At 45.9% G+C, this 288,358-nt stretch overlaps 1 protein-coding gene, 2 long non-coding RNA genes and 1 other non-coding gene across 7 annotated transcripts; 1 reads left to right on the forward strand and 3 right to left on the reverse strand.

Annotated features, from left to right (window-relative positions):
• Positions 1-146: 146 nt before the first annotated feature.
• LOC132649477 (uncharacterized) lies at positions 147-5,187 on the reverse strand. The gene is made up of 4 exons (XR_009587924.1): positions 1,750-5,187; positions 1,194-1,290; positions 432-522; positions 147-317 (listed from the first exon to the last, which is right to left on the reverse strand). It is a non-coding gene; the product is annotated as an uncharacterized LOC132649477 (long non-coding RNA).
• A 5,781-nt stretch (positions 5,188-10,968) lies between these two features.
• On the reverse strand, positions 10,969-176,668 carry Sash1 (SAM and SH3 domain containing 1). 4 transcript variants are annotated; one of them, XM_060373698.1, is made up of 20 exons: positions 176,377-176,668; positions 139,722-139,850; positions 101,731-101,781; positions 101,563-101,612; positions 77,249-77,289; positions 74,652-74,738; positions 72,142-72,254; positions 66,735-66,836; positions 44,285-44,417; positions 38,748-39,094; positions 33,808-33,882; positions 32,155-32,298; positions 30,410-30,545; positions 29,337-29,506; positions 28,149-28,358; positions 27,305-27,455; positions 21,781-21,894; positions 17,332-18,434; positions 16,023-16,154; positions 10,969-14,294 (listed from the first exon to the last, which is right to left on the reverse strand). In XM_060373698.1, the coding sequence occupies exons 1-20, from the start codon at positions 176,509-176,511 to the stop codon at positions 14,031-14,033; spliced, it is 3,687 nt and encodes a 1,228-aa protein (XP_060229681.1). In that variant the 5' UTR covers positions 176,512-176,668; the 3' UTR covers positions 10,969-14,030. The 4 variants fall into 4 exon arrangements, with proteins under 4 accessions (XP_060229681.1, XP_060229680.1, XP_021519920.1 ...); XM_060373697.1 differs by having other exon boundaries at positions 38,262-39,094; XM_021664245.2 differs by lacking the exons at positions 66,735-66,836; positions 72,142-72,254; positions 74,652-74,738; ... (3 more) ...; positions 139,722-139,850; positions 176,377-176,668 and adding an exon at positions 49,494-49,990 and having other exon boundaries at positions 38,262-39,094.
• LOC132649647 (small nucleolar RNA SNORA36 family) lies at positions 113,172-113,303 on the reverse strand. Its single transcript, XR_009588128.1, has one exon. It is a non-coding gene; the product is annotated as a small nucleolar RNA SNORA36 family (small nucleolar RNA).
• Positions 176,669-195,151: 18,483 nt separating the features above from the next.
• Positions 195,152-218,551, forward strand: LOC132649490 (uncharacterized). The gene is made up of 4 exons (XR_009587943.1): positions 195,152-195,276; positions 213,948-214,053; positions 216,403-216,525; positions 218,161-218,551. It is a non-coding gene; the product is annotated as an uncharacterized LOC132649490 (long non-coding RNA).
• Positions 218,552-288,358: the final 69,807 nt, after the last annotated feature.

The raw sequence follows: 288,358 nt of genomic DNA on the forward strand, positions 1-288,358 counted from the left end.
CCAGAGATGTACGAGGAAGACAGACTCAGACTCCAAGACCCCTCAGACACAGCGCAGAGGGTTCAGCGGAGCAGCAGGGCCAGCCCTGCTGTGGTCTTACTGGCATCGGGAGCCTGAAGGCTTGCCTGGTGGCCTTCACACTAGCATTAAGGAAGGGACAATCTCTAAGGGACTACTTCATGACGAGTTGTTCTTTTCCTGGGTTGGGCAGGAAAGGGAGAAGCTGGGATGGAGAGTCTGCATTGGTGGCCTTTATGCAGCCAAACACGCTTCAGGGTGGCTTCGGTACAGTCATAGGCACTGGCACATCACTGTTCCTTTCCATGCCAAAAAAAAAAAGATGTAAGTAAACGAATCGTCAGATCTATACAGGTCTAGAAAGCGTGGCGAGTAAAGCCAGCCCTCTTGCGGAGGCAGATGTAAAAACTTACCCTGCTGGTTCTCAAGGAAAAATTATTTACTTCTTAATTCTTCGTGCATCTGTTGACCAGCTTCCCCAGATGGACAGTGTATATTTTCTCTCTTTTGGAGAGGAAAAGATCCACAAGGAGAATGTGAGTATCTGTAATATCTTCCAGTGGCTACACCAAACCCTCCATCAGATGTTCCTTTATGGGCGCCTCCCTTAAACCTCAAAGCTGGGGGCAGGGGAAGGGAATGAATCCTGGGTCAAGAACGGGAGATCCCCAAAGGCTCAGTGGCACAGCCACAGTCTCTGAGTGTCTTCACCACAGCATGCTTCAAAAAGTCCTGTCCTATACCTTCACCACCTCAGATGCCACAGGAAAGGCCCAGGTGCCAAAGAAAATGAGCCTCCTCCCAGGTGCCAAGGGCCCTTGGAAAACCTTCAGAGCATGCAGCTAGGAAGATGGAAAAGGTGCACAACCTGGCTTTGTGGTCAGTGAGGCAGCTTGAGCCCAGTCTGCCAGGCAACCAAGGGCAGATTGTGAAGGGCGCTGCGGCCGGGGTGCAGGGAGAGTGAATTTGCCCCCAGCTGGCCTTCAACTGAGGACCCGAAACCAAGAGGGGGTTTTTACGTCTTTGCCTTCACCCACCCTTACCCCTAAGCCTGCCTTTACTCCCTGCTCCAGAAGCGACCCCCTCAAAGCAGAATTTTGACCTGGCACCTGAGAGAGACGCCTCTTGAGAGGCTGTGGAGCAACGTGACCAATCTAGTGTGCCACAGTGCTTACTCGGAGCATCCCAGGAGAAAGTGCTCAGTTCTGGAAGCTGTTCTTCCCACTCCACCCTCGCCTGACTCCACAGGAGCCGTCCTCAGGGTTAGCCTTCCTAAGAGAGAGCACAAAGGCCGGAGGGGCCAGGGAGGGAGTTAGATGGGTAAGAAGTTCCCAGGGGCTCTCACAGGGAGGCTGCATTCTCCCATTAGGAGGAAAATGCATTGGGCCCCATCTGTCTGTGCTCCTTTGTAATTCCAGGGGCACCTCAGGGCACTTCCTGTTTAAGGCAGAGTCACAGACTGCACTGGGACATTTGTGCCCAGCGAAACCCTGTCAGAGGGACATATAGATGTGTCAGCTGCTTTTCTGATTGTTGAGACAAGGTCACTGACAAAAGCACCTTACAGAAGGAAGGGTGTATTGGGGCTCAGAGTTTGAGGGTGCAGTCCATCGTGATGGGAGCAGCACGAGGTGGGTGGTCACGCTGCCATCAAGAAGCAGAGTGAGATGAATGCTGGGCCCAGCTCCCTTTGCCTTTTTTGTGCAGTGCAGAACTCCTGAGCCTCCTTACCTGCAGTAGCCCGCAATGACCCGACATTATGGTAATCCAGTGTTCACGGAGAACCAGGGAATGTCGGGATGGGAAGTGTGGGCCATCGCACGTGCTCAGGTCTGGCAGTCACTCCAGAGGGGTCCTTGGCGTGAAGACACTTTGCAGCTTGGGCAGGTGGGCTTGAAGAAACTAAACTAACACGAAACTGCTGAATATGGATGAGGGATAGTAAATTGTCCTTGGGATGAATTTCAGCCAATTTGTAACTCTTTAAATCTGCTTCAACTGTACCAGGAAGAAGCAAAGGAGAAAATACAGTGCTTTGCATACTTGGGGTGCTGTTGGGCCTCATCCTGAAGGCTCTTTCATGCAATCCCACTGCTGAGGAGGCATTGAATGGAGTCTCCAGGGATCCTGAGAATCTGAGAATCATGTCAAGAGGGATGACATCAGGTGAGAGGCCACTCATCTTGTTGATGAAGTCTCACTTCTGTATTATTTAGGGTTCTTTTAGAGTAAGAGCACTTATAGAATGAATCTCTCCTGCATATACATATATAACCCCTATATATTCTGGGTATATATTTGTATAAATACATATCTAAATATATTTTAAATTTGGGATAAATCTATGGGATTTATTAGAATGACTTACAAGTTGCAGCCCAGCTAATCCACCAATGGCTGGCTGTGTGCAGAGAGCAAAGAATCCAGTAGTTGCTCAGTCCACAAGGCTGGGTGTCGCAGCTGCTCTTCAGTATCTGCTGGAATCCTGAAGAAGTAGACTCCAATGCCAGCGAAGGAACGGTTGTGCCAGCAAGGCGAGGGCAAGCAGGCAATGAGCAAAAGCTTCCTTCTTTCACGTCCTCATGGAGGCTTCCAGCAGAAGGCGTGGCCCAGAGCAGAGGTGTGTCTTTCCTGCCTCAAGATCCAGGTCAAAGCTAAGTGCCTTCTCACCCCAAAGGTCTGACCGGAAGTGGATTCATCCTCTCCAAACCAAGCAAAAATAACCTCACAGGTGTGCCCTCCACTTCCGAGTTGTGGTCCATTCCAGATGTAGTCAAGTTGACAACCAAGAGCAGTCACTCCAGTTGGGCAGAGGAAGAGGGCCGCTCAGGAGACAAAAGAGCCATGACTGGCGCAGAGCCTGGCCTCTAGTTTTAGGATGCAATTTCCTGCAGGAGCCTGGCGTGTGCTAGACGTGATCCCATATGTTCAGGTGCTACAGCTGCATAGTCTCCATGCCTGGCACAGTCCTTGAGTGAGGAAGTTTCCGTCTCCAGATCCTAACTGTGGGCCCCACCAATGCTGAGTCACTCACTGTCAGCTTCTGGGCCTTGTTCATTGTGAATTCGAGCAGGCTTTCTCGTTCAATCACAGGTGAGAACACAGTCCTCCACAAGAGCCTGCGGACCCCAGGCAACGCCCCCTCAGAAGGCGGGCTGTATCGTCCCCAGCCCTGGGCAGGGCCACCTGCGAGCCCCCGTTCTCTCCGGCTGCCTGTGATGCGGCACACGTCTCTTTCCGTTAGTGAGATCACTAGTAATATCACTTGCTCTCATTGCCTACAGTTGGGTCCTGTGCCCAGAGGAAAGGGGTCATTGTTGTCTTCAAGGCCATGAGGACTTTGTAATAATTGAGCCACTCCGAGGGAATAAGAGCAAAGCAGACAGTCTGTAGTTGAGAGCAGGGAGGGGCTGTGGGCAGCAAGCTGTGGGCCAGTGGCAGGCTATTGCCCAGTCTCCTCCTTGCACAGACAGAAGATTCTGGGAGATGAAGCGAACTTTCTGGGGCCACACAGCACGCAGCCAAAGCAGTCTGGGTGTTCCTAACAGTCAAACAAGACTAGCAGCGCATTTCAAATCCCGAGGGACTCGAGAAACACTTCTTAACCCTCAGTACGCATCAGAATCACCCAGAGAGTTTGAAAAAAAAAAAAAAAGCAAGAGTTTGGTTCCATTTCAGTTGGCCCTTTTGGGCCTAGCTAGAGTCCTACCCAGAGGTTCCCAACTGTGACCCAGCGTGTGAGGCGGCAGCTTTGGTTTAAACCCTGTTATTGAGTCAAACGCAACCCAGGTGTTAGCTTACAGGAGTAAATTACAACTACCGATGAAAGTCGGGTTTTTACCACTGGTCTTTAGACAAGAGAGACAGTCTGGGAAGGTCTGGGCGGGTGATGAAAGGTCTTCAGACTGAGCGGAGGCTTCCTATTTGATGAAAACTGCACGTGGACAGTAGCTTCTGCTGGCTTCCCAGAGTTCCGACTGCTCACCCTGGTGGCCTGCCCTGTGGAGTTCCCATCCCCTAGTCAGCCTAAACAGCTGCTCTCGCCACCTTCAGGCACCACATCACTAAATGCACACCTCCTGCTTCCTGGGTGTCTACTGGGAGCCTGATGATTACACCAGGTTCTTTTAATATGCAGCTTGGCCTGAGAACTAGGGAAAGATTTAGCAGCAGCTAAGCCGAGGGATCAGAATAAAACAAGGTTATAAGGCCTCCGTCAGGCGTCACGTTTTCCACCCACACCCTCCAGGGCAGTCCCCTCAGCTCAGACCACAGGCACATTGCGAAGGTTAACCGTTCTCAGGTACGCGGGCGCTCTGTTAACGCTGGATTGAAGGATGGCCACTGCTGTTTTTATAACGTTAGGCTATTCTGAGCAGGAGCAATAAAACACCATTCAAACAAACAAAATGAACCTGGACCAGCAAGATGGCTCAGAGATAAAAGGGCTTGCTGCCTTGCCAGACCTTGGTTCAACACCAGAACACACACACACACACACACACACACACACACACACACACACGATTTAAAAAAAAAAATGAACCTGGTGTTCTTCAGTGTAGTATACAAGGTTGAAAACTTGCAGCTCTGCCTAACCATTGCCCTCCCCCAGCTTGCTCCTTTCACAGGCAGGAGGCACTTGCTACACAAAAAAGGAGGTTCTCACAAAAGTTCAGGAAACTGAAGTAGGTCATCCAGGACCTGAAGGAAAAATAAATCAGAAACCTGGGGAGCCAAGAGCGCAGCAAGGTTTGTGAAAACAAGAGTTTTTAGCTCTGTTGATCACAAACTCCTGGAGCATTTTAACGACGTTTTGGTTACAGAGGACTCGGAGCTTCCTCTGCGGCAGCTCTTCGGGGGCCAGTGACCCCGGGGACCTGCTCCGGCCTCCGGTCCCCGGCGATGCTCCGCCTCTTCTCCTCCCCAAGCGGGATGGCGGTGACGCCCGCAGACAGGCGCCCTCTGGTGGCCGCGGACTCCCCGCGCCTGCTTGCCAAGGCGGCTGGGAGATCCGGCTTGCTCTCCCTTCTCCCAGCTAGTTCGGCCTTTGCCGGGCTGCAGGCAGCTGCCTTCCTGTTGCCTCTCGCCTGGTGTCAGCCTCCCCGCTGTCCACTGCAGCTGCCACTCAGGACTCAGGGCTGGGTACATGGAACAGACAGTGCGCGTCAAAATGTTTCTGGTTTACTGGAGAGCAAACCTGTGCGTTCCTGGATTTTAAGCTGCAGCAGGGGAAACAGTGACAGAAACAAGATACAACAAAAACAAACAAAAACGCCACCTACAAGAAATACTCTGCAGAGTAGCTACAGGGTGGACGGTGAGTTAGGAAGGTGGAGCGGGTGCCGGCCCAGAGCAGGGATGAGGCTACAGACTGCGGATCCAGCCCTGAGGGAAGGGCGCCAAGGAGGCTTTCTGGGGAGAACATCCCAGACGGAGAAAACCCTGCGAAGGTCCACGATGAGCTCTTGCAGGACCGGTTTGAGGACGAAGAAGAAAGCCCCGCGAGGCTTTCCTTAATCTGTTCGTTTCTCAGCACGTTCCTGTGCCTGCAGGCTCCTGTGCGCTGGGAACACGGAACAAACGACACACAGTCCCTGCTCACAGGGCAGCTTCAGTCCGGTGAATCGGGGGGTAACAGGTCGCGGTTCCCTGACTGACGCAGGGGATCAGTCCTCTCATAGGACACATTCTTTAGCAAACACTGTTCCCCCACCTCCCTGCCTCCCCCACACTGGATTAGCACACTGGGCCACAAGCTCGGACCGAGGACATAACAGGCAGCAGCCTTCCAGTGTTACTAGGTACCAGAAATGAGACAACCCGGGGCTGGAAAAATGGCTCAGCCATTAAGATCACTTGGTGCTGGACCCAGGTTCACGTCCCAGCACCCGCATGGGGATTCACAACCATACATAACTCTAGTTCCAGGGGACCCAATGTCCAGCATGCATATGGTGCACACACATACACTCACTGAGAGAGATAGAGATAAAGATAGAGAGAGAGAGAGATGAATCTTCTCCGCCAAATCCAGCCTCTGATTTGTCTTCTGTTTTCCATTGCCCAGATACTAAACCCCACACCAAGAATGAAGCTGCTACAATAGGACAAGGCTGGGCCAGTGTCTTAACGTGAAAAGCCCTAGATAAACGTTAAACGTACTAGTTTAAAGAAGCAAGCCTGGCAGCTCTAAGAGCCCCATCCTGCAGCTTAACTAAACAGCAATTCTGGGAACAAGGCCAGTGAGGTCCTGTGTGAGTTCAGCAGCCTTCCCCTGCCTTCTTCAGATCAGGAGGCGGGCCTCCTGTGACTGACGGCAGCCTGGCAGCCGTGATTGGCCAGAGGTCAGCTGGGCCGGTATTAAGCTCCGAGGAGGGATTTCTTGCTGGTTCTGTACTGGTTAGATCTAACCACCTCGAGAAAGCGTTTGATTCTGGAGGGTTTCTCTGGGAAACGTTAGTAGTTTGACCGGTAACTGATATCTGGCACGACTTGGAGCTGGTTCTGAGGTGAAAAGCAATCCACAGAGGGGAGGCCTCAGAGATGAAACAGGAGTGAACCCTCTAGAGAGACACTCTTGTGCCCCTCCCTCTGGCCATCACATTATTGACACAGCTGTTCTAAGGCTTTGGAACTTTCCGGGAGTCTCAGCTGGGAGAAAGGAAAGTGAAGGGCGGGTGCAGCCGGGAGAACCAACCCAGCACTGTGCCGATGAGCTCTTACTGCCGACTTACCACACCGCCGGGCAAGCCACGGAGGACAGCGGCTCCTTGGCCACGACTTCATTTAAACTGAAACAGCAGGTCAGAGCCCATGGCAGCTCAGTCTCCAAGTGGGTTGCCTAGTAATGGGAACAGGGACTGTCTCTGATATGAACTCAGTGGCTCTTTGACCATCTCCCCTTAATGGGGGAGCAGCCTTACCAGGCCACAGTAGAAGACAATGCAGCCAGTCCTGATGAGACCTGATAGGCTAGGGTCACATGGAAGGGGAGGAGGACCTCCCCTATCAGTGGACTAGGGGAGGGGCATAGGAGAAGAGGAGGGAGGGTGAGATTGGGAGGGGCTGAGGGAGGAGGCTACAGCAGGGATACAAAGTATATAAACTAATTTATAAGGATATATACAAAGGATATAAACTGTAATTTATAAAAATATAAAATTTTAAAAAGTGAAAATAAAAAACAAAACAACAAAACCCATCAGGTCAGGACTTCTAAGATGGACTTGGGGATCGTGGGTTCTCTGAGCCTCTTATTTGTTCCTCTTCTCAGTACAGCCACTTTGAATAAATCTCCTTTCTCCATTTCCCACTATTAGGTGTTTTTATTATTGATACACTGAGCCTAGCATCTCAGGACTGCTAGGGTCCAGGCTCCTAAAAACCCCAGTAACAAGAAGCCCTGGAAAACTGGAGAGATGGCGCGATGATTAGCGTGCACACTGCTCTTCTGAAGGACCGCAGTCCGGTCCCAGCACCCTGAGTTCCAGCTTCAGAGGGGTCCGGCACCTCTGCCCCCTCGGTATATATATGCACACATGTATTCACAAGAAGCAGCAGCCATGTAGTGGGGGCCTAAAGTTCCAGACTACTCAAAGGGTGCAGCAGGTGGATGAGCGGGCAGCAGCGAACAGGCACCACTGTCCAGCCCTGAGGAGGGCAGGAGAGTGGTGCAGAAGGTAGGGACCCGCTAATGGGTTCAGCAGTCAGAACGCTGTGGCCGTTGGCGCCAGCCAGGGAGCCGTGAACGGGCTGGGGAGAACACACTTCAGAAGGAAGACACGTGTTTAAGAGTTTTGGCTGTGAAGAGCAGGAGTGTAAGACAGGTGGGCTGTGCGGCCAGGGAAGCCAGCATGGAGCTAACGCAAGGTGGAGACATGTCCAAACCCCAGGAATCTTGACCTTGAGATGGGCAGCCGTGAGGACCGCTCCCCCTCCTTCCGTGCCCGCAGGCCCTGCAGCACGTAGCCTTGACCCCACTGAGAATGACTTCCGCAGTTCTCAGTGTCGTCACGTACGGCTCCCTCCTGGAATTCCTCGGCTTGTAAACAAAGCAATGCCAGCATGGCAGCGCCAAGCAACGATAGGCGCCCACCCTAGAAACTCCTTCCCACTCCCCAAGATTCCTATGGTCCGTGTTCACCACGAATAAAGCGCACGAGCTCTTTCCCCAAATACGGTCTAAGAATTGTCTCACCGGGAGGGTTCCGAGCTAAAAGTAACATTTGAACTGTTTTGAAGGTTTTCTCTCTCCACGCATTCCCTGCCAGCCTGGGACCCCAGGACCCACCCACGCGGTTAGGCTTCATCTGGTGCCTGCATGGTCCAGTCTTCGAGGAACCACACAGGAGTGAGGATTATTTAGATGGGAGAAGAATGGAATATGAGGTGCCAGTTGATGAGTCTTTCTTTTTGGGAAAAACCAACAAGCAACTCGTGGACAGGAAAAGGCATGTTGTGGTAGAGTGCTCTGGAGCTTATGGAACAGTCTTTAGCTTGGGATTCTTTCCAAAGAATTGTGGTCTTGGTGAGGGAGTCAGTTTCCAGATCAATTTGGTTCCAAAGTCAACCAGACGCAAACACACATACACACCTACCTCACTCAACAGGCTTTAAGATAGATAAATAAATAAATAAATAAATAAATAGATAAATACCGGGATCTACAGAGGAATACACACAGTGAAACATTTTCTAGGGTCAAGGCTGAATCTAATGTGAGTTTAGTTTTTACTCTCGATCAATATTTATCAAACACTACAACACAGCAGTATATTGGTAAATTGATAATGATAAGGGTAGAAAAATCCAGAATTCTTAATGGATGTCTAACAATAATCGGACGAAAGGAAATGAAACTTTGGCTCTCTTCTTTCAGAAGTCGGCATGCTACCCCTCCTGAGGAGGATCCAGAGGCCGCAGGGCCAGAGCTGCGGCCGTGGCACCACCACAAGGTCACCCTCGGGAAAGTCGGTGCAGGCACTGTCACTGACAGAACAAGAGCCTCTGCCTTGCCAAGCTCGGTACACTGCAGAAGTGATTCAGCTAGCACACGCAAGCAAACGCTCACCCAGACACGGCTGTAGCGGCCTCATCCCGACTGTTCCAAAGGTGTGGAAGAGACGCTGCTGCACCTGCCTGCTCTGAGGAGGCCCCGTCATTCAGCAGAACAACTGAGATTAAAGGTCTTGGAGTCTTGGGGGCGCCTGTACCCTGAGAGGCTGGAGACCACACAGAGGGAGCGTCATTAAAAGACTTGTGGAGTTTTGGAAAACATACGTCCATAATGTGATATTTAAACCTTTTAAATGAGGAAATTCTTAAGCAATGTCCGCATTAGAACTTTATATGTGAAGTCAAGTTCAAAATAAAGTTGTTACTGAAAAAACCAAACTAAAGAAAACCCTGCAAAGAGCAAGCTACCACAGGAAGGTGTATGTTAATGAAACTGATGAGTGACTCTGGAATGTTTGCTCATAATTGAGAGCAGGACATTCGCAAAGGGATAGAGATGTTGAGAATATTAGTCATCAATATCAACTTCATATTAATTTAACAGGTTAAAATATAATAATATCAACTTAACAGGTTAAAAACATAAACCTGAAAAGCAAAAGTTTTTATGCTTGTGAAGTTTTGGTTAAATAAATTATCTGTGTGATAGAATGCTACACAGCCTTTAAAAGAATGGAAAGATGTTGATGTGAGATTTCCAAACTATATTCATGTAACAGCAAATGAAGAATAAACTATCTTTTCTGTGCGGAATACACATGGAGTCATGTTTGTAAATACACAGGGCTATGTCTGAAAAGCTAGGCCAGCGCTTCTGTAATAGGGGCCTATGAGGAGGAGGAGGAGCAGGAATGAAGTCACTGTCAAGAAAGGAGAGGAGTTTTTTCTTGTTTCAAGTGCATATATTATATATTCAAGAGGTGTTTTGCTGGCACCCTTCTCTTTGCGGGATGAGGCTGTTGCTCAGGCCCTAGCACCACACAAAACAAATCAGGATCACTGCACCTACCCTGGATTACCTGGAAAATATTTTTGTCAAGTTGGTTAATCCCTAGATTATCTTAACCTGATTTTTTTTCTTTTTCAGTAGACTATGATGTGAGTTTGGTTATTACATCTGACTGAGCCTTATTGGTTGAGTGGACCATCCACAGGGCCCCAGGTTCTTCATTTGAGGATAAGCTTTGAGTGGAGATGACTCCAAACATTTCTCTTTTGAAAGATGCCATGACTATGACTCACTGTTGTATACTGGAAAGGAAGAAAAGGGCAACAGCATGGCAGGTCAGATGGTAAGCGAGTGGGGCCAGGGTATAGGCCCCGTATAAAACGCTTGCCGTGAGAGTGTGGGGATCTGAGCCTGGACACCAGAACCCAAGCAAACCTGGGCACAGACGCTCCGACAGCGACAGCGGGCAGAAACAGGAAACTCTCTGGGGGCTCCTGGGCAGCTGGCCAAGTGGACACAACCGTTTACAAAAGAAACTCTGTCTCAAATAAAATGGAAGTTGGGGGCCCACATCCAAGTCTGCCCTGACCTCACACATGTCATGGCACATGCATGCCCATGCACATGTGAACACAGATGCACAGACCTCACACATGTCATGGCACATGCATGCCCATGCACATGTGAACACAGATGCACAGACCTCACACATGTCATGGCACATGCATGCCCATGCACATGTGAACACAGATGCACAGACCTCACACATGTCATGGCACATGCATGCCCATGCACATGTGAACACAGATGCACAGACACCAAAGATTCTTTTTGACCCATTAATAAAAGAGCCCTGTACAATTAACATTTTCACAAAACACCACATTCCTTAACCACACTTTAAAATTTCCCTTTTATTTTTCTTCTGTCTTTGAAGCACCCCAAGAACAAAAAATAAAAATAAAAATAAAAAAAGAAACAGATCTGACTGAAGAAATTTATTTACTTTTTCTCCTAGGTACATAGATGACATAATTATAGACAAGGTCTGCTACACAGGAAAACCCTTCTGTCCACCTTTCATTTTTCTAAATGGATCATCACAATTTTTTTTTTTATAATTTTAAAACAATACACAGCTTTCTTGGGCTGAAGCAATTGCAAGAACGTATTGGTATTGGTATATTACAGCTACTTACAATGTTTAAGAACAGCGATGGAGAAAAATAAGTTATTTAAATACTGATTTCATATACAGAAAGTGCAATGCTGTCAGGTGCCATATAACTTTGCTCGACAGTTTGTTTATTTTTTCTATCAATTTAAAAATCAAGATAACTTGGACTCAAGACAGTTAGACTTTTCTGGACCCTTACTCAGTCCTCCCACAGCAGTGATGCGGAATCCACTTCTGTTCTGCTGCAGCTGTGAGCACGCGATGCTGTGTCGGGCAGTCACTTCTCACAGAGGAAGCATTTTCAATTTCATCCACACCCGGGTCAGGACAGAGAAAAGGGCCCCCAAATATGCAAGGCCATGAAAAGCTAGTTGCTCTCGTTATTGGGAATGTAAATAGTAGTTTGGGCAGCTGCTTTCTCTGCAGACAGCTGTGACATACAAATCGCACACATTCTGGGGAGCTACCTGAGCCGAAACGCCTTTCCAGGTTTCTTTTGTGCTTTCCAAAGACAACAATTTTTCACCGTCACTCAAAATTCTGTACCAAATGCAACTGATCAAAACTGTATATTGCTAAAGCCTGCCACCTGGCCACCAGCCACAGGCAGCCCCACGTCACCTCAGTGCCACACACCAACATTCAGGCTTTTTTCAGACCAAATGAGACGCTCAAAGCAAAAGAAAACCAAACAAACACTAAAGATAGAAAGAAAGTAAAAGAAAGAAAGAAAGAAAGAAAGAAAGAGAGAAAGAAAGAAAGAAAGAGAGAGAAAGAAAGAAAGAGGACAACCTCAGCCCCTTCAGATCAGACATTCACACTAAATTCATGGTCCCTGAATTTTCCATGCAAAGGCAATGATTTCCAAAGTGACAAAAAAATAGTGTTTGGCATTCTCGAGACCTCTGGTTCTAGTTTGGTCTACACTGAGAAGGAACTGAAACTTGCAAATTCACACAAGATTTCTCCTTCTCCCTTGTTACCTCTAATGTGGCTCCTGTGTGGTCTCTTTGCTCAGATAGAATCATGGGCAGAGTCTGTCGCAATGTCAGGCCAGGGTTACGTCAAAGGCAAGAGGAGAAGCCTGTTTTCCAATTCCAACCCCACAGAAGCATGCAGAAGCGCTGACAACCCTGTATCCACACCCACTAGGCGGGCTATGCCACGACCCAGGAGGCAACCGTGAGCTCTTTTAAAGAGACCAGCAGGCATCTGGTGGATTTACCTTTTATTCTAAATTGCCTCAACTTCTTCACACGGCATCCTATAGAAGGCGAATGGAATCGACCATATTATTGTTATTGTTTTCAATGAACACTAAAATGGGGGGGATCGCCTGAGAAAGTTCATTTCCTCAGAGACATGGATCCAGCGATATCAAGCATATGGTCAGGATGGCTTGGTTATTAATAAAATCACTTGCCCTTCTCTCCTGAGGGAAATCGTGTTTCAATAACCCAATAAAATATCAGAGGACGAATCCAGGCCTTGTGTTCAAAGTGCTTTCATGGTAACTTGAGACCTCGCACAATGCTTCTAAGAAAAGCCACACTGTAAGCAAAGGAGCCTGTGTACCTGCCTGCATTTGCTAGTTGCTAGAAAACTAGACACTAGACAAAAAGAGAACAGATTATAGAAATCACAATTGGAAAAACAGTTGAAAATATGCAATATTTAGCACACAGCTAATGTGGTTTGTCTGGCTTCAAATGAACCTCTGCTTGAATTAAAATAATTAAGTAACAGATGAAAGATAAAGATAATAATAATTCTAGAACTGGCCAAAAAAGAAAAAAAAAAACCAAAAAGTAAAACAAACAAACAAACAAAAACTTTAAAGAACTGAGTTTTGTAAACTACTTCCCTTTTTAGAAAAAAAAATCTTTCTGAGATATGCAACATTACAATGACTTTCTACAAAGGTGATCCGTTAGCTGATGGATGGGTTTTGGAATGGATGTGGCCGGGATTCTCCAACTGTGGCCGCCATGATGGCCGCTCAGTGAAGTGAGTAGAACGAAGGGCAGTTACTACACAAGCCCCACCGGGAATCCAGATCAACCTTTACTGAGTTTGTAGTTAGTTTAAAAACTAAGAGTCAATGTGAAATGTGTGCCTGGTGGTCACTCCTATAAAATAAGCCATGTTAGAACGAGACTGTTAAAAAAAAAAAGGCTATTTCTGTGGAAACATCCCAAATAGTTAGATGGCAGTCTAAGCTGAAGAATTTTGGGACTAGGGTTAAGGGTTGCAGACACTAGATAGATAACTGGTTAAAAGTTTATATTAAGGCAAATAAAAGCTAATTGCTAGAAAGCAATTAAAATGTCTCTTGTTTATCTACAGGAGAGGAGGACTGTTGTGTTCTTGCTGTAGCCAGCTGGTCCGGCGTCTGAACTCATGAGCACAGTCAATAGTATACAGTAACTCCAGAGTCTGTTGCTTTGGCCTAGCTAAGCCCGGTGGGCTCGGGCATCCAGCAGGGTGACCAACAGATGGGCGAGGGCACGATGAGACGCGAGCAGGCTGCCTTGTCCTCTTCTTCTAGCCCTCTGCCGGCACGGAGACAGAGTGGACGCACAGGGTTTGCTGTGCGTTGACATCTTGGCTCTTCTGTGTCTGAAAGCAAGACTAAGCGCTGGTCTTGCCTGTGGGCATCAAAGAGAACCACACTGGTTTCCTCGAGGGCGCGGGGAACTTTCCAGGATAGGGTCCTCGGCTCCGTGTCCTAATCCTGCAATTTGTGAGCCCCATGTGGGGACCTTTCTTCCAGATCAGGTCAACCCCAGCAGATAGGGAGGGATTGTATCAGCTTCCTAAGCACAGTGAAAGGCTGGCTCTTGTCCAGGGAGGGCCACGGCAGGCCTGCTACATGGCCTCAGGGCTCGGGGGCAGTTTGAATAGTCTGGCTGCGGAGATGAGCTTCCGTATGTGACGCTCCTCTGTGATGCCGGCCTGCTGAAGGCAAGTGTGGGACAGGGAAGGCACTTGGCTCAACGCGCTGAACCCTGCGTCAGAAAGCGTGCTGGTGTACATGGGCAGGCCAATGGAAACGAGCCAATCCGACACAGACGCAACACATCCCGGAGAGAGGGGTTTCCTGCAGATTTCTGTGAGCCCACCACTTGGGATCTGAGCAAAGAAGGAAAGCCACATTATGAAGACTGCACAGAGACCGTGAGAGAGATACTTTTTGTATGGCTGAGAGGGACAGGACTGCCCCTGCCAAGAGATGTCAAAATGAACGTTAAGAGTGCTACTCAAAAACTGAAAAAGATTCTCAAGGAACTATTCTAAAAGATTTCAGAACTTTGGGATTACATCAAACCCCAATTATGTGTGTAAGCATAGGCATTTCCCTATCTTCTGTTATTTTGCCTCCACGAAGTCCCGTAACTGAGGTGAACTGTGGAGAGAAACCTGTGTGTCACTTAGAAAAGGATGTTCAGTGGGTAGGGTTTTTATGAAGTGTATCTTCGACTCTAGAGTAATAGCCAGAAAATTAAATATTTAAATGTACATGGCTAATCAACAATTTAAAATATAATAATATCAAGAGCCGACCAGGACAGAGAAATGGACGTTGAAACCTGATTGCCAGGGTTGTCTTTCAGAAGGAGGCACAGAGTGTAAAAGCCCATGCTATCTTGTATTACTGTGTGTGTACTCATATTCACGAAGGTGCACATCATACGGGTGGGGGCCAGAGGTCAGCCCTCCCTGTCTTTACTCAGGAGCTGTCCATCTTTTCTTCTGGAACAGGGACTCCTACCTTCACCTAGCTGCTCAGTGAGCTCCAAGAACCCACTTGTCTCTCTCTTCTGAGTCACACCTAAGATCACAATTGTGGGCCATGACACCCAGCTTTTTCCCACATGGGTCCTGGAAAGTAACCTTGGCTCCTCTCGCTCCTCTGATCCCCGAGCCTTCTCTGCAGCTCTGATTTTGTGTGATCTGGATGAAGCAATCTCTTCAAAGAATAAATCCTCAGATATTATTGGAACATGTTTTAAAGCAAGCTGCTTTTCACTATACCACTTAAAATAAAAGGCTAGGAATAAACCCTAAACGTTTATTAATAAGTAATTGGCTAAGACATAGAATACTCACCAAATTAAAATCTTGATAATAAAAAAATATTTTACTAATATCCATGATCTGATATGTAAAAGCAATCAGGCTTAAAATGTACATATGTGCACAGAAATAACTAGCTTAAAATTGAGAACTAGAAGTCATACACTTAGGGCATACAGCATGGTCTTTGGAGGAATGCAGATGTCACACAGTGGCTGAGTCAAGCTACTTCCCCACTGCCCACACCTTTCTCTCATGTAAAGAGGATGAAAAGCGCAGCAGCATCTTCCGCCGAGGGTGTAACACACTGCTGTCAACTGCCGTTTTCGTGGGATGCACCAAGAGCTTCTGAACTTACTCCTTTGGCTGAATTTCTGGTGTGCTGTGTATGGATTTTAAGAGCAGGTGTAAAGCTGGGACATGGACCTCCCTCTTTTGCCTTTCTAACACTGTCTTAACCTGGCCATCCCGCGGTCCCAGCACTCAAGACACGGAGGCAGGAAGATCACAAATTAAGGCGAACCTGACCATGTCTCTAAGCAAAAAAAAAAAAAAAAAAAAAAAAAGACAAGGGGACGGCAGTGTAGGTCAGTGGTACATCCCTTCTCCAGCATAAAACCCTGAAAAATAAAACCGAAGTCTAGGCTGTCCGACTATTTCCTTCCTAGGTGTCTTTTCGTGGGGCTCTAGCAAGCCCTTGTGTCGCCAACACCTGCCAGCCACGGCCTCACACCTAAGCGTACCGCAGAGAGCTACCGTCTCCCTGCAACGAGGGCTGCTTACCGCCATTCGATGCTGCTTCCGAAGCAGCTTCACCCGGATCTGGTCCATGTTGGTGGCAACATCCCTCTCAGGCTGCTCTAGGTCCTCCGCGTATCGCTGTACCAGGGCCTCAGGGATCCCACAACGGCCATGCTGCCAGGGGAAAGAGCAACCCGGCATGAATGGTGTACAGACCTCTCCCCGAAGGCACACAGCTCGGCGGTCAGAAAACAGCACCAGCAGCTTTAGCTCAGAGGGAACAGAACCTGCTCACTAAGGGACAGGTTCTCGAAAAGGAGCACACTTACATCTTAATCGCCCAAATACTGATGAGCTCTAAAAGGTATTTCAAAACACAATTAAGTAACACAATCCTGTATTTCTCAGGCCAATGCTTTAAACTCATTTTACAGAATTCAGTCCCTTCACGTTGTTGAAGAGGGTCCCCTAATCTGCAGAAAGCCGACCCACTGCTCTATTTGCTCTTCATCTGAGACCACGCCACCATATCACCAGGCCACACTACTCCACAGCTCTCCCTATTTTCCCTTCAAAGGTACATAGTCATGAAGTATCAAAGCGGTGGAAAGAGAGAAACGGGAGGGGCTGTTCTCAGGAGGCACTCACGACCATAACGAGGACCCTTGGGAGCACATTACAGATCTCCAGAAGGAAAGCGGAGCCACCTCTATTACCACCGATTTGTCTTCAAAGTCGCTTTGGTGTTGGTAGCCTTTTTCCCTGCCTTTTCAAATGAGAACTGTATTTCGTTATAGACATGTTTTTGATGTATCAGGCAGGGCCTTTCGCATTACACCCTCCACCTCGTTAGGTATAATTGCGGTGGCGCACCTGAGCAGGGTTCGGGCTGTGTGTGCTCCGTGGTTGTCTATGCAAGCTCCCACTAACTGTGCTCCCTCACAACAACCTGTCTAGGAGTAGGGACTGCAGGTCACTCGAAACCCCAGTTGAACCACACAGAAACGAACCCACATCCTGCTGTGGGATACGCACCCTTGATTCGGGCCGCTCTTGCCCATTTTCTCAGCATCACATTAGGGGCCAATTCTGGTGCTGAGTGTGTCCCTGCCAAGTGCAGCTGCCCTAAACTAAAACCAAGCAAGAGGGAAGGAAAAGCAAAGCTGCAGCTCTATTTAATCCAGGGGCAGCGGGTAGTACCTCCAGCTCAGAGGCTGTAGGCAGAGGTGCCATTCTGTCTGCTACACACGTGGCTAAGCGGCGCATGCCTCGGGAGGCAGACGAGGCCAGCCTGGTCTACAGAGCAAGTTCCAGGACGGCTGGGCTACACAGAGACACACTGTCTGGATACCTTATCAGAATAGGGCTCCTCGGTGAGGTCGATGCCCTCGGCCTGGAGCTTGTTCTCCGTGAGCATCTCCAGGTCCACACCCCGGGCACAGGAGACCTTCCTGCTTAGCGCTGGGCCCAGCTTCACACCATGGCCCTGCAGGCTGGTGCTCTCAGGCAGCTCCGCCAGCCAGGGCGGGGGTCTAGTGCAGACTGGGCTGCCCGGCTCGGTCCCCAAGGGAGGCCTGGGCTCCCGGGGGGAGGGGCAGTCGCAGGGACTCGCGGGGCTGGCCTTCTTCAGGGGCAGCACGGGGGCCTCCAGGTTGGGGACCAGGGGCAGGCCATTGGCCAGGCGCTCTCGGCTCTTCTTGGCGGGCACAGGCGGGGGCTGCGATGGATGCCTGGGCTGTGTCCTGGTCTCGGGGGCGCTCTGCTCCCCATCTCCCCCTTCTTTGGTGCCCAGGGGGTGGTGGTCATGTCCTTTTCTGTGACCCTCAAGAGACGTCCTTGTTAAGCTGGGTTTAACTGGAGGCTGAGCCTCGAAATTTCTGGGGACACACTGAGGAGGCGACACGCCAAGTTTGGAGATCACAGCGGAGCCATCCGGCTTCTTGGCCATTGTTTTCGGGGGGTCAGAAAATCTCTTGCTTTGGGTCAGAAGCGTCACATCTTCAGCAGTGGGATCTCGGCCTCGGGACAGAGCCTCGGAGGTGCAGGCAGATGTCTTCTGTGGCACTTCTGGTACATTCTGAGGGCACGTTTCCAGCACCTCACTAGGCACATCCTTGCCAGCATCAGCCTCTCCCTGAAGGTCATCCAGGGAGTGGGATCGGGGCCAGCTTTCCACTGGCTCAGGACCCTCCAGGGTTTCACAGCTGCGACAAATGGAGACCGGGAGGCTTCTTCGGTTTTTACTCAAACTAGTCACACAGGGCACGCCACAGCGCTTGGCGGTGTCCGGGGCTAGGCCTCGTCCCAGCCCGCCCTCCTCTCCTGGCTTCCGCACCTCCGCTGGTTTAGTTAGAGGCAATGTCGGGTAGTTGCCTGGCTGACTCCTGTTGAAAGACTTTAAGTTGGACTCCGTGGATGACTTGGCGGGCAGAACGCTGGGTTTTTGAGTTTTGCCTGGGAGAGGAGGAGAGATTTTGCAACTGCGTTTCAAAGTCAATGAACAAAGAAGGACCTAATTCCTGTATCAACAAAACCATCACGTAGGTCACTAAAATAATAATAATAATAATAATAATAATAATAATAAAGTTGGGTGATCAGGTGTCCGTTTTTATTTTTATAAAGAATTCTAGTCTTATTAAAGTACTTATAGAGATTGGAACTAATTGGTTATGTGGAAAGAAAATGCTGTGTCCAGCAGGAGGCTAGAACTAATATCTATTCCAAGCTGCATTCGGTGTAGAAAGACTGACTGACTTCGTATGCCCTGCCAGAAACCAAGCCGTAAGATCTCTGTGCTGGATACGAGTTTCTGAAGTCGTGGATGAACTGATTCCTTAGCATAGTTCTATGAATGGTACCCACAAAGGGGTTAGCAGAACAAAAACTCAGATAATTCTTTGCATCAAGCTGTTCTGCCTGAATACAATGACCCGGAAACAAGGAACGGACGGGTGCAGACCAGCCAACGGGCTGAGGGGGCGCTTTGCTGGGGGCCATCTACAGCAGCCCTCCTCCGAGCGGCTAGCGGTGACTGCTGGCCGATTGTCATCCTGACGTAGCTCACTAACGGGAACTCTTGGCTGTTCACCATGGCAGCTGCTGCATGACGAGCTTTCCTGGGGACGTGCTGAGACTTTGTAGGCATGTGTGCAGGCACAGGTGAGCTCACGCGCACGCATGCACACGCACACATCAACGGTGCTTTGTCTCCTCCCTCACCAGTAATCCATCTGTGTGTCCCTAGTAGCTGGTCTGGTAAACCTGAGAATGCTCCAGGTAACAGAATATCTGAGCCATGTGATTGTGTTACTCTAGAAAAAGATGAAAATGCCACAAATCTTCATCAGGCTTGGGAGGTACGAAGAAAGGCTGTCTAATTTCCAAAACCCGGTAAGTGATCATCAATGTAACTAAGAGGTTCCCCCTGGCCTATTAATAAGCTTCCTGAATTCAGTGTTTTAACGTAGAATTCTGACCTCCCCCTGATACGCAGTATCAGCCTTTCAGTGTAATACAGAAAGGGCAGCAGGGAGAAACCGGGCTGTGGACCAGTCTGATAGGGAGGGTTGGATTGTGTCCATTCAAAGAGGAAAGCAGCTACTTTAGGGCAAACAGACAAAATTTTTTGATTAAAAAAAATCTCTATGTGGGGGAGAATAGATGAAGGAAACAGAACAGGAAGAAAAGGCCTGGGGGTCTAACATTACAAGTGCTTTGGTCTTCGACAGCAGGGAGAACAGGGCTCCTTCCACGATTTCACACTTCCTAAGCTCACTCAAGCCTCAGACTGATAGTATGAAGTGTTTCGCAGCAAGCACAATCGTGGACCCTGAGGCTGGTGGGGGGAGCAGCGCTCTCCTCAAGTGGACTTTTATTAATGAGGCCATCCTTTTATCCAAAGACCCAGATCAGCATATGAAACATCTTACAGCCTGCAAAGCAGAGGCCCAGCCAAAAGGCATGTGTCCTCTGCTAAGTTCATACTGTCCTACCTGATATCTACACTAATCAAGAGCAACACACTAGTCCTTTCCTGACAGGTGGTTATTCTGTTGATACACGGAGATATTAGCTTATTGTAATATTCAATGGACTGCCTACATTTCTTCTGAACAGAAGAATCACCACAGCCAAATGGAAAAGGAAAATACTTCATAGATCCCATCATAGGAAAGCTTAAACAGCAGTTGAAATAGAAAACTCTAATTAAAATCCATTGTGTTTAAATTTTAGAAATAGGTTTTCCTTTCTTACTGCCTCTCAGTACAAACCACATGTATCAATGATCAATGCCAGCTTCATATAGGAAGAGCCCTGAGTTCGCCTTGAAATCAAAGCATGGCTCAGCAGTTGATTTAATCCAGTTCTTCAACAGATATATCAGAATTCTCCTGGCATTAAACCCTTTGGCAGTGCTAGCTTCCCTGATTTACCAACCCAGCACGGCTGGGTTAATCTGACGTGACCGCTTCAGCTATAGAAAAGTTATTAACAGAAAAGTAAAAAGCCCTCCAAACCTACCCAAGGATTTGCTGTTTGCTAAAAATGGCTCAGTGCTGGCTTCCTGGATGGGTTTTGCATTGCATTTTGATCAAGGCTATCTAAATGTTAAAACCTCGGAGGATGTGGCTATCTTCCCAAATTGCTAGGACATTCTCGGTGGCAGAACTTATAGGTTAATTTCTGGGTTCCCAAGATGCTTATCAGAATCGACATGAGTGTGAGGCTGGCAGGAAGGCCGCGGATGCAGATGTGGGCGCGTCAGGTAATGGGTACATCAGGGAGAATTTGAACTCAAATATTTGTTTACCTTATCTTAGAACTAGTCTGGGTGTCCATACTACTTGTTTTTAAGCATGATTTACAGTAAGAAACACAACTTACGTCCACCAGCCAACACACACATATCTGAAACAAAGATTACAGTAATGCCACTGATGACGCTAAGCCTTACCTCACGACTGCACCGATGCTTTCTACTGTGTCGCAGAAAACCACCCTCCATGGCTTACTACACTGATTTCACAATCCACTCACAAACTGCGGCCAGAGGTTGACATGGCTGGCTTCAGTAAGTGCTAAGAAATAACTTGTTCCTATCAGATGGGAGTCCCAGCGGCCACTTAGGGCTAGGAAACCTCGGTGTGCTTTTACTACGGTCTCAAGTGTTCCACAGAGATTCAGGTCACGATGGTGGCACGAACCCTCACTACCGCTTCTCATCTTTGTAACAATGGTGATTTGGGGGACACAACAGGAAGCCACAGAGTCACCTGCTGTTTATCCCGTCTGCCTCATTCTGCTCAAGACCTCGGTTCTGCAGGGAGGAAGCATTCAGGTTTTATATCGACTGCTTCCCAACTGCTACTCGATAGAAGCCACAAATAAGACGTGTGGCCTCCTAGTCACCCTCTCTAGGGGTAATTGCCTCTAGAATCGGGCTGCGGGGCTACAACATGGCTGCTGGGGTTCCCTTGATGGATGGTCTACCTGGTAAATTGCTTTCCTTGTGGGCCTAATTGTTCCCAGTACTGAGATCTTGGTGGTTACTGCATGAAGAAAAGGGCACAGGAGACAAACAATTTAGGTTTTATGGCTGCAGGTATTTTAGACAGAATTGATAAACTTCACGTAGCAGCCTGGAAAAATAAACACAGAGGTAGACTGAAAAGTAGTTGAGGACAAGGCCAGAAATGGAAAGATGGCCACCCACATCATGGGCCTGAAAGAATGGAGTCTTTGGACACACTTGAGTCGGGATCACTGAAGCAGGCCCCGTGGTCTGAGGCAACATTACCATTTTCCAAGTTCTCGCTGCTCTCATAGCATCCGGAGTCTCGTGGGGAACATCCGCTCAGGCCCTGGCTGTCCACCAGCAGCTTCTCCTGGGACCCCGACTGGTCACTGTTACCTGGAGATGAACATGCAGACTGATGTCACAAGAAGCCCCCAAACCAGCCAGATTTAAAAGAGAGAAAGAACCAATGCAGTCAGAACACTTCTCTTTCAAGCAACGTACCCACTACGTGAAAATAAACTTGGCGAGAACCCAGGCTGAAATATGCTGATGCTTCCCACGCTGCCCAAACAGAGGCAGACTGGCCACAGGGGGAGGAGGAGTGCAGAGCCTGTACCGTGGGACCGGCAAGGAGGAGGGTACGGTGGCACCGCTCACTGAGAAGTAGCATGCGTGAACGCGGCGTTCACAGGTGGGTAAGGTCAAGTGCTTTCCAGACACCTGGAAGACTGGCGCTTCAAGTCATTTATGTTACGGATTTGGGGGCCTATATGAAAGTGTCAAATAAAATACTACTTCATTAGCATCAAGAGAGAGTGTTAACCTGGGGTGACAACACTCTGCCTGCTGAATCGCCTCTGCCAGAGACAGGCTGGAGAGAGAAACAGATACCCTACACAAGGAGGAACACATCTTCTGCCAGTCTTCTGCAGTGTTGACAGTTTCCTTTCTTCCTACCCTCCTCCCACTGCCTTGGGCCAGCACTTCTATTCCCTGATCCAGGGTGGGAAAAGTGTTCAGGAGACCCTCTGACTGGCAAGCAGAGGGCCAACCAGTGTAAACGAAACAGCCCCAGCCTGAGCAACCCATCTAACAAGAAGCATTATTTATCAACCGGACCTCAGTAAGGGCAGGGGGGAAATCAGGAGACAAGTTGGCTATGTTGCTTTAGGGAGGGTCCCTAGAGTAAATCACGTGAAAAACCATGTGAGCATCAGTTCCCAGGCAGCATCGCTCTGTAGTTTCTGTAAGGGGAGCCCAGAATGCGGAGGTTTCACACGGATCATCTTTCGATAATTATGTAGAAAAAGCACTTGGTCTCACAAAACGGAAACCAAGAGAGCATTTTTCTACATAAAATAGTTGGTCACAAAGACAAATGGCTTTAATTTGTTTTTCTTTCCCTTCGCCTCTCACCTGCCCACCCCAACCACACACAAGAAGAAAAAAAGAAACAAGGAAATCAATAAACCAGAAATATGATGCCTTTTCTCAGGTCATCAAAATAAGTCTGTGGAGAGGCGGTGGGTTGCCATGTGGTGGATTCCCACCATCCTTTTCTCCACTTCCTGCTTGTATTTCTTAAAAGGAAAGCATTCTGTAACAAGTATAATGCCAACAAGGCTGTCAGAACACATTCTCAAATTATATTCCCAAAGAGTGCTAAGTATCAAGCAATTAGTGAAAAAATTAACAAACTAGAAGCACATGAGCAAATCCTGCTCCTCCCCCACAACAACCCCCACAACGGACTGCTCTACAGTGAGGCCTTCATCCTGGGAAGAGCCTGTGGCTTTGGGCCGGCCTTTGTTCTTGTCTAGCATGCTATTTAGAAAAATGATCTTTCTACATGAGGCCTTTGAGCTGTCCTTGGCTACCCAGAGAGGGGGATCACTCTTCTGTCCCCGGTGCCAGCAGCCCAGTGTCCCACAAAAGCAAAGAGGACTGCTGATTTCTGATTGAGCGTACAAAAGAGAAAACATCGCTGCCACTGCTAAGAAGTGCATTCTGGGACCCCAGCCTTACCCGGCCCCACAAGGTCCTGTTGTTACAGAAAAGGAAAGGATCTCTTCATGCCTGAGAATCAGGTGCGATTTACAGTCGTGTGGAACACACACGACAAGGGTCTAGTGTCGCCACCTTCCCCAGGGAGAAAGGAGGTAGGTGACTCTTACGCCTCGAGACTTTTCTCCCACACTCACGAGCATCAGTGCCAACACAGGAAACAGAAGACCATGAGAAACGAGCCAATTGTCAGTTATCAAAAGGGCTGAAATCCCATCTGGTCATGACCCAAAGGGACTCAGCATGCTGGGTCTAAAGCTCTCCCCTGCTCCACCCACTCACACACGTGACCATGCACACAGACAGGATATATGAAGACACAGATCCTCAGACATCAGAAGCAACGGAACATAAGGGCACACACCGTTCTCTAGAAAGCACTCTTCTTAGGAAGGAGGGGAAATGGGATTCCTGGAGAGAAGTCCCTTTAGAAGGGCTTGCAGCATTTCCTTTATGGAGGCTGTTCCCTTCCCGAACCCAGGAAGCGCTTGTGCACACATCTGCTCTCTTCCTCTTTGTGCTTCCTGCATGCTTAGATAATCTTTACTTAAGCGTCTTATACGAATGAACACCCCTCCTCCTCCTTTTGAGTCAGGGTGTCTGTAGCCTAGGCTAGCCTGGAACTTTTGGTAATCCTGCCATACTTGCTTCAGTGCTCATTCACCCAGGAAATAGTAAGCTGAGGTCACAGGTGTGAGCCAGCACGCCCAGCTTCCCAGCGCTGAGTCCACCGAGCTGAGGTCACAGGTGCGAGCCAGCACGCCCAGCTTCCCAGCGCTGAGTCCACCGAGCCGCACACGATCGTGGTGACGATGGCACACTCTACTCCTTTTTTAAGGCAAATGCTTTTAGGGCGTTTTCATTTAGAGGACCTACACGATTACAAGGAAGAGTGAGTCGACCACCCTCTCTAGATGGAAGGCTGACCGCAGGCCACCTTTCTTCGCCTGTGGGGACCCCGCGCACTCTGCTTCCAAGCTGTGCTGCAGATGTCACTTTCATTGGAAGGAACTAGAGAACTAGAGAACTTCAAGGTATTTCTACACATTTTCAAGGACCTTACTGGATCACTGTCTCTACTACATGCAAAATGAGTCTGGCAGAGCACTAAGGTGCTTCTCCAAGTAACTGAGGCATGCTGAGGGAGTATTTCTTAAATACGGTGACTTGAGCTGCACTGGACGGAAAGGCTTACATCACTAGGCTACATCTGGATGCAGTCTCTCAGCACTGATCAGAGCCGCTGAGCCCTCCAAAGCCTTTGTTTCAAGATCAGTAAAAGGAGATAGCATTTTATGTATCAGAGAAATTCCAAACGGTGGAAATGTATAAACCCAAAATGGGATTTATAAAAAAACAAGGAGCCCACCTTGATCCTCCCAAGTTAGCATCATGATGGATAAAGATGTCCTATAAAATATTATGGCACAAATCTTAGGATATGAGCCTAGGCCAATGGGTCTGGGCCAACATGCTATGTCAAAGTAGGCTCAGATCCCTGCCTCTACGCAGGATTTAGCTTTGCTCTTCTGACGTCTGAATGAAATAGGAAATGTAACGACGAGGTATATAAGCCAGCTGTCCTCCGCGGTGTGGAAGAGTAAATGACATACAATACAGAGCAGATGCAGTCCAGAGGAACAGACGGCTCAACCTTAATCCATATTAACAGTGCAGGTCTGCCGTACCCGTCACCAGGCAGGCTGTTCACACATTACCTGGCCAGAGATCCCAGGCTTTCTCAAACAGTGCCTCCCAACCTTCCTAACGCTGGGACCCTCTAATACAGGCCCTCATGTGGTGACCCCCAACCACAAAATTGTCTTTGTTGCTACTTCGTAACTGTAATTTTGCTACTGTTACGAATTGTAACGTAAATATCTGTGTTTTCTGAAGGTTCCTTTGACTTCCAGGGGGAGGCTGACTTTGCTCTAGCACCCTAGTGAATCAAATGCTGCAAAGACCTGGTCATGAAGTGCCCGGCAGATAACACAACCCCTCCAAATCTAGGCCTCAAGGCTGTCTGTTTACTTCGTGTAATCATTACTTTTTCCGATGCTGTGATAAAATGCCCCAATAAAAGCAGCTGCAGAGCTTATTAGGGGTTTAGGTAAGGTCCACCCTGGTAGGGAAATCATGGCTGCAGGAGCTTGAGGAGCGGGTCCCATGGCATTGGTGGGCAGAAAGCAAGAGAATACACAATTCACATTTGCCTCCGTTTAGCCCAGGACCCCAGCCTACGCAGAGCTGACACCCACTGCCAAGGTGGGCCTTCCACCGCAGGGAGCCTCATCTCCACGCTCCTTCCAGGCGTGCTCCAGAGCTAATTTAGTCCAGACAATTTCTTCACAGATATATCCAAAGGTTGTCCCCTAAGGGATCTTAATGATGTCAAGCTGACACTGTTAACCATCGCAACTAAGGGCCAGACTTCTACTGGTAGTGTTCCTTTGTGTTATTGGTCTAATTTAAAAAGTGAATTTACCAACACAGTGGCTTCCCTTTCTCCTGGGTCTTAAGAATCCAGTAAATATAAACGTTCCTTGGTTTACAATAGTGTGGTTGGATATTATAAGCTAAGATGCACTTAAGTCCCCTCATGCACTGAACAGCCTGTTCAGCAGCTGAGGCACTGAGCATTCCCTTCTGCCCATCATGGTCTCAGGCTGCCCACGGCTCCACCTCCCTGCTATTGCTCAGTATTACAGGTGCGCAGACTGCATATTGCTCATCTAGGAAAAGAAAAAGATTCAGACTTCCTAACGTCTATCAACTGTGTACTGCTTTCATCCAAAAAGCAAAAAATCCTAAGTTGGGGACCACTCATAATGCATAATTTCCCCCATCATTAGCCATGGTTTTGGTATGTCTTTCAGTGATAGAAATCCATTAGCTATGGAACTTCCTCCATGATTAATAAGTTTAAGACTTTTTTTTAAATGTCAGACTGAAGAACAAAGAACACGATAAGCTTAGCAGGCCAACAAGCAATGGAGGCAACGAAAGAAAACTGTGAACGCCCTGAATTTTGTTCACGCTGTGTTAAAAATAAGCTCTCATATTTAATTTGGGAATGCTTGCTCCACACACTCACTTCAGAGAGACATTTTCTTCTTTAATGGAAACTGATGGGTTTAGTTATTCATGAATAAGCCTATTCAGTAAGAAAACAGTCCTGAGATGGGCAGAACTCTCAGGCTGTCAGTCTCTCTCTCTCTCTCTCTCTTTCTTTTCTTTCTTTCTTTCTTTCTTTTTTTCTTTCTTTCTTTCTTTCTTTCCTTCTTTCTTTCTTTCTTTCTTTCTTTCTTTCTTTCTTTCTTTCTTTCTTTCTTTCCTTCCTTCCTTCCTTCTTCCCTCCCTCCCTCCCTCCCTCCCTCCCTCCCTCCCTCCCTCCCTCTTTCCCTCCTTCTCTCCCTCCCTTTTTCTTTCTTATTCCCTTATGGATTTTAACCACCCACTGATGGATGCAGGTTCCAACAGGAACAAGGCGGAACCTACTGGTCCCTTCAGAAAGGCCCTGGTGCAGCATTCTTTTCACACCATACGAACAGGCATGTCTGGTCTCTGACCTGTTTTGTCATAAAATGAAATTAACAAGACCAACTGAGTGACTCCAGGAACCTTAAGCATGTGACGACAGCTTCTTGAGGCCTGTTGGTGACAATACTAATCATAATGATGATGATGCTATTCATCTAGCAGAGAGAGAGAGGGGGAGAGAGAGAGGGGGGGTGCTTACTGTCATACTCCTGTAGCAGCTCCACTGCCGTCAGGAGAACCGCTCTGTGCTCTGGGTCCCTGATATTTAACTCGTCCAGGTCTTCCTCCTCCAGGAGCTTGAAGGTGTCCAGGTCTTCATAGCCATTGAACAGGAAGGTGGGCATGTGCTCCTGGGAAGCAGAGCGAGAAGGTCAAGGAGAGTCTAAGGCCTTGTGATGCCTGTCACACACCAGCCTCAGACCCCTCAGACTTTTTTGCATAGTAATTTTTATGCTAATCAAGAGATGAGTAGCCTTTGTGATATATTCTGGGGCTCACAGCCTTCCAGCTTCGAAGGGAGATGGGGGTATATGGGCGCACTCGCAAACGGCTTACGAAGCTTTCAGAACTAACTCCTTTATTTCCAAGTGGCCCTCAGTGCGGGTGAGAAGACTTCCTTTTACACTTGGGGTGGGGCTTATTAAAATCCAACTTAGCGAACCCTATGCATTTGTCAGGAGCAAGATGTTCGATAAGTTGAAAACGAAAATCTACCACTGTGGCCATGCTCTTCTAGAAGACCCGGAGAGTTACAGCAAGGGCGATGTACGAAGGCGGGGGCCTCGCGGGCCCGCAGAGGTGACTATGAGCAGAGACCCCGGGTTTCTGTTTAGAGCTCTCCCGAAAGCTAATTTTGATCTAGGGCTTACGCTGTGGTACCGCCCTTAGAAGAGGTGGGGACGCACTGGGGCACTGGGAACTGCTCCTATAGGCCGCTCATGGCACTGACCGCTCACACGTGCAGGAGGACAGAGATCACTCGCCCGGTTTAGGGCGAGGACAAGGTAACAAGGACACGCGTATGACCAGTAAGAGTGACTGACTTTCAGGTTGATCCGATCCAGGAGATCCTCCACGGACTTTGGCTGCGGTGGTCTGCCCTTCCTCCTCCTCCTGGTAGGGCGCTTGGGCTTCTCCTCTTCCTCATTTAGCACATCCACATAGATGAACTTGAATGTGCCGACTTTGTTGTTCAACAGGCCCATCCACGTACCCATGGGTGGTTTGCTGATTATGTCAATGATATCTCCTTTCTGTGGCCCAGGGGACAAAGACCTTCCCATCAGGCTCATTTCTCAGCACAAAGAACGACATAATTCAGACAGCTGGGAAAACGCTACAAGGTCAGGTTTGGAATCCCGGCTTCCTCCCTCCCTCCCTCCCTCCCTCCCTAAGTGTGTGTGTGTTTACATGCATATGCCACGCACACACATGTAGGGCGTAGGGGTGCACACATGAGGCAACCAGAAGTAGATGTCAGTGGTCTTCTCCACTGCACTGCATCTTACTTTTGAGACAGGGACTCTCACTATATCTAGAGTTCATCAGTGGGTTAGACTCACTGGCCAACCAGCTCCAGGGCACACTACAGCTGTCTCTACACCCACAGCACTGGCTTTACAGGGGCACACCACCACACCCAGCTTTCCCTGGTGCTGGGGGATAAGAGCTTAGGTATCCACGCATGCACCCCAATCTAGCCATGCTGACCCCAGGTCACAACCTTCCCTGCTCCTCCTCCGGAGGGTCGGATGGGTCTCATCTGTCACCCATGCTCTCAGCGGGGTTGACTACCTTGGCTATTGGAACAGAATCCTCCTCCCAGAGAAAGAGCTGGCCTCAGCCACAAGAGGAAATCTCCAAACCTGTGGCCACACCCTATCTGATACTATGTCCAACTGCATCTTTAGGTCCTACATAAACATCTCTGTACTCATACAGAGCAGTTATTTCCTTCAAATAAGGGACACATAAGAGGGGCATGGAAGTTCTGGAAGGAAGCCAGGGTCAAAGGGGAGGGCCAGGGGTGGAAGCAGTGTGGACAGCTAACACACAGCTTTCACCTCCTTGACCCTGGTCTGGGCTTTAATTATTTTCACCAGAAAGGAGACCAGTGTGGCAAAGGTAGGCAAAACATGATCTATTCTGCATGGTAAAGAGTCCAGCATCCACAGGCAGGGAGGGAGGCAAGAGGGCCTGGGTTAGCTGCTCGTGATCAGGAGCAAGCCTACCTTGAGCTTCAGAGAGTCTGTGTCGTAGGGGCTGGGGGTGAAGTCGGTGTGCACGCGGGCACGCCCACAGAAGGGACCTCGGTAGGGTGGTTCTTCATCATCGCCATCTTCTGACTTGACGCTCTCCCTGTTGCTGGTGGAGGAATCGGTGGTGCTCACAGTCTGGCCACCTGAGCAGGGAGAACAGCACTTTAAACACAGCCTTCTCAGGCAGTGAAGACGAAAGGCCCAGGACGGGCAGCCATGAACATTACGACGGGACCACAGCAGGGCCGATTCAAGAGTCCTCAGACTGTTATCCTAACTTGACAAGGGGCTGTACCCACATGACAGGAATCCTTGGAACACAGACTCAGCAGGAGAGGATGCTGGGATAGGAGGCCCTGGCCTTTGCCCATAGCACCCAGCACCGAATTTGCAGAGCACTATTTCCCCTTGTATCACAGAGAGGGAGACAAGTAGCCTGTCCGTGAGACAGAACTTCAAGACCTGGGCTTACACCTCATTTCTTCCTCCTCTCTTCTCAGCCAGCACCAGCCAGCTTTGGTCCTGAGGCAGCCTGGTCGTATTTCCTATCAGAGATCTCACAATTCCTCTCCCTTGCTCAGGCATAGTCCTTCGTTTTGTTGATCCTGTTCACAGACTTTAACCTCTGGCTTATTCTCTAGGCTCTTCCTCAGAGATACATTTCCTGTCTTCACTAATCAAAATTAAACATTCCTCTTCTTTTTAAATTAATTTATTTATCTTATGTATATAAGTGCTCTATCTGCAGGCACCTTCATGCCAGAAGAGGGCACAGATCTCATTATAGACAGTTGTGAGCCACCATGTGGGTGCTGGGAACTGAACTCAGGACCTCTGGAAGAGCAGACAGTGCTCTTAACCGCTGAGCCACCTCTCCAGCCACCTAAATATTTCTCTTTTGCACCATGGTTGGGTAAACATAGAATAGTGCCCAGAAGGTAGGTACTTGGCCTTCCTCATCTTTAACTAGCCTTAATTTGAGGCTCAAATGAATGTGTGACTCTAACTCCAGACAGAAGTCATGACACATTACAAATGATACTTACTCATTGAGCTCTGGCCACTCAGAGAACTCCGAAGGCTTTCTACAGAGCCTCCGGCTTTGAGCTTGGGCTTGTCTGCGTGTTCAGAGTCAGGCTTTACTGAGGCGGGGGAGCCAGGCATTCCATCAAGGCCCGAGTCCTGAAATAGATTCGGTACAACTGAGCTTCCTGAGCTTTAGAAAACTCCGTGATTTGGTCCTCAACTTTACCAGCCCAGTGGATGTTTATGCGTATGCCTGATCCTACGTACAATATTCCCCCTTTGAATAAGCCTAAACCCGTAGTACTGTTTACTAAGAACCCCCAAATTGTTTTTCAAGTTCAAACAGGTATTCTTAAAAATGTGGGGAAAAACCCTGGAAAACATTTACACTAAGAAAAAGTGTAGTTCTTACAAACAGCTGACTAGATTGCTTCTGTTTACATAAGTCGTTGAGAATGACTGGAAGAGGATGCTGGTGACTGGCCACCAGGGGGCAGCAGCTGAGCGGAAATGCCTGCTGCTCCAGCTGGTTTTATTGGCCAGCATTCCTTACACATTTCAAGCAGGCTGTCAGCTCATGTCATAGGTATTTTAACAGGCTGCAAAACGAATACCATAAAGGGGCCAGAGGAGAAGGTTTTGAAATTGAAGGCCAAAAGGACGTCAAAGTTCAGCCCTCCAGGTGTCCTTCCTGCACCTGTGCAACTAAGACAGAAACTGGAGACGTTTCTAGTGAGGAAAGCTCTTATACACAGAACCAGGGCGAGACATCAGTTATCCCAGTGATGACACAGAATGCCAGTGAGTGAGACAGCTTCTACTCTCTCCATATAAAAGCCCACGTGACTATGCAATCTAGTAGCCGGGAAACACTGTAAAATTCCTCTCCAGACCTGCTTCTAGAACAATATATCCTTCATCTGAAAAGACACTCGAGGAAAAAAGATTCACTTATTCTCATTTTTGGTGTGTGAGTGTTTCGTGTGCATGCCACACATGTGCCCGGGGCCTGCAGAGGCTAGAAGAGGGCACTGGATGCCTGACACTGGAGTCACATGCTGTTGTGAACACCCCGAGGGTGCTGGGAGTCACACCCGAGTCCTTCCCGTGAGCGGCCATTGCTCTGAGCAATCTCTCCAGCTCTGCAGCTTCTCTGGCACCTCAGGACAAACAATTACTAACGTTTTAGAAAAAGACCTCGCCCTCCCCCTTGTGCTTAAATGAATCACCAGCTTTATTCTATGGTGCTCACTGCACTGAGACTCTTATTATTATTCCTTTTTAATGTGGCCTCCTTCCCTCCAAAAGGGGAGGGGTGAGGGGCTGCAGTGAGGGTTCATCTCAGCCGTCAGCTGACAGGACTTAGAACCAGCGCGGAAATGAATCTGTAGGCCTGTCTGTGGTGGTTTAGAATAGACTAGTTGAAGACGGAAGACGAACCCTGCTTGTGGGTGGTCTCATCCGTGGGCTGGGGTCCCCGGCTGCACAGAAAGGAGAGGGCGAGCAGCGGCTTGCATCTCCATCTACCGCTGCTCACGCTGACAATGTCTGCAGCTGACTCAGTCCGCTCCTTGGCCACTGTGCTGTACCATATCTTGAAACTGTGAGCTAACGTAAGTCTGCCCTCCCTCCCTCGTTCCCTGAAGTTACCTTTATCTTATATTTTAATGCAGCGACCAGAGAAGTCACACGGCCTATGTTTTACATCAGCACAGTGTCTGTACTACTGTAACTGCTAACAGAGCCCAGCCAGACGGCCACGCACCTGCTCTGAGACAGGGCTGCTGTACTTCTTCGACATCCGCTTCCTCATGGTCTCTTTCACCGACTTCACCTTTTTCCCCAGAGAGATGCGCGAGGCAGTGGGCGATTTGATTACTTCTTTGTACACAAAATCTCCCTCTTTACTCTGCGAGACAGAGCATAAATACCATTAGCCCTAGGAGATAAGGCTAGAAACCGGTTCCATTACTCAAACCACTAATGTCCGCAACCTCAGAAAAATATTAGCATTCCCCAGGATCTTCACATTTTTCTTCTGTTAACTCGAGGCTGTTATTTATCTTTGCGATTAGAAATTAAAACCTACTGAGAGGAGGTATTTTGTTTGTCTGTTTATACTGGGGCTTGGGGCACTTCTTATTTTACTTAATCTTAGTACATGCTTCCCTAATTATGTTTTTTCCCCCCACTTAAAACCATTGGAGGGGCCTGCATTTCATTAGTGAAGAATGATTTAGAGGAACCAAGATTCAGGTGACCCCAGCCGAGGGGGACCTCGTACTGGCTCACCTTACACAGAAGGTGGGCATCGGAAGAGCAGCAAACTATATAGAACCCTCATGTGGCCAACTCCCAAACGCACAATTTCCTTCCCTAAACAAGCTAGACTGTGGCCATCCCCCATTCTATTTTACATTAAAACAAACAAACAAACAAACAAACATTCCCAAGAAAGGATGGGTGGGAGTGGGGGGCTCTTGTCATTTTAAAGACAATAGACAACATAAAATTATTGGCTTATGAATCGATAAAATTTGATACCCAAATAAAACAGCTGAACTCTAGCAGGAAATCCTGTAACACTCCATACCTCACAGATGTGTATTTTAGCTGACATGAGACCATAACAACTATAAAGCACGAAATCTTCATTTTCTAGTTTCAAGGCAAACGACTTCAGGGACGAGCAAAACCATGGAAAGCTTACCTATTCCTTTTAGGGCCTAAATTTTAGGGAACTTTAAGCACTACCACAGTGGCCTGGGCCTTGACCATGACCAAAAGCATGTCTGAGGGGACATTAACCTTGGTAACCAGGGCCCTGGCTTACTCTGACACTGAGACACCTCACAAGAGACAGACCTAAAGTTAATGCAGTCCCTGGAGGCCCGTGACATGACCCTGTAAGGCTGCTCAACGATATCCACATCACAGGGTTTGATCAGGTCATACCCCGTATGCACAACTGAGTCTAGTGTGAAGGGAATGTTCAAAGACACAGGACTGAGGCCACAGGAGACAAAATCATCTGTGTGTGTGACTTTAAAAGACTGGAGAAAAGGCACTGAAGAACAGTGATTCAGCCAAGCACGGCAGCACACGCCTGTGATCCCGGCACTCTGGGGGGCAGAGGCAGGCGTATCTCTGTGAGTTCAAAGCCAGCCCGGTCTACAAAGCGAGTCCAGGACAGCCAGGGTACACAGAGAAGCCCTGTCTCGAGAAACCGAGAAGAACAGTGCTCCTCTAAGGGGATGGGAGGCACAGGTGGCCATCAGCCACTCCATGCGGAATACTAGAACCTCTTCTTTGCAAGGAGAGTTTGGAGGCACCGAGCAAAGCCAGTGACACTAAGAATTCTTGGCACCCAGGTCACTGCAGCCCACACCCACAGCGTTTCTCCACGGCCTCTACTCACCAGAGGGTCGGAATTATTACTGCCAACATGCAGAGAACGATTTGTCAGGTCGAATCCACCAAAACTGCAAGTTCTCTGTGGAACAAGGGGGAGGGTGGAAATGATCCAGTTACGCTGAGGTGGCAGCCACAGTCAACCCAATGGCACATGTGCCCTGTGCAAAACACCTCTGAGTCACAAATACACGTACAGGATGGAAGTAGGATATGAGACATGAGGAGGAAAAGCGTGATTTGTGTCACAGGAGACCTTCTTAGGTATGTTCACTGGGTCTAAACGTCCCTCAACATGCAAAACTCTAAATAAATAATAAATAAACCTCCATAAACGTGGTGCAGAGATGTCCTCTCGCCATTCGTGGTCCGGGGAGTCCTGGGCGCAGCCAAGGACAGATGGCCTTTCCCAGCGACTTTGGTCTTGTTTAGTTTTAAAGCTCCGAGGAGGGGAAAGGAGGCTACGTTTACATCCATCCCCCAAATCCTGGCCCAAAATGCTGATAAATTTCCCATCTAACTGCTCAACTTAATTAATTATAATCCCTTTTCTGACATTTACGGGGGGAGGGCTGAGTATCTGTCGGTGACCACACATTCCACTTTCAGTAGGAAAAATACTGTTATCAAAATGGATGAAAAGTTAATTGTACTTTTAAGTTGGTTTCAAGTTTTATGAAACTACTCATATTTCCACGATATTCTGTTTCTGGAACGTGTACCATTTCTCTTGTTTTTGTAGCAAAAAAATAAAAATAAAAAATAATAAAAAAAAATCACTCTATGTTGATGGCTGTCTCCTCTTGCCGAAGCATTTTAATTTTTGTTGTAAGTATTGTTTTAAAAGCAGTTGATAAGAAAACTTGAAGAGCAGCTTTGGGTTTAAATGCTTAGTGCTACCTGCTGCGTAGACCATGTGATAGCCAAAAATAGAGGAACTGAACAGAAAAGCGGAATACACAATAAACACTGCTTCCTTCAGTCAGATGTACTTCAGACGTCTATCAATCTACTGAAAGCAGACACAGTCTGGGAACGCATTAATGTACTGCGTCAAGAAAGCAGACATGGCCTGGGAGGAAATGAGCAGGCTTTTACCACTGCACATAGATTCAGCTTCTGACTCTGCTCCCTGCTTGTGTGTGAGCACAGCTCGTGCTAAAACTTGCTGGCCTTAGGGGTCTGCATTGTGATACTATTTCCATCACACGTTTGGCCTCAGCACGCTGCTGCTCATACTGCAGATCCTCTGGAGATTCGTTCATTCTCTGGGGTCTCACTCTGGTTCCCCCCGAGAGGGTGGAAGCCCATTTTGATTATTACACTACAGGTCAGGCTTCCTCAAGACTATAAACGTGCAAACGAGGGGCTTGGGACTGCATCTGGGGATTTATAATCTGGGAGTTAAATAGGGAATCAAAGCATTCGGGAACAGACCACTTGGGGTGGGGGCGCTTGTGGCACACGAGAGGGGCAGGAAAGAAGGGCATCTAGAGCCAGGCACCTCTCAGGAACACTGTTGTTTCCAATAACCACTCCTTTCTCCCTTTCCAGTGGAGCTCCTCAGTCTGAGACTATCAGCAGGCAGGCTTGCTTTCTTTACAGCCAACCAGCTTTGTGTCCAGGCTATAAAAAGAGGAGGACTGCCTAAAGAAAACCAATCGCCAGCCCACCTAACTGGGAAACGATACTATGGCCACCCCTCAAGGCAAACTTTTTAACTTTAACTTTCCCGAATAGCTTACGGTGCCAAATGCATTTTCTCAGTTTTGCAAAGGCAGGGACTTTATTCTAGTTCCTTTCCTGTGACTCAGGGCCTCACAGACACAGGGTGGCGCCCAGATGTCTGATCACTGTATGGCTTTTGCACGTCCCTGCTTTAAATGACATCTCCTGCAACACTGGGGCCCAGCATGCTTTCTCTGATGCATATGAAATAACTCACGAGGAATTTATGTGGAAACAATGACTGCAATAAATTAGAAGCTTGTTTAGGTTTTCATGCGCCTGCTGTATGCATTTATGCCCTAAAATAAAGGGCTTGAAGAACGGGACCAGTTTTCAGAATCCTCAGCTAAAATTTCCCCGGGAGAAGTGCTAAGATATCTGGAACAGATTCTTCTCCATCAGCCGTGGGCTAACCAGGAGCACTGCATGGAGGAAGGCCTCGCTTCCCTGAGATCACCGGTTCTCAAAGCAGCGCTCCTTCAGGGGGGAAAGCAGTTTACACACATTTGTGTGTGTGTGTGTGTGTGTGTGTGTGTGTGTGTGTATAAAGAAAACAGTCTTTAAACCCTGGTGATCTACAGAAACAAAGTATAAGCAAAATATTTTTTAGCTCATTCATCGCTTGTGCAGATAATTCAAAAAACATTTTTGACTGAGGCTTGGGATGAGGATAGTGGGTCAATGGGATGGGCATGCAGTTGAGAACATGTCTGGAGGAGGGTTGAATTTAAAGGAGGACAAGATTCCAAAATGTCATGCATGTCTGTATTCTGAAACGGTAACAAAAAAAAATCAAAACTGAATGAATAAAAATTAAAAGCAAGACATGTGGCTGTTTTCAAAGTGAATTCAAAGCGTTATCATTTCCCTGAGGTTCAGTCAAGCAAGTATGGCATCTCTGAAGGACAAAAAGATCAAGGTTGAAGACCAAAGCAAACTGTGCACTTTGGGGTCAAGTGAAGGAAGTGTGAAAGCTGTAAGGAAATAAGAGGGTGTGGCCCAGAGCAGAACCCTACTTAGCATGCGCGAGGCCATGGCCTAGTGGGAGAGCACTTACTTCATGCACGAGGCCCAGTATAAAATAAGAAAGCCAATCCAGAGAATACCTGTCTCTTTCTGTTAAAACACTGACTTTAGCCTATAGTTTCTGAATAATGAGAAATTTTTTTTCTAATTCTACAATGGTACTTACAAGAACAGCTTTGCACAGATTTCTGAGTTAACCCTGAACATGTTATTTAGTAAGTATTAAAAGTGCCCAGTACCAGTTTCAGCTGTTGGCATATTAAAAGTATTCAGCTCATATCACCATCATTAGTGATGTCTGGAGGCCAGCTGGCAGGTGAACTGGCCTTAACTCCGATACCAGGACCAGTGTTTTACAAAAGAGATGGAGGCCAGAGCACACTAGAGACTGAATGGATGACAAAGAAAATTCTGATATTTAAGCAAAACAAACCAGAAAGATGAACGCACCGTTGTTGAGACACAGAGAGACATAGAAGGGAAGTTTGCTCAGCAGACTGAGAACATAAAGTGTCGTAAGGCTCAGCAGAGTGGGAAAAGACAGAAAATAAAATCTAGGACGGAAGTCGACACACATGGGAATATTTTCAAAACCCGAAAGCGAGGAAAGACCCAAAGATCCTCTGAGAAGAGAGGAGGTCAACTGAAGGATGGCAGTGGCCAATCCGTCTTCGTTTTCACAAAAGCAGAACTTGGTTGCATGAATTTAAATTACAGTTATCCAGCTCTGGACAAGAACATCCTATTCATGAACGTGAAGGAGCCCTGGGAAAAGCGACTGTGGAAGCCCATTCTTCTCTAGAGGCTCTTTCAGACCTCTCAAGGGGCTCCGGGCCAGCAGCCCCGAGGATTAAGCAAGGTGCCAGGGCCCGGCAGCGCCAGCTTTGCCTCGCTCTGTCCCCTTTCACATGGGCCATTGTGCAAACTCCAAGTTAGGTGGGAATTCCAGGGGGGTTTCTATACTTTCAAATTCGAACTAAGTCACTCTCTGAAAGAAAAGCTGAACTAGGCTTCAATATGAAAACTGGAAAACAAATCATTTATATAAGTTATCACATAAGCAAGCACTCTGCTGTACACAAGAACCTGTGTGGCCGCTGAGGACACTGCTGCATGCTAATTCCCTCTGTTCAAAATGGTAAAAATATTGAATTAGTTTAATTAAAACAAAAGGGCTTTAAATGACTCCCCCCCCTTCTCTTAGGTATAAGAACTTTCTGGCGGATTCTACTTATCAAAGAAATGCACTTGAAAATGGTGATGGTGGACTTTCTGTCAGTTCGTTCCTATTGTTTTCATTAATTAAAAAAAACAAAAACAAAAACAAAAAACAAAACACCACATTTCTGTCAGGGTTTAATGTCCTTCTGCTCTGAATCAGCTTCTTTGAGGTCAAGTGAGGAGATGGCTGGGCACAAAGACAGCCACTTTTATAAGTTATCCAGAGCCCGTACCCTGGAAGACCACCTTCAAAGTTTAGTTTCAGTTAAAAATCTTACAGCTTCAGTTGGCCAGAGGGCAGATGGGAATAAGGAAAAGGGCACTAGAACAGAAAGAAGGGCGAGAGATCGGAGGGTGACAGTGGAATGGACCCCGAAGTGATGAGTCGAAGAAAGGTAGGCAGCTTTGTAAGAAGAGAGGCCATAACACTTGACTGCACATCACAGAAATGACAAGGCCTTCCTCACGGCCATCCTGGCGACTCACGGACTTCTGGTGGATTCTCAAGAGAACCCTTTTAGTACAGCGGTCCACCGTGGCAGCCCACTTCCTCTTTGCCTCCTCATCCTCCTCCAGCAAGCACCGCCTCAGGTCCTGCTTCTCGGCCTTGCTCAGCGTCCTTTCTGAGGCAGGACGCACGAGCTGGGTCAGGTTCAGATGGCTGTAGAGACTCCGCTCCACCACGTAGGTGATATTGAACTCGCTGACCGAGGTGCGCCCCCGGCCCCTCCTGCCAGGGAAGCCACAGCTGCCGCCCCCCTTGGGTTTTGGCCGGGGCAGCAGGTCACAGGTGGTGCCATTCACTCCTTTTCTGGAGGGACGCTGGCAGAGAAAAGTTCTGGAACAGGAGTAATTAGCATCCGTTTTCTTCAAGCGGATTTGTTTACGGATACTCTGAACCTCCTCCAGGGACACCAGAAAGTGGTGCCTGCGCCGATGGTTATCATAGAAGAAAACTCCATCGGTACTTACCCCGTGACTCAGAGACCCAAGGCCTTTCTTCATTTCCCCCTCGGTGAGGGAGCGGGACACTTTCTGGGCCTTTTCTTCTTCTGGATACGAGAAGAATGTCCCCATCTTCTTAGGGGGCTTAATCAGGCCCCGGCTCTCTCCCTTGCTGAAGGTTTTGACCAACTTCCGGCCAGCTCCCCAGGTATCCAGGCTGCTGGATGACGGAGATGGGGTGAGGGAGTCTGAATCATCTTCTGGAGGTTTCTCAGGAGAGCCATCATAGAAAAATGGCTTTTTGTGCACTCCGGAGTAGAGCGCAGATCTTTCATCCAGGACTGGTGAATTCCCAAACACATGTTCCTCTCCACCTGGAATGCAATTGACAGAATGACTGTCCCGAAGACCTTTGTCTACACGTGCAAAACATGTTAGCTCACATGGTTAATGTTCTCCCTGTCCACACTACAATCTTCTTCATGAACATGACTCGATTGTTAACGCTCATGCAACAAAGAAGGCCACCAAACTGCCTTGTGTGGTTTCAAGGGAGCTACACTAAACATCTGTAAGGTGCCAGGCCTGGTGGCCCAGGTCTGTAACCCAGCTACTGGGAAGACAGAGGATGCCAAGTTCAAGATCAACCTGGTCACCTTAGGAGACTCAAAACGAAAGCTTGCTGGTGTTAGTACTCGTGGCTATAAGCCCAGCACTCTGGAGGCCAATCGGAAGTCCAGTGTCATCCCCTGCCAAATACAGAGGTCAAGGCCAGCCTAAGCCATCTGAGACTCCGATGCCAAAAACCAAAACAGAAGGGGGATGGAAAGGTAAAGAGGACTTGTCCAGCCTCAGCATCTATGAAGCTTTACACCCAAACCCAGCACTACAAAACTAGGGGTGGGGATGTGTGCTATCTTGTAGACCAATATCTCCCTTGACTTATTTTTTAAAAAATGCCATTGACAAAACCAAGGCCCGCCATTATGATATACGTCAGCATTTTCAGATAATCGCCACCCTGGTTTGTAAGTGCAGTCCTCAGAAGCTAGATCCATCTTCCCCGCCCTGAGAGGCCCTTCTTTACATTGGCTCTACTGGCTTTTACAGTTAGAGTGTGATGAATGCCATGTGGCAGACAATGAATTTTTTTATTGGTACATATGTCACTTAAGTGATTAAATCTCCAAGAGAGTTTGGGTGGGGAAGAAACACCATAAAGGGTTATACTTGCAAATGTGATTGACAACTGGTCTCCAGTTGACTGGCCAAATACAAAAGGCCGCGTGATCACAGCCCGAGAGTCCCATCACCCAGCCCCAGAGGCAGCAGCAAGGGCATTTAAGGGCCCTGACACGCAGGCAGCTCACTAAGCGTTCCACTTGGGCTCAGGCTTCAGGCCCTGAAGCTCTCTCTGGGGCCAGGTAGCGAGCCAAGCCCTCTGGAGCCCAGTGGAAAGGCCTGGCTGTGTTGGCAGGACAGCCGAGTTCTTTTCTGCATGTGTTATGTGAACAGATGTGAGGGAGGAAGTAGGTCAAGCTGTGGGCGTAGTGATCCCAACTGGCTGCATCCCTTAATTATAAGGAAACACTGAAGCCTTGAAGCTTTCCACCAGCTGAAAAGGGACAAGGGAAAAATACAAAGTTCCCCAGAACAGAAGGACAACACCGTATATACCAGCTGGGCCAAAGATGCCAATGCGTGGTTAAGTGTCAGGGAGAAAGGGAGAGGGGAAGGTAATAAAAATAGCACCCATTTAAAAAGATTCTAAAAATGGCTACCTTTTCTAATTGATGGACATTGGTTATGGAAATCCTCTATGAAATCCCACCTTAGCCCAACCCCACATTCATGTGCAGAAATGAGGGGCAGCAAAGAGAGAAAGGGTGAGGAAGGAGAACTCAAGATCATGCCAGGTCCCAGGCTCACTAAAGAACGGTTTGAGGATCTTTTGGGAGAGTTTACAGCAACGTCCAGGGTTGAACAGGATCTAGCCAGACCACAGACACTGCACAAATAGGACTGCTTCCTGTTCCAGATATATGGAGGCCAGCGGTTTCCCCAGGTAAATATAGCAACTTCTAAAGGTTGTTCTCCGCTTCCAGGAGGAAGCAACTGAGCTATGACTGGAGGCCCAGCCTGGAGGCAGAGGCCCAGCCTGGTGGCAGAAGCCCAGCCTGGAGGCAGAGGCCCAACCTGGAGGCAGAGGCCCAGCCTGGAGGCAGAGGCCCGGCCTGGCATCAGAAGCCCGGCCTGGTGGCAGAGGCCATCCCAGCAGTGAATAAACAAGGCTTCATGAAGCCCACCAAGTGGAGCAAATCCATGACAAGTCTAAGCAACTCTGGAGTCCTGCAGGGTTCCTGTCCGCTCCTCTAAGTACCTGTCACTCATCAGAAGTCTGAAAATCTTCTGGAGTGCTTTCAGGACAGTCATCAGCAGTTTAAACACCTCTGTCACAACAGGGCCTGGCGCTAGCTGCGACACACATGTTTGAGACATGTGCGGCCTTAGCCAGGAAAAGCAGGGCCTAGAAAGGAGCTTTGAGGGGAACAGGGAAATGCCTCCAAAGAGGCTGTGTCAGCCTTTGTGAGCGGCACATGCAGCGTGAGCTTTACTGTCCATGTCTGAGCGGCAGCTGAGAAGCCCAGCCCTGACCTGAGGTCCCTGGACAGAGCATTCTTCTCCTGGCCACTTCCGATCAAAAGGAACAGCTTTGCCCTGCAGGAGTGGAGACAAACCTCACCACCACCACCCCCTCCCCATGTAACCTGCTTCACAAGGACCTTTACGTCAATGCAGCTGAGATCAGAACCCCGAGGAAAGGCGCCACATGAAGATGTGGGCCACCTGCTGCAAGGCTACAGCTGGCCGTCAGCCACAGGTCCAGGACCCTGGGCATCCGCGTCTCTCTCCGAGCTTCCTCTGTCACAACACCTACCTATCTAATGCCCTAAAACAGTTATTGTAAGTGCCAAGTTAATAGATACTTGAAGCTTCTTCATCTGCTAAAAGGCACCAGAGATGCTGACAGTTCTGTATTGGCTTAGAAGGGCGGATGCGCTGTGGGGGAGGGGCGCGCCCACAGAAGTGGGTGACGACAGGCACAAACACGGCCTGTGTTTAATCTGTGTAGGGCTCTCATGTCAGGATAGACCTGCAACGTCGGGGCAGGAGGGGAGGAGCAGGTGGAGAACTCTAAAGCCACTAGGATGTCCAGAGAGGGCAGGGCACCCCGAGGAGTGCCGTCTGGCTGGCTGAGTGACCTTGGGGACAGTCCCTGGCCTCTTTATCTCTCACTGGTGAAATGAGTAAGTGCCTGCCTCTGGCGGGTATTCTAGAGATGGCATATTAAAAGGGAGCATCAATTCTCAAGTGTGCAGGAGAAGTGCCTCGTATGCAGAATGCATCTCCGTAAAGGGTTATTTGCCTTACGACGGGCAGAGGCGTGCAGGCGTCAGGGACTTGATTAAATCTCTAAGTCCAAGGGCACTGGGGGAGAGAGACACGTCAAAGTAGCCTGTTTCTGCCAATAGGAACCTCAGACAGCCTGGTCACATGGAGCCTGGAGGCAGACACTCTGAGTCATGCTCACAGGCCCACCACACACACACAAACACACACACATGCACCTCCACCACACACGTACACACACGCATACACTCACACATACATGTACACACGTACCCCCACCACACACACACACACACACACACACACATGAACTGAAGTCATCCTTTAGATGACATGAATGAGACGGTCAATGGCCCTTCCCAGCTCATCATACACTGGAGCAAAGCTTGCAGCTTGGATTCATTCAGCCCATCTGTGAGGCCCATTCCACACTCAGAGGAATTCACAAGTAGAAGTCCACCAAACCTGACCTAAGGTGACTACTTCTGACCTTCAGTTGCCTTCCACCCCCTCCCCCAACACAGTTCAAGCTGATACACTGGCAAGCCTGGGTCTCTCAACATGTATGAAATACCACGCCGGCATAAAGGCCACAGCCTCCCCGGCTCCCCGCGTCTCTCATTTCATCTCCCTGATGGACAAGCCCCACGTTGTGTTCCTCACAGCTGAGGCTGGATTTCCGCATATTCGTGAGGTCTCAGCATTCAGCTCAGGGCTGAGTGCTGGCATCCTCCATGGTTCTCTGCAAAAGTACCACCTTCCACCCTACATTCGCACTTCAGTAAGACCTGCCATTTTGTGAGGAAGACTCCATAGAGTCTGCACAGTGGAAACTTTGGCCGACAGTTATTAAAACATCCACATGGAAACCAACATTACAATACACTGTTAACAGAATTACCACACTAAGGGACACTGATATCCAACCCCCAAATTAAACGTAGGTTCACATTTATGAAGTTATCCATCAAGCTTACATTTCTCTTGCCACCCCCCCACTTTCCCTTCCCTTTCTTTCACAGCTACAAGCATCTTCCATTTTGTCCTAAAGAATTAAACAAATAGACTGAATTAGAAAGCATCAATAATAACAAGAAACCCTTATCTCTGAAAATAAGAGAAAATTGAGTTTCCTGTGTAGAACTTGGTTTTATTTACAGAAATCAAAAAGGCCTTTACAATAAAAATATTAATTCTAAAAACCACATGTTAAAATTTTTGATATTCTTTATAACATAGACATGATATTTTAACAAGTAATACTTTTCTTATTAAAGCCGTTCCAATATTTTTTCCAATTTACTATCATTTTATAAAAAAGAAAAATCTCACGGCCAAGTGGGGTTGAGACAGAGTGTCACACGGCCCTCAGCACTCCCCTCTCAGGCCAAGGTTTGCTGGGTTAGAGGCCTCGAGGGCGTACGCACTATGCTTAGGAATATCAAGGTTTGATCTTCAGGGGTAGGCTTTTATACTGTGTACGCATCTTACTATATATGAAAACGAATCAGGTCACAAATTAAACCATCATAACTTTAATTCAAAGGTTGCTATCCATTGTAATGACCCCGGTTGATGTCTCTGTTCCCATTACTGTTTCATCTTCCCAGTGAGCTCTTAAAGAGCCCCCTCGAAGCCCCTTTGGAATAGAGACTTGGGATTGTTTACTGGAAGAACAAAGCAGCCCCGAGGCTTTGAAAGGATATTAAGTGCCTTGATTGTCAGGTGGCTTTGCAATTAGGGTGCACTCTGTGTCAGCTTTGCACGGGAGTCACTGCACTACAAACTCCAGTCCTCTTTGGAAGGAAGGTTTATGCAGAGAACTCATAGGACTTATATATATATAGCAGCATGAGCTCTCAATTAAAGCCCCACCGAACCTTCAGACTTGATATCATGAGGTCCTAGCCATGTCTCATCTCTGTCACATTTGAATTCTAAGTGCCCCAATTGCTTGACACCAGGATCTTTCATTCCAAGTACTCTGCCCGTCGCCTGCTGGCACTCAGACAACTGCCGGCCTCAGCCAGAACTCGACTCATTTCCTACTTGAAATCATATTCTGTTTCTACTGAAAATCTGGCCGCACGTGATTTCTTTTGAAAGAACCAACGTGAGGTTTGCCTCCTCTCCCCCATCCCTTTCATTTTTACCTTCCGTGCTGGGCTTTTTCATTTCTTCCACCCTAATTAGTTTCTTTCTGACTCTTCGAGTGGAGTTTACCAGCTTGTGTAACCTCTTAAACTTCACCGACTCCTCGGTCTCATCATCCGATTGTTCTCTTGACTGGCAAAGAAACAGAGGGACAGTTAATCAGTTAATTGCTCCAGAGTCGTGCCCCCCAGCTGGCGTAGCTGGCCTCTCAGCCAAGGCCAGATACCCGAAGCTCCTCTGCCAAACTTGGGACATCAACAAATCTACCCAACAGGTTTACAAAGACCCTCGTACCCTCGTGGTCTAATTCAGCAGAGTGTCAATCCTAACGACAATGTATATATCTTCGTCCTTGACTACCATGGGGGAGTCCGACCCGTCATTCCACTCCCCGAGTCTTTCAAGCAGAGTCCAGCAGGACTCTCTCCCCAAGCTGGCCCTGGAATTCCAGTTACACTGCTGCGGTTTGGGCCAGGCTCTCCTCTGGCTGGCCCATTGGGACTGGCTGTTGAACATGGTCATCAACCACTTCTCCAAACCAAAATTTTGTTGACTTTTTCCAGCACCCCTTCCCCCACCAAAAAAAAAAAAAAAAAATCAAAACCAGCAGGCAGAAAAGGGGAAGTAATGAAAAAGAAAGAAAGCAAGCCCTTCTATCCTATCAGTTGGAACTGCTAGCCACATCCCCACCATCCCTTCACCCCCCCCCCAGCTCCTTCTGAGCGCTCATGAGGCAAGGTTGAGGACAGCCCCACATTCCTCCAAAGAGACAAGGGAAAAAGCTGACCTTTACAGCCATACAGTACAGTCCATATTCCCCAGCATCCCAATCCACTGTGCAGCAGTTCAAGTGTGCTCTGGCCCAGCTGTTCTCCCTCAAGTATCAAACATCACAGAGGGTGAAAAAAAATCTCTCTCCATAGCAAGGACCCAAGCTAAAAACAATCCTTTCCTTGTGACCAGAGCGAGGGCTTCATTTCCAAGTCCATTCCAACACTCAGTATGCAGCTTCCTCTGCTGTATCTGTTCAAAATGTGAAAAAGCAAAGGACGCTTCCCACTGGAGCAGCCTGTTGCGTGCTGCAGCACCAGGCCGGGTGCTTGGGCCTTTCGGGAACCCCAGAGCGTCAAAATACCCAGCCGGTAGTCAGGGACGAGGTCTGGCTAATCCTGCACATCCTGAGCATCCCCTCTGCCCTCAGTGCAACTCTCAGGGAGAGAGATGACTCAACCACCCCTCCCCAACAAAACAAAAACAAACACCATCTCAATCTGAGACCAACGAGGGGAACTTTTCCTCAAGAAAAGCTCTCCCTAACCTCAATTTTATAGGCAATAAAGTAGGTAAATAAGAGAATAGCACAAAGAAGAGGGGTAGAGATCATATAGATTACTTAGAAATGGTGCATGCTGGGAAGGCAGAGACATTTTTCTCGGTGAGATACAGTACTCTCTTCTGGATAAACTTGATCCATTTTCCTTGGAGGTCACAACATGGGGCCACTGTACTTTCTTCCTGTCTGACCATGCAAACAATTTACCCACTAATTTAGTTAGAACATACCCCTCAGCAAACCATCCGACTGGAATAGTCCTCAGTCTTCCTGTCTGTGAAATGAACCAATATTTATGTCCAACTTCTCTTAAATTCCTGTGAAAACACAGCCTGCAGACTCACAGTTAAAGTTGCCTTCTGTCAGGCTGGGGAGATGGCTCAAGAGGTGGCTTGCAGTTAGGAGCACTGACTGCTCTTTCAGAGGACCTAGGCTAAATTCCCAGCACCCATACGGAATTCACAACTGTCTGTGATTCCTGTGCCAGGGGATCTGACATCTTCACACACACACACACACACACACACACACACACACACACACACACAAAACACCAATGCACATAAAATGAACAAATCCTTTTACAAGTTGCCTACTGTTTACTTGGCAAACTAGAAGAAAAATGGGAACCCCACCCTCCACCTCAGTAAGGGAAACAAGCGGTTATGTTGAATAATTAAGGTTGGACTTAGCTGAAAGATGTACATTAAAAAAAATGAAAGAAAAAGAAAGCTTAGCTCCAAATATAAAATGATACCATCTGGTTTAAATTTCATTTTTACTTTGTTGAATTGTTGACGTGTAAGGAAATGGAATGGTCAGAGTGGCCAGCGAGGGCATGAGAACTTGGTTACCCTCATTCTGGGTCACGAGCACCTCAGCAAGTCAGAGCACACTGAATTCATGCAAATGTTTCAACACACTGTTCGAGTATCAGCAATTCAAAAGGAAGAATTAACCTTATACCAAATTAGAACAAAACAAACAAACAAACAAAAGCAGGCTAGTATGTAACCTTTACATCCTAAATTCCAGAGTCAAGTCAAAGTTGAAATAAGCACCAAGTGTTTGTAGTTAGGAGATAGAAAGCTGTATTGTGAGATAAAAATCTGTGATATAAATATGCTCCATAGCTACTTCGTTGGTAGTGGCTGGTGGCGGTCTGTTTATTGGGGAGGGGGAAGGGGAGCATATGAAAGCATAAAAAGGAATAGAACTCAGATATCGGTAACAAAAATCTTCTACAAAAAAGCATGCACAGAAATAGAAAAAGTACATTTGCGTGGCCTTTCCAGGAAGAAATCAAAATAGTCACACCAGGACACGAGGCTGAAAGCCAACATCTCCGCTCCCTGCCCCAACACACACACAGAACCTTCCTTTCCTCTGCCTGGACTCACTGTGGTGGAAAGGAACGTATTCCAGGCACTTCCTAACTGCCTTCGCGTGTTCGCCCCACTCCTGGAGCACATGCGCTCTTGAGAACCTTATACTGTCCTAAGTCAGTGGCGGTTCTGGAGGTGTTGGCCGCTGACATCTCAAGCCATGGCAACTAGGGACTTCCTCTGTGGTGTCATGTGTGGACCTGGGTGGGCTGGCCCAGCAGGGCACTGGAGAAACACATGCACGTGTGTGCTATCTTCTCAGTACAAGATTCCTCTGCCGTCGCCCTGGGAGCCGAGTTCCACAGCGACTCAAGGCACTTTTTTCAGCTGGGGAGGGTCAATTCCTGGGTCGGTCTGAGTCCCAGGGAAGGGACTTGTGAGGTATTTGCCTTTAAGGAACTCTGTGCGGCTGTTTTCATATGAAGACACAGTGACTGCATGTCTCTAAACTGAGTAGTAAATTCTTCACTGTATATTCCCCTTTTAAGTAACCATGTGTTACTTTCTCAACACTGAAAGCATCACGGCATGATACACACACACACATGTGTGTGTACTATACACATATTGAATAGTACATGCATGTATGCACTATACAATGTATGTATAGGACATGTATGTGTGTATACAATATACATATGGTATAGTACATATATATGTATATCATGCCTTTTTCTCAGGAAATTGACTACCATAAAAGGGAGTTTGAGAATCTTTTAAATTAAGAATCATTAAAACCATGAGTATATAATTTTAAAATAATTTTTGAGACAGTCTTACTAACAGAAAATAAATATTGCATTTTTTTAAGTACCGTCCTCCATAAAGGGGGTTTGTAGAATATAAAGGATTTCTACTTTGTATATAAGTGATTTGAAGAAATAGGCTTATAGCCAACACAGATTCACATAAACCAAAACGAAAACATGAAAGCATGTGTTCACACATATTCAAACATTTTCCCGTCTTTGTACCCCTGCACCTCTAAGTTAGAGTTTATTAAATGTTACTAAAGTAAACTTTAGCTTGATCATCTTATAAACAAGAAGGCGAGTCCATCAGCTTTATCTGCCCCCATCCCAAACCATCCAGAGAAAAGAAGCAACACCTCACTAAAAGACGTGCAAAATGCCTTTACAGCATCATAAACAAAAAGATTTCATTTCTAAGCTTTCTGCCGCAGATCTTTCCACCAGAAAACCCATATGGCTCAACTTTTAATTACTTTGGCTAATGCTATATGTAGTAATTCTGTGGTGAATGCTTAAGTGTTTCATTTCTGGTTTCCATAGCAACATTACATCAGATTGCAGACAGCTGGCTCCACAGTTTTAAACCATAACAAATTGACCAAGCCCAGGCACAAAACTATAGCTGCTTTAAAGAGATAGCACGCTCTTGGACTGCTGGGCCCTGAGTGAGGAGTCTAGGGGCGGCTTGGCGTGGACAGGAGGGCGGGGCCTCCTTTCTCCCCAGCTTCTCTTGGAACAAGTGCACCCTCTGACACATCTGTGATGCTCTAATGGGAAAAGCCACGGAGCCAGCGTGGAGAACTTTTCATAACACAACTACACGCAATGTACTCAGAAAAAGGGAAGAAAATTAATCGCATCTGTAAAGAAGATCTGTGTGCTGGCGTACTCTAAAAGCTCATCCTCTCACTGTTTATCCTAAGCCTATCGCTGCTGACTGAAACAGATACTTCACTGGTCCTTAGAGCCAACAGTTTTTACATCTGTGATGAGCAGAATAAATGATTTGCAAAGGTTTAGTGGCACAGTAGCAATGGATGCAGCGGGATTAAGTGTTAACTCATACTTTCAGGGAATAGCCAGAGTTTTGGGAGAACCACACGAGACCATCCCGAGCCCAGGGTTATAGTCTGCCTCTCCGGCTCCAAATCCCAGACACACTGTCACAGTCAGCAACCAGAACAGCCAGACTTGGTCACTTTACCTCCCCCAGAGCAAGGCCACATCGGACAATACATAAGCATTTCTGAGAAGTAGTTTGCAATTGCAAATATACTTGCTTGAGAAAGTCACACAACATTTTTGTTTGAACTTAGCTCATAAGAAGGCAGACACAATTCAACTTCTTCCGGCCAAGCTGTCACTACGCTAGTTCTAAAAGTTATGAGAAGAAAGCCAATCAATTAGACGGCATTAGCATTTAGTATGCCGTCTGGATCTAAGTCCTTCACAGAGTCAGCACAGCTCACAGAGTGGCCGTAGCCCATGCTTGCTCATTCTTTCTTATTCTCAAAATAATGTTCAATATCCCCCAAAAGCTATGCATAGTGTATGGGTGAACCCGCTGGGAGAGAATGCGCAGGGGTAGAAGGCAGGAAAGCAGCTAGGAGGAGATGGACAGATCTAGAGAAATTTAAGAAGCCAAGAAAGTTGCATCCGAGGCAGAGGAGAACAGAAGCCTTTTCTTGAAGCAACAGAGAAGTTCTTCTTTTCACACAGAAAGTAGTCATTGACTCACCGGCTTCGGCATTTAGCAGGCCTGAGGGGTAGTTTTGCAAAGGTGCGGTAGGTGCCCCTCCTCCTCCACACGATCAAGTCTCACTCTTGATCGTCAGCCCTGAAATCTCCAGGTCGGACCAGGCACTCCTGCGAACATGTTCTCTGCAGTTACGCGATCGGGCAGGCTCCCCCAGCCACAGCCCAACATCCGAAGACGAGCACCGAGACACTGACTGGATTCAATTAGCCTCTCTCTGCCTGCTGCCCGATTCCCCCGTCGCTTGCTAACTGTGTAACTTGTAAGAAAGGCATAAGTCATCAGCTCTAAGCAAACCTCCTATTCACCACAAGGAAAAAAGGGAGTGTTGTGCAGGGCCAACAATCCCTGTTTTCACTGAGGACGGCTCCCTGACCTCCTGCTGGCCTCCAGTTCCTTAATTACTGTCTATGGAATTCCAGAGAAAGAAAGAAAGAACGCGAGAGTCTGAGCAAATCCAGGACAGAGGACTAACCCTTCCGAGTGACTGAACTCGCAAGCAGATCGCTTCTGCAGACGGGCTTCCAACGTCCCCTGAAGGGAGTGGTCTCCGCTGAAAGTGGACACCTTTCCAGGGCTATTTTTGAAATTACTATTGTAAAGCTTGTGATTTTGGTTTTCTCCCTGAGTTGTCACTTTCTCTCCCTCTCTTTCCCCACTCTCTTTTCTCTTTCTGCTTTAACTGCCAGAGTAAATGTAGGCTGTTTCCCCTTCCCTGAGGCTTCTAAAACTGTCTTCCCAAATTGTTTCAACAGTCATTTCAGGGCAGCCAAATTCTCGAGCATTTTAAAACAGTGAGCCCGAGGACTATGTCACAAAGATGATCCCTTAGTTTTCGGGGGGGGGCTCTCTGGGGAGCACCAGGCACATGCTGTTACTTAAACAGGACATCGTCTAAACAACACAGACCTGAAAACCCAAATAAAGACGCCTCCATGACGTGCGGTACAACTGCTGTCTATCTTTCCACGGCTAACTCCACTCGACTAAGTCATTTATTCCCAGTGTGCAGCTTGCACTGTTCATGCCTTCCATTGTGTGGTTCCTCCTTATCCAGCTCTTTCTGGCTATCACACAACACAAATAAAATTGCTCGCAGCCCGGAGCTCACTAGTGGGTGCCACTGTCTCTTTAAAATAGCAGAGGGTCTTTGGGGAGAAGGTCCAGGGCTCACTTAAGTAAAAAACACAGAAGAATTGAGCTCTCGAGTGGAAGGTCCTGCTTTGCCCAATCTCCACTTCACATGGCCGGACTGTTGGTCCATCTTCCCCTTTGCTGGGTGCCTCCCCTGCCCTCCCCGGCCACTAGAGACCTCTTCCTTTAGCTAGAAATGCGTCAACCTCGTGCCTCTCCACCCCAAGTCTGCCTCAGAAGTTTTTTATGAAACTTCCTCTTTTTTCTCCCACAAGGATTCCCCATAGCTTCCTTGTATGGTCCCGCACCCCATATCACAAGCCAATTCCCCTGAACCCTGTGTCTGCACGGCCCGCTGCTGGCATTTCAGAGCCACACGCGACACGGAGGACGCCGGGTGCTTTTCGGATGAAGTACTACCAGCTCTGGCATTCAGCAAACATGGCTCCCAAGTCCAGGACGTAGGTTTAGTCCTGACCCCTTTCTCAAACAGAAGACCCTAGGGGTCTGCCTCTGCCCTCCTCTCTACCCGGGCAGGGTTTTGGCTTCTATAATCAGAACAAGCTTTTCAATGCAACTTTGGTTTATTTCACAGTGCTGTTGGTTTAAAACATGGCATTTCTGAAGTTCAGGGTTTGTTACCTCTATGTCTGCTACCTGTTACTGACTGGCGTTCAATCAGCGTCCATTTTATTCTTATAAACAGCTCCGTTAAGTGCTGTGGATACGGCAAGGCCACCAGAGAGAGCCATAAAGCTAGAGGCACAGTGACATTCAGGCTTAGGGGCACAGGATGCGAAGATGCTGAGAAGGTTGGGGAGCTGAGGAGCCCGGGCTCAGAGACTCGGCAGGCAATGGGACTGGCCCCTTCTTCCATCACTGGGAAGAACGGGTAAGCCTCAGGCGAGTGTGGTGCCTTCTCTTCTCTAAAATAGGCAGTGGACAGCTCCTAGGGATCGAGGAAGGGTGGAAGTGTCCCTATGTCTATGGCCTGGTCCCTGGCAGAGTGGGAGGCCGGGACAGCAGGACACTTGCTCAGCCTGGATTGGTGGACGGAGGGAAGACATACCTCCGACTTTCCTCCACAACACCCCAACCTGACTTTCCTCCAACCCACCCGTGGCCAGATCCTCGGGACCTTTTAAGAGGAAGGGCAAGAGAGTTGACTTTATGCATCTTTTGATATGCCTCTGGCCCCACCTGTCAGAGGACAAGCCTGAGAGGGCTGGACAGAGGGCTCTTTGGTTAAGAGCACTGGCTGCTCTTCCAGAGGTTCTGAGTTCAATCCCCAGCAACCACCTGGTGGCTTATAAGCATCTGTAATGGGATCTGATGCCCTCTTCTATCATGCAGGGGAACACAATTATAAACACATAGTCCCAGTGACATATTAAACAACGTGCTTGACTGCTGCTTTACTCTGTCAGTGACCAGGATCCCACCCCTTCCCTCTGCCACCTCCTGTGGTTTTCTTCAGAGCATTGGCTCTCAACTTGTGGGTCGTCGCTGCCCCTTTGCGGGTTGAATGACCCTCTCACAGGGCTCACATGTTATGTATCTTGCATATCAGACATTTACAATACAATTTAGAACAGTACCAAAATTACAGTATGAAGTAGCAATGAAATCATTTTATGGTCAGGGGCCACCACAACATGAGGAACTGTATTAAAGGGTCGCAGCATTAGGAAGGTTGAGAACAACTATTTTAGAGAAACCCTGGCACTCTCCATGTATATATCTCAAACTGTTTTATGTCAACAAATATTCTAGCAACAAAATACATGAGCATATTAGTGACTCAACAGAATTCATCATAAAAGTATATTGTTATTTACTTAAACAATGCGCCTGTCACTGGACATCTGCATGTCTATGGCATAAAGCATCTCGGATGCATACTGCAGCAAAATTTATTAACATGTCTAACACAGTCGTTTTTTTCTCTTCACAGATGATTAGATTTTAGAATTGAAGGGTTTAAAAAGTGTGCACATCTGCAAGACTTTTGATACACAATACAACTCGCTCTGAAGAAATATGTTGTCTTAACAGTATTCTTCACCTTTACCAATTACAAGCATTTTATTTTTTTTCCACTTAGATAGACATTTCTTGACTGGAATGAATGAATAAATGGATGAATGAATGTGTGCAGTGATGGAAGAGCATGCAGTGTCAACATGATTAAGGAGCGTCCCCTAAACTTACAAAGGTTACAAGAGAGAAAGCAGAGGGAGGGGAATTGTGGGAATCTCTGAAACATGACAGTTACCACTGGCCAGGTGTGATGCCTCATCCCTGGGACAGAGGAAAGGAGATGTGCACACAGTATGTGCACCCTCAGCTAGGAAAAGGAAGACATGCATTAGTGACTAGTTAACGCTTGCTATGGGTTCGGGAGCACATCCATGTTCAGACATGACCTAGAGCTTAGTGATGAGATGGTCTCAAAGCCATACTTCCTTGTTCACTCTGGCCTCAGATGCTCGCTTATGTAGTTGGACAAAACAGAGTTGAGCTGATATGGTTTTATAAACACATGTGACACCAATCAACAACAGCTTCTGCCCACCCCCCTCCAAGCTAGACTTCATCATCTCTGCATCATGCCTGGTCTCCCTCCATGGTCCAAGGAGTGATGCATTCAGGACCCCTCCCTACCTTAGGGCTGCATTTTGGCTCTGCCTTGATACACTTAAGATTTGGCCAACACTTTTGAGGACCAAGCCATGCCCAGACATGGCATGGACCTTCGGGTCTCCTTTATCAGGATAATCTTGGTCTCACTGAGTTTATAGCAATCTTGTTCGACCTGAGGCACACAGCTACATAGAACATGATGCACACAGAGCCCCGCACCCCATCCCATTACAGAGAAGTCAGACAAGGAGACCCATCTGTTTAGTAAGAAGTATTTTTTTGCTCGTTAGAGGGTGACATCATTGCCCTCAGAAATTAGGAGAATTTTGTCAGCAGATGGGAAAAAAAACGATGAGATTCCATTCTCCTCCCAAAGGTACCATGCAACACAGAAATAATCACGCTGGCAGCTTCAAAATTAACTAGTTGTCGCCAAACTTGAGGAAAGGGGAAAAAGAGGAGGAGGGAGAAGAGGCGGAAGAAGAGAAGAGAATTATAGCAGACTTTTATTTGGAAAAAGTATGTGGGAATTTGAGGTAATATTACTATCCCCTAGGGGCAAAAGACTGTCAGCACTTAATTCATTTTAAAAACCTTAAAAATTAATAAAGGGCCCAAAGGAACACAAATGGCCGTTACCTTCCACGGCACACTTTATCCTGTTTCCTAAACTCAAGAACATGGAATTCCTTTCAACCACCCTAAAAATAGCATTGCCACCTTCTTTTTCCCAAAGGAGGAAAGAAAAAAAAAAAAAGATCTCAAGAGTCCTACCACCAATCTAGGGACACTCTGAACACAGGAAGCCCACCCACTCCAAACCTACAAGGGCCCTGGAAGCAGAGAGAAGGTCTTTCCTCCTCCCCTGGGAGTGGAAAGGATGGCAATAACAGGGCTGGCTTCCTTTCCATATATGAAGCCTGGGGTGACTTTTCTGCACGATGTCATCCTGTCCATAGGTCAGGGGACTGTCTGTTTATATGACGTAGCCTAAGGTTCCAGGTGACGGTAAAAGAAAAGCCCGGAGAGTCAGTGGCAGCAGAGTACTTCCCTTATGAGGGGCCGGGGGACGCAGTGCACATCACTGACGTGAGTCACCCGAAAGCTCCCAACAGGACCCATTCCCCCTCCTCCCCAAGTGCTCTGGGCTCATACAGCCCCATCCATGGAGAAGGCTCCCTCACAGCAGCACTGCCAAGTGGGGCAGTCACACATGCTCTGGAAAGTCCAGTGTTCATCCCCGAGGCAGCAAGTCTCCTCAGGGACTGGGTGTGCTGCGAAGCCACATTGCTTTGGCATCTCAGACTACTGACTCACGGTTCAGGCCCAGTGACTTCTCAGGTCAGGGCTGTCGAACAACTCTGTCTACAGCGTGATGGTGCAGAAATACGGAAACCCCAAAGACTCTGGTGAGCACATGAGGGTGTGAACACCACCTCTGCCAGCAGGCCAGCAGGTGAGCCCACCTCACTCTTAAAGTCATAATCTGTATTTCCTTATCGTAATTTTGGTTGCCTATAGATCTACTAAGAAGTAACTTTGATTTCAGTTCTGAGCTAAAGGATCTAGGCTGAATGCCTATCTTAAAAAAATCATTAGCATTGAGGAGGTTGTTTATAGTCACTGAATTAGCAAAGCCACCAGGACACAGTTGTTAAACACTGAACCACTGGATGACCTCACAAAAATCAACAGACTGATCAGCCTTGTCTGCCAGAAAATGTGAAAACCCAGAAAAACATATTTCGCCATCAACAACCAAAGAAATAAAATACACATTAACACTTAGAAATGGCATGGTCAAGGTAAGAAACAAATTATCAAAGGTTTCCTCCCACTTTTCAAAAACCAGACGAGCAAACAGCGGAGAATTCTGTCCTGACCCCAAATTTGGAAAGGAACAATGTTCACGATTCCTTTATCTTCCATGAATCAGGAACAGTGGGAATGGAAATGGGAATCAGTGAACATGGAGAGTTGATAGACAATGAAGTTTCCTGATCAATATTAAGCCTCTAGAACTCACTAGAATTGGAAACAAAGTGGCTATGCAGCCATGAACTAACTGATGTGGACTGTGACAGAGCATTTAATGTAGTCTCGGAAGAGAGAGAGCACAGTACAGAGATTTCAGGGAGCCCACACTCTGGCCTGGCTGTCAGGCCATCTATAGCAACAATAAACACAAATGGACTCCACAAGGGAGACCTCAGCTGTCGTGGAAGGAGGGGAGTGGGTTAAGAGGATCTACCGTTACACAAACAGTAACATTCCTTACAGCAAGTAAAAACTGTGACTAGAGCCACTTCAGCATGCTCAAGTTGGGGGAAAAATGCACGACAGCTACTTAACCAAAATACATGGGGGGGTGGTGGTGAGGGGGGTCAGGGAAAGGGAGGAAGAGCTCTGAAAATGGATGCAACTTTTAAATCTTCTACCTTTACTGGGGTGGGGGGTAGAGTGTCGTGGAAGATGGAGTTACTTCACTGCGTGAGGAGGTGGAATGACGGCACAGCAGTTAAGAGCATTCCCTCCTCCTGTAGAGAACCCAGGTCTCCTTCCCAGCAGCCATGTAGCAACTCACAACTGTCTGCAGTTCAAATTTCACGGGATTTGACATACTCTTCTTGCCTCTTTGGGTATCAGGCACACACATGGCATAGACTTACATGCAGACATTCAAATACATACATTTTAAATTTTTTAAAAAATAAAATAAGGGCTGGAAAGGTGGCTCAGAAGTTAAGAGCACTGCTTGCTCTTCCAGAGGTCACAAGTTCAATTCCCAGCAACCACATGGTGACTCATAACCATCTATAATGAGATCTGGTGCCCTCTTCTGGCATTCAGGTGTACACGCAGACATAACACCCTAGTAATCAAAGTGGTGAACGAAGGGAAAGAGCTTCATAACACATATGTCAGTTTTCTCCTACTACCCATGGTTGAGTATCTGCCCAGCTCTTCACCTTAAACCCTGCCGATCCCCTTACCCGAAACCTGCTTCTCTAAGGACTACTCAGCACAGTCCCCTTCCTGGGAAGGCCTCTGGGGGTGCAATGGATTTCTGTTGTGCCTTCCACACGGCGCACAGCCATGCTATCCATTTGCCTGCCTCTTTCTCCCAACCACAAGATCATTGTGTATAAAGGCTGGGGCACAGTAGAGCCTCAATAAATATTTGCCCAGTGGGTAAAGAAGAAGGCTCAAGATGGCATTATTTAATCTACACACTGGGTCAAATGAGCAACAGGGCCCATTTGAGATGAATCACATAGTTTTAGGAACCAGTTATGCAAATGTTATTAGCTTTATACAGCTAACAGTTCAACACCAGCCCATCAGAGGGTGTGGTGTGACACAGAGAAGAGAAAGTGGGACACAGAAGAAAACAGAGAATATTTTCAATGGCTATTATTCTGTGGAATTAGAATCTTTCTCGTTCAAAGCCCTGGGTTCAGCCCCCGGCCCCCACACAATCTTATTTACTTATTTTTGCTTTCCGAATGAGTATAATTGTCTACCCTTGACTGTAGTTCTGAGAGTTCTGGCAGAGTGGACAACTGTGATGACAGAGTTCAGATGCACTATAAACAAGAGATGGGCGGCTTATGACTTCAAAGAGCCGCTCCGAATCCAGCTTATTGGACACTGTTCATGAACCACAGGAAGGCCTTGTAGCCCAATGAATAAGGCTTGGCACTGGGGCAAATGACTTAATGAAGGACAGAGATGCGACGAATCAATAACACTAGACAATGACAGAACCCCCTCTTCATCTTCAGAGTCCCCGGGGTTGCCCCCTCCAGCAAAGTAAGGAAGTGTGACTGCAAATCAAAATGCCAAACCCTGACCCAAGTTAGATTATATCTGCACTCAGACAGAGCCAGCTGGCGGGATGAACGGGGATTATACCTGCACTCAGACAGAGCCAGCTGGCGGAATGAACGGGGACAGCTCACCCGGTAGTCCTGTATTAGCCTGGGCAAATGAACCTGCATTTTTACAGGTCTAAACTATCTCTGTCTCTAATTTTATAGGTTTCAACCCGATAAAAAGAAACAACAGACCAACTTATATTAAAAGGCTATCTTAAGTTAAAAATCTCTTTTAGAACAGATGCCCTCAGATTATGTCCTACTTGGGCACGTTGTCAGTATTTGTACTCACTTGGCCCCTTCATCCATTGAGGGTCCCCACAGGCCCTACTTTCAGCTTCCTGTAAGGGTTCAAACAAGTGAAACCTAAGGTGTCCCTAGTTAGTTTGCAGAGGACCAGACTTCCGGTTATTTCTGGGCCTGTGATGAGAATGCCCTTCACTTGGCGAGAGGCAGACCGTATCCTCAATCCAACCACTTCCACATAGTCAACTGCTTACTCCCACAGCGTCACTGAAATCACAGCAGACCCCCTCCTAAACGCACTCACAGAGCTTGAAGACGCACTGTGGCAGACGACCAACGGCGCGCATGTTTGGTGAGAATGGAGCAGAGTCAGCGGAGATTAGTCAAGTCTTTTTCAAAGGATGCTACTGACATGTACACATAGTGGCATGTACCAAAATAGCATTTTATGGCAGACTCAGACATTTCAAGGATGACGGCCAATGGAAAGGACAGATGAAGCTTCCTGGGAATTACAAAAGATGACACCCATTGGGAATTTATTGCTCTGTGCCCTTAACCCTCACAAGGCAGACAGGATTGTCTGATCTAGTGAAGAAACTGAAGCACAGAGAGATGGCTGATCTGCCACAGAGCTGACAGGGGAGTGAGCTCCAGACCTCAAGTCTGACTCACCTCCGAGCTTACCCAGCCCTGCTCCTACCCACGCTCCGCGAATGCTGGCTTCCAGAGGCTGGCACCTCCTTCTTGTCTAAGTTTATTTCTTCATGGTGATCTTAAGGGACTCATGAAATACATGCCTCAGTCTTTGGCCCTGGTCCCAGGGAGAAGGCTGGGAATGGGAATGGGAGGACAGAGCGTTGAACAAACAACAAAAGTGGGGAATGAACAACAGGAAGTCATCTCTGCAACCACTCCCTCCCTCTCTCAACTTACATCCATTCGGAGCAAATTCTTAATTCTCGAAAACAAACAAACAAACAAACAAACAAACCCCTCACGACAGGGCTAAGAAGACAGGTCAGCTAGTAAAAGTAAGCTCTAAGCACACAAGCCTGACAAGACAGGAAAATCACCAGGGCTCTGGGCCAAGAAGCCTGGAGTCCCACACAGTGCAGCAGCACAGACAAGAGAGACGCTGCTCACAATAGAAACGTCAGGAATCAACTTCCTAAGAGGTGTTCTCTGACACGTACATCCACCAAGGCACTGTACACACGGTTCTCTCTCTCTCTCTCTCTCTCTCTCTCTCTCTCTCTCTCTCTCTGTTCCTCTCTGTCATTCCTCCATAAATAAATACATAATAATAAAATACTTCATATATGTGTTTTCTACTGGCGTGCTCTTACCTTGTATCTCATTCTAAACTAGAAGCCTAGGGAGCTATTTTACAACAAGGATTTAAAAGGTCCTGGTTTGCTGCTTAGTTCCAAAGCCCACTGATAAAACACAGGGTACTGTTTCTTCCTACATTGTCTCATTCAGCTAAACAAGATGAAATTTTACTGAAATTATTCTTAAAAGGCAAAATAATCTTCTAAAAGCTTGAGGATGTATTAAAAGACCAGAATCAGCAACAGTTTGGTTATTTTTTTTTTTTTTTAACATAGTCACATTAAGAAAGATTTACAAGAGGGCAGGTTTACAAGATTTCCAAGCTTTCCAGGTACAGTGTAACTGAGCAAGGTATGAAGAGCTGCTAGGCTGGGACTAGGACAGTGGGAGCATTCTTGCCCAGAATGTGCAAGGCCCCAGGCTCAATCCCCACTGCTTCAAAGAACGGGGGACCCCTGCCCCAGCCGGGGTTGTCTGGTAAATGTTGTCTGGTAACTATTGCCAGGCTTTCTTTCTCGCTGTTCATCTTACAGGTGAACCAGGCACACTCATGTTTTGTGTGTGAAGCCATGAACTGGAGCATACGTACTATTACCCAGCTTCAAGCCTAGCTAATAGAACACTAAAGCTTTACCTTTAGAGCCATTTTCTAGCCCTAAGGTCAAAACCATTTTGCTAATTTGAACCTTTTGGGGATGAAGCAAGAGTTATGCAAAAGTTCCCAAAGAAATATAAAGACAAGAAGAGACACTAGAGAAAGCCACAGTCACTTGGACACCCACATTATTTTTACACCTAGGATGTAGCCTCTCTTAAATGCCCTCTTCCTAAAGCAAAACAATGTAAGAGTTGACAGTGGAAACAAGGCCAGCCCTTCTCTTGGAGAAAATGGTTCGTGGCTGCCATCTCTGAGGCTGTGAAACCTGGGGATCTTTATGCAACATTTATGTACACATAATAGTTTCTACCATCCAAATTGGTAAAAATATAAAAATCATATCTTTTCAGCTGAGGATCACTTATAGGTGGGAGAGTTTGTAAATTCACATACTACCATAGAAATTTCCCTTTTAAGTCTTATTTCCAAATGATGAAGCTAATGACATGATTTTCTTTGAACACTTTCGAATATGAAAATCACATTTCTGATAAATGTTAACTTAAAGATGTTAACTGTCTCTGGTAAAATAAACATATTCAAAATAAAGACATTTAAAATATCTTAGAAGATAGATATGAGGGTTCACACCTGTTATCAAAGATACTTGGAAGCTGAGGCAGGAGGACTGCTTGATCTCAGGAGTTCAGCACGAGCCAGGGCAACATAGAGCCCATATCTTAGGAAGGAAAGAAAGAAATAAGCCCAGGAGAAGGAAGAGAAAGCGAAGGGGGAAGAGGAGGAGGAGGAGAGCCCCAACCCTGAACAACAAAGGGTCTGGATATGCTGGGAACAATGCTATTATCACCCGGGTTTCTCAAACGTCTAAAGATGCAACCTTCTCAGGGTGTGAGGCTGTATAGTGTGGTTCCACCGTTAACCATCTCTTTTCCGTATTAGAATTAGGCCATTGGCTGTGAAAACGGATACCAAGCACCTATGCGAGGTGCTCTCACTTTCCACATACACCAGAACAGCTAGTGATCCTCTAAATGGTTGCAGTCTGGGCTTCCCCTTTCAGAACATCACAGCGGACTCCTCTGGCTTGAAGACAATGACTTTGAAGAGCCTATATCACGGGCCCCCAGAGCGGTGCAGGGGCAGGGTGTTTGTCTAGCACCCACAAGGCCATGGGCTCCATCCTTAGTGCTACATACGAAAAAAGCAACAAAACCACCCGAGTCAAATTCTGCAGCTTACAATTTTAGAACATTCCAAAGCTTGAGCAGATTCCACCTCAAATATCACACACAGAGGGATATTTTAGTGCACACCTTCCGTGAAAGTCCTCCACCAACGCTTAAAATAGTGCCTTCGGAGGAGGCCACGCGGCATTTTGTCTCCTTGTTACCCACATTTTGGAAACAGTCCACCCACATGGCTCTCCTGAGCCCCAGACCAGGTTAGTAACCATATTTATCACTGGAATGAAAGGCTAGAAAGAGATGAATTCCCAGATGTGAGGAATTATAATGTAATGTTCCCCTAAAAAGACGACCCCAGACGTGGCCTCACAATCCTCTCACATGTGGCCCTGATAGGGTGTTGCTCTTCACAGAACAACTGACTTCACAACACAGGACCCCAGCCTCAGAAGCAGGAGTCCAACTTTTTCTAGAACATTTCACATGGCGTGAAGCAACCAAAGAGATTAAATACCACAGGTCTGCAACTCTCCATCAGCCTTTCCGCCTTATCCCTGCCGTGGCCCAACAATTTCTTTGCACATTCTAATCTATTTGGAATAAACAACACATTCAAATACATAGTTTTACTTCTTTAGGAAGAATATTTCAATACAAGCTCGTTCATCAGTATTAAAGCATGAAACATAATTATCAACTCTTGTCCATCAGCTTTGTGAAAATACAGAACTAGTTATTTACAAGACCTGTGACATAATGACTAAAAATAGAGCACAATTTATTAGCTAAGCGTTAATTTAATTAATTAAATGTGGTTTTTAGACTTACTTGATTTATGTGAACAAGTGTGTATATGTGTGTGTGCGAGTGTGTGTGTGTGTGTGTGTGTGTGTGTGTGTGTGTGTGCATGTGCGTTCACCATTTGTGCATACACCTTTAGGGCCAGCAGAGGGCATCAGATTCCCTGGAGCTAATGCTCTAGGAAGTACCCACTACCTGGATACCTGTACCTAGGAACTGAACCTGGGATCTCTCGAAGAGCAGCGAGGACTCTGTGAAGCCATTTCTCCAGCACCTTAAATGTGCTCTTAGCAAGAAGGTGATAAGCTGAACTCGAAAGCACAAAATTGACACATGGCAGTTCTCACAACCTTCCCCCTCACAGGAGGAAAACAACAAAAACATTGCTATAATAATTCAAAGAAAAATATTTAAATAAACATTCAGCTATTTAAGAAGGAATAAAATTAAATTCTTACCCAGAGCCCCTTCTGAATACTCCATCATGGACAACAGAAGTTCGTTATTAACAGATTCCAGCACAGAACAGATGCTCCTTTGGCAAGAAGAAAGCTATTTTTCACTCCCCCTGGTAACTATCTTTAGCAGTTTACACTCTTAGAAACGAGGAATGTGCGTATGCATTTATTATGAGGCAACACGCCATTATCTAATGTCAGCCACGGGGGCAGGGGAGCCTATGAAATCAGCACAAATGACATCCTAAGACACGCCAGGCGTCAATATAGGCATTGAGCTCTGCTGACAAAGGCCTTATGATCCCTGAGACGCTCAAGATCTGGGCATCCCAGCTATGACAGTGAGCTATTTACATCCCTGGGTAAAAAGGAATCAATAGAGGCCTGAAAACTGCCTTACTCAGATGGCGGGAGAATCACCACGGTGGAAATTATCTAGACGGAGGCTCTTTCAGAAGAATGATGGAATATTCTGGGGTTGAGGGAATGTTGAAATTGCACTCCTTCAAAACACGGGGAAGGCTTAAGTCAGGACGAGAAGGGCAAGAACCACACAGGTCACGACCTCAACCAAGTTCAAGTGAACTCCAGGAACAACGCTTTGTTGGTTGCAGTCCTGCGCAGGCAGCATGACTAAGTGGGTGTGGGGTCTGCAGAAAGTCATTTGGGAAAAACACAGTAGCTGACCACATTAGTGAGCGTACTTCACTAACCCCTTTGTTGCCATCTATGCCTCGTCCCACAGACACAAGTCACTCTCCAGAGTTTCTGGAAGACGGTGCTGTATGTGGAGGGGAGGTACGGAATTCCCGGCCCCTCAGTGGACTGACAGACAGGGCCCTCGTTGAAAGAGACAATTTGTTGAGAAGTTACTAATGGAATTGTGTGTCTGGCACTCTGAATCTGTGTGTGCAAATGAGTGTGATTTTAACATCTGCACTAAAGTGTACGCTCTGTCTAGCAGGGCCCCTTTTCTCGTTCACCTTTGCTAGCTCCATGACTGCTGCAAAGCCAGCCTCCACACAGTTCCCAGATGAAACATCCGGTGGATAAAATGCCCAGTCCTTACATGCATTTCATTTGACTGCTTACCGCAAGGTAATGGTTCTGGTGAACCCTCTGAAAGGAGTCCAGCAAGCCAACACAAATGAAACACGCTTTCTTGGCAGCTTGTAGAAAATGCCGAAGTTCTCTAACTTCGGTCCTAGGTGACAGACGACGAGCTGCTGTGGTCTAAGTGTGAGGTTTCACAATGACCTTGATTCTCTATGGATAAGTCAGCCTTGACCTTGATTCAGACACTATTGACCAGGACGGGACACGGTGGGCTTGATGCTAAAGGACCCACTATGGACAACTCAGTTCTTGTCCTCTCTCGTAGTCTGAGTTTGAACCAAGTCCCTTTTGAGTTACTGTATTTATTCTTCATAATTCGCTGGGTTTATTATATATACTTAATAGTATTTTGGATTTGGGGTGAGAGACCCAGAGTCACGTTCAAAACCATAGATGTGGTCCTTTGATGACCTCACAGACTCAGGACCCAAGGCTAGCTAGCCTGTTTCCATTCTGTTCTGTCACTAAGCCTGGGAGGGCTTTCAAATTCACAGTCCTTCAGCTATAATTTAAATCTAGCATTTGTTTGGGGAACTGGCAACAAAAAGGTAGAGAGGAAGGGTTATTTACTTCTGATAAGCTACCGTTTGTTGCTTAGACACAAAGCAAAGTCAAGACTCAATCTGTTTAAGACCCCCAAGCATGCTCCTAGAGGAACCGGATGAATGCTAGGAAAAGGTTTGCGAGGTGAGCTGGACAGTGGGCCAGGCACTCCGTGCAGAGGCGAAGAACACAGCATGTCTGCCTTGTTCAAGGAGCACGCTGCTCCCAGGGAGACTGAGAGAAGCGCAATTATTTCTCATACCCAGGGTAACTGCTTAGTGTTGATATATTAAACCTGGCTCAACAAAAGCATGAAATAGGAAGCAATAAATGTACTGTGGGAGGCTAAGAAAATTTTATAGAGGAAGTTAAGATTTGGGCTTTACCGTGAAGAATGCATGCATTTTCAGCAGGAGAGGAAAAAAATGGAAGACACATTTTAAGTAGAAAAAATTATGTGGGTTAAAACTCAGAAATATGAAGAGCCCAAGGTTTTTTCAGTAATGAGTACGGGGACTAGTGTGGCTAGAATGAAGGGTATTGGGTGTGGGCGTGAAAGATGATATCAGAGTAAATGATCAAGGCCAGATCACAGGGTTTTGGGTGTGCCAAAAAGTATGGGATTTATCTTATACAAAACAAGAATGCCTGGGATACAAAGTGAATAAACTGTAATAAATAAAAACTTATATTAAAAAAAGAGCATGTATGATTGAAAAGAAATTTTTTAAAGAAAAAAGTTTGTTTCAGAAAGACTGGCTACGTAGGGCGTAGACGGGGGCCGAAGGTCCTGAGTGGAGGAGGGCTTCCAAGATTAGGAAAAGATGATGTAGCAAACAAAACTCTATAAAATGAGACAAAGGAACTCCAATCTTGCTCCATGCTGTTTGAAGACGTCCTGTTCAATAAAAGTCTAGATAACGATTCCTGCAGCCATCACGAAACTCCTAGCTTAAAAAGTGCCATTTTGGTCATATTAAAACAGTCTCAGTAACATAAAGGCATTCCAATGGGAAAGGGAAAAGTCAAATTGTTCCTTTCTATGGATAATAACAATCTTATGCAGGGGGAACCCTTTAAATCACACAGAAGTATGAATACGTGCACACTTTCAGAGGAAACAAACAAAACCAGCAAAGTTGTAGGCGACAGGACCAGCACCAGGAGATAAAGTGCATTTGTATAGAATGTAATGAACAGTCAGCCAAGGAAATTAGAAGAAGGATTCCATTCACAAGAGCATTAAAAACAGTGAAAACTCAGGAATAGACATAATGAAAAGGCAAACCTTACACACTGAAAATGCAAAATATTCCTGAGAGAAACTAAAAGACATAAATTAACGGGAAGATGCTCCATGTTCATGCATTAGGAAACTCTGTATTCTACTACACAAGGGGACCCACAAATTGGGTGTCGTTTCCATGAGACTCTCAATGGTAACTTTTGCAGAACTAGAAAAAAACCACCCTAAAATTCATATAGAACCTCAAGGGATCTCAAAGAGTTAAATCAAGTTTTAAAAAGTAAGTACGGGGTCTGGGAAAGTGACTCAAAGGTTAAGGGAGCTTTCAGCTCTTGCAGAGGAACCAAATTCCATTCTCAACACCGTGTCAGGGGGCTCACAGCTGTCTGTAACTCCAGTTCCAAGTGATGCAGTGTTCTCATCTGGCCTCTGTAGGCACCGTGTGCCCGTGTTCACCTGTGATTGTGTGCATGCGAGTGCACACACACACACACTTAAAGGTGTAAATAAATAGTTTTAAAGAGGTAAATAATATTGGAAGAGTCCCGTTTTACAAGTTCAAAACTTACTGCAAAGCTCTAGTAATCAAAACAGTAAGATACTAATAAAAGAACAGATTATACATGAGACAGCCCACGCAAAGACAGTCACTTAATTTTCAAAAGGGATGACAACACCACTTAGTGGGAAAATGGCAGCCGTTTCAGCAAAAAGTTCCTGGAGAACTAGATGTCCACGAGCAGATGAGTTTATAACTTAATATGAGTAAAAAACTTAAGTTCTAAACACTACAAAACCACCAGCAAAAAAAAAAAAAGGAGGGGGGGTGATATCATCGTCACTACCTCCACATTGTTTTTGCAGTGATTGCATGAATAAGGCACCCAAAGCATGAGCAATGGGAAAAATGGTGACAACCAAATTTCAAAATTAAGAACACCAGTTTCAAAAATATCATCAACATAGTAAAAAAGCAACCCACTGGATGGGAGAAAGTTCTTAAAAACCATATATCTGCTACAGTATTGGTATATTTTTATATTGATATAAAAACAGAACTTTTTAAATTCCCCTGACCTAATAACAATAACAGAGATTTTGTTGTTGTTGTATTAAAACTAAAAAGGGTCATGAGTGCAAAGAACTTAAATAAACATTTTCCCAAAGACACACAAATGGCAAGCACACAAAAAGATGTTCAACACTGATAATTATTAGGAAAATGCACACCAGAACACAGATGAATCACATTTTACAGCTATTATCAAGAAATTAGGAAAAATAGGAGTAGTGGTGAGAAGGAAAGTCTGGAATCCTAACATTGCAGGCAGCAGTGAGGTATGGTACCGTGACTATAGGAAACAGACAGAAGTTGTCAGAAAGTTAAACACAGAACTATCAGTTATCTGGAACTTTTAACTATACACTGAACTCCACAGCACTGAAAGCGGACAGTGGAGTCTGATGGCTTTGTTTTGTTTTAAATCAGCAGTGTTGGCAGATTTAAAGGGTAGACGGACCATGTGCCCACGGAAAGATGAGTGGATAAACTAAATACAGCATGACTGTGCAGTAGGTGTGCTGCGATCCGACAGACACAGGATGGACAGACACAATCATGGAGCAACTCCATTTTTAAGAGACCTAAAGTACAGTAGTAGTGGTTGCCCAAGCCTGGGAGTAGGCACAGTGATTGCTTAAAGGATAAAATTCGGTGTGGGAAGATATGAAGCCTCGGGTGTAGATCACGGTCCAGTGTCAACACACTTACCGAGGCCGAACTAAGCACTAAAAGATGGCTAATGTGCCAGTATAGTTTGTCGTGCAGACTTGGTCATAATTTAGAAACAAAATCCAAGAAAGGAAGCCTGAAGGGCAGGTTCTGACTTAGCCGAGACACTACCATGCAGAAAGGAAAGTGACCGTAAAACAAACTACAATGGTTGAACCGGCTCAGGCTGAGCCTGACCAACACCGACAGTCAAGACGCTCAGGGACTCGCTCAGGGACGTGGACTCACGTTGCAGGTGGAGGAGCCATCCAGTGTCGGGTAGGAGCCATCAGGCCAGTCTGCAGGATCCAAGGCCGCTGAGTGCCGGTGCTGGGCCTCGTACTCCTTCAGCTGCAAGAACAAATGAAAGGCTGAAGTGGAAATAGTGGCCGTGTGCTGTCTGTTACACAGCAGAAAGCACACAGAACTTGTCTGTGTTGGTGATGCTGACTAGGTGACCAGGTGACTCAGGGCCAGCCAAAGCTAAGCCTTGCAGAACCAGGGTATGACACTCTGCCTTCAGGCTTTAAACCAGACCAGTAGATAAAACAGACTCTTTGTATGCTGTTCCAAGCAGAACCTGGATTTTCCTCCTCCGACATCAAAATAATTTTTTTCTGGTGCAAATGTAGAAACTTGCTACAGTGTATGTCCACATATGTACGGCCAGAACTAGATACAGCGTGCCCTTCCTCTCAGAGGACCCTGGAAGAGGCCAGTGACATCCAAGGAACAGAGGGAGAATCCCTGAAGCTTCAGAAATGCCAGGGCCAGGCTGGGGATGCTGCTCAAAGAGTGGAGTGCTTGCCTTGCCTGCAGGGTCCCAGGCTCAATCCCCAGCATCACACAGGCTGGGCGTGGGGTGTGCACTCCGCTGTGTTAATGATGTTCCTGAAACTGCTGTTCTTAATTTTGAAATTTGGTTGTCACCGTTTTTCCTATTGCTCATGCTTTGGGTGTCACATTCATGCAATCACTGCGAAAACAATGTGGAGGTAGTGACGATGATATCACCCCCCTCCCCCCTTTTTTTTGCTGGTGGTTTTGTAGTTTTTAGCAGTCATCCCAGAACAGAGAGGGAGAGGCATCCGGAGGCCTTGCCTTTCTCATTCAAAGCTGGGATATTCTATCTGTGGAGCAAGTAGGAAGTGGCTTACTAGGGACCTCGAACATGGGGAGGGAATAAAAAGAAGGAAAAAAAAAAGCCTTTCAGAGCTGCTGAAAGTGTAGGCTTAGAAACTCAGTGTTTTAGTGTTAACGAAAAACAAGCACAGGAAGGAAAGGAGAGGTTGTAGAGAAGGGAGCAAATACAGCAAAACCCAGTACAGGCTCTTTCAGAACACTGCGAATGAGGCAGTCCAGGGCTGTTTGCATTCACCACTGAGGAGCCGCACTCAGCTCTTCAGACACCCGGGCTCTCGCTGCTTTCAAATTTCACTGCAATTTAGTCTTCAGATCCAAATTAAGACGCGGATCAAACAATGTTCCAAGAAGCATATCAATACTGACATAACCCGACATCGGGGCTTCGCAAGGGTCTTAGCTGCGAGGTGGCAAAGTCAGCGTCGTTTACCTAGATATGTGGGAGGAGGTAGGCAACACTGATTACAGAGTTGGACAACAGGGAATAGATGGGATCCATCTCAGAGGCTCGCTACTACAATCAAGCAGGTGCAGCCAAGCCCTCGGCACACATCTATGCACAAACAGCACTGTGACTACCACCCGTGGCTTCGGGCAGGCGCACAGCGCACATTAAAAGCACACGGCCTGAGGATTCTGCTCTTAGTGGCGCCAATCACTTTAATCTCTGCCGTATCATCAGGGACATATACACCGCCCTCATCTTTATGGTACACTAATGTTAAACACAGTGAGCCGAGCCTTCCATCTGGATACTCGGCTTCTGCAATGCCTGGTTGGGAAGAAATGTCAGGTGGAAAGGGATTAGCACGTGAATGTCAGTTTTGTCCCGGCCTCTGCTCCATTATTATATTCAATCTTAGCCCCAACTACCAGGAGTCATGAAATAAGCTCCGTCTTTAAGTAAAAGACAAAGAAACAAATTCCTAACCCGGCACCTATAAGCTGACAAGCTTTTTAATCCCCCAAGGACTTTACTTCTGACTCACGCAGGTGTAGCTGAGGAGCAGTGTTGTCAGGTGACCAAATATGCAGCTTCAGTTTTGGGTTTTTGTCTTTGTTTTCCTCTGTGCAGCCTTGGCTGTCCTAGACTTGCTTTGTTGAGCAGGCTGGCCTCAAACTCACAGAGCTCGGCCTGCCCCTGCCTCTCCGAGTGCTGGGATTAAAGGCGTCACCACCGCACCCAGCGGCAGCTTCAGTTTCAAGATTTATATTTTCAAGAAGGTAAGACTGCAATGTCATGGTGATGGGCTCTCTTGCCTTCATTCAGACAATACCCAGAAAGCAAAAACTTCCTAGTTCTGGGTGCAGCATCCCTGCTCTGTAAGCACATACCCTGCGCCGCCTCAACCCACACATGCATAAATCAGCCAGATAAATGAATGATCCATAGCTTCCTGGGGTGTCATAGGGCTTTCTAGACTGTGAGCAGCTAGGACAGGATTCAAGTACCCTGAACTTAACTGCCAACAATTACACATGTCCTTAAAATTAGTGCTTGCCAACTGTGGTCTTCAGAAACTGCCAATTACCTAGATCCTGTAAAATTTAATCATTTGTAATTAATAAAACTGACTTCCCTAAAGCCCAAAGCACATGTCTAACACAAAACTCCTAGAAAATATTTGGCATGCTGTTTTCTTGGAAAGAACCATTCACCTAATACAGAAATCATCTATTAGGCTATCTTTACATTAAAAAATTACCCTGGACTGAGAGGAGTTTTGCAAACTTCACTATCTTCAAATGCTCACAAAGGTCTGTAGTCCCTCATGGCTGTGCCTGGTCATCTTCCTTTGCATCAGATAAATGGGTCCTTAGCAGGCCAACAAGATGGCTCAGCACTCAGGGTGCTTGCCTCAAGCGTGAGCTAATCCTAGCATCCACATGGTGGAAAGAACTGACTCTTGTGGGTCACCCTGCAGGTGCCCCATGGTGTGTTAAATCCACACACATATACTTACACAGAAACAAACACATACTTTTAGAGGAGTTTTTAGGGATGTGAATCACAGTTGGATAATTTATGGTGAGAATACACACGACAGGGCTAAACTCTTATGAGGGAATTGTGGTGGATCAAAAGAGCCCAACTTGAACACAGACAAAATTTTCCCCATCATAACAACACCCAACTCCAAGTGGCAAGTTGGCAACCTCCTCTCCCCAGAGCTGTCCTATTAACTGTGAGTGGGAATTTCAAATCCCAGGTTCTCCCTCTGCGTCTTGCATGTCACAATACGAGGCATGAGGGCATTCTCATCACAGTCCCTATGGGAGGTCTGCCTTTGCCATTCTTGTATGCATTGATCCCAAGTACATGTGGGACCTTCCTCTGGGCACAGCTTAAAGGAAGCAAATCACCTCTGCAAAATCTTTTGTATCCTCTAAATTTCTTGTTTTGTCTCTGGAAGAAAGAAAGAAAGAAAGAAAGAAAGAAAGAAAGAAAGAAAGAAAGAAAGAAAGAAAGAAAGAGCCACTTAGTAATTAAAGCAGGAGGACGCTGCCCTGAGAATAGCAGTGTCCACCCGTCATCCATCACAGTGTCCAGCCTTGCGTACAGATAGCACAGTGTAGACAATGTCACCGTCATTCTCCTACTGGCCATCTGCATTTCTGGACTGCTTAAGGGACAACATTCTTGATGCCCCAGTGAGCTCTACAGCTGCACCTGAGACTAGGCAAAGGCCAGCAAGCCAGCAGTACAGGCACTTCTGAAACCTCATACTGACACATACGTGGCAAAGCCACTATCTCCGCAGGCTGTCTTCTAACTTCCGCCTGGCTGCTAAAATTAGTCCCTTCTCCCCCTCTGCTTTTTCTCCAAGTCTGAAAGTATTCCTTTCTTTTCTGACTGTCTATATTAGATTGTACTGAGGCACCTTTAAAGGTTTCCCTTGCCTCAAGGAAATGAGTGAACCTCATCCCATTCTGCTCTCATGCCAAACACGAGCGCTGTTTGAGGGCCTCAGACATCTGCATTCAGACGCTGCAGTTTCGCTATTTGAACACACCGGAGCCGCATCACTCACCCGGAGGCGAGAAAACTCCTACTCACCATAGGAGAAACACACGGAGGTAGCCTCTTCCGTATATGCACTTTCTAGGAGTTCTGCTAGACTTCTCCCCAATGCTGGGGCAGACACAAGGGATGGAACCAGAGAGAAACTGCGTGGGGACTTTGACACTCAGGGGCACAGGCAACAGCCTGGGCTGAGAAAGAGAGAGCAGGCTATCTGAATGAGGCCCGGACAAGGCCGTCACCCATCACGAGCTCCATCACCTATCTCAGCACCAATACGCTTATATGCAGTAAGCCAAGGCACTCTGTCTCTCCACTGTCATGAACTTCAGTATGCCGGAGACTTGGGGGGCTGTGGCCAGCACAACAATCCCCCAACCCCACAGACGATGAGAGTCAGCCCAGGCCCCCAGGTTTCCTCCCAAAGTCAGTCTCGCTCCATTCCCTAAGTGACTCTCTCTCCCTCCCTTCGCCATCCCGATCCCTTACTCCCAACCCCCTCGCCTCCGTAATGGTCAGTATTAATCGTCAACTTGACAAGATGTAAAATCGTCTAGGAGATGGACATGCCTGGGGGGTATCGTAAATATATTAACAATGTGGGGCTGGGGGCTGGAGGGGGGCTTAGTAGTTAAGAGCACCTGTTATTCTCTCCGAGGGCCTGAGTTTGATTCCCAGCACCCACCTCAGGTTACAACTACCTGTAACTCCAGCTCCAGGGGGTGCAACGCCACAGAAGAAGGATGTATACATGTACATATATACACATGGCATACACTCTCACAAGCACACATACATAAATCATGAATATAAAAAGGAATCCTTCTAAAAAGAATAATGTGGGCAGGCCCATCTTTAACTGTGGGACCACTTCCTGGGCAGGAGAGCCGGGGCCGTATGAAGTATAGACGGCAAGCTTAAATGTGGGGGCAGGCGTGGGTCTCAGAAAAAATACAACGGAGACCGTGAGCTACCCAGCACAAACATTCACTGCCATCTCACTCTTGCCTGGAGATGCCATGCCACTGTCCTCAAGCTTCTACTGCCATGACTACGCCTGCCCCCCGCCCCCACCCCCCCACTGCTAACATGGTAGGCTGAATCCTGCAACCATCGGGCAAAACAAAACCCTGTATTCCTTAAGCTGTTTTTGCTAAGAAATTTGTCACTAAGACAGATGTTTTATTATACAAGGCGAATGTGTGTACAAGCAAGTAAAATGCACTAAGTATCTTATTTGATCAATTTGATAAAGTAGCTACACGTGGCCACTAAAATACCATCAAAATATTTCTTTGGGGGTTAAAGATGTACAGCAGTCACAAAACATGCATGAGGCCCTGGTTTTGATGTCTGATGCCACACACACACACACACACACACACACACACACACACACACACACACAGTAGATATTACATTCCTGTACCCTCTGATGCCCCAAACATTCTTCAGTGGTCACAGGGGTAAAGGACACACCCTCACTCTTACCCTAGCAAGCGCTTCTTCAATGGTGATCATTTTTTCCTTGACCATCATCATCAGCTGAATGCGCTCCTCGTCGCTCATCGTGATCTCACTGGCCACGTAGCCCACATCTTCTCCTGAGATTGAACACAGACAAATGCAAGTGAGAGACGAAGCAGGCCTCTAGCCAGGAAGCCCCTCCTCCTGAGTGAGATGGACATTTCTCGGGGGCCCTGTCCACCTTGCATGCTACAGATGGAGCAGAGGGATGCAGAACCAAGCTGCCTGTCTGGAAGCCAAAAGCGCATCTATCTGGGAAGTGAGTTCTAAGAACACGTGCAAACTGCCACAGAAGCAAACCGTCCAAAAACGAGCAGAACTTCTGAGGCAGGTCTTCTAGACATGGTACAAAGTTGACAGGGGATTTCTTGTTACAGATCAGCCATTTAAATGCCCAGCTTGATCGGACGAGCAGGCTTCTTTGGGTTGGACATTCTCTGCAGTTTACCGTGTGACACATGAACAAGAAGAACATGTATTCGTACGAGACAGCTGCCGCTGTGACGGGAGGTCACCCACAGAACCAAGCCTGCTGAGCCAATTCAACAGTCTTTCCCTACTGAGTGGTCTGACTGCTGTTCTCACAGGGAAACAAACAAACAAACACACAAACAAAGCCGCAGGCTAGGCGTGTCAGCCTCAGGGAAGACAGGTCTACAGCTGTGTCTATCTGGAAGCACTGCAGCCACAAGGGTCAGTGCAGCAGGCGGACACACACACCAGGAGGAAGCAACATGGGAGGCCTGGGTCTCTCTTCTGCTCCACCCTCATCCGACATGCTTTGGTGCTTCTGGTATCATAAGGACCTTCGTCAGAGATTTGCAGACCCTTACTGAACAAGGACAAGACAAAGGAAGCGGCCTGGAGATGCACAGGAAGCCGTGGTGGAGGAGACCTAGCTTGCGATTTGTGTTTCCACCATGTCTCTGCCTCTCGTTTCTATTTTTGTTGTTGTTGTTGTTATCGTTGCTTTTGGTTTTTCGAGACAGGGTTTCTCTGTGCAGCCTTGGCTGTCCTGGATTTCATTTGTAGACCAGACTGGCTTCAAACTCACAGTGATCTGCCTGCCTCTGCCTCCCTGAGTGCTGAGATCAAAGGTGTGTGCCACCACGCCCAGTTTCCATCTTGTAATCAATCAGTTCAGAAGTACCCCTCAAGTCCTTTCTGACACTCTTTCAATTGTGGAAGAATGAAAGGGTGTGTTGGATTTGGAGAGAAGCCTGCCGGTTTGATTCATTTTACTACTTGTGTTGAGTGACACAGGGCTGGTTGGGTGTTTCAGGAAGCCATGTGCACTGCTGACTCTCTCTCTAAGACTTATTTTTATCAATATCTATGTGTCTATGTTTCTATATAAGTGAATGACACATGTGGATGCTCCCAAAGGCCAGACTAAGGCATCAGATCTCCCTGGAGCTGGAGTCAAGCTTTCCTGACACAAGTACTGGGAGCCAAACTCCCATCCTTTAGAAGAGCAGCAAGTGCTCTTCACCACTGAGCCTTCTCTTGGGCTTCGTCTCCGCTTGCCATGGCCTTCTTTCTCCACAACTTTCTAAGTGAGACTTTGTCAGAACACAAAGTCTGTCTGGAAGCCCAGATGATTCTTGGTCTCTACCAAACGAGAAAGCTCCAAGTGCTGAAGAACAGTTTCCTCAGTACGGGGACAACTAAAAAAAACGTCGTCATGAAAGAGCCGTCTGAAAACTCAGGTGTGCAGGAAGCTAAAGTCCACGGTCAAGTTCCTTGTGTCTGGGCGGAGTGACTGGACAGTCTTCCTGACAGGAGAGGTCACGTTACTGTGTAAAAGGAAACCCAGCGGCGTCCGAGGAGGCCAGTAAGGCATGTTCAGTTATTGATAAGCCCTTCCAGCCAGACAGGAATGTGGAAGTCCAAGTGTCCTGCTTCCCTCTGTGAACACTGGGGGAAATGTAAATTACATAACGCGGCCTCCAGGGATGACAGATTTATTTGCTAACTAAACAAAAACAAAGGCGAGGCCTGGAGAGAGGGCAGAGCTCCCTGCAACACAGCAGCCGGGTATGTTCTCATGATGTCAGACCCAAAGAGGGTTTCCAGGGGCAACAGCTCCATAACTGTCCCTGCCACAGAGGAACAGTTCAGAAGAATGCAAAGGCTCCAAGCGGGGGTATGCACCGGAGGGTCCAACACTAACAAACTCCACGATTCCCTTGGGCTGTTGGGGTCAGCGCTTGGCCAGTTTAAGAGAAGAGCAGGGAGAGGGGAATGTCTGTAGACAGAGGGCCACTAGCTTGGACAGTTTTCTTCTCTTCGAGTTCAAGAAATTCATGGGGTCAAAATCTTGAAGCCATGAAAGGAATGTCAGAAAAGTTGACTATTTTGTAGGCATATGCAATGAATTATTCCTAAATTGGAGTGTCCCTTTAGCTCAGGGTAGGGCTTCAGAGCATTATGAAGCCACAAGGACTCATTGTCCAGGAGCCCCAGCACTGTACCTTTGGAGGTCTGCCTCATTACTCCTTTCTGGTTCTTTCGAAAATTCTGCCAGAAGTACTTGTTTTTCTTCTTCCAATCGCCTTTGCCTTTAAGAAAGAAACAAAGGGAAAAAGGAAGGAGAGGGAGAGAGAGAGAGAGAGAGAGAGAAAGAGAGAGAGAGAGAGAGAGAGGCACAAGCAGTAAATTTACTGATACAAAAGCAGTCTCTTTCTTATAATGTGAAAGCTTGAACGAACACTCTGATTGCACAAAGACAGTTTTTCAGTTTGTGAAAGACTGTGAAATAGCTATAAAGTTGTTTAAAAGAAATGCAAATTTGCTAGTAGGAAAAAAAATGGCCCAATGAGGTTAAGAAAAGAAATACAGGCACATCAAAGGGGCAGGCCAAGCACGCGCTCTCAGGTTCACTTTGATGTCTGTTTAGCCAGTGTGCCTCCTCCCGCCTTGTATGGCGGTACAGTCTCTCCCTTCGGCTGCAGCCACAATTATTTCCACTATGCCACAAACAGAAGGCTTGCAGAGGTTCGAGTTGTTTTGTTTTGTTCCTGCTGTTTACCCACCATTGCTTTATTTCCCTTATTCCAAATTTAATGAAGAAAACACAAAGGCTGTTATGGCCTGGTGTGCACTGCTCAGCACAGACTAACCAACCTGGATCACTGGGGTGTTGGCTGGCGTGGGTCTACAGCACAGGGAAGGCGTGATCCCCAGATCTCTAATGTTCAGGGTCTTTGGTGACCAACCTATAGACTAAAAAGGTCACAAAGACAAGAAAAACAGAGGGCCCTGCTGCAGCATCGCCTAACTCAAGTCACCTCCCACCTATCTTGGACTAAGACTGGGTGATTCAGCAGTAGAAACAAATTTGGCATCAATAGACATTTAAAAAACTCCATTACGGTTCTAGTAATTGACAATATGAAATACCTTTTTAAATGCAAACAGATGAGAGTTCAGCCAGTGACGAGATTGTTTTACAAGCATGAGGTGCAAAGTTCAACTTCCCAGAAGCCACAATGCTGAAGCTGGGCATGGTGGCACACACTTATAACCCCAGCACTGGACAGGCAGAGACAGGAAGGTCAATGTAGCCTACGGACCAGCCAGCCCAGAGATTTGGTGAAGGAGAGGCTCTGGTCTCAAACAACAAGGCTCATGGCTCCTGAGGAATGACGGCTAAAGTTTTCCTCTGGGAGAGCATGCACACACACACATGTGCATACATGCACACACCAAAAAATGTAAAAGGCAAACATGAAGGAGAACAGTCAGTGTGTGGGAAGGGCAGCTCTTTTATTCTTTAAAAAGGAAAGGCGGTGGCAGCAATGGCTGCCGCTGCGCTGATGTGGCGCACCCAGAGCAGCTCTGTCTCTGTTTGGTGTCTGCCTGGTTGTCCTGTGGCCACTGGAAACAAGGCCCAGCAAAGCAGCGGCTTCCACAGTCTAGACTGGTGGTGCCAAGCCATGATGCATGGAGCAGCCATGTGGGAACTCCATCAGGCTCCCAAGCTAGCAAGGGTGTCATTTGTCAAAACAGGATGTCCTCATTTAAATGCTGACAGCCCTGGAGGCCTGGGAATGAAACCCAAGCCCTTCTGACTTGGATTTTCTAGGTTCTCTGGTCCACAAGGTTAGTTTCATGGGGTCTGGCGCCTGTGAGCAAGTCCCAAAAGCAGATATCAGCCATGAAAGGCAAAAAACAGACTGGGTGTCAGTCATTTGGCCTCTTCTTAGAGAGGAGACTACAGTGCATTTCCTTCCTTCTCGTACACACACAGATAAGCTTTTTGAGACAGGGTTTCTGTGTATAGCCTTAGCTGTCCTGGAACTTGCTGGGTAGACCAGGCTGGCCTTGAACTCAAAGATCTGCCTGCCTCTGCCTCCCAAGTGCTGGGTTTAAAGGTGTGTGCCACCACTGTCCAGCTCCTATTTTGCTTCTGTAATGGAGATAATAAAAATAGCTAACATTTCTTCAGCACTTACAATACCCCGGCACTTTGCTGTTTAACCACCTCATTTAAGTCTCATGTTTCTCCTCCTCCTCTCCCTCTTCCTCCTGGCCCTCCTCCTCTGCCTCCTCCTCCTGGCCCTCCTCCTCCGCCTCCTCCTCCCCGTCTTTTTTAACAGTAACAGGGCCTCACCACGTATCTCAGGCTCACCTGGAACCCACTATCATCAGGCCTCGAGCTCCCATGTGCTGAGATTGCACTAAGTCCTACCATGCCCACTGTTATTCATAGGATCCGTTCTTATTCCACTCAGAAGGTAAGAAAACCAAGCCCTGGAGAGGCAAAGGTCTGAGGTCACAACAGCTGCGTTGGCACTCACGATTCAAAACCTGACCACCGGATGTGAGTGCTTATTACCCACCAACCCTCTGGCCTTTGCTACATCAAGAACAGATCTTAGCAGGTACACACACCTTTAATCCCAGCACTCAGGGAGGCTGAGGCAGGCAGACCTCTGTGAATTGGAGGCCAGCCTGGTCTACAAAGTGAGTCCATGACTACCAAAGCTACACAAAGAAACCTTGACTCAAAAAAAAAAAAAAAAAAGAATCCAATTAGATATTTAAATCAAGGGCAAGGAGTACTGACCTACACAGCCGTCTTCTGAGTTCGACTTATGGAGGGGATACCTAGAAAAAGAAAGCGAAATGTGAACATGTTACAGACAGCCTTGGTTTGGGGCTTTTCACTGAATCCTTCCTTACCAGTTGGACCTTGGACCAACAATGCCTATTGGATCTTGGGGAGTATTTACAATTGGTCTTTCCTACATATCTGCTGAGTTCCTAGGAAATGGATACCATTTGTCAACACTGATTAATGACCCAATCTAAGACGGGATCTATATTAAAAAAAGGGACTATGGATGTCACTAACGGGCAATGAGGATATTTCGTGTCTTAACCTAATCGCTGGTTAAGTTCCTGCCAACTAAAGGCTACAGGGTAAATGAAAAAGAAAAATCCTGTCATAATGACCATATCAGTTCCATGGCACAATGGCTGCTTGGCCAGTAAGAGAGTAGCATGGGCAGCTGGAAAAAAGATGAGAGTAGGCTGGGGAGGTGAGAGATACCGTCAAGAGGAGACTGGTGCCAAGAATCAGTTCACAGTCCCTGTGGTAGGTGACCTCCAGCTGGCAAGTTGATAGTTGGTCTTGCTGGATTATGTAGGCCAGGCCTGGTGGCACACTCCTTTAACCCCAGCCCTCAGGGAGGCAGATACAGCCTGATCTCTATGAGTTTGAGGACTACAAAGTGAGTCCAGGACAGCAAAGGATACACAGAACCCTGTCTCAAAAAAAAAAAAAGCCAGAAATTTGCCTTCTTTTGTTTCTACAAGAGCTTCACATTTTAAAGTTATGGCAAAATTTTAAGAAATGGATTGAAGTCGATCAACCTGTGTCTGTTTCACAACCCACCTTGAACCAAGCTGTCAGCGTGAGACAGCAGATCCAGGTAAACCCAAGAAACATGGAACAGTAGCAGCCTAAAACCAGTGAGGGAGTGAGTAAGTGAGGTGGCTCTCTAGAAAGCACTCAGACAAACACCATGTAGCATGGTGGCAGGGAAAGCAGGGAACATTAACTTGAAGAGGTGGGAGGAGTAGAGAGCAGATCCAAATCCTCATGTGTTGGGTTCAAACTCGAGAGGACAAAGTCATTGTCCTTAGTCATGCCGAAAGGAAAAATAGAAAGAGCTCATATCCGAACAGAAGCTGGGTACTTAGAGAATTCACACCCAAACCTCCTCTCCAAGTTCACTGCTGAAAAGGAAGATAAAGAGATGCCTGGCTAAACACTGTAGCTATTGTCTGGATGCTCAGGAAGCCAGTTGTGAGGCCAGGTACTGAGAGGTAACACTGAAAATAGAGGAAAAATGGCAGAACCTTCAAACACCTAACAGAGACCTTGCAGGTAAAGGGGCCTCAAGACTTTAAGGTGCAGAAGCGTGGGTGGGGGTTCTCATGCAAGGCCCCCCAATAATGCAGCCATTACTTAGGTAGACAGGCACAAATGAGGGCTGTTGAATCGGCCACCGGACCCCGTGAGTAACAGAGTGCTCCATATCTGAGAGACAAGAACTGTTTCTGACTGGCACAAAACCCTGAAAGATCTCCATGATAAACTAGGAAAGATAGGAAAAACAGACATGGGTGAGACCACTGCAGAGGTCAAGAGCTGGATGAACTACTACTCACTCATCTTTCTACACACAGCACACAAACACACCCACACATAACCACACACCCAGAATAAGGAAACATACTTGATCACCAAACTAAGCCCAGAAAAAGCTCTAGAATCTACAATCTACTATTTCCCCTCATCGTATTTACTACAAAAAATAAGATATTCAACTCATATCTACTGAAAGGCTTTCAGGTGGTGGCCATTTTAAGTTCTAAAAACATTCAGCCAAAACATGTAAGGGACAAAGGTATAAGGTATGAGGAAATGAGGCTATTGGTTAGCGAGCAGGGTGGATAAGAACAAGAAAGCACATAGGGACAGAGACATAGATCAGTAGGTAGAGTGTCTGTCTAGAGCACAGAGCCCTGGGTTTGACCCCATCACCATAGAACACGAGGGGTAGTTTGTGTTCTTTTGTAATCTCAGCACCTGGGAGAAGGCAGGAGGGTCTCTGCTACACAGAGAGTTCAAGGCCAGTCAGGAATGTATAAGATCCTGTCTCAAACCCAGCAAACAAACAAGAAGGCACACAAAGATGCCTTCTTTAGGTAGGGTACAGTTGGTCTTGACTGGTGCAAGGAGATCAGTAAATCCGTTCTAGATCTGTCTGTGAAAGTCGCCATAGATAACTAAGGGGTAAAGACTCACCCACCTGAATGACTGGCACCATCCATCTAATAGGTGGCCGTTTAGATGGGAAGTAAAGGGGGAAGGAGGAGGTCTCAATGGGCATTTTTCCCCACTTGCCAACACTGTGAACACTTTCTCACACACGCCACCTGCTTTCCACACCATGACACCCCACCTCGCCTCAGGGCCCAAACAAGCAAAGCACCAGGACAAACATTCCTTTCCTAAGCTGTTTTCTCTCTGGTCTTTGTCACAATGGCACAGTGGGACCATGGGAAGGCAGAGGATCGGGACACCATGCGCTCATGGCCACAGGTGAATTCTGAGTCCCACAGACTGCCTGGAGCATCACTCAGCTGATGGAGAGGAAGGCAGGGAATCCTTCCAACATCTTGGGCTGCTTTTGGATTCTTAGACTCTGAATAAGAAAAATCTTCCTGTGTTGTATTTAAACTCAAAGCCACAGTGACGTATGGCCACGCACCTGCTTCAGCTGCCCTTGGCACACCAGTGGGCAGGCAGCACATCTACATATCACAGTTACTGTGAAAACGGGGAAAGTACTGGCCATTGCTAAGAACGATACATCCACAGTGCTGGATAAATCAGCTGCCAATGTGGTCAGAGCTTTGTCATTGTTTTCCCTTTCATAGAAAAAAGTATGTTCTCAGGGAAATGATCTGCAGAAATGCTTAAGCCCTCCGGTGAGTGAGAGTAACAAGTCTTAAGGGAGTGAATGACTTTTAGCTATCACTTGATCGTGTTCTAATTTTACAGGACGCTGTGGTTCCCACAAGGGATCAAGGGATGGTGCTAACACTTTGCTCCTTGGTACTTGCAGCCAAGGGATTGCAGCAGGTGGTCTGCTGTGGCCCTGTTTCCTCTCTGGAAAGAATGAAGACTAATCATTTCAATCCCATCTTTGACATTTTTAAAGGCTCCTTTCTGTCCCAAAGCCATCTTTTCATACTTCCAGCCAAACAGAAATGTTCAATGACATAAAAATACTTCCAAACTTGCCATTTCAGGAAAATGCATGTTCTCACTGCTACCTAGACATTACAAAATGTAATCACAGGTTCTTCCCCAAAATACAGACTCACAGTCTTTTTGTTATTTTCATTCACTCTCTGCAAATTATCAGACATGTTGGGTAATTTTATCCTCATGTTTGGCATGACCCGCCCTTCTTTCATTTCCCCAGACCGCCTGAAGGTGGCACTGTAGATTCTTCATTCAACGGTGACAGAGAGCATGGAATTTTGTCTTTCAATTTTCACAAGTTTACAACACTCAGACTGGCCAAAGCCAGGCTGTCAGGCTCCTTAGATCATCACCTCTCAAAGAGAAAAGTGACAACGTATGAATTTGGCCAGGGTGACTTCAACCTGCAGAGGCTAAGAGAGGAGAAATGCAAAATGCTACACACCTGCATGAACATACACGCACACACGCACGCACGCAGGCACGCAGGCACGCACACACGCACACACACACACACACACACACACACACAAACGCACACACGCGTGCTCAGCTACTCCTAACATTCATTCTCCAGGACCTGAAACTAACCATGTAACCCAGTCTGGAGTCAGCCTAGAAGGTGGGCTGTGGGGCCAAGCACCGTCAGTTTCACTGGTAAAGGGATGGGAATCAGGAGCAACACTTGGCATCTGTTGCACTCTGAAAATACTGCACTTAGTCTCAGGAGGCCTAGGAATGTGATTCTTGTTTAGAGCTCAAGAGGTCCCGTGTTCAAATCCTGGACAAGTCTGTCTTATTTCTCTAGAAGTAAGCTGGAGTGAATATCTTTTCAATACTACGGTTAAGCTCCCCACGTTGCTAACATGTAAACATTCCCCTCAACATCCCTAAACTACTTAAGATGTTTCTAAAGACAAAATTCACTTAAGAAAAATTCCTAAACTAAGGAATTATTGGGATTAAAAAACAAATTCAAGGAAGCGTATCTTCAGAACTTGGTCTTTCCTTTGCTTGTTCATTTTCAACCACCCTTCCTTCCTTGCATCTGGTTGGTATGTGATTCAGATCCCAGAAAATCAGACACTCACTCCCTTGGGCCCGGGGAGCATTTGCTAAAGGAGCAGGAGGGGCTCTGGTTTTGGAGCTGGGGTGGAGGGGCAGGAAGGGCCTGCCAGGGAGGGAGGAGCGCGGACAGGAGCACTGCGACCTCCTCTGAAGATTCAGCCTACAGCAGGAGGGGCTGGACAGCCACGGCCCTGCAATGAGGAAGAACACAGTGTGGAAGAGGAAATCCAAGAGTCTACCTGGGGCCAGTGGAGTCGGTGCCTTCCAATCCTCCCTTGGAGATAAGAAGGGAGTCTGGAGGATGTGGTACTAGAGCTGCAGACAAAAGCTCAGTAGCTAGTACTCACATTACAGAGATGGAGGACAGTGGAGCACGTACAGAGAGGAGTTCTGAAGACAAGGACTGACCCCCCCACCCCCACATCAGAAAGAAGTGATGCCAGACAGCCACACATGGAGAAGGTGCCCAAAGAGAGAAGGAACAAGGTGGAATAACAGTCAGCTTTATAGTTCTATTGCTGCCTCACCTCAGTGCACAGGCTACCCTATTTTCTGTGTTTCTCGCCCTAGAAAAGATATCTTCATCAAACCACCCAGTGGGAGGGTGAACAAAGAAGGGCGGGTAAAATGTACCATCCGCGTTCCTGCAGAAGCCCACCTCCAGAATCAAGACCGCCATGCAGACATCTGCAAGCACAGAACGTGTCTGTCGCCTGAGATCTCAGGGCAGGGGGCACAGAGCTGCCCTCCGTGACGCCCGAGCCCAGTGCCTTTCCCGTGCACACAGCACTGACCTGCCCCCCCCCACACATCCGCTGCCCTTTCCTGGCCCTGCTCCGGCAGGGTTAACGGACACCGCTCAGGAGAACCTCTGGGATGCTTATCACCCCAAATCTGAACAAAGCCTATGGACATGTGAGGACTGAGCTGGCGGCGGGGACGCCACGCCACCTTCCGGTCTGCTGGTGGAGGGAGGCATGGAGAGAGCCCCTGACTCGCTTCCTCCGGTAGCTGTTTATACATTCTAAGGTGCGCCCAGGCAAACAAGACTATCTCATTTTCACACGTGGAGACCAGCATTTGGAAAAGCACAATAAATGTCTGCGCTCAAAGAAAGGCCTAAACTACAGTTCCTGTCAGGCTCAGTTACCCTTCACTGTAACTAAACAAACAAACATACGTGCGTACACACATAAACGCAGTTACAGCCTAATTTATAAGAAGTAACATATGTTATACATTACTCAAAACCTGGACTTACAGAGGCTGTTATGGCTCCATAATCTTAAATCTCAGGACATAAACTCCGCTGCTAGTTTTCTCCCTGCTGAATTTTGACTCAGGGCTCTCACTGTGTCTGCTATTACCCAGCATCACCCTGGGCTGCCCAAGAGTGCCCAAAGCTAATCACCTTCTCCTCTGGAAGCAGAAAAAGGACATGCCTGTGCTACAAGACAGTAAGGCTGAGGAAATTGCCTTTGATAGGTGTGGCAGCTCATGGCTGCAACCCTGGCATTAGAAAGGCGGGGAGGCAGGAATACAGCTGTGAGTTCAAGGCTAGCCTGGGCTAACAACTCGACTGTCTCAGAAACAGCTTACAGATCTTAAATCAGTTTCCCTTTTCACGAACTCTGTAGGTATAATTCATATTGTCCTTGACAATATATATATGGATTACACATGTGTGAGTTTTTTGAATATTTTTATTTATTCTTTGAGAGTTCATGCAGCATTTCGTCAAATTTTTCTCCTCCCCCAAATCCTCCTAAGCATGGGGCTTGCACGGAGCATGGAGATACAGCCAGTATCATTCCATCCCAGGAGCTACCAATTACGAAGAGCTAGGGGTGGGGCTCTGTGTCTACTTCTACGTGAAGTTTCTCTGGGACAGGGTCTCATGTGCCACGGCTAACTTCTCACTTGATATGTAACTGAAGATTGGCTTTGAATTTCTCGCTTTTCTGCCTCCATATCCCGAGTGCTGAGCTGACAGCGATGCACTGTCCACCCTACATCATGCTAGGCAAACAATCCACAGGCCGAGCCCCGGCCCCAGCCGGATGGATCTTATCCCTAAGACACCAAATACATATTTTTATCTCATGAGCGTCTCTTCCCCATTTAGTAGAAATAAATGTGGAACAAATTCAGTTAATACCATCTCCCACCTGCCATAAAAACTCAAGAGGCTGCCCATTACCCAGCAGCAGGGACAGGACTGAAATGAGGTGAGAGACAGCAGAGCCAGGGCCGTAAGAAAGGGCTCACTGAAGGACGGGGGAACACAGAGGCCAGTGCCCCCTGCTGGTCAGTCCTCATAACTCTCTTGCTTTAGCCCAAACCTGGTCCTTCCTAGGGGAAAGGCTGGATTTCGTACCCATCAACTGTGACGAAGAGTAATTCTGAGCCTTACAACTCCGTAAATATCAGGCGCCAACAGCAGCACCAGTCACATTTTATCAGCCCACTGAAAACACTCTTGTTCAGGCCTTTTCCTTTCATCTCAGTCTTTTCGCAGCTTGAAATTTCTTCTTGTTGTCTTTAGTTTGGCTTGCTAGCTTTTTGTACAACATCTCACACAGTAGCGCATGCTAAACTTACAAGTTATCCTGTATCCCAGGCTGGTCCAAACTCCCAAAAACCCTCAGGCCTCAGCGTTCTGATCACTGGGACTGCAGGCCTGAGGCACCACACTCAGCTTTGGCCTGTACTTTCTGAATTTTCGTTATAAGCTCACCTCCATAAGTAATCATGGCAGGTTATATAGTGTGAAATCCAAGGCAACAAGCCCACCCCAGGATAAGAGTCACACACTAGGAAGTCAGACAGACTTCGGGAGAGGCAAAGGACGCCCCACATTTCTGCCTTGGGCCAGGGGATGAAGTAGCTATAATACAATGGTCCCTACCTTACCAGGTTGTTGGGAGATGATGTGAGTGGATAAATAGAAACAGCCTACATGGCGCCTATCATCCGAAAGGTTCTCGTAAATGACATCTATGTAAATACTCATTGGAGCCACAGGCAAACTACCCTAGGCTGCTGCAGAGCTCACCGCTATCACTTCAACACATGATGCAAGTATACAGCCCTAGGCCAGATGAAGCATTTCCAGTCACTGATCTGCCTCTGTAACAATTTTAGCATGTCAGCCTCCCTCCAGTATTTTGATACAGTTTTTTCTTCTTCTCATTTCATAAAAGGTACTTATTACTACCAACAAAACATATCTGATGATGGAGTGTGATGTCAAATGTTCTTTATCTAGTTTGCTTTGACACACTATTATTTCCATTTGCTTATGCCTTACGTCAGGTGCTGAAGCAAGGGCTCAGTGGCTAAGAGTGCTTGCTGTTCTTCATAGGTCCAGAGCTTGGTCCCTATTAACGACACCAAGCAGTTCACAACCACCTATAACTCCAACTCCAGGGGTTCCTACATTTCTGAGGGTATGTGTGTATGTGTTTAAAATTCAAAGATTTTTTTTAAAACTCTATATCCTAATGTCGTCTCCTAGGGCAGTATTTAGCTTGGTAAAGCACAGTATATACTAATTTTTTAAAATTAATGCTGAGGTTTTTCAATATGGACACATTTCCTGGAAAATGATTTGAATCCATCAATTATGCCACATTAATTTTCTAAAAGCAATGGCGACCTTTTCAAATTCATGAAGTATAACTGTTGTCGCAAAACAATACTGTCACCCCATCTTTAACTCTGCTATATTCAGGTCTATGTTGGTTGACTTTGACTGTCCGCTTGACACAACCCAGAATCAGCCAAGAATAGGGTCTCCATGAGGAACTGTCAAGACTGGGTTGATTTGTGTGCATGTCTGTGGGAGACTATCTTGATTACACATTAACTGGTGTGTGAAGACTCAGTGCACGTGAGTGGCACCATTCCTTAGGCAGAGAGCCGTAGACTCTATGAGTAAAGGAGACCAGCTCTACACAAGCATGCATGAATTTAATCTCCCTCTCCTCTTGAATTCGATCTTGAGAAGTTGCTCTGAGATTCGAGATTGTCTTTCCATGACTGACAGTATCCTGGAATTTTAAGTTAAAGCAAAACAAAGCAAAACAAAAGCTTTCTCCCCTAAGCTGCTTATTGTTAGGGCATTTTATCACAGCCCAGAAAGGACAAGGCCCTATTACAACATGGCACAAACTCTTAGGCCTAGAGAAAAAACATGGAAGACATTTGAAATCTCAAGCTATGAATTTTGTACTTGTAACTTTTCCTACCCCATCTCCTTTCCATAATTTCCTTGGTTCAAAACCACTTTAAGTCAGGCTATTTCTTCCATATGAGACATCTCAAAGGACATCTTATTCAGAAAATAAGGAGATGAGTCACACGGTGCTTAGAACATGCCTACATATGCTAAGCACTAAAAGCTAATAAACTATGATTAAATGTAATAATTCTCCCTGGGCTTTGACTCAAGTCTCTCTCAAACCTTCTTAAAATGTATTCCACCTTCTCAGCTTGGTTCTCTGGCCCCTCAAGGGTGGCCAGCAGGTTCTCCAAGCCAAAAGTGGGGCTACCAGCCTCCTGCATCTGAAAACCCTTTGCAGGGGTGCCTTGAAGGGGTGTGCATCCTTTCACACACCAGCTACTAACTTCTCCTGCAAGTTAACGATTCAGGTCACTGGCAGAAATGCAAGACTTTCACATCTGACGAGCAGCCAAATGCCATCTATCCACAGTGGAAGTCCAGGGCCTGACTGTGTCCAGGCTACACTCATTAAGGCCAGGACTTAGGAGCAGGGGATGGAGTAGATCAGGCTGTGCTGTGGTTTCAGGGTAGGGGTTACAGAAAGGCAGAACAAATCCAGGTTTGTTTATATCCTATTATCAGGCTATCCCTCTGTTCCCAGCAACCTCACACTGGCTTCTCTGTTCCATATGGGCTACATTTTCTGTTCCCTTTATTTTCTTTTTTCTCTTCCTCCCTTCCCTTTCCTTTCTCTGTTTCTCTTCTTGGACAGATTCTTATGTAGGGAAGGCTGCCTCAAACTTGCTGTTTAGCCTAGGATGCCTTGAAGTTGAAATCCTTCTGCCTTCCCCTTCTGAATGCTAGACTAACAGGTATGTGCCTTCACGAACAGTTTAATGGCGTGCCGGGGAAGAAGTCAAGGGCCTATGCGTGCTACGTAGGCAAGCACTACGCCAACTGAGCTCTGTCTCCAGCCCTCATATTTGTCTTCATTTGTGACTCAATGGTTCAGAACTAAGTAAGAAGTGAATATAAAATGGATCCATGGGTGCTAGCTTTGCTGGTAATAAGCATTGATAGTAACAGCATATATCCCAGCAGCCATGATAAATGTCTTTCCAGATCCTCCAAATGAAGTAATCAATCTTCAGAACATCTCCGTGACATACTGGATGGCCCATAATATTTTAAGTAAGATCATATAGAAAGGAAACCTAACTGATTAGTCTCATATAAAAAGATCAATGATGACTTTTTGTTTGCTTGGTAGAGATAATGACGTTCTGTTGCTTGATGAGGACACTACATCACAGTCCAGTATACATCTCCCACGAGTTTACAATTAGTCCAGTGGACTTTATTAACCTCCTCTACAGTAAATTTGCCTCCTACCTCAATAACTTTTCTCATTTTCCTTCTTCCTCCCAGAATCATGATTTTGTTGCAGTCTACTCTGTGAAATACTTCCTTAGACTCCCTTGCAGCTAAGGGAGAGCAAGTACCGGTCTCTCACAGAATAGAAATATTAGAATTTTCTGGTAGCTCTAAGGAAGTTAGCGTTTCTGTGATTAAAAGAATTGACTTGGTATATACACCCTCTTCTTTTGGTCTCCTCCTCCATCTTGTCTGAAACACAGGCAGCAAACCCAAGTACTTATTGGTTGCCATAAAGAAGGAAGTCACACTCTAAGGATGGTGCAACAGAGGGGAAGTAATTTCAGCTGCGACCAGTCTCGAACAGTTTCCTGCAGAGTTCTGGCTATAGCAGAATGTGAAGCTCTTTGTCAATGCTGAAGCCAAATTAACCTGAGGCTATATCACTGACAGACACAGTGGCTAGTGAATAAGAAAAGAGTGGTCCATACCACATAATCCTGGTACTTGGGAGGTAGAGGCAGGACAATCATGAGTTCCAAATCAGCTTGCGCTATAACACAGTAAGACTCTGTCTAAAAACACAAGACAAAAAGGGGGGGGGGGCAAACTTTCACAAAGCATTGGTCTTGGTTGGCTAGTTTACTGTGTTTTTATAAGTCGTGTTTATCCTGGCCCAGAGGTGCCCTGATAAGAACATGCCCTCTATACAAGCGAAAGTACCAAGCCCAGAGTGCTTACTTGTGGGACTCACCAAAGGCCACAAAACTGATACAGCAAACCATTGTACATGTGGCTTTTGATTGCCTCAATTTCAGTTATCCATGGTCAAATATGAGCCACAATACTACCATGTTTTAGTAATCTCACAAATGAACAATTTAGAAGGTTTAAATAATTTTGGACAGGGGACTTGGGTCAGCAATAAAGCACTTGCCTTATAAATAAATAATAGATAGATAGATAAGCTATATTAGCATATAGCATAAAAACAAAAATATTGTATTACAGCATATCAGAAGAGAGACAGCTACAGTTGTAAGTAGTAGAGCTAAGAGCTCAATTCAGCTCTTCACATATCTACTCCAATAGCTTTTCAATAAAACCTGGGCTCCATGAATACAAAGACCACCTCATCATCTTCACCACTATCTTCAAGGTGTTGGGTCCAATATTGCAAGCCCACAGCATTAGCAATGAAAATGAAAATGCAATATAGGTTTGTCAGTCAGCCTCCGGAGTCTGAAGCCCCGAATCAAAATTCTGGCTTAGAAACAGACTATTATTATTGTTGTTGTTGTTACTATTATTATTACTATTTTACTATTAAACATATGCTGTGTATGCCTGTGTGTCTACATCTCTGGCATGTGTATGCAGGTACATGCCTGTGTGTCTACATCTCCAGCATGTGTATGCAGGTACATGCCTGTGTGTCTACATCTCCAGCATGTATATGCAGGTACATGTCTGTGTGTCTATGTCTCCAGCATGTGTATGCAGGTGCCTGTAAACCCCGCAGCTGGAGTTACGGGCAGTTGTGGCTACTGGAAACAGCAGCAAGAACAGCCTGTCCTCCGAACTGTAAGCCATCCCCAGCCTCCAGCTCTGGCCTCTGATGACTTCCCAACAGGCACACAAACAAAGGCAGACAGACTTGTGGAGAGCCTTGACTATCTGTTCATTCCGTTTACCGCACCCAGTCAATCTCATCTTGGCCTTCATTGTCCAGCTTCCCTGTGAACTTCAACTTTTATTTAGGTTCTTATTTCTTAAGAATTATTAGGTTTGGCTAATTAAGCAAAATAAAAAGACACTAAACAAAACGGGGCTGGAGCACTCTTTTCACCACAAAAATCTACTTTTCACAAAACTAAAGAGGGAACATGAGTAACTTTATATAAGCTTAAATAGAGTCTAAGAAGAAGGGAAATAAAAACAGAAAACAAGAAGAACCTTTCAGGCTGGGGCGTAGCTGAAGCAGAGCCTATTCCCAGTGTGCAGAAGGCTCAGCGAGGTGCCCAAGCTGCAAACATAAACAGAAAGGACTGAGGAAAAGGCTAACAGTTACATAGTTGCTGTTCGTTCTGTGTACGCAACAAAATTATTCTTTCCCTCTAGTTCTGCTTGAAAAGTTTCTGAGTATGTGTAATAAATATGTGGTCCAAAAAATTTTCCCGGCAAGAAAGCCTGGGCTGGAGCCTGGCTGAACAGAGAGGCCACCGCTTCATTCAGCTCTACAGACCAAGCGGCTGTCAGACGTGAGGCCTGGAGAACTGGTGCACAAACGGAGTGTACAAACGGAGTGCCACTACCCTGGGCCACAGGAACACTGGGTAATGGATCCCAGGCGAGAGGGGCTGCCGTTCTTCACAAAGCTGTTCCAGCCTACTGAGAAAACGGGCCTCAAGAGGCAGCCTTTACCAGGTTTGGCCTCGGAGTGGGGAGGAGAGAGGAGGAGAGGAAGAAAAAGAGGCTCCATTCAATTATCTCCTCCTGACGTTTCCATGGTAATGGCTCCGGAAGCGGGTCAGAACTTTCTCAGTGGAAACAAACAGCAGCTCTCATTCACCATCACCCAAGCCTGCTAGCCACACTGGCTGCTTGTGCGGGAGCCCCAGGCAGGGACAGGGGGTTGAGGAGCCTTTCTTCTGTCACCTGCTCTGGGGACAGGAGGGGGTGGGGTACTGCTGAGCCGGCCTCTGAGGGTCAAAGCCAGAGAACTTTGGGTACGGAGGACCCTTCCTCCCCTTGCTAGAGGCCCTCCTGGACAGGGCTGTGGGAGCTGCCTGCCTGCCCTACTTCTCCCCGCAGGCAGCACAAACAATGTGGTGACCTGAATCTGGGTCCCTTCCATGGTGACCGCTGGCAGAGCCACTTGAGCTTGGTTTGCTCCCCGGACACTTTAAATTCTTTGACAGACACACACAGGTGCTGACATCTGTAAGCACTTTATAAATACTTTGAAGATGGGGACCTTGGCTTTCCAGTCTTGTGATATCTTATTTTGAAATTCCTTGGCATTATCTTAGTCATAGCCTCACACCCTCTGCATGAAAACCCACTGGGCAGTTGGCACTATCCCTCTTACCCACACACTGGCTTTACTTTGCCTTTGGATGGCTTCACATGCCACTTACTCCTGAGCCTGTGGTTTTCTCCCAGCAACCGCATCAGCACTGCTGGAGAAGCTCTTCTGAGGTCATCATGAACATAATGACCTTCCAGCACCAGCTGACTGGCCCCTAAACTCTACCTGTCCTTACATCTGGCCGATAAGACTGTGGTTTGGGTAACAGTTCATAAAACCCAGCTGGCTGCCTAGCACTCCAGTGCAACACCCCAATCTCCAGGGCCTCAAGACTGGAAACTACTCCATCAGGCCTGTCTGGCTGTCTTTTCTACCCCTACAGAGGATTCCCAGAGGTGGATAAGGATGGCAGAATAGTTTCAACAGACAGACAGGCCAGCACTAGCTCTATCCTTTTTCACATCACTTGTACCCCAGCATCTCTGAAGGAATACAAGCCACAGTGTAAAGAGAGCCTCAGTCAAGAACGGAACACTCAACAACCCAACAACCATAACACGTGATCTGGCCACTCCTAGTACTATCAAGTCTGCCTGGTTTCATCTGGACAAGGCTAGTCACAGGAATACACTTTGATCAGGGTACCCCTGTGACCTCTGGCCTCCCAGCACACAGAAGGCTCCCCTTAAATACCTGATGACAGAATGAGCCAGTAGATTAAAGCCATTAGAGTTCAAGCACAGTTTAAAAGGGCCCAGCAAGTTTCAGAGCCTCAGGCTTCCTTGAAGGCATCAGACATCCTCCTCATACTGATAATGGCCCTTCCCACACGGGGGCATGCCTGTGCTACCTTCCGAAGGTCCACCAAGAGCCAGGTGAGGGCTGCACGCACGGTCTCCAAGCAGCCTTGCAGGTCCTATATCTTCTGCTTGGAGTTCACTTCTTTTCTAGTCTGCTGAGAAAACCTGTGGGAACCTTTCGGCTCACAGTTCAACTGCATGAGGGTTCCCAGAATTCTCTTCCCTGCATGGGTCCCAGTGGGGGACATGGTAGCATTTTCTGAGAGGTGTAGAAAGCAGAAATGGAGGTAGCCAGATTCCCTCTGTCCTTCAAGGTCAGTACATGAAGACAGCAGTACCCAGCAGGTGTCACTGCTATTCCCTTAGGTTTGGGCAGCGTGGGACAGCAACTGGCCTGTGTCACTCATATTTCCTGTGGACTCACAGGCTCTCGGAAGGCTGAGGGAGGATATCGGTAACTCCTGAGGGTCCTCTGCAAGGACGGTTTTAAGGTTTGCTTGGGGATGCTGAGAAATGCCATCATCCTGGCAGGCAGCAGTCTGTCTTGCTCTTCCCACACTGCATGCGACATTTTAAACCTTGTTACTGCTGACCGCCAGCCTGAGGAACAGCCTCACCCAGACAGTGGAAGCAGCCCCCGACTACCACAGGAGGTCAAATCCCAGAATAAAATCCTTACGCAGTTTGGACATGCTGCTCCACTGAGTTACACAGCCTTCAGTGGCCATTCCCAGAGGGCCACTGTCCTTCCTCTCATGGCTCCTCCACCATGATGGTTGTTACACTGCCTTATCGTTTATCTCTGTCCTCCTCCTATTACCAGAATCTAGTGGTTTTGTGCATAAGAAATGTGGTAAGTGCTTATTAAATCAAGTCTTATTAGCTGCCTGGCCCATCAAGGGTGTCTCCAAAGACTGTTGCTCTTTTATTCTCCAGGTGGCGGGGCATATGAGAAGAGCCCAGTTGCCTGAAGACACACAGGCCTGGCTATGAGATTCTGATCCTCCTAGCCCGTGCTTTGTGGTCTCAGCAATCATTTGGCCTTCCTGAAGCTTGGTTTTCTTAACTATAAAATCCTCTTCACATTACAGATTGCTAGCAGGACTAAAAAGATACACAGGGGCCTGGAGAGGTGGCTCAACAGTTAAGAGTACTTACTGCTCTTGCAGAAGACCTGGGTTTGGTTCCCAGCACCCACACAGAGGCTCACAACCATCTGTGACTCTAATTCCAGAAGATCCTATGCCCCTCTTCTGGCCATCACAGGCACCAGGAAAGCATGTTGTGTACTTACATGCATATACATAAAATAAAAGTAAACAAATCTTAAGAGGAAAACAGATATACAGGGATAACTGGGTAAATTCCAGGCAAGGCCCCTTTATGGAGATGTCATTTTTTCCCTCCCTCAGCACTGACCCAGAGGACAGACAGCAGCCACCTGTATGTGTAAACAGCCTTAGCTGCAGTGCCTGCCCCCCACAACCACGGCGTGCAGCCTGCCACCTCGCAGGAAGCAGCCCAGGCACGTGGCCTCCAGCTGGGGTCAGGCCAGCTGGAGCTGGCTCACCAGACAGAATGAAGGCAACAGCCTTCTGAGCTGGGAACAGCTGAGGCGGAGAACACTGGCACAGCTGCGCCCAGCCCCAGCCCCTGCATTCAGGAATGTGGAGCCCCTCAAATATGCCCTGCGTCAGTGTGCACATGTGTGCCACAGACAAACGCACAAACGTTCGCCTCAGCACACTGACCACATGGACTCTGAAAATGACTGCTGTTTCTTAGCCTCTTCTCCAACTTGTGGCATTGGAAAGGAAACTAAAAGTCATGTGAGATGATTAAAATTTAAGTGATGGTGGCCACTGATTAGCTCTGTATACAGCCCCACCCATGAGACTAAGGACAGACGCGCTGACAGACCTCGGCCACGGGCAGCACAGGCCCTAAAGTAAGGAGACAGGCTAGGCACTATTCAGGTATGTGACAGCCCTCGAGATGACCTGTTACTGTGCCTGGTACAGATCCTGTTGGGCTCTGGCGCGCATACTAACAATGCAGGCAAACCCCAAGCAACCCCATCAATGCCGAGGTCAACAAATGGAAGGCGCTTGAGGAAGAGGAGCCTGGGGAGGACAATCAGCCCAGCAAGGTGGAAATGTACAAGGGAGTGGTGAAGTGACATCTGTGAATCCAGAGCAACCTTCACTCAAACTCTAGCTACTGGACAGAACCTTGCCCTGATACCCTTGTCCTCCACATAGATGGCAATTAATAAACCTACTGAAGCAAAATACCACATGGTGCATATGCTAACACATGGCTTTTGGTCCAGCACCACACTTATTTCTGTGATCAGAGGACCAAACCGTGATTGCCTAGGCTGTCCTGGTTCTCTCTGTGGCACTGTGCCCACCTCCCAAGACAGGAAGCCGACTGAGAGGCCAGCCCACCTCAGACAGGCAGGATAACGTATTAACTTTGTCAAGGGCACATCCCATACTTCCTCACACAGAGGCAGACCCAAACCTGAGCATGCAGGCCTGTGCCTCCTGGGAAGAGTGGTGGCCCACCCCACCCCACATTCCTGTCACAAACAGGATGTGGAGAAAGAATGCATTAGTCTCAGCTCCAGAGCACATGGCTTGACTGGATTTCCTAGCAAGCTCAGGTCCTTCATCAGTTCTTTTTAGTGAAACTATTTCTCTTCCAAGGACGAATAACCACTCCACCTGTGAACATCCATTTCTAGGAAGGTGCTCTAGCTGGACTCTGGTCATGTAAGAGGGGAAAAAATGCGCATGACCCCAGACTACAGACCCTGTCCTTGGTGAACACACAGAGATGGATGAAGCCCCAGCCCCCCTCCTAGACCCAAGCCCACAAACACGCCAGTAGAAAAACAATATACTACAAGAAGAATGACTTCTTACATGTTTCAAAAGAGTTAGATCAAAGTTACCAAGAATCAGATACCAGGGACTTCTTAATGTTGCACTATGAACATAACAAACTATCTTTCAAAAGTAAATTTTCTGTATATATGACGTATCTACCAATGTATGTATATGCAGTGGGTGGACGATTGCTTAGCATTTGACAACCTTGGGACTGTTACAGCTAAGGGGCGTGAAGTTTCTTCTGGGGTGTCAGAACTGGCGTAAGACTGATGACTACGCTAATGATGACAATTAGCTGTGATACACGATACACTATTCTCACCTTCTGTGAATACACTGTACTGTGTGTGACCATCTCACATATAACCAAGCTAACAAGACAAGAACTCATACGTGCACACAGAGACCCTCACACAAATGTTCACCGCAGAGTTCTTCACAAAAGCCGAAAGGTGGGAGCGATGCAAATTGCACATTGGTCAGTCATGGACAAACAGAACGCTGTATGGGCATACAAAGAGGAATAAAAGTACAGCCTGAGGTGTAAAACTGATGAAGGCACCAGGCTAAGTGAAAAGAAGCCAGCTAGGAACTGCTGTGAGGACGTTTGTGAGACTGTGAACATACCACACAGATGAGCTGCACCCTGCTTACCTGTGCATGGTGTCAGCAATCAAACCCAGGCCACACAGGAGCAGTCTACAGCCCCTAACTGTGTCCTATTGGTGGAAGAGGTGCATGGCATGTGAGTGACAACTCAATAAATGAATCACCAAAGCACTTCCCTAACAAAATTCCTTCTTTCAGAAGTCAAAAGAATGGAAGAGCTATGGTATTTTACATTATGTTTCTAGACAGTGTACTTGGTGTGGTGTTTCTGCCTGAAGATGAAGAAAATGGGAGGAGAACGAAACCAGAGAGCAGGATGGAATCAGGTGGGGAAGAGGGCAATCCCTAGAAACAGATGGTTGATTGGTGGATGCTAAATGATTTTTAAGGTGACCTTTTGGTGTTAATATTTTCAGGCAGAAAGCATGTCAATAAGCTACTGCCCATTTGGGGAAACACTGGTACTTGCCAGATAACATAAAAACACTGAGGGTCTTCTACACAGTAACTCCATGCCCGGGAGCAATCCACTGCCATCATCCTATTTCAAAGAACCTAGGTCAGCCAATGAGCTTGATGCAAGTAGAAAATGGGCTCTGATTCTGAGCACCAAGGAAGAACCAGAAGACAAGGCCTTACAGCTCCTGCCAGGCTGACTCATGTGGGGCCCAAGAACATAAGTCACCAGAGCCATGGGCAGGGGCATGAACTTGAACTATGTTAGACACATAATAGCGACAGATAAGATTACAGAGTACTTACGATGTGTTAGATCGCTTACTAAACGAGGTAATTACTATAATTACATCCCACTGAGTCAAGGAACTGGCCCCAGGATTGCAGAGCTGGTAAGTGCCTGAATTCAAACTCAGAGTCTGGAGGCAGGCGGGTAGGTCATCCCTACCGGGTAGCTAGGGACACCACGACTGGATTGACAGGTTTGTCTCCAGCTCTGGGACCTTCGGGAAGCTAACTACACTCAGAAGTGGTATCTCCTTCAAAGAGCTCACAAAACATTAAGTGATAAGTGACAAGTAAAGTGACGAGTATAGAAAGAACAGGTTGGTCTCAAGGCTGGATCCAGAGGCCTCAATGGGGAGGCAGGCTCACAACTGAATTGCTGACGTTGGATGGAGCAAGCTCAGGTAATGAAGGTCTGGTTTAAATTATGTGTTTGAACATGTCATTCCTGGCTGGTGATGTTATGTTGGCAGGTTGTGAAACCTCCGAGACAGGAAGCATGATAATGGAAGTGGGATTGCCAGAGATGGATCTTCGAGGCGTTAGTCTGTTCCACTATTTCCAGCTGGAGCACTTTGGTTCCTGCCTAGATACCAGGATGTGACCGATGGCCTCATATTCTTGCTGCCAGTGCTAGGAGCTGACGCTGCCACTGAGCCTTTCACACTGTGATGGCCTGAATTCCCTGAATCATATGCCAAAATAAACTGCTCCTTAAACTGCTCTGTCGGGTATTTGGTCACAATGATGAAAAAGTATCTCACACAGGAAGCATCACACAGGGACTCCAAGTAAGTTCAGAAGTTAAGCACACCACAGGGACCTGACTAAGGAACACGCCTGGGGAGCAGTGGCAGGAGGGGGAGCAGTGGGTGGAGGACAGAATGTGCTACACTGGGGTCAAAGGAACGAGAAAGTCAGAAGTGCAGGGAGCAGGGGGAGTCAGGCATTGAGCAGGAACTCAGGCGGGGGCTTCTTCCTTAAAGACAGGAAGATGGAGAAGAAAGGGCAAAGGAAGAGACAGTTTCCTGAGCATGAGCTAGGGGAGGGTGCGAGGGAAAAAGCTGACACGCTAAGAAGAATCAGGAAAGCCGTGCTGAGCTCTGCACACGTGTGAACAGGGCATTCATCGATCATCAACTGCATCCCAACCACCTCGGGAACACAGAACCTGCTCTACTGCCTTTGGCTCCCTTTATTTATCTGCCTTTTCTATCGCCCTATATATTTGGACTTTTGCTGGTCATAAAATAGTTCAAGTGTAGTCCCTGGAATGGAAAAAGGTGAAACTAAATCAGTGAATGTTCAACTCTGGCGAAAGACTTAGTAAGAAACAAGTTGTAAATACTAGTGATGGTGACACATTGCAATTTATTTTAGACTTTCTTGCCTCAGAAGGTAAACAAGTGACTGAGGCCCAGCTTAGATCTCAGTGAGAGTCAGCCTGGAACCTGTTTCCAACAGCAGCAGATTGTAGATTTTAGATGCTATTTATTTAATGCTAATGAAACTATCTGTCCATCTTCCTCATTTTTTGCATTGTGACCAAACACCTGACACGATTGATAAGGGAAGAAAGATTTCCTTTGGCTCAAGGTTCACCAATCCAGTTCATGTTGGGGAAAGTACAAAAGCAGGAGCGTTGAGAGTCCTGCCATGTGTGCCCTCAGCCAGGGAGCAGAAAGAGATGAATGCTGGAAGCCACCTGGGTGCTCAAATTAGGATTCCAGTGACAGCCACATTTAAAGTGGGTCTTCCCTCCTGCCAGTCCTTTCTAAAACACTTAGAGAATCCCCCCCCATGTGTTTCTATGGTGATCCACATCCGGTCAAGTTGAAAACTGATGATTTACCATCACAGCCCCTAACCCCTAACCTCTGGATTTGCAGAAGTAATACAGTTATAAACAGTTTGAAATTACAGTGCTGTGTGTGACCAGAAGCCCGGCTGCTTTAATTGGGATCAGATCTGGTTTGGATACTGATTTGATGCGGGGCTTTGAGCAACTTAAAGGCCTCTCTGTGTCCTGCTTTCTGTGTTTGTAAATACAAGAGACAGTAATAGAGAATGCTAATTTCCCACCAAATGACAGCTCTTTGTCCTTAAGATTATTTTGTTCAGGGCAAAAACCTGTTCAGCTTTCAAAATTGCCCTTCAATTCAGCAAGTGACTAATCCAGTTCTTTTCTTTGGGGATATGTATTTTGGCTCATGGTTTCAGGCGGTCTCAGGCTACGCCAGTGGAGTGGTAGAATTCATGGATTCTTGCCAGCTGAAGCACATCATGGGGTCTCCTCATGTCACAGCACATTCAGCTATCATCCACCAAAGCCAGTGACTCAAATCACCAACTCTTTGCTTTGGTCCACATCAACATTTAAACGATGAGTGGTGTGTGTGTGTGTGTGTGTCCTATAGTTCACTCTCCCTTCAACAGTGAGCCATTTGTTCAGGCATCATTACATCTTAACACTCAGAACACTGCATAACCTTCTTGCCAAGTTGGTGCTCAGTAAATAGCAGCTGTTTGAAGAAACAAAGAGTAGAAAGAGGAATGGGGTGGGCGGAACGTCCATGTAAACTGTTTCAAAGGTGTGCCTTTGCCATCCCCACTTCACTGTATTTCCACTCCTGGCCTAGAAGATGCAGCAGCCACTTTGAAGTCACGATGAATGACCCTCCCCACCACTCGCATGAGGAGGAAAGAAAGAAAGAAAGAAAGAAAGAAAGAAAGAAAGAAAGAAAGAAAGAAAGAAAGAAAGAAAGGAAGGAAGGAAGGAAGGAAGGAAGGAAGGAAGGAAGGAAGGAAAATAGCCTGGGTTCCTGAAAGCTTGTTGAGTCACAGGGCCAATCTTAAGTATATGAATAGAGGAAAAAAATGGATCCAATGAAACTGTTATTATGTCAGTGTGTGCCAGGCTTCCTAACAATCACAGTTAACCTATTCCTCATAAAGCTATAGCCTTGCCAAGAAAAATAAATGGGAAAAAGAAAAGGCTTCGCTTTTTAGATATCTTTGAGGATAGCTGCTAACAAGAAATTTAGGTCATATTCACCCTTCAAGGTAGCAGACACGAATCCAAGATCAGGACCTTGAAGTGGGTACTATAGCTTTTCAATAGGTAATGAAGATAGTTGTCAAAATGAAGGGCTCAGATGAAAAGGTCCTTGCTTCCTTAAGCATCTTCTTCATGAAAGCATATGGCAGAAGAGAACGAGGCTGCAGCTGGCCAAGCAGCTCGCTGACAGACCTGTAGTAGCACATGCCACACAAGGTCCATGTCTAATCCCTGTGCCACAGACAAAACGAGAACCTCCCTGCTGAAAACCAGGATGAATGAGGGTGTTTGTCAAATGCAGTGGGAGGATCCTGGAGGCATTGACCTGCCGCCCTGTCTGTCTTTCCCTTTGATTTTATACTGTGTAGGCCAAGTAACCCAGAGCTGAAGCTTACAGCCAAACCAGGCAGGGCCATCAAGGAATGTGATGCCAGGTATGGCCGACTCCTCACTCCTTGTCCTCTCCATGACAGACCTACCACACCCACCTCCCTTAGTCCAAGATAACTTCCTGGAACTTAAGACTTTAAACCCTGTTAAACATAAAGAAGCCCTGGAAAAAGTACTGTTTTGTTTTTTTGTTGTTTTTAGGAAACAGCCTTTGCATCATAATCCGGTGTGAGATCCCTAGCTTAGCACAGCTTTTACCTGGGGCAGCAGGGTGGGATCTCCAGTCCCTGAGACAACTGGGGACTCTGGATCCGAAGGCAGAAGGCTGCTCTAGTCTTCAGGTTGCCTGTGGCCTCTGAGCCTCTGTCCCCCACAGGAAGGCTGCTGTAGGACATGTTTCCCTTTGTTTACTAAGACCTCTTACATTAGGAATAAAAAGCAGAAGACCATTTCTACCCATAAAGCAACATTCCGAGTCAGAGTACTATTTTAGCTGGCAGCCACTTGGAGGACACTAACCAGACACAACCAAATGGTTTGCCAAGGCATCTTCCACAGCCCCAGTGAGCAACTGTAAAGGTGCCAGCTGGCGTTCAGGTAGGAGGGAATCGAGGGATTTTCCAGTTGAACATATCTGTACTCTAAAGCCCAATGAGTAACTTTTTAAAGTAAGCCAAGCATTAAGTCTGTCCTACCTATCTGACTTGGAAATTTCAGAGTGATGGCTCATCTTTGAAGACAAGACAAAACCTGAAACCTCTTAAAAGATTTAATCTAAAAATAATTATCAACTAATCAGTGTTTTCTACTTTATAGTCATTGTGTTAAAAATTGACTCAGGAAGAATTGCTGATTCTAAAAACCTGGTAAAAGTTTGATGAGAGGCAAGCTGTGCTAGAGTCTCAGATATTCTCCTCATAGAGTGTTTGCTTGTTTCAAAGAGGGGGAAAACATTATTTCCCAGAGAAAGCTTGACAGATACCATGACAAACAAATCATCAAAATTCATCATCAGCAATCATGGGATTAGCAGGCAGCATAAGCTTCCTGACGTAATGGAGTGTGGAGAAGAAAAGAAACAAGAAAGCCTAACATAAAACAACTAGCCTGCTCTGGCAAGGCCACAGGAGACCGGGAAACCCTTTCAGACAATGCACGGGTATTTTTTTTTTTTTAAAGTGCTAGACTAAGAAAAGAAATGCTACAAGAGACAGCAGTGGGACAGTGAGAGACAGCCGAACTGCAAGGAAGGAGAACTCCTGTAAGTGTTCTTGCTGGTAAATCCCCCGTGGTTGGTTCTGTCAGAGAGTGTCTTTGTCCTCAAGAAATACATGCCAAAAGACTCAAGGACTTGAGGCTGAGATGTGCAGCTTCCTCCTCTCAGATGGCTCACCAGCCTGTGCCTGTGTTCCACGGAGCATGTGCATGTCAGTAAATGCTGACTCTAAAGGAAAGCTTTGTTTGGGGATTACGAAGAAATGTTACAACTGTCAAGAAACATTACTAGAGAAAATATGAATAAAATATTTTTTAAAATTCAAAAGGTTTAGAAATATTGAAACCTGAATCAATTAAAAGCACAGAAGCAAAATGGCACCATCACTCAGATGGAGAAATGGGGGGCGGGGTTGTCAAGGCCATGTGGTGCCAATTTTTTGTTAACCTCAGGAGTCCACCAGTCTCTCCCTTGGCCACAGGAGTCACAACACACTCAAAGAATACAAGCGTGGAAAAGATGACTCGCCACCACTATGGGAAAGGAGTACCCAGACTAACCAGGCTAGTCCAAACTGGATGAGTGGCTTCCCCCTAGGAAGGAAGAACATTTCTTGTTTTCCAGCAGCCCAGCCCACATCACCCACGTGATGCAGTAGGCCACGGCCCCTGTTTTCAAAGCTTCGCCAGCACCTCAGAACCTCCAACTTCAAAGTCAGTGTGCACGTGCTTCAGCCTCAACATGACCACAAACAAGAGATTCTTATATAGTGTGTCCATCTGTCCTCTAGCCTTTGCTTCTCATTGGCTCTGTGGTGTTAATGGTGTTCTGCAGTCTTGGCCTGAAGCCTGCTAAGCTCCTTAGGTTCAGAACTGCACTCACGCCTGACGCTGCCTCTGCCAGCCGCACACACGTGGCTGGATTAGGCAGAGGGGCTGTAAGGCACACACACACACTCGCAGCGTGTGCTTCTCATTCCTAAAATACTTCGCTCTTAAACCACCTCTCTGCCTCTCTTGGCACAAAACAGGGCAAGTGGCTCTGGGCCAGAGGAAGTGTCTGCTTAGAGAGGTGGACTTTCTTCAGATTCCTCTACTTCAGGAAAAAAAATCACACGTAGAACATTCTAGCCTGACTACAATGGGATAAAGCAGGAAAGGGAAAGTCTGTAGATAAAGACGTTTGTTTTTAAAGTTGTCTAAAAGAAACACTGAAAACATAAAACACAGCATTACTTCTATAAGAGAAAGTATAGAGTCCAAGTGAGAACAAGAAAACAAAACTATTCCTTTAACAGAAAAGGTTCATGTGTGTGTGCCACTCACATCATGTGTGTTGTGAGGTGGCATACCCAAATGAGGCCTTTCAAAATCATTGCTTTCCTTAGCATTTCCTTTATTTATTTATTTTTTTTGCTTGGTTCCTTCATGCTTTTCCCCCTCTCTCAACGATGAAAACCTGTCCCAGTTGGCTTACCTGTCCTCTCCCAGTTCCAGGCATTTATTTGGGACTCCCTTACAACCAGCTATGCGAAATTAACAACCCTAAAAAGCCCCAGGCTTCCCCAGCTGGACACGAAGCCCACCCGGGTAGACACGCCACACAGAAGATGTTAAAGACTATCACATCCAGCTCCAGTTCTGACGCCTTCCCAGAAGCTCAGCCTGGAGCAGGAGGAGGGTGACTTACTTTCTTTCCACTTCTGGCGTTGACACGGCGCTGCAGAAGCCTAGGGACTCCTAGAAGAGAGAGAAGGTTCTTGGTGTCAGCACAGGAGAGCGGAGTCTGGTTTCTACAGAATATCACTTCAGAGGAAAGGCAGACGCAAAAGCAAACAATGAAAGTGGCCGTGCTTACTTCGATCTGGGACCGCAGCTGAAGTGATGTGGGGCTGGCATCGGGTTTCTCCTAAAACAGAACAGATGCAGCTTTAGCGAGAGTCCCAAATGTGGCACACACAGAAAGATAAATAGACGTGTAAGAAGAGATGGGGGGATTTGGAAACGCTACGCTGTACGGTGGGAGGAGACAGAGGAGATAAACAGATTTTCTGGAAAACCTGAAGTGCTTTTCAAATGAAGTGTGGGTCTCCTAGAACGGAACTGTTTACCAAGCTTCACTGCCATCCATACTCTGCTCACAGTTTTACGACACACAAGCACCAGTCAACTGAAGGACACTGACAGCTACTGGTGTAGTGAGTCTCTGGATACGAGACCATCACTGTTAATATTGAACTAAATTTTCAATAATAGGGAAGTTCCAGCTTGATTATTTTACATTCATTTGTGTATATTTGTTGGGGGAAGGGGAGCACACTGGTGTCCTGGCATCATGTGGAGGTCAGAGGTCAGCTTGCACAAGTCAAATCACCCCTGCCACCATGTAGCCTCCAGGGATTAAACTCAACTTGCCAGGTTTGATGGCAAGTGCTCCTACCTACGGGGACAGCCATCTTTCTTGGCAACTCCCAAGCTGATTTTGAAACTCTAAATTTATTCAAAGGATTCAGTAATGTAAGGCTCCGCTGCAAATGTGTGTTAGAAAGCTAGAAGACTAACTAGATATTATTCGGCCTTTAAAAATAATCACCATATATAACCCAGATGAACTGGCCTGCTCTCAGCTTGCAGGTGATGGATGACATAAAAATGCATCATGCTGTGAGTTCATTGAGAAACATTAAATCACAGGACAGAGGAATCAGTCTTAGAGATAAAAACCATGTCCTCCAATGCCCTCATTTTATAGTAAAGGATGTGTTTCCCTTGAAAATGTAAAACAACGGGGGAGAGAAATGAGCAACATGTGATGCAAACAATGGACAGAGAGGAGCTTTGGTGGCTTAAGTGTGAAAGTTGTACTAAGGAAACATTTGGATGTAATTAGAAGAAAACAAAAGCCATCCGTGGAACACAGAGCCTCGCATTGGTGGCTGTTCACTTGTTTATTTTTGCTTGTTTGTTTCTTTTTAAGAGACTAATTCCAATCGACACAAGTGTAAGCCAAGGTTCTTATCCAACCCAGGTCCACAAAGGCATGGCTCAGAAACACACACTCCGAAGCTGCTTCTGCAAAAAAACAAAAGCATTGACTCTTCACCTGGGCCCAGTGACTGGGGCCCTGACATCCTGGCCTTCATTGTACACCTGTCTGTCCCCTGTATTTCAGCAGAAGCACATAATGCTAGGGCACGGTCCTAAATCCGTAGTCATCTTGGATGCCTAGGATGGATGAAGAGAATTACCCGTAATGGAGAGGCCACACCCTGGAGTAGGAAGGCTCACCCTTAAGGGACCAGATCCATCTTATGTCACCACACGAAGACAGCTTCAGACCACTTTCAAAGAACCAAGACAATGGGCAAGCAGACTGCATTCTGACCACAACTGCCCACCGGTACAGACCTCTGACCTCCCTAAAGCAAGCGTTAGTACCCTGAGGATGGACTACACTCATTAAATGTTCTCTTTCTGCTTTTTAAGACATATTAAGATGACCCTAACAGACTGAGACTGCTGGGGCCAGATTCTTGCCCTGAAACTCCAGTTCTGTTAGAACGCACACACACACACACACACACTTGCAGTTAGAAAGTATATTTGAACTTGGATCTGTAAGAAATCGGAGTTCTTAGCAAACCTCAGGCCTCGGCCCTCTGCAGCTACAGCGAGGCCTGTTGGGCAGCACCGGCATTTTGAAATGGTCTCTTTGAGGCCCTCAGAAGATGGACCGTGGCCATTGGACCGCCCTCCCTTCTGCCACCTTTTTCCGTTTCTGTTCCTCACAAACATGGCCACTTTGAGTAGATCTCCTGCGTGCTCCCTCCCATTACTTGCCTCTGAAATTTAGGGTGCCGGGGATAAATGGCTCGGCCTAGTGTGTCAGAGCTGTCAGAACTCAAGTTACCAGGTTACCCAAGGCTCCGGTCATCATTCCCTGGTCAACCTGTGAGATGATGGGCATGTGTGGCAGAATCGGTCTTCATCGCTCAAACTATCCAAATGCGTGAGATTTGACAATCACAACGCAGCAGCTATAACCATGGTTAAATTCCTCAGGACTAAATTTTGACTTCGGGATCTGTTCTGTTTGCCTCAACTACCATCTAGGAAGTGGACAGGTCATGGTGAAACCCAGCACGATGTCCTCACAGGCATCTGACTCCCACATTTATTATGGGTCATGATTCACATGAGCATAAAATACCAGTAGGAAACTTTGCTGAAGGAGAAAGGCAGAGAGAAAGGAAGACAACTCCAAGTGCTGGAGACGTAAGGCTGCAGCTGGAACCAAGCCCAGACCCAGGCCATCGCCACCAGCATGCTTTCCCACAGGGTGACGAGGTGAGTTCTGCTAGCGTGCTGATCAACACCCCATGTGGTGTGTGGTGCTGCGGTGCATACACTGAAGCCAGAGGAGGGTGGGCAGCACGCTACGTGGGCTTGTTTTGTTCTTGCCACAAGGAAAACAGTGAATGTGCCAGAATGAGCAGATCTGAGGAGACAATTGTGCATAAACAGCCTGAATAAGAAAAGACATCTTCAGGGACTGGGCCGGTTGCTCACTTAGCCCTCACCACACACCCTGCATAAGAAGCACCACAGAATCCTGATGGCCCTCCTGAGCTGGTTTTGTTTGTATATAATATATATAACGGTGTGTGTATATATAACCCACATACAGTTACATATAAACCATTTCATTTGTGTCATTATTAATTATTATTATTGTGATGGGAGGAGTGAGTGTGCCATGTGTTTGTGCAGGTCAAAGGACAACTTTGGAAGCAGTCCGCTCCTTGTACTGTGGGTTCCAAGGATTGTTTTCAGCTTGCCGGACTCTCGCCGAGAACACCGCACCCCCTGAGCCACCCTGCCAGCCCCTCCTCCTGGATTTTATTCTTGCCACTTGTCCACAGTATTTCTATTTCTGGAACAAACCTGACACACAATTTTCACAAAGCAGAGTTTCTAACATGTCGGAGCCGTGTTCAGAGTCCAACGGGTCCTGTGCAGATCCCTGACACAGACGGCATTCCTGGTGCCTGCAGACCGATCTGGAGGCCAGGTAGTTCAGCACTGGAAACAATTCATGGACAACTTTCAAGTCTCAAGTGCATTTTTGTAAGCAAAAATACTGTTCACAAATATACACAGCTCAGGACAAAACAAAAAAAAATCCAACAGATATGCACATATGTGCTTCTACCTTCCTGCCAGGTGCATACATGTGCTGTCCAGTTACATTAACAGCACATGGGGCAAAGATGAGGTGTTGACATCAAAAGTATATTTTGTTCTAACGTGCCCTAGCCTGGCATACTATACACCAGACTCCAAACCCACCTGAGGGCAGAAATAAGGTCCTGGAAAAATAGCTCCTGTGCCCAGTCCCTCTCTCCAGCTGCTTCCAAGTTCTTGTGGAAATTCACATTTCTCTGGCCCTCACTGCTGCCAGAATCCCATGCCAAATGAACTCTACAGCTGGAAAGGAAGGAGGGACAAACCCACTGTGCTGCCCCAAAGACAGAAAGGAAGAACACCAAGCTCCTACCAGCTCAGCCCAGGGCCAACTTCTCCTCCTCCATGAGGACCGCAGGAAGGAGGTGGAGAAGCCAGGCTCCACGGCTCGCTTTGTGGGACATGAGGAAAAAGCAGGATGCCACATGCTCTCTCTGGTATGTGGGATTAAGGCGGAGAGGTCAGTAGCTAACCGTGGTATATCTGAAAAGTGCTTTAGGGCCAGTGAGATGGCTATAGGTAAGAGCACTTACTGCCAAGTCTAAGAACCTGAGTCCAATCCCTGGGACCTAGGGGTAGATGGAGAGAACCAGCGCCCTCAGGCCGTCTCCTGATCTCCTCCCGGGTGCTGTCTGAATGGGCACACATGCACATACACAAACATAAACAATTTAATAAATTGGTTCCCCTAAAGAAGCTTTCCTTGAGAAAGCAAGCACAACTACCCACTGACTCTCAGGTTCAGCGGGTCTAGAGGATGACACTCATTGTCAACATGTGACCCTCATACCTACATGTGTGGGCAAGCACCACACACACACACACACACACACACACACACACACCTGAAAAAGGAAAAAAAAGCAACCCATAACTAGCTGTTATATTAGTTGAGAAAGGAAAAAAAAAGTCTCAGGAGGTTGAGAGAAATGTCAAACTTTAGCCCATGGCAAACTTTTTATAATACACGCTTACAAGATCGGATTTATAATGGAAACAGGCAGGGAAGGCTCCGATGTAATATACATAAATGATGTGTTTCTGTTCTTGTGTGGTGATTTTCTCCCCTCCTGAGCATTAATCTTCGAGTGACTTACTCTATAAATTATTGAACTTAGTTCAAAAGCAAATGAAATTTAAAATACCCATTTATTGAATGGCAAAAGTGCCATGTTGAAATTACTGTGATTTATCTGTTTCTTTAACGATTCTTGTAGTAAACTTACTTCATTGCTCAAAATTATTACCTGGATGCATAGTTTGCTCTGGTCTAAACATAAATCTACCCTCGCTGCACAGCAGCAGCCATTTGTCAAGATCTTGTTCGTTCCCTCACAGCCACGAGGCCAACTTTTTCTCTCTGCAACTCCAAACTGGTCCACTGTAGGTTGCACTAATTGTTCCGGGGGGGAGGGGGAGGGAAAGCACCCTATGACCAGGACAGTGTTCACCGCCTGGCCCAAAGGCCTGCTCATATTATGCATGGTTGCAGCAGCTCGAACAGGAAGCAGAGACTGGCTCTATGAAGACAGTCTGCAGTCCTGTGGACTGTTAATGGTCAGTCCTTGTCTATGTGACTGGATTTAAAATGATCCAGGAGCCACAACTCTGGGTATGTCATTAAGGACACTTGCAGAGAAGACTAGCTAAACATCCCGAGTGCACTGGGGTATCACACTCAGGAAAGGGGGGAAGGTGGGAGCCAGCTGGGCACTCTCTCTTCTGACAGTCAATAGATACAGTTTAGACCCCCCCCATCATTCCCCTGCCATGGTAGACTACACCACCTCTTAATGTGGCCCAAATAAGTCTTTCCACCTTCAACTTGTTTTTTGTTGATGTAGTAGCTTGAGTACGAAATGTTCCTACAGCCTCTGTGTGTGAAAACTTGGTCCCCATCTGGTGGCGTGGTTTGGGATTCTGGAACAGTTTAGGAGGTGGAGCCTCACTACAGGAAGGATGTTGCTGGGACCAGGCTTTGGGGTTTACAGCCTGGCCCACCTCCCGTTTCCTTTGCTTCCAAACTGTTGCTGGAGGATAGGATGGCCTCAAAGCCCTGCTTTCAGGCAGTCACCACCATGATGTACTCTGTCTTCTCGGAAAGCGTCAGTCAAGATAAACCCTTTCTCCATTACATTGCTTTGCTTGGGGTATTTATCACAAAAATACCTAAGACATCCAAGTAGTTAGTTGATCATGGTTGTAGGAAATGTAACGATGCATTATAACAGATGCGATGTTCACTGAGCATCAGTAACTGTGGGTCCCCTCAACACTGCAGCCAGAACACTGCTGCTTCACCAGAGAGAACCCTACTTCTCTCCATTACTAGAGGAGGTCTTTGTCTCTCTGTCTCTGTCTGTTGCTGTCTATCTCTCTCTGTCTGCCTGCCTGTCCCTGCTTGTCTGTCTGTCTGTCTGTCTGTCTGTCTGTCTGTCTGTCTCTCTCCCTCTCTCAGGTTTGTGTAGCCCAGTGGAAGAATCCATGATTAGCACATGTGAGGCCCAGGGTTCTAGCCCAGCACTGTGAAAACACAAAACAGAAAGGACACAGTTTCCAGCTAAGGGATACACCACATGGATAACTAAATGGCTCAGTATATGGAGAGTGCTTGAGCTGGGTAAACAGAGGGCTCTGCTGGAGAGGGTGCTAGCCATGAAAACATGAACACCAGAGGCTGGATACCTAGCACCCAAGTAAAAGGCCCAGCATGGCAACTCAAATCTGTAAATCCGGCCCTGGGAAGGGAGAAGTAGGGGGACCCCTGAGGCTTGGTGGCCAGCTAGTCTAGCCAATCACTGAACTCCAGGCTCGGTGAGAGACTGAAGGTAGAAGGCATTAGAAGCCATTGAAGACGAATGCAGACACTGACCTCTGTCCCCCCCCCCAGAGCTGATAAATTAATAAAATATTACTTCAGGCAGGAAATAGACTCATAATTTTAAGAAATAAAGCACAAAAATATGCACGTACAAATACTCAAAGAAATATTCAATACTGACTGATCAAACACATATGTCATTCAGAAGCCCACAGATAGATTAGAAAGGCAACCGGGAACCTTAAATGTGACTTTTATTCCATTTTTACACAATTTTGATTTTTTTCCCCTATAGTGTGTATATTCTACTTTTACGACCACAAGGCAAACATTTTTTCTACTTAACTGATATTATTCTTTTCAGAAATGTCACATCTGTTTCAAGATTACACACACACACACACACACACACACACACACACAGTCTACTAGGCTCTCCTATTGTTAACATGGACCTAACAGATCCATGACACTGTTGATAAGATTTCTTTTTTTAGTTGCATTGGTCATAGGATAACTAATTTCTTCTCTACTGTTCTTTGTAAAACATTTGTCATTTAAGGATGCAGACTTGGTGGAAATCTCAGCCCTTGGGAGACAAAAAGAAGAGGGCCAGAAGTTCAAGATCACCCTCAGCTGCTTGGTGAACCTGAGGCCAGCCTGGGCTGCAAGAGACCCTGTCTTAAACCCACCCCTCAAAACAGAACACACACCTCATGTTATCATATTCTTATTACATTGTATAATTCAAAGTTCTGAAACAAAATGAGACTTTTTCTCACAGATTTTTGCCTTTCTCTCCCTTTTTCTTTAACATTCTTTTCCCCTTTTCTTTCTTTCTTTCTTTCTTTTTTTTCCTTTTTCTTTTTGTAGTATGGAAAGGAAGAACAGAAGCATTTTCTCATCTCTTCCCAGTTAGACCTCAGTCACCTAAATAGCATGAGGGTGGCAGTCATAAAACTGTTACGCATATGACATGAACACAAAATTTGCATGTAAGCAGTCTGTTGTGCCAATATTCCCCTAACAGACAGCATTTTTTCCCAGGCAAAGCAAACAAATAAATGCTCCAGAAAAGCACAAACAGGAAACACATTCAGACATGATGGCCAAGGGCAGAGCACACGTGGTCTTTTCCTAGGTCCGTAGGGCACAGATAAAAGCAGGGAGTCTGAACACACTGCGTGGTGTACCTGGGAAACAGGAGGAGGGAGCCGGCAGCGTCCCTACATACTACAAGTCCCTTTAAAAGGAAGTCAGCACTGGCAGGGGTCTATTTAGAGAACCAAGATGCTAAGGGTTTTGCATGACACAAACAGATCTGTGTTTTGGTTTTATGGTTGAGGTAATTGTGTGGTACGTGTGTGCGCATGTGTGAGTGTCCACACAGGCCAGAAGAGGACATCAGATCCCCTGGAGCTTTAGTTAGAGGCAGTTATAGGCCACCTGGCTGGGGGGTGGGAGCCAAGCTCCCATCTACAGCAGTAAGAACTCTTAACTGCTGGCCCATCTCTCCAGCCCCTTTGTTGTTTTTTGTTTGTTTATTTGTTTGTTTTTTAAAGACTTAACTTCTAACGTGATAAGAAATCACTTCCCAGCCAGACATATTTTCCCCTCTGGAGCCTAAAAACAATGCATGCAAAGCAAAGCATTCACACTTGACCTTTTTCATTCATTCTGTACAATTTGACAAAGAGAATACAGGGAGACTACCCACCTTTGCCACAAAACTCAGGCTAGGTTGAGAAAGCATAAACTTCAGATAAACCTTAAACAGAGTCGCTCTGAAGGCTCTTCTTTGAATACAATAAATCTTCCTCACCACGCTAAATCCTCCTCACTACACGGACACCTGTAACCACTCATGAGGACGTCTATTACACTAAAAAGAAAGTGGTCGTGGGAAATGGAGCACCTTTAGTCCCTTGCCATTAGTTAAGCACAGAGCGGTAGGTAAAGCCCTCAAACGTCTCCAAAAGCATCCTAGGGTTGCTCTCCCGTGACAAGTGCAGGCAGGAGTGAAGGAGTCACCAGGCGACTTCCAGTGCTGAGGAAAACTGGAGAAGTTCTTAAGGTCACGATTGGAACCTTGCCGTTAAAGTGTATCTGACAGAACTTTAAGAAAACTAGGAGGGAGGGTGGGATTGGGAGGGGAGGAGGGAGGGGCTTATGGGGGGATGCAGAATGAATAAAGTGTAATTGATGAAAAATTAAAAAAAAAGGGGGAAAAATAATTTAAGAACCTTAAATGACTTTCAAAAGTGGAGGAAAACATGGAGTTAGTCAATTTGCATGGAGCACAGACGTCTCGCCCCTGGGGGCAATGGTCTCCTGAACCTACTCAGACCTCGGACACCACCACTGCTAGTTCTAGAATTGATGCAGGATGTTCCAACGAGGGGGTTAAGGCTTCTCATAATATTTCCTATAAGCCCACACCTGTTTGTTTATATCCCCCATTTCTATTCATTATTAGCCAGATAGAGCCAAGTAATTGTGGTAATGATACTTGCTTTTTTGCCCAATGCTGGAATGCTGGTAAATTTACTAGCTGGTTACTCGCATGCCTCGCTGGGTGCCTGTGCCCGTTGATGCCCCTCACGCTATGACTCTCTTCAGACAGAAAAGGGATCTTGGAATTACAGCCGCCATTGTTACTGCCATCTCATTGGCGGCTGTTGGAGCTACCACCGCGGCATTAGCCAGGAGTCATACTGTGCAGACTGCTCAGACCCTGAATAACCTTTTACTCAATGTAACTCATGCCTTAGATGTACAAAAAGGAATTAATGCTCAACTAAAAGGAGGCTTGATGGTATTCAATCAGAGGATTGACCTCGTGCAGAAGCAAATTGATACCCTATGGCAAATAGCTCAACTTGGCTGTCAATGAAAGTATGCTGGACTTTGAGTCACTAGCATACAACATGAGAATTTTCCCTGTGCTGCAAATCTGTCTAAACAATTGTCTAGCTATATTTTAGGTAATTGGACTGGAGAATTCGATACTATGATGGAGCAGCTGAGAGTGGCCATTGTCACGGTAAATTCTACCAGAGTGGACGCGGGACTAGCCACAGGATTATCATCATGGATTGCTGCAGCCATGAATCATCTGAAGGAATGGGCGGGCATGGGAGCGTTAGCAGGCCTTCTGGTGTTGGTCTCCTTGGTTTGCCTGTGGTATATATGCAAGATTAGAGTCTCACAACAGCATAATGTAGCCATGACCATTCAGGCCTTTACAGCCATTGAAGCAGGACAGTCTCCCCAAGCATGGTTGGCTACCATAAAAAGCTGAAATGTTACGCTCAGGATGCGAGGCTAAGCACTGCACTCAGGGTCAGCCGCTTTGGACCCAGAGAAGAGCATGTCTGATTGCATGCTGGTTGATGCTCCAGGTCCCGCCTCTGAGAAAAAGGTATCAGACGGGTCTGATGCTCTTTGGGTGGATGACACCTAAATGAACATCGGTACAAAGTCCCAATTTATTTCTAATATCAGAGATCAGACCTCTACTCTTGCCTGATGCGTCTAAAACAAAAAGGGGGAACTGTAGAGAGCTGCGGAATGCCACGCCTTAAAGATGGAGCTGGTTTCCGCCTTCCACCTTCCGGATGGTGAGTGCTCTCTGTCACGAACAACTCCACATTTGGCTAAGGCTGAGGATCCGGCTTGCTTCCATGTATGTGGACCTATCTGCATTGCCCACGTGGCATGCTGAGGTTGGCTACCCAGAGGCTATTTAAGCTGTGGGCTGGCTTTCCCCAGGGTCAGATGATTGTTCAAGGTTCCTGAATAAACTGCATTGAAAAAAAAAAAAAAAAGAAAACTAAAAGCTTCCTCCTCCACTGGCCTTCCTGGACCCCTGGGCCTGGGTCAGAGCTGCGGGTTTGTCTGGTGCACTGTGAGTTCAGATGCTGATTTCTGTACCCCGAGATCTGGTTGCCATCCAGATGTGGTGTAGTCATGTTCACTGATCACTGTCGTGTAAATTCTGCTCCCCAGTTACTCTGACTGGTTAATAAAGTTGCTGAGGGCCTATAGCTGGGTAAGAAAGGACAGGAGGCAGGACTTCCGTTCCCAGTCTGGGAGGCTCAGGTAGGGACCATGAAGGAGAGAGGGGGAGAGGGAAGAAGAAAGAAGCACTGGAGGAAGGAAGTGTCCATGAGGACTGACCTGATGGAACAGAAGCAGCCCAGGCAGGACCAACATGACACGTAGCTCAGGGCACATGGCTGGGAATTAGCAAGACTAGCTTCGATGGGCTACAGTAGATCATTATCTGTCCAGTCATGAAGGCTAAAGCTTATTAATAAATTTACTAGGTCTCCATGCCATTTATTTGGGATCTAGAATGGGTGGTTAGAAAAGCTCCCCAAATTATATCCTATGTTTTCAGGCCAGGTCCTCCCATGTCGGTGTGTAATCACACTTTTCCTGTCAACAAGGCTGCCAGGATACTTATGTTTACTTATTCACCATTGTCTCTAGAACTAACAAAGTACCTGTGTAGATTAAGCATCTAATAAAAATTTGTTAAATATATAAAAAGCACCAAAATATAGAAAGGGGACATGGAGACATCTTGGTACAAAAAGCCAGTGTGACAGTTATCCATGAAAACGTGTAAATCAATTTAAATTTGATTAATGACACATTCACACTGTAGATTTTATTCAAAAAGCATGAACAAAGCAGCATGCTGAAGCTGCAAAGCAAAACAATGACAGAAACACACTCAGTGGAGGGCAGAAGCCACACTGCTCTCTATAAATATCGCCTACCACATGTACCCAGGGTTTTGTTGGGGATCACAAACATCTGTTTGTCCTTACTTATCCTGAGATCACCATGGAACACCAGAAAGGAGGACACCGCCAACAAAAGCATAGAATGGATTTCTTGAAGAACTCTTAAATAATTTCAATCAAATGAAAAAAGTAAGTAAGTAAATAAATAAATAAATCAAAGATTGTTTTTAGCACTGAGGTGTTGTTACTTCAGAAAGAACAGCAGCAAACGCCCGTGGGGTTACCTGCTCTGTGCATCACAAGCTCCACACACTCCCTAAGTACCCAGGAAGGATGCCCACCCATTCTTACCTTGCCTCCCCTGAGAACACTGACTAGATCTCCACCCACAAGGCAAGCCTGTCTGAGGTTAGATGGGTACAGTCTTTATGTAGACTTGATCCCTAGGCCAGGGCAACTGAGGCGTTGGTTTGTTGTTGCCATTGTAGACAAGGGAGTATATGAATACAGTGATGCTTTCTATTCAAGCATTTCCCTTAGCCACTTTTACTGTCCCCAGATTTAATTAACAGAGCAGGGAAGCTGCCCTGAGCTGAACTCAACACTTTGGGGTAGAATCCTCGGGGAGTGGAGCCTAAGGAGACGCTGTGGTGGTGTGAAGGAACAATGGAGAACATTCCCCGGAGTCTTGGACATTTGAACACTTGGTCCCCAGCTGGTGGCGCTGTTCTGGGAGGTCTAAGAGGCATGGCCCTGTTGGAGGGAGCATGGCCCGCTTTGAGGTTTCAGAGCTTGGTACACTTCCCAGTGAGCATCATCTCCCCCCTGCTTCCTGCTGGAAGGGTAAGCCCTGCTTCCTGTTCCTGCCACCGTGCCAGCCACTTCCTCTCATGCCACCCTGCCGTAAACAACTCTCATTCCTCTAGAAGCATAAACCAAAACAAACTCTCTATTATATGCCTTGATTGTATTGCCTTGATGTATTGCCTTGATCCAAAGTGTCTTATCACAGTAACAGAAAAACAACTAGTACAGACCTCATCAGCTCACGGTGGGCGTGCCCTCAAAGGGGTGGGAAGGTCCAGTCGCGCTCTCTCTCTTTCTGCTTGGCTTTGCCTCTTGGCTCTTACCTTAAGGTGGACTCTGCAAGACGCCCCTGCCAATCATGCAGCCAGAGACCCAAAGCAGTGTGTCCTTTGATTTTTAGACCAGACCCTCCAAAACCATGTGCCTAATTAACATTTTATCTTTATAAATTGTTTACCTTCAGTGTTTCATTACAGTACTTCAAATTAAACTTCCTTCCTTCACGCCTATCACTGACAGTATTTACCAAATACCTGTCGGCCACCACTCACTGTTCTAGACACTTCATGGTTTTTATTTAGTTTCCCCCCAAGTGTGTGGGGCGGGATGCTTTACCACTCTACTTTCACCAAGGAAAAGTCTGAGACAGAGAGGTCTTGTGCAAGACAGGTGCTAGGAGTGGCTGAGTCTACGGAAGGTCCCTGACAAATGGTGTGTACACAGTCCTATGGCTGTGCCCATCTGCTGTGTTTGGCGCTCATGCTAAAGGGCTTCCTTCAGCCTCCAGGTCCTCGTCCAGCCACAGCCCTCACCCACCCTTCTGCTCTCATAATGATGCAGCAACAGTGCTCTGCTCTCAGGACAGGGATCTTGTCTAGTACCTGAGTCTCTTCTTCTTGCTACCAGTCCTAACAAAGGGCAGCCATCTACACACAGGATGGATGCAGTTACATTGTCAAAGTGTAGGTCAGTCTCCAAGAGGCTCTCTCCCCTGTGTTCTCTTCCTGCAGATAGTGCAATACCTGGTTTTGGGGTTTTCATCAGAATTTAAAGGTGCAGCACTTGCCTAACCTAGGTAAAGCCCGGGGTCCCACCACCACGAAACCAACAATCAAATAACTGGTTTTGTCTGGAAAAAGCTAGACGTTGCAAAGCACTGTGTTGAAACTCACTTTGTAATGACTTAAGACCAAAAGAATTTTTGGCAAAGGTGCCTTCTCTCTTCAGACAGCCTACCCCCGCCAAACAAGGCCTCCATCCTGAACCAGTGACAGACAAGCAGGAGTTCCCTTTCTGCAAGCCACAGAGTGGCCTGCCACCTGTCAGAGGGCATGCCGTTAATTGAGTGACACTTGTGAAGGGCTTTGCAACATGAAGCACATGTGTCCACCGGGATCTCACACATGGCTCTCCACACTGCACAATCCAAGGGCTATTTTTAAAAGCTACCAGTTGAGCAGAACTTACAAGTGTCTCCTTTTACAGCTCAGAACTTACAAGTGTCTCCTTTTACAGCTCACTGCAAATTCATTATTCTTGAACTAAGAAAGGGCAAGAAATGCTCAAGATTATGGGGTGGCGCTGAAAAAAATATAAAGGATATGCACACACACACCCAAAATTCTCAGGAAGCTACACTCCGTGAAAACAAGCAATTCCAGAGGAAACGAGGGAAGAGACTACGGATGTCACTCACACACAATCCAGTGAATCACAACACTTGTGGTCATCCCGGGACACACTTTGGGGGTGGTTCACACAAGAACAAAAGCAGCTTCTCTAAAGCTTGGCGGTACCTGCTGGGGCAGTGAGGTGAGTGTCTCAGTGGGCGTGGGTTTAGATGTGGTATCCCATGTACCCACCAAACCACAGTTACGCAAAAGCTTTTCTGGCTTCAGGAAGAATCAAGGGTTTATTTTTAATTAATGAGGGCAGGTCCCTAATTCCCTCTTTCAAAGCACTTCCTCTTGTTAAAGCGAATCCTGCGAAATTAGTGGGGAGGTTTAACGAATAGCCTTCGGCTAAGAGGTTTGAGGCCCGTCCCCCTCAGAGCAATGCGTGTCTAATGACAGACTCCTGATGGCTGCCCCTACCCTGCATGGCTTCTCCGTCATTACAGCAGCAAGCTGGCTCGGGACCTCTGTCCTGCAGGCTCTCTGATGTGAACCATCACTTTTTAGTTTTTGGAGTCTACAGGAGCAAGCGTTGGCACGCTCACAGACCCTTCTGGATTCACCGTCTACGGTCTGTACTCTCAGACAGCACCTTGGTCACACTAGGTACCAGGTCAGACCTGAGTCATGACTCACCTTGAACTTCAACTGTTCGAGGGCAAAGTTTTGTGTGGCATTTCATTCCTGCAACTCCTTCAAATTTTGCTTTATGGGTCGTGTCTTCTACCTCTGATATGTGACAAACTATAGGGACGCTTTGGAGAAAGGCCCGCGTTAAGCAAATGTCAGAAAAGTCAGGCTCGTTCCTAGTGCTTGCCATTTAAGAGGAGAAAGGGAAGATTTGTGAGAACAAGTACTCAAGTCGCTTTAGAGTTCTGGTTCTCAACGTGGGGGTCACGACATCCTTGGAACCAAACCAGGCTTTCACGGAAGCCACAAACACAGATTCACTGAAAAACACAGATTCACATCAGTAGCAAAGTTAGTTATGAAGTAGCAACAAAAATAATTTTATGGCTGAGGGTCACCAGAACACGAGGGACTGTTACAGGGGTACAGAGTTAGAAGGTTGAAAACCACTGCTGCAGAGTAATGCAGACTAGCTGGGCACAGGAAGACTATCATCGGCCAATCTCAACACTTAAACTCCTCAACTGCCAAGCACATACTAGTAGAAGCACTAACTCAAGAATTCTGAATTCATTCTGCATTGGAAGCTCAACGTATTTGTCATCATGAAAATAAGAAAACATTGCCAGATGTGGTGCTGTTCGTCTCTAATCCCAGCACTCAGAAAGGCAGAGGCAGGCAGATCTCTGAGTTCAAGGTCAACCTGGTGTATAAAGCAAGTCCAGGACAGCCAAAGCTACACAGAGAAACCTTGTCTCGACTCCCTAACTCCCCCCCAAAAAAAAGAAAACATGGGGCTGGAGTGATGGCTCATCGGTTGAGAATATTCAGTGTTCTTCCGTAGGTCCCAAGTTTGGTTCCCAGCTTTTGCATGGCAGCTCACAATAGCCTATAATCCTAGTTCCAGGGGACCCGATGCATTTTCTCACATCTTCAGGCTCATGCACATATGAATATATATACTCAATACATGCAAACACACACATACACACACACACACAAAAACAAATCTGTGGAAAAGTGAGAAAACGGTTTCAAAGCTGGGCACAGTGGCATACATTGGTAGTCTGAGGGGACAGGCACCGACTGAGCTCGGTTCAAAGCCAAGCTAGGAAGACCATCTCAGCCTCACCCATTTACTCTTTATCAAGTCGGCAGCGTTTCATCCGCTGATTTTGCACAACCTGCCTCTGTGGATGGTCGGTAGCTTACAGAGACGCCTTCAGTTCTTGTAATGATTGATACTGATTGTCAACTTGACAGAACCTACATCCCTGGAGATGGGTCTCTGAGCATATCTGGAAGGATTATCCAGATTAGAAAAGATCATCTGAAATATGGACAATGCCATCCCATGAGGTTGGGTCCTGGATTGAATAAGGAGGAGAAATCAAGTTGGGCACCAGATTCGTGTGTGTGTGTGTGTGTGTGTGTGTGTGTGTGTGTGTGTGTGTGTGTGTGTGCGCGTGCGTGTGTGTCCCCAGCACAATGGACTGTATCCTCTCAAACTGTAAGCAAAATTAACCCCTTCCTCCCTGAGTGCTTTTTGATACTTTACTTCAACAAATGTACCATTGTAACCTTTGCTAAGTGGAGTGATGGCGCCCTGGAGCATAACTTCACTACGACATAACTACGTCACTGCTGCAGGCCAGGTCCAAGACAGGTGCCTGGCACACAAAAGATCATGTCTCATAATTATCACTATTGTCTTCAGAGTGAGGGTGATGGTTTATCTCCTCTTCTTCCTCCTTTTCTCCCCCTTCCCTTGATACAGGGTCCCAGGCTAGCATGACCCTTGTACACATCCTGTCTCGGCCCTTGCTGAAATCAGTCATATACCAGCACTTCTGGAAGAACCTGAGACTCAAGACGCTGAGTAAGCTAATCACATCTCTCAGCCAGGAGGCAGCAAGGCCAGGATTTCTACCCCAGTGTGCCTGCCTGTGCGTTCACTAAATCAGTCATATACCAGCACTTCTGGAAGAAGCTGAGACTCAAGGCGCTGAGTAAGCTAATCACATGTCTCAGCCAGGGGGCAGCAAGGCCAGGATTTCTGCCCCAGTGTGCCTGCCTGTGTGTTCACTCTGCCACTGGTCTGCTGCCACAGAGTCCCCTACGCTCAGCCCCCACCCTACACCAATATCCACTTGACTATGTACATAAGAAAATTCTGCAAGCTCTTCTATTTATGTACTTTCTGACTGGGCCATACGGTCTAAAGTTTAGCACTCCTGACTTCTGCAATCTACTTATTTAATGCTTCCTCTGTGTCCTTAAGTAACTCTTTACAGTAAGTGTACAGACCAAAGAACAGAAACAAGCATTTGGGGCCCATTCACACCTGCTCCTCACACTAATGACAAAGCCTGACCAAAGGAGCATCACAGGAGCCATTCATGCCTGTAAGGTGCTGGGGACATGACCTTGAGCATTAAGTGTCTCACCCCTGAGCAACAGTGCCAGTTCCAAGTAACAGTTTGCACTCTCCAGGAGAGGAAGGTCCCAACAGTGTGAACTGTTTACACATAGCCCACGCAAAGGGAAGCAATCCGTCACATTTCTTATCTCTCTCTCTCTAAATCTTCTCTCTAAATCTTTCATTACCATGCTTTTCTTCTCTTCCCTCCAGAACATATGCATGTTCAACTTTCCCCTTATAAAGAAAAAGAGGGCCAGGCATGGTGGTGCACACCTTTAATCCCAGCACTCAGGCAGGCAGAGGCAGGCAGATCACTGTGAGTGATCCTGGCCTACAAAGTAAGTCCAGGATAGCCAAGGCTACACAGAGAAACCCTATCTTAAAGAACAAACAAACAAAAAAAGGTGGGGAGAAAAAATGAAGAGGAAGGCTAGAAGAAGGGTGAAGGAAGAAAGGAAGGAAGGGAGGGAGAAAGGGAGGGAGGGAGGGAAGAAGCATGGAAGGAAGGAAGGAAGGAAGGAAGGAAGGAAGGAAGGAAGGAAGGAAGGAAGGAAGGAAGGAAGGAAGGCTACTTCTCAACTCAATCATTGTGTTCATCAAAGCCATATCTCAAACCTCTCCAATGAATACCACACCCACAGCCTCCAGTTCCCTCTTGTTAGTCACTTGTGGGCACCTGTCAGGTTAGCTGCCCAGGGCTCAACATGAGTAAGTGTGGAACGTGCCTTCCGGCATGAGCGTGCTGCCCAGTCCAGTCCGTTCTGGCTGGACTCCTCTCACACAGTGAGTGCTTCTGTCCCCCATGGCCTGGTTTCGTGTCATTGCTGACTCTGTGCTTAGGAGTCCTTCATGACCGAGCAACAGCCCTGCTCCTTCCAGTTACCCGAAGGCACTTTTGCTGAGTCCAGCTTCCTCAGGTCTCCTCACGTCATTCCCCTCATCTAAATCCTCCCACATCCCCTCTTAGAACAGAATGTGAGATGCGGTGGGACACGCCTGTAATCTAGCACTTAAGAGGCTGTGACTGAAGGAGCTCTAGTTTGGGGCCAGCCTGGGCTACATAGTGAGATCCTTTCTCACATTAAACAAAACGGGATTAATGGAACAGCTCCCATTTTACTGGAGTGATAAGAAATCACCAACTCCCAGTTCACAGGCTAAATACTTCCCACCTGTCTCTGATTTTCATCATTAAAACCATAGCAATGTTCTGACACACTGGATTGCTCCCTCTAAAAATACAGTTTTCCTTTCCTCAATAGTAATAATTTTCCTGTAATTTATACCTTACATCTGTTTGGGGGAGTATCCTTGCGTTGGGAACTCATTATTAATTGAAGTAGCCATGGTACAAATCCCAGATTTCAAAGCCAAATGCCACATGCTTCCTTTTGTCTTTTTATATCAGTAATAAGGAAACTTTTCTTTGATTCTGGAAGCATTCAGTGCAGCTGTGATGTACTGAAGCATTCTTACTTCAGATGTCAGCATGTGCGGGGCATTGTGGTACAGGCTTGTAATCCCAGCACTCGGAAGGTGGAGGCAGGAAGTTAAACACTTGGCCACATACAGAGTTTGAGGTCAGCCTGGGATAATAGGAGATGCTTTCTCAAAAAAGAAGAGGAGGAGATAATTACTAAAAGGTCAAAAGCCATCATTTTTATGATTTATTTGGGTGGTTTTTTTTTTTTTTTTTTTTTTTTTTTTTTTTAAGACATGGTCTCTCTGTATAATCTTGGAACTCACTATGTAGACCAGGCTGGCTTAAAACTCACAGAGATCCTCCTGCCTCTGCTTCCCAAGTGCTGGGATTAAAGGTATGAACCACCATTCCCAGCCTGTGTATTGATGTGCCTGCCTGCCTCCCTCCCTTTTTTCCTTCCTCCTTCCCTCCTTCTCTCCTTCCCCCCTTCCTTCCCTCCATCCATCCCTCCCGCTCTCCCTCCCTCCCTCCCTCCCTCCCTCCCTTCCTCCCTCCCTCCCTCCCTTCCTTCCTTCCTTCCTTCTTTTTTGTTTTTGGAGACAGAGTTTCTCTGTGTAGCCCTGCTATCCTAAAACACTCTAAGTAGATCAGGCTGTCCTTGAACTCATAGAGAGAGGGTTTAAGGCATGCTCCATCATGACTAGATAAGGGGAAACTTTTTATTCTCAATACAGGTTGAGAATTCAATTAATGTTGAGTGGATGCAACTACATAATGTTGACTCCAATAATTTAGTGCCCTGCTATTTTATGTAGGTTCTTTGTGTAGAAGAAACTTTTAAATCGCATTTCTCTTAATCCCCAGGGCAAACAGTAAGTGCTATTTGGTGACTGACTGAATGACAGAATAACACACATGGATAGAATTGGTTGAGTTGCTTAAATGAGAAAATACTGACCTGGGAGACCACCGTGCACCTCAGGGGAGCGTGTGGCACTTGGGTGTGTTTGTTAGTGAGGTCTTTATGACCCACCTTAAGCGGAACACTTCTGAAGCAATATGGTTGCTTGCCACCTCACAAAATACAGCTTCATTTACTGTGGATTGTTACTTTCAGTGTTCTGTGGTTATTAATATTTACTATTGGTTTATCTTTTAGTTAAACAGTGGCTATTCCTAAACAGCTGTATACCCAAATCACCACACAGAGACTAGGATTTATTTAATTAACCTAAAACACAATGCTGGGCAATAGTTACTCCATCCTAAACCTCCAAACCCGCATAGTTTCCTACCATTCAGATTTTACCCATTATACTTGCTTTTAGTCATATCTTAGGTCCGGTTCCTCTCTCCATGTGGTTCCAAGTTCTCTCCTGCCAACCTCTGCTCCCCCTTCCTGCTTCCTCTCTCTCCCCTCCGGACCAGGATGTCCTGCCCTGTTCTCTCCACTGTTCAACATTGGGGCTGGTTGTTTAATTGACAATATGGAGAACAAATGGTGCCATATTTACACAAACTTGATGCTTATTCTAAGCAGCACAATGCAATGTCCAATTGAAACCAGATAGTGGGGTAGAGAAATCAGCATTTGAATGAACAAGAGTAAATTGTAAACATTCCAAAAGAACATTATACCAACAAAGTGTAGCCTTCTAATTAAGGCTATCGTATAGACAAAAATGTAGTGCTGTAATTATGGTTCTTGGCTTTTTAGGAAAAGAGATGACCCTGGCGTCAAGAGACCCATGATAGCTCTAAGAACGTCTGCTTTAGATTATGCATCCATCATGATTTGGGCATGGAATCATTAGATGTGTACTGTAGAGCGCCGCTTCCAAGCTCTTCTCCCTATAGACAAACTCATGTGTACTTCAGTATTTCAGTAGTTGCGCCTGAGGACAAGTATCTACAAGACACTCTCAGAATTTCACCCTCCTGAAGTCCATCACCCTGAGTGTGTTTACAGCCCCTCGCTGACGGACAACTATGAAGACTCCCGCAGGCACCGTGTTTACGTGTCACGCACAGTGTCCTATGGTACGTGGTGGAATCGACTCTCACAGTGACCACGCCATCATTGACGGATGCCTCTTGACTGCCTCCAGCAGTTGAACTTTATTACAAACACGCAGAAGCTTCTGTTATTTGGCTTTAAGTATAACTGCAGCCTTTAAGGACAGTGTTGAAGTCACTTGGTTAAAAGCTCTTACATAGCCCATTGCTACCAAAATGGCTCTGTTCAGTAATAACAGCAGCATCCTGTTAGCATTCCACTTTAAAGAAAGCAAAACTGAACTTCAATATTCCGTCATAAAACTTCCAAGCTCAGTGTTCCTATCTGCATAATACATCTGGTATGACTCTATAACTAGGTATCCAGTTGACGTGTGCTGAGCTGCTGAAAATTGCAAGCCAGCTTTCGGCACGAGGAACAATGACATGTGATCCGCAGAACGCACAGCAGTGGCTTAACACTAGCCATGCCGGGTTTATAATGTGAGACAAGATAACAACCAGGAAATAACACTGTACACAACAGACGAGCAGACGACATGATACACACACACAATAAACATGCCATGGGCAGTCGGAAGACTGCGTCTTCTCCTGGAGACATGGGCAAGGGCCGCAAAGGAAGCAACAACAAGGCAGCTCGGAATGACAGATAGAGGGACCGATGGTGAGCCCCAGGGACAGGGGTGCTGGAAGGGAGTCGGGACCCTTCGGAACAAATCGTCTGGGCTGGGGAGATGGTGTGGGGGTAAAGCATTTGCCATGCTGTGTAAGGACCTGAGGTCACATTCTCGGAACTCATAAAGCCAGTGCCATAGTGGACATCTGTGAGCCAAGTGTCCCCAAGGCGGGATGGGCAGCGGGAGGCCTCAAGGGCTCACGGGCCAGTTAACGGACATACAGATAATCTGAATATCGATGAGATTCTGTCTCAAACAAGGTGGAAGACAAAGAGATGGACACCAAGGCTGTCCTCCGACCTCCTCACATGCACCTTATCTCACCTTTCTACTGCTGTGATGAAACACCGTGGCAAAAAGCCAACTTGGGGAGAAAGAGGTTTACTTGGCTTATATACACTCAATTACGGCCCACAGAAGAAAGCCGGGGAAACCTCAAACAGGCAGGACAGTGGAGGCAGGAGCTGATGCAGAGGTCCTAGAGGGCTCTGCTTACTGGCTTGCTCCCTGTGGCTTATTTACTCCGCTTTCTTATAGAACCCAGAACTGACAGCCAGGTTCTCCAACATCAATCACTAATTAAGAACTGTTTCAAGGACTGTGTTTGTCCACAGCCCAATCCTGCAGGTGTTTTCTCAGTTGAGGTTACCTTCTCTCCATGACTACAGGTCAAGCTGACATGAAACTAGCCAGTACACATACTGTAGCAGTCGTGTTCACATGCACACACGCGGGCGCACACACACGCACACACTCACACACACACAGAATTTCTTTAAAATCTCTTGATAACGAAACCTGAAGGAGAACCTCACACTCTATACTTAGAATAGACTGGGACCTAAACAGAGAGCTTAAAGTAGTAAATTCTAAAAGACAACAGAGAGCAGAGGGTTCCTAACACCAGATATGGTAATAATTTTTGAGTCATGACACCAAAAAGCTCAGGTGAGAAAAGCATAGATTAATTGGACTTCGTCAGAATTATAAAATTTGTCTCAAAGGACACTATCGAGCCTAGGGAATGACAATATGTGCAAATCACAGGTCTGACATAGGATTACTATCCAGAATATATAAATAATGCCCATAACTCAACAACAAAATAACCAACCCAAAGGGGAAAAACATAGGTGAAGATATTTTTCCAAACACAATATGTCACCTGGGCGACAGGAGACACTTTCAGAAAGACACACAGCACCCAAAGGTGCTAATCCTTCGGAAAATGCAAATCCAAACCACTCCTGCCCGGTACCATGACATGAGTTAAGCAGAAAGTGTCGGGGGAAATGGAAATGCTTGTGCTCTGCCGTCAAGATTCAAAATAACAGAGACACCAGAGAAAACAAAGCCAAAGTTCCTCAAGATGGTGAGCAATCTAGTCCACTATAATGGAACAGAGTGCAGGGAAGCAATTAAACAAAAGCAGCCATTTGGGATGTGTTCCCCTGCTGTATACAGCCAGCCACAGCTGAACGTCAAGAAACGAATGGGTAAACAAAGTATATGAACACAGCAGAATTATTCAATATTGTTTCCTCTTAAAACAGAAATGTTTGGCTGGCTACATGGCTCCAATGGGGAAAGCACTTTCCATGAAAGCCTGGACAACCTGAGACCTCACGGCAGAAAGAGAGGCTGGGCTCCACAAAGCTGTCCTCTGACTCACACATGTACCGCAGATATAAAAACAAAATCAATACTTACTCCTTGTTTGTTTGTTTATTTGTTTGTTTTTCGAGAAAGGGTTTCTCTTTGTAGCCTTGGCTGTCTTAAATTCGCTTTGTAGACCAGGCTGGCCTCGAACTCACAGAGATCTGCCTGCCTCTGCCTCCCAGAGTGCTGGGACTACAGGCATCTGATTTTTTAAAGTTTCTATGTACGTAGGTAGTGGTATGTCCATGTGTAAGTTCAGGTGCCATCAGAAGCCAGGGGAGGGAGTCCTATGGCCCACAGCTGGAGTTGCAGCTGTACACCACCCTGTTTGGGTGCTGGGGACCCAGCTTGGGTCCTCTGCAAGAGCAGTATGTGCTCCTAACCACTGAGCCATCTCTCCAGCCCCCAACATTAATTAATTTTTTTTTTTTAAGAAGGGAATCGTGACAGACAGTGCAACCTGGATGAACCACAGACGTTATGCTAAGTGAAATAAGCCAATCAGAGGAGAGGAAATACTGCAACATCTCGCCTGGATGTGTCATCTAGAGTGTGAGTGGCGGTTGCCAGGGCGAGGAGTAGAGTGACGGGGAAGAAGGATGGCTGTGCAAGAGGAAAGGCTTTCGTTCTGAAGAGGGAAGGCAAAGAATTCTGAAGGCCAGTGGTGGTGATGTTTGCACACCTAAAAACGGAGATGGTGAGGTTGAGGAGTGGCTTAAGGGTACCGTGCTGGTCTAGCCTAACGGAAGCCTCAGATCTGGGCTCTAGCATGGGAAAGGAGATGCTGAGAAGAAGAGATAAGCTCAACCCAAAAAGTCTCCTCTCCTTTCGTCCCTACTGTGGACAACACCATCTAGACCTGCTGGGTCCCTCCAGAACATCCCTGAGTTCAGAGGCCTGCCCTGCCACTCTCATTCGTGGGCGGGCTGCGTCATGCAGAAGAGGGGCTTGAGCAGAGGCATTAGGAATCTGTATGCAAACAGCAGCGCACAGTGAGAATTACTGCAGCTCTAAGCAAATGCCAAATAGCGTCTTTCTTATCTCTAGAGGCTCAGAAGCAGGTTTTCCTCCGATCGGTGCAGTTCACACTGGGCCTCTTAATGAAGTCTTTCAGGAGTGTTCTCTGAAGCTCATCTGCCCAAAGCTAACAGGCAGAAACACAGCTAACCGGAGTCAAACCCTGAGCAGAAGATGGCAGTGTTAACACCCCCACCTCCTGAGGCAGGCCTGGTGACAGGCATCCAGAAAGGTGGCCACACGGAGGGATCCGCACTCCTGTCCTTTTCCGTCCCTGTCGCCTGCCCATCACAGTGGCCATAAGGTACTCCTTTACCCGAGAAAAATACCTCCCAGGTGTCTCATGGGAGCTTCTTGAAACAAAATGACACGGGGATCCAAATAGAATATTGATGTGTCTGGTTGTCGTCCTTTTTTTCTTTCCTTTTACACATTGAGTAAATTTAGCAAAATAGTTAAAATGCCAGAGTAAGCCACAGAACCTAGCTGTTCTCAAGTTGTTCTGGATACAGAACCTGGCTGCCAAGCAGAACAAGCTTCTACGGGAAGATGGAGTAGGGGGACCTACGTGAAAAACAAACATTGCACAAGCTTCCGGGGTGGGTGAGGACGGGCAGCAGGAGCCAGGACTCGTGGGAGAGAAGTCTCAGGACTCCAAGGCTGGAGAACCAGGCCATAAGCTGGAGACATGAACCCAGAGGGGGTGAGCATGGAGTGGTGGGCGAGGGCAAGCAAGAACTGGGCTGAGAACGGATGGGAGGGAAAGACAGGGCAACAGGCAGCCCCTCGCAGACCTTCCCCTCAGCCAGGCTGCACCCAGACGGAGCAGAGCTGTTCAGCTCCCGCCAGACCACTCAACCCCTCATCAGCACAGGGGTCAGGGCAGGACCAAGAACGCCTCATTCCTCTCCTGTCTTCCTCCCCTCCCCCTCTTTAGGATATTCGAAGTCTACCAGTACCTGCTCACAGATAGGCACTCGCGCATGCAGCAGGAGTCCCTGTCTGGGGTGGGCAGTAGGAGAGTGAGTGGGACCTGGAAGAACTGTCGGCAGTGGATGAAATGATGGGAGCTGTGCTTACGGACAGAGCGTCTCTCCTCTGGAAAAACTACAGGTGGTTTCTGGGCCTGGGCAGCTTCTAGCAGGATTATTGTCATCATCCCTGCTGCTCTGGAGTCACATTCAGCCGTGTTAAACAGGGACCTGAAGCTGCTGTCCTCGTGAGCTCGCCATTGGACAGGGCGAGATTCGGATCAGGGACAGAATGCGTGCCCAACACACGCCAGGACCTGGGCTCGATCTCCATTACACCCTCCTTTCCCACCCACCCCTAACCGAGAGAAGGTACATGCGTGGTCGGGCTACAGTGGAGTGCCTTCACCTGAATATTTTAGTTTTTAAAGGTTTTGTTCTCACTCAATCCTGGACTTACATACTTTGATATCTATTACAAGACAACAGCCTACCTCTTAGAACCACATTAAAAAATAGGTTTATAGAAGCGACCCTTAAAGCATGAAAGAGCTTTTTATTACCTAATATACTTTAATTGGAAGCCTTTCCTCCTCTAATTAGATGTGTGAACCTCAACGTATTTTACATTTTCATTAGCCAGAAGGTTCATCTGTAATACAGGCATTTCCTTCTCGGAATCGTTAATTCTAAGATCTTTCTTGCTTTAAAATGAGTTTTTCTTATTTTTTTTAACAATATAATAATAGAATAATAGAAAACTTCACTGTTCGATAACAAAATCTAAATAACTCCCAAATGTATAACCACTGAGACTCATTTATTCAACAAACACTTACTGATCATATATTCTCTCTGCAACCCTGAGAGTAGATGCAACAATAGGCATTTAGTGTATGGCCTCCACAGAAAGGGGGAGAACAGAACTCAAGGTACCATGGAATTTTGGAATTAGCAAAAAGGTCGTACAATTTTACAAAAATACTCCAAACTGCTGAACTGCGTGTTCTAGAGAGTAGATTTTATGGGTTGTGTGTTCTAGAGATTTTATGGGTTGTGTCTGTGGAAGTTTGGCAAGGGGTACGTGAGATGTTTTTCCATGGCAGATACCCAGTAAATGTCTTCTAAAGCACATGATGAGGGCCACACTGTGCAGGCCTGCGGTCCCAGCACTTAAGAACCTGAAGCAGGAGGATCCACAGTAGATAGCCTGACCTCTCTGTGCACTGAGTTCAAGACTGCCTGAGGCTACACAGTGATCAATCGATCAGCTACAGCATTTAATAAAAAGATACCTACCTAAACAGGTGAGTTTCTATCTATAAAACCGTAATTATTACTATACTTGGCGTTAAGGCCCCGCCGCTGTTTTTAAACCCAGCCCTGTCACACACTCAAAGCTCAGCTGTTCCCATCTGTTGGGCCTGTTTACTGCATGGCAGAAGCTGAGAAATGGTACAAGCCGTCCCTTTCCTTAGAGCATGTCATATTGTAGTCCCAGCCTCAGAGAAAGGGCCTGCTCTCCCAGACCCCTCCCCACAGTGGCCCTGTCACTGCACTGCCATTTCCACTCTGGGCCTCGTGTCCTAGGGTTTCCACCCATCTCCGTGGGAACAGGGGAACTCGAGCCTGGAGTCTGCTGTGTGCAGATCCCTGTCGCCACTACAAGCTTGATTAAGCTTATCGGTATCGGTGAGTGTCTTGTCCCATTGTAACATGACCTACCGGATACGTGGCTGTGCTTCCTGTCTAAACAGCAAGTTCCATGTGATACCAAATTCCTAAAACACCACAACCCCACTAAAAATTTGGTTTCCTTTTGTCATGTTACCACTTCCCAGCACCTGCCCTCCGGTAAAATACTGCAATGTCATCATTTATCTCTCACCACAAGAATTTCTACATAATATGCTAAAAATGACAACATGGGGGAAAAGATAAAATGAAACAAAATATTTATAAAATGTCATTTTAAAAAAATCTCTTACTCTGCATGCTAATTAATATACATACTTTTTTAGTTAAAATATTATGGAACTTTCTAAAATTAGGTTGCCTTATCAAAAATAACTTTGTTTTCAAGAAAAAAGTTTCAAGGCCAGCAATATGGCTTGGCCAGTAGAGAAGAAGAACCAAGCAACTCCTTACAACTTGTCCTGTAAGTTCCACATGGATGTATCCACGCCCGTGTGAGTGCACGTGTGCGCGCATACGCACGCACACACACACACACACACACACACAGAATAAGCAAATAAATGGAAAAACATTTTAAAAATACAGGTAAAACCAAAATATCTTTATCTTATTTCAACCTCTCACATGGAATTTTTCTGAAGTCTATTTTCCGTTGTGTTTTAGAAAAATATAAAGACTATACACCAGGCACAGCCATAGTGCGCGTGTGCGTTATACTGCATGTGTGTGTTAATGTGTTCCAGTGCATGTGTGTTCCAGTGCATGTGTGTGTTAATGTGTTCCAGTGCATGTGTGTTCTAGTGCATGTGTGTGTTAATGTGTTCCAGTGCATGTGTGTTCTAGTGCATGTGTGTGTTAATGTGTTCCAGTGCATGTGTGTCATAGTGTTCCAGTGCATGTGTGTTCTAGTGCACGTGTGTGTTAATGTGTTCCAGTGCATGTGTGTCATAGTGTTCCAGTGCATATATGTGTGTCATAGTGTTCCAGTGCATGAGTGTGTTATAGTGTTCTAGAGCATGTATGTGTTAGGGTGTTCTAGTGTTCTAGTACGTGTATGTATGTTATAGTGTTCTGGCGCGTGTGTGTTATAGTGCTATAGTGTGTATGAGTGGTCTAGTGCATGCATGTGTAATGTATTATGGTGCATGTGTGCTGGCCAGTATGTCAACTTGATACAAGTTAGAGTCACCTGAAAAGGCAGACCTGAATTGAAAATGACTCCGTAAGATCCATGTAGAGTATTTCCTTACTTACGAGCATGCGGAGGGCCCGGCCCATGTGGGTAGTGCTCTTCCTGGGCTGGTGTCCTGGGTCTGTAAGGAAGCAGCTGAGCAAGCCATGGGGAGCAAGCCAGCGAATGACACCCTCCATGCCTCTGCATGGGCTCCTGCCTCCGGGTTCCTGCCCTGCTGGAGTTCCTGCCCTGACTTCCCGTGATGACGAACAGTGATGTGGAGTGTAAGGTAAATAAACCTTCCCTTCCCAAGCTGCTTTTTGGTCACGGTGTCTCATTACAGCACTGGAAACCCTCAGACAGCATGTCCATAAATCCCAACCACTCAGTCAAGGCCAGCCTGGGCCAAGAGCACAGCTAACCCTAACCTTAATAATAATAGCAATGTTATTTTATTTACTAACGGAGATGACTGAGCGAGAGGTCTGCCTCTAAGCCTGCCAACCTGGGTCAATCCCTAGGACAAATACAGAGGAAAGAACTGACTGCTGTAAGCTACACCGAACACATGCACACACACACACACACACACACACACCACACACACACACACACACACACACACACACACCACACACCACACACCATACACAGACACACACCACACACACACACACACCACACACACACCACACACACACCACACACCACACACACACCATACACAGACACACACCACACACACACACCACACACACACCACACACACACACCATACACAGACACACACACACACCACAGACACACACACACCACACACACACACACACACACACCATACACACACACACACCCACACACACTCCACTGCATTGAATGAGTGGGCATGCACATGAGCACAACAGACAGACAGACAGCTGTGCTCTTAAAGAATAATAAATAAAGCAATGTAAGAAATGTGGTTTGACAGGTTCCTTTACCGTCAGAGTTATTCCACTGAGTTTCAAGGTGTGTCAAGTTGTTTGATCCTATTTTAAGTGGTCTGGAGCATGCTGAGTTCTGTGTCTACTTTAACTTTTTCCCTTCATTTCTAACATTACATACTGTTACAGAATAATTCCCTCCAGCAACAAACCAACGTTCTTTGCATCTGCCACCTCTCATCTGTGGTGGAGCAAGCACCACCGTGTGTGCATGCACACACAGAGGGATGAGAGAAAACAAATCAAATTCCCAGCTTTAGCAAACGGCCACTTCAACTTACATTTCTACAATTGTTCACAAGGATACTATTATACCTTCTACAATTAAAGCTTTAAAAGATTCTATTACAGTGTGCTTTGATAACACTGTCAAGTCATAGTTTATTACCCAAGCATGTAATCTGAAAATCAAGAGACCATGGACTCTTAGCGGGGCTTCGAGAAAACAGGAGGTTAGAGTGGCCAGCCGTAGTCAGAGAAATTAGCACTGTCTTCCACATTTCAAATCTTCCTCTTCCAAACTTTGAAACTTGCTCATTGTTAAATCCTGTTAAGTCCTGACCTTCTGATATTTAGTCTTACCAATAACTAATCTCTTCCAGGTGTAATGACACACGTGGGAGACAGAGCTAAAGAGGGTCATTTCAAATTCTGGTGCACGCACACACAAACACACATGCACAGAGATGCACAGACACATACACATACAAACACACATACACACATACACAGAGATGCAGACACAGGGACATACAGACACACGCATATACACATACACAGAGACACAGAGACAGAGATGCACACACACAGACACAGAGACGCACAGATACACACATACATACAAACACACAAACACACATACACAGAGATGCACAGACACACACACAAACACATATACATAGTGATGCACAGACACACACACACACACACACTGTCATTGAAGGATATTCATCAAAGTGTTAGGCTGGGGGACAGTGTGGATTGGGTCATGCATAGGCTTAGATCATCTCCCTTCCTAGATCACTAGTTTTTGCCTCTACTCCATGGATAACGAACAGTTAACTGCTCATACCCACCCCATAGGGTCATTAAAAGAACTCAATAAGGTAAGAGACATGGAAGCCTTATAAACCTAATGTGCTTTTAAAATGTCACCTGGGTAATCATCAGCATGGTTACTGGTACAGACACCTTCCTTCCAGTTCCTTCTTGCAGCAAAATAAAATGCCCTGAGGTTGAAGCTGTAGCTGTCCTAATGATGCAGAATATATCAATGGATAATTATAACATCACTGACATGTAAAAGATTCATCAAAAAACATTAAATAGTAAAATTTCCCTTAAGTTAAAATTCTGCCTAATAACGAAATGTTTAATCTCCATGAGCTAAGTGCCTGCCTCCAACCAAGAATTCAGATAAAATACAAAAAAGGATTCCAAGAGATGAAAGAGATCAAAGGAAAAGCTTAGAGCTGAGAAGCCCACACCCTAAGGAGAAAGAACAAACACAAACAAATACAAACACCCTTTGAAATCACAGATGGAAAGCCCTCTTCCTCTTGGCATCTTTGTTAAGAGAGCCGTGCCTCTGCTCCCGCACACATTAGAGAAATAATGCACACCCCACAAACACATCCAGATGTTCACGAATATTCATGACGCGCTCCCAATTTGGTTTGGACTTGTCCTTGATTTATTTTTGACTTAAGTTCCATCAGGTTCTGCTGGGTCCATGAGGTAAACGGCGTGGCTGTAGCACAATGCAGACCACCTTCATATTTTAAGTAACTGCAGAAGATCCCCCAAAGTAACCCTGTACGAGAATAATTTATTCACAGGCCTTGGAATGTCAACAATAGAAGCCGTAGTCTTACCCCTGGATCTGTACTCTGATTCCACTGCTAAAGGTGTTAAATTAAGCCTCCACTTGTAACACAGGGCCCGACATTAAGGGCAGGTAGGGCTAACAAACCGACAGATCTGGGGTGGGAAGGTGAGTATCAATTTTCTTGGTGAGTTTAGGAATTGTGCTCCTGTGGGGTCCTGAGATGCACCACATGGGCACAGAGCTGTGCCCTTCCAGGCACTGCACACAAGCTGAAAGCACAAGCAGCCAATTACATAAAACAACGTGTATCAACAGCTCACTATCTTGTGTTTCTCAGAGCAGGTTGGGAAGGCACACGCCCATAACCCTGGCATTCAGGAGGTTGAGGCATTAGGACTGCCAAAAATTCCAGAGTAGTGCCAAGTACCAAGCCAGTCAGGGCTACATAGAAAGATCTTGTCTCAAAAAGCCTAACTAAAGTAGATGAATGAATAAACAAATACAGACCTTGAAACTCCAAAGTAAAAGAAAAAAGAGCAACTGCAAATTAAAACATCCTGCTGAAATGGGTAATCTGAAAAGAGGCTTTCAAAACATAGTCCACCAATATACCTGGTAATGGGGCTAAGCAGTATCTCACTGACAAAGCACTTGTGAGATACGTACTACCAGGCTCGGTGTGTGTGAGAGAGAGTGTATATGTGTGAGAGAGACAGAGACAGAGACAGAGAGGAACAGAGAGACAGAGAGCGATGACCTGTAGACATGTTTTTTCTGCCAGAGCTGAGGTAAGACATAAATCTAAAATGTGGCTCTGTGGACCAAGGAAGTCAGTGGCCACTCTGATGGCTACTGCAAAGCCCACAGCCTCAGGTGACTCCAAGGTGGACTCTCTATGGGCGTGTCTGTGACCCTATTCCAGATGCTACAAGCAGGACCGGGGAGACAGATGGGCTTAGGTCCATCCAGTCATCGCCATAGCTCTCCCATCTGACCTCAGACTGTCTCATCAAATGGCATTATAGACATAGCTTAGAAACCTCAGCCGCCTGGAAACGCAAACATTTACCGCTATGACAAAGTATCTGAGAAAACACCTTAAAAAAAAAAAAAGATTAGTTTGGGCTCGCAGCTTGAGAGGAGCACACCCTCGGTCACTTGGCTCTCTCCTGCTCCTGGATCCACTGTGGACGGTGAGTAGCCTCAGCCCGGAGCACCGAGGAAGTGACAGGAGGCGAGGACGAGCGAGGAGGGAGCCAGGCTTCGCTCCTGAAAGGCACAAACCCCAAAAACCTACCTCCTCCTGCAGCTACAACCTCCAGAACCTTCCTCACCTCCCAACACTGCAATTAAATGACTCTATCAATGGTGAATTAATCTTTGATACAGTCAGAACCTCCATGCTCCAATCACTTCCAGACTGCCCCATCCATTTACAGCCACGCCTTTTAATAATAAGCCTGCGGGGACACTTTGCAATCAAGCCCAACAAATTCCTTCGAATTTTGTTTCATTCCAAGACCAAACTGCCTCTAGTGTGTTACAAATTAAACATTTTTTTAAATAGCCTGTAATTAGCTTACGATTAGCACATATAAATTATACTGTAATCTTCCATGTTTAAAAAAAGTGTTTGTTAAATGTAAACATTTAGATCACACTACAATTTTGGCCACTTGGTTTTAATATTTCCAGGGCTCCAAAAACAGCACTGCCCCTGGGCTTTACTGGAAAGGCCTGGCAATGTTGCCTTGTGCCTCCTGGCCCAGGGAAGCGTTGATTTTGATTTTTTTCAAGGAGAGGCTTCTTTCATTGAGTTTCTAGGCTGTTTTTTCCCAGCTGATACGAATTTCATCAGCATTCAGGAATTTTCTCAGACCTACATAAAGAGAAACAACAACTCATAGTTTTCCCTTTCTGGCAATTGTCCGTATTTAAATATTTTTATTTATTCTCGGTCTACCTTTCCGTGTGTGTGTGTGTGTGTGTGTGTGTGTGTGTGTGTGCGCACGTGCGTGTGCAGGGTATATGCCGTGGGGGTGGGACAGAGTCTCAGGTTTGTTTTTCACTTTGAGGCAGGGCTTCTCACTGAACCAGAAGCTCACCAATTGGGTGACCAGCTGGTCAGTGGGCTCCAGGGAGCCGCTTGTTCTCACCAGCTGCCAGCACTAGGATTACGGACACAGACCACAGTTCCTGGCTTTGACATGCATTCCCGGGGTCTGAACCCAGGTCACCCTGTTTGAGTGACAGGTACATGACAGCAGACTTAGTCACCTCCTCAGCCAGGTTTGTGTTTTAAACAGAAGACATTTGGGGTGTTTTCTTCTTCCAGGCAGAGTGCATTTTATCAACATAAACTGAAACCAGTCATTTCTGCTTACGTGTGAGCAAAAAGCTGAGGTCGCTGAGGTGTTTGTGAAAAAAAACTCTGCAGACCTGTCCCCTCCCTGACAAAAGCATCAGCCCACACACAGGTATCTGTAATTGCACAAGCAGCCTGCAAAGACGTCCAAGGAAAAGACGGAAACCTCACAAGTTCACTGTCGGATTGGCAAAGCCCTTTTTTTTTTTTTTTTTTTTTTTTTTTTTTGCTTTTTCGAGACAAGGTTTCTTTGCGTAGCCTGGACTTGCTTTGTATATCAGGCTGGTCTTGAACTCACAGAGATGCGCCTGCCTTCAACTGCCCAAGTGCCGGCATTAACGGTGTGAGCCACTGTGCTGGCGGCAAAGTCCTTCTTAATAAACAAAGATTCCGCAGGCCAATATCAAACCCAGCACCAAGAGATCTGTTTATGGCGACATTCACTCCGTGCAATGCACAAAAAACGCTGACTAAATTGGGACCGGCCATGGGAACACAAATGTGACTTTGTCTTCGAGGAGCCGGAGCAGGGGGCAGTGTCACCATCTGGCTTAAGATATAATGCCTCAGTGTGTTTTGACATCAAGTGTGCGAATCCCCAAGCAGAATGGACTTCAGATTCCTGTCTCGGGCCCACTGATTCTGATCACAATCTGCAAGTCAACAGAGGCCCAAAGCTAGCGAATAATGGAAGCTAGCACAAGGCGAAACAGGCCCAAAACAAACGCCCCTTAGAGCAGCCAGCTTCAGAGGGCGGGGCTCCCGCAGGGTCATGCAGGAGTGCGTGTAACGTGGTTCTCGCTTTTCATCCGATGGAAACCGGAACGCTAAAGGTGCACTGGGTACCTTCTCCAGCAACACCAGTACTGGACCGATTAAGCTAGATTACTTCTCTTTCCCTGTACTTTCTAGAGTACGAAAGGGCTCCAGTGTGCCGAAACTATGCTTTCCACACGCTTTGCGGTCTGCATAGAAGGAGGATCAACAGAACACAGCGATACGCCCCCCACACTGCGGACTGCGCATGCCCATCTGTGCGAAGCCACGGCAAACAGGGACAAGTTCACCTGGCCAGAAGTTCACCCTGCCTGGCTGGTCACTGGGAGTGAAAATGGAAATACTTTTGTTTCGTCTTGTCTAAAAGACAGATCAGAACACCGCTATGCTGGATCTTTTTCTGCAGTTGATAACCCAGGGTCCCATGAAGAGCAGCATGACTCTGCCCACATCATTCAGTCCTCACGCCCAGCTACCCGGAACACGCTATGCTCTGTAAAAGTTCATTTTCCCTCTCACCCAAACTATGACCTGGACCTCTACCTTGGGTTACTCAACATTATGGTCTCCCTTGCTGTCCAAAAACAGCCTCCCAAGCTCTTTGTATGTGGGAGGCCCAGGTGTCCTTCTAGGATGCCTCCAAACTTGCCTACTGAGCCAAACCTGCCTCTTCTGCATTCCTACGCAACCTCCACACAGTCTGTGCAGCCTCTCGTGCCCACCACACTCTGAGCTTTCTTTGGGTAGAGTGAATATTTTCAGTTGATTCTGTACAGTGAAAACTCCACAAACGTTTCTTGGGATTGGCACATGCGTACACTTGAGAGAGCGGCACGGCTGTGCACTGCACTGTTTCCATCTCGCCTCAAAAACAAGTGCCTTAAAGAGCCATACCAGTACCACGGGGGAGGGTAAACACAAGAGGGACAGAATGCCAGGAATTGCCGAGGATGGGTGTCGTGCACAGGAAACGCACTGTCACGCTGTGTATGTGTGCTTGAAATTTCTCCAACTGAAAAGCTAAAATCCCAAAGCCCTGTCCTCATGTGAATAAATGTTAATGAAGTATCAATGGTGAAACACTCCTGCAGGAGCCTTTGAACTTCTGAAAGGAGGAAAAGAAACAAACAGTTCTAAGTCACTTAGGGTGACCTACAGCTTGTTTTCCTTACTCCTTTTAACTATGGGATGTTATAGATGGAGAGCCTACGGCTGGAGGATGAGTAAGCCAAAGAGCCAGAATTTCAACTGTGACCTCCTGCCCAGTTCTCATGCCTCAGCTTCCTAAATGCTAGGACTACAGATGAGTGCCACCACACATGCCTTCACTGATGGTATATTCCTTGAGAGCTATATCTGGAAGGATTACATTGGGAAGATTGCTAAAACTTAACCTACAAATGAAATTATTAAAATCGCAAGAAATAATAGATACCACCTCGAGGCATTCCCCACCGGGAACAGCAGTTCTGGTATAGCCGCTTCGGGCCATCCAATGCTCTATCTTTATTTATGTCTCTACTCTCCGAAGACCTGGGTGAGTCTCCCTTCCTCTTGACACATCACCCATGATAACAGCTTAGTGGAGACTCCAGGCTTCAGCCGCCGACAAAACCATCATGCAGGCCGCCACAGGCGGAGACTTCTGCGTCAGCTCAGTGCCCCACCAAGGACTACACAAACTTGTCTTCTACAAAAACTCCTGAAAGGCATGGAGGAAGCTGATGCTGCCAGGAAGAAGGGTGCCACTTTGACAGATGTCAGACTTAGCATCACTAAGAGATGAGCCCATTACGGACTTGGAACGATGCTGCCACTTCTGATTGCATCTTCTCCCAGCCAAGAATAACCACGTGGTGCTCCGGGAAGTGCCAAATGTGTGGAAATATGGGCCTCTTCCCCGCTGCTCACAAACACTAATGTTCTCATCCCCATTGGAAGCCACGGCTGCTGTCCAAACACACCATCCCTTTAAGGCCTATTTGGTGCAAAGTAAAAAAAAAAGCTCCCCATCGGCTTTCGAATCAGAACCTCTGCATGTACTGTGGGATTCTTACCCATCTGTATGCTGTTTCCTTACACAAACTGGCCCCGAGGACACGCTACCAAAAGCTGTTTTCTAGTCAGGTCCTTGAGAAATAGCTTCCCACCTAGTCCAGAAACTTAATTACTAACATAATTATCAAAACCTTTCCTTTTCAAGGCCAACTCAAGCATCTCTGTAGGGAAGTTGTCCTTCTGGTTGGTTTGTTCTCCAGCTGACATGTAATTAGCTCTTAGGGATAACACAGGGTCTCCACCCCTGACTAAGCTACTTACTAATATCTAAATACCTTTCTACAGAAGATTTCCTTGGAATCACAAAGTTTACCCAGAAGAATTAGAATAAAAAATTCATAAATGATTTAACCTGTTACCCCCACAACTTTCCGTACTCAACGTTAGGGTTTGTTTTTGTTTTTGATGCAGGGTTTTAAGTACAGGATGGCCTCCAACTAGCTATGTGGCTGAGGGTGACTTTTAGCTCTTGATCCTCTCATCTCCACCTTTGAAGAGCTAGGATTAGAGGTCCCCATCAACGCACCCAGAGTAGTTGGTTTTGGGAGCTGAACTCAGGGCTTCCTGCGTTGTGGGAGAGCACTCCCATTACCTGATTTACATCCCCGGCCCCTTGACGCTGTCTTTGCAACCACATGATACACCTCACGCCATTGCTTGTCCTGCAGGCTGGCTTAGGCTCCTAACACGTGACCATGTCTTCACTGCTTTTATTCTTTCTCCCAGCTACCGCCCAGTGGCTCTGCCAGGGCAGCCTAGGAACACGGAACATTGCTCCAAGTCCTCAGGCCTGAGACTGCCGCCACGGGGAAGCACGGAAGTGGTCATGTCTGATTGGTTTGAAGAAGGAACTGAGCATCTAGAAAGAGACTTAAAATTCAAATGGAACAAAACTGGAAGTTACAGTTGTACAAGAAAATGAATCACCGCGAGTCCAAACCATGACAAGTTAATCAGCGAGAAGAGGGACTCTGAGAAAGATGCTGGCCGTGTATGTGGCCTCCAGAGCTGCTAAGACTGCACTGCAGCTAACATGCATTTCCAGGCTTCGGAGCAGTGTGAATGGTGCTGGAAAATCTAGCTGATAATCATCTTTACACTTACGTTTGGAATTTCACTGAAAAAAGACCTGAATCTGCCCCTCTGGAATCCTACTGATCTCTCTAACTACAGTTTAAAAATGAACCGTCAAATTCCCAGCCTGCTTCAAATTAGCTCCCATCAATTTTACCCACCACCACCTTTGATGGGAACTAATTAAGCTCCTGTGATTTTTTTTTTCTCCCCAGACTGTCTTTTTCTGCTCTGGAAGAGAGCACACCAAATTAGGCCCATCTGTCTAAACAGGAAGAAGGCTACTTATCCCATCAACAGCTTCTTTTCCTACTGAGAAGTGGCCTTGGGGGATTCCCAAATGCCTCGGGGAACTACAGTAACCCAAATCCTCACAAGCTAGAATTCTGAGAAGGGTAGCTTGGGTGCTGTGTCAGCCGCCATCTAACAATTCACAGCCGTCATTTCCTTGCACAGTGAGCTATCTGGGGAGACTGTAGCCTATGCTGTGAGACTAGCATTCATGCCAGCGCTAAATGACAATGATCGAGAATTAAGGGCTAGGGCTAGGGTACAGCATTTGCTTAGCATGTGCCAAGGACCTGGATTCCTTCCCCAACTCTGTAATAATAATAATAGCAGGCCACATGATGGGCCTCAGTTGGCACACTGGTTGCCTAGCATATATGAAGTGCTAGGTTCCAGCCCCAGCAATACATAAACCCAACAAGGCGGTACAGGTCACTGTGATCCCAGGCTTTGGGAAGTAGAGGCGGGAGGAACAGAAGTCCAGGACCATTCCTTCCTAGTTAGTAGGTTCAAGGCTAGACTAAGATACATAAAACTCTGTCTCAAAAATAAAACATGGCCAGACAGATGGCTCAGAGGGTAAAGGAGCCTATCACCAAGCCTGACGACCTGCATTTGATCCCCAGGACTGAGGGAGAAGGAACGAGAACTCTACCATTCACACAGAGAAGAGGACAAGTTAGGGGATGATGCCTTGTCAAAGGTGATTCGAATGTGCCACACTGGGCCATGCATCAGGCTCCTCAGACAGCATCTTTCTGCCTCCGGCTGACATAGCTCAATCTTAGTCAACTTTACTTAGCTAATGCACAGCCTTACAAATAAATCACTAACTCAGTGGACAAGAAGGAAAATGTAAAATTAGAGCTGGCAAAATGAGACAACGTCTCCAAGCCTGACGACCTGAATTTGACCCCAGGACCCTGATCTCTACATATGTGTCCCAGGGCATACAGGCACACCTCTTACTGCTAGGGGAGAAGTCATGACTGACTTTCTGCTTCTTTAAATTTCATTTTACTTACCTAACTCATACAAGGCTCTGGGCTGAATCCCCAGCACCTCAGAGTGGTTAGCTGGGGTAAACCAGAAGAAAAGAAACAAGAAAGAAAATGAAGAAAAGAACTTGCCTTGACAAGTCTTCAGCTGTTAGTCAGTAAAAAACACATTATTATCTGGCCAATAGTATAGATATCCTTTCTCTTTAAGATATGGAAGGAAGGAAGGAAGGAAGGAAGGAAGGAAGGAAGGAAGGAAGACCTAGGCTTTTTCTGACTGCAGAAGTTTGGTCATCTTGCCCCAGTCAATACTCAGAAGAACAGGGTTGGTCTTTTGGGCATGTGGCATTTCACCCCAGCTGGCCAGGAGCCGACAGACAGCCTCCAGGCACAGTTAGGGCTGGAGGAAGGACCAAGGGCTGCAAGACTGGAAGCACCAATAGGAAGGGCCCTACTTGACAGCAGCCACTTGCACAGCCACACACTCACCACATCAAGGTCCTGGGAGACACGCCGTTTCCGAAGCTCCTCCATCCGCTCGCAGACATCAGAGAAGCAGGTATTGTAATAGTCTGCGTACTGCTGTGCCAGGTCATCAATGTTGCCCAGGGAGCCATCCTGAGGAAGGAAGACACAGGAAAGGAGAGGCATCAGATCAGTCTGCTCTGGAAAAGCCACACAGCATCTAATTCCTTGCTACCAAGTTTTGTTTATATAAATAATGACTCATATTCATTACCTGGTACTCGTGGGACAGACTAGGTTTTACTTGTGAGAGAGAATTTAATCCTAGCACTTGGGAGGCAGAGGCAGGTAGATCTCTATGAGTTCAAAGCCAGCCTGGTCCACAGAGCAAGTTCCAGGACAGCCAAGGCCATAGAGAGAAACCCAAAAAAAAAGAATTCCCAGGACAGTCCTCTGAAATGGGACCAGTTCTTTTCCTTATTGTATTTTTGGGTAAGCTGGCTCAGAGAACATGAGTAGGCGCCCATTGATTCCAAGATTAACAAGAAACCCAGCCTGACTTTGGGCCTACTGAGATGAAAGCCACAGTAGGCCACTCATGCCTGCAAGTCCAGCTAGCAGACTCTATGTGAAGCTCACTGACAGCCGTGGCCATGGCTGTACACTATGCGGAAAGCTCCCGAAAGCCCCAGATGTCTAAACTGAATGAAGCCTGAGACTCCAGACCCCACGGGGGGGTGCTGCGTTGCGGCCACACTACGACCCCTTATGAACGACAGAAAAACAGGCGCCTTCAGTCACCTGTGCTTGCTAGGAGTCGCCATTCACTGCTATAGCCATTAATATTCATGCTGTTCTCCACACTTATCATTTATTAGACGTTCAGGCACAAGTTCACCTAAATAAATAGGTAAACATGTCACTCCTCTCTTCACAGAGGCAGTTTCCCAGGCGGTGCTGTGAGTTTACATCCGCTTCTGTGATCTCTCAGTTCTCTAGCCTGCAGCTCATTTCTCAGCCTCCTGGTGACACCAGGTTAACGACAGCACCAACCAGACGCTAAGCAAGAACGGAGCGCCGCCTCTGAACACGCAGAGCGCCGCCTCTGCACACGCAGACGGCCTGGCACACAGCAGGTGTGCAGTTCCTCCTTATCCAGTGGCCTTCACTGCAAGAGGTTATCACACCGCAGTGTCCCTCAAGGCTAGTGGACCCCAGCTCACGTCTGGACACACATACACTGAGGGTGACCAGAATGCTTTGTGTGTCTGAGCTGTGCACTTCTGTGGTGTCTTCCATCCAGAAGATAGCTTCCCTCCTCTGTTCCTTTACAGGTCACTTCCCTAGTTTACTGTGAATCGGTGACTTGACCAAGACAGCCAAAAACATGATTTTGCTAACTCAGCCATGGAAAAGGCAGCTTATATAGACGACCTGAGAGTCATACCTGATTATCCACCCTGAAGACTGGTCACAGCCCTCTGGGATTTGTTTGTTTGTCTGTTTAGCGTTTCTCTGTGTAGCCTTGGCTATTCTGGACTCACTTTGTGCACCAGGCTGGCCTTCAATCCAGAGATCCACCTGCCTCTGCCTCCCTTCATGCTGGGATCACAGGCATGTGCATCTGTGCCTGGCCCTTGGGTTATTAATGTCAGTGGCTACAGATTTCTCACTGCAAAGCAGCCTTCCAGCCAGCAGAATTGGGGTTAGACCTAAACTTGCTGCAGGCCTAGGCCTTGGTCAGGAGGTCTAAGGCAGACCCAGTGACCATCTTCTACTTCTGCATTTTTTTGGTTTTTAGGAACTAAGGAAGGGGAGAAACAGAAATCGAAATAAATGATTTCCTAGAAATGTTCCTCCCTTTCAACCACTCATACTTTCTGCCCCAGAGGGAACTGCCTCAGAGTTCCTAGCACACAGAGAGGGGAGAGAGAGATACAAAGAGGGCCAGTAAGGCCTATGAGCGTGTGAACATGTCTGGGCAAAACTTATTCTCCAAACATAAGTCGGCCTGTCTGGAAAAGCCAGGCTAGACACAGCAGGAGAGGAGGGAGCCACCGTGTGCCCTCCAGGTTTCCAGTGGGGAGCAATGGCAAGATGGAGAAATGGGGAAGCCCTTCTCAGCGTGCCTCTTGTCTAAGGAGAGCAAGACTCCAAACATTAGCAGAGAACTTACAGCCTGGGTCAGATTCCCGGGCCCAACAACAAGCAGACCTCGGGAGAACACTGGGTTCATCACTCCCAAGTCGTAATGCCCAAGTGAGCTCACTAAACATGCCATACTTCATGTTTCCCCTTGCCCGCTGTTCCTGTGCGTGTGTGTGTGTTTGTCAGTCAGTCTGTCTGTTCATAAGTGCACACAGTGCCCACTGAGGCCAGAAGAGGGCGCTAGATCCCCTGTACAGACAGTTTTGGGCTCCTTGTGGGTGCTAGAAACCCAGCCTGGGTCCTCTGCAAGGACAGTAGGTAAGCTTCACCCTGAGCCATCTCTCCAGCCCCTTCCTGCTGTGGTTGAATGAAAATCAGCCCCTTTCCCTCTCACACATATGTACACACTCCAGATTTCCAGCTTCTGTCACACACAGCCAGCACTGAGGGTGAATGTGGTTCACCTGGTAGAGTGCTTGCGTGGCATGTGCAAAGCCCCAGGTTCCACCCCAGAACCACATACGCAGGGTCTGCTGCTTTGTGCCTATAATCCCAGCACTTAGGAGCTGAAGGGTGTGAGGGTCAGAAGTTCAAGATCACCATCCTCCCCCCCACTGCTAGTCTGGAGACTGGCCTGGGATACCGGAGTCCCTGTCTCAAACAAACGAGCAAAATGGATACTAAGTACAACTTTCCCCCTTTGTGAACTGGAGATTCAGTCACGACTGACTTCTTTCTTGTACTGCTCCAGGCCACCTGAAAACTTTAAAAGACAATTGCTTATATAGCTATACTCAAACTACGGTTTTCCACTTTCTTCACCCATCCTAAGGACACTCTCAATATCACCTATTTGGTTATGAAGCTGTGATGACTGATCGGCTTCCTGTACCAGCCCAGCAGTTGGCATCTGGCTCCGTTCTGCATCACTCAGAACTCCCTCCGGTATTCTGGAGCCTTAGGAAACATATCTGTTGCTCCCGAGGAAGCAAACATCTGCTCTGCCCCAGCCAGGCCAAACCAGTGCATAGTTCACACTTTCGATATGGCCATGTGGCCGCTCCTCATCTGTCGCTCGGTGGGTAAGTCTTTAAAGTGGGGTGGCACAGCTGCCTTTCCAGGCACCCAAGTCACTCCCCAGATGTGCAGTGAATCCCTGTAATTACGCCCTTCATGTGCCCTACGATTTAAATGAAAAAATGGCCCAAGACTGCAAGAACACTAGTGTGTTTTAAAAGTAGGTCTTGTCTGCCATATCCACAAAATTACCTTTTATGTCCCAATCAAATAGAACCTGGGAAATACCTGGTGATTTTCTCTTTATCCACTCAAACGCCAAGCTCTTCTTTAAAAAAAGAAAGCAGTAGCAATAAAGAGGGAGGGAGGAGACCTCGGGCCATGGTGAATTTTACGGTCTTGATGACAGGATGCTTTCAATGGGAAGACTGGCAACCAGACTCACCCAGGTGTATGCATTAAGTATGCAAAGCTTTTTATGGGACCATCAGCTCAAAGTCTGTTCTCGTCCGGACAGTCTGTGTGGTGGGGGGAGGGGGTGGGGAGTTAATTTATGTTCTTTTGGAACTCTGCAAACCTCTGCATTACTTTTAACTAACTTTCTCTTGTTTGAGACAGGTTTGGAGCTACTTCAGGAAAATATTTACCTCCACTAAGCATTTGCAACCCAAGCCCTTGGGGAATCTGAGTAATATCGCTGATCTGCTCTACACAGCGTCTTTCTTTCTGTCTCAGTTTTTGAAAACAGGATCTAGGTATGTAGCCCCAGCTAGCCTCAAACGCATGCTGCCTCAGTCTCCCCCAGTACTGGAATTCCAGGCGAGAGCCAACACACCCAGCCTGCATCTTTCTTTGTGGAAATGCAAACACTGGGTCTCACCCTGCCCCTGAAGGCTCACATCAAGGAGCACTAGTGTTCTAAAATTATCTTCTAACAAAAATATGACTCTAAATCATGTCTGCAGTTGCCATCATGAATACCATAAGAAAACACTAAAACATTTTTTTTTCTTTTAAAGTGTCTAGTGTTGGAGCTACAGAGATGGCCCGGGAGTCAATGAGCACTTGCTGCTCTTGCAGAGAGTCTGAGTTCAGTTCCCAGCACCCACATCAGGAGGCTCACACCGGCTCCGGCCTCCTCTGGCACCTGAACTCACATGTACAGACCCACACACATTTTTTTACAATTGTTTTTAAGTATTCAGTTTCTGGCCTAGACTTCATTAATTGCCTAATCTGTTTCACTTCCTTATTTTTCTTTTCTTTTCTTTTCTTTTTTCCTTTTGGTTCTCGAAAATTAGAGTAACCCAGTAAATAGCCCGAGTTTAGGAAGAGAATAAACTTCATTTCCTTAAAAGGCTGTTTAAGTAGATTGTAAAATTTTGAGTCATATTATCTTCCTATAAGGATTTTTTTCCCCACTGAGTTTTTATTAAAAGAAAAAAAAAAAGGCTACAGGCAAATCCAACTTCTCTTTCCACAGGGTTCACGCCCATCACCACCTCCACACTGGGTCTGTGTGGACAAAATCTGTGACACACCCCCACGGTCAGTTGGGCGGGTGATGCGCTGTAACCTGGAGCCAAGAGGTGCCTCTCCGTCCAGCACTCATCTCGGCACTTTGAACAAACAGCCCGACTCGACAGACTGCTGCTGGGATTCTGTGGGGATGGCAGGCTGTCCTCTCCACAGCCATTTTCACGGTAATTCTCCCATTCATGCCAGCGAAACTCCCGTCTCTGGGAAATGTAAAACTGAAGGTTCCGGGAATGCAGAAGTCACACATACGGCTACTTCTGCTATTTCTGCGCTCCTCTGCCCAGATGTCTTTTATGGCTTCGAACATCTTGTTGGTGTGAAGAGGGCCGAGGGAGGCAAAAACAAAGAAAAGGCCTCGGCAAACACCAGGAGCTACAAAGACACCGATCATTTGCGGAGAATATGCCAAGGAACGCAAGTGAACCTGTGGTCCTACTTTAAAGGGAAAAAAAAAAGTATTTAATTTTATTCCTGTGTGTGTGTGTGTGTGTGTGTGTGTGTGTGTGTGTGTGTGTGCGCGCGCAGGCGTGCATGTGTGGGTATATGTGTGTACAATGTGTGCACAGGTGCCCAGGAAGGCCAGGCGATGGCATCAGCTCTCCTCGAGTTCCACGTGGTTATGAGCCATGTGATGTGGGTGCTGGGAACCAAACCTGGTCCTCTGGAAAAGCAGCTACATCTTTATCGGCTGAGTCGTTTCTCCACCCCTAATTTCTTATTTTATGTTTCTATAAAGGCAAGAGCCCTGTGGGAGAGCCTCAATGGTTTGTAACTCCGTAAGAGTGGAGCGGAAGAAAGGAAGCAAACTCCTGATATGTGTTCTGTTTCTCTCTCTTTCTGTTCTTCTCAGTGCATGTCTGATGTGTCTTACGGAACATAAATCATCTGTGTTATTTATATCACTCCTTTTTCTATAGAAAGAGATATGTGAGTCCCTGAATATAGAACACACACAAAGAGACTGGCGGACTAACAGACAGACAGACACACACACACACACACACACACTACATGCCAAATCCATTAAAAGAACTCACAACACTGCAAGGAAGCCTAGCTGACCTCCTAAAATGAATTCACAATGTATTTTCATCCTTAATTAGCTTGCGTAAAGGATCTGAGCTGATAAACACTTTCTGTATCATCTCAGGAAAACTGCTGCAGGCATTCTGTCGGCATTTGTTCTGGTTTCTGTGGTCAGCCTCACTGAGTCTTTGCACTGCGTGCATGTGTGTGTGTGTGTGTGTGTGTGTGTGTGTGTGTGTATACAATGTGTACACAGGTGCCCAAACACACTCTGCCATCCCATCCCATCCCATCCTGTTGTGTACTTTTAGAGAAATATGTTGAATATATAATAATTAATCTCAAATAACTTGACTAATCCTTAAGGCATCATTTCTAGTATTTCTAGAGATGTTTTGAAATGGAACACAGTTCAGGAAAAAAATTAACACATAACAACTACATACTGAATTGAGGAGGAAAACTCTGAGTGTGAGCACCCACGTGGCAGGTGGCTGGAGGAGGCCTGACTTCATGCCTTCTGCTGCCTTCTACAAAATAGCCAGAACTTGCCAGAACCTATGGAAATAATTCTCACATGGGCAAATGAGGTCCCATTACTGCTTCTAGGTGTGTCCCAGTTAACACAAACTGTCCCTGAGATAAGGCAGGATAGACACCCACTCCTTCCTCAATGCTCAGGTCTCAGAGCTAGACTGCTGGGTTCCACACGATCTGGAGGAAAAAATATCAGGAAAAAATGGGGCTATAGCATCCACTCAATGAGTTTCACATCTCCTCACAGCATCTATTGTATTTTTATCTACAATTTTCTACCTACAATATGAGTGTAGTTCAGTGGTATAGCTTTTGTGTAGCGTATCAGAGGCCATGACTCAACCCCAGCATCGCAGAGACAATGACAAAAACAAAATACACATGACTGCGTTCCAGATGTGGCAACTAGTATTAAGAATATAATATGAAAATCACGAAATGTGAGTATTTATTGGTGCTGGTGGATGAGCAAAGTGTTCCCCTTGTTTACTTAATGTGGCTATGTGCCGAACCACAGGACCGTGTTGAAGAGTTAGGAAACCGTATGCATAGCATAAGTCTCTTTGCAGATGCAGCCTCTGAAAACTCCATTCTGTTAGCTGTCTATGATGGGAACCCAAGGGCTTGAAAAGGCAGACAGCGCGGGGCACTGGTCATCTGCTTTTTAAATCCAAGTCTACATTCAGCCCCGGTGCACACTGGGAGTTAGCAGATGGCAATTTTAGACTGAACTCATTTTCCATGTCTAAGCTGCCCTGAGCTTAACGGCATCACAAATCTGGAAAGAACAGCACAGCTAGTTGGATGGGAATGAAGTCACACTTTAGGTCATGTTCACAGATCCTGATGAGGGTGAATCACACTTTTCTCAGGCTGACTTTGGCACCCGAACCTGAGAATGTAGGCATTTTTATTACATATGACAGACCAAGATCAGATGGGGAAAACTAGTCTCTGATATTCCCAAATTGTAGCAATGAGTATGGCAATCACGAAACTTCCGACAACATTGCTGACCACTGTACAACATGTGAGTTCTTTGTCATGTCTGAGAATTCCATCTGCTATAGAAAATGGTATTCTGCCTGGAGTCGTGCTGCCTCCTTGGATGGACTTCCGTTTAACCTTTCCTCAGTGCAAACGATGAAACCAGCATTCCAGCCAACTCCATCAAACCTGACAGACAGCAGCCACACACTTGCAATTCCAACTGTTCAAACAGCTTTGTGATGCTGCTTCAAAAAGCCACATGTTTAAGAACTAATAGGTAACATCTACAGGATCTGATGGTACCTGAACCCTGGACATCAGTGCTCATCATGTGTGTATGACTCTCCATGACAAATGGCCTGACACGATAGCCCTGTCTTGCCTAGAATTCATGAGGTCAGGGGAGCCAGAGAAGGTCCAGAGATGAAACAAGAGTTAGCCGTAATTGAAAACTCCAGTGGTGACATGGCAATTCTGCTATGGTCTCTCTACTTTTGCCTACATGTGAGATTTTCTATCAGGAAGGGTCTCATTACCAGCATGACATTTCACAGAGTTCTTGGAACCTTCAGCTAGGACTCAGTCATTTTTGTACTCATGGTACCGGAGTCCACAGCAACACCCTCCATTTAACCTGTCGTGTGTGTGTGTGCGTGTGCGTGTGTGTGAACAGAAAGAAGCACAGTGCTGTGTCCTTCCAGAGAAACTACGAACTGAGAGATTTCCAACTAAATCAGAATTTTTTAATGGTTTGACTTTGATTTATTCGTGTGTATTGGAATGTGTGATACCACCCCATTCATAAGAGAGTCAAAAGACAACTTGTGGAAGTCAGTTCTCTTGGTCTAGGGATGGAACTCAGGGTAATGAGGGCTGGTGGCAAGGGCTTAACTTTCTGGGCCATCCCACTGGCCCTAAATCATCATTTTAATGCACATGATGAGCTTTTGGTCAATTCCTGTTCTCACTGACCGCAGAGGCAGTGAAACAGGAACATGTCACTAGAAACTGGTCAGTGAGAAACCATGGGAAGGGTGACTCCTGGAGAAGCAATTGCCACAACTCCTATGTGTGAAGACACAGCCCCGTTCCAGGAGGGAAAGCTACCCAAGGCTAAAGCAGCAGATTGCAGAGGTATTGCCTGGGACGGACGAGGGGCCCCAGGTTTGGGGCACAGCTCTTTAAGCTGGGAGGGATGGGGTGCAAGCATGCTGCTTGAAATAGACGGGTGCTTCTGGGATGATCGAAGCACAGATTTTAGAGCCGGTTACAGTGATCTCACGAACAATTATACACAAAAACTGAGAATTGTGGCATGGCAGCACCTTGCCCCTCACCAGCTAGAAAACCATCACTAACAAAATGAAGAACCAATCCAGGAAGCTCTGGCCCTTTCCACTAATCTTATTCCTGTCAAGTTATGAAACCATCCGAGCTGCTGGCACCAGCGTTCATCACATAAAGGACCCTAAGAGAAACACAGTCAGGGTGGCTGTCTCTGCCTGGGGACCCCTTCCCATATTTGTCACAGAAAGAAGGTTGTACCCGACAGTAAAGACAAGGTCCACATGAGCATTAGTCCATTTTCCAAGGATCGCTGGACAACCAGGGAAAGGAAAGTGACATGGAATAAGAATAGCCCATAAGAGCAGTCATGCCGTGGCCAAAGATAACAGCATGGGCGAGGAGGCCTTACGTGTGAACTCCACTCTGCCGACTATGGCTAACGGTCAGTGCTAAGATACTGCAGCTTGCACCTCTCCCTCCTACATAAAATGGTAGCAGTGTGGCTAACCAATGGGTCCTGTGGGGTTAAGTAAAATGTATCTGCAACAGGGCACCCGGTACTCCTGAGGTCATCTTTCTCCATCAACCGGAAGGTGGCACAAGGCCCCTCATTATTTGAAAGAACCAGGTCATATTGCTTGTCTACAGGATCCCAATTTACTCCACGCTGAGACACCTAGTATGTTAGGAAGGGTCTCGGATATGCCCTTGTCTAATTAATTCATTTTGAAGATGAGTAAATAGAAGCTGAAAGCCAAGGGGTTTTGAGTGACTTGTCTCAGAAGACAAGAACCGGAGCTCCTTCAATCGGCAAGGGGCTACTAGTATTTCCACTAAGTACTGGTAATGCTCAACATACTGAGGGTCCTAAGTTGATGTAATCCAAAGGTTACTGTTTTGTTTTGTTTTTTCCTGCTTATTTGTCTTTTCCTTTCTCTTTTCTGTTCGAGGAACAGGATGTCCTTGAATGTAGCCCAGGCTAGCCCAGTCTAGCCTAGCATAGAACACACAGTGTTCTATGTGACCACAGGATGGTCTTGAGTTCTTATCCTTCTGCCTGTGGTAACCATAACCAGCAGGAAAGGGGTGGGATATACTGTTTTGCTGATGTTGCTGTTGTTTTCCTTTCGCTCTTTTTTTTTTTTTTTTTTCATTTTGAGCAACTCTCACTCCATAGCCCTGGCTGGCCTGGAACTCATTATGCAGACCAGGGTGTATGTGAACCCACAAAAACCTGCCTCTCTCTGCCTCCTGGCTGCTAGCAGTAAAAACATACACCATCACTCCTGGCCCAAAGCAGTTTCTCAGAGCAAAAGGATTAAAGGAAAGTTCTTTGGTGTAGTATGGCTAATTAAGGCCACTGAAGACTTGCCATCTTCTGTGACTCCAACATTAAAACATTAAGAGTTTGAAACAAAGATTAGGGGAAGAAGCAAAAAAAAAAAAAAAAAAAAAAAAAAAAAGACTTAAAAAGCTGGTGTAGTGAAACTTGGGATGCAGAGGTAGGGGGATCTCTGAGTTCCAGGACAGCCTGGTCTACACAGAGAGTTCCAGGACAGTGAGGGCTACATAGAGAATCCCTGTCTAAGAAAGAAAGAAAGAAGGAAAGAAAGAAAGAAAGAAAGAAAGAAAGAAAGAAAGAAAGGAAGGAAGGAAGGAAGGAAGGAAGGAAGGAAGGAAGGAAGGAGAAAGAGAGAAAGAGAAAGAAAGAAAGAAAGAGAAAGAGAGAGAAAGAGAGAAAGAAAGAAAGAGAGAAAGAGAAAGAAAGAAAGAAAGAAAGAAAGAAAGAGAGAAAGAAAGAGAAAGAGAGAGTGAAAGAGAAAGAAAGAAAGAAAGAAAGAAAGAAAGAAAGAAAGAAAGAAAGAAAGAAAGAAAGAAAGAAAGAAAGAGGACTTAAATAACAGCAGAAGCTTGTCTAGCTGGGTGCTTGGTATTCCTCTCTCATCAGACAGGCAGGAACAGGAAAGCACAGCTGGAAAGCCTTAGGTCCAGGTGTGGAAAGAAAACAAACACAACTGCAGTGCTGGAGCCACAGAAGCACGAAAGACTCCTAGGGCAATGAGCAGACAGGCCGGCCCCATGCTGAGGCTGAAGGAGAAACTTCTTGGCCTTATTTGCTGACAGCTGCTTTTGAGTCCTTCCTTCAAGAGACGCCAACTGCTGAACATCTCTCAAGAGTCAGGAAGAAACCAACGATCCCAGCCACTCTTCCTCACACACCTACTCCACACACCCCGCCCCCACCCCAGCCCCAGGCTCCTTCATGACTAGCTTCTGGAGCCAAAGCTGTCACAGGAAGCGCCAGTGTGCTAAGAATTCCATTCACACACTCAAGTTCATGCACAGGTTACGGTGGGAGAAGCCGCAGGTTCACCTCAAACAACTCTCTGACCCATAAGGGACAGGAAATCGGGTGAAGGGAGCTTACATTTCACAAAAAAAGTTTTTGCCTCTGAGCATCCCTGTTCCAGCAGCTGTCCGCCCATCAACCCACACAGCTGTGTGAATTTCCCTGGAGGACTGTCAGACTTGCCTTGCTAAAAGTTCTCCGCTCACCACAGCATTTCCATTCAGGATGATCTCAGTTTTCATCATAAAAGACATTTGCTTTTGCCAAAATATAATGTAGAAGTGCTCTGAAAAGACACTGATGCATTTGGGTTTGTGCTCATTTAAAAGCGTCCGCGAAGCCGCGATCAAGCGGGCACAGTGTCTGCCTTCTACCCAGTTCTGCTCTGTAAACTGGACCTTCCTCTCATGGCTGCAGCAGCAGCTCCACGGTGAATACGTTCTAGCTGCTGAGCAGAAGAAGAACATCCATTTTCTCAAGAGGCTCATGAGCTGGGAGTTAGGAAGGAACATCACAGGCTTCCTGCCTGGCATCTAATGTCCTGGCATCTCTGGGCCATGTTTTCAGGACCAATCAATTTAACAAAGTATGAACATTTCCACCAACTCATCAGTCAGATCTCGGTGACCAGCTCTCGACTGGAACACCCTCCACCTTTTCATCCAGGTTCTTGAATTTGCAAGCATGCCATCTCATTCAGAAAATAAACTAGTCAAGACATGACACCTTTTCCTTTTACCCAGACTATTTGACTCTTCTCAATGGACCTATAAAAGGGGGGAGGGTCAGTTTCACTTTCTTTGTGGTGTGGATAGAACAAATATTTAATTTTTAATTTGTCTGCCACATTATTGCGGGGGAGCCTACCAAGAAAATTAAATGTGCTATCAATATTTATAGGGTTTCAGGGGAAGGTTGTCATCAGTTTGAGGGGGGTCATGTTTGGTTTTGTTTTTGATTTTACTTTTTCTAAAGGAAAGTTTGATTCTGTCAAGACAGACTGTTTCTCCATTCACAATCAGAACAGCAATTCAATGATGCATTTTACCCCTGGAGAGTAAAGGCTAGGCTCCCCCCTATGAATACAGTGGTTGGAAAAATCCTATTAGAACCTCACAGATCATGTCAAACTGAGCAGACCTCTTCCTTAAATTCCTGTTTCATTCTGAGTAAAAGCCACAGTCTCTGTGGCAGTATAAAACGTGAAGGCAGCGTGGGACACGAGAGATGGCTCAGCAGTTAGGAGCACTAGCTCACAGGCCCTGAGTTTAGTCCTCAGCACCTACCGGTGGGCTCACAACTGTCTGTAACTCCAGTTCCTGGGGAGCTGACCTGTCTTGGCCTTTGCAGACACGAGGAACTCAAATGGTACACAGATGTGCTTCCAGGCAAGAAACAGCCATACACGTGAGGAATCAGAAATGAAATAAAACTGAAAGTCGCGGCCTACCTCCAAGCTCCCTGCCTGGCCCCAGCCTCATGCCTAGCCTCCAGGAGCTCTGCCCCAGTTCTCAATAGCTGCCCATCCTTCAACACTGCCCGCCCGCTTAGCCTCAGCAGCTGTGAACGTGCTCTCTCTCTACCCACCCTCCCCTGCGGACAGCCTCCAGATCCCTGGGGTCTCAGAGGCCGAGGAAGTGCTTGCCTGGCAGCCACAAAGCCCTGGCTTCAAGCTCAGCTCTGCATGATCAGGCTCTCAGTGCACCCCACACCCCAGTGCTGGGGAGGTGGAAACAGGAGAATCTGGAGTACGAAGTTTAAGTCCAGCCTGGGATGCATGAGACAACCTGGCCTCAAAAGAAATTAAATAACTCTATGTAAATTGCAGTCTCCTTCCCCTGTACATAAAGTCTCTGTCTGTGGTTCCAGTTCTGGGGGATCTGACACCCTCACACAAACATATATGGAGGCAGGAACACCAGTGTAAATAAAATAAAGTAATTTAAAAAAGAAAGAAAAACTAAAACCAAACCACAACCAAAAGTCGAATTCCAAAGGGCAAATGTTTTTCTTAATGTTATTCCATGCTTTAGCAGGCTCTCAATAAAAGCATATTAAGTGTGTGAACAAATAAAGATGGAAAAAAAATATGATGATCAATCACTAAGCACTGTGCCAGGCTGGGCCTGGAGCAAATGAATATAAACAATTTATGTGTTGCTTCATGTTTCAACTTTTCCTTTAAGTAACAAATCTACTCTCAGCCCTCAGACTTAAAAGCAGCTTGCATGTTTTAATTTCTCCAACTCCCAGGTCTTCATTATAATTTAAAACGCCAGTATTAACTCTGCCTGGTGCCTTGAATTTGTAGATCACCCCGTCCTCTTTGTACAGTTTCAAAAGAAACAAATGGAATATAGTTCAAGGTGTTAATTACACACGCTTATTAACAACAAACCCCCGAGAGTGTCAGTTCTAACACTTAGCACTTTTATGTTTATGTGGTTTATTAGTTTTATATATGTGAGAAAGTCAAATGCAATAAGCATAATATTGCAAAATAGCTCCTACCAAAGGGAAAGTGTTCCATTCCATAGGCAGGCCTAGGAAGGCTTCAGCCTGTAAGACTAAGCAGACAGAGCTCCACAGACAGGTCTCTACACGCTGAGACTGGTGGAGGGGAGATGCGTGCTTCGTCCTCTAAGTGCAATTCAAACAGGGAAAGAATTACTTGTCCTGTTTGAATACGTAAGAGCAAATGAGGATCATTCCAAACATTCTGTGTATTTGGGTCACAAAACAGTTGTGATACGACTGGAGACAAAATCTTATGCACAACTCTGAGTAGGGGGAATTGCTGTGTTAAAGAATATTGTCGAGAACTGGAGAGATGCCTCGGTGGTTAAGAGCACTGAATGCTCTTAACCGAAAGACCCAGGTTTGATTCCCAGCACCCACACAGCAGCTCACAAAGGTCTATAACTCCAAGATCTGATATCCTTACCCAGACATACATGCAGGCAAAATTCCAATGCACATAAAATAAAAATTAAAAATTAAAAAAAAGAACACTGTGGCATAACCCTTTTTCATCTCCAAGCCGGGGCTACAAACATAGGCCTTAGTGTTAACTGTCCTCTGAGGAGCACCAGGTACCTCACTCGCCTCTGGGCCGTGGATGGCAGGTGGAATGTGCCTGGCGTGGAAGACTCTGGCTCCTTGTGCTGCTTTGAACTCCATGAATTCAGAGGAATGCTGGGGCTCTGCAGCTATCTGCTGGAGACAAGAGTGGCCATGGGGCCATGGGCCATGGGCCATGGGCCGTGACTCTAGGCCTAAAATGCAGGCTAGACAGATAAGAGACACCGAGTTCAGGTCCCAGCACCCACAGCAAAGCAGACATCCTGACAGAAAGCATCTGTAACTCTACTCCAACACATTCTCTCCCAGCCTCTGCACGTGCCCACAGGCATGTACACACACACACACACACACACACACAATGTGCACAGACTCACACACATATAAATAAGTAAATAGTTTTTTTGTTTTTTTTTAAGAAATTTTCAGTTTCTACTTTGTTTCATTTTCTCCTGAACATTAACCCAACAAAATAAGCATCTGTTCTTCCTGGTCTTTTAGTGGCAACAAAGTCCTTGCAAGGAGAGACACAGCAAGGGGGAACAGAGACTGGTATTTCAACAGCACCTTCGGACATCCCAAGGGAGTCATGAAGCATGAGACAGGGGTGACAATATGCAATTAGTTTCTAAATGAATTATTTTTAGTTTACTCCTCATTTAGTAGAACATTATTAGACCGGAACAAATTTCTGAAAAGACATGAGGCTTTAACTCCAAAGCAGAGAGAAAATTCAATTAGAGGAAACCAAGATGGAACAGCTGAAGCCTGGTGGAGGCATCTCCAGCCTGTTCACATGGGCACAATTCAATGACCAGAGAGGACCGGGACTGTAAGTTCCAAAACTTTCCAGACATAACTACCATGCAAATCGTCCCCAGATTCTAAATCCTGCCAAAATCTAAATTCAGAATTCTAAATCCCAAATTTGTTGTTGTTTTGAGACAGAATCTCAGATAGCCCAGGCTAGCATTGAAGCCTATGTAGCCAAGGCTACCCTTGAATTCCTCTGCTCCTGCCTCTGCCACCTAGGAGCTAAGATTACACTGTTACATACATCAGCTGCATTTTGTTTGTATAAACTGCCTTTTGATAAAAGCTAAAACATCACTCAATTTTTCCCACCCCAACCCTCTTTTCAAGGAGAAAATAGTGTTTGTTATTCATAGACTTTATATCTGTAAATTTGGAGGTAAGGAAGGTATTTGGTTTCTGGGTTACTGTTTCGGGGAGTGATTTTTGTTTTTTTGTTTTTTTTTTTCTTTCTACCTCAGGAGAACATGTAAGTTTTTAGTCAATGAAAGAGAAGAACTAGTGAAGCTAATTTAGGATTAACAGGTATCTCCCTGCTGCCTGTTTTTACTTTGAAACAAGTTCTCATTGTAGGACAGGCTATCCTTGGAGCAGAGGATAGGCCTGAATCCACGATCATGATCCTCCTGCCTCCACCCTCTTTGGGATTACAAGTGACACCACCACACCTGGTTAATATGATGCTGGGACCAACCCCAGGACCTTGTGACTGCTAGGAAAGAGCTTTAGGAGCTGATTAGCACTCCCAGAGCCCCCAGCTAATACAGAGTTAACATTATAGCTAAAAAGAGATCAGCACGAATTACAGTACTCCTCAGCTGCTTGCAGCACACAGCTGAGGAAGCACATGCCTGGGTGCTTGGCCAGCCCAAACAAATTGTCACATCCTTGAATCCATCATTTCTTCCTGAGGCCAGGGCTTTCGGCTGACCCAGCAGCCCTGAGTGACCCCACCCAAGGCGCTGCGAGAAAAGCTGGGCCTCAAAAGCCGACACAGGTCCTGCCCGATACGTTGGCAGTGCCCTTCTGAGAGCTTGGCGCCAGATCCAGAACCCTGTCTACCCCAACCAAATCCCCAGCCCTGCACGGGCAAAAGAACTAGCCTGGGAACGTGGGAGCTGGGACCGGTGGGCCTAGGCACACACCCTAGCCTGGCTTTGGCCAGGGCAGGGGGCTGCATGTCATCACATCCTGGCCACTGCACCACGCCCTCCCCAGGAAGGCTTCCTCAGGAAATCCTGACTTCTCTGGGTGGCCCCAGGCCTGAGGATGTAAACAGGGGACTCATGGTTTAGTCTTTGTTCTGTGTCCTGCAAACCTGGCAGCCTCTGGGTCAAGAATTGTTTTTGGCTGCAGGACGACTAAGAAGTGGGCTGAGCCATGGCTTGTAAAAGCAGAATTTACAAGTCCAGAATGTACAGAGCAGCTCAGATGATGACAACCACTGTCAGGACTGAGGTTCTCGCCAAGGCTGGTTTTGAAAAGGGGGACTACAATAAGTGCAGAGGGGCTAAGGATTTAACTTAGTTGGTGGAGTGCTTACCCAGCATACACAAGGCTCTGGGATGGATCTCCAGCACTGCATACACCAGGACTGAAATCCCAGCACTGGGAAGATGAAGGCATGAGGATCCAAAATTTACTCATCAACGTCTTTTAAGTGGAGTTGTAGATGAGCCCCATAAGACTATGAATGAATGATGCAAAAGACAGATAGCACTGTGAAGGTGTGTCTTCTCTTCGCTGGTCAGAATGCCCAGCATGTGTGTCTGTCTAGACTCCATGCATCCTTTGCTGTCTCTTCTAGAGGGCCTGGCACATTGAAATACTCAAGAGATACTGTTAAACAAAGAATTTCCCTCCCAGGCCACTTCCTGGATTTCACTTAAAAATAGCCACACACATCAGGACCACTACCCCAAAATATGGAAACGGAGAGGAAAGAGAAGGAGCTCATCCCAGCCCACTCCTTAACTATACTTGTCTTTGACACTTCCTTAGAACAGGGGGAGGGTAGCCCTGGATAGAGGGGAGTAGCCCTGGATAGAGGAGCTATCGAACCTGTCTCTTGATACTCACAGACTCACAGCAGCAAGTATGGGGCATTAACATATGTTCTCTGCTCTGGTGTCTTGATGAGCTCAGGCTCTGTGGAGCCTGTCTCCTCACCCAGTCCCCCTTCCTGTCCATCTTTTTACTCACCCATCCCACCTAGGCAGAGAACAGAGGAAAGATGCCGCCAGATGTTCCTGTTGTTGGACTGGAAGGCAAGCTAGCACCTGATCATCATGGACACCACCATCCCATAGGCTAGCGACGGTTTATGTGTCCTCTTACGGGATGGGAATGTTGCTGTAACAAAGACTCAAGCATCCACCGTGCGGTGGAAGCAGGTGCTGGTGGCGAAGGCAGAATTCCCAAGTTCTTATCCAAGTTCATGCTGCGTGATCTGTAAAATGGGATGATAATAACAGTCCCCACACCTCATCGTGTTGGGCTGTGCTTGGGGCAGGGACGCCCTAGAGAGCTGTGAACACAGGGTCTCTTCCCCAGCTACAGTGACTTCAGCAGGAATAACAGCTGAGGAGCAGGCCTAGGGCATTGCTTTTCTATAGCAGCACCCACGAAAGGTCCATCTGATCCCCCCAACCCCCCGCAGGGAACAGTGACAAGAGTTTTCAAGGCAGAAAAAATGGGGTTTTGGTTACATTTTGTTCGGCTCGTTGGTTGGTTTGAGACTGTCTCATGTAGCCTAGGCTGGACTTGTGTATAATCCAAGGTTGAGGACCCCCTGGAGCACCACACTCACGAGGTGCTGAGGATCAAACCAGAGCTTCGTGCATGCGAGGCGCGCGCTTTCCCAACTCAGCCATGCACCCTGCCCCTGAAGAGATTTCTGACATAATTAAGTCTAACACAATTCTAACCATCACCACCCATCACAGTGGACATTTAAACAGAAGGGTTCATTAAATTATCTGAAATGATGGTTAAGACCTGGAAACTGCACTAGTGCCATTACTTACAGGCTAGGGATTAGCTAGCAGGAACAAACTTCCCACTGCAATAGCCCAGTAACATGTGCTGTGCATCACATCACCCCAGCCATGCAGCAGGGCCTCAAGGCTGCGTGTCTGGCCTTCTTCAACAGCTGAGGATGCTCCTGTGTGAGTAAGAGAGTCCCTGGGACTCCAAAAAAAGGACCACACCATACAAGGGTGTCCATACAACTTCTGGCCACTGTACTTGCCAGGAGGACCAAGAGACTCGTGGAGAAATAAATCCCATTTGGAAAGATAAGAAGGGATGGGAGAATGACTGGAGGTATTTCTACCTGCTTGGATGCACTTGGATGTAACAGAAAGCAGACTAGGACAGAAATGTCTGTGGGTGCACTCATATGAAGAACGGCCATCGTGTTCACCCTCTGCATAGATTCAGGACATCCCTTCCCTCCGGCAGGTACCCAGATCACCACAATGCAAATGTGTCATTCCTTTCCATCTCGGCCTCTCTGTCCCAGCTAAAGCAGATGCTAAGCATTACCAGTGACTTATTTTTTGGTTTGAGACAGGGGCTGTGCCACAGAACTCACTATGTAGATCAACCCAGCTAGCCTCAAACTTGTCGCAGTCTTCCTGCCTCAGCCTTTCAAATGCTGCCTTGCACAGCAGGGTCTCTTTAACTGAGCTTGCATCTCCCTCGCACCTTCACTCTCTCCTCAATCTTACAAGGAAGCCCCTATCTCTGTGAGTAACATGGGTGCAAGCCCAGCACTGTGGCACAAATCACAGTGCCCTTTGCTGACAAGACAGCATGACCTCGGGGCTCCTGGTGCTGCCCAGGAAGAAGGAGTCCTCTGCTTCACTGAAGCCAGCTCTGTAGGGCTAGCATAGAGGCTCTGTGATAAAGCGCCTGCCTCAAGCCACTGGAGACGGGACATAGACAGAGTGGCTGAGACTGGTAGGAACCGGGCATCTTGGCATAGCTCATTGACATAGCACTCAAGAGGTAAAGGCAGGAGGGCTGCTACAAGTTTGAGACTGTCCTAACGAAATCTTCCCAGCTGACGTTCTGATGGGGAAGACAACAGTCACAGCAGGGCAGTCTGCTGGGAAGCTTTAAAATCTCACTGTAGAGCCGTTTAATAGCATTGAGTGCATATTCACTGCCTATGGCCGCCCTTGACACCAGTCCACCTAGACGACCACACAAACATCTCATTAAGATCCTTAGTTGTCCATTTTCTTTCACCTCCCCACCCCGGTACTCGACCCACCCAAACCTAGGGAGTCTGCCTCCCTCACAAATTCCACAGTTCCAGAACTCCAACCTGGCTCAGGCCACTGACATGTCTCACTTGAAGTAGATTAAATGTTGTCAGTGACTTTCCAAGAATGTTGACTGCTTTAAATCCTCCTGGGGCTTCAAACCACAGGCTAGCTGCAGCATCTACCATGTGGCCTCGCTCTCTGACCCAGGCTCAAATCTCTCATACTCACTAACTGTAACCACCAAACTCAGGCTGCTGGGACCTTTGAAACTGACACTCTGTCTTGAAAGTGACCTTCCATGATAGTCACCATAGATCCAAAATCCAACCACTAAGGAGCCTGGACAACGCCATCTACTTGCTCAGCCCTATATAACTATATAGGACTATGTAGGATAATACAGGACTATAGAACTCAGCATTTAAGACACAGCCACAGGCCATCAAGAAAGCTCAGCTGGTAAGGACAACTGTCTCCAAGCCGGAAGATCTGAGTTATCCATACTCAGGACCCGGATGATAGAAGGAAAGAACTGACTCCCAAAGCTTCTCCTTCTCCTTTAGCCTTCACATGTCACCACGGCACGTGTGGAAGTAAAATAATGTGATTTTTAAAAAGTAGAGCAAATACCCACAGAAGCCGGGCATAGTGGTACACCTTTAATCCCAGCACTCAGGAGGCAGGTGATCTCTGAGTTCAAGACCAGCATGGTCTACAGTTCTATGACAGCCAGGGCTACACAGAGAAATGCTGTTTATTTATAAATAAATAAACACACAAAACAGTCTCGAAACATGTTATGCATTATACATTTCTATCCTGTCTCTTTTCACAATGAACTCAAAAATGCAATTCAAAATACTGATGAGGCCTGCTTTTTTGATGTTTGAGTCACTGAAGGACCACTCTTTCTCCATCCTCCATGGTCCAATTCAGAAGAAGTCCACTGTCATGGTCATTTTCCATAAGGTAAGTGACAGAGTTCTGTACACTATGGGTGATGTTCCCTCTCAGGAAAAAAAAATCAATCTAAAAGTAAAGCCACACACAGAAAAGGGGGATGGGGCAAAACAAGGCAGTATATCCTAAATGCCCAGAAAAACTCCGATTATGAGCTAGCTACTAGTTCCACAACCATCATGCCCCAAATAGAAAATAAAGGGAGGGAAGTTAGCAGAAGAGAAGGACAGAGCCCAGGGCCACCACTAACTACCTGCTGAGTTCATCCTCCTGGTCTACACCGCTAATCAGTCAGAGAAACCCACCATTCCCCTCTCCAAGTCCAGACAGAACCCAGTAAATGAGGCTCTGCTTGCTCTATTTTATATTCCCACACACCCAAGTCTTCCTTATGCTGGATCTTACAATGCATTGCCTCAGCAGACTCTTTCTTAAACATCCCGCCCTCAAAACCGACTTCCATCTTTCCAGTCACTCCTCTCCTTCAGGTAAAACACCCCTGACCTGAGCTACTACCTCAGGGAGGATCAAGACACAGGAGGTGCTTAAGGACTGTGGAAGGAAGGGTTCCTAAGAGAGAGAAATAGGAGCAAGTGACAAGTGACAAGGATGATAGTGTGACCTTCTTCACAGCTCTGTGCTGATCTGACCCCCAATACTCAATAGGCCCTGGGAAAAATAACAAGATCGAAGAAATTGATCTAACAAAATCCAACAGGTGCCCAGGCCTGCAGAAAACTGAATATCAAACACATGACACAAATAGTAAATATCATAAAGATTACACAGAAAAATAAATGAAGATTATGTGGATATTAGAAAAGGTTAATTTTTACAATGTCAGAACATGTACTTTTAAAAAGAAAGAAATGAGAAATAGTTTATTACCTGCATGGGACAGCACATTCCTGCAAACTTGGCACTCAGGAAGCTGAGGCAGGAGGATGCTGTGTTTGCTCAAGGCTAGTACCAGGACAGCCAGAGATATGACACAGCAAGGACAGAGTGACAAGCCCTCAACCCCAAAAAGAAATGTCTAAATTTGGAAATCGTAGAACGGAACAGACAGCTTAGAAACACCCTGGCACTGACACACTGAAGGACCTGATGGAGAGGGTTTTGTCCATCATCAAACGTTCTTGACTTTGCTAATATCTTTGCTGCACTTTCTTAACACTTTACCAAGTTTGGAGCTGCCAGAACTCTTGTGAATGGTGTTGGTCCGATAGCTGTACCCTGCCTATGGTAGCACTTACTTTCTCCGTGATCCTGCCTTAAAGGAAAACTTTCCTGGTCTTTATCATTTCCTATCCCTAACCAAAGCAAACTAGCCCCATGTTCCTGAACACTGAATCATAAACTATGAGTGGACTCGGGACAGGAAACATCTGCATTTCAGTACAGTGTCTACGCTCCACCGATGAGGTGTCTACACTCCACTCCTCATGTCCGTTGGTAAGTTCAGTTCTAAACAACACTGTCTTTCTATGAGTAGACACTTCCCTGCACAGACCAATGACATTCTGCAGTCACATGACTGGCAACGACAGGGTGGCAGCTGTGGGCCATGTTCTCAAGCTTCTGGGGACCTTTTCCTCTAGAAGCATGACTCACAGACCTCAGCCTCAGGTTTAAAGTCTTGCCTTTCCTCTGCAAATGCAAAGCTGGTTAATGGGAAGTGTGCTGGGCTGTGCGTAATCTCCAAGGGGAAGTGATGGAGGTTTTGGCTTGAGTCACTGGGCTGGAAGCGGATGACCATGAGCAGTGATTCTTCAGGGAGCAGAAAACTCCTAACAGGACTGGCTACAGATGATACAGGAGACCTGATTTTCCTAACTGCCCATTTTTATATTACTGCATGAAGACACTTCTCTAAATGCATTTACCCTGGGTGAATAGTAGAGATTAAAATGAATTTTAAAATGACTGGATGACCTATTCAGTTTTAATTAAAATGTCCAGCACAGCCTCTACGGGGAATAAAAGACATTATAAATTGTTTCCATTTTCTCCACATCTTCCCTTCTGTTCCTCCCTAACCATTAGCAATCTGGTTGGGAGTGATTTCTAAACTCCCAAAGATGGTGTCACGGGCAGGATGTCTGTGCCGTGGGCGCAGCTATGACGTCAGAGGGCCGCGTGGTGCCAGGAGGGCTCTCAACACAAAGAACTCCATGCAGAAGCTCCTGGCATCCCCTCCCTAGCACAGGCCCCGCAGAACTCCAAGGGTTAGGGAATTTAACTCAGGAGCAGAAGTCACACACCACCACAATCACGCTTGCCATGAAGGGTGAGTCCAGCAACGGCCTTCACTGGAGTCACGTTTCCACCTCACAAATCCTTTACCAGGGACCCCGCCCCGCACTAGTTTACCCACTAAGAATCTAGCATCAACGACACTTTTCATTTTTGGCCTGGGTTGTATGATAGGTTTTCTCTCCATACCCTCTCCTAGCTCTGCCTTAGGTCATGGTTGAGATGGGCACAAAAAGGCAAAAGGTTGTCCTCTTTGGAAAACTAAGCTTAAGATAGCTCAAAGGCATTCTTCAGGCTCCCTGCCATCACCTTTCTTTGGTCCCTCCTCACTTCATAATAAATACAAGCAAATCAGTCAGTAAAGAAAAAGGTAAGGCCACTGGGATCCCTCAAACACACTTGGCAGGAGACAGGCACACTGTAATTTCTCCCCAAGGCCCAGTCCAGTTGTTCAGTTCAGAGAAGACTCCAGTACGAAGTGCTGGATGCCAAACCAGAGTCTTTGTATGTGTCCTGACTAAATACTCCAGAGGACTTATCTATCTCCCCCATTCATGCCCCATAAATAGCTCTTGCCGGTTCTGTTTCTAAGTGTCCCAGACAGGTTTTTGTTGTGCTACTCTGCTTATCTCTCCTCTCTATTTTCTTCTTCCCACTGGTCAAGGCGAAGGGCCCTACAAAGTGATTCTGCCTCCTCCCGTGGCTCCATGCCACACCAGCACAATGCCATAGCACTCACCTACCTATAGGGGTGTCCTACAGCTGGCCTTTGCATGCCAACAACCACGGGGCTTCAAACAGGAGCGTATTGTCTCACGGCTGCTGAGACCAGAAGTCAGGCTTCCCTCTGAAACCTGTGGAAACAGGAGACTTCCTGGCTCCTTCCCAGCTAGCGGCATGCCAGCAAATCTTGGGCTCTGCTTAGCTACAGATAGGTTCCAGTATGAATCTCCATGTGGTGTTTGGGTCTCTTTATATGCCACCTACCCTCTGCCTGTCTGTGACTATGCCCAAATCTCTCCTTTGTAAGGGACATCATTCATAACTGAAAATCACCCTAATGACCCATCTTAAAACTTGATTGAATCTACAAAGAACCCATAAGCCTCCAGGAGTTGAGACTTCAACAAAGTATCTATAGCACTGCCTCAAGGGTCCCTGGGGTGGTTAAACACACGAAGAGATGCTGCACTATTGGGCACTGAGTTTGTGCTCAGTGGCAGTGTCTAATGCTGTCCAAGGTCACCTATTCTTTCTGCCCTATAGTATCTTTGTTTAAAGGGTTTTAAAAGCAAGTCTTAACCCAGAAGAGTGACACACTGCCAGAATCCTGAACCTGGGGAAGCAAACAAAACAAAACAAACAAACAAACAAAAAACAAAACAAACAAACAGGGGTGAGGTTCCTCCAGGGTACACAGCAATTAGATAGACCAGAGAGAGAGAGAAAGAGAGAGAGGGAGAGAGAGAGAGAGAGAGAGAGAGAAAGAGAGAGAAAGATAAGATAGATGCAAGTCTTTGTGGCAGCCTATTTTCCAAGAAGAATATCCTACAACAGATACAAAAATATCACCACCCACCAAACTCCTTGGGAAAAAAATAATAACAGTGGAAGTCTGGGTGGCAAACTAGAGGATGTCCTTTGTCCTGTAGAGGAGTGCTGTGGCTTCCAGGATGCCTGGAATGCAGCATTGTGTAGGAATCAGTAAAGGCTTCCAAAGAATCTGGGGACATGCTGACAATTGAATTGCTAACTTGTTTTGGTTTGTAGAAAAGAAAACATCAATTCTATTTAAGAAGCCTCTCTGTAGTTCCATTTTATATTTTTATAAATATATATATATATATATGGAGCTATATATTATATATATGTATTTATAAATAATGTCACATATAAAATTACAGAGCTTATATATTATTAATAAAAAGGCCAAGAACAATAGGTTAAGCATGGCATTAAAAAATCAAAAAGATGTTTGCCAACTGTCAACCGATCTAAAGGAGATGGATTTAGGGCTTACAAGGAAGCTCAGCTGATAGAGTGCTTATATAGCATACACAAGATCCTATCTCCAAAAATTGTTTAAAGAATGACTCAATTTAAGGAAGAAAGAAAGAAAGAAGGAAGGAAGGAAGGAAGGAAGGAAGGAAGGAAGGAAGGAGGGAAGGAAGGAAGGAAGGAAGGGAGAAATCATGCTCATCACCCTTAGTTTTAATGAGTGGATAAGAAGCCACATGCAATGGCACATGCCTTTGGACCCAGCTATGTAAGAGGGTAAGACAGAAGGATTACACAAGGCCAGGAGTTTCAATCTGAGCAACAAAGAGGATTTAGCCTAAAAGTAAATAAGACTTTTCAGTGTGCAGCTATGCCTAGGTGTACAACAGTGACAACTGAGCGGCCCCAGCATGCTCGCTCGGCAGTCACAGCTTGTTTTGACACAGACTCTCACAGGACCACAGAAGGTGGGATGCCAGCACCACCTACTCCTCCAATTATATCGCTAAGTCATTTCTCTACCAAAACAACCCTTGGAGCCTTACCAATGGGCTCTGCCAACTCCATTGCATAATTCTCTCAGTATTTATCTTGACATGACTAGCAAATGAAGGATTCAAACCTCTGAGCTCTGGACTGCACACTTGATCTTTGGTTGATCTCGGGAGCCGTGGGTTACCTGCTGCCCTTGAGCAATTCCTGCCCTGGATTTTCTTCTCCCTATGTAAAGACCTGAAGCAGCATACCCAAACTTGTCTGCAAGAATATCTACATGCTGACAAACAATAGCTTCATGTGTCTTGCAGTCTTGATGTTTTTATAAAGCCAAACCTCATATTTGGACAAACGACTCTAAGGCTTGAAACACTATTTTGCCTTGAAACAGCAGGAGACTGTCTTTCCCAATGTCGGGGAAGTGGGGCTTCCTGTTTTCCAAAACAAAACAGACTGGAAGTCACAAGACTTAGTGGTGACGTTCCAGAGCTGCCACAGTATAGCAACAGTCTCAGGAAGGCAGTGTGTCTCTGCGATGCTCTGTTCCCCTGTAAGGGATTAGTTTGCCACCCTGACCCACGGAGAACACTCATCCTCTCCAGAACCAGGCAGCCTGGTTAAAAAAAAATACCAGACTGTGGGCAACTCTCTGGCTAGTACACCACACACACACACACACACACACAGACACACAGACACACACACAGCTAAAAAAACAAAACACAAACAAAAAAGGAAGATACAGGATAGCTAAAATAACTCAGTGGATATAGGCTTTTTTTACCACCAAGGCTGACAAGCAGAGATCATGTGATGGAAGCAGAGAATGACTCAGGCAACATGTCCTCTGACCTCCAAACTCACACCATGGCATGTATACCACCCCCGCCATTCCTCACCCTCAGACTAAATCAAACAATTCAATCATCACCACCATCACCACCATCTTCATCATCACCACCATCATCATCATCACCACCACCACCATCACCATCATCACTACCACCATCATCATCACCACCACCACCATCACCACCATCATCACCATCACCACCACCACCACCACCACCATCATCACCCTGCGTTCGATTTCCCATACTTCACAAACTGGGCATGGAGGTGTAAGCCTATCATCCAAACACCCTGGAGATAGACACAGCTAGATGGTGAGTTCTAGGTCACCCTGAGCTCCATGAGCCCCAGTCTCAGAAATATAATAACAAGGTAAACACACATACATAAACACACACACATACACATGTATGCACACACATGCACAGACAGGAACATAACTTGCACACACACATGCACAACCCCCAAACCCCACCCATATACACCGAACACAGGCTCACGAAGACCCCACACCAGCAAAGCCCACCTCACCTGTATGTGGTCTACTGAGAGGGTGCTTTGCAAACACACAAGATGAAATAGGTAACCCTGGAAACGGGAGATTTGCAGAAGCCAGACTCAACCAGCCACTGTTGAACTGTAGGAACTAAAACCTCGGGGCTGGAGATGGCTCAGTGTGTAAGGGCACTCGACACCAACCCTGACTACCTGAGTTCAGTCCCCAGAACTCACATGGCAAAAGGAGGAAACCTCCGCTTGTGCACCATACATGTGCACTCACAAATACACACCAGCAAATGTTAACTTTAAAAAACAACAATAAAGAAAGCAGGAAGCCCAAGCCGTTTATGTGGCTACAGGACAGGCAGCCAACAAAGGAAACTGCTGGTAGGCAGCTAGGACTGCATGGATTGGCCAGAGAATCCCAGCACTGAGGACACTGACCAGAAGGGTTGCCGATGACTTCAGGACCACTGTCATCTACAGGGCATCCCACCCTCTACAGACACAGACAGAGATGCGCCACCCAGCTAAGTGAGGGGCTTGAAGCCGAACATCAGCGGGTGTCAGGGTATCTCCCCGCTCAGCTGGAACAAGACGTCGTTCTTGGCGAGCGCTAAAGCTACGCACATGGTCCTCTCCTCTCCTACATCATTTATGAATGAGTCATTTAACACCTATTTAATACTCACCATAAAGCCTCGGCTTCCTAACATTCTAATCAGGGCAAATGGCTACAGCGCATTAGCGTTACAAAGTCCGTCCACTAGCTTACAACCTGGGCACCGCACGGGACTCGGGTTCCACCAACATGCTGCAGAAGGCAGTGGTGGCCGTACCCCAACAGGCATGGCCTCATATAAACATTCTTAGAAAGTTTTCAATAAATCTGCAGTCGTAATCAGATGTGCCTTGGAGATGAAGTGCTTTGCCTCTCCTGCGTAATTCATTCACGCTCTTTACAGACTTGCCCCGGATGTCAAATTTCTTCTGGACACTTTCTTTACATTCAAACATGTCTCTTTAGATGCGCATCAGTAGATACAGCCCCAGCATCCTGGGCTCGCTCACTCTCAGCTCACTCTCAGCACACTGTGGGTACTGGAAGATGGTGTCAGGAGAAGGAGAGGTTAAAGGTCATTCCTTAGCCACATAGCAAGCTTGAGACCAGTTTGAGCTACATGAGACCTTACTGCATCAATAAATAAATATACACACACCCAAAAAAGTATGTAGGTGAAACATTTAATACATTAGGGGGTTATGATTTGTCCTAAAAGCACAGACCCTCAGCAAATAAACTCATTGGTTAACTGGAGGCTTTTACCATATTGTTTGTTTCTATTAAGTCGCTATTAAAATGCTGTCAGCACAGACTCTAAGGACAACAGGAAGCCTAAACATGTCTGACACACAGGTCTCTCCTGGAGAGGGCCCAGTGTTCCTCAGAAATAACCTTGGCCCGCCTCCTACACCAACACAAAACCAAAACACGCCAGTAACATACATCTTCTTCACTTAAACCTCTCTTGCATGATCTCACTCATGTGGAATACAACGGAGTCAATCTCACGTAAGCTGAGAGAAGTGATCGACAGGGCCAGGGGAAGGGCCATGCCGTTGAAAGGGCCTGCTGCTCTCGCAGAAGACGTAGGTTCAGTTCCCAGCACCTACCTCAGGGGGCTCACAACTGCCCAAACTCCAGTTCTAGGAGATCCAACCCCTCCAGCCCCCACCACAGGCACCTGTACTTGTGTGTGCACATGAACCTACAGAGATACACACAGACTCATAAGTAAAATAAATCTTCATAGAGAAAGAATGGTGGTCAGCCCAGGCCACCCCCGCTAGCAGAGCCAGGTGGTGGAGGAGAAGCTGAGTTGTAGGTACCATGTTACAGTTAGATTAGAGAAAAAGGTTCTTCATGATGTGGGTGGCAGGAGGGCTACAGACTACAGTCTGCGCTGTTTCCCAAAGCCAGAAGAAAGAACTCTGGACGTTTTCACTATAAAAATCAACAGTGTGAGAGGAGGCGGGTGGCTTTGACATGATTTGAATATTACACATGAGGTTGGGTTTATTTGCTTTTTCAATGATTAAAGAAAAAATAAATAAACGTAGGGGCTGAAGAGATGACTCGGGATAAGAGTACCAGCTACTCTCTCAGAGGACCCGGGTTCAATTCTCAGCATCCACATGGCAGCTCATACTGTCTTAACTCCAGTTCCAGGGCATCTGACATCCTCACACAAGACATCATGTAGGCAAAACACCAATGCACATAAAATAAAACTAAATTGTAAATGTGAGGTTGGGTGTGGCGGCAGAGCAGGCCTGAAGTTCGAGCAGCCCGGCCAAGGTGAGGCACACCCGCAACTCCAGCACGTGACAGGCACAGACAGAAAGATCTGTATCAAAGCCATCCTGTCCTACACTTACAATTTGAGGCCAGCCTTGGCTACATCAGATTCAGCCTAAGAATAAACTAAGAAAATAAAAACTTCTTAACTAAGTATAATAAAAACCATGTGATCTTTCTCTTTAAAAGCACTTAGGAGGAGCTGGGAGATGGCTCAGCAGTTAAGAGCACTGACTGTTCTCCCAGAGGACCAGGGTTTAATTCCCAGCACCCACACGACAGCTCACAACTGTCTCCAAGATCTGAGACCTACAGATATACATGCAGGCAAAACACCAATACACATAAAATAAAAAATAAATTATTTTTAAAAAACACTTAGAAATAAAACTTTTTCACATTATTGTACTACTTAGACACAATGAGAAGTAAAAATAGCATTTTAGATAACTTTTAAACAGAAATCACATTTTCACTACAAATACCATTTTGCCTTGAGAAAACCCTAGCTATTAATAGCATTTATGTGTTTTCTCTTTTGAATACAGAAAATTTTTAAAAGACACATTTCTTGGCATGTAACTTGACAAGTTAATAGCTTGAAATGATTCATGCATTTATTTTCGTTTTTCTGTCTTTTTTTCTTTATATTTTGAATCAGAGTCTTGCTATGCCTATGCTGGCCTTTCATAATCCTCCTGCCTCAGCCTCCCAAGAGCTAAGGTTCTAGGCACATGCCACAAAGTTTGTTTCCACACTGCCTGTAAGAAACGGGCATTTGAGATAGCAAAGCAAGATTTACAGTCAAAGACACCTAGGATAAATTTTAAAAGTAGCTAGGATGTAGGACACACTAAGAAAGACAAAATATGATCCTGAAAGGCATTTACCTAAAAGTACATGATACAGCCGTTCGTTTTCTTTTCTACTAGCTGCGGACTAAGAGAGAGGGAAGCCACACACAGGTACCAGCACCGATCTCCTCTCCACCTCTCTCCTCGCCCCCCCCCCCCGCCACCTGCTTCAAAACGGTAGGAAAAATCTGACTTGATGGCTCAGATCTGCACTCCTAGTGCTCTGTGGGCTGAGCAGGATTACTTCAAGGCTAGCGTGGGTGGACTACATAGTGAGCTCTAACTCAGCTTGTAATACAGAGTAGACTGTACTGTATCTCAAAAAAGGAGAGGAAGGAAGGAGGAGGAGGAGGTGGGGGAGGAGATGACACTGGGCTGAGCACTAAGGTCAACTGTGCAGGCACGGAATCTCAAGATGCCCAAGGAGAATAGTGGGGCATCTCTGCAGACATGGGCAACCTCAGTTTGAAAGCACGCAGTCTGAATACAAGTGATTCCCATTTTTACTAGGCAGCTTTCAAACTGAGACATGGGCAACCCCCCCCCCCAAAAAAAAAATACTGATTACAAAGAACCAGAGCTATCCCAGCATCCAGTGTTGCTTTCTGAGTCAGAGCTACCCCGCCAAGCAGCGCAGTCTCTTGGATGGAGATGTCTAGAGCACATGACCTAATGTGCCTAGAAAGACACAGGACAGGTTGTCTCCAGGTGGCATCCCGCCTCATAAAGAATTAATGCTGCTCAACAAAGCAGGAGAGACAGCAGGCAGCTGGCTGGACACACAGCCGCCCGCTCTGGTCGCATTACCAAGGCAATTAAATGAATGAGAATGTTTCTGAAGCGCGGCAGTGCCGTAGCTACCGAAATACAACTTCCCTCAAGACTCAGCTTGACGCTTTGGTTCGTTCTTAGAGCCTTGGTCTTGCATCCACTCGTTTAAATGGGATAGCTCATGGCAAGTTCTAGCCTCCAGCATTTAAAGTTTTCCTTAAGTCAGGAAGACGTGAACAGGCTGAAACACTTGCCTAGCACACATGAGGCCCTGGGCTCGATTTGCAGACTCAAAACCAACCAACCAACCAAGCAAACTACAGCATTTTCTTGTTATAGTTATAAAAAAACCCTGCTTTCTAGCAAGTATGAACTTTTTCAGGTTAATTATACAAGCAGGCAGTTGTGGATACGCAGAAGAAAGGAGTCCAACCCCGTCTACAGAGGAGCTTCTCAACCATCCTCATGAGGTGGTTCACGCTTTAAACCCAGCCTCAGGAGGTAGAAGGAACTAACTGTGAGTTTGAGTCCAGCCTGGGCTACATAGTTTCTGGCCACACAGGACACTCATCATAAAGTCTAATAAAAAATGTTCAAGATCTATCTCTAGTGTGCACGTGTGCTTGTCTCTGTTGGTATGTGTTGTGCACGTGTGTGCTGGCGCCCTTGGAGGGCAGAGGAGGACTCAGACGCGTCGGATCTATACACACAGGCAGCAGGGTTGAGCTTTGAAGGGTTGGTGGGGAACAAGCCTTAAGCTCTTGTGATGCTGAGTGAAATGTTGGGCTTGACAAAGGCGGAGGAGAGACAAGGACGGAACGCACATATGTGTAGCCCCTACGCTTACTACCTCTACCTGGATCACGGACACAGTCTCCAAACCACAGGACTTTCCTGTCATTACCGTTAGAAAACCCTCTTCTCTAAGTGCCTCATTTCTCCCTCTAGAGTCACTGCCAATTTATTACCACCAACAGGACGTTTTTCTTTTTCTTGAATGTAATTCTGTGTATGTGGTGTGTGGTGCTTGTGTGCCTCTGTGCGTACGTGCATGTGTGTGTGCGTGGGGGGGGGGCTAAGTAGGTAGGTAGATCAGAGGTCAACAGCACTTATCTTCCTGTATCTCTCTACCTTATCTTTTGAGATAGGGTCTCTCTGAACCAGGAGCCCCCAGCTGACAGGCCTGGCTAGCCAGTGTCCTTTGAGGATTCACCAGGAAGCCATGTGTGGCTTTTACACATGGGTGCTGGGAACCCACACTCAGGCCCTCTTGCTGCTGAGGCAGACACTTTCCCAAATGGGCCATCTCCTTCGTGGCCCTCGTTAACACCTCCCCCTGCCCTTTTTGCGGGGAGACCTGGGAGTGAACACAGGGTCTTGCTCATGCTGAATGAACACTCCACCACCGGGTTACACCCCAGCTTCAAGGAGCCCTTTTCTGAAGCGCAGACGCGTCCCAGGCAAGTTAAAAATCACGCTCCTCACTGAAGCAGGAAGGTGAGCATCAAAGGCTGTGCCCACCTCAACGGTCTGGTCTCTCCCGATTTTGTCCCACACTCCTCAGCGAGGCAGGCGCTTTCTCTGCCAGGCTAACCTCTCAAACGCACAGTGAGGCCAGCAGTGATCCTGTCACTGGGAAGCAGATTGCTAACTACAATGCATGGGCTCCTCTCCGGGGCCCAGAGAAACTAAAAGCAAGAAGAAAGCCTGAGGCTTCTGAGCTCATTTTTTTATCTGTTTCATCAAAGGTGCAGAGACAGCTTACCTCCTAAGCCCTTCCTTTTGAGTCATCTTAGGTTCCCGGAAGAGTGAAACCTCCCTCGACAGACAAGGACAATTATCCATGGCTGTACCCACAGAGATCAGCAGACCACCAACTCAACAGACCAGCCTGCAGGACTCCCTCAGAGGCAAGGATAAGTCAGCAGTGGCCAGGAGCACACCTGACCAGGACTGCTGCATTGTGCATAGCTTTTACGGTCTATTTAAACCTAAACCTTAAGTCTGTACCCCAAAGACAAACTTGGGGTCTGTCCCAATGTGGCAACATTGAATCCACTGCCCTCCTCTGCTTTGGCATTACTGGTCTTTTTCATTGGCATATCTGGTTGGGGGCACAGGCACAGTTTGTTGGGACTGGTCATAACTAGTGAAAGGGTAAACTTATAGACAGACGTGCAGGCTCAGCGCAGCAGTGAACCATTCTCATGCTTGCTGAGGCCTGCCTCCACCGGATAGCCACATGCAAACACAGAGAAGAGGGAAGGGTCAGTGATGGAGGAGAAGGCAGAGAATGGCAAATGAAAGCCAATGGGAGGAGATCAAGAAAGGGGGTGGCCAGAGGCGGCATCCTACGGGGAACAGAGTGCAAACCCCCTTCAGCGCCCAGTGCTTGGGCCTTTTTGGTTTTTGTTTCTCGGGTTTTTCGGTTTGGTTTGGTTTGGTTTTTAAGAACTGCATGTCAGGAAGACAAGTAACCTTCTGGATTACCTGACTGAGCCATTGTTCAGACTGACCTGGGGCCCTTCAGGTCCTCAACTCTAAGCCAGAGTTTAAGGACCTCATGACCCTCCCACCACTTCACCCTGCAACTTCTGCTTTTTTTTTCCTTGAGACAGGGTTGTAGCCCTGGCTGTCCTGGGCTCCATTTGTAGACCAGGCTGGCCTTGAACTCACAGTGATCCGCCTGCCTCTGCCTCCCCTGGGACTGAAGGTGTGTGCCACCACACCCTCTGCATCTTGTGCACGTGAAGACGGGCTTCCGGACGATTAAAAGGCAGAAGCTTCGGATGAGGTCAGCACATTTTAAACCAAGGCTCTCCCCTCCCCCTCCCCCACCTCTTGCCTCAAGTCATAGGAGCTGAAGATGCCCTTCAGCTTCTGACCCTCCTGCCTCTGCCTCCAGCGGAAGGCTGGGAGTATCACACCGGGACAGTATGTACTTCCTGGGGTCCTTCTAGGCAAGCACGCTACCCACTGAGCTTCATCTCCCCAGTCCCAGACTCTCATTCTAATGTGTAAATTTAATTAGACCTTTAGCTGATAAGCTTAACTCAAGACACCTCCCACGGTACATGTAAATTAACTGTTCCCCAAGGAGTCAGCATTCTAAAGACCCCCTCAGGGTCTCACTAACACCCCTCCTCCCCCACACTCAGCCCGACCAAGAGAAAGAATGGATTCTTTCACTTGTTTTCCTTCTTCATTCATTTAGCTTTTGGGTTCTGCTTCATTTTGGAACTGAAGTAAATAGCCAGACAGCTAAATATAATAGGTCTAAGGAGTCATGCTTACTGGGCAGTTTTTTACAGCTTGCTTAAGACTCAGAGGATCTTTCTACACAATGGGTATTTTTCTGTGCAGTGCGGGGAACTGAGGACAAACTGTAGAGACCACAGGGACCAGAGGAAGCTTAGGTTTGGGGGAAGTGTGTCTTACAGGATCCTGGGAACAATAAGTTCTTACTAAACTTCCATCCAGTTAGTAGCTAGGAGGCCTGGCTCGGCCTTAGAGGTCAAAGCTAAGTGAGCATCACAACTTCCCACAAGGATAAACAGTCCCCGAAAAAATAAAAACAAAACAAAAAAGTTTTTCATATATAACCACATCTAAACAATCATGGCAATTCCCACCAAAAAAACTGAAGGTAGAAGGTAGAGGGGCGGTAAAGAGGACATAATTTCACAGGACTCGGACTTACTCCACTCTTCTGGGCGGACGTAAGTTGACGCATGTCGCGGTAAAGGTGCCATGCTTTGAAAAGCTAAGCCTGGCCACACTGTGGTGCTATCTAAAAGAACGGCACATTCACGCTCAGGGCTCACAAGCATTTCACAATTTGCCATTACCTTGGGAGCACTCAGATTTCGCTTCGCCTGATGAAACTGTCCAAATGGTAGCTTCTGCTGGAACAGACGCCATTAGTACCCTCAAAAGTACTCTGTCATAAAGGATATTTTAACGGGACTTCTACATTTAAGAAGTACACACCTCTGTTTCGAGCTTGACACATTTATGCTCTTAGCACCCAGTTAATTCCAGGCACTGGAGACTGAAGCTGAATTCAGATACTGACTCCACTCTCCAGAAAGCCAAGCAGATATTTTCATGAATCGTTCTCTTCACTCACTATTTCTGTATTGTCTTATTAGTGTTTATTTATTCTATCACTACTTCATTTCCATGTTTTATTATTCTTTAAGTATTATCTGAAAGCAGTTATTTGCTGCTTCACTGTGCATAAACTGAATTAATTTATAAGCAAAATGTGTTCTAGTGAACTCAAAAAGTCATACCTTGCTTACTGAATTAAAACTAATTAGTTAACTAACGACATTACGCCACAGGCTTCCCCAGGTTATAACTGGTAAATTCCACTCCCCCCCCCGCAAGCCTTGCTCCTGTTAGGGAAGTGGGGGTGGAGGGAGCATCGCTCACTGTTCAGCACCGTCAGAGATGGGGTCTTCTACCTAAAAGGGCTCCTGCCTACTAGGGTGTCAGGCAGCGGGCTGGGTCAGCCAGACCCCGTGACTAACAAGGTACAATAAGCCATCGGCCATACCCTTTAGATGACCATGGAATCCCACAATTAAAAGTACAGTGAAGGAGACTGTGCCTCAAGAACCAAGAACCAAGCGACCCGAAAGTCACCTCTGTGTCTCGACACATTGCCCCAAAGATGCATATTTTAATAAACACTTGGAGGACAGGTCTCTTGTGATAGCAAGATCCCTCCTCTTAACACAGGACCTTCCCCCTAGAATGTACAGGAAAGGCAGCCAGGTCTCCCTCTCTGCCTTTGACTGAGGAATGCCCAACACTTGTCCCAAAGAAAATAGAGGCTGTATAAAGGACAGGGTAAGGTTGGGGCCACATGACCTGTTCTCCTGCTTCACACTCAACGCCGTGCTGAGTAAGAGCATCTGTTTGTTTTGTTTTGTTTTCTCTTGCATCTGCTCTTTGAATAACAGGTTTGATCTTCTAGAGCCCCACCCCATCTTTTAACTCAGCCAAGGAACACTCTGTTACAACTAACCCAACAGTACTGGAATCTGCTAGGGGAAGAAAAGCAAATATTCACAAAGTACCACCTGCCAATGCCACCCCCTCCCCAAACAGTACTCAGTACAATCAGCAACCCCTTCCACCCCACCCCCAACCCACACCCTCCTAAAGGATGCAATGCGATGCTATCAAACCAGTGTTTACTGCAGCTGAAAATTCAGAGTGAGCTCTGGGCAAGGACCAAGATAATGTATCTGCATAGTGAACTTAAAACTGTCTAACACCACTTTCAAACCTGCCCTGGAATGAGCGTCCTATCCATCAGAGAAGTCTTAGAAAACGCAGTTAATTTTAAATCCAAAATATATGGTGTAGCTAGAGAGCATACATACACAAAATTCTATCATAGGTAAATGTGTCCGTTGTTATTTTATATTTTAAAGCACAGATAGGTATCTTTAACTCAGGAAAATGGGGTACACCAAGATGTCCACAAAGATGAAAAAATGCATATATATATTATAATTTATATATAAATGCATATGTGTGTATGTATGTATTTATATATACACAGAGCTATGTTCACTGACCGTCTACCATTCATAGGGCAGTGCGCTGAGCACCTCACACACACCGACCCAGGGCCTCTCATAAAAGCCAGGATGCAAGCCTCTTATCCCGTCCTTGCAGTGTTGAGAATCAGGAGGGGTGAATGACCTGGCCGAGGTAATTGCAGACAGCAAGTCGGAGGGCAGGGATTTAAACCAGGCTAACTCATTTCAGAGCCCAGGACCTTATAACTGTGGTGAAAACACACACTGTAGAGCTCCCAAAGAGACTGCTGCTTAAGAAGGTGGAGGAGGAGGAGGAAGCCTACCCACCCCTGTTGGAAAGACAGTACCTAGGAGTAAACTCGAGTGCTTTCGGATGATCCACATATCTGACGATCTGAAATCTTCACGTGGACTAACATGTCTGTGTGTAAAAACCCTATCCACGCAAGGTCCTAGACTGTAGCAGGTTAACACTTCATCCTCAGTGGGTAAGAACTGCTTTCCAGAATTAAGCCAAATCCATGAGCGGTTTTAGTCACTGGACAGTTCAGAAACTCTTACCGGCACAGATTCAGCAATATACGTTCTATTGTTTTCAGTGCCAAACAAATTAAACAAATATCCTGTAATTCTACAAACTGGAAGAGCTTAGGGCTGAGCAAGTAAACACTGCGGCAGTTCTGCATAAGGAAATGGTTGTTTTCCTCTCGTGGGCACACGACAAGCCCCGTGTGGATAAACACTGGTACCGTGAGGCCATGAGGAGTCCACCCGCCAAATATTTACATCTGCTCTTTCTGGCTTTTTCCACGCCAACTTTTCTAAGCAGGTGTCCCTGGTTACAGCCGATTGTCCAAAAGGTGCCTATGATGTGACCTGTAGGTGGTTTTCTTGTGTTTAATTATAGTTTGAAGCCCTATATTGAGAGAAGACGGCGGAGAGAAGAAAGGGTGCCCAACGGGTGGGCGAGGGGCGAGCCCCGCTGCCCGCGCCTGCCTCCCCAGGTAGCTCACCAGGATGCCCATCACGTCGGCCCAGAGGCGGGAGAACGCCTCGGACGTGCCGGCCTCCGGCTCGGGCTCCCGACCCGGCTCCACTTCGGGTTCGGGCTCCGGCGCTGGGCCGGCAGCTCCCGCGTCCTCCTCCATGGCCGCGTCCCGGTGCGTCCGGGTCCCCGCGCTGCCCACGGCCCGCAGCAGCGCGTCGGCCGCCGGGGCGCAAGGTCCCCGCCCGCGGCGTCACCGGGCCGCGCCCCCGCGTCGCATGCCCCAGGCTCCGCCGGGTACAAGCCCCGCTGCCAGGACTCGGCAACGCGACCGCGACTGACAACTCCAGAAACTTTTCCTGGCCGGGCCGGGCGCAGCGACAGGGTAGTTGGAGCGGAGTCCGCACCACTGGCTGCGGCGGGGAGCTCGCGGGCCGGGGGAGCCGGGAGCCCCGCTGCCCGGGCGCTGCGTCCGGCTGCGGGGACTGGATCCGAGCCGCACACCACTCGCCTCTACTGCCCAGTTTGCGCAGGGCCCAGCGGGGGACGGCGACGCCCGTGGGCCCGGGCTAGCCAGCCCTGGACCCCTCTCTTCGGAATGAGCTCTTCCAACTCCACACGACTCCCTCCCCTCCAGGCTCAAGAAAGCGTTTAGCAACAAAAGGTGCTCTGATGTCAGGCGCTCTGCATGGAAATGAGGCTCGGCCGGGCCAACAAACCGCCTGTTGAAAGCGCAGCCGCGCCTCGGGCCCCGGGCCCCGCACAAGTCCCCAATCGCGCTCTTCACTCCGCGCCTTCCGCCGCGGAAACTGCAGAAAGTTAATCTTTAAGCTGCCTGCTGCTCCCGAGTTCACGAGGAGTCAGTGTGATGACAACGCACACCTCTCCCTCGGGAAGTTGAACGACCCATGGAATTACAGTCCCGTCTGTTAGCCTAGGCTTCTCGGAAAACAAAGTGTGACAAAACTCACTGGCCTGGGCACGAGCCATTGTTTGGGTCTTTGGATAAGTGGGGACCTTTTAGCCCGAGTGGCCGCAGTGCTGTGCACTTCTAGAATTTTCGTATAATTAGGGAAGACCATCTTTGGATTGTAAGGTTTTTGTTTGTTTGGTTGGTTTTTGTTTTTAAATGACCTCTAAGCCCAGGCACACTCCAGCAAAGGAAAATCCCTGAGGGAAATGGCCCTGAGGAGGCTTTTCTTTTTTCCTCCTCCTCCTCCCCCTCCTCTCAGAGAATATTTCTAAGATATGACAGTGCCTGACCTATTTGATTTTGTGACCGCTCACTTTGTGAGAGTAACGACACCCAAGGAATCTGTCCTTTATTAAAGAGCCGGAGTGGGCAGGGGGCAGTGTGAGAGGCACCAGGGATAGAACAATTACTGCAGAAGTGTCCTCCTTTCTCAGCTTGCATACATAAAAGGAGCTAAGCATGTCCTCCACATCCTCTTGGCAGTGAGGACACCAGTTTGTGCAATGGGCGAATAGCTCTCACTGACAAGGTCAAAACTCAAAAAGAAAAGAAGTGGGCAGGAGAGATGCGGGGTGGGGTGGGGTGGTGGTTAGTGCTTGGTTCCAAAGCCCCATGTCCAGGTTTCAAACCCCTAGAATACAAGTAAAACCTTAGCATCGCTGTATGGGCCTATAACCTCAGGCTGGGAAGCTGCGGCTTTCTTGTGGCTTCAGTGGCCAGCAAATCCAGACAGCTGGTGAACTCCAGGTCCAGTGAGAAACTGCGACTCAAAAGATAAGGTGGTGAAGAATGGTAGGGAAAGAGCCCTGACATCACTCTCCGACCTCAACACGCACTCATGCACACACATATACGCACACATGCATGTCCACACCCACCCACATATTTTACTCCCCCTTCCCCAGCTGGATGCATCTCTGAGTAGATGCAGTCAGGCCAGAGGGTTCTAGGCTCCTCTGGTGCTGTTTGATGTGAGAGCTGAAACAAACTCTACCAGGAAATGTGAGTTTTTAAAGAAATGGCCTTGTCTATAAAGGTATCAAAATAAATAAATGGCAAGAAAAGGAAGGTAGCCTTTACCGATGACTTGATGGGTATATTTGCGAATTTCAGCTCGAAGAAACACACACAGCCTGTGCTCTACATAAAAACCTGAGTTATGCAGGCAGGAGTGGGGGCTGGGACTAAGAAGGCGCCCACCTCAGACACCAGTTAGGAGTCTAGGTCTTCTCGACACCGATGACGTGGCAAAGCATGGCCCTTTCAATGCTGCAGTGTCCCTATCCTGGAGGAGACAAGGCCAAGCTAATTGCAGCCATCACTTCAGGGGCAGCATGTTTCCGGGTCACCTGCCTACAGCAAGGTTTTGCTGTGCCACGTGAAATGCCTCTAACTGAACCTTGGCTGGCATTGGGCACACCTAGCTATGCACTTCTCCTTCTCCTCAGTAAGCCCTCTGCTGGCACTCCCTCACACCTGGCTGAGGAAAGGAGAGAAACGATACTTTGGGAATGGGTCAATGCCTACATCTATAGTGGCAAATTGTGGCTTTGCCGTATCGCCCAATGACCTCTGTACTTCTGGAACATAGATAATTCTGACCATTTATAAAACTGAAGCAGAGCCAGAGGTGGTGGCGCACACCTTTGACCCCAGCACTTGGGAGACAGGCAGACGGATCTTTCTTTTCGTTTGAGGCCAGCCTGGTTTACCAAGGACAGCGAGGGCTGTTACACAGAAAAGCCCTGCTTTGGGGGAAACAAAACAAAACAAAACTGAAGCAGAAGTGTTTTTGTGTGTGTATGTGTTGTCTCTGTCTGTCTGTCTGTTTTTGTAATCCTTAAGCCTATATATATCCCCAGACAGAGAGAAAACATTCAAGGCTGGCTTTGGCTATGTGAAACCATGCCTCACAAATAAATAAATAAATAAATGAGTGTTTAACATCTTTCCTCATCAGCATTATAAACTGACTTAAAATGTAACTAATTATTGCCCTAAGATTGAATCTTTCCTCCTACAAATGCCTTCTCAGGCTTATAAGCAATTTATTTTCCCTTATCAAGTATTCACCATCATCCTCATCTTTATCTTTCATCCACGTTGGTCTATGTTTGATTCCCATCGACCTTGCAAGGCAAGGCAAGGCAAGGTAAACTCTTGAGGGGTACACTAAAGTCGTGTTTCCCTTTCTACCCAGGTTTTCTTCCAGCTTGCTGGAATTGGAAATGAATCTGTGGGTCTTTATCAATGGCTTTGTTTGTTGATATTATGTATCTGTGGTAATCTGAATAAGAATGCCCCATAGGCGCATATATTTGAATGCTTACTCATCAGGGAGGGGTACTATTTGAAAGGATTAGAAGGATTAGGAGTTGAGCCCTTGTTGGAGCAAGTATGGTCTTGTTAGAGGAAGTATGTCACTGGGGGTGGGCTTTGAGGTTTTAAAAGCTCAGCCAGGCCCATAACTTTCTCTCTTTTTCTGTCTACAGACCAGTATGTTAGCTCTTAGCCACTGCTCCAGTGCCATGCTCCCACCATGATGATAATGGTCTAAACCTCTGAGACAGTAAGCAAGCCCCAATCAAATGCTTTCTTATATAAGAGTTTCCATGGTCTGGACGGCCTCTGAAAGACTCTACTGATCGAGGTATCAAGGCAGAGGCTGAGACTCAGAGCCAAACTTTGGGCAGAGGGCCCAAATTTTATGAAAGAATTATAAGAAAGAAGGGGGAGATAGAAAGACCTAGAGGGGACAGGAGCTCCAAAAGGAGACCAACAGAGCCAAAAACAAAACAAACAAACAACAACAACAAAACTGATCCCTGGGAGCCCTGCAGAGACTGATACCCTTACCAAGGACCATGCATGGAGAGGACATAAAGCCCGGCTCAGATGTAGCCCATAAACTCAGTCTCCAAGTGGGGTCCCTAATAAGGGGAGCAGGGGCTGTCTCTGACATGAACTCAGTAACAGGCTTTCTGATCACCTCCCCCTGAGAGTGGGGGATGGGGAGGGGAGCCTTACCAGGTCACAGAGGAAGAAAATGTAACCAGTCCTGATGAGACCTGATAGGCTAGGGTCAAATAGAAGGGGAGGAGGATGTCACCTATCAGTGGACTACGGGAGGGGCATAGGGGGAGAAGAGGGAGGGTGGAGAGGTTGGGCGGAGGCAAGGGAGGGGGCCACAGCCGGGATACAAATTGAATAAATTGTAATAAATGATAATTAAAAAAAGAGTTTCCGTGGTCATGGTGTCTCTTTACAACAATAGAACAGTAACTGAAAAAGTATCCCAGGCTGACCTAGAATTCACCCTGTAGCAAAGGATAGTCCTCACCTCTTGCCTCCCCTCCCAGGTGCTAGGATTATAGACAAGGACCATTATACCTGCAGTAAATATAAATATTTACTGCAACAAATGAGCAGAAAACTGTCAGAATGTATTCATTCTGAATGTAGTCCTCTCAGTATTGGAAACTGATCACATCTTGAGCTATAGTTTTGCTATACAAACTACATATACACGTTTATAGTAGTTTGCTTTGCAATTATTCTGTCTGTGGGTCACGATTACAAATGTTAAGGCCATTCCTCTAGAAGTTGCAAGGTAGTTTAGACACAGCCTGAATAAGTCATTATAACAACACAAGAAAGTTCACTGGACTACAGTGTGGGGGTGAAAGCACAGTTTTGCCATGGAAAGCACAAATATATTATTTGACCTCCTTCCAACCTCTCAGACCTGAGGACAGAACCTGGGGCCTTGCCCTTGCTAGCAAGTGCTCTGAGTTAAATGCCCAACCCAGAAAGCACAAATATTAGTAATGAGACAAGCCACAGTCATGTTTAAAAACATTTGGCAAATTATTGATCTCATATGTAAAAGAGGGAAATTGCATTCGTTGTCATAGTTCTGAGGTTATTGTTGACAATGCAAGAACCTTGTCCCCTTTCTCAGCCCTTCCTCCACCCACTCATCCTAGATCCGAGTTTCCTTCCTTGTTCATCACACAGATCTTGGGTCACAGGAAGTCATTCCCAGCCCTGGAATGTGATCACTGAGTCACATTGGAGGTTGGAGGTTACCTCTGGCCAGGTGTGGTCATGAGGACTCTACAGTCACCTCTGTTCTCTCTGTCATTTTGACTGTCGTGTTTTGGCATTTGTTTGCTCACTTTTTGCATGCTGGAGATGAAACCCAGTTTCTCCCACAGAGCTGTACTCCTCATCCCATTTCAGCTTCCACAGTGAAGATAATAAAAATAGCAGTAAATACAGTTATTTGTTTAGGCTCATTTTCTCTTTGGAATTATGCTTAACATTAAAATATATTTCATAACTAGGGGTGGTGGCACTTGACTTTAATCTCAGCACTCAGGAGGCAGAGGTCGGTGGATCTCTGACTTGGAGACTAGCCTGGTCTAATTCCAGGAGAGCCAGGGCTACACGGAGAAACCCTGTCTCCAAACAAACAAAAAGAGACAAATTATACATTTCAACATTCCAAAGTGGAACTTAGGACTTCCGTCCACCATCCAGTGCGTCCACCCAGCTCCTTCCCATGGTGTGGGAGTGAGTAGAGTGGGAGTGGGAGGGTCTAACCGTGACACTCACCTGTTAGGTGGTGGCTGGGATCTGAACTCAGGTCCCCATGCTTGCACAGCAAGAACCAGCTCTTTGGTCTCATGCACTTTATATTTCCAATACTAGGGACTGAACATAGGGCCTTGTGTACGTTAGGCAAGGATTCAACCAATGAGCTGTATCCCCTGATTTCTCTCTTCTCATCTGAACCCTTCATTACATCCCTCTGTTTCTTTAAGATACCAGCTGCATCTTTACCTTCCTTGATCATCATTCCCATCCAAAACAGAGATGAGCTCTGCTGACCAGACTTCCTATATCTGGGTCAAATATATCGGCTTCCTTTCATCTTCATTACCAGCCTCTGAGACATCAGAGTTATCTTTTCCTACCTATCTTATCAATAGCAGTTCTTTTGATAGTGAGGGCATAGTTAGTAACATATCTAGAAATTTGTTTTTGTTGGTTTGGATTTTTTTTTTTTTTTCGTTTTGAGTCAGGGTCTCACACTGTGGGGATCAGGAACCGTGGGAAGGTGAATGGTGACAGAGCCCATGAAGAATTCTGGGAATCAGGCTCTGAGACCAGGCTCAAAGGGGCAGAGCTAGCTTTATTATCTAGTGTAAAGGCCTGTCAATGACTGAAAGGCCAATCAGACTGTCCCATGCTAGCCTTGAGCACCAGTAACAATCAGTCAGGTTGGTGCAACTACAAGGCAATGTGGGAGATGTGGGGGGCAAGGTCTCCTTGGGAGACTTCTGTGAAGGGGGAAGCAGTCACCGCCCTGGCCTCAGATCCGTCGTGAGACTTCACTAGCGTGCTAGGACTCTTCAGTGAAATGACACTGTACAGGAGATCAGGGTCCTTCAGGGATGGTAGAAGTTGATGGCGACGTTTAACTTGCCATTCCCTATGGCCTTCCAAAAGGCTTAACTCGACATTGCCCACATCACATCATGTAGACCTGGATAGCTTGGAACTCCCTATATGAACCAGAGAGACCTCGAATTTGCAGAGCTCTGCCTCGTGAGTGTTCAGACCACCGTGCCTAGTCCAGCAACCTGTAGATTCCACTTCCAGGGGATAATGTTGTAGGCTCAAGCGTGAGAGCTGAGCAAACTTTGGGCAAGCCAGAATGAGAAAAGCGGTGTACTGCCGAGGAAATGTAAACTTTTAACAGACTATATTATAAAATTACCCCAGAGCCAGGAGGTGCCCTTTGACCTCCACGATGGTATGAGTGTGCTCCCCCCAAATATGTAACTTTGAAAATTCACTGATTAGGGCTGAAGAGATGATTCAACCATCAAAGGCTAGGCTCACAACAACAACAACAACAACAAAATAAAATCACTGCTTAAAGAAGCTGTTGGGAGATCAGTGAGCAATTGTAGTTTTGCACATCTATAATCCCAGGGCTTGAGATGCAGAGCATAGGAACCAGAAGTTCAAGGCCAGCTTGGGCTTCATAAGACCCTGTCTGAAAAACAGGTGGGAGGAAAGGAGGGAGAGAGGGGGGGGGGGGAGAGAAGGAAAGGGAAGGAAGAAAATGGATTTGCTTATGTGAAGATACTCTTCTTTCAGGGGGTTTTGGTTGGTTGTTGTTGTTTCACTTTGTTTTGTTTTCTTGTGGTGAGAGCCGGCTTAACCTTAAACTCTTAGCTCAGGCTGGCCTCTGACCTGTAATCCTCCTTGGCATCCTGAGTGCTTACACACTACCACGGCTAGGCTAGTACATTTGGTTTTAAAGGGCAAAAAAATTAAGTATTTACATTAAAATAGATTCACTGCAAGGATGGCGCATGTGTTTGGAACAAAGCTTTATTTAAATACTTGTTTTGTTTGAAACAACACATTTTCTACTGATAGCATATATTAAATTTGAAAGATTATAAATAGCCCGGTTTATGATTGGCCTTGAAATTGAGCAATGAAAATAGATAAGCCCATTTAATTTTTTTGCCACTCATCAGCAATGTCTCATCTCTGGCACTCCCAAATGGGGCATTCCACAATGCCTGGGGGAGCCGAATCCAAGAGGAGACTGACAAGTTAAAATGTTTTTCTCCAGCAAACTTTCCAATGATTTTTTTTTTCTCACCTAAAACTCATGGGAAAGCAAAACCCATTTTGTTTTGTTTTGTTTGTTCTTGTTTTTGGTTTTTTTGTAAATCTCCTTCATCAAGGAATACTTGGGAGAAATGAGAAAAGATCTGAGAGCGAGGTAAAGGGAAATTGACATAAAATGAAGACGTGGGCTGGAGACAGGGCTGAGCACTGAGGAGCCTGCTCTTCCAGAGGACCTGCTGTGAGTCCCCGCCACCACAGGATGACTCACAACCTCTGCAACTCCAGTTCCAGCAACAGAGTCTGACGCCCTCTTCTGGCCTCCACAGACCCTGGGCCTGCAAATGGTGCACAGCCATGCGCACAAGCACAACATAAACTAATCACTTTACACTTTATTCTAGGTTGGATACTGTCAGGAAAAGGTCAAGGTGACAAGATGGACAGAGGAAGAATGGGAGGTGCTACATTGCTCTGAAAGCTCCTTATTTTTGACATTTTACTTATTATTTATTTAGTGTGAGCATGTGTGCAATTGCGCCTGTGCACACGTGCTTATGAATACGTGTGCCGTGGGTGCCTGCAGAAGCCGGAAGAGGGTGACAATCCCCTGGTGCTGGAGTTAGCCTCTCTGTGTCAGTTCCGGGAACCTCTGCAAGAACAGCAAGCGCTTGCTCTTACCTTCTGAGTCACCTCCTCACATCCATCTGAAATGTCAGCTACTCTGATAAACAATGCTTCTCTGGTCAGCTACAGGTCTGTGGTGTTGCTACAGACACTATCAAGAGCCTGCCTGCAAGTGACTGTATCGGACACAGCAGCAGCAGTACAGGCATCCGCAGGAGATCACACTCCTAGCTGTGATATAGAGACTGCCACACCCATCGCCATCACTTCTACATGCTTTCCCTGCTACTGACAACAAGGACTTGCATGGTCCCATTTGGATTCTTAATTTCATTAATAAAGAATTTAAAAATGGACGGAGAAGGAAGGTCAAGAGCAATTTCACCAGAAGTTGAGAGGAAAACAGCAAGTTGTAAATTGAGTTAGAGGTCAAAATACTGGCACTTTGAACTCTAAAAGCCAGCAGGCACTACATGGCGGGAGGGTTGGGGACTTCAGAGGAAGAATGAGAAAGTCCAGAATTTCAGAGAAAGCATGCTTGGGCTTTTGGCCAGTGTGGTGGTTTGAACAGGTAAGGCCCCATAGACTCAAGTGTTTGAATGCTTGGTCAATGGGCAGTGGCATTGTTAGGAGTTGTGGCCTTGTTGGAGGAAGTGTGTCCCTGTGGGGGTGAGCTTTGAGGTTTCCTAAACCCAAGCTCCACCCAGTGTGGAAGGCAATCCCTTCTGCTACCTGTGGATCAAGATGTAAAAATGTCAGCACCTTCTCCAGCGCTGTGCTTGCCTGCATGCTGCTGTGCTTCCCACTATGATGAGAATGGACTGAACTCCAAAACCGTAAGCCAGCCCCAATTAAATGTTTTTCTCTATAAGAGTTGCTTTGGTCATAAAATCCCTTCACAACAATAAAACCATAACTAAGACACCCAGTATCCAAAACAGAGACTTAAAAAAAAAAGCATGCTTAGCACTAGGCTACAGATCTGAGTTCAGAGGGCACCTGATTCTAGCCTCCTGTGTCCCTGAACAAGGGACTGAACCCGGGACACATGCTAGAAAGATGATTGATAGAGATAGATAGATAGATAGATAGATAGATAATGTTTAGTAACAACAACAACAACAAAAAGTCCTGAGCATGGAAGTAGTCTAGTGAGCTTAGAAAAAGCCTCCAAAAGTATTGACACTGAGTCACAATTTATATAGCCCTGTATAGCATATCTACACAACACTTGCCTCTACTTTGGAAGCACAAACTTTTTTTTAGCATGCTCTGTTTATTACATGATGCCCAAGTGAAGAACAGCTTCTGCTTTTCCTCTGTTAACTGGTTTCTTTTACATGTGAACCTTGATGCTTCAGTTCCCAGTCCCTACTGTCCTGCCTATAGTGGACTATGACTCTCTGAAACCTTAGTCAAATAAGTCTCCTCCCTTAACTTGTCTTTGCCAGGTACTTTGGTCACTGCCATTCGAAAGCAAAACATTCAGAAACAAACATTACTGGCACAAAGAGTTTAGTGTGCTGTCTACAGGTACCTATGAGGACCAAAATGTGGGCAGCCAGAACTTTGTTAAAGGCAAAGAATCAAAGAAGTCCAGCTCAATATAAAGACATTAAAAAAAAAAAATCAAGTCCTATGGAAAGCCATGGAGTTGTGTGAGAGGGTCTTGCCATAAGAAGAAAGAAGAAAACATGGAAACTGATATGCTCTTGGCTATTTATCTTTTTACTTACACTTTTTGGGAATGTAAAAAAAAAAATGTGTGTGAAGAGATCAGAGATTGTGTTATTTCCAAGTTATGCGAAGACAGACTTAAAAGCACAGCTACCACCCAAGCTGGCTCATCAATCCGGTCTATTGTATGAAGTTTATGAGAATGCCTGCTTGCTTCTCTGTTACTTAAACATGGTTGTTGCTGGGGAAAAATTTCCCATACAATTAAAAATATCTGCTATTCTGCTTCCTTGAGCTGCCACAGTGTTATGGCACATGGGGCGAGAATCTCACTTTTTGTGTGGAGACTAGAGGAAATGTTCGGGTCTCCTTCAGGCAGCCATCCACCCGAGTGTGTGTGCTGCGACCTTGTAAGCTCACAAGGTCAGAAGAAGATGCTGGATCCCCTGGATTAGAGTTACTGGCGATTATGAGCAGCCGAGGGAGCCAGGGACCAGGCAAAGATTCTCTGCAGGAGCTCTTAGATGCTGAGCCCTCTCTCCAGCCCTTTCCCTTCTCGTTGTTGTTGTGACAGGGTCTTTTCCTGTCCTGGACCCTATCATCTGGGTACAGCAGGCTGGTGGGCCATTGAGCTCCAAGGATCCTCCTACCTCATCCTCCCTAGCACTGGCATCACTAGCATGCACCATGCCTGGCTTTTGTTTTGTTTTGCTTTTTCAGGTAAGTTCTGGTGATTAAGCTGTGGTCCTTGTGACTTCTCAGCAGGCACTTTACATAGTCAGCTATCTCCTCTGCCCTGGATTAATTTGTGTTTTTAAAACCCCTGGCTAAGTATAGCATTTTGTTTAAAAAAATGTGTTGGCTCAATAAAAAAATTTAAATAAGATGGTGTGATATACCTTTTACTACTCATTTTTAAAAAGACTCAGAAGTTGACTACAGAAATGACTAGAGAAGGAACTGCCCAGCCCTGCCGTTAACTCTCCATGGCTCGATTTCACTCTGTCCTGTTCTTCATGGAGCAGCCCAGACTTCAGATCACAAGGAACTAGATTTCTGTACTAGTAACACTCAACTGCTGCCCGTTACAGCCCTCCTGTCTGTGTTGCTGAATGAAAGAACCCCAACTGTCCCTCCAGCTGGAAACCACTATTATTTTGGAATCTCAAAACCATGACTCCCCCTTCTCACGCGATTCAATGTTCCCCCTTCCCATATGCAGCGGAGTCCTGTGGGCTCTTTTCCAGTTGTTTATCATGTCGCATTTCCAGTCACACACACACACACACACACACACACACACACACACACACACACACTCAGTTACTGCAGCTTCTCTAAGCATCCTTATGCAATTGCTGATATTAATAAATGAATTCTGTGAAGAACTCATCAAAAGAGGTGGCACCCTGACACATGCGGAGATAGAAGGTTCTAGTTACAGGACGGCTGGTCAGAAGGGCCTCTTTAATTAGCATTAGGGAAACATCCCACTCACTGTTCCTAGGCCTGGTGCTGGCCTGAGTGAGGTTTGAAATTAAAAAAAAAAGGGGGTCACATGAATGAGCAGGGACCAATTTTTCTTTACCATTTCTCTCAGTAAATGCAAGGAAGAAAATCTAATGACATGACTAGGCCTAATTTGTTCTCGTCCCTCATAAATGAAACAACTAGGTGCTAGCTGCCCTCCATCTAATGAATGTTCTCGAAAATCAGATGATGTTGATTCTAACAGCGAAGAGACACTTTACAAAGAACCCTTGTTCTGGAAATGAGGTCATCTGGACAGTCTCCCCATTAAGAAAAAGCCTGTTCTGCTTTCAGAGGTCACCTATTGGGGCAGGAAATCTTTCAGCCAGCGAGCCAACATCTGGCCCAAGTCTTCCAGGCTGAAATGCCAGTTTCCTGATCTAAATGGAACACACATGGGAAAAAAAAAAGTCTTCACTTGCCCAAGCATTCTTCACCGCAGCCTGGATAAGGAGCCTTGGGAAAAGAGCTGAGCTTTGTTTATCAACACAAACCGAACCAGCCAAGCGCTTGTATGAAATCTGCATTTCTTTCTGTAGACTCCTAAGAGCAAAGGGACAAATTAATCGTTCCCTAGTAAATGCATAAATAAACTCGCCTTGGCTGATCACTTACTGATTCACCCCAGCCTGGGCAAGAACTTGCGTATTTAATTTGTTCGCCCAGTTTGGGTGGGGCAGACTGAACCCAGAGCCTCAGGCCTGCTAAGCACACGCCCTATCATGGAACTACATCTTTAGTCCCGAGGTTTACTTTTGCATTATGGGGGAGGCTAACTAAAAGCAACAGGATCAGACTTGAAGGGAAGAGCTGAGAGGAAGTTTACTACACTTTGAACAGAAAATGTGCCCTCCCTAGACTCACTCATTGAATAGCTTGTCCCCAGCTGGTGGCACTGTTTTACAAAATGGTGGAAATGTGAGGAACTGGGTCTTAGCTGGAGGAAGTGAGATGCTGGGCGTTGCCTTTGAAGATTATACCTGGTCCCTGGTTCCTTCTCCCCTCCCTTTGCTTTTCATCTTCCATGATGTGAGTGGGCTCCATCACATGCTACACTGCCATGCCGTTTTCTATTACTATGAGCCCAGAACCAAGGCTTATGGACCAAACCCACCCAAACCCTTCTCTCCTTTATGTGTTTCTTTAATGTATTTGGTCACTACAACAACAACAAATTCATTGACTACTATGGTATTTAATCAGCATAAGGAAAACATCCTTAGTGGGTGCTGATTTCACGTATCTCAACCCAGCCTTAGAGTGGAGGTTAACCTTGGACTTGAGATCCTCCTGCTTCTGCATACCAAGTGCTGGATTATAGGCATGCACCACCATGCAGTATTAATGGCTGAACTCGGATGTCCTTTCTTTTCCCTCCCTCCCTCCCTCCCTCCCTCCCTCCCTCCCTCCCTCCCTCCCTCCCTCCCTCCCTCCCTCCCTCCCTCCCTCCCTCCCTCCCTCCTTTCTTTCTTTCTTTCTTTCTTTCTTTCTTTCTTTCTTTCTTTTTCTTTCTTAGTTTTTCAAGGCTGAATTTTTCTGAGTAACAGAGTCTTGGCTGTCATGGACTTGCCTTGTAGGCCAGGCTGGCCTCAAACTCAAAGAGATCCACCTGCCTCTACCTCCAGAGTGTTGGGATCAAAGGCATGTGCCACCATACCTAGCTGCTGTCTCTTCCTCCTCCTCCTCTTCCTCCCCCTCCTCCTCCTCCTCTTAAGACAGAGCCTTACTGTGTAGTCCTGGCTGGTCTGGAACTCACCATACAGACCAGGCTGGGCTTAAATTACCTGCCTCTGCCTCCTGAGTACTGTCACTGAAGACATGTACCACCTGCCAGCCTTGAAAATCACCTTCTAGAGCTGAAAGTGCCACGAAAGCTTCTGTGTGTGGTGCCAGTGGAAACTGTGTGTGTTCAGAATGCCCAAAGCTCTGGGTTTGATCCTAGCACAACACCAAAAGCATTTTATGTGTCACTTTCAAATTTGTTATTCATTTTCCTTTGTCTGATCCACAACTTTTCCTGATCCATAACTTTGATCAGTTATTCCCCTGCCAGCAGTAGTTATGGAGACTTTATTTAGTCTATCATTCAGTCATTCCTTCCTTCATTCATGCACCACATATCGACAAGGCCGGCATGGTATTGGGTTACACATTGCATAGGCCTGTTTTCAAGAATCTAACCCACTTAAAGAGGTAGGAAATCAAACCCACTACAAGGTGCTCAGGTTAGTGGGGAAGAAGAATTTAGAGAAAGGAATCCTTAGGAAGACTCTGAAGACCACACAATTTATTCTCAAGTCAAGGAAGAAGCAGAAAGACTGTCCAGGCCACAGGACAACCTGGAGCAGCTGTGAAGTTTCTGTGAAAAGGTAATATTTTGCTACATACTTCATCTTCTAATCAAGAAAACACAATAGGTGTTTGTGGTGGTGGTGTGTGTGTGTGGGGGGGTGTATTCCCAGTGTTAGAGTGGTAGATTCTGAGCAAGATCCTGAGTTCATTTCATACTACAGGAAAGGGGTAGAGAAGGAGAGAGGGAGGAAGGGAGGGAAGGAAGGATGAGAGAAGAGGACAGGGAGCTCTTGGTTCCTGGGTTCCATCCACAACACATACAAGCATGAGAAAGATGATTTTAAGATAAAAACAGCCTAGCAATGTGTAAGATGAACCTCCCACCATCTTGATAGTTACTGCAATGAAAGCCATATGGAGTCACCGAATCTTTTAAATGGGGACACATTAAAATCTGTGTTTTTTTTATTCATTTGCAATTGGGTTTCATGCAGTCCAAGATACCGTTGAATTCACTATGTAGCTGAGGACAGATGTGAACTCCTCATCCTCCTGTCACACAACCTCTTGAGTGCTAGGATTATGGGTATGAGTCACCATGCCAGCTTTAAAAATAAAAACAAAGAATAAAAAACAGAGTCTTCTAAGCCCGACCTTGTATCCTCCTGCCAGTTTCCCAGGAGGTCCACTTTAAATTAAGGATAATGATGGATCTTTAAAGAAAAATGTTTAAGAATGTTAAAGATTGAAGTTGGTTAAATTGGTCAGTGGGTAGAGATGCTTCCCACCAATTCTGATCACTTGAGTTTCGTTCCCAGGCCCCACATGGTACAGGAGAGAATGAAATTCAGTAAAAGTTGTACTCTGACCTCTACTGCACAGAACATATGAGCATGCACACACACACACACACACACACATTAAATTTATAAAAGAATATTAAAGATTGAAGTGCATTTATAAACTAGACAGAAAACCAAACTACTGCAGTGGAGGGTTTAAGATTTAAGAGGGAGCTCTGATAAGAATAACACCTCAGGGATGTTGATTGTGACTATGAAGACGATGGTGATGATGATGGACCTGAGAGTGATGAAGGTGATGGTGATGGTAATTTGCATGAGACATGAAAGACATAAGGCCTATCTTTTTTAGAGGTCAGCAGCAGTGTTCTTTCTCTCTCTCCCTTCCTTCCTTCCTTCCTTCCTTCCTTCCTTCCTTCCTTCCTTCCTTCCTTCCTTCCTTCCTTCCTTCCTTCCTTCCTTCCTCTCTTTCACAATACTAAATGGGCCATAGTGGTGGCTTGGATAGGAATGGCCCCTAAGACCCACATGTGTGAATACTTGGCCCATAGGACCTGTCAGTATTAGGAAGCCTGTCCTAGTTGGGGTAGGTGTGGCCTTGTTGGAGGAAGTGTGTTACTTGGGGGAGGGGAGCTTAGAGGTTTCAGATGCTCAAGCCAGGCCCAGTCTTTTCTCTCTCTCTTTCTTTCTCTCTTTCCAGATGTAGAACTCTCAGCTACCCCGCCAGCACCATGTCTGCTTGCACACTGCCATGCTTCCATCCATGACAATCATGGACTAAACCTCTGAAACTGTAAGCAAGCCCCAATCAAATGCCTTCCTTTATAAAAGTTGCTATGGTCATGGTGTCTCTCTACAGTGACGAGACGGTGACTCAGACAGCCACCTCCCTTGCAGCAGAGTTTTTTCTTTTAGAGGATCTCAGTTCAGACTGCCTTGTCAGCTAGCTCTCTGAATTAAAGGAATTCACCACCTTTCACACCCTTGGCCCCCTTTACCCCAAACTGAAGGGCATTAAATGAAATGTCCAAGGCCTTTTAATTCCCAGCATTCTGTTGTCCACAGTTGATGCTTAGATGGAGGAAAGGACTTGAGGCCTCGAACAGATAACTCTTCTTACTTTTGGAGTCAGAGTCTCATGTAGCCCTGGTGGCCTTGAACTTACTATGTAGTCAAGGATGGCTTTGAACTACTAATCTTCCTGCATCTACCTTCCAAATAAAGAGATTATGGATATGTGCCACACTTGGTTTTAAAAGGAGGCTTTGAGAAAGACTGGGAACCAAAAAAATACCTTATTACATAGTGGCAGCTACATACATTCCATGCAGTAGAACGGCTAGACCATTGCAAAGAATTGTTCCCTCTCTCTCTTTCTTCCTCTCTCCCCACTCCCTCCCTTTCATTTCTTCAGTGCTGCAAGTACTTTGTATATACTAGGCAAGTGCTCAACCACTGAGCAACATACCCAGTCCTGAAATGTACACAATGCTGATGACACTTAAAGCTTTCCAAAATTTTCTACCCATAAACTAAACGGTATCTTCCAAAAAGCTGCCAATGGAACGTGACTGATATAAGGAAAATTATAACTGTTCATCGCTACAAGGTTCAAACTTTTGCAAGGATGTAGGAAAAAGTATTTGGGGTTCATATTCATTGATCTAGCATTTATTTATTTATTTTTTGGTGGAAAAAGTATATATTTAGAATTAGCCGGCTGGACTCAGTTTAGATGATTCCAATCTTGTTGGCACCATCCAGAGCATCATAATCAGGAGCCAACTGAACATACGCCTTCTTCTCTCCGTCAGGCCTTATCAGGGTATTCACCTTGGCCACATCAATGTCATAGAGTTTCTTCATGGCCCGTTTGATCTGGTGCTTGTTGGCCTTGACATCCACAATAAACACAAGTGCGCTGTCGCCCTCCACTTTCTTCATGGCTGACTCGGTGGTCAGGGGGAATCTGATGATGGCATAGTTGACCTAGCAGCATTTAGAATTGTGATCATTTATCTTTGTAAGTTACTGGAACAAAATCAGAAACATGTTAAGAGCTTGAGAATTTAGCCTCTGCAGAGAAACATTCCTCACACGTCATGAGCATGCAGGTGAGGCGAGGTCACAAATATCCTACACCAGTGTTTGTATATGTAGTAGGAGATCAGAATTTTTTGAACAAATAAGTAACTATAAAACAGAAACTTGTGGGAGTCTGAGATTAGCTCAGAGGTTAAGAGCACTGGCTGTTCATCCAAAGGTCCTGAGTTTAATTCCCGGTAACCACATGGTGGCTCGTAACCATCTATAGTGAGATCTGATGCCCTCTTCTGGTGCACAGGCACACATGCAAGCAGAATGCTGTATGAGTAACAAAACAAAAAACCCTGAAAACTATTGCCATATTAGGATAGTGGGAAGCTGAGTTAAATTACCTTTGAAAAGTTGTCTGTGCTGTTTCTATGCTTACGTAATAACAAACACTGTAAATGTTAGCAACTAACAGTTGATGAGCATTTACTGTGTGTAGGCACTCCCTTAGTTGTTAAATATTTTGAGTTCTATTTTAAAATTTATTTTGGGATGTCTTGTAGCCCAGGATGATCTCAAATTCACTGTGTAGATGAGGATGCCCTTGAACTCCTGATCCTCGTGGGTGGACAGGTGCATGCCACTGTGTCCACCTTAGTATTTTGTAATGCCAGCTATTTGATGTTACCTTCTAGCACAGGGCTGCTACTTTTCCACATTCAGAATCAAGTATTCATGGAGGCAGACACAGAAGAAAGAGGAGGAAGGAGGAAGGGGAAGGGAGGGAAGAAAGGGAGAGAAGGGAACAAAGGCAGGCAGGCTAGCTCAGTAAATGAATATGGCAGAAACTCAGATACAAGTGTTTTAGACCACAAGGCTCCCAGTGGGTGGCACAGGCACTAACTCTGAGAACTTGAGTCTGAATGAGATGCCCTGACTCCCTGTGTAAACACTTCCTAAAACTCAGATGACTGAGTCCCTGAAACTGAGGAATAAGGGAAAGTTTCTCTCCAAAAGCCATGGAAAGTGTGGCCTTTTACCCCTGCTAAGTGATGGAGTGTGCTGGGGAAGGTTTACATAGTGCAGCATTTACAAAAGGGCAGCATGGCCACGGCAAGTAGCTCACAAATGGGAACTGAACCCATTCAACCACAGCGAGCCTAAACCAGTGAGTCCTCAGCCTCATAAGCCTTCTCAGCATGGCCTCAAAGCGCTACAGTAATAACAAATATTAGAAATAGCCTCTTCTGACCCACCCATGAAATTTCACCCTCTTGGTTTTTCAGGTCTGATGATTCACGTGGAATCACGTGTGACCAAGAGCTCTGACTGGACTGAGCATTACCACTGCCTGGTTGGCAGATGCCACTGGACTTGCATGTCTGCATCCAAGACAACTGTTTTGCCTCTGGACAGTCACACGAAGAATTCCCTCCCATAATTTCTTGGACATGAGTCTACTTTACTGCTTTTCTCCAGGTTTCCACCCAGGAGGCACTATTTTTGAACCATTGGCTATTTCCCCTGACTCCTTCCCTTTCTGACTGTCCTGGAACTCACTGATCAAAACCTTATCCCTGGAGGCGCATGTCAGCACGTGGAAGCATCTCTCATGTCCAGGTTCTTTGGTTTCATCAACGTTGCTGCAAGAACAGCCTCATTTGATCTTTCATGTCCATACCAACTTTAGATACAGATCTGTTCTCATGATTCTGTAGCTCCCGCCATGTGGGGGAGTGAGATCCTCCATCATACATGCTAACTGCATCCTCTCATCAGAAGGAGCCAGCTGTCACTCAAAGTCATATATAATCTATGAATGGAAACCATCAGCACATCTCAAAAACTGGTCATATCAAATACCATCCACTCTTTTGATCTATATAATAAGATACCTCACTTCTAATCGCAAGAGAAGAAAAAAATGTTAACAGTCTAAATGTACACTGCCCATTATTTTCTGAACGCTTTCTGCTAATCACAACATCATTCTGGGAAAGCCAATTAATCCGGGCACCATGCCTTGAAATGGGCAGGGCCTGAAGGACACTCAACGTCAATAGCACCATGACTTATATCATCTGTGCTGTATACCCACTTAATTTGTTCCTGGCGTGAATACATGAACTTTTATTTCTACTATTATCCTCACATCCTGTCTAGACTGAAAACAGCTTCTGAGCGACTCCCTTCATGTTCAGTGAATTGGAAAATCAAGAGGTCAGCCAGCCCAAAGCTGCCCATGCTAGGACTCTGTTGGGTCCCTCAGACTTTCTCACTGAGTTCCGGGAACCAAGGGGAGACATGGAAGCTACATCTAACAGCTTTGAAAACCCAGGTAACGGTAAAACTCAAGCTTCTGTAGTTAACATCTGACTCTGGCAAATCATTTGGACAGGTAATGGAAGTTTTAGGTGGAACTAACATTTGGGCTTCATTTTGATTCTGGTTTGAAAACCTCAGTGCTCTTGGACACAAGTGAACAGAGCGATTATTGTGTCCTCAGAGCTGAGGGGGAAGCACGAAATGGTGAAATGGCCAGGCTGCTGCAGGCACGCTGCTTGAATCTTTGAGGTTTGGGTCAGGGCAAGAACACTGATTTAACAAGGTAAGGTTTTTTAACGTAACATTTCCCTTGTCTGTCCTGCAGACCTCAGTGTCTTTAGTTCAAGAAGAGCGACAAGAACGAGAAGGTGGGTGCAGAATATACTCCCTTCGCTTAAGCACTAAGGTGTTCATGGGAGAGAGTATACGTGATTTCTTTCTTAGGGATCTAGAGGCCAAGCCGAGGGCTTCCGGGTTCAGAGTCATGTAAAACTGATCAAATAGTAAGTCTATGTGCATCGGGGGAAAATGCTGCTGTCTAAGAACGCACCAACGCCCTTGGAAAGGGCCTCTTTGGTTTCAGCCACATCAGGTTTAGCTTCTGGCATATTAGTCTCTGAAGTTTACACATTCTTCATGATAAAAGGGGGATAGTGATCATGTTGATGACACAGTATCAATATGAGGGGTCAGGTCAGGAGCCAAGATTGCATAGGTGACTCACAGTCAGTGATCAATAAAAATATACTGGCTTTATTTATCATGCATTGATATCTATCTATCTATCTATCTATCTATCTATCTATCTATCTATCTATCTATCTAGGGTCTCACTATATTGCTCAGGTTGGCCTGAAGCTCATTGTGTAGCTAAGTCTGATCTCACCCTCAAGTGGCAGCTTTTCTCCTCCCTTATTCTACCACCTCTTCCAAGTGCTAGGATTACAGGCATTGATGCTTCAGCAAGCACAGCAGCTTTTGAAAAGTTATCTCACAGAAAAGCACTTAATAGTAACATCTAACTCCAGACACAAAGCATGATTCCATAAACGATTGCAGTGGTTACTCCAGCTTTCATATGATAGCAAGGATAAATAGTAGTCCACTTATCCCTGTGAGCAGTTTGCAGGCCACTACCTGACTTAAAAAATAATTTAGTGCCTATAACTCTAGCACTCAGAGAGGTAGAGGCAGGTGGAGCTCTGTGAGTTCAAGGCCAGCCTGGTCTACCAGGTAGATCCAGGACAGCCAAGGCTACACAGAGAAAGCCTGTCTTGAAAAAAAAATATGGTGGGTAAGAATATAGCTTATTGGTAGAACATTTCTCTACCAATGTCTGGACCCCTAATTTTGATCCAAGACCCTAAAAAAGAAACCATACACACCATGTCCCATGAACACCCTTGGGGAGAAACTATATTCCGTGCCCTCTCCTTTGTCTTGTCTCTCCTTTTGAACTGAAAACACTATGATGATGCTAGCTAGAGGAGATAGAAGGAAAACAGAAAGTCCACCATGTTCCCAACTTTTGTTTGAGGAACTAAAATGAAAACATATGCCACCTTGATTATGGGAAAATCACCACGAATGTCTGGGAAATAACGCTCAGACATCAGGTGCAAGACGGCACTCAGCAGGCCCAGGCAATTCCTCATTGCCATATGAACTGTTTTCACGTCTGATCTAATAGGATATGATTAATAATTGGGATTTGTTTTCTTCCAAGGAGCTGAACGACTGGAGGAAACCCAATAGAATTCTGAAGTCCATTCCTAAATCCATCAAGTGTTTCTTTTTTTTTTTCTTTTGTTTTGTATAAACAAAAATATTGTGCCAGTGTGCAGGGTCCTAGTGGTTGCTGAGTGAGCAGGGTGACTGTGGCTATGGCATGGCATTTGCTTACCCCAGGACATGGGGGTGCATCTCCTCACATATGGCTTTATGATTTTTTAAAAATTGCAAAAAAAAAAAAAAAATCACAGCTGCTCAGGGGCAGGACATCTGCCTGCATTTTGTCTTCTGGTTGGAATTGTTACTAGCGTGCAAGGATTCCTGAGGCTGCTTCCCAGTCCTCCTTGCTTCCTTTCTTGAGAGGCTCAAGCTGCTTCTGGTATAAGTTTAATGCAACCTGAATTGTTCATACAAATCTGGACAGGGAAACACTGGGCTTATACTAAAGGCAATGTGCAGGGGAGCAAGGTTTCCTTGATGAGGTTTTCCACACTCAGAGCCTTCCAGAAGGCGGGGAAAGATGAGCATGTCAAGGGAGATCCCACTAGCAAAGCAAGACTTTGGATTGGAGTTAACATAGTACACTCGGGCTGGAGAGATGGCTCAGCAGATGGCTGCTCTTCTAAAGAACCGGGGTTCAAATCCAAGCACCCACATGGCAGTTCATAGATGTCTCTAATTCCAGTCTTAGGAGATCTGACACCCTCACACAGACATACATGGAGGCAAAACATCAACATAAATAAAATAATAATAATAATAAAAACCTGAAAACATAGCACACTCAAGGCCAGCTAACACAATTATGGGCTTTCCAATCTCTGCCAAGAGCAGGTAGCAGCTTTGAACTCCACAAGCCATTGTGCAACACACACACACACACACACACACACACACACACACACAGCAACAACATGTGACATTGTCATCAGATTGTGGTGGGGCACGCCTGTAATCCCAGCACTCAGCGAGGCAGAGGCAGGTGGATTACTGTGAGTTCAAGGCCAGCCTGTTCTACAAATGAAGTTCAGGACAGCCAAGGCTACACAGAGAAACCACGTCTCAAAAAAACTAAAACAACCAAACAACCAAACAAAAACCAAAGTGTGACAATGTCATACCTACCAAGGCCCTCATCAGCTAGAAGTATAAAAATGACACCCCATCTGCTCTGCAAACGTCAGCAAGCTCCTGCCACCGGTTAGGGGTTGTAGGGTGGTGGAGAATGGATGCTCTTAACACAGGTTTGAATTTTTATGCAAACAAAGAGTCGCTTCATTCAGTGTCCTCCTCGCCAGAAATCCTCGGAATACTTTTGCTGTGGTACTTGGTACCCAGAAGAACACGGGCTTCGTTTACATCCCATGCCCCGGGAATAACCAACAGCTTTGGGTCTGTGAGGGTCCTCCATGTACATTCACGATCGAACGTGAAGGAAAATCATAAAGCAGACGGGCATCCCTCTGAGTGCAAATGTGTTGTTCAGGGCTAAATCCTACGACACCAGAGTGGGCGGAGAGAAGATTATAACAGCTTCTCCCCAGAGATTTGGACAGGAGGAAATCGTGTTAGAATCAGGATGCCACATCTGCTTCCCAAGGTCTCCATCACGGGGTCTGCCGACATAGTTTCCACCTCACAAGATCTCGGCCCAACTTTGAGGTCTGGCTCCCTTGGGCTCTCCTTCCTCCCACGGATAACCTTTTGAGGGCTGGGATTACATCATGTGCCACCACACCTGGTTTTTGTAGTTCCTGGGGGCGGCGTGGGGATACTGAACCCACAGCTTCCCCTGTACTAGGCAAGCTCTCCACTCTCTGAGCTCCTTCCCGGATCCCGGGTTCTCCCCACCCCCCTCAGTGTGTGTGTGCGTGCGTGCGTGCGTGCGTGCGTGTGTGTGTGTGTGTGTGTGTGTGTGCGCGTGTGCGCGCGCGCGCATGTGTCATTTAATACATTGCTTTCCTATTTCACTGCTTATCCCACTTCATCTCTGCCTGGAGACATATCTACTTGTCCATCAAGATGCAATCAGATGTCACTTTCCCATCCAGCCACACTACCTGTATCTCTTCCTCCCTCTGCAATCTGCTTTCCCCTCCTCTCTCCTTCCCTCCTCTCCCCTCCCTACCGTAGCAACCTGCAAAACCCACTCCCTAGACACTAAACACAGTGCTTTTGAATTTTTAGTTTGTCTCACTGTCTTTCAGGCTACAAACTACAGTGGCTTCCCCCACTCCTCCTGTTATTACCTAACATAATGCCTGGACACTAAAAATGTTCAAAATATACGAGTCGACTCTTCCCGAGTTCTTACTTTATTTGGAGTACTGCTCTATACATGCTCAGAGCAGAACCCATCTCTCAAGGCCATTAACATTGACTTCTGTGGAGGGCACATTTTTTGAAAGCCTGGCACAGAGCTAATAGGGATTTCACTCATATTGCTTCGTGGTCTATATCATTAATTCTCAGAGCACGCCTTTTTTCACTGCTGCCACTACTTTCCCACAACTTTAAGATGAGAAACTAGACATTTAGGAAGGTGGGGTTGGGGAGTGTAGCCCAGTTGTCAGATTGCCTAATATTCATGATGCTCTGAGTTCCAGACCCAGCAATGCGCAACCCTCAGCATGGTGAACAATACTTGTTAAAAATACTAATACTCAGAGGTAGAGTCAGGAAGATCAGAAGTTCAAGGTCACTTCCTCCGCTACATAGCAAGAATGAGCTTTGTCTACATGAGACATTGTTTCCAAATATAAACAAAACACTAAGTACAGTGAAGAAATTAACCACAAATGTTTCTGGCCCTTTGCTTAGCTTTGGACCACAGGCGCTGTTTCCAAATGATGTCTGACAGTAACTAGGTGCTGTCTATAGCAGCACTTCAGTAGACATCTATTTTTTTCAAATGCAATTTATTTATTCATTTTTATCCTTTAGAGTGAGCTGTACCTATCCAGTCCTCCCCCCCACCCCAGAGCAGAGGACCGAACCCAGGGCCTTGTGCTTTCTAGGCAAGCGCTCCACCACTGAGCTAAATCCCCAACCCCACCTATCCAGTTCTAAGTCTGGCTATGGAGTTAAAATTTACATGCTGCAAAAACTCTTTCACAGTACAGTGCAGTAAGTTTTACAATGTGCAGCCAGCAGCTCAATCAAGATATAGGGCATTCCATCATCCCATTGAATTGCCTCTGCTGTTTAGCGGTCAGCTTCTCCTCATGGCCACTATAAGGATTACCACAGTCTACAGATTCACCAGCCAGTGCAGTCTTGTATGTAAAGAGCAAGTGCAGTATAAGCAAGCGTGGGCGGGTGTTACATGGCCATAGGTTTCTCTTTCATTCGGGTGACTCTGTAGAAGTGTGATTGGAAGGTCATGTGGTCTCTTCTCAGCAACAGAATACTAAGATACCTTAGTCGCCATTGTTTTCTGTGCCACCAGGAACTCTGTTCCCTGAACCAGGAGTCAAAATTAACCTCTGCTCGGGTACTTCACTTCTTTGAGCTATTTTGTCACAGCAAGGAGAGAAGTAACTGATACAATGTATTTCTTTTCTTTTCTAACTACATTCCTGCAACATTTGTGTAAAAGACAGACTTGAAATCAGGTTTCTCTGGTTCTAGAGTCTGGGTACTTGCTTGTACTTCCTGCTGCTGTGTGATTCATCCACCGAATTCTTTACTGGGTTCTAACTTTTGCTCTTGGGTTGTGGAAGGTTGAGACAGGATTTCATGTGACCCAAACCAGCCTTGAACTCACTATGTAGACAAGGATGTTCTTGAAGTTCTGATCCTTCCTGCCTCTACCTCTCAAATACTGGAATTAAAGGTATGCACCACTATGCCTGGTTTTATATGGGGCTGGAGGTCAAACCCAGATCATGGAACATGGAACATGGAACATGGAACATGCTAGGCAGTCACCCCACTAACGGAGCTAGTGCCCCAGCCTCCTGTTCTGTGTTCTAAACTCTTGGATAGGCTTCTTTGCATCCCTGAAGGCACAGTGTCTTAGACACAGTTGCTCCTACTAAAAGTCACAGGCTTGTCTGTGTAAACAGAGGGTGGTGCTTGTATGCTGAGCGGAAGAGGAGGGCATCTGCCTGTGTTACAACTGACCTCCATTCCTTAAGCCTTCATATGACTTAATATGAGGATAAAGGAGTTAGCCTTTTTCTAAAAAGAAAAAAAAAAAGGTAGCAACAACAGCCCCACTCTATTAATGGTCTGGGTTAACTGCATTTCCTATAGCCACATCCCTCCCTCTATTGTGTCCAAGTCCTGGTTGTCCTAAGGGATGATCATTTGTTAGTCTTCTCTGACAGTGGGCAGGGTCAGCTTGGAGCGATCTGAGGCCAGAAGTCATTGTGGAGACCAGACTGACCTTAAACTCAATCTTCCTGCTATCACCTCCTCAAGTTTTGGGATTACAGATATCCGACACTATGTCTGACATTTTTTTTGTTTGTTTGTTTTTGCTTTTCTAGGCAAAATTTTTCTGTGTAGCTTTGGCTGTCCTGGACTCACTTTGTAGACCAGGCTGGCCTCAAACACACAGAGATCCTCCTGCCTCTGCCTCCTGAGTGCTAGGATTACAGGCATGTGTCACTGTGGCTGTCTATGCCTTGCATTTAAAACAATATTTGTTACTTTTTTTTTTTTGAGACAGGATTTCTCTGTGTAGTCTTGGCTATCCTGGAACTCACTCTGTTGACCAGGCTGGCCTCAGACTCATAGAAATCTGCCTGCCTCTTCCAGCTGGGATTAAAGGTGCCTGGCCTAAAAAATTTCTTTTGATTGAGGTAAATACCATTAAATTTTATACTTATATACATACATACATACATACATACATACATACATATGTGTGTGCATAGATAAAAGAAGCATTTATGATCCACCACGGAAAGAGAGGTAAAAAGAGGGAGGCAGTATTTAGAAGACAAGAGAAGATAGATCCAGAGAAGGCAAAAACTGAGAGAATAGACATGACAGTACTGTATTTATTCTGTGTGCTCCCACAGTAGATCTCTGAGTACCCCAGCTGCGTCTCTTCCATATTTTCCATCCTCATTCTGGGTTCAGGCCTTCCCGTCAATGCTTTCTACATCCAAACCATCAAAATATCGGAGTTATTTCAGGGTAAAATTAAATAAAATATGTTTGTTGTATAAATATCAATGGGAAATTCATTAAGCCATGAGCCAAGTGATCAAACTGACTCAATTCGCCCAACCAAGCGATTTGCTTTCCAGTAAAACAGAGCCAAGTTAAATTGACTAAGAGGCTGGGCAAAACTTTTAATAACCTAATTTGACAAGCAGCTGCCATTAGCAGCACCAGGGAGGTGGCAGGTCATTCTGGTAGGGTCACATTCTCAGGCAAACCATACATCATCCTTTGAGGCTGTGACCAACAAGGGCTGGAAGGCCAGCCATCCAAGGGGAGCCATGGTGCTTTGGGCAGCTGTAGAAGCTGGCTCATAAAGATCCTGTTCCAGAAGAAGCCCATTATTTATGGATTTGGCAGCTCATTATACTGTAAGCTCCTCTAGGGCAGAGCTCTCATCTTCTCCTCAGTTGCCTGTGAAGGTGGGGCTGTGAATGTGGAAAGTGGCAGGGTTATGGGGCACAGAAAGATGACTAAGAAGAGTTGTTTCTACACATGTTTAAAATGTCAAGACAGGGCCGTCTGACCTATATCTGCCTGAACACACTGTACGGAGTGAGTCTCTAGGGAGACTAAACCCTGTGGCTGGGATGAGGAACTCTCAAGTCCTTGGGTACTGCTGTTTTCGGAATCATGGGAGCTGATTACTCTGGGACCATGAAGTGAACTCAGCTCCATTTCTTATTCTTTTTGTACAATAAAGCCAAAATGACGAGGAAGCAGCCTGGCAGTTAGGCCTCTTCCCAGTGGCAATGTTCATTACTTGGGGCCCTCAAAGACCCTACACTGTGCACACTCTGGGCTTTTCTCCAGGTTCTTGCCCATCAAAAGTCGCTTCTCAGACTTTGGCCCCATCACAGTCCCCTGGGGAGCTCCAGAGTGTCTGGTCCAGGTAAAGTTGTCAGGCCTGAGGAGGACTAGTGCTAGCAAGCTCATAGGTGAGTGCTGCTGGTTTAGAAACGACACCCACTGTAGCAGCTGCTGTTCAGATCCCTTCACTTCCGTTCTATAGACTTCACACATCAGTGAATTTCAGAAAGTAGTGATCACTGGATGGCCCCACTGCATAAGGAAACAGTGTAAGTGAAACCAATGACTTTTAGAAAGGTCGGATTCTTGGCAACCTCAACTACTCGACACAGCCTCAGAATTAAGATGAAAAGGTCTGCAGGTTAGGATAAGGTTACTAAAAGTATAATATCTATTAGTGGCAGCATCAGTGTTTCCACTTTGGTCTCTATAAAAATGATCAAACACACAGGAAACAGCTTAGAGGCATCAGTTACAACACAATGACAAAAGAAATTTGAATTCCCAGAACAGATTCGCCATTGTGGAGAATTGCCCAGTTTGAGCTGGTAGTAATTCTGGGGTTATCACTACATTACTAGCAAATTGCAAAAAAATGATTTTTAAAATATCGAGGGCGTTTTATATTTAGTTAGTCGTTATCTGTTTATTTACTCATAGGACAGAATCCTGTATATCCAAGGTTGGCCTCCAAATTACTAGGGAGTTGAAGATGACCTTAAACTTCTGATCCTCCTGTTTCCACCCCCCAAGTGCTGGGATTAAAGGCATGTGCCATCACACTTGGCTTTTTGCGGATCAGCCCAGGGCTTGTGTATGTTAGACAAGCACTCTATCAACTGAGCCACATCCCCAGCCCAATTAAAACTATTCTTTTCTTAATTGAAAATAAGCCAATTAAAATTTCATTACATTTGTGTGTGTGTCTCTGTGTGGGTGCATGCATGCCTTTGTCTGTGCTGCAGCCACAGGTAAAGGTCAGAGGGCAACTTTATGGAGTTAGTTCTCTCTTTTCAGTGATCAAGCTCAGCTCAAGCTTCAGTCTTGCACTGGCTCGAGTTTCTGATCTGAGCCATCTTATTGGCCCCACTAAGGCTATTATTACACTCCCCCCCCACTACATCTAAATTTCACATAAAAGAAGTAGCAACCAGCCCCTAGGGGCCTCCTCCTGAACATGACAACATAAAAAGACCCAAGGCTTTGGGCATACAGCTGGAGCAAACTAAGATTTTTGCTGTGTTCTTCATTGTCTTCCATAGCAAGGAGTGAGAAGGCTAAGAAAGCTGACCCTGACTAAGTCTAGATGGGACCTGCCTGTGATTTTAGGGAGTCGAGACTATAAAACTATAAAGAAACTGCTCCTTGACTAAGTTAAAGGAAGGGACACTTCCCCTAACTCAGCCAGGTCAAAGAGTTCCTGAAAGCAACCTACCTGAGAAAGCTTTTTTGGTTTGTTTTCTGTGACTTCCTTTGAAACCCTCAGATAGTCAAGGCAGCAGAAAGAAGAGCAGCAGAGGGGTGGCAGGCTGCCGACATGCTTCAGAGATCCAGGGGAGGCCTCCTGGGGTGTGGCTGGGAACCTTGGATATTAGAGGCCGTGACTCGGGTGGGTCCAGAGGTCAGCTGTTTGATCAACACCGCCGCCAGACCCATCTCCATTTTATTATCTCTCTCTCCTTCTGAAGGATGGTCCTAGATGGTCTTTCTGCTTTCTTTTGGTTGGGCCAATGGCAGAACAAGCCTGTTCCCTCGGCTTGGAGATGGCAGAGGCTTCCTGGAGTTGCTAGTGTCTGGCACTTGGCTGTCTGCAAGGTTTTAGTGTGGGTCGTCTCCATAGGCTCATGTGTTTGAACGCCTGGTGCCCAGCAGGTGGAGCTGCTTCCAGGAGGCTGTGGACTTTTTAGCACAGAGGACCTAGCTGGTGGCCAGGTCACTAAAAGGGCTCCCTCTGCAGAATGAACAGCCACTCCAGCCTCCTGCAGCCATAACTTACACCTCCCCCCCCATGTACTGAACTGTGAGCTGAATAAATTCTCTCTCCCCTGAGTTGTTTCTTTAAGGAATTTGGTCACCTCAATGAGAGAAGTAACTAATACCCAGCTTTTATTATTTAATACCGTTCACACTCTCTCTTAAAAGCATAACTTTCTCTCTCTCCCTCCCTGGGCACCTGCTGATGTCTTTACTCTGTTGGTGGCTTTTTCTTCTTCTTTTCAATCTCAATACATTTATCCTAGAGTTTCCTTGTGAGTTGGATTTGAAATTCTTTCATCTATGTGAATAAGAACCTTCAAAACAGACTCCATGCTTCCTGCAAGACAGTCCCCCATGCTCTCTGACATCATTACTATTAATAAAATTTTAATGTCCTCTTTTCTTCCCTAACATAAAAATTCAGAGACTTGTCTTTAGTAACAGAAATGTTTTTTGTTTTTTTTTTGTTGTTGTTGGTTTGTTTGTTTTGTTTCTGTGTCTTTTGATGTGTGTATGTCATTGTTTATGTTCTTGACAGGCTCTCGTTCTGCTACTTGGCCTGGACCTCCTGAACTGCTGCCACCTTGGCCTCCTGAATGCCTGGAATTGCAGATTACAAAATTCCCAGAACCACTCTGGGCATCTGGAAATTCTAGCTTCAGTCTAGCTTCTTGCTCTGTATGAAAGAGTAGGACTTTTTTCTGGGAAGCACGGGTTGAGCTTAGTTTAGTTTTTTGTAACCACGGCTCTATTTGGGGCCTCTGTCAGAGGATAGACCACTTTGAGGATTCTACAGAGGAGCAAGCACCTGCTCTGCCTGGAAAGGTCTGACTCAATGACCTTGAATTTACTGTTGTAGACAATAGAAGCCTGAAAATGAACATTAGCATAAAACCATCTCTCGAAACTGATCTGACTAATGAAAATATGACCCGTTAATCAATTCATTTCTTGGAACTGTATTTAGGTTTTCAGCCTTCCGTAGTCACTTCACTAAATCACTTCTGACAGCATGTTATGGTGATGTAGACACAGCAAAGAGTTAATTCATTTCTACTCCATTGCGATTTATTACCTTTCAGATAGGAGCTGCCCTGTGGGGCACTGCTGAGGACAGCCAGGAACTTTGAGTTTTGTTTCTTTTGTAATATCTCCAGAACACATTTGTTTTCAAATAAATGCATGGAAAAGTGGAAAGAAGGATAGATTATTTTATTTGCCAAATTTGTTTGGATTAGAGTTGAGATTTAGTAACAGGAGCAATCAACCCAAATTTTCTTGTACCCTCCTAATTTAATTTTACGTATCACCCTAAAGGTAAGTCTTTTCTTTTCTGGGGGTGGTCTTACATAGCCCAAGCCGGCCTCAAACGCATGTGTAGTCCCTGATAACCTTGAGCTTCTGCACAGTGCTGCAATCACAGGCCTGTGACACCCTGCCCAATGTTTATGCCCTGCAGGGGACAGAATACAGGGCTTCCTGTATGCTAGGAAAGCACTCTACCTGAATTACATCTTCAGACCCACCCAAAGATTTCCCAGGTTTATATGATTTTCAGCCATAAAACTTCAGAGACCTCTGCAAAGGAATTAAATGACCTGGATATATAATTTTATCAACACCAGTAAAATACTAAAAATAAATGCCAGGCTCTAAAATGAAATGGAAATCCTGATAATGTGGGCTCTCTCCTCACACAGTATCACAGACTTTCCTGTTTCTGGCTCTGGTTAAAGAGTAACGCATCCTTGAGAAACTGTCCTCTAGAGTCTGTCTCTAGAAGGCAGAGACATTTTCTTCTCTTGTTTCTCACATACCGTCAACAGCATGAGGCATCGCGCAAAAGCTCAACAGGAATTTACTTCTAAAAGCTTAAAGTAGTTCAAAAGCATGCTATACTTTCTGTATGCTTTTATTCATGGAGCACTTAATGATACTTCAACTCAAGAGAAAAACCTCACCTAATTGCTTCCCTGATAGCAAACTCACAGATTTGTTTAAAGTGGAAAATTACCACATGAGATCTTATATAAACCCTGTGGATGTTAGCAGCTCAATGCTAGAGCTTTTGCTAGCATCTGCAACCTGGGTTTAGTCCTTAGAACCTTCCTCAGAAAGAAAGAAGAAATTATGGTATGTTTGAAGTTACAATTTATTATATTGACTATTTGCCTTAAAACTTGCAATTTTTAGTCACATAATACTCTTTATCAAAGGTAGTGATATTTTATTAACATGAATGCTACATTGGGACAGACAGAAAAAAATATATTTTTAGCACAATTCTATTATAAATATTAATACTATATATAAACTGACATATATAATATAACTAAATAATATTCTCCTTTTTCATACATGCACATAATTATATATGTGTTTACATATACATATGTATGCACCCAACACACATATGTACATACACATATCCTTAAAAACATCTCATATTTTCTTGGAAAAATATATATTTCTTTTGTACATTTGACAACTGCAGCTCTAAAGAAAGCGCTATCATTCTCATTTCAAAGTGTTGTCATAATCAAAGGAAGTTTCTTCATACATAAGCCTGGGACTTGCCTCAAACACAATGTCCTCACTTTAGGCTATCTTATCATCACAAATAAACAAACAAAGGTGAAAACAAGACTTTCCTACCCAGGCCCTGCTGTGAGGCTCCACAGGGCCACTCCGTGTGCTTCCAAAGATCGGAAGTTCCCTGAGGCAGTGCACACTGTGCCGCAGACCAACCAATTGTCTGAGCCACGCATTACAGCCCTTCACTAGGTACTGTTCCAGAAGGCTCTTCCTACTTCTGGAGCCACCGCCTGTCCTTGTGAAATACTAGAAATGTTGTGAATACAAAGATTCTCTTGCCCAAAGACCTTTCTTGTCTCAGGTAAACTGTGAGGGCTAAAGTTACATGTTAAGTTGTAGCTATTGTGCTTAAGATATACAGAAAACAACAATGCCTCCAGGCTGTAAACCCCACTGCCCGAGTACAGACAACTTCCTGGAGCGCTGAAGGCTAATCATGTAGGATGACAAGCCATGGGTTCTCACTTCTGTAAACAAGGTTGGTTGCCCCAGCTGCACTGTGCCTGATGACACGTGAGCTGGAGATGCAGACAGGAAGCATGTCAGGCTGCATGCTTGCCTCCATTGGACAAACATGGGAAGGATGTTGCCTTCTGGGTTTTGCGTTTGCAAGTACCTGAATATGGTTATTCATAGCCATTCTCTGGGAATCCCTGGAAGAGCCTGGCCAATGTCCATTGTTTTAATCATTTTTAAAATAATGCTTGCTTCAAATTTGGCTAAAAAAATTAGTGGTCTTATTCCTGCCCAGTGGGATCAACATAACCCCACGCAGCTGTTCAGAGCACTCACAGCTGCAGACCTTTGACCTTTGCCTTCACAGTCATGGACATTTGTATATTGTACATGCTGTGGGGGCCTCAGACCCTTTAAGCAGCACAGAAGTGTTGGAGCAGAGTGGCAGAGTACTTTGGAATACCACACAAACTTTTCCTCTTATGCGCTTAAACTTCCTTCCTTTCCCCTGTCCTTAATGCCTTCCTCATATTGCATCAAATAGACTCTGGACATGCTTCAGGGAGGAGGCAACACTCTGGACAGAAGCACTCAGGAAAGGCTGCTGTTCAAGGTTTGCTGCCTTCAGAGACTGACAGGCAGTTATTCACAGCTACTTGCTGGGGCTGCTATCCAATCCTACAGAGCCTACATTTCCTCTTCTCTAAAGTGGAGCTCTGAGGTAGCATGCAGTCTGTCCAGTTACATGAGATGTAAACATTCAGATGAGGTTGTGCATATTCAGGGTAGTGTGGTTACAGCAGGTGCACTGGTATAAAACCAGGAGCGTCACAATTGCCAATCAAACGTTACTAGTTTAAAATAAGATATATATTTAGGTATGTAGCACTATCATCATGGAAACTGGCATTCTAGCAAGTGTTTCCTCTTTTAAAATTAAAAATAATTTACAGCAGTCTTTAAAATCTATACTTTTTAAAAAATTCTATGTGTATGTATGTATGTCTTTGTACCATGTGTATGTCTGGTGTCTATGCAGACCAGAAGAGGGCATCAGATTTCCTGGAACTGGAATTATAGATAGTTGTGAGCCATGTAGGTACTAGAACTGGACCCAGGTCCTATGAAGAGCAATAAGCACTCTTAACCACTGAACCATCTCTCCAGCCACTCCAGCAAGTCTCAAAGGCAACCAGCAAAAGGCTTAATACAGGAGAGCTATCTATCTATCTATCTATCTATCTATCTATCTATCTATCTATCATCTATCTCTCTATTATAATGATGTTTACACACACATATGAATATTACAGAATTTCACAGTTCCTGTCTTGGCAAAGTTCTGAGCAAATAGCCTCCCAATACTTGCAGAGGGAATAAAAACAAAAACAAAACAAAACAAAAAAAAACCTGAGTGATGCTTTGTCTTTACTGAGCTGGAGCAGAGAGAATTGGGAAGTTGGAAATGGGTGGTTTCACTAAGGGAGGAGGCATGGTCAGTGAAGTAGCTGTTGCTACCCACCAGGCAAGCGCTGGCTGCTGTCAGTCACCATGTAGCTTCCACTCGGGCAGTGCTCTGGTAGAGAGAGGCATGCTGGCAACCATTTAGCATTTCCTGGACTGGACTTCTTTATGTGGGGACAGGGCTTTTCTCTAACATCTTGTTGGCACTAGTGTGTTCTGAACATGCCGTAGGCCACCAAGATGGCGGCACTATGCACAATGGCACAGGTACCCAGTTACCAGGACATGGTGGGAGTGTTGAAATCAAAAGAATTTCTTTGATTGTCGTTGCATGTTTCTTTTTTTTTTCTTTCGTCTTTCTAAGGGAGAAACTAAGAGCAGAAGTCAGAAGGTAGATTCCAGTCATGTAAAGAACAATGATTGCACCTATTCTGTGCAGGAAAGGACCTTGATTGTTTTTTGTTGTTCGGTTGTTTTATTTTTGCTTTTTGTTTTTGTTTTTAGAGACAAGGTTCTCTGTGTATCTTGGCTGCCCCAGACTTACTTTGTAGACCAGGCTGGGCTCTAACTCACAGAGAACCGTCTGTCTCTGCCTCCCAAGTGCTCTGCCTCAAAGGCATGTGCCACAGTGCCCGGCAGGACCTTGACTATTAATTTGTTTATTTTGGCGTCTTCTCTGTAAGAAAGAGCAAAATTTGGGGAACGGGAGAGAGCGAGAGAGTGAGAGCAAGCATGGGAAGGCAAGAAGACTGATTAGCAGAAAGGACTTAGAGGTGTCTGTGCCTGCTTGTGCTGCCTGCGTTAGAAGTGGGACCAGACGTGATGCCTTTTACTAAATGACTGCTAAGATTTTCAACACACACTCTTTGGAAAAGGCAAATGTCAGTGCATAGCACAGAGAGCCGGGGTTGGAAAACCCTACCACGCTGTTGAAGCACTTTAGAGAGAAAATTGCTGCTTTGCCCAGGTGCTTCCTACCAGCCCAATGAAGCAAGGTGTAAACAATTCAAACTTTCCAGGCAATTATTTTATGCCACCTTCTTTCCCTATGACAAATTAGAGCTTGGGACTGACTCACACAGGCTGAGGTCCACAGCTCAGAGTTGCCACTTACAAAGTATTATTTGAAATGTGGGCCATTAGCAACGGTGCATTAACAATGACGGTGCATTAACAATGAATACTGTCCTTTTGTTGGCAGAGTAATAATGAAAACAGTGGCAGCCACTGTGTCAAGGACCGTAAGGGTCTAGGCAGGTGCTGGGCAGGTCTGTAACTAGTTGTTTATTCATCTCTACATCCTGGTGAGGAAGAAGCCACTGCCACCATTCCAGTGTGGACCTCACTGTTGTGAGGAGGGCACTTCCCATCGCCCTCTTTGTTGGAGTGATATTTTTTGTGCACTGTGTATCCAAATGCTGATTTCTGTACCCTGAGTGTTGAGGACAGTATGGACTTTGGCATTGTCATTTTTGTGAAGCATCTCTTGTCTCAATGTTTGGTAAACATTATTGTCTATCACCTTCGGATTGGTTTACATAAAAATCTGATGACCAGTAAACTGAGTTAGGATTAGGAAGCAGGACTTCCAGGTAAAGAAAGGGGGGTCCCAGGTGGGGACCAGAGAGAGAGAGGCAGAGATAACAACAACAGTTGGATGAACAAGCAGGTGCCAGGACAAGACTATGAAGTAAAGATAACGAGCCATGTGGCTGGGATGTAGCCAGGCCAGTATTTCCAGGTTAAAGTAACTCAGAATCTGCCTAGCTTAGTGCCATAAGCTAATAATACAACAAGGCTCTGCATCATTACTCAGGAGCTGGGGCGGGCATAGAAAGTTCTCTCTGTGAAGGTGAGGTAGTTTGATCTGTGTTTGAGTCACCAAGATAAGGTGTTGTGGTTCATAAGTTGACTCGGAAGTATGTTTCCAGCCATTTTTGAATTGTCATTGGTCTTTGCTTTAAACTATTTTTGACTTCTACCCCTGGTCAGAGTCCACTGACCCCGTGACAGTTTCCTGGAAGCCTGGCTTCATTTAAATTCTTGCATGCTTTCTCTTGTGGCCAACAACACATCAGCAAACACACTAGTGATCATGGAACTGAATTTGTCTATAAAGTTGAGGTGCACCACTCCAGAAACTTATCAATGGCCATCACTACCCATATTCCTGTGGTGGATCCAGTGTGGGTATGGCAGATACTGGCCTGTCATGCTTTTTCAGAAGCTAGAGTTCCACTTTGCTTTTCTGAACCATAACAAGGCTGTCCTGCAGCAGTTCTCAGCCTGTAGGTTGAGACCATCAGAAAATGTCTGGTGGTCTTAGGCACCGAGAAACTGCCCAGGAGCAAAACTACAATTATGAAGTAGTGATGAAAATAAACTTTTGGTTGGGGCTCTTAAGACCATTACGACGTGTTTTCTGGTGGTTATAAACCACAGGTTGAAGACTGCTTGCTGTAACACATGGGCTTTTCCATGGAGCAATGTGGCCACTATATTAGTCCAGGGGCCATTTCTTCGGATTTCTTCAGCTGCCGGGTGAATGGGAATGTCCACAAAATGTATAAATGTAACCAATATCTCCCAAGTCCAGTAAGTAGGTAGAACCTTTACTTTTTGTCTTACAAGGACAGCTGTGATGCTGGCCTATGACAACCTATAGGCTAATGGGCACAGAGCTGGGTATCATGCTTAGTGACATGGAGAGGATCCTAATTCATTAGCTCCTGTGGACAAACTAGAGGATGCTAGTATGCAGAGTTTAGAAAATGTAGGTCTGTCACCAGGAGTGTGCAACCTTGACCTCTCCTCCCTTTCCCAGGATGAGGCTGTGTTAGGGATAAGCAGTATACTCATCAACCTGTACCCTTCTGGGAAGCCCTGGGCATGGCTCACTCCATATATACTCTGAGAAGAAGAAAAGCAAACTGTCAAGCCCATCTCAGACCCATCACTCAGCAGGCGGAATGGACTGAGGGCATTTTGTGGGCTGCGGGTTTTTGGGCAAAGAGCCCAGCCTAAGAAGTGCCATTCCTGCCAAGCTCTGCTTCAGGAGAGCAGCATGCGGAGCCAGTCCCAGCGCTCATGGCCTCCATAGGGTCTGGATCATCTGACACTGGCAGGTCACTCTGTGTCCATTGTCCTGGACTGTGTGTAGCCTTGGCTGTCCTGAACTCACTTTGTAGACCAGACTGCTCTTGAACTCAGTGATCATCCTGCCTCTTCCTCCCTGAGTGCTGGGATTAAAGGGTTGGACCACCGTCCCTGACTGTAAGTAGACATTTTAAGGCTTGGTATGTGTATGAGCAACGTAACTGTCATACCATTGTCCACATTTCTGTGTCCCAATGCCCATCCACCAAGAGCAGAGCTGCCAGGGATCAGCTGTGCCTTTGACCACGTCCTAAGTGACCGAGTTCCAGAGGGACTTAATGTCTGAGAGGTATGACCTTCACAGCGTTCCAGGGGCAGGGCCCTCCCAAAGGTGAACTTTACAGGTGAAGAGCCGCACAGGCCAGTGCAAATGCCTTCAAGGCCAAGTTCTGTTAATATCTGCATTAATATTCATATTCCCGCAGTTCTGCGGAAGGCTCCACTAGCCCGTATCCTGAAAGGAAGTGGCATGGAATCCTGCAGTGGGAAGCCCCAAGGTGACTATGTGTCTCTGCCTGTGGTGGATGGCGGATGAGCCCAGAACGTGAGGGAGACGATGGTTTAAAAATCTTTTTAAAAGCTGAATTGGCTAGCAATTCAAATCGGATGGATTAGTTACATAGTTCCTCGAGGCAAGAACTAAGACTCCAGATTCAACCATCTCTTCCGGCTGTGTGAGTCTGTAAAAAGACCGTTCCGGAAGGCAGTTCTGCTCAATCTCAAGTAACACCGGAAGGCATTCTGTTAAGTACATTCCCAAAGTTAGCTCTTTCCTGTCCCAATACTGTGTGGGTTTGTTGTTGTTTGTTTGTTTTAATGTCCCCTGCCTGATTTCTGTGGCCAGAGTAAAAAAAAAAAAAACACTAGCTGTTCTTTTTCAGAAAGAATTTAATGTAACCAAACTCCCTCAGACACTGCTATCAGTTTTCTTGGCACTAAACTTTCCTTCTTCAAGTCTGACTTTTTCATTTTCAGGTTTGTTCGTTTGTTTTACCTTAGCTCCTAAAGTCTTCTGGGAAAATAGCAACAACATAAATCACAATTACAAAGAGCACCTGGTGCTCCAAGCTGTGGTTTTAATTTTAATTACCTATCTATCTATCTATCTATCTATCTATCTATCTATCTATCTATCTATCTATCTATCTATCTATCTCTCTATCTCTCTATCTATCTATCTATCTATCTATCTATCTATCTATCTATCTATCTATCTATCTATCTATCTTTCTTTCTTTATAAACAGGACAACACTCAGTGGATACATTCTATCTTGTCCTTTCTTTCATTTCTCATCATTTTTTTTTGCTTTTTATTTAGCATCCTTGTGGAACGCTTAGCCTGCTTCACTAGACTTGGTGAACGGTTCTCACAATGTGGATACACCGAGCCTGGCAAGACTCTAGACAGCACTTGCCCTGCCTTGGTGAGTTTGAGCCTTCACAGTCCTTATGGAGACAGCACTGACTGCCTTCTCTCAAAGACCACCTGCAGGCAGAGGCTACACTTGACTACACATGACAGTCTTGACTGCTTGTCAAGCAGTATTCCCAGCACTTCACTTAGTCCCAAACTAATCCCATCAGGCAGCCACTGAGCTCCCACGGCACAGATCTGAACACTGAGGCCAGAGAGGCGGAAAGAGGGCCTGTCTGCTGTTTGCTCTCTTCCCCCTCCACTGTCCTGCTTTCTCTTTGCATTAATTTTTTCGCCCCTTTAAAAGCTATTTTCAACTGATTTTGCTTGAAGCAAGTATGGGCAAATTATTAAGCCCCAATTTTCAGCCATGTCCTAATTAGTCAGTGATGATACATCGCTGTGGAAAAGGGGATAGTGGCTCTGTTTATCAGTCTTTGGTCCCTCATTTCCCTGAGTATATACAAGTACACTGACATTATGTGCTTTGAAAAGAAATCTTATTAGTAGATGACCAATTTATATCCAAGAAATGAAAAGCCAGAGTATGTCTCTGTGTGTGTATGTGTGTGTGGTGTTTATAAATATCAAATAAAAACCAAGAAGTTAAATTAATTTGACACAGACTTGATGATGTACATAACGATTATGTTTCATGGTAGTTAGGCACAAATAGAAAGGATTCTACAGAACTGAGTGTCCCTGGGTGTGAATTTGCTTAGATTTTCTTCGATAATGTTGTTACCCTGCATTATCCATGTATTCATACTGGGTTTAAGCCAAAAGGAGGCTACTGGCCCTCACAATGAGACTATCAGTGGTGTGTCTGATGACTGTTACTCCCCTCTCTCCCACCCCAATGCAGGGTCTCCTAGAGCCCAGACTGGCCCCCAGTTCCCTATATAGCCAAGAATGACTTGAACTCCTCATCTTCCTGTGTCTACCTGCCCAGTGCTGGGATTACTGGTGTGCACCACCACACATAGATTGTTTGAAATGTCTTTAGCCAAAGCAACTCTTAATTCTAGCTACAGGAAAAGGCACTTAGGTGCAAATTGTAGGAGAGACAATGTCAAGGTAAGTTAAGTGCAGCCAGAGTAGAAATAAGATGTCAGACCCTTTCTGGTTTTGATAAGGAAGGGGAAGGAAGCCGGGCTTAGCTGGGATAACTTCTGATGCTCCAGAGCACAGTAGATGGTTAGGGTTCACGACAGATTATCTTAGAGAAGGTAGCAGAGAGGATCTTGAATGTTTCCAGTGCAAGAAAAGAAAACATAGTTGAGGTTATGAATATTCTAATTACCCTGATCTGGTTATTGCACATTGCAGACATGTATTGAAACGTCACAGTTGAATTCACTGAAGCCTACAACTGTGACATGTCTAATAAAATCACAGATACAGGAAGACGGAAAGAAAATACTATACAAAAGTAACAGGAAGAAGAAATTCTGAATTATTAATTATTTGCTTCTGGAAAGAGAAGCAAACCCTTCTGGCCTCCCAAATTTGTTGTCATCAGCCCAGTTGACTGAGCCCAGAGAGTAGCCCCTAGACTGATCTTAGCAGAAATTCTGTTGCACTGGCTACTATTACTGTTGACCTCTCTTCTATCAATGATTCTTAGTTTATTGAATGGAAACTCAAGCTTACAAACTCTGTGGTTGTGTCACTATTCAAACTTGTGAAAATTATAGGTAAAGGACGACAGGAGAAACTTGGCTGTCAGCTATACAAGGCACCACCTGACATTTCTTAATGAAAGCAGACTTTAATTTCTTTCCTGATGTAACGTTTGATCTTGCTAAGCAGAATTCAGAGTATCTTGAACTTCAAGCCAGGAGAGAGAAAGGGAAACAGTTCAAGCAGCAGTATTAGACATGGCTGGTAAGCTATGGCAGTAAGTGTGTCTCCTGCTCTGAAGAAGTTGCTCCCCCAGAGTGATAGCATCTCTTTCATTAGTGGCTGAAAATGGTTTTGAGAGGCTTGTCCTCAGCTACCTTCTCTGAGGCTTGGCTACATAGGTCAGACTCTTTAAGATGTTCTAAAGACTTTGCACTGAGTTTGAAATATAAGGACCTGAAGTGGAAATTTCTGGTTTTTCTTTGAAGATTGAATTTTGTCATGTGATGTTTTGCTGTAAGCGGGTTATGTGGTGTTTTGCCCAGGTTGGCTTGTGAGAGGGCATGTGATATTTTGTGAGCTCTTGAGTGCGAGGGGCGTGACTGTGGCAGGCTGAGAGCATCCGTGGGTGGACTCTGAGGCGAGGACGTACATAGAGGCCCATGTGAAGTGAGACCTCACTTTTTGGATGGAGATCACTGTGCTGATCTTTGTGCCTCAACACTTGGCTTCACAGAGAGAAACGATTCAGAGAACTTCTCCAGGCAATCCAACTGAGTCTTCTGTCTTTCACTGCTTGACATTGCTGCTTCGTGCTGGCCTTTGGATTGGACTGCTGGTATCCTGATGTCTGAGTCTGGTAATCCCCTAATGACCCATGACCCTAATCAGCAGGAAGTGGATAAAAGAGGACTACAGCCCTTTCCTCTACTATCTCCTACCTAAGGCTGCAGGGGTTTGGAAAGGGGGTAAATATGCTTAACAATCCTTAATAAAGTAGGTTTGGTGAAAAAAATCTAAGCCTACATGGACCAAAAAGTATCAATACAACTACAAGAGTTTAAATTAATTAATTACCTAATTAATTGCAGTCCTAGGAATCAAGCCCAGGGCCTCTCACATGCTGACAGGTGTTTTACATTGATCTGTAGGCTGGCTCCTTGGAGGGTTTTGATGATATTCACTCCTCAGTATTAGAAAGAGTTGGACATGTGCATCAAACAATGCTCTAAACACAGCAATAAAGAGAAGCATCCTCCTGACTTGTTCCCTCTTTTCTCCTGATGTCCATCCTCTTTGCCTTTCTGGATAGGGATTGAGCATTTTAGCAAGAGTCCTCCCTCTTGATTAGTTTCTTTAGGTGTACAGATTTTAGTAGGTTTATCCTATATTATATGTCTATGTGAGTGAGTATATACCACGTGTGTCTTTCTGTTTTTGGGACAACTCACTCAGGATGATCTTTTCCAGATCCCACCATTTACCTGCAAATTTCATGATTTCCTTGTTTTTTTTTTATTGCTGAGTAATATTCCATTGTGTAGATGTACCACAATTTCTGTATCCATTCCTCCACTGAAGGGCATCTGGGCTGTTTCCAGCTTCTGGCTATTACAAATAAGGCTGCTTCAAACATGGTTGAGCTAATGTCCTTATTGTGTACTTGAGCCTCTTTTGGGTATATGCCTAAGAGTGGTATAGCTGGATCTTGAGAAAGCGCTATTCCTAGTTGTCTGAGAAAGCGCCAGATTGCTTTCCAGAGTGGTTGTACAAGTTTACATTCCCACCAGCAGTGGAGGAGGGTTCCCCTTTCTCCACAACCTCTCCAGCATGTGTTGACACTTGAGTTTTTTATTTTAGCCATTCTGATGGGTGTGAGGTGAAATCTTAGGGTCGTTTTGATTTGCATTTCCCTTATGACTAAGGACATTGAACATTTCTTTAAGTGTTTCTCTGCCATTCGATATTCCTCTATTGAGAATTCTCTGTTTAGCTCTGTACTCCATTTTTTAATTGGCTTACTTGATTTGTTGCTGTTTAACTTCTTGAGTTCTTTATATATACTTGATATTAGTCCTCTGTCAGATATAGGGTTGGTGAAGATCCTTTCCCAATCTGTAGGCAGTTGTTTTGTTCTGACCTGAGACAGAGGACCTCTGAAAAGCTCTGCCCTGCAGACTATCAATGCAGATGCTGAGATTTATGGCCAACCTTTGGGCAGAGTGCAGGGAATCTTAGGAAAGAAGTGGGAAACAGTAAGATCTGGAGAGGACAGGAACTCCACAAGGAGAGCAACAGAACCAAAAAATCTGAGCACAGGGTTCTTTCCTGAGACTGATACTCCAACCAAGGACCATGCATGGAGAGAACCTAAGACCCCTGCACAGATGTAGCCCATGGCAGTTCAGTATCCAAGTGGGTTCCATTGCAATAGGAACAGGGACTGTCTCTGACATGAACTAATTGGCCTGCTCTTTAATTATCTTCTGCTAAGCGGGGAGCAGCATTACCAGGCCACAGAAGAAGACAACGCAGACACTCCTGATGAGACCCAATTGACTAGGACCAGAAGGAAGGAAAAGAAGACCTCCCCTCTCAGTGGACTTGGGGACGGGCATGCATGCAGAGGGGGGAGGAAGGGAGGGATTGGGACGGGAGGAGGGAGGGAACCACAGGGGGGATACAAAGTGAATAAAATGTAATTAATAAAGAATTTAAAAAAAAAGCAGCACTGGAAAACTGTCCTCATCACCCTGTATCCTATAGAAAAGTGATGATGTTATGGTCATTTTTGGACCATGCAGCTGTGCAATTATGAACTGAATGACGGGAAATGTTAGGAATGGTTTGACACAGCCCAGCCAAAATAAAACAGGATAATGCAGGCATGAATAAAAAACAATCCCTCTTGTCTCTCTCTCTTTTTTTTAATTAAAAAAAGTCACATTTGTGTGCACACATGTATATGGGCCCTGAATGCCTTGGTGTGGATGTGGGAGTCAGTTCTTTCCTACTGTGTCAGGGCTGAAAGTCAAATTTCAGGCGTCAGGCTTCAGGCTTAATGCCTTGGTTCCAGCCCCTTGACTCTTTTAGACCAAATCTAGAATAACTTAAAAAATTAGCCCTCAGTTATTTTTTTTCTCCTTTGAGACAAGGTCTGATGTAATTCTGAGGATGAGCTTGGATTTCTCATCCTCCTGCCTTTACCTCCTGAGTGAAGGGGTTACTAATGTGTGATATCTTGACTGCTTTTGTTGTTGCTGTTGTTGCTAAGGGTCAAATCCAGAACTTCATACATGATAGTCAATTTTCAACTTATCCACATCCTTACCCATAATTCCCAGTATTTTTGTAAAAGAAAAATCTTTGTATTTATGTTTTTGAGAAATATATACAATATATTTTGATCATATTCATCCTCTTCCCCAGTTCCTCCTAGATCATTCCCCACTCTCTAACCACTCAGCTTCAAATTCCCTCTCTTTAAAAACAAAGAAAAACAAACAAACAATGTTCCTCTTCTCAAAGAACTATGGAGTCCAGTTTGTTTTAGTCAACAACTCCTAGGCCTGGAGCCTGTCCTGGAGTGTGGTGGATATACTAGGTGTAGCTCCATTGAAAAGAAAATCGACCTTTTTTGCTCCCTGTAGCAATCTATGGGGCTTCATGGCCGCTTCTGCCTTCCATTCTAGGTTTTATGTCTGTCACAGCCTCTGTGCATCTGTCCTGTTGTGTCCAAAAACCATTCACCACCACTCATCACATTTAGGGCTGTGTGCTCCAAGGTCTCTCACTCTCCGCACAGTGTCCTGCCGTGGGTGCGTGTTGATTATCCTCTGCAAGAAGAAGCTTCTCTGATGTGGGCTGAGCACTGATCTCTGGGTAAAGCCATATAGCTTTAGAAGTGATCCTATTTCTATGTCTATTTAGCAGAGTATAGTAGTAGGTTTCCCGCCAGGATCCATGACCTTTACAGCTCTGGCTTTTGGCCTTAACAGTGTTAGTATGGTGCTGTCTCATGGAGTAGAACTTACAATAACTAGAATGTGGTTGGTCACTCCATAACATTCATGTACCACAATTCCTAGTTCTTAACTGGGAGGCAGAAGAGAACTTACTATGTACAACAGAATCAAAGATTAATGCCTAAAAGCTGCTCAGATAAAAACAGTCATGTTTTCACAAACATGCAGACTTTCTTCACTGGGGTCGCTCATGGCTCTTACTTGTGTTTAACATGTGAATGCTGCCAAGACAGATCTGAAATCACTATGTGGTTATATGTTAAACAAGCAGCATCCCATGTCTGAACTATGACACACATATACAAAGCTTATTGCTCTTGGGCCATTGAGACAGCTCATTAGATGAGGATGTTTGCCTTCCAGGCTAAAGATCTTAGACTGATGTCAGGGATCCAATGGGGGAGGAAGGAAGGAAGGAAGGAAGGAAGGAAGGAAGGAAGGAACTCATTTCCATCAGTCGTTCCTCTGCATGTGAACCACACTTGTGTGTACACATAAAATGAAATGTAAAAGCTCATTTTTCTCGTTCTTAGTCCCTAATTTTTAAGATGTTCTCCAAACCCAACAGCCTTACTAGCGCCAACCATCTTTTATCTATAGCTCTGAGGCTGATTGGTCTTATCAAGAGGCTTATTCACTCGTGGCGAGGCCACCACTGGTGAACATGAAGATCCTCGGCTCTGGAGAGAAAGGCTAAGTCTGCCCTCTTACCACTCTACTGACCTTTATTCCAAAGCCACAGAAAAGTGAAACAATGACGAAAACGAAGGCGGAGCCTCTGGGGACAGTGACAGATTTAGAATCAGGTAGGTTTGGGTCAGTCATGCAAGGTGAACAACCCGTGATGTTTGCACAGGGTGAGTCTCGCTGCTCCACCTTGAGCCAACAGCGGCAGCTCCCGTCTTCCCTTCCATTTCCCACCATTTCCCACAATAGAAAAGGCTTTCCAGTTTCTTCCAGGTATGGACTGCCAGGTGACTGGGGCTAGGAATGCTCCTTAGAGCTTGACGCTGTGTATTTTTTCCCTTGTCCTTCTTTGGAACAGGAAAAACCAAAGGGTGCAGGGATTGTGCCTGCATGAGACTCAGCAGTTCACCTTGACCGATTCCCCAGCAATAAGACAGTCAGAAGGGAACTCTGTGTGCCCTGTCTTGTTGGTAACCAGACCTGGACACAGATGACTTTGTCAGGGAGCTATGTTCATTTTTAATCTAACTGGTACCAAAACACATTATTCATTCTTTATTTCTTTCTCTCTTTCTCACTCTCTCTTTCTCTTTCTCTTTCTCCCTTCCTTCCTTCCTTCCTTCCTTCCTTCCTTCCTTCCTTCCTTCCTTCCTTCCTTCCTTCCTTCCTTCCTTCCTCTCTCTTCTTCCCCCCCCCTCTCTCTCTCTTTTTAAAGACAGGAATAGCTTTGGCTGTCCTACAACTCACTCTATAGACCAGGCTGGCCTCAAACTCACAGAGATCTGCTCCTTCTGTCTCCCTGAGTGGAGGATTAAATAAAGGTTCATGCCACCCCCACCTGGCTTTAGTCTGACTTTAAAATAGACCAGAAATTGTGTGTGTGTGTGTGTGTGTGTGTGTGTGTGTGTGTAAGCGTGTGCACGTGTGCCTGCACTCCATGCATATCTATTTATTGGCTTGAAGATTGACATGGCATTTACCAAAAAGTAGAAAACTGCAGAATTAAAATAGTCTTGAACTCAGAGAAGAGTGATGAAGAAGCACGAATACACATACAAGAATGAATGCAGTGAGGGGCCGGCGGGATAGCTGAGTGGGTTAAACTACCTGCCACCCAAGCCTGAGGACGAGTCCAGTCCCTGGAACCTGTCTACAAGACTGGATGTGGCAGCTCCCATCACAGCATTCCTACGTCAGGATGAGCGGGCAGAGGCAGGCGCATGGCCGGCCGCTCCTGGGCCAGCTAGCCTGGAGTAGACCACACAGCTGCAGAGCCTCGGTCTCACACAAGGTAGAAAGGGGGAGTAATTTCAAAAAGTTAGCCTTTCCCTCCACATACTGACACACACCTGCCCTGTATGTGTGCAAACATGAATTTTTGACGTGAGAAGGTGTTTCTAAGCTAAGAGATGGCTTCCTGTTTTGTGTAAAGATGATTGTTTGGCTAGAGCTTTTCCTTCTATTTCATTTGTAGATTTTCAGTTATCTTCACTTTCAAGTACCTGATTTTTAAGCCCCTACATGCTGCTTCTGGTTAAGTCTTCCATTTGGAACAGCCTGTGTTTCCTGGATGTGCTTATGGTAAGGGGGGTGGGGCTCATCTTGTGGGCAAATCCCAGGGCCATTCTGCCTCCTACTCTGCTTTCTCTAAATGACTGAAAAGCACACTTGAACACACTCCCTTTCTAGAGATCAAGCCATAATTAAATCCAGGAAACCTTGCTGCCGGTGGGGCCTGCAGGTGTTGAATTTGCTGTTTGTTCTTGCGAAAGCCGACAGTTCTGGCTTGTACGTGGCTGCCACCGGCAGGGCCGGTTGAGGTGACTCTGAAATGTTTGTTCTGCCTGCGGTTCATTTTGTTTGGTGAAAATGAGAGCTTGCCAAGAGAGCGGACCTGCTAGGAATGCAGATGTAAGCATTTTCTTACAGAACTCACGCACCATCTTTTTTTCCAGAGACTAAAGGTTAGTTCCCTGTTGGGCCAACAAATAAGACAGCATCACTAAGCAGTTAAGAATAGTAAACACAAGTGGCTCTTGCAAGACGGAGCCGTCTGGTGGGAAGCCAGTGTGGAGCTCAGACTCAACAGCTTTATCAAAGGAAATGTGTTAAATGCTCATTAACTAAATTCACAAATGATTCCCAACTGGGAGGTGGTACAAACAACAGAGGAGACACACACACACACACACACACACACACACTAATTACATGCATGTGTGCACACAAAGCAGCAACGATAGTAACTTCTGCTTGAAAAATAAACCTCAGATTAAATCTCCATCAATAAATTCAGCCGTTATATACTCTCTCTCCAGAAGTAAGGTGAGAATTCTTGAGTGGCAAGCCTCAGGATTGACAGGATGGCTCAGTGGGTAAAGATACTTGACGTTAAGTCCTAAATTTGATATCTGGACTGTAGTGAAAATTTTGTGTCTTTAAAAACTCATTTACATTATGTAAACATGTTTTTGTTTTAGTCCCAGGTGTGGTAAATGGGGCTGATTCAGACTGTTCACAGCAGCAGACTCCCTCGTGTGGGCTCTGAGAGGGGCCCTTTGCTAGCTGCAGATAGTTTAATTTTGAGGACTCTGGAGACGGAATAAGGGCCAGAGCCCAGAGAGAATAGGGCTCAGAGAAATAAGATGGCTGCTGGTGCTCCCCGCTGCTGCTCCTGATTGCTGTTGATGCAGTTTGATGAGAAGTTGGAGATATTCTGAAACAAAGATTGGGCTTGTCCCAAGGAACCAAACTCCCTAAACCTCAGGAAGTAGCCAAGGAGAACTATGCTTCCTCTCCCACTAACCTTCTTTCTCTCCTACCTGGTATTGAAGGGATTGGGGTGGAGAAGGGAGGTAGAGGCATACGGAGCGCCAAATAGAGTTTAAAAACTAGCACCTACACTGAAACTTACAGGATAAAAGGTAAGAACAGATTCTGACCTCCGCGTGAGAGCTGCTGCTCATGTATTCTCCCGAGGGACTGCATGTGTGCGCACACACGTACATGGATACACGGACACACACACACACAGTATTCACCACCTCTGGTGAAGGTTGTTGAGACTCTGCAAGGGGGGCTGTGGCTGAGGGGACAGAGACTTGGAAAGTATGAGGTCCCCAGCACGGTTACAATGATGATGGGAAAAAGCCCAATGCTGACCACCAGACTCAAGGTTTATAACCTTTACTTTCCAAAGCTTCAGGAGACACTAGCCTGTGCCATCCTCTGGATCTCAGTTGTAGAGGGGAGGTAAGCCTGGACCTGTGTCACACAGGCTCCCTTCATGGCCTCGCTCGTGCCCAGAGGCCACTACGAAGACTCCTTGAGCGAACTCTGGGTATTGCATAGGTATGTTTCCTTGGGGAACCGGAGCGTGACCTCTGTCTCTCATCCTGATGCCTTCAGGTGTCCAGGACAAAGGCAGTACCTCCAGGCTCTTGGGACAATACACCACAAAGAGCACACAGGCAGGAGGCAGAGTGGTATGGAAGACAGGATGATGTGATACCTGAGCTGTGGTTCTGCCTCTGTTGTCGAGTCTCTGGATCTCACCGGTTACAGATCCCTGATTAGCGGTGGCGGGGGGGCGGGATTTGCTACAGATGGAATTGGGTACCCTTCCAGATTCTTATCTTGCTGTGGAGACAGGGTATTGAAGTGGGTCCCTATGTCAAAATGAAGTCATCATAGTGGATCTTAATCCAATGGGAATGGCGTCTTCATAGCATGACATTAGGACACAGACACACATAGACACACATAGAGGGAATAACTCATGAGCATACTGGAAGTACATGGACATCTTGTCCAAGCCAAAAAGAAAGGCTCCAGAGAGAAACAGTCCTGTTGACCTGTCATCTTGGACTTCCAGCCTCTAGAATGGGGGGAATAAATTCCTGTGACATATGTCTTCCAGACTGTGGTTTCCCTAAAGTGGCTTTATGTACTAATAAAGAATTCTTAGAGAAGGCCTCGTGAAGCAGAGACAAGAAGGTCTTTAGACCCTTAATGCTGAGAAACATTTTGTGTAGGTACATTCTTCAGAAGGACAGTGTTTCACTACCACCCCCACTGCCCCATACGGTGTCATGGATCACAGGCTAACTTCAAAGCTGCTCCATAGCAGAGGATCACACCGAAGCCCTGCCTACACCACTAGAGTGCTGGCACTGCAGGAACTTAACACCAGGTGGTGCTGGGAACCAAACCCAAAGCGTTATGCGTGCTAAACAAGCATTCATCAACCGAGCCCCACCCCCACGTCCAGGGATCTATTCTTTAGGAAGGACTCAGTCTTGACTCATGATATAAGAAAGTTAACAAGCCTACACGTAGGTTCTGCCAAAGTTCCTCTCGGATCCGAATTTGAACCCTAACAAACAGACCTATTTCTAACACACACAGGCCACGTGAGGTTCTAGTAAGTGAACCCTGGTGGCTGTGGTAAGGAGGCGACGAGAGAAGATACCCGGGGGCAACCTCTGCTGTCTGAACTTGTATCTGTGCACATCTTCCATGCACATGGGGGCAACCTCTGCTGTCTGAACTTGTATCTGTGCACATCTTCCATGCACATATGCGCACACATGTGCACCTGTACAGGCATGCATACCTGTACATTTTACACACACATGAATAGTCGCATGATATGTACATACATACATGCTTTAAAAATGAAAATAAATCCAGAGTCAAAAATCTTGTATTGGACTATCAATGAACCTCCAGGCAGACATCTTCTGTATGGAACCACCATCAACGAGACCCTTACGCAGACACTGCATATAGATATTCTGAAATGCATGAAATGAACGGAAACGATAACGAGACACAACCTGTTGGGTGAGTAGCACGGGTGATATAAACGTGAAAACCGCGTCACGCTCTCTACCAGCCTGGGGATGAATAGCTTTCTGTGCCTGCAATGCCCCAAGGTCCCTAGGATGCTGTGTACCCACTCAGCGCTGGGTGGGAAACTCTGCTTCGCAGGTCTGAGGACGGAACCCAGAGCTTGCAAATACTAGACAAGAACACCCCCAATAAGCTCCACCGCAGACCTCTTATAATCTAGGAGAAAGACTGTACAAGTTCTATTCCTTAAAAAGAAATCTGTGCAAACAGAAGTTGAGATTAACGGCTTCCTTTGGAGCAGAGGGAGGTGGGCTGTGAGAAGCCCAGGGCCGCCTTCCTGTGCATGTGACACGTAAAGTTGACGCTGGCCATTGACTTGTTGGCTTACTCATCTAAACAGTCCAGTATTAAATATTAAACTTTACAACAACCCATCTGAAAACAAGGTTTACCTATCCTTAAACGTGTTCCTGTCACTTGACTGAGTAGCTCTACATTGAGGTCTGTTTTAGGAGAAAATAATCCGAAACGGGGACAAAGACATTCATGCCAGAAGTTCATCATAGCGTTATTTCCAATTTAAGACATTGGAAATAACTTTTAAAGGTCCAACAGAGAAGAAAGACTGAGGAAAATTATGTTACTTCTATTACACCGACTTCAAAAAAGATGCTTACAAAGCGGGTTTAGTAGTACAGGGAGCATTTGATAAAATTTTAAATAGAAAATCAGAATATTAAATTATGCATAAAATAAGACTTCAAAGCGCTGGAAAAGACTGAAGAAAAAAAGGACAAAAAGAAAGTACAGCAAATAGGAAGTATCCCTGGGTCTGTAATTACAGCTTTTTCCCATGTCCAAGTTTTTGTTTGTTTTGCAAGGCTGAGGATCAAAGACAAAAGTTGGGGCCTTGGCCGTGCTATGTGAGCGCTGGTGAGCTAAGTCAGGGCCTTGGCCGTGCCTCGTGAGCCCTGGCGAGCTAGCACAGCCCTGGCGAGCTAGCACCCATCCCTGAAAGCTTTCATTTCTGTACATGTGAAAATGTAACTCACTTATAAAATGGAAATATGACTGAAGAACGGCCTGCATATTGGTTCTTATCGTCAAAAACCTTCAGGTAGGGTTTCCTTTCATCGCTGAGCAGGGCAGCTTCTGTCTCCTGGCCTGAAGGAGCTGATTTTCTTTGCTGCTAACCTACTGAGTTGTGGGTGGGCACTGGGGGCTTCTGGTCTCCTGTATGTATTTTTACTGTGCTTTTTTCCTGACACAGATGATGTAGCTCCAAACTACTTAGTGTTTCCCATGCGTCCCCACCAACGGAAGATGAGCGAAAGCAGAGGAGCGCCTTGTTGGCTCAGTGTGAAAGCTGGGCAGGCACACACGCTCTACGCAGGCAGTTCCTCTTCTTATGTGGTCATGGTGGACAGTGATGACCTGAGGTTCCGCACACACGCACACACCCACGCACACACCCACCCATGCACCCACACGCACGTACACACACGCACACACCACCCTCCCACATTCCACCCAACTAGAGCCCTGTGGAAGGAAGGCATGTGGCAGCTGTCTCAGGGCCCAGGTGGCTTCGAGATGGCTGTCACAGCTGCTGAGTGGGCGGGGTGGGCCCGACCTCCAGGCATCTCTTCTGCCTTAGTCTAGTCCGCTCAGTCATTCCAAAGGAATGTGATGAATTTAAGGACCCACTGATGTCTCTGGATAAGGAGGCCAGCAAGCGTGGTGGTAGGCAAGTGACCATCCCGCTGGGAGGCAGTTGGGGATCTCTTCAGTGGCCCTTGGGATACGGGTATTTGAATTTTCCCACCTTTAGTCTTCTCCAATAGAGAAAGAGACTTAGAACCTGAGGCTGTAATGGGGACCAGTGAGCCTAGGACAAAGGGCCAGGCTTGGGCTGGAGTTTGGAGAAAGGACACCATGTTGAGCTCCTATTCATCTATCTATCTATCTATCTATCTATCTATCTATCTATCTATCTATCTATCTACCTATCATCTTAGATAGGGTCTCTCTATACAACCCTGGCTGGCCTTGAACTCAAGATGCCCACGTTGGTACTAGGGTTGAAGGCATGCACAGCCACCCAAGTCTTACCTCAGTTTTCGAAGAATGTGTTTCACTATGTAAAAATACACTCTTATCAGCATAATGTCCAAAGGGCTTAATATCAGCTTCTTATATCAAGTCTAACAAGTAGCACTCAAAGTCTCATTCCTCTCCTTCCTTCACAACTATCACCCCATTTTTCCCTCCCTTGGCAACCATTCAATTGTTTGTTTGATTTTTTTTTCTGGCATTTTCTTCCTCATTTTTTTTTTAAGATTTTATTTATTTATTATGTATACAATGTTTGGTCTGCATGTACACCTACACACCAGAAGAGGGCAGCAGATCTCATTGTAGATGGTTGGGAGCCATCATGAGGTTGCAGGGAATTGAACTCGGGACCTCTGGAAGGGTAGACAGTGGTCTTAACCTGTGAGCCATCTCTCCAACCTCCTCATTTTTAAGCTATGGGCTTATTGTTGCTATTTCTTTGTCTTCCTATCAGGGACGTAAAGGTATTAGCTACTGACCTTAAAAATAATCGGCTTTAGTTTCGGCTGAAGAACCAGGCAACGGCTGGGTGGTGGTTTATGCCTTTATTCCTGTCCCTTGGAAGCAGAGGCAGGCAGATCTCTGTGAGTGTGTGTGCATGCATGTGTGTGTGCATGTGTGTGTATGTCCAGCAGTCAATGGCAAATGTCTCCCTCCATTGCTCTTCACCTTACTTCATTTATTTATTTTTGGATATTTTTTCCTTCACCCGTATCTCCTTTAATTTCTTTTGCCACTGTCTTCTCCACCTTTCTTTCTTGAGACAGGATTTCACATTAACCCAGAGTTTGCTGATGGGCTGGACTGGCTGGCCAGTGACCCAGGCCTGGGGTTCCTGCTCTGCCTCCTTAGTTGCCGGGACCACACACTGTCACTGGTTTCCCTGGAGATTTCCACGCGTGCTGGGGCTCCAGCTGAGTCTGCACACTCGAAAGGCAAGCACCTCACCCAGAGCCATGCTTCTACCCACGCGGACTTGGCCTTGCGCTGCTGCGTTAGGCCCCGGATGTGCTGGCAGACGCTCTTCCGCAATCTTACTGTACGGGTCTCCTGGAAGCTTCCAGAGGGGCTTAGTGGTGTTGGTCTGCCCCGCCGACAGGCCTCAGACACCACCTGTTCTCACGATCCTGAGGCCGTTGCTTCTTGGAGCCTCATATTCCTGACGGGAGGACCTGCCATTTGAGTTCTTATTGCTGCTTGTCATCTTCTTTTTCCTTTTCTTCTTTCTTTCTTTTCCTTCCTTCCTTCCTTCCTTCCTTCCTTCCTTCCTTCCTTCCTTCCTTCCTTCCTTCCTTCCTTCCTTCCTTCCCTCCTTCCCTCCTTCCCTCCTTCCCCAGTACATTCTGATTTCCAAGAAATGAACAGCTGGCAAGGTGAAGACCCGGATTCACATGGGTCATCTCATTTCTAATCTGATTCCTCCTTCCAGGGCTTTGCCGTCTGTCCTGAAGAAGGTACTGATGTGAGGCGACAGCCGAAGGGCTTGCCCGGTGCTTCACAGGAGCTTGAAAGGTCCACCGAGGTATAGCTCTTAACTGATCATCACCATGTCCCAAGTGTGAGAACAACGATGACCTCATTGGATGTGCGTATCATTTTTAAAAATAACGCACGGACGGGGTAAGGCATCACTTCCTTGAGTACTCAGAGCACCTGTTTTGGTAAGAGGTCAGGAAACATGTTCCAGAAACCTTGGGCTTTTCTTTCCCAGGAGGCAGTTAGTCCTTTCCAGGAGTGCTGCCTACACACAGCCTGGGAACTACCCACAATGACAGCCCACTCTCAGCCATGCCGAAACTCACAAGACAGGCTGTAATGAGACCGTTAGCCCAGAACCACCCAGGATATAGTCAACAGAACACCGAGTCTCCAGTACATCTCAGGCTCCAGACATGGAGACTTTTAATTCATGAACTCTCTTTTCATTCTCATGAATGTTTCCTGACTCCCAGGTAGCCACTTGGCTTAACATTGGTTTTTTTAACTGTCCATTTGCCCAAAGGAATGGCTACTCAAAATTCAAGTCTGGTTGACAACGAGATTTCACTTAAGCGTCTTATGTTTTCTTGTGTTTGGGGACAGCTTAATGAGACAAACCAGCAAACAAAATGGTTCTTGTTTAGGCACAACTAACTAAATTTGGTATTTATAATAGGCATTTGTTGATTTTTATCAAACCTTATATTTTTAAAGAATAGGATTCTTTCAAACACTCAAGAGTGTCTTTTTTTTTTTTTTAAATTTGACCTACTTTTGGACAGTTAAGATCTTTTTAGGCAGTGCATGGAAAGCCTTTTGATTGAGAATTGAGTTGAATTTTAATTAAATTTAAAATTAATTTAATATTTGCTTCTAAGTCACCTGAACAGATGTCTGAGTGTTCCAGAGGCCACTGAATTCACACCAATGGGCTCTAGGTGAGTTGCCCTTCAGTTAGGAAAGATGAAAATGGTAGTGAAGACTTGGGCAAGTCGATTAGTGATCATCAGCACCTTTTTTCTCCTCTTTACTGGCATACTGGGGCTCCTCTAGTTCTCTGTTGTGTGTTTTCTTATAGATATAGGATGCTATTTTACATTTTTTAAGGTTTTTTTTGAATTTTATTTTTTCTTATCAGTTACATTTTATTAACTCTGTATTCCAGCTGTGTCCCGCTCCCTCATTCCCTCCCAGTCCCTCCCTCCCTCTCTCATCTCCACCGTGATTTTTTAAAGGTTTTTAGAGACAGGGTTTCTCTGTGTAATCTTGGCTGTACTGGATTCACACTTTGTAGACCAGGCTGGCCTTGAACTCACAGTGATCAGCCTGCCTTTGCCTCCCTGAGAGATGGGATTATAGGCATGTGCCACCATGCTTGGCTTTCACATTCTTTTAAGTCAGACATAAAGGTCAGCCACTGAGTGGATGTTTCATAGACAAAACTTTCTGAGAACACACACTAACCCACATATTCACCTAAAAACCATACCTTAATGATCCGAGGATTACACTTATTACATAGGGATGACAGAGACAGCCAGAGAATCAGCTAGCCTGGGAAGTATTTACATAGAAATGCTTATAATATTAAATTATTAATTATATAAATTAAATAAAATTAAAATATTAACTTCAGGCCCATGAAAAAAGGCCCACACAATGTCTGCCTATCTAGCACACTCTTGGACCAGAATTTGTTTTGGTTGAACATATTAACTCTTTGGTAAAATGCCTACTTTTGATATGAGACGATGAGATCAAGTTGTTCAAAGCAATCTGGGGAGAGGTTAGAGCCTAGAATTAAGCGTAAGGATAGCAGAGTCAGGAGCCATGGACTCCTCTCCAGGGGAACCAGGTTCTATTCCCAGTGCCCACAATGGCATCTCACAACAGTCCATGTAACTGCAGGTCCAGGGGCTCTATTGCCCTCTTCTGGCCTCTGTGGGTATCAGGGGCTGCACACACCTGCATGCAGGAAAAACTCATACACGAAGAATAAGATTTAAAAATTGAGAAGAATAACAGGATTATTTTAGAACATGAAACTGTCAAAAACGAATCAAGGAACTAATCAACGATCTTTTTTGTTTCTTTAAAAAAAGAAGTCTAAGTAAGAAGTGGTTTTTGGGTATTGTTGAATGGAGCTCAGCAGAAGAGCACTTGCCTAGCATGGAAGAGACTCTGGTTGGAATTCTAGTACCGTGAAAACTAGGTACTATTTTTTGTTGGTTTGTTTGTTTTGAGGCTGGCCTTGAACTCATGAAGTTCCCCAGCGCTGGGATGACAGGCAGGTACTGCCACATGCAGTACAATTGTCTTTATGTTCATGCTTAGGAAACAATATGGTATTAATATAACAGCATCTCTAACGTTTCGGAAAGAATTTTGAGATACATCAAGACACTATTTGGGATAAAGACAGTGTTCTTCTGCCTGGTTATAATATGTGGGAAACCGAGATCACCCCACCTGTCCTTTGGCTGATTTTTTTTCTCTTTTACAAACCTGTTGAACCTTTCCCCTCATTCACTCTTCTGGGTTTCATTTCATCTTCAAGTGAGAGAGGAAGTAAAAGGGAAGTGAGAGCTGGTAAAAGGTGGAGTCAGGCTGCTCACGTGCTATGCCAAAATGAAGGTGACCCCACAGCAAAGGAGAAGAACCCAAAGCTGGACAGAGGCCTATGTCCCTCTTGGCTTCAAAGTACGATGTCTGCAAGTTCAGATTTAGAGTCACTGTTTACTGACACTTATCTTCCACCTCTATGGCTCAAGCACTTGGCCACTTCTTTCGGGTGGATTACCACCTAATCCTTACAACAACACCTTGGAGGCAGGAGTCACTCTTGTCTTACAGAAGAGAAGAAAAGAAAAGAAAAAGAAAAAAGAAAAGAAAAAGTAAAGCAAGTGACCCCCAAGGCCACCCTGCTGCACCGTAGAGGACCAGAAGAAACCCATTCGCTGCATTCCCAAGGCCCCTTTCCACCGACTCTCAGTCTTTTCCACATAAAGAAGGGAGCAGAAGTAAAATTAAGATGGACAGATTCTGTCAGTCTCACACATTCTGTCTAAAATTCTCATTTGAAATTTTGTCCAACTGTCTACCGAGCTTTCCATCATTCTATAAAGAAAGAACCTTCCCATCTATCCTAGCCACCCTTCATCCATGAATTTGTTATCCTTTCAGTTGTGTATACAGGACTCTAGTGTCAATTATTTATTTTGAATCAGGCATTATAGTCCGTTCTGAAGAGGTCCCCATCTTTAAGTAGTTCTGAGCATAGGGAAGGAGCACACAGAAACAAATATCACCACAGTGTGGAAATTTTCATATAAAACAGGATTATGAGATATTATAAGAATGCATAAGTAGAAATGGAGGATTTTTCTAACTTTTCTGAGGCTATATTTCTTCTAACATTTTCCCTATGCAGCCTGGTCTGGTCTTTAACTTCCTATTTCCCTGCTTCAGTTTCCTGAATGCCAGGATTAGAAGCATGAACTATTAAACCTGAATGATTTAAAAATTTTTATTATGTATATGCTTTTATTACATTTATATGTACACATATTTATTGTATATTTATTTATTATATTTAGTATATGTTATATATACTTTATGATTCTTATTACGTGTGTGTGTGTGTATGCTTATGCCCAGGTATGGAGAGCAGAAGATAACTCATGGAAAATGGTTCTCTTCTTTAAATACGTGGGTCCCAGGGGTATCAGCGGCAGCCTGCTGAGCCATCTTACTGGCCCTGAGGATTGCTTTTAACTGGAGCCCTCAAACCTTTAGGTCAGTAGAGAAAACACCTGAAGTCGTGTGCCAGGTTTTCTCAGAGAGGTTTGTGGCTCAGGGAGTAGAGGCATCTTGAGACATCACAGGGGAGCTTGAATGATTTTGGTGTTTGAATGGCATGAGAGTTGTCAGGATGTAGAAAGGGAAGAACACAGTGCAGGCAAAAGAAACCACAAGACGAAAAGCATACACAGATAATTTGCTTGGACTCCATCCCAGGGGACTGTTTAAGGAAGTAGAGGGTGACAAAGAATTAGGGTCTAGATCAAGAAAGCAAGGGTGCACAAGACCAAGCAAGAATTGCAAGAATATTGAAAACCTTCTCACAAGCATTCCTAGCTTCATTGTAAAGTTTATTTTCTAATGCCATTACACAAATGTCATCTCTTTCTTGTTCTTTTCCAGAAGTTTCTAGAGGAATCTATTTTAGGATAAATTTGCATTCAGGAGTTGAGCTGAGAGCTTGTTTCTGGGTGATAATGTGCTCTGAATTCCAAACATGGCTTTCAGAACTTAGACGGAGCAAGGGGCCTGTGGACCTGCACGGTGGCAGGCTGGTTGATGCCCTAGTTGTAGGTCACCAGATACTTGGTGTTCAAATTGGGGGCTGTGAGTAGAAGAAGGGGGCCGAGGGTGGATGGCATGGGCCATAGTGAAAACCTGCGTACCCTGCTGGTGAGGTAGCAGCAGCAGGCTGTGGATTACACTTGAGGTAACAGCAGTTGGAACCATTATTGAGGCATCCGTGTGGAAGTGTCTGCCGAGCCACCTTAATGCTATTCCCCTGCCTCTGCGGCTCTGGAACTAAACGGGAAGATTAATTAGTCAAATTATGCCCCAGGACTGGGGGCGTGGCTTAGGCGGTAGAGTACTTGTCGCTTAAACGCAAATTCCTGGTTCTACCCCAGCACTGCACGAACTGGCAGGGTTGCTGGAGCACGCCTCTAGGCCCAGCACTCTGGACATGGGGGCGTAGATCAAAATTTCAGGGCCATTCTCAGCTACATAGCTAATCTGAAGCTAGCCTGGGCTACAAGAGACCTTGCTTCAAAAAGTAAAGCAAAGCAAACTAAATTATGTCATGCACGTAATCATTTCTCCACAGGGGGCTGATCTTCCCTCATGGTTCCTCTACATTTTAAAGCTCCTTTGCCAGTGGCCTTAGGTAGTCAGGGATGGTTGTCCCATGCCTGATGTTCGGTCTGCACTGAGAAATGCATCTTTTGCCCTCTCCAGTACCAACCAGAATGCGTTCCCTTCCTTCTTTCAAACAATGCCTCTGTCTCTGGAGCATTAAGAGGGCACAGTCCCATGACACAGTTTCCAGTTCAGTTTTGGCAATCAAAAAACCCTTCCCTTCGTCCAGAGCCATGGGCAACCGGTCAACAGCAGGCAGTCTGGGTACAGAGACGAGAAAGTTACCTGCCAACTGGGCTGCTCTGGGCCTATTGTTTCTGAGACTCGGGAAGCATAGGAACAGAGGGGATCTGTGCTGCCGGAAAGCCTTTGATGAACGCATCTGCACCGAGTTGAAAAGAAAAACGGGACAGGCCACTGAGCCTGGCCACCGTGCCTGGCCTCTTCCCCTCCAGCTTTCCTTGGGGTTCCTGAACGTTCTCACGGGGCAGGCCTCACTCAGCAGAATCCTTACTTTGTTCCGTGGCACCACGCACCTCCCCCATCACCACTTATCCCTGACTTCCGGCTTCACTGACCCAGAGGAGGTGGGAGGCCGCTCAAGCAGCGGCGTGCTAACTTCACACATCTCCAGTGACACGTCTTCCAGAGCCCCAGTCCACTGAGCAGTCAACGAACACTGCTCTCTCCTTAGACGCAGTAAACAGAGGAACAGTTCGAGTCAAAACAGTACCTAAGGAGTCTTAGCAACCGTGCAGCCAGTTGCCTGGCTCACACCTTCCTGACTTCCTGTTTCCTTTTCACTGTCTTCCATGACCACATACAAACATACATACATACACACATATATGTTATCATGATATATGTGTGTATGAATCAGAGAACTTCACACTCTTCAAAATAATGTTTCTACAGGGAATAGCCAGTTACCCAGAAAGCTGAGAAAGACACTACTTCAGTGGAATATTAGATGGTAAATGGTTACTCTGCCAGCCCGGGTCCCCAGAGACTTGTAATACGAAGTTCAGAGTCCCAGCCTTCATTCTTAGCATGTGTGGAAATCTTTTAAAATGATTTTGTGGATAAACGGAGGGAGGAAAAGCTTTGGTGTTTAACAGCAAAAACTTTTCTTGGCTTACAAAACCGTTTTTAGAGTCCTAGAGGAAAAACGAGTATCAGCATAATTAAATCAATGCATCTTATATAATAAGTAGCAAGTTACAAAAATGGCAAAAACCTGAGACAGAGGCTGCCTGGCTCCTTGGAAGTTTGCTCAGTTTCCTGAGCAAACAAAAAAATTCCCCACCATAGTCTCTTCATGTGTAATGGTCAGAAGGACACCAAACCAAACCAAACCAAACCAAAACCTTAGAACTTGAAAATGCACAGACTACGTACCCCCAAGTCCTGGTCCTCCATGAAGGGAGCTGCTCGTGGTCTGGCAAGCCATGCATTCAAATGTTCCTAGCCTCCTCTCTGACTCACACACTCATCCACAGCTCTGATGTAAGGCTCTTAGTGGGAAGCTGTTTTCAATTCAGGGCAGATGTGGGACACTCATGTAGCCCTTGAGATTATGAACTTTAAAACAAATTGCCTGGAGGCTGATAAGTCCAGAGGCGGAATCTGCTTCCTGAGGCCTTGCTGGCCTCCTTCCAAACAGCGCTGTATAACACGGTGACAGGAAAGCGAGCCTCGTTAGGTGCTCGGCCTGGAAAGCGAAGCCTGCGCACACATCTCCGAGCGCCTACCCAGACCTTCAGACGCATCGGGAACAAGCGTCAGGGATGGGAGTGCTCCTCCCTCCTGGCCCAACACTATCTTTATACTGTTTGGCTCATTGTGTTCACTTTTTCCAAAAACTGAAATTGAATTGTTCTGGTTCAGGCTTTTCTTGGCTCATGAAAAAGAAGGGGAGGGCTAGTTCAAGACTTCCACAGAGAAACATCTAGAAATCCATTTAACACGGGGAATTTAATGTTCTAGAATCAGGTACAAAGTGTGTGTGTCTCGGCACCCCTTCTGCTTTGTAGGGTTGTAGGGTTGGCTGGTCTTCCCGGGTTAACTCCACCCACACAAACGCTAGCTGGGGTTTAATATCATTTAATCCACTTTAATAGCCCTGGAAAGAAAGGTTATACAAACATTAATTTTTGAAGGCATCCAAAGGGAAAATTTTTAATTTGTTTTTAAAATTTTTGTATGTATGTATTTATGTATCAGAGACAGGGTTTCTCTGTTTAGCCTTGGCTGTCCTGGAACTCACCCTGTAGACCAGGCTGGCCTCGAATTCACAAAGACGGCCCTGCCTCAGCCTCCCGAGTGCTGGGAACAAAGACGTGCACCGCCACCCCACTGTTTTCTTCTTCTTTTTTCTTTGAAATAAAATTTTCATATAGTGCTTAAAACTGTAAAAGCTGGTGTTCATTGTGTTTCATTCACACAGACAAGTCATGTGTGAGACACACCAGAGAAGAAGGAAGGGACAGCTGCATTAACACACACACACACACACACACACACACACACACACACATGATTTTATAGTCACCGTCTTCCACAGTGGGCTGGTCAGGCAATCACACCCACGCTATCGCCGTCTCTGATCTCCCAAAGTCTAGCGCTGATGAGGTTGCTCAGTGAGAACACACTGGCCACACAAGCCTGATAGACCATCTGAGTCTGAGTCCCAGGACACAGGGTGGAGGGGCCACATCTGTTCCTGACAGCAGCCCCTTAACTGCTACACGAACGCTGGCATGCACACACGTGTGTGACACACACACACACACACACACACACACACACACACACACGCACGCGCGCGCCAATACATAAATAGAAAATAATTCTGTTCCCTAGTATGGCGAAGGTTATGTCGTGGAGCTGGGCTCCAAGGCCACAAAGACTCTTGGAAGTGTGATTTCTATCTTAGGGGAAAGACCCAAACTACCAATTAAACTTTCTTAGGAATGTCAAAGAGCATCACTATGACTGTATTAATTGCTTTTGATTTTATTCTTACTTATTTTCTTATGTAGCCCAAGCTAGCCTTGAACTTGCTATGTAGCTGAGGATGATCATGATCTGATCTTTCTGTCTCCACCTCCCTTGTTTGGGTTTGTAGGCATGTGCTACTGTTTCTAGGTTATCAAGCAGCAGTTAGGGAGTGGAGAGTTCTGGCTAGGACAGAGAGGGATGTCTCCCTACATCTCTCTCTAAGGAAATGGACCTAGGTAAACCATCCCCAGGGTGGGTTTGTCTGTTTGTACAGAGACTGAACTCAACAGGTGATTTCTAAAGCCCAATCCTCAGCACTCAGTTAAGCTAAGCCCCGGCGGGCCAGACTTCTGTTTTCAGAAGTCATCACTGGCTGTCACCGACTTGGTGTTTCATGACCTTCTCCAACCTTGGAGCTTGCAAATGAAAGCTCAGGAGGTGAAATTTAGCTAAAAAGTGGGACCTGAGAAATAAGGAAACATTTCCTAAAGACTAGGAACCTAGATCTTCTTTGGCTGGATAGGATATTAGAGAAACTATTCCCAAAGATGTAATTTTTAAATCCTGACCTCCCACACAAGCATCACCAATGTATTTGCTAAGTAATTAGGATTGGTTTAATAAAAAAAAATTGTTTTTGCATGGAAGTGGCTGAGAGATAGTGAGAGTTAGAGTTCATTACTGAGGTCAGCAATGGCAGGTTTTCAGAGAGGAACCTGGAGGTGGAAACTGAAGCAGAGGGCATGGAGGACCACAAAGAAATGCTGCCTACGGGTTCTCTTGCTCTGCTTCCTGCTCAGCTACTTCTCTTATGTAGCTCAGGTAGCTCAGGCCTCCTTGCCTAGATTTCACAGCCCACATAGGGCTGGGCACTCCAATGTCAATTGTCAATTAAGAAAATACCTCATGGACACACCTACAGGCCAATCTGAAGGAAGCTATTCCTCACTTGAGGTCCTCTGTTCCCAGGGGATTCTAGTGAGTGTCAAGTGGGCAAAACTGCCCAGCACACCTGTTTCCTACCTTTCCCAGCCTATTCAAGGGAAATGCTGGAACCACCGAAAGAGGAAGTGTGCTGCCTGATACGGTGTTTGGTTGTGAATTTGGGTCTTGGGAGCACAAGCAGCTATGCTCCTAAAAGGCCTGTCTTCCAGAGTACATTGTTGAGTGCTTCTGTTTCCCCACCAGGCAAAGACCCACAGCCATCCTTAGATGCTCTTTTTCACAGTCAAAAGAGACGCCCATTCAGCCTTATGAAGCAGCTTAGATACACCAGTAGTGTCCTGTTAGGATCACGGTTACCATTAAGATTTTCTTCAGCCTGCTGTGGTGACACAGGCCTGTTCTCCCAGAGAAGGGTGGATCTCTGTGGGTTCAAGGCCAGACTTGTCTACAAAGCAAGTCCAGGACAGCCAAGGCTACACAGAGAAACCCTGTCTTGAAATACAAAACAAAACAAGTTAAACAAAACAAGATTTTTCTTTTCAGGAACCTACTTTCATTTCTTGGCCAGGGTTTGATACTATACTAATATTCTTCAAAAATAAGCACGCATAATATTGATGTTAGGTCAAATTGTGTCCCTCCCCCATTCCCAAATTCCTGTACCAAAGTCCTGCTCCCTAGACCTCACAGTGTGACCTCATTTGGAAAAGGATTTTTACAGAGGTAATGAAATTAGAAGGAGGTGATCAGGATATGACCTAATCCAATTCTAATGGTGCCCTTATAAAAAGGAAAACAACAACAACAACAACTTTGTTACAGAAATATTTGTGTAGGGAGAACGCCATGCAAGAAGCCAAGGTGGATCCTTCCTCTCAGCTCTCAGAGTGAACCATCCCTAACACCACCTCCGTCTCAGACATCCAGACTTCACAACACAAGCTGTGCAAGCCACCGCATGAGTGGCTTTGTACCCGGCGTTTCTAGGTAGAAGATGCAGCTGGCATCTTCTCAAACCTGAGCTTTACGTTGCAACTTGTACTCTACTGTGTCCTAGAGTTTCACCACGCACAGATCAAGGCATTTGAGTGCCACAGCACTGTGGGATGGAAGAAATGAACACCATGAGTGGCCTGAACATAGAGAATTCTCCAGCAGCTGTTCATTTATTTAGTCACTTAGCTCTTCTTTTACATTAAAATTGCATTTATTTATAGGTGTGTGTGTGTGTGTACATGTGTGTGTGTGTGTGTGTGTGTGTGCGCGCGCGAGCGCGCGCGCATATGTGCCTGTGGAGATCAGTGAACAACTTTGCAGAATTGAGAGTTGATTCTATCACCATGTAACTTTTAGAGATCAACAACAGGTTATCAGAGCTGGGTGTGGTGACAGGTGCCTTTCTTCTCAGCATCCATGAGGCAGAGGCAGGTGGATCTCAGCACATTTCAGGCCAGTCTAGTCTGTATATCGAGTTCCATGCAAGCCAGGACTACACAGTGAGACCTTGTCTCAATACACACACACACACACACACACACACACACACACACACACACTTCTTTAGCCATGGAACTATCTCACTTGCTCTAACTATTTAGTTTTATGTGATCAAAGCACACATGCATGTATGAAACTATCACAATGGAGCCCACACAGTTTTTGTTTGTTTTTTTCAAGACAGTGTTTCTCTGTGTAGCCTTGGCTGCCTAGACTCCCTTTGTAGTCCAGGCTGGCCTCAACTCACAGAGATCCACTTACCTCTACCTCCCAAATGCTGGGATTGCAGGCAGGAGCCACCGCACCTGGCCAGAGACCATAATTTTATATGACTGATGTTAATTAAAAAGTTACTGACATATCTCTTCTCTTCAGCCTCTCAAGCAAAGTAAGACTGAAATAATGCAACAAAGCACAACAGAGATCTTTACAACCGGGGAGACAAGGTGAGGAGAGGACACGCCTGGCGACAGTCAAGCCACCGCTTGTGTTCAAGGTGGGGTACGCTTTGGTCCACTGTAGACAGGGCTTCTCAACTCTATATATCTGAAGCAAGCAGCACATGACCCCAGAAATATAGTATTAACCCTCTTAAAAAACTTTTCTTCAACTCTAAACCAAGGCAGCAACAGGGCATTTCATATCCCAAAGAGGAAGGCCATGTTGCTTTTCTCTTTACAGTGCTGTTTCAAAATAAATAAAATAAAATAGAGCCAGCAGGACAGCTTCCTCCTCAAATGGACGGGCCTTGTGTCTGATTCCTAGCACTGAACCAATGAGGCAGAAACATAACATACTGAGGAATGAGGAGGGAAGACCTCATTAACATGAGCGCTGACTATACAGAGGTAGTTGCTATAGTTTCCAAAGACAAAATACACACTAAATCCCACACTGTAATCCCCAAATGCAGAATCTGGAAAAGCCAGCAAGAAGCAAACACAAATCTCCCAGCTTTTAGATTTATTAAGAATCATTCTCCAGTGGCTTTCTTCTTAAAAAGCGCAGAGGAAAAATTTCTCTAAACACTGACTGTTTATAACTCAAAGCTTGGACCAAGCAAGACAGGCTTCAAGCAAGACAGGAAATGGGAGGGAAGAAAAATGGAAGGTTAACAACATAGGCCAGGCAGGTGGATGTGGGCCCAGTGGGAATGGAATTCCTAGAGGCATCGTTTCAAAGCCTGCATTCAAATGCTCAGGAACTCGTAGATCAGTGGTTCTCACTGAACTTGATGCCCTGGTGAAGAGCAGGTTTGGCGACGTCTGCTGTGGTGCAGAGTTCAGTCAATGCTACAACCTGAAACTCAACAACTGCTTAACTTCTTTTTTTTTTTTTCATATATTTACCACTTGTCTGTGACCTGGCAGCTTGTCTGTACATAATTCACAATAAACCTCATCTGCCTAGCAGTCTCATGAGCACTAAATACACTTCTGAAATCTTTATAGAGTCCTGCGATATATCCTTTCTGGAGGAAAAAGAATAAAAGTTCAGTAATGTCTGCTTCATGTGCATGTCACTCCCCACTGTGCATACTCCAAAAAGCCCAGTGTATTATTTTGTTTCACAGATCAAACATTTCTTCTCCAATGAAAGAATTCTTCCAGTGCATTTTGTGTTGTTCCAATATGTTTTTTGAGGAAAGAATTTCACAAGGTTAAGAAATCCTTGCATCAATCAAGACTTACTGAACTTGAAAGGGGCTGTTGATTCTTCCACAAAAAGAAACAGCTAGCTGTTGGATCACTTGCTGTTCCTGCCGTTGCTCAACGTACATGGGCCTGATGTTCTTGGGGTTCATAAGGTTTCATGCAGGTTTGGGGTGATTCAAGTGTGAAGGCTTCACACACTGTCCCTTCCAACTCTCCAGTAACGTTTTAACACCTTTGTTTCATAGCAGTGGCTGCTGATAGCCAACCAAGGGTGCGATAGAAATCGCTGGCGCCCAGCCCTGCCCCCTTGGAAGGCTGAGTAGAAGGCATGCTGGGAAAAGATTCCTCATCTTTGGGTAAGTCTGAGACATTTTATTTTATGGCTTTTATTTATTTATATTTTATTTATTTTACTGTTGTTATTATTATTATTATTTGTATTTCAAGACAGGGTTTCTCTGTGTAGCCTTGGCTGTTCTGGGCTCACTTTGTAGACCAGGCTAGCCTCAAACTCACAGTGATCCACCTGCCTCTGCCTCCCTGAGTGCTGGAATAAAGGGCATGTACCACCATGCCTAGCTTACTGTTATTAGTTTTAAAAATTATAATATAATTATTATGTAATTCTTCTTCCAAAGCCTCCCAAATATCCTTCCTTGCCTTCCTTCAAATTCATGACCTCTTTTTTCATTAATTGTTATTATATGCATATATGTACTTGTATATACATGTATTCCTAAATATTATAATATTATCTAAATATTATAATGTCACTTGTAAATAGTTTTCCTGTCTGGATGTTTGATATTGGATAACCAATTCCCCATCTCAGTGGACACATCTACAAAACACTCCCACACCTAAGGCTCAAGGAACATCATGGGGGATGTGGGAGAAAAGACTGTAAAAGCCAGACGATCAGAGAGTTTGCTGTGAGATGTGTCTCCCGCTAATGTCAGAAGCTACACTGATAAACTCTCCCCAACATGACTGACCAAACATGAGCTAAACAAGGGTGACAATAACGGGCATGCCAAACGGTGTGCAACAGCCCAGGAGGCCTCCGACCTATACAGAGAACTGCAGGCAACGGAAAAAGGCTTGTTTTTATGTTTAGAAGCAGCGTCTCAATATATAAACTACATTGGTCCAGAATTTACTATGTAGACCAGCTAATCTCAAATTCACAATCCTCCTCCCTTGGCCTTCTGGATTCTGGGATTGCAGCTATGAACCAGCTAATTCCCTAACTCCTATTATTGGTTAGACATGAGACCTTAAAAAAAATACCAAGGGTTCTGGAGAGTTGGCTCAATGGTCCAGAGCCCTGCTTCTCAGACATGAGGCACTGAGTCAGAATCCTAGCAGCCCATTGGCCAGCTCACAGTTGCCTGTAACTCACAGCTCACACATGTGCACATATGTTCACATAGGCATAGTCACACACATAAAGTAAATCTTCCAAAAGTGGTACTGCAAAGATATTAGCTGAGTCTAGGGGCTCCTCTTGGACATTTGGAGGTTCTTACTTTCGGGGGGCAGCTAATCCAGGAGCCACTGACTCATTTGAAGCAGCCACCAACTGGCTGAGCACATGCAAGGGCAATTGATGGAAAGACCCATGAAGGATAGAAAGAGAACATTACAGGAATACTGCTTTTCCAGTCTTGACAACCCGGGTGGTGGTGTCAAGTTTGTTTATTTGAGATAGGGTCTCACTCTGTAGCTCTGTTTTGCATAGAATTAGCTGTGTAGACCAGGCTGGCCTGGAACTCACCTGCCTCTGTATCATCCTTTTATAGATTAGCAAAGAAAACTTGGAGCAGTGAAATTACTTGCTTGGATGTCCTGTGTTAAGCAGAATCATCTAAATTGGTCCTCATACCTCTTTCTGCTCATTTGCTCATTCTTCCTGCTTTTTACCTGTCCAATCTTTCCTTAGAAGACAATAAATAATAAAGACACACAAGCCCTGTGTGGTGCACTTTTTTTGACGTCAGAATCACCATTAGAAGCAATACTCTCAGCAGCTAGCCGCAGGGACTCTACATGTATTAGTTTAGTGGTCTTGGGCTGTGGTGATGTCTTAGTCCATATGGAGCTTCCCTTGGAGACATGGACGAGCTGGGTTTTGTCCACAAAACCTAATTTAAAAACAACAACAAAGCAAACCCAAACAATGGCAGCGCCCAAACAATGGTCATGGGAGCCTCCAGCATAGCGCTGAGGATATGGTTTTCCAGTGTTTCCTACATAGTGAACTCACTTGTTGTTCTATCAGTGTTGGGGGCTCAACATCATGATTGTTTGATAACAACACTTTTTTGGAGTCTAGAATTTCAAAACGTGGGAAGGCCATGGAATTTGATATGGTCTTACAATCCTCCAAAGAGGAAGAAAGATGTAAAAGAACAGAATCTCTTCCTCCCTCCATTTTCTCACACTGTCACCGGGTATGTGATTCTGTTCTTTTCTGCAAAATGGAGGTTATGTCAACACTGAGGAGGAATATTATGCTGTGTTGATCATTCCAAGGAGAATAACGACAACCAATGGATAAGCTCACATGTCATTGAGAGACCAAAAGATTAAAAATCAGCTATTAATTAAGGCCTGAGCTAGGTGGGTGGAGAAGTCCAGTAATGCCCTGAGGGGAAGGACCGCCTTTCTGCATTCTTTCTCCACCCACTAAGATACAGTTGCTAGGAAACTGGCCCATCCCCCTAGGAAGGGACACCAGGTCATTATGGTTTGGGGACCTTCCTATAGCCAATCAGTTCAAAATGAAGCATTTTGACCAATAGATGCTTGCCAGGCAGAAATCGCCTCTGCCTTGGGCAGGCTGGGATGGACCAGAAACTTTAAATCACCCAACTAACCTGGGCACACGTGCTCAGCTCCCACCACTTCGGCGGTGGGGGTGTGTGTGGGCCCAAGCTGCAGCTTGTAATTTACAATAAAAAGAACCTCATGTATTTACAGCAGAGTCTGTTTATTCCTGGTCTTTTGGGGTTCATGAGTTGGGCAGAACATCATCTTATGACCAGAGCTCAATTTCTCCCACAGATCTCACTCAGCTTCTCCCCTCTGCTAGACACAGGCTTACAATCGTGACATGGCTCCCTCTATCCTCTTGTAGCATAGGTGTTTCAATGTGCATGCAGACCAATGGGTATGAACATAGATCACTAAAACAGTCATTATTAAATTGCATTTTATTTGTGTTTTTAGGCAGAGTCTCATGTATCAGGCCATCATCAAACCTTAGCTGAAGATGACTTTGAACTTCCAGCCTTTTACGTTTACCCCTTGAGGGTTGAGACTGTAGATGGGTGCTATCATTCCTGATTTCTTGGGGCTCTTGACATCAAATTTAGGCCTTCCTGTATGTTAGACATGCTCTCTACCAACTGAATTATGTCCCCAGGTGTAGTTGGTGTTAAATTTGACACAAGAAGTCCTCAGAGGGAAGGTAGAGGATAGGAGACAATCGTTCCTTTGTGGAGGACAGGTAGGTAGGTGGAGGCAACATTTGCCCTACAAGTTCTGGGTGTGGAAGAAAAGCATTGCATGCAAATAGGTTTTAAAGTGCAGGAAGAAAAGGTTGACAGAGTGAGATGCTGGCAAAGTCAAGTATAATGGGGTACAGAGGGAGAAAAGGGGTAGGACAGGAGATGTATGCTCTTGAGTAGCCAGCTTAGGCAACCACCACAGACAATGGCTAGCAGGATGGATTTTAGCTGAAACCTAGTAAGAAGCCACTGGAGAATTTTAAACAGAATTTTAAGCAGCATGCACTTCCTTAATGCACTTCCTGTGGTGGGGAGAAAGTACCAGAAAACACTGAGGACAATAATGAGCTTTCTCTGCCAAATGACACTTGCTAGAAAAAGCTGAAATTATAAAATCTGCATGTGTTTTTTAAAGCAATCTTCTATAAGCCCACTCCTTCTCCCTCTTACTTTTTTTTTAAAGGCACAACAATTATTCTATATTTAGAATTGAGGCTCAGTTTATAGACCATCTAGTATTAACCTGCCAAGCTGAGGTCAGGAATACATTTGCCAACTCTGGTGTGCTTGTATGTCAAAACAAAAGATAACAGCATCCCGTTAGACTGCTGTCAGAACACATGCCATCACTTTTCCCTTTCATCAGGGAGAGGAGCTATGTTAAAAGCAAGCAACCTCCACTCACATTTAACCTCATTAGATCCCAGGTGAAACACTAGAATTTCCGGCTTCGTAATTTTAGACAGGTAAGGCAGGATGCAGGATTGACTGTCAGACAAGCATTGCATCCCGCCATGAGAGAATGCTTGGCATCCCCCACACATAAAGTTAGGTTAAGACTGTCAGCTTTCCCCTGGGACAGTCAGAAATGAATCCTCTGCCTTGAGATAGTCTGTCTCTACTACTGAGGTAGACAGGAGATGATAAGGCCTCGAATAATCCTCACAGTGTCACACACAGACGGAATGGATGAATGTAGCATTTTTTACAGCCCTGGAAGGCAAACTCTCTTCCTTTTCAGATTTTCATTCAAGACAGAGTGTATGTCCATGATCAAGTTATGAACTCCCAAACTGGGGCACTGTGGTGGCAACTTGGGAAGGCCTTGCTGCAGCCACGCTACTGGGCAATGCTACAGTCATCGGTTTTAATGGAAGCTGTTAATGTCACCTCCATCAGAATGGTCGCCTTGGGCTGACATTCTGAGCCCTGCACAGGTGTTCTTGGCCAATACTGTAATGCAGGCTATTATGCTGTCAATGAGGCATAGATGTGCTTTCTGCCTGAACTCAGGGTAGTGTGCCAGCCGAGTGTATAACTCTTTCTGCAGGCCCAGGTCAACGGGCATCAAAATGCTGTTTGAGCTCAGTGGTCCCAAGCATCATCGTCTGTTTCCCTAGGACAGGAGATTTCAGGGGCTGGGGACATAGCCCAGTGGCTGGAGTGCTTGTCTTGCATGGATGAAGTTCCAAGCTTGATCCTGAGCATCACACAGACTGGGGGTGATGGCATCTGCGGGTTACTGAGGCACTTGGGAAACCTGATCTGCATGGGGCAGGGGGAAGTAATGGAGGATGCTGGGCTCTCAAAAGCCAAACTTCTTTAAGACCAGGAGACGCAGCCTGCCATCTTCTGCCTTTGCTGGGAAAGTAGTGGCTCTGCCTGCATACACACACCAGGCTTCTCTTGGGCATTTACTAGGTATCCCCGAGGAGCCAACATCAGTCCTGCTAAGCAGTCTGTCTCTAGGTGCCTTGCAATAGATTTTGCCGCTTCTGGTCCTCTCTTCCACCTACTTCTGAACTGTCTCTCAGAGCTCATTTCTGTCACCTCTCCCAGGGGCCATGTCCCAGCAACACTGACTTTTCTGATCTTGAATGTCTCCACAAATTTATTTGCCATCCTCTTTCTCCTAAGTGCAAAGCATCTATTCATTGAGCATTTTGTTATCAAACTTGGTCCCTGGGCTCTAGCTGATGTGAAGCTCAGTTTTCCTTCCACATGGCCCCTGGAGATATTGCAGTTGGCCTCGTGGCCATCCCTGGCCAGGCCATATGGTTGTGGGTCTGTGGTGCTGAGAGTCAGCCTGCCTTCTTCTTCTTCTTCTCCTCCTCCTCCTCCTCTTCCTCCTCCTCCTCCTCTTCCTCCTCCTCCTCCTCCTCCTCCTCCTCCTCCTCCTCCTCTTTCTTCTTCTTCTTCCTCCTTTCCCCATGGCCTCAATGACCTGACAGGCTGAGAATGGTGACTTAGGAGGGAGATGGGGTTCTTCTCAGCATGAGAGAGTGATTTAGAATTGATTTTGACCTTGAGAGTGGCCTTGCCTGGCTGGCTGGGAAAATCTTGGTCTTATACAGTAGCTAAGTGGTAAGACAGGGTATCAGTTTCCAGTCATACTGCTGTTTTCTCACTGGCAAGACAGACACTGGGAAGTGTGTGTGAGAGAGAGAGAGAGAGAGACAGACAGACACAGACAGAGACAGATAGAGACACTGGGAAGTGTGTGTGAGAGATAGAGAGGGAGAGAGACAGAGAGACAGAGACAGACACACACAAAGAGAGACAGACAGAGATATCTTTGAGAAGGGGGAAAAGGTTTTACTGGAGATCTGAGTGGATCAAACTTGCAATAAGCCTAACCGAGGCAAGTCAGGACAGAACTTACGCTTTTTATCCACCTCTCACCTGTTAGCCAACGGTGAAAATAAAATCTTGAAGATAAATGGATGTTTTCTTCCATTTCCTTCCCCTCCCCACCCCCTGTGCATGACTTCAGTTCCCTCCTCCCCCCTTTCTCTTGTTCCTTTCCTCCTTTGACTGATGGTTTCAGTGGCAGCATGAAAGGGTGGCACTAACCTGCTGTCTGCCTCCAGTACCCCCAGAGGGATGTGGCTGCTTCTGGGTAGCACTGGCTGTCATTCCTGAAGCCTGCCTGTAAGCCCTGAAGATTTGGGCCAGCAGCTCTGGGCCCTGGTGGCACAGTGGCTGTTCTACATGGCTGGGCTCTCTCCTAAGTAAATCTCTTGACAAGCAATTTGTTTCCACCACCTGTACCTAGAAATCCTTTGCTCCATCTGTGAAATGTGGCCAGTTCCCTCTGCTCCAGGATCTATCCAACCCCACACCATGATTTTCCTTCAAGCTGGCAGCTGCAGGTGCTTCGATCGGCCTCCTGTCTTTCCACCACCGTCTTGGGGGCCTGCGTGTGGAAGGGCTCCCAGCAAGCACTGCGCACTTTCGCTGATCAAGCATAAGCATGGTCCTGTTTGAATTTCCATTTGGCCATTAACGTAGTCTGATCACCTGAGCTTTCTCCTAAGCATGTGCGGACATGTGTCAGTGGGAAGGTCACAGTGTGAGACCACACTGAAGACCCAATGAGTGCTCATGGAAAACAGACACCTTACTGACATACCTCTCACTCTGGAAGGTGTGAGTGTGTGAGTGAGTGTGTGTGTGAGTGAGTGTCTGTGTGTGAGTGAGTGTGTGTGTGTGTGTATGTGTGTGTGAGTGTGTGTGTGTGTGTGTGAGTATGTGAGAGTGTGTGTGTGTGAGAGTGTGTGTGAGTATATGTGTGTGTGTGTGAGTGAGTGTGTGTGAGTGAGTGAGTGTGTGAGTGTGTGTGAGTGTGTGTGTATGTGTGTGTGTGTGTCGTGGCTCCTACTTATAATCCTAGCACTTGGATTATTACTATGAGGTATGGACTACGTAATAGGTTCCAGGCCAGCCCAAGCCACACACTAAGACCCTTGCTCAAAACTCCAAAAATGTCAAGCTCTCTGGTGCTTTGAGACGGTGTAAGAATGCCAACAACGTCCCATTCCAGGTCTGACTCATTCTTTGCACACCGTTTGTGGGGTCCAGGATCCTTGCCGTGGCAGGGGCCAGGTCCTAGCCTTGTTTTTCCAGGCACTTTTTCTTCGTCTTTGACTTTGTAATTATATATGCAGTGAGTAAACTATATTAAGTTGGGTGTGTGTTGGGTTAAGGGGACGATACTCAAAAGCCAGCTTGTCTCCACTACTGTGGAACACAGGGCAGCAGCAGCAGTGGAAACAGGGCCAGGGTGGGCCACGGACTCGTTTTAGGGGCAGCTGGCCTATGCATGTGATAGGCTGGAATGACCCCGTGGGAGGCATTTTGCCCTTGTTTTGAAATAACAAGAAAGAGCAAAAGCTGGACTTCCATTGTCTGAGCCTCAGAGGTCCTTGGGCACTTAAGGGCAGTGGGCAAGCCTGTCCCTCTGGAGGGCTCTGGGAGAGTCAGATCTAGGTGAGTTTTCTAACGGTGGATACCAGCTCTGTATGATTCCGGGTTCCTCAACAGGAGTTGCCTCAGCGCTGGTGTGAACACCCCCTTAATTCCTAACCCCAGACTTTCATAATGGTCTTTGGCACTTGTCTAGTCATAACACATGCATGACAAAGGTAACAGAGAAGGACAGAAAGTAGGAAAAGCATCAGGCGGTTTGCATGGGCCCATAACAGCTATGAAATGAGCAAACATTTCATTTGAGGCTGAGGTCAACAGGAAAGCTGCTAATCTCCTACAAGATCTTCTAGGACATGTGATATAAGCCTTCTTGAGAACCTCGAGCTGAGCTTGTTGTTCAGAAATGTCAGAATTATAGCCATCTAATGAGTGTTTAACTCACATTGAACTATCCCCTCAAGTAGTCTCGAGTAGAACTCTGTGAAGTCTAGCTAAAAGCTTTCTGTGTTTGGTTGGTTACCGAGCTTGTGGCCAAATGAAAGGAGCTCACCCATTCTTTGTGTGCACCCATTTGTGCAGTCCCCTTCTCAATGAAAGGGGCTGTTGGGTCAGTAGTTTAGATGACTGAGTATGATAAACTCTGGATGTCTCAGCCTGATTTCAAGTTGTGTGATTCTGAATTCAAGAAGCAATTGGCTAAACCGTGAAGCCAAGAAAGGACAAACAGGGCCCAAAGGCTCAAGAACAATCCCAAGCCATACTTTTGCTTCTCTTCCCATTTTCTGACAAAGTCACACAGAGAAATGGCCACTATTACCTCAATGGCTTTGGGCATATCATTTAACAGCTGTGAGTTTCAATGCCACACCTGTGAAATGGGAGCAATGAAAACACCTACTCAGGGGCATACAGAACAAATAAAATGAGGTAACTGAATGCAAACTACATAGTGTGAAGTTTAGCTCCGAGTAGCCCAATACACATTAGGCAAATAAATTGTTCATTTGTCATGTCAGCTGAGGAAGATCAATGCCTTAGTTAGGATTCTTTGATTATTCTGAAAACAGCTCACTGCAGTACAGAGAGTTATGTGCATTCCAACAAGTAGAAAACAGGGAACTAAGTATTTATTTATTTATTTAACAATCATTTTCTGTGTGCTTGGCAATGGGTAGAACTGGGCAGGCAGATGAAAAAAAATCAAAAAACAAAACAGCGCCTGCCTCCCAGCATCTTGATCCAGGGGGACAGATGAGTGAACAAACATGTCAAGAATGACACGACATCTGTGCTCCGTGAAGACCCAGAACCTCGAAGAGAAGAATGCGACAGGACTACATGCCTGCTCGAGTCTGATGTTATGATTCCAAAGGATGAGGAGACGGATTAGGTGAGGGATTAGTGCACACCCTGCTGACGTCGAGCCTCAAGGACGTTGTTCCTAGGCTAAGATGTCTCTGTTAGGTGCAGACAGAGTTTAGGCAGGTTCAAGACAGAGCTGCGGGTCTAGAAACTTAAAGCAAGGGTGATGTGTTGGGGGTTGGTCTGATGTTTGAACTTTGATGCTAATTACTGTCCCTCGAGGTTTGGTTACTGCCCTATCTTTGTCGTATAAACCTGCCTAAGACACTATTTTTGATTGGTTGACTAAAAGACCTAAAACTTGGGCAGGACAGAATGAAGTAGGTGTGGCTAAGGTTTCTGGGCTTTGGGTTCAGGAGAATCACAGGGAACAGACAGGAAGAGAGGAGGGAAGAGGATGCCATGATGGGTTAGTGTGGAAAAGGAACCATGTAATCCAGAGAGAACAACTCCAGTAATGCTGTGGAAAGGCCCAGATGAAGAATACAAGCAAGCATTTATAGGATTATGGATGGAAGGTAGCCAAGATAAGGTTGGTGAGGGAGGATGATTGCATGGGGGCCGGGAGGTGGATGGTGAGGTTACTGAGAGAGCGTTGGTGAAATATCTGCCTGGCCCAAGGTGAATGAGGCAATTATAAAATCTAACAGGTGTCTATGTCTTGTTAACTGGGATAGTGGGTTAAATAATACCACCAAGATAATCATAGAGCAAATAATAAACTATAGTATATAGCCCAATACCATTTTATCACCAACAACCGCGGTGGCATTGATGGAGAATATTTAGGATTGGAACTGGGTTCTCTCTTCCTCATAGGTGCATAGAATTCTGCTCCTGGCTCTGAGCTCCGTTCTTCTGAGTAGAATAGTGCTGCCTCTTAAAGGTCTTATTCGTGATGTTTCTTCCTTAGATTTTTTTTAATGTAACAGCTTTATTGAGACATAATTCACAGAGCATCTAATTCACTTGTTGACCATTTGGGGACTGGGTTGGAGATGGGCAAATAGAATGGGTAGGGTGACACTGCCTAAGACACTATTTTTGATTGGTTGACTAAAAGACCTAAAACTTGGGCAGGACAGAATGAAGTAGGTGTGGCTAAGGTTTCTGGGCTTTGGGTTCAGGAGAATCACAGGGAACAGTGCACAGAACCGGTCCTGACGTCTGGATTCTCACACCCACACAAATGTTGGGTGTGAATGAGGCACCTGTAACCCTGCACGCACAGGACAGAGGCAGGGATCACAGGGCAAGCTGGCTAGCCAGAAGAGGTGAATCAGGGAGCTCCAGGTTTAGAAAGAAGCCTTGCCTCAGTAAATAAAGTGGCTTAAATGGAGGAAGACCTCTGACGTCAACCTCAGGCCCCTACATGCCTGTGGGAACACATGTATCTGTACACACATGAGCACACACACAAACACGCAATTCAGCAGTTCTTAGCATATTCAGAGTCGTGTGCCATAGTCACAGTCGGTTGCAGAATCCATCCCCAAGGGCAGCCCCAAGCTCCTTAGCTTCTCTCCCGACTCTTCCATGTTTCCAAACATGGCAACTGCAAATCTGCTTTTCACAGCTACGGATTTCCTCACTCTGACAAGACCATACAGACAGATGCTGCAGGCAGAATCATGCCCTTCCCCACATATAATTTGTAGTAAGACTGTGCTTGAAAATTGGCATTTAAAGGAGCAATTTAAGTGAAGTGAGGTTCTGGGGTTGGAGATGTCACTCATTCGGTTGAGTGTTTACCTAGCAGCATGAATTTCTTGGTTTGATTGTGAGTGCCACATAAAAGCTGGGCGCCTGGCACATGTCTATAATTCCAGCACTCAGGAGGTTATGAACGAAGATCCAGAGTTCAAAATCACTGGCTTGGTAGTAAGTTTGAGGTAAACCTGGTATATGTGAAACCCAATCTTAAAAAAACAAAGTCCTGTGGTCCTTATCAAAAGAGAGCTAGATACCAGGTGTTGGAGTAGTCAGAACAAATGCCATGTGGTGTCACAGGGCAAAAATAGCCATGTACAAGCCAAGGACGAGGGTATCAGGAGAGAGCAAACCTTCCAGGCCCACATTTCCTCTTGGACTTTTAGACTCCAAGCCTGATTGACGCTTTTGCAGTTGCCGCATGATGATCTGCCCGTTATAGAGCAAATGTTTGTGTATTTACCCAAATTCACTTGATCATGGTAGCTGTGTTTTATGATGGGATCTCTAATAAAATAATGAGGTTTAAAGAAGAGTTGATTGGCTTAGCATCCTTACATGAAGAGTAGCCAGGTAGTATGTGGATTTTCCATAAAACCACAGGGGAAAGGGTCTAAGAAGACACAGCAAGTATACAGCTAACTACAAGAAGATTCCAGCATCTTCTGGCCTTCAGAACTATGGGAAGGTAGTCATAGTTTAAGTCACACTTTTTATTATGGTTCTAGCAGAACAAACATGGATTTTGTGGCTATGGAATCTGGCTTCTTTTGTTTAGCATGCTGTTTCCAAGGTTTAATCCATGATGTAATACTCATCAGTTTTTAATGCCCTTTTATAACTGACAAACAATAAGTCATGACATAGAATATGGTGTTTTGTTTATCTGTGTGTCAGGAAAGTGGACAGTTATTCATTCAGTTATTGCTACCTTTGGCAATTCCTCATGCTACAAATACTCATGTACAAGGTTTTGTGTGGATATATGCTTCCTTTTGTTTTGGGTATGTGCTTAGAAGTGGGATGTTATTCAAAATGATATCGTTATAATTTAGTGTTGGGAACTCTATGGGAATATGTGGGTGCCTTTGAGTACCAAAGGCTGAGATGGCTGCTTTGTTGTGTGTTCTCACTAGCAAAGTATGAGAAGAACAATTTCCCCACATCCTTTGCAACAGAGCCTGTTTGTTGCTTTTGTCTTGTTAGGGAGTGTGAAGTGCATCTCACTGAGGTTTGGATTTGCATTTCCCAAGAGAATGTAGTGACCATTTGTATGTCATATATGTATGTGTGTGTGTGTGTGTGTGTGTTCAGACCTTTATCTGTTTTTGATGTTCTTTTGTCAGTGAGTTATCTATCATTCTTTATGAATTTTTGATACAGGTTCTTTATTGGTCTTCATAAGTGATTTATCTCATTCTACATATAGAGTTAGTTTCCAGGTGGTCTCCTTCGAATTGCAAAAGTTGTAATTGTCATGAAATTCAACAACTTAATTTTTGTTACTGAGCATGGAGCTGCATGCCTGTCTTCCCCGCACTTGGGAGGCTGGTATAGGATGGAGGTTCATGAATTTGAGGACAGCATCAGTTACGCAGTGAGACGCTGTCTGTGGAAAGCAAGCAAAAGTATATTTTGTTGTTGTTACTTAATTTGTGATTTCATCTTTAGAAAATCATTTCAAACCCAAGGAAACATTTACTCATATTCTGCTCCCCCTTGACATTTTGATCTTTGATTAACTTTATAGATCACAGAAAGTGGATGCCCAATTGGACACACAGTTTTCCTGCTATTATTTGTTGGAAAGCTTGCTGACTTCCCGACAGTTCATCTCAGCCTTCTTGTTTTATGGTCGTGAGAATCTGATCCAGGCCCTACTGCATGCTAGGCAAGCATTCTGCCCCTGAGTGACCCACTCAGTGTGGCCGGGGTATGCTCTATGCAAATCAATTAATCATAAATATAAGAATTTACTTTTGGACTCTCAGTTCTATCTCATTGATCTGTACATTTGTTTTGGTAACTATAGCTGTGCAGCAATCTTTGAAACTGTGATGTGTAGGTCCTCTCTACCTTTAGTCCTTTTTCCTTCCTTCCTTCCTTCCTTCCTTCCTTCCTTCCTTCCTTCCTTCCTCCCTCCCTCCCTCCCTCCCTCCCTCCCTCCCTCCCTCTCTCTCTCTCTCTCTCTCTCTCTCTCTCTCTCTCTCTCTCTCTCTCTCTCTCTTGAAATGGTCTGAACCAACAACCAAAGAACATGCATGGACTGGTCCCAGGTCCCTATGCATATGAAGTTGATGGGCTGCTTGGTCCTCAAATGGGTCCCCTAACAAATGGAGTAGGGCTTGTGTCTGGCTTGGACTCTGTTGCCTGCCTTGGGATCCTGTTTCCTAGCAAGGCTGCCTTGTCTTGCCTCAGTGAAAGGAGGCACTTAGTCCTGGTGTGATTTGATGTATCAGGGTAGGTTGGTTTCCAGGAGGGGTTGGAGGGGTATACGGGGGAAATGGGTAGAAGGGTGGGACTGGGAGGAGAGGAGGGAGTGGGGTTGTGATTGGGATGTAAAATGAACAAATAAATAAATTACAAAAGAAACACGGTTATATATGCAGTTCAGCCTTGAACTCACTATGTAGGCAAGCATGACCTTGAACTCTTGATTCTTCCATCTACCTTCTCCAGGTACTGGGGTTATAGGTGTGAGACCCCATGCCTGGTTTGTGTAGTGCTGGGATCAAACTCAAGTTTTTACTGTGTACATGCTAGGCAAGCAATCTACCAGCCGAGCCCTATCCCAGCTCTCTCTCTGTCTCTCTCCCGCCCTCTCTTTCCCTTCCTCCTTCTTTCTCACTTTCCCCCACTGTGTGTGTGTGTGTGTGTGTGTGTGTGTGTGTGTGTGTGTGTGTGTACTTGTATATGGGGAACCAGCATTGTCCATAGTAGAGGTCAAAGTGTAACTTCACGTCAGTCCTTGATTTCTGTCTTGTTCAAGGTAATCTCTTCGTGTTTGCCACTGTGTATAATAGTGTTGCCTCTCACCTAGTGGCAGGAGTGCCAGGATGGCACACACATGCTGCTGTGTCTGGAGCTGTGTGGATCATGAGTGCATGAATTCCAGTTCTCATGCTTGTGTGACAAGAAGTTTACCTGCTGAGCTCCTCCCAAGCCCCAGCTCTGTTCTGGTTCACGGGGCAACCTGGCTATTCTGGTTTCTTGATGCTGTCTAGGATTTTGAAGCCCCAGGCTTTCTCTGTCTGCAGCCTGTAGCCTCAGGTTGGACACATGTGTTCCAGTAACCCCACACAGGCCGGTGTCCACACATCACTTAGTATGCCTGAGCACACGTTTCTAGTCCCTAGAGCTGGGTCTCATGACCTCAAGTTCCTAATGAGTTCCTTGAGGAGAAGAAGATAGAATTCCAAGCCGGAGACCCCACTGAGCTGGAATTCCAAATAGGATAGAGACGTTTAATCTGATAATTCTCTTTGATTCCTAAAAGCTAATCAGCTTTGATAGACAGCTTACCACCAAATCTTGTTGTAGTTATTGTTTTAAATTAATCATACTCTAAAATAAAATATAAAAAAAAGAAAAAAATGGAATTCATTTGTCATAATTTATAAAATAATTACTAACCATCTAATGCATCACTTGGAGAGACACTATTATTTTTTTCTCAGTAGAATGATGTTTTTGGCTTATTTTGGGGGAACTTTGAGAATTAGAGTTTTTTGAGGGGTATCTATTCCCTTATGAGTAGAGAGGCCAGAGATATTTGTAGAGGGAGGCATAACTAAGCAAAATGATTATTTGTGCATAGAACGAAGAAGGCGTTTACTTGGATTTATTTTGAAACCAGCTTAGACCTAACACAGTCATTTCTTTGTGGGTTTCCAGATGCCCTTTCTCATCATTCTAAAGATGCTTGAGACTTTCTGGGTTTAATCGGCTTGGCTGCCTTCCCACAGGGATGGAGCGTGCCACTTTGGCTGTGGAAACCTGGGTTCTGGTAATCATCTGCCCAGATTTTCTTCAGGTTGGCCAGCAAGGGGCACTAAAGCAGAGCACCTCTCTGCCGTTCCTCCCGGCAATCACAGAAGAGCTTTCTGTAAAGTAATTGGGCCAGAGCGTGGAAACTGTGCACTCTTACAGTCAGATCAAAAAACCTGGCTGCAGTCTCTTTGGTATTTTTCAAGGGTATTGATATTTTTAAGAGGAGAAAAATTCTGATTGGCAGCAAAACAATTCCAAATACAGAACTACTCTCCGCTTGCAAGCCATAATTCTCCTGCCTAGTCAATACTATTAGGAAACCCGGCAGGATCCTGTCATTACTTTTCTGTGAATGACTACATTTTCTTTCCATCCCTGAAACATAATAGGCAAGCCACATAACGAGTCCTTAAAAGGATGAGCTACTTGATGTTATGGTGACACGCAATTATTACAGAGCCCGACTGGTCTTTTTATTTTTTTCCTCCTCTTTTCCTTTAAATTTTGCCTGCCTATTTATTTCTATCAGCTACCAAAGATGACTCTTTCATTGTTTCAAATAAAGGATGCCATCTATATGCTATGCACTCGTTATGAATGATTCCTTGTCACAACAAAGCACGGTGTCCTTCAGAAATTGGTGGGAAGTTACTGATGGGTACAGTATTGAATAAAGGATTTTTATTTCTAATCTTTTTTTTTATTTTAGTTTTTTTTATCTGTGATTAACCACATCAAAATACTGAAACAAAAAAAAAGCCTGAAACACTGAAAAGTTAAAGGTGACAGAATCTCCAAAACATGGTTGATGTAGGTCTATAGTCTCAGCACTCAGGAGACTGGAGAACCAGAAGTTCAATGCTAGCCTGGGCAACATACAGAGACACTGTATGAAAAGAGCCAAAAAAGAAAAGAAGGAAACACACACACACACAGAGAGAGAGAGAGAGAGAGAGAGAGAGAGAGAGAGAGAGAGAGAGAGAGAAATGGGGAAAGAGAATTTAGTAGTCCATCAAGACAGATAAAAGCAGCCTCTATGGTTTTTCCAGACAGGGTTTATCTGTGTAGCCCTGGCTGCCCTGGAAATGTAGACCAGGCTAGCCTCAAGCTCAGAAATTTGCTGGCCTGTCTCCCGAAACACATGGTCCATCATGTCCAGCCCATGGTTTTAATTCCAAATCAAAGAAACAGCTTTAGAAGTGTTGTCCTCACAGTACTATAGAAAAATGCATATAAAGATAATTAATCCATATTCACGCTCAATTATAGGCCAGTGTGCGATACCCGAGACCCACTGCCTCACTTTTTAAAACATGTGTGTCATCCATGCGTGTGTGGGGTGCATGCATCTTTTGATGTTGTGCATGTGTGCACAGAAGCCCAAGGTTACGGTCAGGTTGTCTTCCTTGACTGCCCTCTGCCTCGTTCACTGACGTAAGATCTATTGATCTGACTCAGAGCTCATCGATGGGGCTAGTCTGACTAACCAGATTGCTCTAAGGGTCCTTTGTCTCCACCCACCAAAGCTGGAATTACAGGCAGGCTGCCACGCCCACCCAGCACTGTGGGGTCGGCACAAACTCTGATCCACACAGGTCACAGCAGGTGCTTTTTCTGCTGCAGCATCTCCTCAGCCTCATTACACTGTTCATCGAAGGCAGTTTGAAGTTTAGATTATTTCAGACCCCGTTTTTGCAGCCTATGAAAGGCTACATTAAAACGGATAACACAGTTCTTTAGCCTTCTCATTATAGCTCTCTTCCCGCAAATGCCATCCCACGTTGCAAGTAACTGATTACTGAAGAGCACTTAAGAATTTATCAGTCAAAGGATGGATAGCTCAAGTAGAATTTCTAATATTTTCCTCCCTGCTAGCCAAAAGTAGACATTCGAAGAGGCAGAGGATTGTGGTGGTTAATAGAAGCACCCAATAAGAAGCTGTCAAAAGTGAATGAGATGCCAGAATAAGCAAGCGGATGGCTGACCCCCCTGCTTTTGAACATCTCTCTGAGCTTTCTGTTTTAGCTTTTATAAAACGATCTTTACATTTGCATGTGCCGAGACATTGGGGACCCACCTGTGTAGCGTCCTGAGCTTTTTCCCCCTCTCTGATCCAGTAGATGGATGCAGATACCCTTAGTGACAGGCATGGCTGAGAGCAGGGGTTCATTTGTGGCTCTGTGAGTGGGTGAGTTACTTATACGCATTATGGATAATTTCTCTGTATGGTAAAGGTACATTCACTCACTTAGCAAGTGTTCATGAAGTGCTGTCATCCATGAGGCACAGTTGTAGACATACGTATCTGTTCTGAGCTTAAGCAACACTGAGACTGCAGCAATAATGATGGCTATTATTATTTGCAGAGGATCTTTGTACACAGACAGTATTAGTTTTACTCATTTGCAGAGTGTTTATCTCACATGGCTCTGGTGAGGTTTAATGATGTAATTCATGGAACTGTTCTAACACACATAAGTGTTAGCTCTCATGACAAGCTTTTCCATGACAGCCTGGAGCCAAATGCTACTATGCTTTGAGGATGAGTTAACTGAGGGTTCAGAAGGCAAGAAAACTCAGGCAAGGTCAAATGGAGGGGAGCTGAGTATTGGCATCCTATCTGTACGGCTCTAACACCTAGGCTTTCCCCGTGGCACCTTGCTGCCCCTAGAAACATTCAATGTCCAGCTTGAGGTGACACAAGGAGTTCACACATCAGCCATCTGTGGCACGGGAATGCTGCTTCCAAGCCCCTCCAGCCCTCTCCATTAAGTCACAGGTACACGCGTGCGCGCACACACACACACACACACACACACACACACACACACACACAGGCACAGGCACACTTTATCTCCCTCATGCCTTAGTTTTTCATTTACCGTTCATCCTATTTAGGTGTTTGTCTACTTACAGAATCTATACCCCTAGGCATATATTTAGCAAATTTTCTAAACACTGCTGCTATGGGCTGGACTGAGGCTTATATTGTGAGCTAATTACTGGCCCTCAGGATCTGATTCCTGCCTGGATATACCTATCATTGTTGTATAAACCTACCTAAGACATTATTCCTGATCGGTTGATTTGAGGCCTAAAACCTGCGCAGGGCAGAGTGGGATAAGCATGGCTAAGGCTCTTGGGCTTTGGGCTCAGGAGATGGATGGGAAGAGAGGAGGAAGATGGACACCATGATAGGTTAGCTAGGAGAAGAAGCCATGTGGGCCGGGAGGAAGGACTCCATAATGGCGTGGAAAGGCCCAAATAAAAAATACAAGAAAGTACTTATGAGATTATGGATGGACAGTAGCCCAGATGGTAATGGTTAAGGCAGTGTGCATTAGATGGGGGCTGGGAGATGAAGGGTGAGGTTATGAGACAGCACAGATGGAATGCCTGCCCAGCCCAAGGTAAAAAGGCGATTATAAAATCTAAGGGGTGTCTATGTTTTATTATGATATCGGTTAAATAATAGTGTAATAATAATTATGGGGATAATACTTAAAATTGTACAGCTAAGCGCCATTTTATTTACCACAACACACTGCCCTAGGCCCTGTATACTTTTGTGTACAATAAAACATATACATTCCTGTCTTTCCTGTGTGCCCCTGCATGGGAAAAAAAGCCTTTTCCTGATTTGTATATTTGATCACTTATACATTTACTCATTCAGTCGTTTGCTTCTTACTCGTTCACCCAGTTTTGACTGAGCAGCAGTCCTGGATTAGGAAAACTGGTGAGGTTTTATGAACATAACATTGTGCTTTATTAGTATGTGAAACACTGAATCCTAGTAGCACAGCTTATAGATCAGATAAGCGGTGTTAGTTTAAAAGGACAGAACGCAGCAAAAGAAAACGTCTCTTGTGCGCTTTGAATGTCTCCTGCGTTTGCCACTGGCTACCAGAAGGAGGTAGTTCTGTCAACCCTTCACAGCTTCAGCCAGACGCAGACTCTCCCAGCATCCTTTGTGCACCTTCTCCTTTGGGAACACACAGCTATACACGACATGAGCTTTAGTGCTGAATGAAATTCCTTCTGAGACCCACAGGGAGAGCAATCGCTTTTCTGAACTATTCTTTTTTGATTTGAAATGTAAAATGTTGTAGAGACTCTGAAAAGCAACATTTTTCTGAGTGTTGAAAATGAGTTTGGTGGAAACAATAGTCCGTAATCAAATATGATAATTGCCGGGGCTGGAGAGACGGCTCAGCGTTAGGAGCCTTAGGAGCGCTGCACGCTCTTGAGAGGACCCGAGTCAGTGGCCGGCACTCACGCCTCCCACATAGAATAACTTACTTTTTCTTTTCTTCCTTTGTCTTTTCTTTTCGTTGGTTTTCTTTTCTTTTCTTTTTATTTGCTTGTTTTTTGAGACAGGGTTTCTCTGTTTTAGCTCTGGCTGTCCTGGACTCTCTTGGAAGACCAGGCTGGCCTGGAACACACCTAGATCCACCTGTCTCTGCCTCCCTGTGTGCTGGGATCACAGGAGTGCGCCACTCTGCCCAGCTCTTAGTACTATTTCTAACTCCAGTTCCAGGGGTTCTAATCCCCTCCTCTGGCTTCTCTGAGTATGTCACATGGTATGCGTATCTAAATGCAGGCAAAACACACATATACATAAAATCAAAATGAATAATCCTTTATAAAAATATAATAAATTCACTCTTTAAATACAAGATCAAGTCACAAATAGCTTCCTGCCCTGTATATATCTAAACACATGAGAATTTGCACCTCGGTATCACAAACCATACATGTCATGAAATCAGGCCTGCAAAGGGCTGTAATTCTTTTGAGAGAGAGTCTCACGTATCCCAAGCTGGCCGTGAACTTGGTATGTAGCTGTAGGTGATTTCGGCCTGCTGAACGTCCTGACTCTGCCTTCCTAGTGCTTGGATCATAGCTACGGTCCTAGCTGTACGCGCTGCTGTGGGCTGAACTTTGGGAGTGCTGGGTGAGCACTCTACCAACTGAACAGCAGAGGCCTCACAAACCATCGCAGGCTTTACCACCCCTCAAGTTTGTCACCCTCGAAGTGGCCAACCCTGGATACAGCGGCTGGTACCCAGGCAACCCGGCAGCTAACACGGCTGGATGGCAACTCGCAAATGTATCTGCTCTGAGTGTTGGGGTAGACCAACTTTGGTCAGGCCCACGTCCATGGGAGAAGGTGTTCTTACACAAAGCTTTCACTTGTCCAGTCATAGCAGCAGGCTGAACCACTGTGGGAGAAGGATGCACGTACCTTAGCCTGAGAGGACGAGACCCCGAGTGCTTTCGTTCGACATCATTTATTTCTATTTGTGCCTATCAAGAAGTTGTATGATGATAACAGTGCCTGCTGTGGCGTGGTCCTTAAGAGTCATATCGTTGGCTGATTCTATTGCTGGCAGTGGAATTAATAAGTTACCTTAGTGTGAACTGTTGTGATTGTGTAGCCAATAAGAGACCTCCTCTGAGACACCGTTAGTGCTAGGGTTCCAGCCCTGTGAGACTACCCTGCGGTCCATGGCGAACTGTCTGAAGCAAACCTCATGTCTCCAGGGACAGATATTTTTTGGCTCTTTTTCTGATTTTCAGCAAGAATTTTTACCCTAAATATGGTTCTATCATTTGATTTTTTTTTTCTTGCTGTGTAGCTCAGGCTGGCTTTGAAATCAAAATCCTTTTTCTTTGCATCCTTCCTAGTGCTAGGATTACAGGCCTGCCTCACCACACCTGTCTGATTGAAAGTGTTTGTCCCCCGCCAAAGACCATCAGCTCCTTGACAACAGGAGCCACTGCATTGTGCATGGTACCCAGTACAAATGCCCCCAAAGGAAGGCCTCACTAAATGCTCAGTGCATGTGTAAATGGGAGAAGAACTATGTGGCTTCTTTGCTGAGGAGCAAGCTGTAGCAAGGCAAACTCTTGCTTAAATGTAATAAGAAATTTTAAAAGAGATTTTCATTTGTTTTCTGTATGAATGCTTGCCTGCATGCGCGGTGTGCTGACCTGGGCCCCGAAGGCCAGCAGCGGGTGTGGGAGCCTTTGGAATTGGAGTTAAGGGCAGCTGCAAGTCTGAGCACGCGTGCTGGGGACCACACCTGGGGCCTCTGCAAGAGCAGCAAGCGCTCTTCACCACTGGGCCACTCCCCCAGCTCAGAGCACTTACTTGTGTAGTTTTATTGTGTAGTTTTCATCAGGAAAGTGTATACAGTATTTGGAGTCCGGCGATCCTTTGTCTGTTTGTTCACAGTCATCAGATATTTTTCACACCTGACTCTGGTTGATGCAAAGCAATCCCTTTCTCCCATTTCCCCTTTTCACTATAGCATTGTTTGGTTTTCTGTCAGTCTGCTAGGCAGATAATTAGGGGCATGGGAAATCCTTTTGTATTTGCCAACAGTGATGTGAAACTTCAAGTCAAGAAAAAGCTAATCCTAGGTGAAGACCTTCATTGAGCAATGTGAGAAACAACTGGAATGTATGTCAGTGAAGAACACTTTCAGCACCACAAAAATCTACTGTCTTAGACAAGTCCATCCAGAGGAAAATTTTATATTCAGGGAACTCGGGACCCCTGCTCTGTTGGTGGAGTGTCTGCTTTGTATGGATACCCTGGGTTCCATTTACAGCATCACAAAAATGTTGTGGGGGTATGTTTGTAACCTAGCACTCACAGAGGCAGGGGGTCGAAAATTTAAGGTTACCTTGGCTGCATAGTGAGCTCCAGGCCAGTCTCGACTGCCCAAGATCCCTTCTCAAAAAATAAAACTAAAAGGAGATTTATTTAGGTAAATCTATCTATCTTGTCTGTCTGTCTGTCTGTCTGCCTATAATCTATCTATCTTGTCTCTCTGTCTGTCTATAATATATCTATCTACCTGTCTGTCTGTCTACCTATCTATTTATTGTCTGTTTGCCTATCTAGCTATCTATCATCTATCTATCTACAGATCTAGTTAGTCTTATTTTGATTTAACTCAACTGTTCCATGGTATGTGTGGGAGAGGTGGGGAAGAGGAAGAGAGAGACAGACAGAGACAGAGACAGAGACAGAGACACAGAGAGATGGAGACGTGAGAACATACACACACATTAAGGACAAGAAGATTCTATAAAGCTTAATTCTTATTTTTTTTCAAACTCAAAACCAAAACAACACACGTATATCCCATTGTCTTTACTATTGTTAGCACTATTTTTTTGAGAGAAAAACACCTCTAGTTATGAACTGTGCTGGCAGTTTCATACCTTATCATATTATAAACGCCACCGTAGAGCCTGCAAAGGATGTTAGCCTTGGGATGATTAACTGTGGTAAATTAATAGCACATCAAAATCAGCACTGGCTTCTGTCAGAGCAGTACTGGGCCAAAGTAAGACTGAGGGCTCAGGGGCTCTAAGCCGAGCCATCTTCCGACGCATTTCGACTGCAGCCTGATGAAAAGCAGCATGCGGGTGCTCTAATGTCAAGACCTGATTTTATTAGTGGCATCTGCAGTTTGGTTGTTATGGGCTGTTATCTTCTTTACCTCCACGTGTAGCCAAGTTTGGAAGAGAAACAGCCAGAAACCGTGCTGGGAAAGAGAAGATTTAGTGTTGTTTGCTTTCCTAAGCGGACAGGAAGTTGTCAGGCCAGCAGATCCTAAAATTCTAACCCTCCAGAGCCTGGCCTGTTTTCTCTTTACAAGCAGCTGTCTCTCCTGGGAGGGCTCCTGGCACCAACTGAGCTGAACACGGGGTACTGCAATGTGGGCTTGAAGGAGGAACGCTGAGAGACAGTTTGCAACACAAACACACACTCATATACCACACACACACACACACACCACACATACACACACACACCACACATACACACACACACCACACCTACATACTCATAACCCCCCACCCCCACATTCATGCACACACCAGAACCCGTGAGCAGCTAACTGATAGTCTTTTGCTTTCAGGTCAGGCAAAGCAAGACTCTATCAAATGGCATAACCTTTCTCTCATTTTGCTTCCCACCTCCCCAGAGACACATGCTCAGAGGAGCCTTGCAGACAGGAGTGGAGTTGTGATCCAGCTGTCTTGTGACAGCAGCCACCAGACACAGAACCCCAGGAGGACCATCAGCACCCATAGCAATCACAGCGTCATCTGCAACATGCCCTATGAGCATCCGCATTCTCTCTTAAAGAACTGCGGGGAGACAGTGGATCTGGAACACCGTCTTCTCCATTTTGTGCCATAGTAAAGACTGTAAGTCATCTCTTCATACCTAAGCACACTGGTCTACCAAATATTATTATGTAATAACCAGAAACATAACTTCCTGCCACTGTGTTCATCCATCCAGATCTAGATGGAGTATTCTGACGAAGTTATCATGAGAGGTCAAGGGAAAGGCCATGCCCTGTGAGTGAAGACAGCTCCCCTGCATGGTCGGAAGTTATTCTCTAGTGTCAAACAGGCAGGGAAAACATGCTTTTGAGGTCAAGAACCAGAAAGAAGTGAGTGGTTAGGTTTGGGCTGGCAGGAGTCTAACTGAGTGTGTTCTCTCACTCTAGCCCTTCCTGAGGAGGGGGAGGAGGCATTAACAGCCTCCCCTAGTTGAGGATGCAGGATCAGAGCCAGGAAGGGAAGAGTGAGCTCTGAGCGGAGGGCACAGTCCACAGCTGTGTGACACCCTGTTCTTCACTGGCCTGTCTGTAAATGGTCCAGCCTTGTCTCAGAGACCCTTCAGGAACCTTGAGAATGGGGGTTAGGGTGGAGAAGATGGCTAGAGGAATGTCAGTCCCCAAGACTGGTGTGGTTGTCACAGGACAGGCTTCAAATCTTGGATAAGTGAATCTACAGGTCTCCTTTGGAGCCATATGGCAAGCTTTCCTGCACAGCCCAATTTGGAAAAGTGCATTTGATTTAACTCTTACAATCTGGCTTTCTTCTCTCATCTTTCTAAAGATTAAGACTGTTAGTCACTCACCTCCACAGGCAAAACCCAACCAAATTTACCATGATAGGAGAGATGAAGTTCAGAGTCAGCTTTCAAGCAGGATTCCGACTCTCTCAGTGACATTCAGTTCCAACTCTCCCATATAATCTGCCAATTGCAACATCCCATTTGACCAGGCTGGCCAACATATGAGGATCATACCCTTAGTAAGACTAAAAATAACCCTTATCACATACTGAGTGCCAACAGACCAGAGAACTTAGATTTTTACAGCATGAAGCCCCACCCCATTGACGTTATTTTCCTTTTTTTGGTTTGAGTTCGTCAGGGGGGTAGGGAGAAGAGGGGGGGAAGCACTACTAAAAAGCTGTATAAAATTGTAGATGAACTAATGGCATATGGGACTTGAAGGAATCCACAAAAATTTCTACCAGAATATTAGATTATAGATAGATAGATAAATAGATAGATAGGTGATAGATAGATAGATAGATAGATAGATAGATAGATGATCATTAGCTCTAGATTGGAGTAAAATGCAGTATATGTTTATCGGAGGCAAAATGGTAAACTGGAGGGAGTTTTAATCGAAGCTTGAGGCCATCCTTATATCTGTAAATCACTTTACCAATAAGATCAGTCTCTGGAAGTCATTAAAAGCACTGCAACATGAGGGACAAGTTGAAAGGGATTTGGGTAGATGAACTCTCAACTCTCACATTTTATTTGACTTTGAAAAAGACTGAGAACTAGAAATCAGTCCTTGTTGTTTGCAGAGAGTTTCTGAAATGGTTTGGGCATGAAAGTGTTCCCAGGCCAATTCCATGCTCTCATGATAGGGAGTCTAAAGACAGTCAGAGTCTCAGGGACTATGTTGCCAAGAAGAAAAAAAAGGACCTCTGCCTTTCTGGCTTCCTCAGAGAGTGCTTCCCTCCAGGTTCCCACCAAACTGGAGAAGTCATTCACATATTTTCCCACTCTTTCTGGTTCCTCTGAATCACAAGGCCTTAATTTTAGTTAGTTATTTGCAAAAGGAAAATGGCCAAAGACTAGTTTTTACATAAAACAAAGAAGGATATTAAAAATAGCATGATGTTAGACTGTATGAGCGCAAACATGGAATACAGTTTTGTCTAGGAAGATGACCAATGGTTAATAACCCCCAAACGCTTGAGGGAGCCTGTCTAGTGGAATTAAATAAGTGTGTTTCCTATAACAATAACATTCTGTTTGGAACGGAAACAAACCTTGGTACTGAGGACATAGCTCTCTCAATAAAGTGCTTGCTTCTAGATCATGAAGTTGCGAACTGCACCCCCAGAATTCATGCAAAAACGTTGGGAGTGGTGGTGCACTCTTGTAATCCCAGTGATGAAGAGGCTTGCTGGCTAGTCAGCTTAGTGGAATCTATACCCTCTAGGCTGAGTGAGAGACCCTGTCTCAAAAAATAAGGTGGATGGTATAATGAGGAGCACCACCCGAGGATGACCTCTAGAGACTACACACACAAGTCCACAGACACAGACACAAGCACACAGACATATATACATGCACACAAATCAGCACACAAGTTATATAAATATGACCTATCTCCCAATCTGTGGAAAAGAAAAAGAAAATATTATTAGAGTGTTTAAGGATGTAATCAATCCATACAGAAAGAACTTATGTTCTTCATCTTTGACCAAATTCTCAGGTCATAAAAGTGATACCTAAATATGCTACCAATGTATTCGCTAGAGCAGCGGTTCTCAGCCTCCCTGATGCTGTGACCCTTTAATACAGTTCCTCATGTTGAAGTGACCCTCAGCCATGAAATTTTCATTGCTATGTCATAACTGCAATTTTTCTAGTGCTGTGAATCATAATGTAAATATTTTTGGAGAACGAAGTTTGTCTAAAGGGTCATGACCCACAGGTTGAGAACCATGGATCTAGCCAAGTCCTCACAATAGTTGAAATGGAAGATACTGGACTTAGCCCATGTACAGCTAAGAAGACTGAGGTATGAGGAAGGTCAGTCAATTTCTCAAGGCCAGACATTTGAACCCCAGCTGTGTGCCTCCACAACCCAACTCTTTGAACCACGAAGCTTGTCTGCTTTATGAAGCTGTTTGCTACTACAGCTTACTTTTCCTGTGAGGACCGAGAGGCATTCTAAACTCCCTGTTTAAATATTCATGCAGAATATAAATATGTTCCCTAAGACTTTATAATCAGTGTAGCCCTATGGATTTCTTAGACATAATTCAAAAGGTCTATTAATCTCAGGAGTTAGAAGTAGGCGGAGATGCCATTTGTCTAGTAGTTTTCATCTCAAAGTATGTATTTTTAGGAAAGTTCTAGATGTGCACCAGGAAAATTTGTGATAGCAGCATTTGCCCGTGCTGTGTGCTTAGAGGCCCTCGGACTGTGAGAGGTCTCCCTGTGGACACCATCCAGCTCTTCATCTAGGTTATGTGATTTGCTCAGTGTCTGACAAGGAGTTAAAGGCATGGCCAGGATGACGGGCAGGTCTCAGGTCCCGTTTCTGGGCCCTTCTGATTATTTTTCCATCTTAAGGCCAGAGAGAGATAGCAGTAATCTTTAATAGAGCGATGGAATTTCAAAGAAGCTAGAATCTGACGGCTCTAATTCCAGGGGATATTTCTCTCCCTGAGATAGGCCTTTAAATATTTTACAGACTTTTTTTTTAGAGCTTCCCTCAAATAGGTCTCTGGATGCTTTGAAATGTATCATTTGTAAGAGAGAAAAGAGATAAAAACATAACTAAAGAGATGGCAATGAGGAAGTCAAAACGAATCACTTGGGAAACAAAATCCGCCTAGGAGTTTGAAGCAGATAACTTCCTCTGTCCGAAGCTGGAGGATCCCTCCCCCAGCACAAGATCATTAGGTTTTCTTTCTCTTTGAAGAATATCTCTTGCACTTATTAGCTAAGCACAGATCAGGTGACAATGAAGCCAACTGGGGATTTAAATAAAAAATCTCTTCCCCCTCTTTCGGGTCATGAAGCCTCCAGCTCTGAGCTGGCCAATGCCGTGAGCTGCCTTGGCTCACTGAGGCCCCACACAGTATGTGTGGTGTAAAGGGCCTGCCAGCCACTGCAGCCCGGGTGTGGGAAAGTATGCCTAAAGCTCAGGGAAGGCAGCCCAGATGCCGAACACTTGATCTTCTTTGGCTGGAGAGCCAGCTCCACGATCCTGGGTTCCATCACTGTTATTTATTAATGTAAGAGGAAAATAATGACTTAATTGTAAGCCAATGACTTCATCCCAATACCATGTTCTAATCGTTTCTAAAGAAAGCTGCCTTTTCTCTGCCGCTGCCAACTTGCAAATGAAACAGATGACATTGGAACATGATTATATTCATTAGCAATTATTCCATGAAAACAAGGAGGACTTGAATTTCCCTTCACATAACCTAGATAACTAAAACTGCAGTGCAATCCTGGGCCAAATGTCAACTTATGCTCTACTGTGTGGGGAGCACAGCCAGTTGCAGCTCCGTGTGTCTGAGTGCTCTCCTCCTTCAGTGGAACCTTGGTTTAGCCTCAAAGAAGGAGGAAAAATGCAGTCAGTGGCACCTTGGCTTTAGGTGACAGGAATTTCATTAGAACCTTTCGATGATCGTTCTCTGGTTCAACTCTGAAGTTTTCAACATTTTGAGAAACTGAACCAATGTGGGTCATGCGGGAGAAGTCTGAGGGTTCTGCATGCATGCTGGCTAGGGGCCAACCCAACTGGAGTGTGCATGCGCACTCCTGTGACTCAGGCAGGGAAGTATAGATGGGGTAGCAAGGTGCTCCCTAGGCATCCTGTCTGGGCGAAAGAAGAAATGAAGGCTGGTTTTTGTTTTGTTTTGTTTTTTACGTAGGATGAAATACAAAATAAGTACTCTTACTGAATAACAACATTTCCTAGGACTGTTTGTGTGTGTGTGTGTGTGTGTGTGTGTGTGAGGGTGTGCTTGTGAATACATGTTGAATTAGTTACTCTTCTGTGGCTGTGATAAATCACGAGCAAGGCTATGGATAGAAAGGAGGCTTCTTTGGGCTTATGCTTTCCAAGAGACGAGAGTCTTTCGCTGTCACAGGTGGGGAGTGTGGTGGTAGTCAGGCTTTGGAACTGGAGGAGCAAGCTGAGAGCTCACACCTTTGAGCAGCACGCACCAGAAGCGAGAGCTAGTGGGAATGGTGCATGGCTTTTGAAACCTCAAAGCCCAACAACAATGACATATTTCCTCCAGCAAGACCTAAGCCTGCTCCAATAGCACCACCAACTGGGGACTGGGTATTCAAATGCCCGAGTGTGGGGGGTGGGGCATGTCATTTTATTTTTTTATTTTATTATTATTATTTTTTTATCAGTTACATTTTATTAACTCTGTATCCCAGCCGTGTCCTGATCCCTCATTCCCTCCCAGTCCCTCCCTCCCTTCCTCATTGGGGCATGTCATTTAAACCACTGTGTGTATGTGTGTGTGTGTGTGTGTGTGTGTGTGTATTTCATATGGAGGCCAGAGGACAATTTTGGGTATTGTTACTCAAAAACCATCTACCTGGTTGTCTTTTTGAGTCAGGGTCTTCCACTGGCCTAGAGTTTACCAAGTCTGAGAGGTTGGCTGGCCAGCGAGTACTGGGGACCGGCCAGCGCCAGGATCACAAGCTTCCAGGCCAGCTTTTAAACCTGGCGTCTGGTGGACTGCATCAGGCCCTCATGCATACACAGCAAGCACCTTATTAGCTGAGCTATCTCGACAGCCCTCATCAAATTACTAAATTGGAGGCATAAATATTGTGACTCTCTCTCTCTCTCTCTCTCTCTCTCTCTCTCTCTCTCTCTCTGTGTGTGTGTGTGGACATGTGCAAACATGATGGTTGTCTGAGTGCCTGTACCATGGACCATCTGTGGACCAGATGGGAGGTCGGAGGCCAACTCTGTGGAGTTGTTTCTCTTCCTATCTTTATGTGTGTTCATAGACAGAGCTCATGTCACCAGACTTGCATGGCGGGATCCTTTATCCATGGGGCCATCTCATAACTCCCTTAAGATTACTTTTCTGCACCATTTTGAGCTGATCTACTATGAGAGCTGAGAGGCTGATTGGTCAGGTCCCACTTTAGTAGATGAATGGGCTAAAATGATAAAAGACAGATATGTGGGGACCGTCATTTGCTTGAGATTGATTAGCAAGTCTGAGCAGGACTCAGAGTAGAACTCAGAGTTTTCTCCTAGAAACCTGCTGCTCAGCTCTGATAAAGGAAGGGTCCATATCCCGAGAAGGATGAAAAGATCTGTGTCATCTTCCTTCCTACAGTGCTCCAGCTGGCGAGGCTCCTTCCAGTCCCATGATCTGAGTCATGGAAGAACACTGGACTGGGTCTATGTAAGGGAGCCAGCTGTCACTGCCACTCACGCTAGCAAAACAGAGACGGCCATGCCACAGTGAAGTGCCTTGGTATAATATAGTCCTGACAAGGCCACAGGGGAGAGGCTACCACTTGCTTTAGGAAATGCCAACACACCCAGTTATGCAACCATCATGACTTCCTACAGAAGAAACCATTTGTGCTTTTTGCTTACGATTGTTAAGCCCACTTAAACAGCACCTAGCGATGAGAGCTGCCATGTGTGGAAATTCTTGTCCTTATTACAACTCAGGTTGGAACTGAATTGCCATTAGTGAACACTATTAAAGGGTTGGGACTTTCAAGAAGGGTCCATGGGCTTTCATGGGTATCATCAGAGTATGCTGATATAATGATGTTATGATACTGTTAAAAAAGGTGAGTTCAGTTCAGTTTGCTCCTCTCTCCTGTCCTTTCTGCCTTCTGAAGGGTAAGGATTCAGGCTTCCTCCCTGCTGGAGAATGTGAAAGGTACCGTGTTGGCGGAAGACATAAAACCTTCTGGCACCTTGACCTTAGACTCCCCGGTTCCAATACAAGCCAATCAATCCCAGTCCTTTGAAAGTGTTTATAGTTCTTCCTTAAAGAAGCACAAACAGACTAAGGCACATTCATAAAGTGAGTCTAATGTCCCTAGCCGAAACAGCCATACGGCACGACAAACTCACAGCCTAGTGAAGTACTTGGTGATTTCAGATTCACAGTTTTGTCTCTGCTTCCATCTGACCTTGATCGTCTGCAGCTTCCTGCAGTCTGCCTGCTGGTTTGGTTATAGAATGACAACATTTCCCAGAGTGGCTTAGAGGTTTATTAGTCAGCTCTCTTCAGCTACGACAAGATTATCCGAGATACATGACTTGGAGGAAGTATTTATTTGGGCTCATGTTCTCTGGGGTTTCAGTCCAGGATTGGCTGGCTCCATTGTGGCGGGCCTTTGGTGAGGCAGCAGCACAGGAAGAAGGCAGTATAGACTACACTGTTCATTTTACGGCAGCCAGGAAGCAGGGAGACAAAGAGTGATGAGGTAGGGTAAGGGAGCAGGCAAGAGAGGGAGGAAAGACGAGAGACAGAGACAGGTAGGAAGGGAGGAGGAAACATGGACCTTCAGACAAGATCTACCCTCCCAAGGTTTATTCTAATCAGAGTCTGACTCCTAATAGTCTGCTCATCTGAGATGTTCTCAAGGCTAATCCATTGCTCAGTTAGTGTGCTCAAGATCAAGTCACCTCTCACTAGCGCCACCAGTTGGGGGAACACGCCTTCAGCACACAACTCTTTGGAGGATATTGCCAAACCACAATAAGAACATGTGTACAGCTGTGGTAAGGGGGTGGCGTGGACGTACTAAAGAAATCTTTGTTGAGAACCCACTATGTCAGGAAAACCTTTCTGGCTTTGGAACTATGCCAAACAAAACTCGAAAAAATCCCTTCTCTTACAGACTTCCTCCAGTATTAGGAATGGCGTGAGTAAGATATCATGAGCCAATAAGTACTATGGGAGTTTTGAGGTGGAAAGTTGATGAATAAAACTTAAAAAGAAAAAAAAAAATCCAAAGAGGAATCTCAATGAAATGGGAAACTTTGAACAAAACCAGGAAGAAAATGGTGCAAACAAAAGGCCATCTGAGGTAGAGTATTCTAGGCATGGAGCCACGCACAGCTCTGGGCTAGACCACCTTGATGCTCATTTATTCCGTGTGCCGCCCTCATTGTAGGTTATTAAATAGTATCTGCTGCAATTGTGTTTCGAGCCATGTGTAGGGGGAGACATGAGCAACGTGTCATGAGACAGGAACATTCTCAGACCCACGGGAGGACGTAGAGAGCAGAGGGAAAGGCCGAGAGCAGAGGCAGGGCATTGCAGGTTCCTTCCATGAACTACACATGAGAAATAATTAGCCAATACGATCGCCATTTGGACTCATACTACATATTCTGAAATAGCTCGCTGGGTCTGGCCTACTCAGATTTGATTCTTAACTGAGCTCCTCAAGAACTGGAAGAAGTCATGTGTTTTCACAGCAAGGTTTCAACCCTCTCACTCCCATAGAAATAAAAATGTTTATCATTAGTAATACCCGCTATAATGGCTATAATGTGAATTGGCCATATGATCAGAAAATGATGAATTTTGCTTTAAAGAATGAGAACAGAAATGGAATATTGAAATCCTTAATAAATCATGGATATAAATGCTAAGTACTTATGAAGCATAAACATAATTCATAGACTGCATTTGGTATAAGATGAAAAGTAATTTAGTGTGTGCTAAGACATATCAAAACCAGATAGGAGGATGGCGTGTCTGATGGAACAAACAATGATGTTACCTCACTGTAACACTGTATAGAAATATCAAGTTACACGTGTTGAGTCTATGGCTGATAGCTGGCTCATCTCCAGATTAGCTATCCACTGGTAACCCACGATATGAGCTTGTGTTGTCCTCACTTGAACTGTGTGAAAATGCAGATTAGAACTGTTTTCAGCAGGCTTGGCCCGAGACCCCGCCCTTAAATTGTTCCTTTAGAACAAGTATGTGTCATCAGCTCATGAGCTCTCTGTGTGTGCATTGCATGGCTCAAACCCTGTCCCTATAGCTGTTCTGCCAGCGAACAGGGAGAGCACATAGCACGCCTGACCTACAACTAAGGGGTGAAGCCTGTTGCACCCTATCCTCATGAACTGATCCTACCATTTCACCTTGGCTTTTTTTTTTTTTTTTAGTTATCAGCTTTCTATTCTTTTGATGTTATTTTTATTAATTACAGATTATTCACTTTGTATACCAGCTGTAGCCCCTTCCCCCATTCTCTCCCAATCCCACCTGCCCTCCCTCTTCTTCTCCTATGCCCCTCCCCGGTCCACTGATAGGGGAGGTCCTACCCTTCCCTCTGACCCTAATCTATCAGGTCTCCTCAGGACTGGCTGCATTGTCTTCCTCTGTGGCCTGGTAAGGCTGCTCCTCCCTCAGGTGGAGGTGATCAAAGAGCCAGCACATGAGTTCATGTCAAAGACAGTCCCTCTTCCTATTACTGGGAACCCTCTTGGACACTGAGCTGCTATGGGCTACATCTGTGCAAGGGTTCCAGGTTATATCCACGCATGGTCCTTGTTTGGTCAACTTGGCTTCTTTTCTGTGCTGTAAAGAAATGAACTCAGATCCCCTTGGTCTGGTCTGTGTGCCTCAGTTTGGCCTGGTACTCCCTTCTCTGACATAGCCTTGGGCAGTTTCCTGCTTTCTGCATTTTCTGCCCATCCCTGTCCTATGTGACTACAAAGCCCAAGGTGCTGTGAAGCTTCTGACAGTCTGAATACTTCCTTAGTATTTTATGAACCCTGTGGCCATAATGAGTGGGTGTGGTCATTTACAGACTGAACAGAAAGCAGTTATTTGAAAACACCAAAAGAACTCTAACACCTTCTCTGCAAGCACCTTTTGACATTTCCACTTTTTGTGAGTAACAGTTGTGAGCCTGGCTGACTCTCTCGTCTATAATTGTAATGGAGATGTTCTAGAGACAACATATAAATAACAAGTGGGGAAAACCGAGGGCCGTTTGGGACTGGTAGGAAAGCTCGGCGTGGACCCAGGGCTATCCCATGTCTTCGTCTACTATTATTTTCTGCACACAATTACTAGAAACATGTTTATACTGGTCCCTTTGAATAAGTGGGAAGAAATATAAGGAGGTGTGGGTCTGACTCACACAATATGGGAGTCAACCATCCGGCCACCAGATATGTTATTACAGCCTGGAAACTGCTGAGTTTACGTACAATTTAGACCAAGCACAGATACATATTTTCAAAATTACACACTTTCTAATCAGTTTTGCCATGTCCTGTGGAAGGTAATCATGATTAAAAAAACAAGAGTATTAGTTATCCTTCCATACTTGAGTAGGTCAAAAAGGTCAACAGTGGGGCATAGGACCCAGAAATACCGTTTTGATTAGAGATATTTATTTTTCTGATTTTCTCTCTCTCTCCCTTTTTTCCTATAAGTTGATTATATCTGACCCAATTAAGGACTATGGCAATATAAGGTCAGCAATCAGGATCTATTAATTTTCATGTGACAGCCCCTGCCTCTGCCACAATGCACCAATTGCCTTTGAAATTTCTGTTCTTTATAGATTTGACTTAGTTCTGTGATTAAAATAGACACTTATTATGACACATGTGGCCCTGAGGTGTCACTCATTGCTTTCGCGAGACGCCTGTGCCTAAGTCCTATGGGGAAGGCAGACTGGGATACACGCACTGTAGGGTAAGTTCCAGCATTCTCCCCCAGTCCAGCCCGGTCTGCTTCGCCCGGAAATGTGGACACTTCCTGTGTGGAGTTTTTAGACTATTTCAGATGTCAGGGAATGAAGTCTTCTGGCATCTGACTTGCCTTTGGTCTAGCTCCAGACCTACCACCCGGTCCATACTTTTGTCCCAGTAGTTAACCCACTACACTCAGATAAGCTCATGGTCAGGGACAGAACCCTTCCACTGAGGTGTCTTGTGGAGACCTCAGCAGGACAAGCCAAACATGAACATTCAGCCTAAAGGCCCGTCCCCAAACTGTACACTTCGGTCTTGTGAAGCACTTGAAGCAATTAAAACAAATAACTGCTAGTTTTTCAGCTAAGGTAGGTTTAAGGAGACAGTAACCCGAAAGGCACACTTTAGTAGAAGGATCACTCACTTTGATTTTGCCTTAAAATTAAACTTTGAATTAAACTTGTTTGTGTTAACTGACTGTCTCCCTTTTTTGAACTCTATTTGCTTTCTAGCAGACTAGATACCTGGAGGGGCAGCTAAAGAGTCTTAATTGTTATGTAATCCCTTGCTTAATGCTGTTGCCGATTCTCTCTCTCTCTCTCTCTCTCTCTCTCTCTCTCTCTTTCTCTCTCACCTGCAGCACTGGGGATGGACCCCAGGACCTAAGTGTGTACTAAGCAAGTGCTCTCCTGATGAGCTACACCTCCAGCCCTCTTTTTTACACCCCTCCCCCTTAGGCATGATCTCACTAAGTCACCCAGACTGGCATCAAAGAAGTTGATTTTTTTTTTTGTCTCTCCCTGTATGATCAGTGATTGACAGAGAGAACATATACAAGTTTGCATTTTCAAAAAATGTGGAAGATTGTTTGGATGGATAGAACAGTAAGAGAAGGAAAGAGAGAAGATAGGGAATGGTTGGTTGAAGGCTCAACCTTCTGAATAGTGTCTCTATCTCCTATCTCGTGAGTCTGAGATTAACTGAGATAATAGGGTTGACAGTTCCCATTTCTTGTCAGAATTATGATCTTCCTTCCAGTGCTGGAAGGTCTTCACAGCATTCCTAACTGTTAGATCAACAGGGCTTGGCTTGAATCTTTAAGGAATGAATAGACTAGAGTGCACAAAAATTTGATCTATATATGACCTAATTTAAGTTTCCCTTTTATATGGCATGGAGACTCCCTGCTCAGTCATTTAAATTATCTGGGGTAATAAGGAATTTATTTCCAACTTTAGAAGAACATTTAAGGCAAGGAATTCATTTCTGATTCTCCACTTTTCTATCTCACTGTACAGATTAAATACCACAAAGTTTTGTAATCTTTCTCTTAGTGATCTCTGGCTGCAATCCACTGCATCCTGCTTAAAGCTCCCGTCATAAGTGAATCATGAAAACTCAGCGAGATCAGCAGAAGCACAGAAAAGAAGGGCTTCTAAAACAAAATACAAAGCAACAGTAATCAAACTAGTATGGTCCTGGCTTAAAAACAGATTCACTGTGGGCAGTGAGCTGTCTCTTCAGGTAAAAGAACTTGCTGCTAAATGTCACAGCCCACGCTCAGTCCCCCTGGGAACCACGTGTGGGAGGAGAGTGCGGACTCCAGGACATTGTTCTCTGACCTCCACACTCAGATTGTGGTACACACACACACTACGCACACACAAGCATACATACACACATGCGCACACATACACACATGCGCACACATACACATATGCACACATACACACATGTGCACACATAAACACATACACACAATACACACATATGTATGTTCATACAATAAAAACAAATAAATGTAAAAAAAATTGAAATCATGTACACATGGACCATTAAAAAAAGAAGTGAGTCTATCGTTGGAGAGAAAGTTGGGTGGTTAAGAGTGTGTGCTTGGAGTGGGAGAGATGGCTCAAGGGTTAAGAGCTCTGTCTGCTTTTCCAGAGGTCCTGAGTTCAACTCCCAAAAACCACATGGTGGCTCCCAGATGTACATGCAATAGAGTTCTCATATGTGTAAAATAAATAAATATATATTTTAAAAAAAGTGTGTGCTGGCTGGGCGGTGGTGGTGCACACCGTGAATCCCAGCACCCGGGAGGCAGAGGCAGGTGGATCTCTGTGAGTTTGAGCCTAGCCAGGTCTACAGAGTGAGTTCCAGGACAGCCAAGGCTACACAGAGAAACCCTGTCCAGAAAAACAAACAAACAAACAAACAAACAAACAAACAAACAAACAAGAGCGTGCTGTTCTTGCAGGGGACCTGAGTTGGTTCCCAGCACCCATATCAGGTGACTCACAGCAATCTGTAACTCCAGCTCCGGGGGATCCTCTTCTGGACTGCACAGGAATTGACACACATGCCCACATGCCCACATGCAGATAAGCACATATGCACATAATTAAAAAAATAAAAATCAATATTAAAAATGTGTCTAGAAACATAGCCTAACGTAAAGGACCAATGTATTGCTGACAAGAGTTTCAAGACAATTAAATGAATAAAGAAAACATATTGCAATGTAATTATGCCACAATTGGATACCCACATGCAAAAGAATAAAGAACTCTTTCTCTCTCAATGTGGGCCATAATCACAAATATAACTAAAACCAGACACTCCTGTTACAGGCATCACAATTGTGTGTTTAGAGTTCAGTAAAGGGATCTCATAGTTTTCAAGGCAGCCCACACTATCTAGAAACGTAATATTTCTTGCAACTGCATGTTTCCTGTTCTGTTTCTCTCTGACGCTTGGGTAAGTTCTGTGCCTTTTCATGTGTCACGATGGCACCCCAGGTACCAGCTTGGGTCGTTGCTTAGGCTGTGCAGGAGTAGACAGCGTCAAGGCTCTCTGCTCCAAGCCACAGCCTCTCTCCAGGGAAAGCCATGTGACAACATGCCGTCTCCCCTGTCAAGGGATGGAACTTTGTATAAAAAGGTGAAAGAGATTACATTGATTTTTAATTCTGTGTATAGTTATGTGTCTGGTGTGGGTGTAGATGATTGCAGTGCTAGAAGCTAGAAGAGGGTGTCAGATCCACAGGGAGTTAAGGTGGCTGTGAGCCGCTCCACGTGGGTGCTGGAAGCCAAACCTTAGCTCCTCTGCAAGAGCAGTATATGCACTCAACTGTTTCCAGGCTCAGGGTTTAAACTTCTTTGTTTGCAACTTAAAAGCCTGTAACTTCTCATTTATACTGTGACTAGAGAAGAATTGCAATATCCTTCTACCCTTAACCTTTGCCCAAGTAGTTCCTGAGTGCTTACTGTGCTGGAGGTGAAACTCAACACTTCAAATATAGCTTCTACTGTCAAGGAAAAGAGAAACAAAACCCAAGACCAAACTAAAAACTGCTCATAAGATCTCTTCTGACGGTTACTAAGAGAATGAAACAATATGGTCTCTGGATTCCAAGGCACTTATTTTAAGAGCTAGAGTGCCCAGAGCCACTGCAAAGGCGTTGGAATGGGTAACTCACATTCCAAAAGCCGTGCTCACAGGAACCTGTGTCAGGATTTGCTGTTCAGCTTTGCATCTGTCTGCCTGTGTTTCAGTGGCTCACATGTCCAGTGCACAGTGTGCTGCTAGTGAGAGGGAGGAAAATCTCCGAGGGGCAGCCTCGTGGGAGGTGTGTCTCAGAGGGTGCGCCTCTCATGGAGATTATGGCCCCTCCCCCACCCTGTTCTTCTCTCTTGCTTGTATCCAGGCCATGTGGTGAACAGACTGTTCCACTCCAAGCGTCTCTCTACAATGCATTGCATCTCCACAGGACTCAAAGCAACGAAGGCCACCTACCATAGAACAAAGGCCCTAAAACTGGGTAACAAAACAACCTTTTCTAGGAGTAAGTTGGTTGTGTCAGGCATTTGCTACAGTAATGAAAAGCTGACTAGCACAATGCCTTCTCTAGCCAACAGGTATGTGTTACCTCATGATTCTCCAACCCAAACCTTCCATGCTGAGCAATCTAAGCTTTTCCAGGTCTGCACCTTTTCTTTTTCTTTTTCTTTTTTTTTTTTTCAATGCAGTTTATTCAGGAACCTTGAACAAACATCTGACCCTGGGGAAAGCCAGCCCACAGCTTAAATAGTCTCTGGGTAGCCAACCCCAGCGTGCCACGTGGGCAATGCAGATAGGTCCACATACATGGAAGCAAGCCAGATCCTTGGCCTTAGCCAAATGTGGAATTGTTCGTGACAGAGAGCACTCACCATCGGGAAGGTGGAAGGCGGAAACCAGCTCCATCTTTAAGGCACAGCATTCCGCAGCTCTCTACAGTTCCCCCTTTTTGTTTTAGACGCATCAGGCAAGAGTAGAGGTCTGATCTCTGATATTAGAAATAAATTGGAACTTTGTACTGATGTTCATTTAGGTGTCATCCACCCAAAGAGCATCAGACCCGTCTGATACCTTTTTCTCAGAGGTGGGACCTGGGGCATCAACCCGCATGCAATCAGACATGCTCTTCTCTGGGTCCAAAGCGGCTGACCCTGAGTGCAGTGCTTAGCCTCGCATCCTGAGCGTAACATTTTAGCTTTTTATGGTAGCCAACCATGCTTGGGGAGACTGTCCTGCTTCAATGGCTGTAAAGGCCTGAATGGTCATGGCTGCATTACGCTGTTGTGAGACTCTAATCTTGCATATATACCACAGGCAAACCTTTTCTATGGAACTTATGGGTCCATCTGAACCCTTGACTATGGACTACGTACAACCTTCAAATATTGTGGCATAGTATTGTTATCTATGAAGTTGATACTAAAGATGCACACAAATTACAAATATCTATATAGTAAGCTCATGATTTTGCATTGGGCCATATTCATAGCTGTCTTGGGCTGCATATGGCTTAGGCTATGGGTTGAACAGGTCTGTGCTGGAGCCAAGCATTCCTACTCTCTCTGACTTAGGCAGAAACATGTGGCCCATCTTCACTGACAGGGCTTCAGTTCTGACAGAGGCCCCTGGGAAAGGAGATTACCTCCTTCTACTCTCTGATGACCTGGACGAAACTCATGCACTGTGACATGCATCATGTAAGCAAAAGAAAGTTCGTGCTGCTGAGGAGACAGAGACGAGAGCAGAAGAAACTGTCTGTCAAATGCCAAAGCTGGTCCAAAGAACAACACTTCAAGCCTTTTTAGGGTGATAACACAGTGTCTTCATTTATTTATTTTACACCCCTGTGTGTGTGTGTGTGTGTGTGTGTGTGTGTGTTATATGTGCTATATATGTGAGCTGGGAACATGTGTGCAAGGGGCAGCGATGACCTCTGGTATTTTCCTCAGTCACTATCCAATAGGCTGCCTGACCAGCAAGCCCCTAGGATTCCCCTGTCTCTGCCTGTTCAATTTTGGGGTCATAAGTGTATTACCACCACACCTGGCTGCATTTTATCTAAAACCAAAGTAAAGCAAAGCAAACCAAACAAAACCACAGACAAACAGAAAAAACAAACAAAAAAACATAAAGGTTCTGGGATCAGACTTGGGCCCTCACGCCTATGTGGCAAGCAAGGACGTGCAAACGGAGCCATCTCCCCAGATTTCGTCCTTATTTTTAAAGCCATTTCAGCTGGGTCGCTGTTACCAGCAGCCTAAAGCTCTTTAACAGATAAAAGTAGATAGAAATGCACATATATAATGAGTGACTGATTAAATGTATATGGAGGCATAATTACCTCTCTATTCCATTCATGATTGTCACATTTATTTTTACTCCAGGCAAAAGAAACTGTATAATTAGAAAATTTCAGGGTTGAAAATAAAGGCCTGAATTTATTATAATTAAAAAAAACACATCAATTTATTGTAGAGCATTGTGATAGTTAAGTAAAAGCTTACAAACTGGCTAACTGCTTAAGACACAATAAGACATCAAATAAACCAGTTTTAAAAAAAATTTCTTCATTTACTAAAGCATCTAATGTTGAGTCCAACCTTTCATTTTTACCGGAGGGACAAATGGGGAGCACTCACTGCAATCCATTGCCGTTTATCCCACAGCCAACCCCCCAAGCATGCATTATGTATGTATGCAGGCCTTGTCTCCATGCCTATTCTTCTAACTGTAGCTGCTCTCTTGCTTCTTTGAAATAAAATGAAAGCAAAAAAAATTGCTGAGCGATTTCTGTAGGAAACCACTTTCTCTAAAAATGAAACGTCAATTGTCTTGCAAATATTTTCTGTTTTTCATTTGCAGTGTTCTACTGGCCACTTTGACATCATCAAAGCTCCTGAATATTTATAAAGACTTTTTAGTTTTTGGAGAAAGTAAAGAGGCAATAGCAACTGCAGTCTCTGTTTGATTGCTTATCAGACCCGGAGCCTCGCACATGCTGTACCACTCAGTTATAACCCCAAATTCTTCAACTTTTATTTTTGAAGAAAAAAAAAGATAAGCAATTGCATTTATAAAAAACAATCCAAATATCTGGCTGGTGAGATGGTTCAGTGGGCAAAGGCTCTTGTTACCGGGCCTACCCGCCCAAATTCAACCCCTGGGAACCACATTACAGGAGTCCTCTGACCTCCACACACACGGGCTCCCACAAGCAAATGTGTAAATGTGAGGCATTCAAGTATATACTCCTTATGAATTTATTTCTGTGAGGACAGTTCCACACGTGACTTTCCACACACTGCTCTCGGGGTACACAGATAACTGATCCGTCGTGTGCTCATGATGCCTTGCACACCGACCCACACCCGGTACCACCTCTGAGCTGCTCACCTTCTAGTTTATTCTCTCTGAGCCTTACCAGGTGGCCATAGTATTGGCTTCTGTTCACATTCCCTAACTAAACAGGCGCTGTGCGGATCGGGTCTCCACGCTCGCGTGCAAACACTTCCTGACTGACCCTTGGACTCCCCTGCCCTTCAACTGCAAGTGAGAACCAAGCTTCCTTCGTGGCTGTCCTTCCCCGTCTGCTGGGTAGACAAAGGGAGCTATTCGGTGTGTGTGTGTGTGTGTGTGTGTGTGTGTGTGTGTGTGTGACTGTATTAGTGATGAAAACCTTTCAGGAACAAGTCAAGGGAGAACAGTTCATACAGCTTCCAATTTCAGAGGAATTTCAATCCTCCTGGCAGAAGGCAGGCTGGGAACGGCGTTCTATGAGAATGTGCGACAGCCGCTTGGTTACATCACGGCCAACCAGAACCAGAACTAGGGAGGACCTTTAAAGGAAGACCCGCCCATAGTGCCCTGATTCCCCGGCCAGGCCCACTTCCTAAGGCCGCCACAGCCTTGATGACAGCTGCAGGTTCGCGTCTTTAACTCAGGAGCCTTGCAGTGCTTTCACTTCTAAGCCTTAGTAGCCACCTAGACACATTCTCGGCCCTTTAAAGGGGTCAGTCTCTGTCCCCAATGTTTTTCCCTTAAAATAACCTGCCTGGGTAAGGGGAGCAAGCTTGGTTTACAATTATTTAGGAAACATTTAGCAACACTTCCCCCGTGATTGCAGGAAAAAAAAAAAAAGCGTATCTATTTTCCATCTCAAACTTATAATGACACTGTGTAGGTGTTGGAAAAAAAATTTGGAGAGAAAAAATACACATAGAAATGAAGACTTATCTTTTGCTGAGTAATCAAGGCCCCCTTAAACATGAAATGTTTTCCTTTTATCTTATGCATAATTCTATAAAATCTTGGTGCCAGCCAAGTGAAGTACTTTAGATTTGTAGATGGATGCCTCCATCTCCAGCCAAACAACGCAAGGTTAGTGTAGTTTATTTTTTTCAGTTGTGATCAAAATATTATATGGGTCTACCAAAAATTTGGGGAGTAAAAGTGATAAATCCACACATCAAAATTTTATGTCACTTCTTCCAGATTCTGTTATATTTTAGTCAATAAAGACAAAGTCTATGCTTTGCTTTATCTTGTAAAGAATTACTTCAGTTAAGTTATTTACATGTATGTGCACATGAATGTGGGTGCCTGTGGGAGCTAGGAGAGGATGTGGTCATAGTTACGTAGGCACTGGACAGGGCAGTGGCTGGTAATAACCCATGCACGCCAACGTGAGTTCCTAACTGCTGGACCATCTTTCTCGTCCCCACTTTCAAATTTTAATAAAGAGATAATTTTTACAATTACATCCCATCCTCATCTCATTTCCAATTTGCAACCTCCTTCACAGACAGAGTCATGAAATTGCACTTATTTAAGGCTATGGTATAACTGTATGTATCAACTTTAAAATTTGTTAGGCGATACTCAGACCTCGGACACCACCACTGCTAGTTCTAGAACTGACGCAGGATGTTCCAACGAGGGGTTAAGGCTTCTCATAATATTTCCTATAAGCCCACACCTGTTTGTCTATATCCCCCATTTTTATTTATTATTAGCCAGATAGAGCCAAGTAATTGTGGTAATGATACTTGCTTTTTTGCCCAATGCTGGAATGCTAGTAAAGTTAGGTATGCCCTGGTTACTCGCATGCCTCACTGGGTGCCTATGCCCATTGATGCCCCTCACGCTATGACTCTCTTCAGACAGAAAAGGGATCTTGGAACTACAGCCACCATTGTTACTACCATCTCATTGACGGCTGTTGGAGCTACCACCAGGGCATTAGCCATGAGTCATACTGGGCAGACTGCTCAGACCCTGAATAATCATTTAGCCAATGTAGCTCATGCCTTAGTTGTACATAAAGGAATTAATGCTCAACTAAAAGGAAGCTTGATGGTGTTCAATCAGAGGATTGACCTCTTGCAGGAGCAAATTGATACCCTATGGCAAATCGCTCAACCTGGCTGTCAATGAAAGTATGCTGGACTTTGTGTCACTAGCATACAACATGAGAATTTTTCCTGTGCTGCAAATCTGTCTAAACAATTGTCGAGCTATATTTTAGGTAATTGGACTGGAGAATTCGATACTACGATGGAGCAGCTGAGAGTGGCCATTGTCACAGTAAATTCTACCGGAGTGGACGCAGGACTAGCCACAGGATTATCAACATGGATTGCTGCAGCCATGAATCATCTGAAGGAATGGGCGGGCATGGGAGTGTTAGCAGGCCTTCTGGTGTTGGTTTCCTTGGTTTGCCTGTGGTATATATGCAAGATTAGAGTCTCACAACAGTGTGATGCAGCCATGATCATTCAGGCCTTTACAGCCATTGAAGCAGGACATTCTCCCCAAGCATGGTTGGATACCATAAAAAGCTAAAATGATACGCTCAGGATGCGAGGCTAAGCACTGCACTCAGGGTCAGCCGCTTTGGACCCAGAGAAGAGCATGTCTGATTGCATGCGGGTTGATGCCCCAGGTCCCGCCTCTGAGAAAAAGGTATTGGACGGGTCTGATGCTCTTTGGGTGGATGACACCTAAATGAACATCTGTACAAAGTCCCAATTTATTTCTAATATCAGAGATCAGACCTCTACTCTTGCCTGATGCGTCTAAAACAAAAAGGGGGAACTGTAGAGAGCTGCGGAATGCTATGCCTTAAAGATGGTGAGTGCTCTCTGTCACGAACAATTCCACATTTGGCTAAGGCCAAGGATCTGGCTTGCTTCCATGTATGTGGACCTATCTGCATTGCCCCCGTGGCACACCTGGGTTGGCTACCCAGAGGCTATTTAAGCTGTGGGCTGGCTTTCCCCGGGGTCTGAGGATTGTTCAATGTTCCTGAATAAACTGCATTGAAAAAAAAAAATTGTTAGGCGAGGAAAGAGTGTTCAGAAGTAAGGAAGTGACAGATGGTTTGAAGATCGATGGTGGAGACATTGTCCTGTCAAGTGGCAGCTTCTTCCTTGTACCAGCTGAAACTGCTTTCTGACTTCCTCTTGCCCTTGGGACAATCTGACCTGTTGATAGCCATGTGTCTGACAGTCACAACTGTATCTTTTCAGACAGGGAGAGATCTTTGCCCTAGTACTATTAAAATTGTGAAAATTTAATTTTACACAACATTTTGAAATTAAAGTATTGCCCCAAGAACTTAATAGGTGTATAATGTGTCTACTCCTAATTATAGTCTTCTGAGGGGCCATAGTGGGGCCTATGACTCACATCTGGGAAAGCAAGAGAGGAGTTCCACCCAGCCAATCAGAAGCAAAGCTGACATCTTGATCTCTCCAGCTAGGCTTTGAGGTAATTGTGTTTTTATCTTTTGAAACAGGACTTGAAGCCAGACAAGCACCCGGCCATTGAGTACACCTGAGCCTCCCTCCTCCCCCAGCACAGACTCTGCCTCCGAGAAACGATCAGTTTTCCAGAGTTCTCAGGACGGTCCTTTGCTGGTGTCAGCCACACCCAAGAGAACCGAGCTATTTGGGGATGAGGATAGTATTTAAAAAGTTCCTGTTACCTTTCATCTGAAGATAAGTTTACCTGTGAGCTGTTATTATCCTCATTAGACAGATAAGGGAATGAGAGCCGAGAGGTCAGTTAAGCGCAATTGTGACAAAGTTGGAATGGAGAGCCCCAGCAGGAGCTCCAGTCTTAGGTCTAACTGCATAGGAAGCTTCTCATACCAGGAGTCCCTTCTTACACAGATTTGAGGAGGGAGTGGAGGGGACCAAAGGGGAAGCAGGCAGGAAAGACTAAACACGAACCCCTTTGCTCGCAGTGATCACAGCTCTAAGGTAATGGAGACAAAAGAATTTTGTGTCTTTATTCCAGTTTCTGTAACGAGGTTAGTGCGTTATTATGTGGGTAGTCACTGCCGTGGAGTTGGTAGCATTAACTGGACAGGACTCGCAGATCCTTCAGGATCTGGAGACCGAAGGTGCTGTACTTCCAGTGTAAGGAACCAGCAGTTCTAAGGGTCAGTTGAGAAAATGGCATCCAATTGGCACCATGTGCTGTTGGTATCCTTGCCCAAGGGTGGGTCCTGTTTCCCCTCCAAGCTTTGAAGCCTGGATGAAGAGCCATACAAGGCTTCAGAGTGGCATGTTTTCTTAGGAACACCTGGTTCTTGAGTTTAATTAAAGCAAGTGGGAAATTTTGTGAAGTATTTTTCTGTTGCTAGGCTGTTAGGCTAAGGGGTATTGATTCCAGCTGGAAAAATTCTGTCGACCGACCTGCACAAATTCACAACTCCTAACGAACTTCTAAATTATTCTTTGCTGAGAAACCCATTGGAATTATGGCCTTTTGGTGCAGGAAACTTAAAATCAAGATGTTCCCTTTCTACCTGGAGAGATCTTGGATTAGAAAGAGAAAAAACGCTCAGTGTGTGTATGTTTTAATTCAAGAAAGAAAATGAGCGTTATAAAGGAAAAAATGAACATGTTTCAGGGCAAGGGAAAAAGAATAAGAGGAGAAGCCAGAGAAAGGAGATAAAAAACATGCTAAGGAGAGGGAGTGTGGGGCAGGGACAGCTCAGGGAGGAAAGTGCTTGCAGACCAAAGAGGATGATCCAAATTTCATCCTCACCGTCCACACAAAAGCTGGTGTGGTGGCCTGTGCTTCATCCTCACCGTCCACACAAAAGCTGGTGTGGTGGCCTGTGCTTCATCCTCACCGTCCACACGAAAGCTGGTGTGGTGGCCTGTGCTTCATCCTCACCGTCCACACGAAAGCTGGTGTGGTGGCCTGTGCTTCATCCTCACCGTCCACACGAAAGCTGGTGTGGTGGCCTGTGCTTGCAACCCAGTGCTGGACAGGCAGACACACACAGATTTCTGGGGCTGGCGGCTAATTAGTCAAGCCCATGGTGAGCCCCAAGTCCCAATAAGGGACACTGTCTCAACAACACAAGCTGGACGGTTCCTGAGGAATGACACCTGCGGTTGCTTTCCAGCCTCTACATGGATATGTACCCATGTTCAAGGACTTCTGCACACAGCATGCACACATGAACACCAACAACCTACACACATACACCACATACACACACAGACAGACACACACACACACACACACACCCCACAGGCTATTGCAGCGAATGTGAAGGGACAGAAGGGTGTGGAGAGCCCTGAAGAGGAATCTCGGTGACTTCCAAGTGCTGTCATCAACTCAAACTCCTCCTCCGTGTCACCCCCATGCTCACCACCGTTCCCACTGCCCTTTGAAATTCTAATTAGCCAATTAATCACTGTTCACAATCGCCAATGCTCACCAAAGGCAAATTACGCTCCGGGGTGTTGGCCAAAGCAGTGTCACTCTGTCTAGCTGAAACCAAAGCAAATCTGCCTTTCAGCTCCGGGACCCACATCGATCTCCAAAGGACATGTTTCCAGGAAAAAAAACGAAATGAAATGAAATATGCTGCTTAAAAATCAGGACTATTATCTATACTCAAAAACCTTTAGCTACAGAGGGCCTTATTTCTAGTTTCCTTTTCTTGTGTTTCAAATCTGCTCCCTTTCTTGGATTCAGCCATGCAAATGGGAGGAGACATTAAGGCAGCACCAGGCAAATTCTGCTTAGGCTTTGTCATGTTAATGTAAGCCACAAATGAAAGTAAAAATTTTATTTTTAGATTTAACCTTGTAAATTGCCCCAAAGCAATTTTTTATTTCCAGCTGATTTATTTGAAGAAAATTTGCTCAGATTTATTGGTTCTGTTAATAAAAAAAAATGTTAAATGACCTCCCGTAGTTTCTGCTGCTATTTATCGATCTCTTTCAAATTTAGCAAGCGATTCAATCTGCAGAAAAGCATGTTGAATGGAATGGATTGTGAATCTAAAGATGAAATGAACATTTAGAGAGCATTTCCAAGTCCCAGGAAGTAGCTGTAATAAATGAGAACAAATTAAATTCACATCACTGGGGAAAAAATTGAGGGATTTTATTTTAATGGTGGACTCCACAGAACTTGTTTATTGGATCTAGGATCTATTGACCACTTTGAAGTTGTCAGCTTGTAGAATGCATGGCCTTGGCTCTGATGAGTGAAGGGTCCATCATAATCCATCATGGTAACTCCCCTTGCAGACACTTCACTTTGAGGAATCACTTCTGCCACTATATGGGTAATTCATTCCCTCTTCTCCATCCTACTTCTGAAATGACTGCCACAGGAGGCGAACAGAATGCTACCAAGGTTTCAATCTGTTCTCTCCAAAATACACGTGGAAACTTAACCCTACTCTTGGGGTATTAGAAACTGGGGCTTTTAGAGCAATTGCTGTTCTTTTAGCAAACCCTGGTTGGGTTTTTTAGCACGTGTAACTCCAGTTTCAGGAAATCTGAGGCCCTCTTCTGGCTCCCGAGGGCACTGCATATGTATGGTCTACATAGATACATGCATGTGGGCGAACACTCATACACCAAAAAAAAAAAAAAAAAAAAAAAAAAAAAAACAAAAACAAATCCTTTTTCAAAAAGTAGGGCCTTTACAAAAGCAATCGTATGATGGCTTCATCTGATAGATTAGCTTAATGCCTGCAGAAGGGCTGGAGAGAACCAGCTAAGACCTTTCACTTTTCTCTCATTCTTCAATAACGGCTCGTAGACTCATTCCTGCCTTGCCCCTTCGTCTCTTCTATCCTGTGAGGACCCAAAGTTCAAAGTGCACCGTCTTGGAGAAGAGGTGTGGTCCCCACCAGACACTGAAACTGTGGGTTCCTTGACTTTAGACTTTCCAGCATCTGGAATTGTGAGAAATAAACTTCTATTTCCATATTCCGTTCTCTGTCTCCTTGTTTGTAGCTGCCGGAATTGGCCTGGCCTTCCCCGCAATCGTGTGTGTGTGTGTGTGTGTGTGTGTGTGTGTGTGTGGTATGAGGCCGGAAGAGGGTATCAGGGTCTGTCCAGGCATTCTCTTTTTCTGTTACTTTGACACAGGGTCTCTCACTGAATCTGACCTAAGCTCCAGCCTGCAAGCCCCAATGGCCCTCCAATCACAGCTCCCCACAGCAACGGGGCTACACGTATGTGGCTTCACTCAGTCTTTCCCCTGGAGGTGGTGGATTTGAACTCGGGTCCTCAGGCTTTTGCAGCATGGGCTCCTGCCTGCTCAGCCATCTTTCCAATCCTGATCTTACAATTTGTTTTTCCTCAGAGCTGCTCAGACCTTTTCTACACCGTGCACCAGGCAGTGTGGATTCATTGCAACCTCCTGTCTTCTTATGCATGCCTCTCCTCTGACCCTTGGCTGGGTATAGGCTTTAGTCTGCAGCTCTAAGGTAACTTTAAG

The sequence above is a fragment of the Meriones unguiculatus genome, chromosome 20 (assembly GCF_030254825.1).
Source record: "Meriones unguiculatus strain TT.TT164.6M chromosome 20, Bangor_MerUng_6.1, whole genome shotgun sequence".
Lineage (NCBI taxonomy): Eukaryota > Metazoa > Chordata > Mammalia > Rodentia > Muridae > Meriones > Meriones unguiculatus.

What these genes read in the sequence shown, in the direction of transcription:
- Sash1 (XM_060373697.1), bottom strand. Translation starts at nt 176,511, where the DNA reads ATGGAGGAGGACGCGGGAGCTGCCGGCCCAGCGCCGGAGCCCGAACCC. An exon ending in GTAATAATTCCGACCCTCTG is followed by an intron (nt 32,299 to 33,807) that starts GTGAGTAGAGGC and finishes TCTGTCTCGCAG; the next exon opens with AGTAAAGAGGGAGATTTTGT. An exon ending in GGAAGCAGCATCGAATGGCG is followed by an intron (nt 14,295 to 16,022) that starts GTAAGCAGCCCT and finishes TTCTTTGCTCAG; the next exon opens with ATCCCAAGTGGTGGGCTCAC.